At 37.9% G+C, this 288358-nt stretch overlaps 1 protein-coding gene across 1 annotated transcript; it reads left to right on the forward strand.

Moving 5' to 3' along the window:
* Positions 1-18225: 18225 nt before the first annotated feature.
* IQCJ (IQ motif containing J) lies at positions 18226-227148 on the forward strand. Its single transcript, XM_044254813.1, is given in 6 exon segments — positions 18226-18373; positions 202205-202269; positions 224215-224350; positions 224754-224812; positions 227009-227086; positions 227088-227148. Coding segments are annotated over 6 exon segments (408 nt in total). The 5' UTR covers positions 18226-18364.
* Positions 227149-288358: the final 61210 nt, after the last annotated feature.

Below are 288358 nucleotides of genomic sequence, written 5' to 3' on the forward strand. Positions count from 1 at the left end.
TATTAATAGACTCAAGGCTACTTGCAATTTACTTAAGTTTGTTACCTTAATACTACCACGTTTTAAAAATCAAGTCAAATTTAACAGTAAAACTATCAACAAGGTTGCATTTGAATCTGTTAGAGCTATGTTAGTGGTTCAAAGTGTGGTCTGTGGACATCATTACTCTTTGTTATCCAGTATTGTTTAATAAAGAGACTGATTAATTGATAAAGCAGAAACAATGTGAAGAGAGATTACATGTTCCAAATGACAGTAGATCTGTTTGATGGTGTGAAGTCTTTGCATCCTTGTTTTCTAGAAGGAAATAGTAGCAAGCAAAGAGAAAACAGCCATTTTCTATTGCCATCACATTAACAAGTGGCTGAAATTTCTGCAAACCAAATCTTAAAGCTAAATTCAGATATTAAGCCATATTAGTTTCCAACAACCTCAAATTGGCAGATTATTCAAACTCTCTTAATTTAAATGTGAGAGGTGAATTACAGATTTAAATGAAGTACATGTGGTCTTCGGAGATGACTTCTTTAGCATGCAAGTTCTCTACTAATTAGCTCCCAGGAGGGGAATGAGAGTTTTTGTTGTTCTTCTAGGTTCAGCTTTAAGCAAAGTGAGCCAGCAAAGTTAATCAGCCACAGGCATTCAAAGTATTGTTTAAAATACCACCCCCAGCAGAAAGAGAGAATGTTACATGGAAGATAAGCTAACTTTGGTCTACAAAATTTACTTTAAAAATATTGTGTTTATTATAGCACCTTCTTACAGTCATCATCTCATTTTCAGAATCAAAAGGTTAAATAATGTATTTTCTTTTAAAAAGTCTGCTGTGGGCTTTCAAAGTACTTTCAATTGGGGGTAAGTTCAAGTTGCACTGTATTTTGGGAAATGAGTTGTGTGAGTCTGAGGTGGAGGCATTATGAAGGCTGAAGAGGCAATTACACATGTCGTTAGAGAACGTCTTAGCTAGCTGTTGGAAAATGTCCCATATCAAGTCCTTATCCAAATTCTGTAATGTCCTAGTCAGACTGGCTGAGTCCCTATCCTCAGGTTAATTAGTAATATTGGGAAAAATAAAGGATTATTGAAGAAATTATTTATCTTCTACAGTGTGTGTATGAAAGACCAGATTGGGCTTTAAAATTCTTGGCACAAACCAATAACGTTCTGTGCAATCTCCCACTCTTCATCATTTTTTTTTCTCGATGCACATTTTGTGTTTTGAAGTTTCCTTCAATTCCATAAAAATAATACCCAAACTGTATTGAGGTGAGTTAAACCTTTTCCTTCTTCTAATTTTAATGACCACATGTGTTAGTGTATCCTTTAAAGTAGTTGGGTTGTATATTGATGATTATCATTGTAGTAGCATTGGCCTGTTAATGAATTCATTCAAAGACAGTTAATTAAGGTCTGACTGTATTATGGACTGTTCAAGTTTCTGGAAATAAGAGTGAATAACGCACAGTCCCTGCCTTTTAAGGGAACAGTGAGTCTCAGGGCAAGACATGCAGACAGATGAAGATAATCCAGTATAGCAGTGCTACAGATGATAGACAATATAGGACATGTATTATGCTAAAGGGATTACTACAGGCACTTACACTTATTCATGTTAATATAATCCTCAATGAAACACAATGAGTTAGGTACTATTATTAATCCCATTTTACAGCTGAGGAAACTGGAGCAAAAGAGGTTAAGCAACTTGCCCAGTATCATACAGTAAGCAAGTAGCTGACCCAGGAAGACTGACACATGAATTACTTTTTTTCTGTTCAGAAGGACAGTGCTTCCATTTTGAACCCCATAATTTTGTCTGCTTCAACTTTCTTCCTACTCCCCACCCCTACACATGTAACAAGCAGTTACTCTCCAAGGCCCACAGGTGTGTGTAGTTCCTATACTTTCATGACTTTCCTTGTCTGGCCTGGCTTTTGGATGGCCCCATCCCTTTTTCCTTTTTCCTTTTGTACCACAAGAACTGGGTTGGCAGATTAGAAGAATGCACATCCACTTTCTTGTACCTTCTCTATTGGACAAAGATAGACAATGCATGCTAGTAATATTATTTTGAGATACAGGTTTGAGCTTTCAAATAGTATCGGAGTGCATGGTTTTAGAGGAACTTGAGATTTGAGACAGTGATTGAAATGATTTATGTTTCATTCCCAAGAGTATATAAACTATCAATAGGGAAATAATATAGTTATGCTGATTTAAGTGTGGTTTTAAATTTAAAGTTCTCTTTAGATCCAGAAATACCTTTATGTAAGAGAAGGAAGAATCCATTATTCATTCCATATACATTAATGGGATACATATATTGCTTTTCCTGGTTGTATTATATCTTTTGGGGAAACAAGACAGGTATACATTAATTCAATAATAGAACTACTCTGGGGCACCTGGGCGGCTCAGTCAGTTAAGTGTCTGATTCTTGATTGTGGTTCTGGTCATGATCTCAGGGTTCTTTTTTTCTTTTTTTTTTTTTTAAAGATTTTATTTATTTATTTGACAGACAGAGATCACAAGTAGGCAGAGAGGCAGGCAGAGAGAGATGGGGAAGCAGGCTCCCTGCTGAGCAGAGAGCCCGATGCGGGGCTCGATCCCAGAACCCTGGAATCATGACCTGAGCTGAAGGCAGAGGCTTTAACCTACTGAGCCAGCCAGGCGCCCCATGATCTCAGGGTTCTGAGATTGAGGCCCACATGGGGCTCTGTTCTGGTCGAGGAGCCTGTTTAGGATCTTTCTCTCCCTGTCCTTTTGCCACTCCCCCTCTCTAAAAAAATAATGATAATAGAACAATTACAAGAGTTATCTTAGCAACTAAATGGAATAGAGAGTGTTTCAACATTTTCCTTGTTAGTGGAGACCAGGTTTCTGATCATTGGATTATAGTTAGAATTAGAAAGAATAGAAAGAATGGGAAATAATTTAATCTACATTCTCAATTCTATGTAATTATCACCTATATATTATCTAATTAACATTTTTTCTTAAATCATCTTCCTGTTTTTATTTAAATAACTTACATTATACTGTAAGTGAAATTAATTTTATATGCCATAAATAGAAGAATATATAATTTGATACAATAAAGGTAAAACAACATTTTAATTGTAGCTAAAGACTTTGCCCTTGGAAGACTCTAAGTTTAAGGTGTGCCTTGTGTTAAAAAAAGGATATTTGCTGGTATTAGGGAGGTGTCAAAGCTACACTAGCACCAAGCTGAGACTTTCTCCTTGACCTTCCTATAAAGGTTACAAAGAGAATTGAAAAGGAAATAACTTTCTTACTTAGAGATTCAACATTATTTAATACTTTTAATGAGCTCATTTACTACTTCCACTAATATAGATCCCAAACTTTGGGTCATATTAACTTAATTGCACCTCCTTAGTTTTCAAACTAGAAAACCGATTCACAAAGATAAATTATTGGGCAAGCCGACATTGGAACCTGGATCTCCTGATCAGAGATCTTTTCCCTGCTCCCTTTCCCTGCAATTAAAAAACAAAACAAAACAAAACACAGAAATCGGGATGCTTTTTAGAGGTAGCCTGTCAACTTAGGGCATGACCCATCTGAACTCTCTTGTAACTAGTTATGTTTGATGCTTTAAGTAATGAAGTGACCATTGCTTTCCTGCCTTCTTTAATAAGATTTATTATTTCATTTATATATATGCTTGCTTATTTGTATATACTTATTTATAGTTAAACACAGTATGTGTGGAATTTGAATTTTGGAGTGTCTCAAAATTGAGAGATTGAATTAAATTCAATCCCAGCAAGATTTCTCTGCCCTGCTACTCCACTGCATTGCCTATGATGAAGTGATGAACAGCTGGAGTTTTGCTATTACCCTGGGAGCAGTTTACTTTGAACTTGTCACAGTCTACCTATTCTCTATTCTTAGTAGAGAACTTCTTCTCACCATTGAACTTGAAGTAAGTATATATATTATGCTCTTAAAATTCAAGCTAAAGTAGGGCTTTGGACTACACCAAAGCAATACACTTGGGGCGGGGGGGGGTGTGTGTGCTAAGGCACATACTTTTTCTAAGACACATTTCATCACATTTTTCTTAATATATTTTACACTTTACACCTCACTGTGAAAGAAAATGAGCTACTAAGCATGTTTAAAATTACATAAATGTTTTTGAGTTTTAGGGTTTTTTTTCTCCGTGAAAATATTACCCTATTTGGGTCTTCTTGTTATTGTTACTTTTATTGTTCTTGGTTTGGGTTCATTTGTTTTATTGATGCTGCAACTAATTTTTAAGACCAAACATTTTTTTTTTACTTCTTTTTTAGTGAATTTGAGATTAATATCAAATAAATAGTAGTCTGTAAGCTTTTTAAGTCTTTGGCCTTTGTATATTGGTATATTGCTGCTATAAAAAGTTACCACAATCTTAATATGTTCAAACAACACAAATTTATTATCTTATATTTCTGGAGGTCAGAAGTCTGACACGGGTCTCACTGACTAAATCAAGATGTCAGGAGAGCTGAATTTCCTTTTGAAGCTGTAGGAAGAATCAATTTCCTTGCTTTTTATAGCTTCTAAAGACTGCCTGCATTCCTTGGCTCATAGCCCTTCTTCTCCATCTTCAAAGCCAGCAGTGGCTGTCAGAGTCTTTCTCACGTTGTATCTTGTAGACACTAATTCTTCCTCATGCATCTTCCACTCTTGATTACATTGGACCCACTTGGATAATCCAGGAAACTCTTCATCTCTTGAGGTCAATTGACTAGCAAATTTAATTGCATCTGCAGCCTTAAAACCCTTTTGTCATTTAGTTACAGTTTCAAGGATTTAGACATCTTTGGGAGACCATTCATTATTCTGCCTACTGCAGTCTTTTCTTCAAAGTTATCTCTATACTTTTTTAAAAAAAGATTTTATTTATTTGAGAGAGAGAGACCCCACGCACAAGAGTCTTGGGGGAGGAGCAGAAGGAGAGGGAGAAGCAGACTTCCCAGTGAGCAGGGAGCCTGACACAGGGCTCGGATCCCAGGACCCAGAGATCATGACCTGAGCCTAAGGAAGATGTTTAACCAACTGAGCCACCCAGGAGCGCATCTCTTTAGACTTTTAAAAATAAAAATATACCAGGCAAAATATGAATCTATTATAAGGTGATTATCAATTAAATCCATTTTAAAATAAAAAACACTTCACTATGTAGATTAACGTTTCCTGGAGATATGTACTTTATGGGTTTAAATTCATTAGTAAATCTCTGTTTGTTTGTTTTTAATAATTAGGATGGTATCATTAAAGGTCTTTACCAACTGACCATTCAGTCCTAATCTGTTATATGTATTTGGATGTGAAGTTTACAGAGATATTAGTCAACTCTTTGGTAGGTGGATTTTATGAAGTTCAGTTGTGATGTGCTTTTCAGTACACTGTATTCCCTTCTCTTCCCTGGTCCATTCTTTTGACAACATCCCTGTATTTCCTTCTATTCAAAGCATTTCCTGTAATTACTGATACAAATCAACCTCAACACTTAAAATAGAGGCTTCAAATCCTCAGTTACAGAGAGAAGACTATACTCCATCATGGATTTACTTTTAATTTGTTCTTGCCCAGTCTAAACAAGATTCAAAGAAGGGTGCCTGGGTGGCTCAGTGTGTTAAGCCTCTGCCTTTGGCTCAGATCACGATCTCAGGGGCCTGGGATAGAGCCCCACATTGGGCTCTCTGCTCAGTCAAATTAATAAATAAAATATATAAAAAAAAAAAGATTCAGGGGTACCTGGGTGGCTCAGTGGGCTAAAGCCTCTGCCTTTGGCTCAGGTCATGATCTCAGGGTCCTGGGATCAAGCTCTGCCTCGGGCTCTCTGCTCTGTAGGGAGTCTGCTTCCTCCTCTCTCTCTGCTTGCCTCTCTGCCTACTTGTGATCTCTGTCTGTCAAATAAATAAATAAAATCTTAAAAAAAAAATTCAAAGAGTCTGAATTCATACGTTACTTCAACAGATATTATAATTTGGCACCTGCAAAAATGTGCAAAGTGCTTTCAAAAAAGTCAAAACATGTATGTTTCTGTTCTCAGTGGCAAGATGAAGAAATTGAACTAGTGTAAGAGTGTAAGAATAATGTTTTAATACAGATTGACAAGACAAGAAATGTCATAGGGAGCATGTGATCAATGATTATTTGACAAATCAATGGAACAGGAAGTAAATATAATGAGTTCTGAGATAGGATAATTATCTTTGTATTGTGTGTACTCCAGGCCCATATATTACCCATTACCATTTAATCAACTACATCAAGAATGCCCCAAAGCCACAGTAATCCCCCATGTCATCATTAATTTACCCTGGTAAAAGAAAGTCTTAAGTACTAGATGCAAGTAAAGTTGTAAAGTTCATTCCTAGATATGGAGAAATTATGACTATTTTCAGAATCTGGGGTTAATAGGCTTATTTGCAGGAGGTGTTCAGCATAAAGTACTCATGGTGAATGCTCAGCAAATATTTATTAAAATATAAAATTGATATGAATTGGCTCTTATTTTTTCAGGTTGATAGACGCTTTCTTAAATTTTTGCTGTGTATCATTTTAATCTTTTCATGACTTTCATTTAGTATTTACTGTGGGTGAATTTTTCAGTCATTATGTGCAGTACTCAATTAACAATCCATGGTGGATTTAATTTATACAGTGTTTTCTGGTCATTAATGTATATTTAATACAATCCAGCCTAATATTATCTTAAGTCGAAGGAGCACTTTCATTCCTCTCAGACCTTGAGCTGTTATCCATGTTGTTTATCCATACCATTGATACTATATGGGATACCTGTATGGGATGGGTTCATTTGACTTTAATTGTGTAATTTTAGCTCTACTGTAAGAAATTTAAAACTGCAGAAGACTATCTTTTAAAAAGGCATTTTTGCCTTGTTATTTCAAGACAAAGTGTAGAGTTTTCACTCCTTGGATTTTGTTCATTAGTAATGTTTACATACTGACTTATTCTCTGGTAATCATGATTTCCTTAGATGGGTATTACTTTTGGAAGTTTTAATTGGACAGTTTTGGGTATTGAGAAAGGCTTTCTACAGGGTAATCCAATTTTACTGTATGACTCTAATTTTTTGCCTAACACTGTTAGTTTCTTTCCATTAATTGTAATTGCATTTTATTAAAAAGAGAGAGAGAGAGAGAGACCATGACAAGGATATGGATGTAGAGGAAGGTAACATAAGTAATTTAGTTTATCATAACTGCTATGGATTATACTACTAGATAAAGCCCTGACAGATATGTGTACCAACAATGTGTCCAACTTAAACAATTAACATCAATAAGTTAATAGCATTATGTTCTAAATATCTACCCAAAGTACATTTAAAAAAACCTCTATCTAGTTACCAAATTGCATTTAATAACAACAATATGTGCTTATATATTCTTGCTTATATAATCTCCATGTGATCCTCACAAAAGTCCTGCTGATGTGAGCTGGAGTAAGAAAATTTAGAGAGCAGCTGGTTGCTGACTTACAGCTGGATCTCATGAACTAGTGGAGGCAGATGAAGTGGGGTTATGATACGATTTTCTGTCTTTTCAATCTTCCTTCCTCGTCACAACATATCTCTACTTGATCCTTCAATCCATTATAGATACCTTTCTTTCTCTTTTGTGTTCCCATCTCAGTAAGATTAAACTACTTGACAGTAGAATGTGTTTTAGCTGGCAGCTAACTAGGAATTCTTCTATCTCCCATCTTATTATTAGTGCCAGCTTTGACTAAGATAAAAAACCACTATATAGAGAGTATTATTTTCATGCATGCATATGCAAAGGAAGAAAGCATAGGACTAGGACGAAGGTGCCTTGGCCTGATAGAGCCTAGTTAGGTGCTCACCAGATCCCTTGTCCTCATATTCCTGCTGGACTACATTTTGTATTCTCCTTTGTGGTAGGTGGTAGTCAAGAGATTAAGTGATAGTGAGTGTGAGCAGAATTCACTTCCAGGCTTGGCCTGTTATAAACCTCTTATATGTGGTCCTCCATAATCTTTCCCTATCAGACACTGGAGATTTGACATTTGAAGTGAACCCAGAAGCCTTGTTTTGAAGATGGCAGAGATACAATATGGAGGGAGCCTGGGTCCCTGGAAGAGTGCCTGCTACTCTGGGACACTGGTATTGTAAGCAAGACATAATGCTTCTCGAGTTTGAGTTTATTTTGTTAAAACAGCTAAAATTAACTTAGTTGATATACTTGGGTCTGCCAAAGTTATTTTTCAAGGCCTCAACTTTCTCTTTTATAAAATGAAGGAATTTGCTGTGCTGGCTTCCTTGCTTTTCCCCAAACACATAGAACATTTGGGACTTCTGTACTTGCTGTTTCCTCTGCCTAAAAACTCTTCTCAGAAACTCACAGTGCTTGCACCCTCACTCCTCAGTTCAGCCTTAATGTGACCTTGTCAGTGAGGCCTCCCTGGCTACTCTTAGTATAATAACATTTCCCCTTCTCCATCACTCTTTTCTCCTCTTATCTGGTTCTAGTTTTCCTTATAACATAATAACCAAACTATTTATTTATTTATTTATTTGACACTCAGTAAAATATTTGTTGAAGAATTGTGAGTGCAGTGCTCACCAAGGTGCTAAGCAGCTATAAGAGATTATGTTTTCTAAATTCAAGGATTTATAATCTTAGGGGAAAAATAAAACAGATTTAAAAATCAATTTTAAATATGCAAAAAGTGTATACACTTTGTCAACATTATATTGCCAAATATGTAAGGAAAGATAGAGATTCTAATAATTATTAAGTACTTATTAAGTGTTATTTACCAAAATTTTTAAGACATTATTTCATTTGATGACTAATGCAAAAGTAGCATTATTTAGCCATTTTATAGATGGGGAAACAGGCTGAGAGGGCTGGAATGGGAGCTTCCCAAGAGTAGTGTCACATCTGTCATATTCTCTGGCATTTAGCAAAGTTTCTAACAATTGGCAAGAAATAATTTTTTTTTCCCAATTTATTTATTTTCAGAAAAACAGTATTCATTATTTTTTCACCACACCCAGTGCTCCATGCAAGCCGTGCCCTCTATAATACCCACCACCTGTACCCCAACCTCCCACCCCCCCCCGCCACTTCAAACCCCTCAGACTGTTTTTCAGAGTCCATAGTCTCTCATGGTTCACCTCCCCTTCCAATTTACCCAAATTCCCTACTCCTCTCTAACGCCCCTTGTCCTCCATGCTATTTGTTATGCTCCACAAATAAGTGAAACCATATGATAATTGACTCTCTCTGCTTGACTTATTTCACTCAGCATAATCTCTTCCAGTCCCATCCATGTTGCTACAAAAGTTGGGTATTCATCCTTTCTGATGGAGGCATAATACTCCATAGTGTATATGGACCACATCTTCCTTATCCGTTCATCCGTTGAAGGGCATCTTGGTTCTTTCCATAGTTTGGCGACTGTGGCCATTGCTGCTATAAACATTGGGGTACAGATGGCCCTTCTTTTCATGACATCTGTATCTTTGGAGTAAATACCCAGGAGTGCAGTTGCAGGGTCGTAGGGAAGCTCTATTTTTAATTTCTTGAGGAATCTCCACACTGTTCTCCAAAGAGGCTGCACCAACTTGAAATAATTTTTTTGATAGAAAATGAGTTAGATAGCTTGTCCATGGTGGGTCAGTTGATATTAGAACACATAATTACCTGAATATAAGTCTATGTTTTTGTTTTTGTTTTTTTAAACACTCCTAGGATGACAAATATGTTTCACTCTGATCTAATTCCTGAATCTGGGCTGTAACACTTTCTGTTTCCTATCTTGAGAGGTTGTCCCTTAGTAACTACTTGTCTGAGTTATTTCCATTTTGTCAGGCCTCAGCCCAGCTATCACCTAAGTGGAGAGGCTTTTCAGGCCCCACCCAGGCCTGTTGTACCAGAACTTCCATTACAAGATCCCCAGATGATTCCTGTCCATATCAGAATGGGAGAAACATGACTCTAGGAATATCGATAGTATCAATCAGTTAGCCTTGGCAAATAAGGAGAATCCTCTTTACCATCTCTCATGCTTTTACATTAGACTCTGACTCATCCAGAGTCGGAGCCCTAACTTTGGCATTATTTTATACTGTCTAGAGTGATTAGGACTGAGTGGAGTTAGTGTGAAAGTATTTTGAAAACTTTGTCTTCAAGTGTTAAAAAACAAAAAAGGTAGATACATTCTGGGTCAAAGAAATCGAACAAGTACCTTTGGGCATATACATGGTAGTAGATGAACATCTATGTGCAGAGTTAGAAGGACACTTGGTCCAGAGCAGTACTTACATTCAATGAATGGATATAGAATGAAGGGAATTTAAAGTAGTAGCTGAAGAAGAAAATGAAAGTAGCATTAAAGGGGCACAAAGAGCAAGGCTACATAGGGTCTAGGTGAAGAATGATCTTAACAGTTAAAAGTGGGAAGTGGGGGAGAAATACCAAGGGCAATTTAATTTGGTAAGAAGAAAATTATGAGTGTTCCTAGAGAAAAGAATTATACTAGGTAGTGAGGACACAAGTTATAATGTGACAAGTAGCAAAATCAAAGGCTAACAAAAAAAGGCTGATTAAAAAAATGAACCATGGATACAGATTATTTATTCATCAAAGTTACCATTAAGGGAATCACAGAAATAGGACAGTTTAGAAATGCATTTAGACATGGGTTCAAGAATTACCTCCTGAGGGGTGCCTGAGTGGCAGAGTGCCTCTGCCTTCAGCTCAGGTCATGATCTCAGGGTCCTGGGATCTAGCTCCGCGTTGGGTTCTCTGCTCAGCGGGGAGCCTGCTTCCCTGCTTCTCTCTCTGCCTGCTGCTCTTGTGATCTCTCTCTTCAGTCAAATGAATAAATAAAATCTTTAAAAAAAAAAATTACTTCCTGAAACTTGGGTACCGAAAGTTCCTGTGCTGAGCCCTGCATCTTAGGGACCCAGGTTTGTGTCTTTCTCTAGTCACACCCTTTCCTATTAGGTCAAGGATTAAGGAACCCAGGAACCTGCTCACTGGAGTCTCTGGCCCCCATTTTAGAGCATGGTCTCATAAACTAGACTAGACTTCAGAAGTTCCCACTTAAATACCCCAAAGTCATTTCCAGAACCCTTGAAGCCCTCTTTCTCTGGTCTAAAATCTTGAGGGCAGGACTGCATAATTAGTGTGTACATATCTAAGCCCAAGGGATGTGCAATGGGGGTGTTCATGGCCGTGGGTTGGCAGTGATGTGAATAGAGCTTATACTTGTCTGGGTTGCCTACTCACATGTCAGGCCCCACATATTGCTCAATGGAGGTGGGGATGTGAAGAGAAAGGGGCTAGGTGAAGGGGTGGGAGGTTGGTAGGTTCCAACTGCATTATTACCCCAGGCTGGTATTGGATTCGAGTTAAGTTTTCACTCAGTTCTATACTCCAAAAGTTCTATCCATTTTTCCCTTTAGGAGAAAAGCTTTCTTCATAATTCAGGAACTTAATTAATTTTGTTCGAATCATCAATTAAGGAAGTTGGAAGATACACAGCTGAATGCAGTTATATTTACTGATTCTTCAGACATTTGGAAGACATCAATATGGTATCTTCAATAAATATTTGTACTCAGTGCAGATGTGGGACTAATCAGAGTATGATAGGGGAAAATATAGATTAGACTCAGCCCCTATTTGTAATGTACTTCCACTTTTAGAAAAGATCTTTTATCATGAGAGCCATTCCTACTATACTAAAATTAACTACCATGTGATTGTAGCATTTACTGTAACATCATGCTTGTGTATGGCATCTGTGTTTGTCTCCCTGTTAATTCCTCAACCTTTCCATTTATTTTTCATGTTCACAAAGGTTAATTGACATCGACTACTGTTTATGTGAGGAATTCCTTGGTGAGTCTTAGTGGTGGCCACTTTGTAAGGTTTCAGTTCAGTCGAGCAAGAATTTTGATAGTCAATCTACAAGGCTCTCTGGAAGCCTAGTGCTTAATTGAAGTGCATTACCCCTGACTGGGCCGGATTGTTAGGCATGGGGGGTGGGAGTTTGATTTTCTTGTCTCTCTCTTTCTTATGGTTTAATCCTCCATACACTGACTCCTTCTTAGGGTTTTTATAGACACTTTATCCCTTTGCTAAGACATTATGGGGCTGGAATAGTAGTGATTTACTAGTGATACTCTGATGCTTTGGGCTGAGGTAGGGCAATAAGACCACAATACATTTGTATGCTGTGTTTCGATTGATACACAAATCAGTATACATGTTGTTGTCTTCTGTACAGCAGCACTATAATGTGGTCCGGGCAGACATAATCCCCACCACAGTGATGGGCAATCTGAAGCTAAGGTCACAGTGCTAGGTGATGGAGCAGCAAGTGAGACCCTGGATCTTTGGACTCCTGGTCCAGTGCTTGTCCTCTGTAGCACATGGTGCATGGGCCCATCTCCTTTGAAGTGAGGATCAGTTGTGTTTGCCGTGAAGCGCTGCATGCTCTGTATGCTTTGAGAATCAGTGCATAGATGTCACTTCTTTAATCTGCAGTTGGCAATGGACTCCTAGTCACTTGCTTTCCATACTTTGGATTTCTGTGGGTGGTGTTTGCATACTGTTCTCATTTTCTTCCACTGGTTGGCCTTTCAGGGCTTGAAAGATTGTCACTTGCTATTGTCACTTAAAGAATACCTATATTTGTTTTATAGCAATATACATAACAATAAATATAGACTTGTATGTGTGTGTATTATAGTATCTTATGATTTTATATCTGCTATCACCAGATGGAATCGATGTAAAAAGCTTGGTTAGGAGTGTTTCAGCCTAATGATTGTTGTTTTACCAGAGGGGGGGATCATATCAATTTTCCCTCAGGTAAATTAGTTTTTAGGGTTGAGATGTCTCTCTAGCATGACAGCGTCTATTATCCTCTCATAAAATCACTTCCTTATCCTTCACCATTTAGGTCCAGATAAATAACACCCATAATGTCAGGGAAAAGGGGCTAATATCCCCACCCCACCTTTCTGTTCCCGGTCCACAGGCCCAATAATGGCAGCCAGCCAGCAACTTGGCTAACGTTTCACACAGAGCCATGGCCGTCTGCCTCTCAGCTGTCTGTGCAGGGCACCATCTGTGTTACTGGCCTCATGGCAGTGCCATGCCTCTGGGGATGGGTAGGCACCAGAGGCCTCTAAGCCTCCAGCCCTTCTGCCTGAGATGGTCTGCCAGCTCCTACAAGTCTTCCACTAATGCCTCAATTTTGTAGTATCTATGGACCCCCAGATGGCCCCAAAATGGACATGGGTGCACCGTTGCCTGCACTGGTATGTGGAGGGGATTTCAGGTCCATGGAGGCAGCTGGATGGTTTTGAAGCTTACTTTCTTTAGCTTCTGACTGGTGTGACTGACTTGATGTGTGGAGAATTGCCAGGGATTTTCCAAGCAGTAAGAATGAGTTTATAAAAATAGATCCCAGAGGTAGAATAATTTTGCCAGACTGTCACTTAGGATACTGGAGCTTTGTTTTATTTTAAATTCCTTTACCTATGAGTATGAGTGGCATGGAATTCCAGTATCCCCCATGGTTTCCCTCAGCATTAGGTATATGGTAAACTTCTGCCAACCAGCACTTGCAGAAGTTGAATTCTTATTTAGTGCTGTTTGCAAGGAGTCTTGGAGCCAAAGCCTTTTAAATCAAAGGAATTCAGGGAGAACAAAAGGTAATCTTTTGCCCTTAAGAGACAGGCCCTTACATTGTTCCATTAACCTTGTTTGCCTTAAATATCTGAATGGTTTAAGTAACTAGAGTGCATTTGTCTCCCTGACCCAGTGTTCATTAGGCAGGATGAGCACTAAACACACACATATGTGCATACATGCATATGAGTACACACATAAACCCTGCGGTTGGATTCTTGTGAGGGTACAGTCCATGTCGCTAATTATCATTCATCAAAATATATGAGATCTCTATTACGAAATGTTCTGTCTCCAAAAACAGATATTTCTTCTCTTTTAGAAAAATGTCTTTGGCTGGATCCCTGGTACTTTAATTAAAATCCCGGTTGCTCTTTAAAAAAAATGTTATTGCATTTCAGACAGCTTGGATGTAAAACAGTAAGTCCAGGAACCAGAACGTTTTGCCAGTGGGATGGAAGGGACCTTGAGGACAGATCAAAGTGCTGCCTGGGCTAGCTAGCCTGATGGGTCTCAGGGGATGGCTCCTGGGGGGAAACGTGCCACTTAATGAGACCTACCCCATCAGCCTGAGTCTCTAAGCTTGAAGATAATTATTGGAAGCAGTCCCAAATTTTCTCCCATTTGTGCCCTTGACATAGTCTGGGCTATTATAAATAAAACAACTAAAAGGATTATCATTAACTAATTCATTAATTCATTTATATAGTGTTATGGACTGAATGTTTCTGTCTCTTTAAAATTCATACATTGAAGCCCTAACATTTAGCCTGATGGTTATTGGGAGGTGGGACCTTTGGGGGGTGATTAGGTTTAGATGAGGTCATGAGGTTGAATCCGCCAGGGTGAGAATAGTGTCCTTGTAAGAAAAGGAAGAAACACCAGAACTTCCTCTCTGCCATGTGAGGATATAGTGAGAAAATGGCTGTCTGCAAGTCAGGAAGAAGTGTCTTACCAGGAACCAAATCTGCTGGCACTTTGACATCAGACTTCCCAGCCTCCCAAACTGTAAGAAATAAATGTCTATTGGTTAGGCCACCCCCTCTATGGTATTTGTTATGGCAGCCTGAATAGACTAAGACATATATTTTAGTTATTCATGGCATTTATTTAACTTTTGTCTCCCTCGATGCACTGTGAACAACATGAGGGCAGGAACCACCACTGTCTTGCCCAATGCTGTGTCCCTGGCACCTAGGTGAAATGTGGGAGTGACAGGTGCTCAAAAAAACTTATGGAATGAGTGTGGATGTACATGACATACTGGTAGGAAGAATATGAAAATAACTAAAGCATAGTCCCTTTCTTTATAGGATAATGGCATATTGAAGACAATCGGATACTTTTGATCATTAAGACATGAGTTGCTATTTCGTAGTTAACTTATGATGCCTCAGGAACTTTTCATATTTTAACTCTCAACATAACTTGATAAGGAGGGTATTTTTTTCTTTTACAGCAGAGGAAGCAGGATGAGGGAATTTAAACAGCTTACCCAAAGACACATATCCTCTAGGTAGAGAATCCTGTCTTCAAACTCAGGTCTTTTTGTCTTTAATGTCTCTGCAGTGCTACCATCTTTGGGAATTTGTACTTTTCCTTCTCTTAGTGTTTGAAGGTCAGGCTTTTCTGATTTTCTTAGCTGAGAACTAGAGGATATAGCAAACATTCACTTTTTCATAGAATTGCTATATGAAGAGGTTTATATTTTAGTTGAACACATGAGCTTTATCTTAAAAATATCTGCTGAGGTTGGTTTCTTCTTGAGTGAATGAAGGTGATGTTGAGCACAGGACAATCAGTGGGGGAAGGAGGCTGAATGAGCCCTCCTCTTTGAGCTATTTTTATGCTCATGTTGGGTGGGCTTATGGGACATAGAATGAACTGTGTTGAAAGCCAAAAGCGCAGGCAGCCTGGCCTCTGAGGATGTGGTGGCCATATTCTGTTCTTATACCTCTGAGGAATGGCATGGGATACTCCTCCACCACCACAGTTTAGAAGTAGAGCCTGGAGGAGCTGTTCTCATAAGGGCCCAAACCACCTTCTTATTTGAATGGGATGGCCATGGGAGAAGGAGGTCAGATGGTAGCCTGTTTTCTAGCTGTGAGACCATTCTGCTTGATGGTTGGATGTCATTTACCAGAGGTTCCTCCAGATCTGAGGTAGCTGCTGAAGCAGAGGGTGGAGTTGGCAGATAATATGCTTGTTTTCATGCTCTGAATTCCTCCATGGTCCCCACCAAGGGAAAATGGAGAAGGAGAAGCCCTATGGTGCTGAGGCCCTAGATCTTCAGGCTGAAGTTTCACCGTCATGAGATTTGATTTGCTGACTAGGTACATTAAGCAGTAAGATAGTAGAAGTCAGGAATTCTAAATTTTAATCTCAGATGTGCTCTTGTGTATGTGTCAGCATGGCATAGAACTGGGTTTCTCGAAGAAGGTACTCTTAAATTTTAGTAAAGAAATTATAGCTAAGGAAACAGACCTGAAGAAGTTATATGAATGAACCAAAAGATTTGGGCTTTTGTTTTTTTCCTTCAGCTTTGGCTTCCAAATCCCTTTAGAACCTTGCAGACTCAGGCTCTGTGTCACATTGATTACATATGGGCCGTCCCCATAGTAGAGAAATGAGCAAAGAAAGACACAGGAGTACAGGTCAACTTGAGTAGTTGTTGAGTTTGAGTGTAATGCAGCAGTGGATGGGATATCCTCCTCTCAGTTACTAGAGGGCTGATAATCATCTTGAATTGTTGTTAGTCTCATGGCGTGGAAGAGGGGATTTAAATCAGAATCATCTAGGGAGATTTTCAGAACATGTGTACAAACTCTGCTTGCCTCCCCCCACCAAAAATGAATCCAAAATACAAGAAGAGATGGCAGTTAGCACCGGTATTTGTAAGTAATTCCAATGTGTGATCCCTTACTGGGACCTATTGTGGTTACCTGACAATGGTAAGCTCCTTGAGGGATGATCTTAAGTGTCTCTGTGTTTCCCACAAAGTGGAGTGTCTAATTCACTAGATATTTTCTGAATAAATGGATGAAGCAGATGGCAGTGGAGAGATAAGAAGAAACATCCTAGACAAAAAAGACTGGGCACTGAAATATGAGGAAGCCCAAAGGCTGCTCAGTCATTTCATGTTTATTGAGAGTGATTAAAGGTGAGCCCAGCCATCTTCAGCCGTCTTGCCATCAGCATTTTATCAATAAACATAAATACTGTTTTGCCCTTGACCTCAAGAGTTAAAATAATAAATAGCTTAATTGGTCATTTTTTTTCTTTTTTTTTTAATTGGTCATTATTAATTGCACTTTGAATTTATTTTACATAAATGTGGCCTTGAAAAGAGAATCACTCCTACATTCATCCCATGCATTTTATCCTCGAGACTCCCAAAGGTGCATATGTCGTAAAACAAATAAAATCTGCCTCCCACCTCCACCCTCCCATCGATACCACATTCGCTAGTGAGTCCAGACAAATGGCTATTTGCAAGGTTGGATGAGTAGTTAAGCCACATAGGCACAATGTAATATGACAACATTCTTCATGGTAATATTGTCCTTCTCCTCATTACATTTGAATATAGATTGCCAGTGTATGATTCTTCCAACCTTACTCTCTCTTCGTGAGCTGTGGAATTTTTCAGACAAGGTGAGGTCCACATGTGTTCCCCAGACATTATTGACTTATTTGTAAGCCTAAACAAAATCACAGCTATTGTCTCTAAGAAGTTAATTTGCCAAAGCTCTTTTTTTCCTACCCTTAATTATGTATATATTTATAGACTTGAGCTACCTGCCTGCTCAATGCTCATGTACCATATCTCTTATGTACCACTTAATGGCTTAGGGCTCTTCCTTTATACTCTCTTTGCTTCAAATTCAACATTTAAATATCTGTACTCAGCTTACCTTTTGAGTATTAAAACATTCTTTCTTTACTTCCTTGAAAAGCTGCAAATAAACCTTTTAACATTTTATCTGGACCAAACAGTAGTGGTTTTACACAAGGAATGAGAACTCTGTAAGTAAATCTGTGTATTTATATGACTAAAGTGCATTATAAAAAGAAGCAGTAAATCCAGTTTTCTACATAAAAGGAATTAGATTTTCCAGTTTACCTCTGCACTGGGATTAATAAAATGTGCAACAAATAGCTGATGGAATGATCCATTTGAAGTTTGTAAAAGCATCTTGGGAAACTGGCTAGAGTAGCCTTTTTATTTTTTCAAAAAAGGATTCCTGTTAATTTTTTGATTCAGTCTTGTTCTTGAATGACTGTTTTAAAATGAGCTGAGAGACTGTTACCTGCCCATTTCTGCATGGCTGAGCAAATGCACCCGTAAATCCAAGTTTCTCTTCATTTCCATCACTATACGTCTCCAAATTACAGAGAATTCATTCCTGAGCTGGAGAGGTGCCAGAAGTTTCTCATCTAGCTGTCTGTGGGCTGCCTTTTTCTTTCCCCTCTTTGAGGCTTTCTGATGCTTAGAGTGAGCTCAACTCAAAGGTTTCCAGCCTCACACTCGCCTTACATTCCCCCACAGTCACACGGAGCTCTGTGATTCTGAGGAATACCGTGTGCCAGCTTCCGATTCACAGTCTCCTTTTACCTGCAGGTGTTCCAGAAACTTCAAAATGCGTCTGGTAATGTATTTGCTTTTCTAAACATGCCACTTTGGCATGCATTATATGCAGCTGCTTATTATTTTTTTTAAAAATCTGTCTTCTGAATAACATGCATGCTAAAAAATGTCAAAGGGAGCTTGTAGAACAGTGAATCTTAATTATTGGTCTAGATGTGCATGTGTGTGTCCTTGTTAATGTAGGCATGTTTGCATAACATTTTGCACAGGCAGATTTCACTAAAGAAATCTCCCTGAAAGCACTACTTTTCACGTACATACAGGTTTTCTAATCAGATCTGTAAATATCTTATACAGCAGCAAGTAGAGGAAAAATACATTTTTCATCCCCCTGCAAAAGACATGTTTTAGGTACCTATTTGAAAAACCCTCCTTTCTTTCTTTAAAAAAAAAAAGTGAGTGTGTGTGTGTGTGTGTGTGTGTGTGTGTGTGTGTATTTGTGGTGTGAGGGTGTTGGTTTTTGAAAATTTGGCGAGAAGAGTTATCTTCTGCTGCATAAGAATTTCTACCTCATGTTACCTGCCTTCTTAAAACTCACTAATCACTGAGGAGAAGAGATGTGGTTCTGCTTAGAAGTAACCCCAGGGGGACGTTGAGCTGCAGTGTTCAGCAGGCATTTTAGGTATTCTAAATACTACTGCTTGAATAATAAGTAGATGGGGTAGATTTGCTATTGCGAGTCCTGCTATGTTTCCTGGCTTGTAGAAATCACAATTACACTGTACGTTTAGGATGTGCATGTGTTTATTGAACTCTAGTAAAGCACCATGAGAGTCTGGGCTCATAAATCACATTATTTATTTGCCAGTGTTGGGTGGTAGATTCTAAAATTAAGAAATTACTTAGCAATTAATAATATATTCAGCATCCCTTGTCTCATTGGGTGAGATTTACATCCTTGGGACTTGCTCTTCTAGTTATAGAGATGAATGATTTAAGGTTCAGACTTAATTGCTATTTCAAATCTTTAAGCTAGAAAGATGCTTGTATAACTTTATTTAAAAGGCTTATTTTGAAAAATGTGTATATATATTTCTAACTGGTGGTAAGCCAATTATGACTATAATGTGCTCTATGTTTAAGATATACAACTTAATTATTATTCACTTTCTTATCTTCATATTATAATAATTCTTTCACTTTACATGATGTTCTTGCTCCTGAGAGATCAATAATTATTGTTGTAAAGATGAGAATAGTGTAGCAACTCAGAATTCAAAGAGAAGTAGGTTGAAGTGGAGTTTTTTGAGAAATTAAATAATAATAGATTTTCCCAAGTAGGTTTTCTAAATGTACAGTGGGTTTGATATTTGAAAATGGAAACATCTTAAAAGTAAACTTGTTAAGTGGAATAGACTAGGATAATATTAATGCATTCTTGTTAAGTTCCTCACTACATTTAAAATGAGGTAGTAAATAGGTTATTTTACATTGGCTATTAATTGCTTTTGCTTTGTGATATTGATTATAAAACAAACAATTGATTTTTTATTGGCTTTGAGTTGGAGATGACTGTAAACTTTGGTAAAATAGTTTACTGAATTGTAACAATAAAAATGTATAGTCTTAAAAATCATTTTGAAAGCTACTTTTACTTTTTAGCATTCAGGATCTAATATTTTATCACTTAGAGAGCTGTGAACTTACAGAATATTATGTATATTTTAAGAAAATTACCTAACTTTTAAGGCTGATTTTTGTCAACCTTGTCCAATTCGTAATTACTCCAAGTAGCATAGTAAAAATGCATTTCAATATGTATGAATGGTTCCTTGAAAGGGCATATTATATTAGGAGCCATTAAAAACCTGTGTGGGCTATTAATGTTATACTCATGTATTGCTCTGTATATAAAGGATTTTTATTTTAAGTACCATTCATTTCCAGTATTTAAATGCACCTAATATTGTGACCTATTTGATGTAGGAAGCTTGTCTTTGAATGTGAATCTCTTGATGAGGGTTTCAAATTGAATGTAGAGGATGGTTGGAGATTTAGTAGCACTTTTTAAATATGTATTGCAATATGCATTAATGCATATATACAAATACTGGGCTGTGTAAAAACATTCCTTGCATTCAACCAACCTTTGAGGTTGGTTATTTTATTTGAAGTCAGTTTCATAGGCATAAAAAGAGGTCTTATTTTTCTGAGCCTATATGGCACTATGTAGCAGCAGGAAAACATTCAGTGCCATTTTGTAAGGAATATTGCATATACTAAATAGTGAAAGGAAAAATGCCTTGTTTCTGTTTCTAATTATGATTTCCTACTGCCTTTTAGATGTATGGTAGACCAGGCCTTTATTGTATAAAACACATTTGTATTATCTATAATACCTGAAATGATTGTAGAACACTTCCTCTATACATTAGTTTCCCCATTATATGACTGAGATTGTTTTATGAAATATTTCATTTCTTAAGGCTGACATATAGAAAGAGGATTTAGAAATATAATTTGTAGACTGACCATGCACCTATAACTGAAAACATTCATTCTTAAAGTAAGCATTTATTGAGCATAGCTTTGCCAAGCCATCTTCTATCCTTGGGCAAAAGAGTGAGTGGAGCAGGAGGGTTCTTATCTGTCTCTTTAGACAGGAGATGCTATTCCTATTCCATCATTAACAATTATTTATAGAGGCACACACACCTTCAACATAGCTTGAGAACCATATAGATATAGATATACATATATCTATCTGCATGGTGTGTGTGTGTGTGTGTGTGTGTGTATACACACACATATATACTCATTTGTTCTTAGTTTCAAAATGATACCATTCTAGGGTTTGCCCATAGAATGGAATGATCATAGCTGGGGTGGTTAGAGCAGGCAGGCTGGTCAAGGAAGCTCTGGAGAAGGTGAGTTTGGAGGACATTATTAACCAGGAACTGATGGAAATGGGAGGAATAGGCATTTGGGGTGAAGGGAAAAGAAAGATGTTAGCAGGAGACATCAAGGTGATAACGTTGCATAGTGAAGAGGCACCATACTGGGAGTGATAGGAAGTGAAATTAAAAAAAAAAATATCACAGGGTTGAGTTTGAGATATTTGAAGGTAGAATAATTTGAAGATTAAATTAATCATCATTAGCTCTATCATATCCTGTGGAAGATTTTGTGAAAGCAAGCATTTCTTCTATTTTATCATAATCAATAACCTCCATAAATAGTATTTCAATGTCTATTCAATAACATAACCTTTCATGGATATTTACTATGGGCCAGGCACAGTGCTAAATACTTTCAATGCATTATCTTGTATAGTCCTCACTTACTATTAAAATCCTCATACTACAAATGAAGAAACTGAGGTACTGAGAATTCTATAACTTATTTAAGGTTATACAAAGTCAGAAGTGCCTGAGCTGAGATTTGAACCCAGACTCTGGAGCCCAGACTTTCAACCTTTCTGATTCCTATACATCAGCCTCCTGTTAACCCAGTTCAAACTTGTGTTAAGTCCCCTCTGATTACTCTCGTCCTCACCTCCTTCTTTAATCAGTTGTGAAATCCTATTTGCACATCGTATTTTCTTATATCTTTTTCATTCTTTACACATTTTTACATAAATACTCGAACTTTATATAACTCTGATAAAGGAAGAATTAGGTATGATATAGCCATTCGTGCCTCTGTTTGTTGATAGGGACAACTCCTGTTTAGCCTCCTTATACACCTTATTCTGAAGACTTGATTTCCCTAACTGTAAAATGGATATTATGACAACTAGCTTCTCTAAAGAAGTATGGTGCTGTAGAATAAATAGAAACTTCAGAATTAGACATGCCTGCATACTAATTCTCCCTCTGTCACTTTGGCAAGCCGCTTTAATATCTCTGAGGAATAGGGATAGTACTCACATTGTTGTGAGGATAAGATGGTCCATGCATTGAACAGGCATTTAATAAGTATGTTTGGCACATCATTAAGTGCAGAGTCAGATAGATGCGTCATTGGTTAAAAACTTGACTCTGGACTCAAGCTTCTTAGGTTCAAATCTGAACTCTGTCACTTATCATCTGCATGATGTTGAGAAATTTACTTAACTTCTTTGTGCTTAGTTTTCTCACATGTAAAATGAGAATGATGAAAGTACCTTCCATTTAGGATTGGTGGGGGGAACATGTGACTTAATGCAGGTAAAGCACTAGAAATAGTGCCTGGCACAGGATAAGCGTGTTAAGTGTTAAGCACCCTCTTGATGAGGCTGGGTTCACTGCAATCTTGTTTCTTTTCAGAAGGAGAAGACTGATAATTCACAGTATACTTAAAGGCAGGGATTTACAGTTTCTTGGTATCCAGTGTCCACCGAGTCATTGATATTATGTATACCTCAGTCTAACAGTTTCTTGTACAGTCTATACTGTTGTTGGTGAAAGTTAGGCTCTTGCATACCAGTTGTAAGGAAAGATTAAATTGGTACAACAACCTTTAAATGGCAGTTTGGAATATCTATCACTATTTTAGTATTTTTATTTTAATTCCAGTGTAGTTAAAAATACAGTGTTACATGTACAGTTTTAGGTGTACAATATAGTGATTTGACAATTCTGTATATTAATCAGTGCTCATCAAGATAAATGCATTCTTAATTTTTTAAAGAATTTATTTATTATTTTGACAGACAGATCAGAAGCAGGCAGAGAGAGAGGGAGGAAGCATGCTCCCCGCTGAGCGGAGAGCCCAATGCGGGGCTCGATCCCAGGACCCTGAGATCATGACCTGAGCCGAAGGCAGAGGCTTAACCCACTGAGCCACCCAGGCGCCCCAAGATAAATGCATTCTTAATCCTTTTAAGTATTTCACCCATCCCCCACCCAAATCCCCTCTGGCAGCCATCAGTTTGTTCTCCATAGTTAAGAGTCTTTTCAATATTTCTCTTTTTTTCCTTTCCTTTGTTTAATTTCCTAAATTCCATATATAAGTGACATATCTGGAAAAATGTTGCTATGTTCGATGCATGTGCTCTCTTGTAACATTTTTATAATTTCAGGTTTCACATTCAGGTCCTTAGTCCATTTTGAGTTTATTTTTGTATATGGTGAAAGAAAGCAGTCCAGTTTTATTTTTTTTGCGTGTTGCTCTCCAGTTTTCCAAGCACCATTTGTTGAAGAGACTTTTTTCCTTTGCATATAATTGCCTCCTTTGTCAAAGACTGACTGTGTAATTGTTTATATGTGGACTTTCTATTCTGTTCTACTGATCTCCGTGTTGTTTCTGTGTCAGTACCATACTGTTTGATTACTCTAGTTTTGTAGTATATCTTGAAATCTGGGATTGTGATAATTCCAGTTTTGTTTTTCTTTTTCAATATTGCTTTGGCTATTTGGGGTCTTTTTTGATTTCATATAAAGTTTAGGATTGTTTGTTCGAGTTCTGTGAAAAATGCTGTTAGTATATCTGACACCATTTTAAATGCACATCTCTTGTGATCTATCAATGTTACTTCTAAGTAAAATACATAATTGAGTAAAGATTTGGTGAAATTGTTGCTTGCAAACTTATTTGTGATGTTAGAAATCTGTTAACAACTAAATATATAGACAGAAAAAATATTTAAATAATTTATGGTAGAGCCATGCAATAGAATACTGCAGAGAAGATTTTAAAACTGTTAGATCCATAGCAGTGGATATGAGAAACTATACAAGTGTACTTTTAGGAGGAAAAAAGAGCATTTTTTTTGGAGCAGTCTGTATAGAATAAATGATACTGTTTTTGTTAAAAAAATAGATATATTTATATCCATTTGCTTATTTAAGCATAGAAAAACTCTCCAAATATATACGAAAAACTTTCAGTAGTGTTTACTAAGGAGAAGTGGAACTGTGCATTGAGTGGGCACTTTTACCCTCCACTGTACATGTGCTATTTGAATTGTTTAACATGGGCATGTATTGCTCTTACAATTTAAAATTTAAAAAATTTAAAGTTTAAAAAATTTAAATTTTTTAAAATTTAATTTAAAATGGTCAAGAAAAATCCCTTCATTTCCTCTATTCCCCAGATACTAATTTTTTAAAAAATTATTCCATCATGCAAGTATAATCCTAAGCCTTGGTGTAATATTTTTGAATTATTGAGCCAAATGTTATCCTAAGTTAAAACAGAATGTGTAGCAACTCAGAGTCAAAGCCTCAACTTTGCTCCCAGGGAGCAGAAACCAAAATGACTAAGGAGATTTCTTGACATCAAGTCACAGGAGAGTCTTAAGTCCTGTGGCAAAAATTCCTGTTGTTCAAAAGTTCATGCACTTGGAGAGGAAACATTAAGTCAAACAGCCTCAAATGGGAGAATGTAACATCTATTCAGTGACTTCTCCTCAGGACTTACTTAATTGAATGCTAAACATGGGAAAACATTACACGTGGGATTTTTTTCCCCCAACATTGTTTCTCTGTATCTAAAGCCCCTCAGTCACTTAGTCTTTTGCAAAATGCAATATAAAAGTTACATTGCTTTTGGGTTTTGAGGGCAGAAGTAATTTGCAGGGAGAGGTTAATCAAGATTTTTGCCCTTTGTGCTTTTAAAAGTGCTTACACATACATTGTCTCATTTGATACTCATAAATGAGGTATTTAAGAGAAGTATAATAAAGCTTATTTTCCACATAAGGACCTGAGATTTAGAGAGGTTAAGTGACAAGCTTAAGCAAGTCAGTGTGGAGCTGAACTCACAAGGGCTCTTGGTTATCCTGGTTATGTCTTGGCTGTCCTTGCCACTGGTAGCCAAGGTCATGGCTGTGTAGCAGAGTCATTACTTTGGTTGTACTATTGATCTAATATTTTCTTGAAATCATTTTTATTCTGGTTTAGGAAGACCCAGGCATGACCAATTGAAATTTCTCTCTAATGTGAATTATAAACACACTCATTTAAATGTCTAAGGGACATCTAATAAAATTGAGGTAGATCCAGGTTCCCATTTTGACTCTACTCCTTACTAGCTATGTAATCTTGGGAAAATTGTTTTCTCATCTATAAAATGGGAATAAGGATAGCATTAATCTTCCTGGGATGCTTTTAAGAGTTTAAACAAAATAATGTATGAACAGTGCTTGATAGAATATATGGAACATTAGAGCAAGGGTCAATAAACACCAGCTACAATAATAATTATTAATAATATTATAAATAAATAAGAGTCCAGGTGGATACAATAGGCATGACTCTAGTAGAGACCAGAGCTTTTGTGCACTTGGAGATGACATCCAAGAGCAGCATCCCAGAGTGGACACCAGCCAGTTTCTTTCTTTTTAGAGAAAGCTACCCTGGAATCATAAAGAGCTAACTGAACAGGTAGTGTTTAAAACTTCACTGTGCCTCATTGCAGGAGCATGGGAATCTTTGACTTAAGAGACCACCTCCAGCCAGAAATAGAACTCAGCAGTTTTCCATTTTTTGATCAACAGTAAGATGAGGTAGGTGAGTCTCTTAAATTTTAACTTCTTAAATCAGATTTTGGGGGAAATCTGAGAAACCAGAGCTCAGAATCCATGTAATGAATAGTGAGGGGATTTATTTGCTATTTAGCTTCAAAGTAAACTTACTAATTCTTTTGAGCTTTTTAAAACTTAATTTTCTTTACTATAAAATTAATTTTTGCATACAGAATAAAATGCATAGAATCAAACAGAAGAAATAAAAACTCTTAGAAAGAAACAACATTTGCATCTATTCTGGTATGCATTTTTGATACTTTTATAAATAAATATATTTTAAAAAACAAAACTGTAAAGCAGTCTGTAAATAGTTTATGGCCTTTGAAATCCTAGCAATATATCATGCACACCTTTCCATGCCAATAAATGTTTTTCTAGAACTTCATTTTAATGATTGTGTAGTATTCCTTTGGATGGGCATTTCCATCCAAAGAAGATTAACTAATTGTCTAATGTTGAATGTTTAGGTTGTTTTCTTCCTGCAAGAAAAATTTTTCTTGAAAAAAATCATTGTACAAATCCTTGATTCTTTCTTTAAAATAAATTCCTAGTAGTGGAATTTCTAGGTCAAAGTATAAATGTATTTTTAAAGATTTTGGTGTCAAATTATCTTCCAGGTAAATTTTTACCAGTTTTATCCTAATTATTGTTAGTGCACAAGTATAACTAGATCATTGACTATTTAAGTAAACAAAACTCGTATTCATTTATTATAAAAGGTGAATACTTTTATAATAGCCTGTATTGCCATGCCAAGAATAAAGTGTATTTCTTTTTAATGCCAACTTCTATTTTTGTTTTCATACTTCAAACACAACATATCCATAAAATAGTCTGTTGATTTTTCTGGGGAGTTTGGTAATGATATCAGTATAATGTGATTAGCTTTTGATGAAATGTAACGAAATTTGGAAATAAGTTGGAGGAAAAGTTGTTACAAGCACACTTCCACTGCAGACCATTAATTCCACTCACATACCTTTTTAAGGTGTGAAAATAAAACAATCAAGGACATATAAACCCTTCCACTGCGGTTATCGTCACATCAATTTTCTCTGGAGTTGAAAGTAAACCTGCCTGATCCTTTCTGCACCACACTAGGTTTCACAGTGGAAATGTTAAGATTGGAACCTTTTCAGTAGAATTACTCTTGATGACACCAGCTCTGCTGTCAGAGTAACTCCTGCTGGAAACAAAGTGTCTGAATTAATGGTCTAATAAACTGAGTTAGTGTTTCATTTTGGCAAAGGATTAATTAGGGGAAAAGAAACTAACATTTATTTGGGCCCTTTATTATTACATGATTGCATTTAATACTCCCTATAAACCTATGAGGTAGGTATTACCATGGGCATAATGAACAACTTAAATAAATTGTCTTGCTTAAGGCCACACAGCTGGTGAGCTGCAAAGGTAGGATTTGAACCTGGGTTCCCTGCTTCTGGAGCCTGTGCTTTTTATACTGCTCTTTCTTACCAGTTATATAGCAGAGCTGACTGTTTCTCTTCTAGAATATTCACTTTGAGTATGAACACACTGTTAACCAACTGAACTATAGGTTTTCTCTTAAAAATCAGCATGTCAGGCAGGCTTGGAGACTGGATCCACTTATAATTGCTGTTTTATTTGGGATACTCTTGTAGGCCCCAAACAGAACACCCATGATCTTGCTTAACAAGATATCCTGAGACAGAGGGGTTTTGGGTATTTTCAGAGGCTTAGTGATTTCATTAGAGAAATCTAATCTCTTCTTTCCATCTTATTGCTCTGCTGTGTTCAGTGCTGGCTCATATTTGCCTTTTATAGTTGTGTGGTGATTTTAGGAGCTCTGAATACATCTTTATAAAACAATGTTCAGAGACAGAAAGATGAGATGGCTCCTTCTCCCGCCCTTGTTTTTTTTTTTTTTTTTTAAGGGCAAGACAAACTGCCCACTAGATTCTCTCTTGTGCCTTATGCCTGGAGCTGTGTCATGGGCCCCTTCCTAAACCAAACACTGGCATGGAGAATGACTTAGGCCAATCAAATATAGGCTCAGGGCTGGAAAGAGTGAACCCTGAAACCAGGGCCAGGTGGGAGGAGGAAGCAACTGAAAATGCTACCAACACTCTTTGGGGGAGATTTGGGGATTTTTTTTCTTAATTGTGTGTATGCTGTGAGGTTCTTCAATGGGAGAAATGTAAAACAAGTTTTACTACCATCTGCAAATGTCATTCTTTCAGTATAGTCTATCTATTAAAACCTTCCAATTTCTATCACATTTCTCTAGCAAAGAACTAGGTAAAGGGTATATAAGATCTTCATGTATCATCTCTAACAAATGCATGCAAATCCATAATTGTCTAAAAATAAAAAGTGAAAAATATTGTGAGGAAAAAATTGAGTGTACTAGAGAAGATTTGTTTGGAAATGTTGAGTTTGGGGAGCTAAAGAAGCCTCAAAGGATCTTTCTAGGACAGTTCTTGAGTTTAAAGACCATGTTAGGGATGAAGGGAGTTAATAAATCTGGAAGTTGTTTGCATGAAAGTCGGTAGGGATGTCTTTGGTGAAATTCCCTGGGAGTGAGAATAAAGCCATAATAATAATAATAATGGGAGCTCATATAATTGATGAATTACAAAGTGCCAGATATTGTGCAACTCTTTTGGACCCGTAATATACCTACTATTAATATATCCAATTCCAGATGAGGAAATTAAGGCTTAAAAGCATTAAGTAACTTTTTCAGGTTCACAGAGCTGGTAACAAGAGGAGCTAGTCTGTGTGACTTCAGACGTTACACTGCCTCCAGTAGTAGAGAAGAGCCCCCCATAAAAGCAGTCATTGCCAGTCTTGGCAGGAAAAGAGAAACTCATGAAAGTGACAAAAATGGTAACTTCATTACACCCAGTTTTGTGTCCTGAGCTTTAATGAGATTTTATTCTAATACTGTCTTTCAGTGTGTTACCAAGGGGGAATGGAGACTCTGTGTGCATGAGGTTGGTAGATAGGCAGGTTGGTTCTTTAAGCATGCGGTCCACAGAGCTTGTGGGTGGGGCTGCTACTGAGTTTCTTACTAGAGTCAGTGGACCAAGGGCCAAGGGAGGGAAGAAAGAGCAGTGATCAGGAGACTTGGCCCACACTGAAAACGGGGAAGCATGCAGTGGTTGTATCATAATGGAAGAACTAGGAAGAAAGGAATGAGATGAAGTAAATGTCAGCTACGAGGACACCAATGTGCAAGTGGATGAAATGAGATGATTCTGGAGCTGTCCAGTGCTTGCAGATGGCCTGCAGCAGCCTTCCTTTCTACAAGATCTGGAGAAGATCTTGTAGATCTTCTCTACAAGATCCCCTCCCTTGGAGAAGCAGAGCTGAGTCCAATATAAACCCATTTGTCTGACTTAGTCTTAGGCTTCCTACATTTTCTTTTTATTAAACTGGCCAACTGGAAAGAATCAGTCAAATTGATCAGTTGTCTGGTTTCATGTGGGCATAACATAAAAGAACCTCACCAGCTTTTAGGAAAAAGGAATGTCTTTTATTTTCCATTTATTTTTTTTAATTTAAATTTTATTTAGTTAACATACAGTGCAGTATTGGTTTCTGAAGTAGAATTCAGTGATCTATCACTTACATACAACACCCAGATTTCATCAAGTGCTTTAATACCCTTCACCCATCTAGCTTTTAGTTTCTTTCTTTCTTTTTTTTTTTAAAGATTTTATTTATTTATTTGACAGAGAGAGATCATAAGTAGGCAGAGAGGCAGGCAGAGAGAGAGAGAGGAGGAAGCAGGCTCCCCGCTGAGCAGAGAGCCCGATGCAGGACTCGATCCCAGGACCCTGAGATCATGACCTGAGCCGAAGGCAGCTGCTTAACCCACTGAGCCACCCAGGCGCCCTAGCTTTTAGTTTCTTGAGTACTGATTTCACATGTTGATTTGTATCTTAATTCCTGAAGATATAGCTAAAAAACAAAAACACGAACAAAAACAAAAAAACCCAACTAAATCCCTACAGTATAGTGAAAAGAACCAATCGAGGAACTTTTCAAAATTATATTAATGATTAATGTTTACACACATAACCCTAATTTGATTTTTTTTTTTTTTTGGTGTATTACTGAGTACTTCAGCACTGTTGTTTTTCTAGTTCATCAGTTTTTCAGCTTTTACTGTAATAACATTGCTAAAAAAAAAACCCCTAGGATAAATGGATCATTATAGGTATAGAGCAGACAAATATAGGTGAGTCTGTAGTGCCAGACATCAAGGCAGTTCTCCTCCTGATTTCAAGCTGTATTACAAAGTTATAGTAATGAAAACTGTATGCTTTGGTGTAAAAATAGACATATAGATCCGTTGAATAGAATAGAGAGCTCAGAAATAAACCCAGGTATTTAAGATCAATTAATTTTTGACAAAGATACCAAGAATTCACAATGGGGAAAGGGTAATCTCTTCCATAAGTGGTATTGGGAAAACTAGATATCCATATTCAAAAGAATGAAATTGAACCCCTATCTTACAGTATAAACAAAAATCTATTTAAAGTGGATTAAAGACATAAATGTAAGACTTAAACATATGAAACTCCTAGAAGAAAACAGTAAAAAGCTCCTTGTCATTGGTCTTGGCAATGTTTTTTTTTTTTTTTTTTTTGGATTTGACATTGACACCAAAAACAAAAGCAAAAAAGCAAAAATAAGCACATGGGACTACATCAAATTAAATCTGCACAACAAAAGAAACAAAATGAAAAGGCAAGTTGTGTATTGGGAGGAAATATTTGGAAATGAATAGCCAACAAAGGGTTAATATTCATATAAAATTATATAATAATATCATTATTTTATTCCTTTCCACTTTATTCTGTTATATATATGGACTCATACAACTCCATGGCAAAAATACCAAATAACTCAACTGAAAAATGGGCAAAGGACTTGACTAGAAGTTTTTCCAAAGAAGACATACAAATGGCCAATAGGTAGATGAAAAATTGCTCAACATCACTAATAGCCAGGATAATGCAAATAAAAACCACAGTGAGATATTACTGCATGCCTGTTAAAATGTCTATTATCAAAAAGACAAGAGATAAGCATAGATGAGGGTATATGGAACAGGGAACCTTTGTATACTATTGGTAAGAATGTAAATTGGTACAGCCTTTATGAAAAACAGTATGCAAGTTCTTTAAAAAATTATAAAATAGAACTATATGATCTGGCAATCCCACTCTTAGGTTTGTGTCTAAAGGGAACAAAATCGCTGTCTCAAAGAGTTACCTGTGCCTTCCATGTTTTAATCAGGATTATTCATAGTAGTCAAGATATAGAAACAACCTAAGTGACTATTGATTGATGAATGGATAAAAGAAATGTGTGCGCGCGCACACGCACACACACACACAATGGAATATTATTCAGTCTTTAAAAAGAAAGAAATTTTTCCATTTATGACAATATGGATGAGCCAATAGGATATAGTAAACTAGACATAGGACAAATACAATATGGTATCACTTATATACAAACACATAGAAATGAAGAGCAGAATGGTGGTTGCCAGGGACCGGGGATGTGGCAGGGGGGAGATAAAATGGAGGGAGACTGATCAAAGGGCACACATTTTTAGTTACATGATGAATAAGTTCTGAGGAGCTAATGGACAACATGGTTTCTATAATTAATAATACTGTATTACTGTACGTTTGAAATTTGCCAAGAGAAGATGTTAACATTCTCACACAAAAAAGTAAATGTGTGAGGTGATGGGTATGTTAACTTGATTGTGAGAATCATTTCACAATGTATGCATATATCAAATGAGCAAAATATGTTATAATTTTGTTTGCCAATTATATTCCAATAAAGCTGGAAAAAAGAAACAAAGGAATTCTGAAAACCTCAAGCTGTCATTAAACACACACACACACACATACACACACACGATGACATGAAGGAGCTCCCTTTGGCATATTTCAGGACCATTTGAACATCAAAATAATAATAACTTTTAAAGGTTACAGCATTAAATAAAATTTTCAGATGTCCATGGGTTAACAGTGATACTAAAAAGAAAGGATGAAAGAGTGAGGAAACCTGTTCTTCATAAAATGCCAGCTAATCAGTGTAAAAGAAATGACAGAATTAGACAACTCTTCTAAATTTCTGATAAAGTAGATTATCAGTGGGATGTGAAAGTCATTTGAGGATTCAGGGCATTTTCAGAATCTCAACATATCACCCCTCATATCACTTAAATTGTTACCAAGGGGGAAATGTGATTTTATAGTGAAGAGATTCAGAAGACACCACGTTACACAAATTAACATTGCTGAAAGTGGGACCAGCTGACATTAACTATTTCCTCATGTGTAAGAAGAATACAGTATCACCTATATAGTACTCTTGATAAAAATTTTAAATCAGTATGTAATCATAGAATAATGTGACAAGTCCAGAATCCATTTTATAAGACAAGTGGCTGGTATCATTTTAAAAAATCCAGTATAGTTAACATACAGTGTTGTATTAGTTTCAGGTGTACAATAAAGGGATTCAGCAATTCTCTCCATTACTGGGTGGTCATCAAGATAGGTGTACCACTAATTCCTTTCGACTATTTCACCACCCTGTCCCATCCACCTCTGCTCTTGTCACCATGTTTGTTCATTATAATTAAGAGTTTGTTTTTTGATTTCTCTCTCTCTCTCTCCTTTTATTTTGGATGCTTTATTTCTTCAATTGCCCATATGAGTGAAATCATATGGTATTTGTCTTTCTCTGACCGACCTATTTTGCTTAGCATGATGCTCTTTATGTCCATCTATGTTGCTGCAAATGGCAAGATTTCATTATGTCTTATGAATGAGTAGAATACCATTGTATTCTGTATATCACTTCTTCTTTATTCATTCATCTAACAGTGGGTAGTTGGACTGTTTCCATAATTTGGCTATTGTAAGTAATGATGCATTAAACATAGAAGTGCATATATCCTTTCTGATACGTGTTTTTGTATTGTTTGGGTAAATACCCAGTAGTGTAATAACTGGATCATATGATAGTTATGTTTTTAATTTTTGAGGAACCTCCATACTGTTTTCCGTAGTGGCTGTACTGGCTTGCATTTCCAACAGTGCATGAGGGTTCTTTTTTCTCTAATCCTCTCCAGCACTTGTTGTTTCTTGTGTTTTTTATTTTTGCCATTTTTATAGGTGTGAGGTGATATCTCATTAGGGCTTTGATTTGCATTTCCCTGATGATCAATGAGGTTGAGCATTTTTTCATGTATCTGTTTGCCATCTGGATGTCTTCTTTGTAGAAATGTCTGTTCGTGTCTTATGCCCACTTGTTAATTGGATTATTTGGGGTTTTTTGGTGTTGAGTCATATAAGTTCTTTATATATTTTGGATACTAACTCTTTATCAGATGTGTCATTTGCAGATCCTTCTATTTAGTAGGTTGTCTTTTAGTTTTATTGTTCTCTTTGCTGTACAGGAGCCTTTTATTTTGATATATTTCCAATAGTTTATTTTTGCTTTTGTTTCCCTTTTGCCTCAGGAGACATCTACAAAAATGTTACTATGACTGATATTGCAGAAATTACTGACTGTGGTCTCTTCTAGGATTTTTAGGGTTTCAGGTCTCACACATTTAGGTCCTTAATCTGTTTTGAGTTTATTTTTGTGTATGGTAAAAGAAAGTGGTCTAGTTTTATTCTTTTCATATAGCTGTCCAACTTTCTCAACACTATTTGTTGAAGAGACTTTTTCCCGTTACATATTCTTGCCTTCTCTGTTGAAGATTAATTGACTATGTAATTGTGGGTTTATATGTGGACTTTCTATTCTATTCTACTGATCTCTGTGTCTATTTCTGTGCCAGTACCATACTGTTTTAATTACTATAGCTTTGTAGTGTATCTTAAAATCTGGGATTTTTATACCTCCAGTGTTCTTCTTTTTCAAAATTTCTTTGTCTATTAGGGGTCTTTTGTGATTCCATACAAATTTTAGCATTGTTTGTTTGAGTTCTATGAAAAATGATGTTGGTATTTTGATTGGAATTGCATTAAATCTTTAGATTGCTTTGGGTAGTGTAGGACATTTTAACAATATTTATTCTCCCAATCTATGAACTGGAACACTTTTCCACTAGTTTGTGTCATTAGTTCATTTCTTCAGTGTTTTATAGCTTTTAGAGTATAGGTCTTTCACCTTCTTGGTTAAGTGTATTCCTAGATATTTTATTATTTTTGGAGCAATTGTCAGTGGGATTATTTTCTTAATTTCTCTTTCTGCTACCTCATTCATAGTGTAGAGAAATGGAATGGATTTATATACTTATTTTGTGCTATGCATTCTTTCTGAATTCATTTATCAGTTCCAGTTGTTTTTTGGTGGAGTCTTTAGGGTTTTCTATATTTGGTATCATGCCCTCTACAAAAAGTGATAAAAGCTCACTTCTTCCTCACCAATTCATATGCATTTTATTTCTTTTCTCTTACCCGATTGCTGTGGCTAGGACTTTTAGTACCATGTTGAATAAAAGTTGTGCGAATGGACCTCCTTGTCTTGTTCCTGATCTGGCGGAAAAGCTCTCAGTTTTTAACCATCAAATATGTGGTTTTTTCATATATTTATTATGTTGAGGAATGTTCCCTGTAAACTTTGCTGGGGATTTTTTTTTTAATCATGAATGGATGTTGTACTTTGTCAAATGTGTTTTCTTTACCTATTGAAATGATCATATGGTTTTTATTCTTTCTCTTATTGATGTGATGTATCACATTAGTTAATGTGTGAATATGGAACCATACTTGCATCCCAGGAATAAATATCACTTGATCATGCTAAATAATTTTTTAATGTATTGTTGGATTCAGCTTGATAATATTTTATTTGAGGATTTTTACATTTATATTTGTTAAAGATACTGGTCTGTACGTCTCTATTTTTGTAGTGTGTTTATCTGGTTTTGGTGTCAGGGTAATGTTGGCTGTCGCCCTCGACCCGCAAGGACGACAAGAAGCCCCGGTTCAGATGTATCTTCTCTCTCTTTATTTCCGCAAGTCTACACACTTATATACGTTTGCATGACCAATCAGCGAGCAAGGTGACCAATAAGGGGCCAAACAATGGGGAGAGCCAATGAGAGTCCTGTTACTATGCTGATTAAATTTGAAACAGCCAATGACTATGTCCTCCTTTAGGCGGGCTTCACCAGAAAGTTCATTGTTTACTTGCAGCGTATTTTGCTGGCAGTGAGCCAACGCCATCTTGTAATGGCGGGGATTTTCCCGGCCGGAGGCGGTCCCTGACATCTCCCCCTTTTTTGTTTTATGGCAGAGATCGTGCCTGTCTTAGGTCGTCAGTAGCAGAAAACATCCTTACCCGTCATCAGACACAAGATATCGATGATCTCTGTCCTGTCTTAGGTTGGTATGTTTCTCTACTGATCTTACCCGTCTTTGACTACCGATCTAGCATGCTTAGCCATATCTGGGGAGATGTCCCAGTCTCTACTGACATAAGGGCTTGCACTATAGCTCGGCTCTGCTCTTGCTGCTGTGTTCTCCACTGGTGAACTTTTCTGAATAGAAGCAGAATGCCAATAAGAAGGAGGACAAGAAGACCAATTGTGCCAGCCCATTGTTTGCTAAACTGGAACATATTGCTGAATGTTTGAAATAGCTCTGGGAGGGAAGCTGGTTGCACACGCGTACTCGTGTGAAATTTTGAAAATCGTCAGACCAAGCACCCTGCAAATACTGGGAGAGCTGTTGGGAAACATTCTGTAAGTCACTCATATTAGTATAGGCTATGGGAGTTACACAAATTGCCAGGAAGGGTGCTATACATCCCAGTCCCAATAGGGCCCCCAATATGTCCACTTGTTCTTGAACCAAATCCACTCTCTGGTTGACTATCAGGATTCCTGCTTGCAGATGTGCATTGATCTGAGTCTGTGTTTGAAGGGCTGCTGCCGTTCCTGCTGCAAGGGTGTTCACAGCTTCCGCAGTGGGTCTAGTTGCAGCAAGCGAGACTGCTGCTGCCGTGGCAGCTGCTGTAGATATAGCCAATGCTGTCACAATGGCGGCTGTGATACCAAAATCTCTCTTCTGGATAACACCACCGGTAACTTGTCCTCTGGAATGAAAACTGGGATAGGAACAGGAGTAGGGATACGCATAATCACAGCCAGCTTGAAGGCTGTGACATTCCAGCACTGGGAAAGATAGCAATTCTTAGTGCAATTCAACATATCATTCAGCTTGCTAGCATTTGTTACGAGGAAAAGGAACAGTGGCGAGACGCATATGGGAGTGGGCTGATAAGTAATATTATTGGGACAAGACACATTAACTGTTGTCTCAAAGGTACTAGAGTCATTTTGTTTATAAGAACAGTTGAGGAATTTGCCACCATTTAACATGGACACTGCTGAGATATCAGTACATGCTCCTAACAAGTTACAGACCTGCCATGCATCAAAGGGAGAGGAGGGAATATGAGAAAAGAATTAGTCACTGGTAAAGGATATAGCCATGCTTTAACCACTGCTCACAGCTCTCTGGCTTGAGTCTGCTGCAGGAGGTGTAGCATCCCCAGCGTTATCATCAGCATCTTCAGCATCATGACTGGTGTTCGGAGGCAAGGCTGCACGCACCAGCCGCTCTGGGATCCAAATTGGAGCCTCTTTTTCCTGTGGAAAAACACATACAGACCCCCTACTCCATACTAACACTGGATCTGGTCCATTCCACTTTCCTGTGAGGATGTCCTTCCAAAGTACTAAAGGCTTACGGGGAGCAGCAGCAGCACTAGCATGTCTGTCTGCAGCTGATTTACCTGTTTTGTCCAACGTTAAAAAATTCAAAATAAAGAGAATGGTGTTGAGCTTATCTTTAGGCGACCTGAAGATGTCCCCTATTCCCCCTTTTTTTTTATAAAGCGCATTTTTTATTGTAAGATGCGCGCGCTCCACAACACTCTGTCCTTGTGGGTTATAGGGTATTCCATGTATCAAGTGAATGTCAAGTTGTTGTAGGAAGGCTTTAAAGGGTTGTGAGGTGTAGGCTGGACCATTATCTGTCTTTAACTGGCGTGGCTTTTCCCATGCCGTGAAAGCCTGTAGGCAATGGGCAATAACATCTCTGGATTTTTCCCCTGTATGCACTGAGGCGAAAATTATTCCAGAGCAGGTACATGAACATATCTTAACTTTCCAAATTCTGAAACATGTGTGACATCCATTTGCCATATATGACTAGGTAATAGACCCTTAGGATTAACCCCCAAGGACGGTGCAGGTAGTAAAGTCAAGCAGTTTCTGCAGGAGACTACTATGTCCCGTGCCTGTGCTTTTGTTATGTTAAATTTGAGGCGAAGAGTTAAAGCATTCACATGGAACAGCTTATGATAATGTCTCGCCTGTTGCACTGGGTCCTCAATGGCAAAGGTTGATATGGCCCCGAGGCATTAATAGGTTTTACAGGGGCCAAACCCTGGATCACAGGTGGTCCCATTGAGGTATGTTTAGCAAGCCTTCATCTAGGAACCATGGAGCCGCCTTTTCCACTGTATTCAAAAAGGCCTGAGCAGTTTTTGCTTTTAGTGGAGTTCCATTGGCTTACAGCAGGTCTTTTAAAGACCCTTCTAACCGCACTTTAGATACTTCAGATCCCATTATGAACACACAGACAACAGACGCGGACGTTAAAGACACTAACTAACACACTGACTTTTTACGCACATATACTTCAGTCGACCTTTATTCCCCGCTTTACCGCGGAATAAAATCCCGGCTCTATGGCCGCCCCGCTTCTTATTGTGGTCTTGTACAAGATTGCCACCACTTTAATCGTGGTCCCTTAAGAAAATCCCGGCTCTATGGCCGCCCGCTTCTTATTGCGGTCTTGTACAAGATTGCCACCACTTTAATCGTGGTCCCTTAAGAAAATCCCGGCTCTATGGCCGCCCGCTTCTTATTGCGGTCTTGTACAAGATTCCCACCACTTTAATCGTGGTTCCTTCCCCGCTTACCTGCGGTTTTTCTCCTTGCAAGGTTTACTTACTCATTAACAATTCCCGGGTCTCGGCACCATTTGTCGCCCTCGACCCGCAAGGACGACAAGAAGCCCCGGTTCAGATGTATCTTCTCTCTCTTTATTTCCGCAAGTCTACACACTTATATACGTTTGCATGACCAATCAGCGAGCAAGGTGACCAATAAGGGGCCAAACAATGGGGAGAGCCAATGAGAGTCCTGTTACTATGCTGATTAAATTTGAAACAGCCAATGACTATGTCCTCCTTTAGGCGGGCTTCACCAGAAAGTTCGTTGTTTACTTGCAGCGTATTTTGCTGGCATTGAGCCAACGCCATCTTGTAATGGCGGGGATTTTCCCGGCCGGAGGCAGTCCCCGACAGTTGGCCTCATAGAATAAACTTGAAAGCTTTCCTTCCTCTTCTGTTTTTTGAAATAGTTTGAGAAAAATAGGTAGTTAACTCGTTAAATATTTGGTTGGATTCATCTGTGAAGCCTCTAGTCTCAGACTTTTGTTTGCTGGAGATTTTTGATTATTGATTCAGTATCCTTGATGGTAATTGGTCTGTTCACATTTTCTATTTCTTCCTGATTCTATCATGGGAGATTATACTTCTAGGGAATTTGTCCATTTCTTCTAGGTTGCCCAATTTGTTGGCATGTAATTTTTATAATATTCTTACAATCCTGTGTATTTCTGTGGTGTCAGTTATTTCTCTTCATTCACTTCTGATTTTGTTTATTTGAGTTCCCTATATTTTATGGCTAAAGATTTATCAATTTTGTTGATTTTTTTTCAAATAACCAGCTCCTGGTTTTTTGATCTGTTCTATTGCTTTTTTTTTTTCAGTTTCTATTTTGTTTAATTCTGCTTTAATCTTTATTATTTCCTCTTGTCTACTGGTTTTAGGTTTTGTTTGTTTGTTTGTTTCTAGGTCCACTAGGTCTAAGGTGAACTTCTTTATTTGAAACTTTTTTTTCTTCGGAGGTAGGCCTATATTGCTATAATCTTCCCTTGTAGAACAGCTATTTCTCCATCCCAGAGATTTTGGACTGTTGTGCTTTCACTTTCATGTGCCTCCATGTATATGTTTATTTCCTCTTTGGTTTCTTGGTTGACACACTCATTGTTTAGTAGTTTGTTATTTTCCTTCCATGCATTTGTGTTCTTTCCAGATTTTTTCTTGTGATTGATTTCTAGTTTTCTTAGTGTTGGGTTGAACAAGTAGCATGATATGATTTTAGTCTTTTTGAATTTGTTGAGACTTATTTTGTGGCCTAATATGCGATCAATCTGGAGAATGTTCCATGTGTACTTTATTTATTTATTATTTATTTATGTATTTATTTTAAATTATTATTATTTTTATTTCTTTTCAGCGTAACAATATTCATTGTTTTTCCACCACACCCAGTGCTCCATGCAATATGTGCCCTCCCCAATACCCACCACCTGGTTCCCCCAACCTCCCAGCCACCGCCCCTTCAAAACCCTCAGGTTGTTTTTCAGAGTCCACAGTCTCTCATGGTTCACCTCCCCTTCCAATTTCCCTCAGCTCCCTCTCCTCTCCATCTCCCCATGTCCTCCATGTTATTTGTTATACTCCACAAATAAGTGAAACCATATGATAATTGACTCTCTCTGCTTGACTTGTTTCACTCGGCATAATCTCTTCTAGTCCCATCCATGTTGATACAAAAGTTGGGTATTCATCCTTTCTGATGGAGGCATAATACTCCATAATGTATATGGACCACATCTTCCTTATCCATTCGTCCATTGAAGGGCATCTTGGTTCACAGCTTGGCGACCGCGGCCATTGCTGCTATAAACATTGGGATACAGATGGCCCTTCTTTTCACGACATCTGTGTCTTTGGGTTAAATCCCCAGTAGTGCAATTGCAGGGTCATAGGGAAGCTCTATTTTTAATTTCTTGAGGAATCTCCACACTGTTCTCCAAAGTGGCTGCACCAACTTGCATTCCTACCAACCGTGTAAGAGGGTTCCCCTTTCTCCACATCCTCTCCAACACATGTTGTTTCCTGTCTTGCTGATTTTGGCCATTCTAAGTGGTGTAAGGTGGTATCTCAATGTGGTTTTAGTTTGAATCTCCCTGCTGGCTAGTGATGATGAACATCTTTTCATGTGTCTGATAGCCATTTGTATCAGCCACAGCAACTTCTTTCAAGATATGTCTCCAAAGGCAAAGGAAACAAAAGCGAAAATGAACTTTTGGGACTTCATCAAGTTCAAAAGCTTTTGCAAAGCAAAGGAAGCATTCAAGAAAACAAAGAGACAACCCACAGAATGGGAGAAGATATTTGCAAATGACAGTACAGACAAAAGGCTGATATCTAGGATCTATAAAGAACTCCTCAAACTTAACACACACAAAACAGATAATCATATCAAAAAATGGGCAGAAGATATGAACAGACACTTCTCCATGTGTACTTTAAAAAAAAAGATTTTATTTGTCAGAGAGAGAGAGAGAGAGAATGCACAAGCAGGGAGAGAGGCAGGCAGAGAGAGAGAAGCAGGCTTGTGGTAGAGCAAGGAGCCCAATGCAAAACTCGATCCCAGGATCTGGGGATCATGACCCAAGCTGAAGGCAGATGCTTAACCAACTGAGCCAGGCATCCCTGTTCTGTGTGTACTTTAAGAGAGCATGTAATTCATTGTTTTAGTATGGAATGTTCTGAATATATCTGTTAGATCCATCTGGTCCAATGTGTCATTCAAAGACCTGTTTCCTTGTTGATTTTTTGATCGGATGATCTATTCATTGATGTCCCCTGTTCATCAGAACTTGACACTTAAGAGGCATTTCCTTTGTGTGTTGTGTATGCCCTAATGTGGCTGAGCCACTTTTGCCTTCAGTTTAATCATGTGGAGTGGCTGTCTTTGCCTGTTGTAGGCATGGTTTTCTTCCTGTGTGGTTAGTGGGACAGTCTGGGTCTGCCTTGAGCTTAAGTCATCAGACCAGGAATTTGCCAGAGTTGCAGTAGCACCAAACTGCAGGATACTTTCCCTGTGTTTTCCCCTGAGAAACTTTTGTTGGTCAGCTTGCATTCAATCTAGATGTCTGCCCCCAGCCTACTGCTGAGGCCACAGTTGAATGGGTGTGTAGGGACCTTCCTACATGCAGCAGGAGTTACTTTGTTATGGTACTGGACCCTGTGTTTGGTACTTGCATATTGCCAGGCTTGTGGCACCACTTTGGATGGGCTCTGGCCAAGGGCACAACTAGGGGACAGGTCTTCAGGAGAACAGGGGATGGGGTGTGCTGTGCCAACAAGGTCTGCACTGTTCTGCTGCAGGAGGGGACCTGTACCTAGTGTCTGAGGCAGGCTGTGTTGGAAGGAGTGGATCTGCAGAAGTACATTGTGATAGGGCAAGGTGTTAGCAAAGTTTGTGAATGTCTGCAGTGGAAAGGGACCTGGAAATAAGGTCTGGCTGGAGTGGGGGTGTCAGCAGGAGAACAGAGGGTGGGGCTCACTGTTAGCAAGTTAGGTAGCATTGTTGGTGCTCTGCTATTTCTTGCAGTTGTCTAGGTTGGGTGGTGCAGGAGGGAAGTTGCTCCAACAGCTTATTTTTCCTGGAGAAGTCTCCCAAAGATCCCTGCTTCTCCAGCACATACTCTGAGATAAGTAAACAAATCTCCTTCTTGTATATCCCGGCATTTTTCAGACTGCTGCTTCTATGCTGTATCTCCCACTCCCACTTTGTGCAAGGGCTATAGAAAACATTTTAGAGAAAACAAGAGAAATTTAAACATGGACTGAATATAAGATAATATTGAATTAATTTGATTTTTCTTGGAATATTGTATTGAGATCATGTAAGAGAATATTCTTATTCTTAGAAGATATAGATGAAGTATTAGGGTTGAAGTGTCATAATCTTTAGTATCATATCATACATATCAAGATCTATTTTCAAATGATTAAATTTTTTATGGACTTAAATCTGATACAATTTGTTTGGATCTTTAATTTATTGGTTATTCATTTGGACTTTTCTCAAAGTTACGACAGTTAATTTAAAAATCTCTCTATGGTAGCTCAAACTCTGTCTCCCATTTCATTAGCTTTTTGGTTTCTTTTCACCTTCATACCTTCTCAGCAATGATGAAACAAATGCCTGGATTTGTATTAAACTCCTGTGTCCTTTAAAATCCTTTTCCTGCATCTTGGTTAGCTGGTGTACATTGGCATAATAAGCCTGCATGATCCTTACCCTTTTTTTAGATTCCTATAATGATTTTGCAAAAGGCATTTACATCTTTTTCTTGTTTCCAGCTAGCCTTTGCTTGAAAATGAATCTAACTCATTAGCTTTCTAGAGAATAAGCATTTAGAGAAAAGTCAAGTTCTAATGGTTCAGAAAAGTCACTTCTAATGATTTTGGTTAAGTAATTATTTGATAATAAAAGATACTTACGAAAATTTTATATTTTTTCCAAAATCAAGATTTGTCTCCCCCATTTTCCATAAAATGGAAGCCACAGTTAACGGCATCTCATACTGTCATTCTTTTAAAAAACTATTTTATTTATTTTTCTGAGGGGGCCACCCTCCTTCTTTTCATGACAGGGAGATGGAGGCTAGAAATGAGCTGTGTCACACAGGTAATTCATGGGTGAGTGATAGGAACGGGGTCTGAGCTACCTGGTACTCTGATTGTGACTTCTTAACACATGTCTCAGCAATTTCCTAATCCTGTGCTTCTAGCCATTCCTGCACTTGTATTTCCTTCAGTCACATTTGTTGACTGAGAATATGCTGTATGTCCAGGCCAAGACTGGACATTGAGGACAAAGACAAATACTTTATTGTCTCTCGCCTCAAAATGCTATTATGTGATGAAAAGAACTAGACATTAGACATGCCATATAGAAATTAGATATTATATTAGATATAGATTGGGTATTATAAAAAAGAAGGGTAGAAAAAGTTACTTAAAGTCACCTCTGTGGCCTTTAGGATCTTATTTTCATAAATCTCTGGCATTTCCTAGAGAGAACCTGCTATTCCTTTGAACAATGGGTGTTTCTATTCACTACTGGGAATTGTGGCATCAACGCAGAAACATGCGTTTCTGATGAGTAATTCTGGAAGCAAGCACAGGCCTGGAGAAGTGTCAAAAGAACAGATACCATACCACAACTCACACTACCACTTCCTTCACTGTTGCTTTCTTTGCACAGCTGTAAAATGGAGAGAGCCAAATGTGTCACCACTGGATGGGTTTGTGGAGGAGCAAAGAGTGACAGAGGAGCCTCTTGTGAACTCTTAGAATAAGAGGATGAAATTAATGCTGCTAAAAGATATCTGGTAGTTATCCAGTTTTAAGTTTATGGAATTGTGTTTTAGGAGATAGGATTTGATCTTGGATGGATCAAATCATGAATGTATCTTAAAGACATTTTCTTTATTATCAACTATTTGTTGACATAAATCATTTTTGTCATAAACAGGTTGGTATTTATCTAGTAAGCACCTGTACAGCAGGGCCAGTATTGTTACAATATTGACATACTTCTACATCACTTGGTAATAACCATTACTCTGTGAGATCCTTTGTCTCTACTCTCCTGGCACCTTCTCTGAAACTCGTTCTATTGTCCCCACCTCCAAAATTCATCAACCAAAAGATTAATGTTTGGCAAAGCAAGGAAAATGGTGGTAATATATTTTGAATATCTTCCTTTTTATACTAATTTTAGTTTTTAATTTCATGCCAATCAGTCATTCAATTCTTCCTCTAAAATATTTTCACAGTTTAGAACTGGGAGAAATTTTAAAACTATTTCAAAATCATGACATTAAGTGGAAAAGAGAAAACTCACAGTCTTAGTAGTTTTCTAATTAAAATAATAAAATTAAATGTATATAGATAATACTACTGAATGCTTGATAGAGAAGATATCTCTTTTTAAAGTATAGAGAACATCAGTCAAGAGGAGAATTAAGTTGGAACCAAGCACAATGTACCTTGCAGACTGGAGATAGTCCATGCATGCTGGTAGATCATCCTGCAGGGAATGAGTCTGTTCCATGTGGAAGAGAGAGCTGGTTGGTGGATATCAGCTGTCTGTCTTATCAATGTGTTTTACTTTAAAGGCAGCCTCCAGTTAATTGATTATCTCTTGATTCTATCTTTGTTCACATAACTCCTGATAGTGACTTTCTCTTGGGCCATGGTCTTTAACCCATTTAATGTCTTCCAGACTTGGACTCTTTTTTCTTGTGGTTTCACCAGATACAGCTCAAATCTTTCTGGGATCAATACCTTCTTAATGCCATTAACTCTGTCCCTAGCTCATGTTCAGTTAAACATTTTTTTAAGATGTCAGAAAAGCTAAACTCATTAACTTATTTTACAGTTCAAGTGAAAATATTTCTGTCCAAATCTCCATGAGAGTATGTTTCTGTATACAGTTTCATTTATCTACTATTTATACATAGCAGCTGCACATATTTAGTTACTGGGATGTTAGATTGCCTTTCAGATTCAAAAAAACGTAATCACAGCTGGCATGAATCTGCAGAATGGCTATCTTTGACTATATTTTCCCTAGCTCTTTTGCTATGATGAATGTCACACTCATAGCCAGTTAAAAGCATGTTTACCTGAAATGATTCTTTCCTAAACAAGAAACAGGATTTTGAGTGCTGTACATCAGTTGCCAAGCTAATAAGATAATCCTCTTTTCTTTTCAAAGTCTATATTCTAATCTTAAAACAAGTCTCCTTTTCTCTTCTCTTTGCAACAGTCACTGGATAAAGATTCTTTTATCATAATCCTATTAAAATGTTTTCACTTTTGCAGTACACTTTGATAATAGCATTTATTCCTCTAAGTACCTAGGAGGAAGAGTGATAAGACAAATCTATTCAAAATTTCAGGGAAAAATAGTTGCAGAGGGAGGGCAGGTATTTAAAAGCTTAGAAATAATAGTAACTAATATCCTTAGTGGGAAGAACAATAATTAATTTATGAATTAGCGTCTAGCTTCTAATTGGGAAAGATAGTAATTTTCCAGTTGAAATGCCCTCTACTGATCATATGTGTTCACACAGGCAGATGCTAGATAAACCGAGTCCAGCGTACTTAACTAGACACCAGTCCTCACCTGTGGCATCTCTAATATATTACCCTTTATTGGTTATGATGGCTTTAAAGTTGCTAACACCATTTTAAAAAATATACAAATGATTAGCTTTGTCAGGGGATGTGTAACCGAGCAATAACTAGTGAATTGTTTCTGCTAAGAACATTAGCTGTTACTCTTTAGTTGGTGTAGATATTGTGCTTTCTTTTCTTTTCTTTTTTTTTTTTTAAAGATTTTATTTATTCATTTGACAGAGAGATATCACAAGTAGACAGAGAGGCAGGCAGAGAGAGAGAGAGAGAGAGAGAGAGAGAGAGAGAAGCAGGCTTTCTGCTGAGCAGAGAGCCCGATGCGGGACTCGATCCCAGGACCCTGAGATCATGACCTGAGCCGAAGGCAGATGCTTAACCAACTGAGCAGCGGCTTAACCCACTGAGCCACCCAGGTGCCCTGTGCTTTCTTTTCTTGATTTTGTATGGGAGCAATTAAAATTCCTGGTGACTTCTGACATTTTTGCTTTGAGGGAGAGCATCTCTCTTTCTTTCTTTCTCTTTCACAGGTAATAAAGTTTAGTTCTCTATTCCTGATCATCCTGTATTGATCTAACTTCACTTATATAAAAGCTGCATAAAATGATTTGCCATTTCTGTAAGCTTTTCTCTATTTTTTTTTTTTGTTTCAAATCAAAGTCCATTTCTATACATTGATCTTACATCTAACGCTAGGTTTTTCATTTATTTTCATAGCAAAGTTTCAGCTATTTTGTATTAGTGGTATATTTCAGATATGTCTGTGGTTCAGAACACTGAGAAAATATCTACTTTTGTTCATAATGTTTATATGAAAGTTACACATAAGTTAGTATAAACTTAGTATTTAATATTACTAAATGTTTTCTCAGTTTCAAAATGTGTAAAAAATTATGAATTTGCAGAAAATTTATAGTGTCCATTTTATATTTTTAAAACCTGGAGAATTCTTTTGTAGGTGTATTGACTTGACTTGTTAGGCACTCCATTGTTAGGCACTGACCTACAATTTGACATTTTTTTAAAAAATTTATTCATTTTCAGCATAACAGTATCATTATTTTTTCACCACACCCAGTGCTCCATGCAATTCGTGCCCTCTATAATACCCACCACCTGGTACCCCGACCTCCCACACCTCCCCGCCACTTCAAACCCCTCAGATTGTTTTCAGAGTCCATAGTCTCTCATGATTCACCTCCCCTTCCAATTTACCCCAACCCCCTTCTCTCTAACTCCCCATGGGGTAAATTGGAAGGGGTGAAAGGGTTTTTTTTTTTTTATAATTTTTAATTTTTTATAAACATATATTTTTATCCCCAAGGGTACAGATCTGTGAATCGCCAGGTTTACACACTTCACAACACTCACCAAAGCACATACCCTCCCCAATGTCCATAACCCCACCCCCCTTCTCCTAAGCCCCCTCCCCCCAGCAACCCTCAGTTTGTTTTGTGAGATTAAGAATCACTTATAGTTTGTCTCCCTCCCAATCCCATCTTGTTTCATTTATTCGTCTCCTACCCACTTAAGCCCCCATGTTGCATCACCACTTCCTCATTGACAGACATTTTTTAAGCTTCCTGAAATATGCCATGTTCTACTCTTGAGGTACTTGGTGACTCAGTTAAAGAAAAATAGAGTAATAATAGCTTATGGATTGGTTTAAGGGTGTTTTAAGGTCTACATTCTCTTTGACTAAGGAGCAAACACATAAAGCAACTATTATCAGACATTAAGGAAGAAATTGACAGTAATACAATAATAGTAGGGTACTTCAACACTCCACTTACATCAATGGCTAGATAAACCAGACAGAAAATCAACAATGAAGCAGTAGCTTTGAATGACACATGGATAAGTGGACCTAACATATACATTCAGAACATTCCATCACCAAAGAGCAGAATACATTTTCTTTTGAAGTATACATAAGGAATGTGCAGTAGGTCACATGTTAAGCCAAAAAACAAGCTCAATAAATTTAAGTAGGTTGAAATTTATCATACATTTTTTCTAACCACGATTGTATGAAACTAGAAATCAATCACAAGAAAAAATCTGGAAAGAACACAAATACATGGAAGCTAACTAAATAACACGCTACTAAAAATTGAATTGGTCAACAAAGAAATCAAAGAGGAAATTAAAAAACACAGAGGGACAAATGAGAATGAAAGCATAATGGCACAAAATCTTTGGGATACAGCAAAAACTGTTCTAAGAGAGAAGATTATAGCAGTATAGGCATACCTCAAACAACCTATACTTACACCTAAAAGAGTTAGAAAAGAAGAAACAAAGCCCAAAATGAGAAGAAAGGAAATAATAAAGATTAGAGCATGAGAGACTATGGACTCTGAAAAACAATCTGAGGGGTTTGAAGGGGTGGGAGGGTGGGAGTTCAGGGTACCAGGTGGTGGGTATTATAGAGGGCACGGATTGCATGGAGCACTGGGTGTGGTGCAAAATAATGAATACTGTTATGCTGAAAATAAAAAAAAAGATTAGAACAGAAATAAATGAAATAGAGACTAAAAAAAAATCAGTACAACAAATTGATGAAGAGAGGAGGTGGTTCTTTGAAAAGATAAAAAAAAATTAATAAATCCTTAGACTCGTCAAAAAAAGAAGAGAGAAGACTCAGATAACACTGAAATGAGAGAGGAGAAGTAGCAACCTATATCACAGAAATACAAAGAATTGTAAGAGAATATTAAGAAAAAGTATTTGCCAACAAATTCGACAGCATAGAAGAAATGGGTAAATTCCTGGAAACATATCAACCTTCCAAAATGGATCAGGAAGATAAAGAAAATTTGAAGAGACCAAATACTAGCAAATAAATTGAATCAGTGATCAAAAAACTCCCAACAAACAAATGTCCAGAACCAGAAGTCGTCACAGGTGAATTCTACCAAACATTTAAAGAAGTTAATACCTATTCTTCTCAAACTATTCCAGAAAATAGAAGAGGAAGAAAAGTTTCTAAATTCATTCAACAAGGCCAGCATCACCATGATACAAAACCAGAAAAGACACTATTTTAAAAAAATTAAAAAAAAAAAAAAGAAGAACTATAGACTGGTAAGTCTGATTAACATAGAAACAAAGGAGGAGTCAAGATGGCGGAGAAGTAGCAGGCTGAGACTACTTCAGCTAGCAGGAGATCAGCTAGATAGCTTATCTAAAGAGTGCAAACACCTGCAAATCCATCGGCAGATCGAAGAGAAGAAGAAGAACAACTCTAGAAACAGAAAAACAACCACTTTCTGAAAGGTAGGACTGGCGGAGAAGTGAATCCAAAGCGACGGAAGATAGACCCCGGGGGAGGGGCTGGCTCCCGGTAAGCGGCGGAGCAACGGAGCACAAAATCGGGACTTTTAAAAGTCTTCCACTGAGGGACATTGCTCCAGAGGCTAAACCGGGGCGAAGCCCACGTGGGTTCAGCGTGGTCTCAGGTCCCGCAGGGTCACAGAAGGATCGGGGGTGTCTGAGTGTCGCAGAGCTTGCGGATATTGGACCGGGAAAGCCGGCTAGAGAGACAGAGCCGACAGTAAGCTCGCAGCTTGGGGTTACCTTGAACCGGTCACAGGCTCGGTGAGCTCGGAGCGGGGCCAGAGGTCAGGCAGACGGGAGTTACTGGGCGCTGTTCTCTGAGGGCGCACTGAGGAGTGGGGCCCCAGGCTCTCGGCTCCTCCGGGCCAGAGACCAGGAGGCTGCCATTTGTATTCCTGTCCTCTGGAACTCTACGGAAAGCGCTCAGGGAACAAAAGCTCCTGAAAGAAAACCCTAGCGGATTACTCAGCCTGGTGCAATTCCGCCTGGGGCAAAGACACTTGAGAATCACTACACCAGGCCCCTCCCCCAGAAGATCAACAAGAAATCCAGCCAAGACCAAGTTCACCTACCAAGGAGTGTGGTTTCAATACCAAGGAGAGCAGCAGAATTCCAGAGGAGGAGAAAGCAAAGCATGGAACTCATGGCTTTCTACCTGTGATTTTTTAGTCTTGCAGTTAAAGTAATTTTTTTCTTTTTCATTTTTTTTCTCTTCTTTTGCTAAAATTTTTTTAACTTTTACCCTTTTCATTTTTAACGTTTTTAAACTAGTTTATCAAAAATATATATTTTTTCTTTTTCATACTTTTCTTTTTTCGTTTTCTTTTTTTAATTCCTTTTTTTTTCCCCCTTTCTTTTTTTTGAACCTCTTTTTATCCCCTTTCTCCCCCCTCACGATTTGGGATCTCTTCTGATTTGGTTAAAGCATATTTTCCTGGGGTTGTTGCCACCCTTTTAGTATTTTACTTGCTTCTTCATATACTCTTATCTGGACAAAATGACAAGGCGGAAAAATTCACCACAAAAAAAAGAACAAGAGGCAGTACCGAAGGCTATGGACCTAATCAACACAGACATTGGTAATATGTCAGATCTAAGGTTCAGAATGACAATTCTCAAGGTTCTAGCCGGGCTCGAAAAAGGCATGGAAGATATTAGAGAAACCCTCTCGGGAGATATAAAAGCCCTTTCTGGAGAAATAAAAGAACTAAAATCTAACCAAGTTGAAATAAAAAAAGCTATTAATGAGGTGCAATCAAAAATGGAGGCTCTCACTGCTAGGATAAATGAGGCAGAAGAAAGAATTAGCGATCTAGAAGACCAAATGACAGAGAATAAAGAAGATGAGCAAAGGAGGGACAAACAGCTACTGGACCACGAGGGCAGAATTCGAGAGATAAGTGACACCATAAGACGAAACAACATTAGAATAATTGGGATTCCAGAAGAAGAAGAAAGAGAGAGGAGAGCAGAAGGTATACTGGAGAGAATTATTGGGGAGAATTTCCCCAATATAACAAAGGGAACAAGCATCAAAATTCAGGAGGTTCAGAGAACGCCCCTCAAAATCAATAAGAATAGGCCCACACCCCATCACCTAATAGTAAAATATACAAGTCTTAGTGACAAAGAGAAAATCCTGAAAGCAGCCCGGGAAAAGAAGTCTGTAACATACAATGGTAAAAGTATTAGATTGGCAGCTGACTTATCCACAGCGACCTGGCAGGCCAGAAAGAGCTGGCATGATATATTCAGAGCACTAAACGAGAAAAACATGCAGCCAAGAATACTATATCCAGCTAGGCTATCCTTGAAAATAGAAGGAGAGATTAAAAGCTTCCAGGACAAACAAAAACTGAAAGAATTTGCAAACACCAAACCAGCTCTACAGGAAATATTGAAAGGGGTCCTCTAAGCAAAGAGAGAGCCTACAAGTGGTAGATCAGAAAGGAACAGAAACAATATACAGTAACAGTCACCTTACAGGCAATACAATGGCACTAAATTCATATCTCTCAATAGTTACCCTGAATGTTAATGGGCTAAATGCCCCAATCAAAAGACACAGGGTATCAGAATGGATAAAAAAACAAACCCCATCTATATGTTGCCTCCAAGAAACTCATTTTAAGCCCGAAGACACCTCCAGATTTAAAGTGAGGGGGTGGAAAAGAATTTACCATGCTAATGGACAGCAGAAGAAAGCAGGAGTGGCAATCCTTATATCAGATCAATTAGATTTTAAGCCAAAGACTATAATAAGGGATTAGGAAGGACACTATATCATACTCAAAGGGTCTGTCCAACAAGAAGATCTAACAATTTTAAATATCTATGCCCCCAACGTGGGAGCAGCCAACTAATAAACCAATTAATAACAAAATCAAAGAAACACATCAACAATAATACAATAGTAGGGGACTTTAACACTCCCCTCACTGAAATGGACAGATCATCCAAGCAAAAGATCAACAAGGAAATAAAGGCCTTAAACGACACACTGGACCAGATGGACATCACAGATATATTCAGAACATTTCATCCCAAAGCAACAGAATATACATTCTTCTCTAGTGCACATGGAACATTCTCCAGAATAGATCACATCCTTGGTCCTAAATCAGGACTCAACCGGTATCAAAAGATTGGGATCATTCCCTGCATATTTTCAGACCACAATGTTCTGAAGCTAGAACTCAACCACAAGAGGAAGATTGGAAACAACCCAAATACACGGAGACTAAACAGCATCCTTCTAAAGAATGAATGGGTCAACTGGGAAATTAAAGAAGAATTGAAAAAAATCATAGAAACAAATGATAATGAAAACACAATGGTTCAAAATCTGTGGGACACAACAAAGGCAGTCCTGAGAGGAAAATATATAGCGGTACAAGCCTTTCTCAAGAAACAAGAAAGGTTTCAGGTACACAACCTACCCTACACCTAAAGGAGCTGGAGAAAGAACAAGAAAGAAACCCTAAGCCCAGCAGGAGAAGAGAAATCATAAAGATCAGAGCAGAAATCAATGAAATAGAAACCAAAAAAACAATAGAACAAATCAACGAAACTAGGAGCTGGTTCTTTGAAAGAATTAATAAAATTGATAAACCCCTGGCCAGACTTATCAAAAAGAAAAGAGAAAGGACCCAATAAATAAAATCATGAATGAAAGAGGAGAGGTCACAACTAACACCAAAGAAATACAAACTATTATAAGAACATACTATGAGCAACTCTACGCCAACAAATTTGACAATTTGGAAGAAATGGATGCATTTCTTGAAACATATAAACTACCACAACTGAACCAGGAAGAAAAAGAAAGCCTGAACAGACCCATAACCAGTAAGGAGATTGAAACAGTCATTAAAAATCTCCAAACAAACAAAAGCCCAGGGTCAGATGGCTTCCTGGGGGAATTCTACCAAACATTTAAAGAAGAACTAATTCCCATCCTCCTGAAACTGTTCCAAAAAATAGAAATAGAAGGAAAACTTCCAAACTCATTTTATGAGGCCAACATCACCTTGATCCCAAAACCAGACAAGGATCCCATCAAAAAAGAGAGCTATAGACCAATATCCTTGATGAACACAGATGCGAAAATTCTCACCAAAATACTAGCCAATAGGATTCAACAGTACATTAAAAGGATTATTCACCACGACCAAGTGGGATTTATTCCAGGGCTGCAAGGTTGGTCCAACATCCTCAAATCAACCAATGTGATACAACACATCAATAAAAGAAAGAACAAGAACCATATGATACTCTCAATAGATGCTGAAAAAGCATTTGACAAAGTACAGCATCCCTTCTTGATCAAAACTCTTCAAAGTGTAGGGATAGCGGGCACATACCTCAATATCATCAAAGCCATCTATGAAAAACCCACTGCAAATAATTCTCAATGGAGAAAAACTGAAAGCTTTTCCGCTAAGGTCAGGAACACGGCAGGGATGTCCATTATCACCACTGCTATTCAACATAGTACTAGAAGTCCTAGCCTCAGCAATCTGACAACAAAAGGAAATTAAAGGCATCCAAATCGGCAAAGAAGAAGTCAAACTATCACTCTTCGCAGATGATATGATACTATATGTAGAAAACCCAAAAGGCTCCACTACAAAACTGCTAGAACTTGTACAGGAATTCAGTAAAGTGTCAGGATATAAAATCAATGCACAGAAATCAGTTGCATTTCTCTACACCAACAACAAGACAGAAGAAAGAGAAATTAAGGAGTCAATCCCATTTACAATTGCACCCCAAACCTTAAGATACCTAGGAATAAACCTAACCAAAGAGGCAAAGAATCTATACTCAGAAAACTATAAAGTACTCATGAAAGAAATTGAGGAAGACACAAAGAAATGGAAAAATGTTCCATGCTCCTGGATTGGAAGAATAAATATTGTGAAAATGTCTATGCTACCTAAAGCAATCTACACATTTAATGCAATTCCTATCAAAGTACCATCCATCTTTTTCAAAGAAATGGAACAAATAATTCTAAAATTTATATGGAACCAGAAAAGACCTCGAATCGCCAAAGGGTTATTGAAAAAGAAAGCCAAAGTTGGTGGCATCACAATTCCGGACTTCAAGCTCTATTACAAAGCTGTCATCATCAAGACAGCATGGTACTGGCACAAAAACAGACACATAGATCAATGGAACAGAATAGAGAGCCCAGAAATAGACCCTCAACTCTATGGTCAACTAATCTTCGACAAAGCAGGAAAGAATGTCCAATGGAAAAAAGACAGCCTCTTCAATAAATGGTGTTGGGAAAATTGGACAGCCACATGCAGAAAAATGAAATTGGACCATTTCATTACACCACACACAAAAATAGACTCAAAATGGATGAAGGACCTCAATGTGAGAAAGGAATCCATCAAAATCCTTGAGGAGAACACAGGCAGCAACCTCTTCGACCTCAGCCGCAGCAACATCTTCCTAGGAACATCGCCAAAGGCAAGGGAAACAAGGGCAAATATAAACTATTGGGATTTCATCAAGATCAAAAGCTTTTGCACAGCAAAGGAAACAGTTAACAAAACCAAAAGACAACTGACAGAATGGGAGAAGATATTTGCAAACGACATATCAGATAAAGGACTAGTGTCCAAAATCTATAAAGAACTTAGCAAACTCAACACCCAAAGAACAAATAATCCAATCAAGAAATGGGCAGAGGACATGAACAGACATTTATCCAAAGAAGACATCCAGATGGTTAATAGACACATGAAAAAGTGCTCCATATCACTCGGCATCAGGGAAATACAAATCAAAACCACAATGAGATATCACCTCACTCCAGTCAGAATGGCTAAAATCAACAAGTCAGGAAATGACAGATGCTGGCGAGGATGCGGAGAAAGGGGAACCCTCCTACACTGTTGGTGGGAATGCAAGCTGGTGCAACCACTCTGGAAAACAGCATGGAGGTTCCTCAAAATGTTGAAAATAGAACTGCCCTATGACCCAGCAATTGCACTACTGGGTATTTACCCTAAAGATACAAACATAGTGATCCAAAGGGGCACGTGCATCTGAATGTTTATAGCAGCAATGTCCACAATAGCCAAACTATGGAAAGAACCTAGATGTCCATCAACAGATGAATGGATAAAGAAGAGGTGGTATATATACACAATGGAATACTATGCAGCCATCAAAAGAAATGAAATCTTGCCATTTGTGACAGCATGGATGGAACTAGAGCGTATCATGCTCAGTGAAATAAGTCAAGTGGAGAAAGACAACTATCATATGATCTCCCTGATATGAGGAAGTGGTGATGCAACATGGGGGCTTAAGTGAGTAGGAGAAGAATAAATGAAACAAATGGGATTGGGAGGGAGAAAAACCATAAGTATCTCTTAATCTCACAAAACAAACTGAGGGTTGCTGGGAGGAGGGGGGTTGGGAGAAGAGGGGTGGGGTTATGGACATTGGGGAGGGTATGTGCTTTGGTGTGTGCTGTGAAGTGTGTAAACCTGGTGATACACAGACCTGTACCCCTGGGGATAAAAATATATGTTTATAAAAAATAAAAAAATTAAAAAAAAACAAAAACAAAAAACATAGAAACAAAATTCCTCAGCAAAATTTTATCAAACTGAATCCAACAATACATTAAATGCATAATCAAATGGGATTTATTCCTGGGATGCAAGTCCCAGGAATATTTGCCAGTCAATCAGCATGATACATCACATCAACAAGAGAAAGAATAAAAACCATATGATCATTTCATATGTATGTGGAAAACATATTTGACAATGTACAACATGCATTCATGATAAGAAATTTCAACAAGCAGGTTTAGTGTAAACATATCTCAACATAAGAAAGGCCATATGTGGGAAACCCACAGCTAACATCATACTCAATGGTGAAAAACAGAGTTTTTCAAGACAAGGATGTCCACTCTCACACCTTTTATTCAACATAGTACTGGATGCCCTAACCCACAGCAATCAGACAAGAAAAATAAATAAAACGTATCCAAATTGTCAAAGAAGAAATAAACCTATCACTATTTGCAGATCACATGATACTATATAAAGAAAACCATAAAGACTGCACTAAAAACTACCAGAACTGATAAATGAATTCAATAAAATGACAGAACACAAAATTAATATACATTAATATACAAAACTACTATGTGCTAATAATGAGGTAGCAGAAAGAAAAATTAAGACAACTATCCCATTGACAATTGCACCAAAACAATAAAATATCTAATATCTAACTTAATAAACTTAACCATGATGTGAAAGATCTGTACTCCAAAACTATAAAACATTGATTAAAGAAATTAAAGATGACACAAACAAATGGAAAGATACTCCATGCTCATAGATTAGAAGAAACAATATTATTAAAATGTTGATACAACCTGAAGCAATCTATAGATTTAATGCAATCCCTATTAAATACCAAAAACATTTTTCACAGAAGCAAAACAAATAACCCTAAAATCTCTTTGGAACCACAAAAGACCCCAAATAGCCAAAGTAATCTTCAGGGGAAAAAAAAAAAGCTTAAAGTCTCAGATTTCAACATGTACTACAAAGCTGTAGTAATCAAAAGAGTATGGTACTGGCAGAAAAAATAGATCAATAGAACAGAACAGAGAGTCCAGAAATAAATCCATGATTCATGGTCAATTGATCTTCAAAAGGGAGGCAAGAATATGCAATGGAGAAAGTAATCTTTTTTTAAATTTGGAAATGGGGTTTTATTTTCTCATTTTCAATCAATATCCCTTTTATTGCTTTCAAGTGACTTATTACAGTGGCTAGAATAATAATGAGAGCCAAAATTCTTGCCTTGTTCCTAATCTTAGAAGAAAAGCATTCAATCTTTCACCATTAAATATGACATTAGTTTTAGATTTTTTTTATAAGATATTCTTTATAAGGTTGGGGATGATCACTTCTATTCCTATGTAGTAAGACAGTCTTTTCAACAAATGGCATTGGGAAAACTGGACAGATAGGTACAAAGGAGTGAAACTGGACCATTTTCTTACACCTACACTAAGATAAACTCAAAAAGCATTAAAAACCTTAATGTAAAACCAGAAACCATAAAGTTTTTAGAAGGAAAATTAGGCAGTAATTTCTTTGACATCAGCCACAGAACCATTTTCCTAGATATGTCTGCTGAGGCAAAATTAAACTATTGTACAAACTACACCAAATAGAAAATTATTTTGGTGTACAAACTATACCAAATAGAAAACTATTTTGGTGTAGTCCCAATAGTTTAATTTTGCCTCAGCAGACCTATTTAGGAAATCATCAACAAATCATTAACAAAACAAATCATCAATAATCATCAACAAAACAAAAAGATTACCTACTGAATGGGAGAAGATATTTGCAAATGATATATTCAGTAAGGGGTTAATACCCAAAATATATAAAGAACTTAAACTACTCAACACCAAAAAACCAAACAACCCAACTAAAAAATGGGCAGAAGACATGAATAGAGTTTTTTTATTTTAAGGGAGACATACAGATGGCCAACAAAACTTGAAAAGATGCTCAGTCATGGTGCAAATTAAAACAACAATGAGATATCACTATACACTTGTGATGATGGCTAAAATAAAAAACACAATAAATAACAAGTCTTGGTGAATGTGTGGAAATGAAGGAACCCTCATGTATTGTTGGTGGGTGTACAAACTAGTATAGCCAATGTGGAAAACAATATGGAGTTGTTTCAAAAAATTAAAAATAGGATTACCATATGATCCAGAAATTCTACTACTGACTGTTTATCCAAAGAAAACAAAAACACTAATTTCAAAAGGTATATGCACCCCTGTATTTACTGCAACATTATTTACAAGAGTGAAATTATGGAAGCATCCCAAATATTCATCAATAGATGATGGATAAAGATGTGCACATGTGCATACACACACACACACACACACACACACACACACACACACACTGGAGTATTACTCAGCCATAAAAAAGAATGAAATCTTGCCATTTGCAACAACATGGATGGATTCAGAGGGTATAATGCAAGTGAAATAGGTCATCTGTAGAATTTAAGAAACAAAACAGATAAACATAGGTAAAAGAAGAAAAAAAGAGAAGGAGGCAAACCATAAAAGACTCTTAACTATAGAAAACAAATTGAGGGTTGTTGGAGGGGAGGTGAGCGGGTGGATGGGCTAAATGTAAATGGGTGATGGGTATTTAGGAGAGCAGTTGTGATAAGCACTGGGTGTAGTATGTAAGTGATGAATCACTAAATTCTATACCTGAAACGCATACAACACTCTATGTTAACTAACTAGAATTTAAATAAGAACTTGAAACAAGAACAAATAAATAAATAAATAAATAAAATAAAAAAGAAAGACAAAAAACCAGACTCTTAAATACAAACTAAATGGTTTGCATTTCTCTGGCAACAATCAGCTGGGAGGTAGGCAAGGTGAGGTGTGAAATAAGTAGTGGGGATTAAAAGTACACTTATCTTGATGAGCCCTGGGAAATGTTTAGAACTTGTGAATCATTATATTGTCCCCTTAAACTAATGTAATACTGCTTGAACAAAAAAAAAATGAAAAAGAGGAGCAAATATGTTTTATAGAGTAATTTAGGGCAAAAAGCCCAAACTAAGCATGCAATTTTAAGTTAAAATATTAATGAAACATGTTTTGTGTTTTCTTTTTTTTTGGGCTAAATCTAAAATTCTATAATGCTGGTATTTCTTATAGAAGTCTGTGAGGGATCTTCCCAGAGTTGACATTTAATCACCTACTTGTCTGCTGTATTTTATATCTAAGTTAGTGATTTCCTGGTACAGACGTATCCCTCATTTCTCTTTACATCACACAGAGACATTTTAAATTCCTAGTAACTAGTGAGGCTGAAATACGGAATAATTTTTTTTTGAAAAGGAATAATTCTGGGTAGTTTTAGTTTCCCATTTTTGAAATGGAAACCCTGCAGTGATTTAATTTCATGAATATTAAATTTGCATACACCTACATGGGTTTCTTTGTTTCATTTCAAGGACAAGCTAGTGAGGCAGAGAGAACCTCTGTCCAGTGTCTGTGCTTCTTGGCCCAAGGCCTCAGCAGGGCTAGTTAGTGGGGAATTGACAGTTTGGAAATGAGCAAAGCAAATATCTGATCTCTGGGGGATGTCAAGCCACACAGGACCATTTGCTCTTCCCCAAACATGCCTTAAGTGTTCTCTCCTTGGTCTCCTGGTGATCTAGTTTCTGGCCTTCTTTTACCCCCCTCCTTTTGTTCCTTCCCTTTTGACTTAGATTCAGAATTGTGTTAATCCCACTTCTCAGTTCATTGGACACTTTCATCAGCAGATCATGCAAGGTCCCTTTCTTGTTTTATGAATTTATTTTCCTCTTAATCTCTGATTACAACACTCATTCTCCCTTTCCAAGACATTCAGTCAAATGTGTGTGTTTGATGTGTGATTCCTTTTCAAAATATGCAGTCTTGGTGTATATTTAAATTTGTACAAGTGTTATTGTGTTACAGCTTTCCTTCTTTCTTACCTTTCCCTCCTCAATACATTTTGCATATCTATTCATATGCATACAGCTAGCTTACTGCTTCTAATTCTGCATAGGTTTTTATGTTATAAATTTACCATATTCTACTTTTCTATTTTCCTAGAGCTCTTGCTCACTGCAGTGGCCTCCCATCATTTCTCCATATCCTGAAATTTAGCCATATTGGCTCTAAATCCCTCTAAAGTATCCCTCTAATGTATCCCTCTAAAGTATCAGAAGTCTTTGCATTCCTGTTTGGCCTCCATATTCACCACCTACATAACACCTATAATTATACATTTTTTATATTTCTCCTTCAATGTAATTTAATTCAAGAAGTCTTTCCTGGGGGGTGCCTGGATTGCTCAGTCATTAAGCGTCTGCTTCTGCTTTTGGCTCAGGTCATGATCCCAGGGTCCGGGGATTGAGCCCTGCATGGGGCTCCCTGCTCAGCAGGAAGCCTGCTTGTCCCTCTCCCACTCCCTCTGCTTGTGTTCCCTCTCTCACTCTGTTTCTCTCTGTCAAATAAATAAATAAAATCTTAAAAAAAAAAAAAAGTCTTTCCTGATCTCCTCTCCAGAGTATGCTTAAGCTCCCATTCCATGTTGATTGCATTTCCCTTACCGAAGTGAAAATAGCACTTTATTATAATGCTTTACTAGCCAATAAGTTCCCAAGGCTCTCAATCATGTCTGCTGTGCTCACAGTTGGATGATTAATTTCTCAGTAACTAATTCATTGTCTATAACATATTAGATACTCTATAAAGATGTTGCTTGAGTGGACAAATGTATGAATGAAATCAAGACATGACTGCTGAATCCAAGAACTCATAGTTCTCCTAATGACACAACCAGTTAATAATAGTATCCCCGTTTTATTGGAAACTGAAGGTCAGGAGGATTAAATAAATTGTTAAAGTTATATTCAGATGAAACATGGGGATGAGATTCAAACCCATACATCTTTGACTGTGTGTGGTGGTATTTTAGATTCAGAAGCCTTTGGGGACTAGTCTGTGACTTTTTATTATTGATCATTTTGTTACATTGAATCCTCTCCTAACTGCAGATACCTAATCCATTCTTTGGAGCTATAGACTGAAGAGGAAGATAGTAGATTAATTTATCAAGACATCTCTATTCAGTTCCTACTATATTCCAGGCACTGTCTAAGGTGCTGAGAATACAGTGGTAGAGGTAACAAGCAAAATCTCTATTCCATTCAAGTTTATATTCTCATGGGAGAGACAATGAATAAGTCAGCATATAGTTTCAGGTGGTATTAAGGGGCTTGAGAAAAACTTGTGGTGGTTGTAGATAATTTAAATTCATTAGTCAAGATATTTGAATAAATGAGAATGAGAAGAGTCTATTCAGAGAAAAATCCAGGCCAAAAATGTTCCAGGCAGAAGGAAGAGGAGGTTTGAAAGCTGAGAGGGGAGAATAGCCTTGGTAGTTTGAGGAACAAGTAGGAAGCCCATGGGGTTGCAGCTTGGTGAACAAGTGGAAATGAGGTACATGGTGTCTTAGTCCATTCAGGTTGCTATAACAAAATACCATGGTGACTGGGTGACTTATAGACAGCAGAAATTTGTTGCTCACAGTTGTGGATGCTGGAAATCAAGGTCAGGGTGCCAGCATTGTTGGATTGTGGTAAGGACCCTCTTTTGGCTTGCCAACTGCCAACTTCTTATTTTTTTCCTCATATGAATAAGCAAGAGAACACCTTTAGGCCTCTTTTATAAGGACACAAATCACATTCATGAAAGTAAAACCCTCTTGATATAACTGCCTTGAAGGTTCATTTTTTTTATATCACTTTGGGGGTTAGGATTTCACCTTATGAATTTGGGCAGGGAAAGTCCACAAACATTCAAACTATAGCAGATGGTTAGGCAGGTGATACTTCACAAGGTCTTTTAGGCCATGATGAGGGTATTGTATGTCAGGAAGCCATTGTAAGGTTTTAAGCCAGGGAGTTATGTGATCTGACTTAACATTTTAAAAAGATTCACTTTGAGTGATCAAAAAAATTGAAAGGCGAGGTAGCGGTTAGGAGGATATTACCATAGTCCAAGTTGGTAGCTGTAGGAATGGTAAGTAGTTGTCAGATCTGAAATACATTTCAAAATACTGCAAATAAGATTTGGTAATTTATTGAATGTGTGTATGGAGGAATTGTATAATTGTGTGATTGTGTGATGAGGGAAATGAGGGAAATGAAAGAACCAAAGTGGGCTGACCAGAGGGAATGATGGAGCCATTGACTAAGATGGGAAAGACTTAGGATGGGGTCCTAAGGATCTATCCTTAGGATGGAGTGGACCTCAAGTGGAAATGAAGCTCTGTCTTAGACATGCTTTATTTGAGATATCTACTAGACATCTAGGGACCTAATAAAGTAGAGAAACAACCAAGAGCTTGGAGGAAACTTTAGGCCTTGAGATACAAACATGAGAGCAATCTGTATATAGTTTTAAAGCCAGGCTCCAGGGAGTAAAGAAGGAGAAAAAGGTGAAGGATTGTAGTTCCAGAGTACCTAACATTTGGAAGTTAGGATGAGGAGTGCCCAGCAAAACAGACTGAGAAAGAATAGCCATTGAGGTAAAAGGGAAGACAGAAAGAGAAAGTAGAGAAAATGTTTAGGAAGGAGAATGGTCAGCTATGTGATAGGCATTTGAAAGGACACTGGTCGCTGGAATTGGCAAAAACCAGACCTCATGAATGAGTTTCCCAAGACCCATTTTCCATGGCTGAAAAGCTAATGTACATGCTCTTTGTTTGTTGTTTATATTTTTATAAATCAGGTTTTGCTTTAGGCTCCAAAAGATCCTATTACCAAGATGACTTTATGGAAGGGAGTCCTTTTGTGAAGTCAGTTCTTCTGTTATACTGCAAATTATCACAACCCCTTCTGCTAGTTTTTCTAATGTGATTCATATAGAGATGTCTTTTTCCTTTCTCAAGTAAAACTCATTAATTTACCTGATCTACCTAATTTCTTGAAATCCTTAAAGTCTTTATACTTAATTTCTGAAAGATGACCATCTACCAGCTAATGAAGCTTCTCTCCAACTTGTTTAATAAAAGTGCTATTGAGTCTGATAGTAATATTAATAAGCTGAAAAGTAATAAGTAATAATAGTAATAAGGCTGAAAGTAATACTAATAATAATTTATTAAGCATTTACCATATGCCAGGCATTATCCTAAGTGCTTTCCATTCATTTACTTTTTAAAAATTCTCACAACAACGTAAATATGTGTATTACTTTCTTTTATGGAAAAAGAGGCACAAAGAGGGTAAGTAGCCAAAGGTCAGGCATTTAGTAAGTGGAGGTACTAAGACCCAAAGCCTAACCTTTCTAACCATCAAAACAGATTGTGTTCATGTATTCATTCTTTCATTGTGTGCTAAGTTCTTGTACTTGTGACAGGGATAAATGTATCTATACCTGAAGAACTCTCTGTCATCCCCAACTCCTGCTTACCCAGGTTGTCCCAAAATAGCTGTGTGAACTGAGCATGTGCATGTTGCATTTGTGTTTTTTTTTAAATTTTAAAATAAAAATTTGAAATAAAATTTTAAATTTTAAAATTAAAAAAAATTTGGTAAACAACTTTATGGGTGTGAAAAGAACTTTAATATTGGGTTGGTGAAGATGACATTAATCTCTAGTTCAAGTAAGTGAATCGAAAACGTGCATAATATAAGTGTCTGCCAGGAGCCCTGAGAAGATGCCATTGTGATTGCTGTTTTATTTAGAGATTATAAATATTCACAAATTGAGATTAAATTTCCCAGCTCCCCTTTTCTGTCAGCAATAAGGACACTGAAGGTCTGTTAAAATTAATTACTTGATTTGCATGCATTTTGTTAATCACTCATTGCCTATAGACCTGATATTTTCTCATCTTGTAGAATAAAAAAAAAAATTAAAGATGGCAACAAGACTAGGAGAGATAGGAACTTAAATTTATAATAGTGTTCCTTGACTCAAAAGTAAACACAATTCTTTGGCCTTTTAGTTGTTTAATTTTTGGGATCAAAGAGGAATGCATTCTCCCCTGCATAAAATAGGTGATGAAGAAAGAAAACAATGAAGAGGGTTTTTTGGAGCAGGAGACTTGTTTGCAAAAATACCTTATATTCTCTTTGATTACTTATATTGAGTCTTTCAAAAAAAAAAAAAAAAGGACTCTCAAACAGTGATTTACATAGCTGTATTAGCCGTGAAACTGTGCTGCAGTAATTTATTGGTGAATTTCATGCCCCAAGATGGGGCTCAACAGTAAATTCCCATTATCTTGATACCCTTTCATGCCTACCACTTAGTCACAGAAGCAACTATTTGAAGTTACAAAAACATCAAATAATTATGCTATAAACTCCTTGTTTTTTTTTTTTTTTAAGATTATTTATTTATTTATTTGACAGAGATCACAAGTAGTCAGAGAGGCAGACAGATAGAGAGGCAGAAGCAGGCTCCCCGCCGAACAGAGAACCCAATGCAGGGCTCTGTTCCAGGACCCTGAGATCAGGACCTGAGCTGAAGGCAGAGGCTTAACACAGTGAGCCACCCAGGTTCCCCTACTCCTAGTGTTTTATTGTTTTTTAGTTTTGTCTTCAGATTTCTAAGAAACTACTATAAGGAAAAATGTCAGTATTTGAAGGTCCTCGCGAGTTTGTAGGGAGAGAATGGAATTTGTGTGGGAGGGGGGATGGGATCAACCTATTTTGGATGGCTCCTGGGAACCAGGACTGCTAGACTGCTATGAACACACTATCTAATTTAAGCCTTCCAACAGCCCTGTGAGGTGGATAAATTGATCTTGATTTATCAATGACAGGCACTGAGCTCAACCAGAAATCTTTATACGTGGGCATTTCTCTAGTCTTATGGCAGCCTTGATTTGGGTAGAAACCAGGTAAAATGAATCTAGCACCTGGCACTTACTGAGTAGGTTGCTGGAAAATTGTTTTCATGCCTGCTGTTTTTGTTATGATTTTCCCCTTTTGATGGGTAGAAGGATTAGCTCCCCTACAAGATCTTTCTCTAACTGTGGTAATTTAAATACATAAATCCACCCTTTCTGTCAGGTTCACTTGAGGAGAGCAGGACATTTAAGGAAATGATCATACAACCCACAACTGTTAACTCTTGATTTACTAAGGAGCCTATGTTAATGTTATTTACTTACTCTCAACTGTAGAGAAATCTGCACTTTAACTCTCAAATAGCCAAATTTAAAAAAAAAAACAAAAACAAACAGCAAGTAAAAATTCTCAAAGGCTGAGAGCACATAGTGCCATAGACTTTTTAATTTTATTAGCTGATAAACATGTCAGTTCCTGTAATTTTGTGTTGTTCGCCAATTAAAAGCTCTACAATTTCAGTAACAAATAATCATATTCCCTGTTATTTTATTGGTTTCTAGATAAAGAAAGCCTCAGGTTCTATATTTGGTTTAACTGGTGTGTATGTGTGTTGATTTCCCACATGAAATTGGGACATGTGTACTAATAAAGGATTTTATCTTATTTATGATTTATTTACACATGACTAACTTATGAAGATGTTTATCATATCCACTTAGATATTAAAAATAATAAGTAAACAAACAAAAATCTACATTTCCTGAGAAGAATGATATTAGAAATTATATAACTAAGATCTCTAATACATAGAAACACTAATAATAGTTTGTATATGAAGCATCACTCCTATGTTTTGCAACAACATTTGGGAGGGATTTATAATATTTTATGCTCATACATATCAATGTTGATAGAAATGTAGTATTCTAGCAATCAGATATGTTTTTTTCTCTCTGCCTTCTAATTCATGCTTTAACAATATCAGACTATTTATAGTTTTCTGAACTATGGAGCAGGAGGTGGAAAATGTAGACTATGAAGACCTTGTTCTAGGTTTGACCTGAACTTTGCCACTTACTAGCTGTAAGTTCTTTGGCAGATGAATCTCTCTAATGCTCAAAATTTCACCAGTAGAATAGAAATAAATCTGTTATGAAGATTAAATGAAATATGCACCTAAAGTGTCTAAATAGTGCCTGATGCACAGAGCCACTCAGTGAAGGCTAGCTCTATGATTATCATCATTATCATCACATTACACTGTTTTATCTTTATGTGCCTTTGCATCTGTGTTTCCTCTGCATCTTCTCCCATTTGTTCTTCTTTCTAATGAACTCTTTTTTATTTCTTCAAATCCTGGCTAGAAAGTCATTTCTTCTGGGAAGGCTTTCCTTACCTCCAGCCTAGGCACAACGATGTGTTCCCCTCTAGTGCTCCTTCTTTACCTTGTGCTTGATTCTGCTGTCACATTAGATGCCCTCCCATGATGGTTATTGATTGAGTCAATGTCCTCTCCTTGTCTAGACTGTGACCATTACAAGAAACTGTTCCCTTTTATTCATTGTGTATTCCCAGCTTCCAGTGTAGTACCTGTCAGACAATGGGCACTCCATGGATGATTCCTCAGTTGAACTTCTAACATGTACAGGCTGCACTACACTGGTATAAAAGAGTTTTAAGGACTGTAAATCTGAGAATTCAGGGTGTTTAACAAAAAATAGTCTTCTTTCTATCTGTTGCATCAAGTTGAACTCTGTTTTTGTACTCAATAGTATCCAATCTGAAATTACGGTTAAAGGAATTTTAGTGCAGCTTTGTATATAATGAAGCTTAAAAGAAAATGACATGCATAAGAAGATGACTAGGTCCTTTATGATAATAGAAGAAGCTTACAGCAAACCTTATTGATGTGGTTTTGCAAATCATGGGTTTAAATACTTGCCCTGGGTCTTACTGCTCTTGCTGTAATCCTCTATGCTGCCAATATTCCCACCTTGTGGTTTAGCTTCACTAGGGACTTATATGTAACTGCTGCATAGTTCTGATTTACATTTAAGATTTTCATATTTCCACTAAGCTCTAAGACAAAACTTTGTGAATATAGAGAGTGTTCTACAGTCTATTACCAGAAAATTGATGAAGTGCATTCATGGTAGTAGGTAGAGTTCAAGTATTAAAATAATGTTCTCACTTAAAATTATATAAAACTATCTAATAAAAATTCTTCTGTCTTAATCACATCATATTAAAAATATTCCTCTTTGAGCCAACTTTATACTCTAGGATTTTAAGTAGAAAACAATGAAAAAATAACTTCAGATAATAAATTGATCAGTATCTTTCAGAGTGGTCTGAGACTATATTCTTTTTTTCTTTTTTTTTTTTCTTTAAGATTTTATTTATTTATTTGACAGATAGAGATCACAAGTAGGCAGAGAGGCAGGCAGAGAGAGTGAGAGGGAAGCAGGCTCCCCGCCGAGCAGAGAGCCCGATGCGGGACTCGATCCCAGGACCCTGAGATCACGACCCGAGCCGAAGGCAGCGGCTTAATCCACTGAGCCACCCAGGTGCCCCCTGAGACTATATTCTTGAGGCTATAGTGCATGTTCTATGACAATATTTTTAAAAAAGAGCTTTTGTTTTGATAATAATATAAAAATTAGACTAAGCATCTTCTGGACCATCCTGTAACTGAACACTGGACTAGCATACATGCTAGTGTTGGTGCCAGATGATCCTAACTTCCTATGACTCGGGAGGAAGGCCAGAAGCTGGCCAAATGAGATCCCTGGTACATGGTGAAATGGGCCTGCTTAGACAAGTGAACTTGTGCCTTAGCAGTAAGCACCAAAGGTGATTTGGTTTTAGCAAAAGTACATAAATTTGTCACATTAAAATAATGCTATGAATTAGGTTGTATTGGTTTTGTAGTTTTATTCACACTTAATTTTCAAATTTGTTCTGGTTTGATAGTTGCTTAAAAGAACAACAAGCATAAGGGATTTAATTTTACATTTATACATATTTATTTTTTTTAAAGATTTTATTTATTTATTTGACAGACAGGGATCACAAGTAGGCAAAGAGGCAGGCAGAGAGAGGAGGGGAAGCAGGTTCCCTGTCAAGCAGAGAGCCTGATGTGGGGCTCAGTTCCAGGACCCTGAGATCATGACCTGAGCCGAAGGTAGAGGCTTTAACCCACTGAGCCACTCAGGTGCCCCCATTTTACATATTTAAATAACATTTTAATTTTTTAGTGGAATACAGTATTGTGTCTTGAGGTTTTTTTTCCCTTCCTTGAGTTCTTTGAAAGCAAACCATATAATTAGTCCATTTTGAGAAATGCTATAATGGGTCCTACTTATGTTGCTGGTTTTTTGGGAAGAGTTCATTAGTACCCAAAGAACCCTTATTAAATACTGCATGCCATAGGTGCTCAACAGTCCCTGATTACCTGAGGAGGACCCTCATTCTGCCACCTGCTTTTTGTGAGCAAGTTGCAGACTCTGTTTCCTTAGCTAACTGAGTTGGTGCTTGGATTTAAGGATCTTTTAGCTCCTTCTATCTCTAAAATTTGAGCCTACCCCACAGATTTCTGCCATTTGTTTACTTTTCCACCCTATCACCCAACCTGACTTATAAGATTGGATTTTTTTTTACCTTCTTTTACACCACTGACTATACTCACATGTTTGAGTTCATTCAGTTTTCTTGAAACGTGAACTTACCTTTCTTATTGAAAGTTGTGAAGTCTTTTTTTTTGTTTTCCTTGAAAGAAAACAAATATAAAAGGAAAGCACTTAACCCAGAGCTCTGGACACATAGAACCAATATATCGCCTTTGAAATACCTTAATATCTCTGACAAAGGCTGCTGGGCAGAATGCTGGGGAATGTTAACTGTTCCCTCCCCTCCCTCTGATCCTGAGGCCATCAGTACTCTTAACTGATGTGAAATCTCTCTAGAACTATGAGATACATGGGACTCGATCCATAGTCCTGCTCACTGTTATGTCGGGGCTTTGGGGTACCTAGAAGAACTCAGCTATTTGGGAAGTACACTTCTGGTGCTTTGGACAGACCTTGCACTTAATGAATGGGTGAGCTTGTTTGAGCAGTCTTAAGGCAGACCCAGCTTGTTTGTGGGTGGGACCTGAAAAGCTGGAGGGAAAATAAGAAAGAGAAAGAGGGGGTGCTTTCCCAGTTGAGTAGGTGGAGTAGAGTGGGCCCTCCTTCAAAGAGGTCACCTAGCCCCAGCTAGAATCTAAATCAACCTTCAAAGTTCCTGAAGAAATGACCCATTTAAGAAAATTCATCTCTAATGTGTGATTAATTCAGGGTATTGTGTGCTGGGTGGCAGACTGGAAAAGGTGAATGTGATCTTATAATAACTTTTTGGTTGATGGGCTGTAGGTGAAGTCAGGTTTGTTTTTTGAAACAAAAAAACATGCCATGAAGAAAAATGTTTATAGTTGCCATTTGGTTTAAGGAGCCCTGGGGCTCCAATCTTTATTATGAAATACAGTCTTAGAACAAAAATATTTAGCTGCGCTTCTGTAAATTAAAATCTAGTTTCTCCTTAGGCTTATGATTTGAAGTCAAGTTTCTGACTGAAGTGAGATAATTAAAAGGGAAACAAAGCAAGAGGATGATAGATGTGGCCCACAGCCTTGGCATACAGAAAAGCCCCAGCTATTTTTCTTCAGCTCAGGATAGACTGTAGATTTATCATCAGGACAGCAAACATATTCAAGGGGAGGAAAAGAAAGAGAAGTTACGTATAACCCTTGTGACAGCATCTGTCACAGAGAAGCAAATGAATATTCTTACAGGGACATTCCATTTAAAGAATTGCTTTTTATTGTCCTTTTGTGTTCACTTAATAAGCAACACTGAGTTCAAAGATAGCTCTGCCCTTACAATACTGATGATGTGAATATCCTTGGCACCTCGATACAGTAGGCTGAGACAGTAATTACATCATCGGTACCTGTCATAAGCTGGGCACCCAACTGGAGGCACTGGCTGGGAAAAGCACTTAGGGATGGAAGACCTGCAACTCTAATTAACTACTGCTTATTCTGTGATCTCTGACAATATAAATTGTATGGACTTGATGGAGCCTGAAGTAGTATATAAGATGGATGGTGCCATAATAGGGGAAAAGTCGAAAAACATTAAAAAATTAAGAGACGGTGATAGCTTAAAAACAGATGCAAATATTTGACAACATAAGCTTGCTAGAGGCAATAGGAAGTCAAATAACAGTTGATTATTCCTTTCAGTTCATACTTGACTGCCAAGGGTAATTTTGTTATTATCTCCTTTTCCTTCTCTCTACCCTAAAGAAAAAGGAGAAATTAGTCAGAGGTTTGTATGCTTCAAACTGACACTTGCTAATTTGCTGACCTCATTTTTATGGATTAGAGAATGATTGAAATAGGCTCCAGGGAGCTTTGGTGGCTAAATCAGTTAAGCACCTGCTTTTAGCTCAGGTCATGATCTCAGGGTCCTGGGATCGAGTCCCACATGGGGCTCCCTGCTCAGCAGGGAGTCTGTTCCTTCTTCTCCCTCTTCGCCTCCCTGAGCCCCCACCCCTAGCTGATACTCAAATATATAAAGAAATAGGTAGGTAGGTGGGTAGATAGATAGATAGATAGATAGATAAAAAAGGGCGAAAGAAAAAAACAGGCTCCACGTTCCCTGAGTGCGTGTGGGTTTCTGGATAATTTTGCCATAGAAACAGTATACTGTATTTTCTGGGGTTCTTTGTTTTGTGAATAATTGTTTTATATTTCACACTTATCCATAACATAGGTTTAATTTCACGCAAGACTTCTTGTTTCTGAATGGTTTTATATAGTTTCTTTGGGCTAAATTCTGAGCTCTTTTGCACCCTCAACCTAATGAAAGAGGAATGGGCCTCTGCTTGGCCCATTTGTACCTGTGCAAGTAGAAGCCGGAGATTTGAAGCAGCTGCTGTTTTTTCAAGGAGCCTGAGAAACACTATCACCTTTTCTTAGCTTTGCCATTTCCTCTCTTTTTCCCATCCTCCTGCTCGATTCCTACAGTTTAGATGAAGATGAAGAAATTTCACAACAGAACTAAGCAAAGCTAAGTGGTGAGGTCTCCCTAACCTCTTCACCTTGTAGTAAGAGCCAGTATATAAGTGACCAATTCAAACCAATTTAAACCAAGAAATATATGTCAAATCCAGGGATTTTTTAAGAATGTTCCATAGATTCTACATAGCAAGATTGCTTTTAAAAAGTAAACAATGTCATCCTCTTTCTAATCAAAGTCTTGTATAAAACCTCAATACTGAGACTTCTATTTCTTTGTTGATGTAGCATCATTTCTTCTGGGGTGGGGCAAAGGGATTGGGTTTGGGTTTTCAACCCTCAGCAGTGCCATCACCCGTTTTCTCTAATGGCTTCATGTGGAAGTTCTCTTTTGAAGAGTGAGTTTTGTGTCTTGAAATTGCTTTAAAACCAATTCTCTAGAACCATGACATTCATGATTTTTTAGAATTGTGCATCCCACTTAGTAAAAAGCTTTTTTGAGCATACTTTCAATATAAGTATATTTATAAGCGCTTTACCAACATATTATACACATTTAATTGGTTAATTAATTGGTTAATTAAAAACATAGTTGTAATATTTTTACCCTGTACCCCAGAGGATCATCTTGCGTACCCCCTAGAGTGCTTGCCATCCACTTTGGAGACCATTCCTCAAGTTATATTCATAGTAGACTGACTTCTGTAACAGCAACCTCAAAGTCTTAGTGACTTAACATAATCAGTGTTTCTTTTTTTTTTTTTTAAGATTTTATTTATTTGTTTGACAGACAGAGATCACAAGCAGGCAGAGAGGCAGGCAGAGAGAGAGAGAGAGAGAGAGAGAGAGAGAGAGGGAGAAGCAGGCTCACGGCTGAGCAGAGAGCCTGATGCAGGGCTCGGTTCCAGAACACTGGGATCATGACCAGCCGAAGGCAGAGGCTTTAATCCACTGAGCCACCCAGGCGCCCCCATAATCAGTGTTTCTTTTTGTGTGTCCTTGTCCAGCTTTTTTGCAAGTGCAGGGTTCTGCCCTCTGGGTCCGGGACCTGGGCCTCTTTGTTTTGCTCTGTCATTTTCCAGGAGCTCTTCCTCTTTTACATTCACCTGGAGTGTGGGAATAAAGCTAGCATGGTAAATTGCAAAGGAAAGTTTTAATGCGCCAAATCTGAAAATGGCAGAGACATTACTCCCTCCCCTGTTTCACTGGGCAGAACTCAGATGCATGGCCATATCTGCGGAAAGCTGTGAAATGTGCTCAGCAGTGGGACCGTGAGGAAAACAGGATTGGGTGAACACCTGCAATGCTTCTGGCACCAGAATGAATGCTATCCTGAAGGGGAGATTTATTCTCTTCTGCCCATTCTCCCTGGACATGAAGTCTCAATTTTACTTTCAGTTTGTTGAATGAGGCATTTAGAGAGGGGGTATGTGCCTATTTTTCAGTTAGGGATTACATTCTGCTGAGTCTAACAAAAACCCATCTACAGTGGCTAACTAAAAAAGATTTTATTTTTTTCATGTCAGAAGAATTGCGGGGGTAGGCAGTCCAGAGCTGGTGGAGTTGCTTGAGGGAGTTGTCAAGTACCCAAGCTCTTTCCAGCTCCCTTTTCAGTGTTCTCATCTCTGGTTTTTATACTCGTCCCCAGATGGCTGGTCTTTCTCCAGATATCTTGTTTGTTTTCTAACAAGATGAAGGATGGAGAGGGGAAAAAAAAAAGCGCAAGTGTGAGTTGAATTTGTCCTATTTAGCTAGTTCCCTACAGGCCCTTCTGGTAGACTTTGCTCATTTCTCCTTGGCCATAACTGTGTCCCAAGACCAGCATATCCAGCCATTGCTGCAAGGGAATGGAAAATGATTATTTTAAGCTAAGTATATTGCTAACCTGGACAAATTACGGGTTCTATTACTTAGAAAAAAGAGAAAAACTACTTTCTACAGCCATTTGGTAATTCAAAAATCTCAGTTTCTGTATAAGTCTATCATGGTGAAAGAAGGCTGGTATACTACCAAGCTGAACATATACCAAGGCATAACTTAGGCTTTTACAGTTTTTTTGTCTGGGTTCAGTTTGTCTGCTGAGATCACTTATAAATGGCATTAGAAGTTAAGCCATATTTCCTTTGAGGTTGGAATTCTTTACATGTGTATTTCCTTTTAGCTAACTATAATACAAACCTTTGAAACACATTTTCTAGTTAACGGGAGCACAAGCATTTAAAGCTCACTGTTGTATTGGTTACAAATGCTCCTGGGGCAATTGATATGTGACAGAGAGCAACAGGGACACACCAGATCTCTATATTCTGGATTCTGGTTACAAATGCTCCTGGGGCAATTGATATGTGACAGAGAGCAACAGGGACACACCAGATCTCTATATTCTGGATTCTCTAATATTGATCCCTGCAACAGTCCTGTTCTTTAGGAAGCATGTGCTCGACATTAGATTATTCTCCATACACATGTCTTCTTGGCATACGTTTAGATTATATGTAGTGCTAATAATGAAATGAAGACATTTTGCAGCCATTAACATTGCTACTTGGAGGCACTGTTTGATACGACTTTGGTGGCAGAGGGGAGGTGTGTCTCTTTCATTTTTTTAAAAAATTTTTAAAAATATTTTATTTATTTGACAGAGATCATAAGTAGGCAGAGAGGCAGGCAGAGAGAGAGAGGGGAGGAAGCAGGCTCCCTGCGGAGCAGAGAGCCTGATGTGGGGCTCAATCCCAGAACCCTGGGATCAAGACCTGAGCTGAAGGCAGAGGCTTTAACCCACTGAGCCACCCAGGTGCACTGAGTTGTGTCTCTTTTAAAGAACAGAGAATGTGCTCCTTTCAAGCTCTGAGAGATCTATAAGCCTCTTCAGTTTTTTGTTGTGTGTGTGTGTGTGTGTGTGTGTGTGTGTGTTTCCTTACCTTGGCTGTTAGGAAACTCAGAGCTAATTTAGTAGTCATTAATAATATCTTATTTCAGATTCCTGATAAAATTATTCCCATTTTTCTCTAAATAGATTCAGATACCTTTTTCTTAACTTCACTTTTAGCTATCCGTTGTTGTGTATGGATTTTTATCATAAACTGCCTTTTGAAATAGAGAGTAGAAATAAAAACTAAAGTAAAACTAAATGAGGAAAATCCAGATTGTTTATTAATGTCTTATTCTATCAAATAAGTGGGAAGTAATTTAGGCTGTCAGATTTGTCTTAAAGTCTTTGGAGTGAGGAATTGCACTTTCACTTTGGATGTAAATTAATAAGCTACATTCTTCAATCTGTTCATCTTTTCTGCATTTTAACTAGAGTTTAAATCTTGAGGGGGTTTGGCATGAATGGGTAAATACCACCAAGATGAATGGCAATGATGTTTATTATGATGATGGCTTTTCTTTTATTTGGACTTTAAGAGGGAAGCAGCATTTATCTCAGTCAGTCATTGAGTTTGGGAAGGTAGGGGCTTTACATTTTTCCATTATTTCAAGATAGTAAATTTTAAATGTGACAGGCAGTAAGTAAGTTATGCTCAAAGCAATACAATAGTGTATTGATGTAAATGGGGAATGTAACTGACATAAAACAAGCATCAAGTGGGAGAAGAGTTCACAGCACCCACATGGATATATGTCCCTGTTATAGACCTCACTGTAGATGTCCAGGACCCTGGACACTCCTGCCCAATTGGCTTCTGGCCACCCAAGTGGTGACCAAGGGACAGCTGCTTTTCCCGGAGGTTGTAAAGGGAAATGATTTAGAACTTGAATGAGTGGGCTGGATTATCCATAGACTTACACTTGAGGTCTTTCATAGCATAGGATAGTTTAAAGGGTGGAAACAAAGGGGCAGGCAGGCCAGGGGCTAGGGACCAGGAGCTAAGGGCTGGCATTCCTCACATCTCTACATTCAAGTACTAAACTCCAGGGAGTCTTGGAAGTCTAAATTTTAACCTTCCAGCCTCAGGTTCTTTTAAAGGACATAAAACAAGTACAGTTAAGGGTGAGGGATTAGAGACCCTTGGAGTTAGAGGTTGCCTCTTTTTGAGTTGTGATGAGGGAGAGTTTTAGGACATATAGAATTAGGAACTCCATCTAGACTCTTTCCCTGGGCCATGAAAATGTTAGGGGCAGGCCTGCCTAAGATATTTCTGTCTGCTCTCTGTTCTGATGTACAATGTCCAGACTCCTTCAGGGGGTTTTCAGGGTCCTTATTCCACCTGGCCCTTAATTTCTTCTACACCCTTGCATCATCCTTTCATGTACTCTGTGTTTCATGCCTGTCTTCTTTCAGTGTGTCACTTTCCCTAAATATCACCGCCTTCCAAGACAGTAAAGTAGTGTCATGCTTCATAGTTCTGATTCCCTCATTCTCATTCCCAGTCTGTGTCCCACTCTGGAGTCCTTCTGCTTCTCATTTCTTTGTAACCATCTGTCTGGTATGAGTTATCATCTTTATCACATGGATTACTGCAGAAGCTTGGCCTCCCCACATCTACGCTGACCTCATCCAATCCTGGCTCCACTCTGTGGCTAGAGTAATCTCTTTGATATTTGATATTGAATCAGGTCACTCTTTGCTTGAAAATCTGCAGAGGGTACTATGGATAAATATCCATAATGTGGTCTACAGGCTCCATCTGTTCTAGCTCTGCCTACCCATTCAGACTCCCATCATACTACTGTCCTCTTCATTCTCTATACCCTACTCACATTGCTCTTCTCACAGTTGTTTCCATGGTCATGTGTACCCCAGGGCTCCGTCTTTCAGCTGCCTGCTCAACTGTCACTTCAGAGAAGAAATAAGTCGTTTTCCCTGGAATATGCCCTCATAGCACCACATGACTTTTCATCATTGTACTTGTCATTATTTGGAAGTACATATTCATTTGTGTGATTACTTCGTTAATCTCTCTCTCTTGCTAGATTGCACTACATTCTCTAGGTCAGGTCTGTATTTGCTTTTGCTCATTGTAACCTTAGGGTTAGGACAGTGCCTGATATATAGTAGGTTCTCAAAATACAGTTTTCAGAGTACAGATCTTTTACCTCCTTGGTTAGGTTTATTCCTGGGTAATTTACAGGTTTTAGTACAGTTGCAAATGGGATTGATTCCTTGATTTCACTTTTGGCTTCTTCATTGTTGGTGTATAGAAATGCAACACATTTCTCTACATTGATTTTTATATCCTGAAAATTTGCTAAATTCATGTATTCTAGCAATTTTTTGATGGAGTCTATGCGTTTCCTACACAGAATATCATGTCATCTGTGAGTAGTGAAAGTTTGACTTCTGCCTTGCCAATTTGGATGCTTTTATTTCTTTTTGTTGTCTGATTGCCATAGGCTAGAACTTCCAGTACTATGTTAAATAACAATGGTGAGAATTAATATCCCTGTCTTGTTCCTGACTATAGAGGAAAAGCTCTGTTTTTCCTCATTGAGGATGATATTAGCTGTGGGTCTTTCATATATTGCCCTTATGATGTTGAAGTATGTTCCCTCTATCCCTACATTCATGAGAATTTTTATTAAGAATGGATGCTATACTTTGTCAAATGTTTTTTATGCATCTACTGATGGGATCATATGGGTTTTGCCCTTTCTTTTAGTAATGTGGCATATGATATTGATTGATTTGTGAATACCTGGCATCCCAGGAATAAATCCCATGCTTCTTTTAATGAACTCTTAGATTCAATTTACTAGTATTTTGTTGAGAATTTTTGCATCCATGTTCATCAAGTATATTGGCCTGTAATTCTCCTTTTTAGTGGGGTGTTTGGTTTTGGGATCAAGGTAATGCTGACCTCATACAATGAGTTTAAAAGTTTTCCTTCCATTTCTTTGTTTGTTTGTTTGTTTGTTTGTTGTTTTGTTTTAAAATAGGTGTTAACTCTATTTAAACATTTAAAGAAAATGTTTGGTAGAATTCCCCTGGGAAGACATATGATCCTGGACTTCTGTTTTTTAGGAGATTTTTGATTACTGATTCAATTTCTTTATTGGCTATCAATTTGTTCAAATTTCTATTTCTAACTGTTTCAGTTTTGGTTTATATGTTTATATGTTTCTAGGAATTTATCCATTTCTTCCAAATTACCCTAATTATTGCCATATAATTTTTCGTAATATTCTCTTATAATTATTTGTATTTCTGTGGTGTTGGCTGTGCTTTCTCCTCTCTCATTCATGATTTTATTTATTTGAGTCCTTTCTCTTTTCTTTTTGGTAAGTCTGGATAGGGGTTTATCAATTTTATTAATTCTTTCTAAGAACCAGCTCCTAGTTTCATTGATCTGTTCTACTGTTTTGCTGTTGTTATTGTTGTTTCTATATCATTTCTTTCTGCTCTAATCTTTATTATTTACCTTCTCCTGGATTTCAGCTTTATTTGCTCTTCTTTTTCTAGCTCCTTTAGGTATAAGATTAAGTTGTGTATTTGAAACTTTTCTTGTTCTTGAGGAAGGCCTGTATTGCTATATACTTCCATCCTCTGACTGCTTTTGCTGTATCCCAGAAGTTTTGTACCATTGTGTTTTCAGTTTCATTTGTTTCCATGTATTTTTAAAATTTCTTCTTTATTTTCCTGATTAACCCATTCATTGTCCAGTAAGATATTCTTTAACATCCATGTATTTGTGTTCTTTTCAAATTTTTTCTTGTGGTTGACTTTAAGTTTTATAGTATTGTGATTTGAAAATATGCATGGTGTGATCTCGGTCTTTTTGTACTTGTTGAGGCCTGATTTGTGACGTAGTTTGTGATCTCTTCTGGAGAATGTCCCACATACTCTGGAAAAGAATGTGTATTCTGCTGGTTTAGAATTAAACACTCTGAATATATCTGTTAAGTCCATCTGGTCTAGTGTGTCATTAAAAGCCATTGTTTCCTTGTTGATTTTCTGTATAAATGATCTGCCCATTGTTGTAAGTAGGGTGTTAAAGTTCCCTACTGCCATTGTAATATTATCAGTGAATTTGTTCACATTTGTTATTTAATTGTTTTCTGTATTTGTGTGCCCCAAGTTAGGGGCATAAATATTTACAATTGTTAGAGCTTCATGATGGATAGACTCCTTTGTTAAGATATAGTATCCTTCTTCATCTCTTACAGTCTTTCATTTAAAATCTAGTTTGTCTGATATAAATATGGCTACTCTGGCTTTCTTTTGATGTCCATTAGCATGATAAATGGTTTTTCACCTCCTCACTTTCAATCTGTAGGTGTCTTTTTAGGCCTAAACTGAGTCTCTTGTAGGCAGCGTATAAATGGGTCTTTTTTTTTTTTTAAATCCATTCAAATACCCTATGTCTTTTTTGTTTGCTTTTTGTTTTTTAAAGATTTTATTTATTTATTTGACAGAGATCACAAGTAGGCAGAGAGGCAGGCAAAGAGGGGGCTGGGGGAAGCAGGCTTCCCGCTGAGCAGAGAACCCGATGTGGGGCTCGATTCCAGGACCCTGGGATCATGACCTGAGCCAAAGGCCTAGGCTTTAACCCACTGAGCCACCCAGGCGCCCCTACCCTATGTCTTTTAATTGGAGCTTTTACATTCATTTTTTTACATTTATATTCAGAGTAATTATTGAAAGATATGAATTTAGTGCCATTGTGTTACCTGTAAAGTTGCTATTCCTATAGATTGTCTCTGTTCTTTTCTGATCTTTGTCAGTTTTGGTCTCTCTCTCTCTCTCTTTCTCTCTCTCTCTGTTCAAAGGGTCCCCTTTAATATTTCTAGCAGAACTGGTTTAGTGTTCACAAACTCCTTCAGTTTTTGTTCGTCCTGGGAACTCTATCTCTCCTTCTATTCTGAATGGTAGCCTTGGTATATGAAGTATTCTTCGCTGGATATTTTTTCCATTTAGCACATTCAATATATCGTGTGAGTCTTTCTGGCCTGCCAGGTTTCTGTGGAGAATATGATATGCCATGAACCTTATTTGTCTTACCTTGTAGGTTAAGGATTTTTTTTTTTTTAATATTGGTGCTTTCAGGATTCTTTCCTTATATGTGTATTTTATAAATTTTACTATGGTAAAATTGACCAATTTACCAACTTGATGTTGGCAGGCTTTTTTGATTTTGTTGTGAATTCGCTGTACCTCCTAGATTTGGATGTCTGTTTCCTTTCCCAGATTAAGGAAGTTATCAGGTATAATTTGTTAAGATAAACCTTCAACCCACTTTTCCCTCACTTCTTCTTCTGAGATTCCTATGATAAGAATGTATTATGCTTTATGGAGTCATTGAGTTCCCTAAGTCTACATTTGTGATCCTATATTTTTATTTCTGTCTTCTTTTCTGCTTCATTATTTTCCATAATGTTATCTTATATATCACCTTATATATCTTATGTATTTGTTCCTTTGCTTCTTCCATCCTGTGGCCATTACATCCAGTCAGTTTCGCATTTCAGTTATAGCCTATTTTATTTTGGCCTGACTAGTTTTCAGGTCTTTTATGTCTGCAGTAAGTGACTCCTTGGTATCTCTTTTTCTCAAACCCAGCTAGTGTCCTTATGATTGTTGTTTTAAATTCTGGATCAGGCATATTACTTATATCTGTTTTGATTAGAACACTGTTTGGGACCTTCTTGTACTTTGTTTTGGGATGAATTTCTTCATCTTGGCATTTTGTCTAATTCTCTGTCTTCTTCAGTGTGTTAGGAAAGCCTGCTATGTTTCCTGCTCCTGAGACTAATAGCTTTATGAAGAAGAGGTCCTATACTGTCCAAGGCCTGGTTCTTCAAGAAATGTTTCTATTGTGCTGTGTGTACTCTGCTGCTGTGGTTTGGCTGCTCTTCCCCTCAGGTCAGTCATCTGCAGTTTTTCTCCTTGCCCACCATGGGGAGTGTTTGAAACTTGTCCAGAAAACGGTGAGTTTTAACTAGATGTGCTCTGGTTTGATTGTTAAAAGAGGCCCAACGCTATTTCCACTAAAGCTGAAGCTTTGCAACACTCTATGGTCAGTAGATGTGTCGTGTGTGGAGTGTATGTGCTGGCCTTCTTGGGGAAGGGCCTGTTGCTCTGGTTCTCAGGAACTCTTGCCCTAGTAAAGAAGCACCTACAGAGTGTAGGAGGCAGGGCTTGATGTAACTTGCTCAGGCCTCCACTATTGCCACTGTGCTGCTTACTGAAGTCAGTCTGGCTGATGGGCAGATGAGAAAAATAATACCAGCTCTCCCTCTCTGGGGAGTTCATGTCTGCTGCTCTCTGGGAAGCCCTCACAGAAGAACAAACAATGTCCCTTGTGTGCCTGGGATCCCTCAGATCACTTCCCTTCACCTGGTCTGTATTTGGGCTTTTTGCTTGCCCAGCTGTATAGTACATCTGTGTTTTATCCTAGACATGCTAGTTGAGTTTCAAAATTCCATACTTAAGACATCTGGTGTGGCATGGACCCATGCTGGTCCTCTGGGAAGAGTCTCCTGTGCTGGGGCTGGTGCCATTTTACCCTGGAAGGGTAGTTTCACCAGTGTGTAGGAATTTGGAGTCTAGAGTAAAGTGCAGCAATAGCCTGGGTCCAGGTTAGCTGCCTTTGGCAGATGTCTGTGTCCCTATGCTTAAGGCACAGGGGAGAGTAATGGCACCTACCAACTCTTTTGTCCCCTGAGAGGCAATTCCACCTCTCCAAGATGTACTCCAAGAAGGGGGAATTGTCTTTCCCAGTGAATCCCAGGAGATCTCCAGATCATGTCATCCATTCTTGGGCTTCTGCCCTCTTCTCCACAGGAGCACCGTAGCATCTGCCAGGCTCAATACCAGCCACAGTGCATACTTCTAAAATTTCATTTGAGCTCCACTCGTTGTAAAAACTCACAATAATCAGCTCCTCTCATTTTCCCAGCCAGTGGTTTTGGAAAACATTTTTCTTGTGCAGTCCCCTGTGTGCTACTCTCTTTCTCATTCCCTCCACCCCTGTACCTCTTCGTTAGGGATCCCTCCCCTCTGCAGCAACTGTGATCCTCTTCAACCCCAAATCATGTTTCTGCACCTCCTACTTTCTACAATGTGACCTCTTCTCTCCCTCTAGTTGTACAGTTTGTTCTGTCAGTCCTCAAATGGATTTCTTGGATGTTCAGAATTGAAATTTATCTAACGAGGAGACAAGCATATAGGGTCCTCCTGCTATTCTGCCATCTTAACTCTCAGCCAGAATCATGTTTAATTTATCTTTGTATTTCCAATGCCTGAAACAGAGAAGTGTAGGTTCTGAACAAATGACCAATTTAACTAAACTGAATTGAATTGAATTAAACTGATTGAGAAGTCTGGGTGTTTTTCAAGTGATTATTACTGTTAGGGAATTAGATTATAGTTGACAAGCCTACCTGATCACCCCTGGAAGCTGCCTAAGGCTTTCTTTCAACCTAGGTAGAGGTTGTCTTAGCCAACATACTGACAATTATTTTCAGTGTTTGACAAAGGACTTTGATCATCAACTTAATAAAATGCTTCTAAGTTAACAGAAATCAGCTCGCCACTGCATTGTTTCCGCCTGGGCCACTTGGAGGACAGAAAATTAAAGAAAGCCAGATATCAGTGATTAACACATGGGGGTCAGCTAGTCGTTGATGACCCCTCGCTGGAAACCCTGGACAGATTTACTTGGCCACTAGCCACTCTGGGCACTGGTGCTGTGTTTTTGGCCACTCTATGGCATAGATTGGGGGCACTGAAGTGAGGCAAGTGGGCATGAGGCTCATGTGCTTTATTAATTTGGTAACAAGGAATTCCATGTAGTTAGTAAGCATGTTTTGAGTGCCTGTTGTTGACAGAGTATCATCATAGACAATTGGATGTGATATTACCCAAGCCATGGTTCATCTGGAACCAATTACTGCATTCTTCATTTAGTAAATAGACAAAATTTCTACCTTAGAGAAGGAGTTGGTGGGCTGTGGTAAGGGCACAGACTTTGGGATTCTGGTTCAACTAATCAGCTGTGGGAACTTGGACCAGATAGCTAATCTCTCTGTTTATGCCTCTGTATATTATATTGATTTTTATTTGCATAAGCCCTTATGACAATGGTTATAAAAGTTCCTATAAAGGTTTTGTACAGTGCCTGGTAGAGAAGAGGCACTTAGGAAACTGTGGTTGTTTAAAGATTTGAAAATATTTATTCCTTTAATCATAATGTAATCTGTGTTTCAAGATTGAACTTCCCAGTTGTGTGTTATTCTCAGAGTAAACATCAATTTCACATGGTTTGCATTTATTAAGGCTCTAGAAATGGATAGACTGATTGTTCTTGGACAAAGAAGGCATAATAAATCTGGTTGTGTTAGTTGAGAGAGGGTGGCAATTAGAGAATTTTATCAAATCTATTATCAGTAATTACAAAATATAGCTTGAACTATTATTATCAAAACTTTAAAGGAAAGTCACATTATTGATAGCATGCTTATTAACTCAGTGGGAATGACACTTAATTAAAAACCAGTGGGGGGTTGCCTTTGGGTTTTCTGTACACTATGTACCAAAGATTTTGCTGCAATGCAGAACTATAATAAATGCTTCTCATTTAATCTGGGAGTTCTGTAATTCCACAGTGCTTATTTATGTGATAAATGGTTATCATTGATCTCTCATAAGTTATTACTGCTGTCTTTTTAAAAAGAGACCTCGGTCACTTTTATTATACTGTATTTGAAAGGCTGTAGAGGGAAATATTGGAAATCATTGCTTCCTGGTTACCATCTTCATAAAGCTGTAAAGCATCTCAGATTTCTTTTTTCATTTCATTTTGGCTGAGTAAACCATATTCTAGTGGGATGGTTCTGTTTTATTATCAGGCAAAGGTACATGTTAAAATTTATGGGATAATAAGTTGAGACTACCAGAGAATACATTCATAAGAAAAATTTTGGAATCTGTGAATTTGAAGTACATTCTAGGGCTGAAAATTAGTAGTGACTGAGATTAGAATTGGTTGTGGCTATATTATATAGGAGCCAGAGGAATGAATAGAAGTCTAGACATCAGGAATTAATTTCAGACTGCCCATGTCATTTCATCTTGTACAGAAAAGAATATTCTTTATTATCTATCTGATAATGGAATGGATGCTAGAAATATGTTTTTTCTTTTTGTTATATGAGAATACACATATCGAGAGTTCACAAATATTTTTCTAGTCATGCCTATTGGAATTTGCCTTCTCAAATGTCAGTTTCATTCCACATTCTTTGCTGTGTTGGCACATTGGTCCTTTGTTTCTAGACTTACCTCCCTCCTTGTTATGTCTTGCCTAGACTCTGGCAGGAGAGATCTTTCACTGTCATTCTCATCTTCCAGTCCACAGACATTTTAGTCCATCTCTGTGGTCAAATTAAGTTCCCCAGAACTCCACTCTGAACATGTCACCCTCCTTTCTGTCTCTAAATACACAGAACACTTCTTCACACAATGACTTAAGAGTGGATTTCTTCCTCTCCATGGTACAAACCGACTCACAATTTTCTCCTACCTCTCACACAAATCTTACATATTCCTCTGTGTTCTATTAAAATGGGGTTTACCTTGTTTCCTAAACATATGTGTTCTTTGCTCTCTTGCCTTTGTGCCTTTTTTCCTTCTGGTCCATCAGTCCTGAAACACTGTCTTACTTATCCCTGTCTTCATCTGCTAATGTCCTATCCTATGGTAAAAATAACTGGAAGTGCCAACTCATGCCACATTTAACAATACTTTTTTTAACTTTAATTAGAAAAATCACTAAAACAATGTTATACAAATTTTGGAAAATAGAGAAGAAAAATTACAATAAAGTCTATGATGTAGTTATTAATATTTCCATTTTAAATTTTGAGATAATAATAGATTCTCATGCAAATCTAAAATAATAAGAGATCCTACGTTTTCTTCCCACAGTTTCCCCCAATGGTAACATCTCACATAGTTGTAGTTCAATACTACAACCAGGAAATTGGTGTTGCTACAACCCACTGATGTTATTTGTATTTTATATGTCTTCATTTGACTGTGTGTATCTGCATGTATATGTGTGTTCTGTGTGTGTGCACATGTATGTAATTAGTTTTTTTTAAGATTTTTATTTATTTTGAGAGAGACGAGTGAGAGAGAGCATGAGAGGGGATGTCAGAGGGAGAAGCAGACTCCCCAAGGAGCTGGGAGCCCAATATGGGACTTGATCCCAGGACTCTGGGACCATGACCTGAGCCGAAAGCAGTTGCTTAACGAACTGAGCCACCCAGGCACCCGTATGTAATTAGTTTTATGCAATATTTTCACACACACATGTGTGTGAAATTCCATCATAAAGATGGGTCTTGACTATGACAGAGGTCGCACTAATATATATATTAGTATATACATTATATATAATATATAATTATATATTATTTATAATATATTTATATATTATATAAGAGGTCGCACTAACATTTATGTATATATATATATATATGTTAGTGCGACCTCTGCCATAGTCAAGACCCAGAAGAATTCCATCATAAAGATTCTGGTGTTGCCTTTCTATAGCCATAGCCACCTCCCACCCCTGTCCCTTGCTAACCTCTGGAAACCACTAACTTGTCTTTCAGCTCTGTAATTGTTATTTATTTCAAGAGTGTTATATAAGTAAACAGAAACTTTTAATAGGACTTTTTCAGTTGTTTGGTGGGAAGTTTTGTTATGTAAGCATCTCCTCCTTTTTCCTTATGTCATTTTGAAGACAGTCTGTGCTCCCACTGTTGCCTTTACAGCTGAGGCCATGCAGAGCCAGTATGTGGTGGAAAGCAAATTCCTGGGAACTGGCAGAAGTTTTAGGTAGAGCTTTGAGTTTCAAAGACCATGGATCTGGTGGATCTTTGAGGCCCTCACACCTAGGTCTTTGAGGGGTAAGAAGGGCATAGATGGTATCACATTAGGCAATATTTGACAGAGTTCATTTTAGATCATAGAACTTGCTAGCTGTGTAAGATCAGTTTCTTCAGTGGGGGTGATAATAATGTCAACCTCACAGGGTTGGGATGAGCATGAAATATATACATTGCATGCCTTCTGGCACATAGGGTTTGAAACACAATAGCTCCTTGAGTATTATAGAACATCTGCTATACGCTAGAAGTGCCAGGTCAGAGAAAATGGTGAGCAAGGCTAGATGGACCTTTATAGAATATCCACTTTTAGTTAACAGGAATGTGTTCTCAGATGACATATGGAAACAGGGCTAGAGCATAATCTAGTCTGATCTACTTTTCTACAAAAGTAGAGGTTTTAAGTAGAGTCATACTTCTTTTGGTTAAGGTTTTTTTTTTTTGTAAATTAAAAATATCCTCCCCTTGTTACCATTTAACAATTCCTTCCATGTTGTTAATTGTCAAAGATTGCAATACCTTACTTGTAAGATGTTAGAGAATTAGAAATAGTTTTGTACCACACCTTTAACATTATGTAGTCTAGAGCTTTACTGGGTGATCTTTTTTTAGAAGGTATGCCATTCAAATAGCAGTACTCAGTTAGCTAGATGTTAACCCTTATCTCTGTTTATGAATTCTTAGGGAAAAATAAAATTTAGAGCAGTGATGAAAGACTTATGCAAACTTAATAAGAATTATCATAACAAATACCTGTTAGTGCCTTTCTCATTTTAAATTTCACATATTATCTGTCAATGCTTCATCTTTTCTGTTTTGCTAACTTATGTATCAGGAAGCCCCACACTCTATTGCTTATTCCCTTCTTTTCTTCAATCAAAGGCATTAATTATCACCTACTTTTTGGAAGAAAAGTGTTAATTGTTTCTTTGATCCTTAGCTCCTTCATCTGTAGAATATTCTAAAATCTAACTTTCTTACCCCTCAGGTTTATTTTAGGGAATAGATATGGTAAAATATGTAAAAAGAATTGGTAAACATTAAAGTCTTATGTATACTGAGAGTAGCAAAAAGGAATGAGCACATACTTAGAACCAGACTTAGACCATACTTAGAACCCAGCCCTGCCATCTTGTGCTGGTTGCGCAACTTAGAACAAGTAACTTAACTACCTTGAGTCTCAGTTTCCTAACATGTCAAATAGAAATGCCATTATGTATGTATGTCTTTCTTATGGTTGTGTCTGGTTACTCTCCATGCCCTCTTCCTCACTGTCCCAAACTTTTCTCTGCTTTTCTCAGTGCCTAAACATCTGATAACTGTAAATGAATCATACAGACTCACTTGCCAATTTGCTACCAGTTCAGGTTGGCTAATGGGAGGCAATGGCAGATCAGATGATGATAAGAAAGAGAGGCTGGGTAATTCTTTGCTGCCTTCAGGTTCAGAGCCTTGTCTCCGGCAAGGATTATATCCCTCCTTGGACTCAGTACCCTGGACAGTCCCTCTCCCAACAGTTCCAGTTCCTCTTCGCTTCAGAAACAATATCTTTTCCTGGGGGGTGGTAATGGCTTCCTAGTGTTGTTAGTCTCTGGATACCTTGCCACCCATTATGGTTCTGTGAACCCCATCTGTATATCTGTATTCTTCATTAAGTTCTGTTCCTTTGAATCAGCTGTGCCAATTACTATTCCTGTTGAAATCCCAACCTGTATATGTGGGAAGGGATTAAATTTAAGTGTAAATGAACATTATTTAGCCTTGGATCTAGCACATAATAATAAACATGGGCTCTTGGACTCTCATCTCTCTACATTGTTTTGCTTCATTTTTGTGCAGAGAGTAACTTCTTTCTACTTCTCATGGCTTACATCAAATCTACTTTTTTACACTAACCACATAAAATGAACCTGATTTTTCTTTTTTCTTTTTTTAAAGGTTTATTTATTTGTTATTTGAGGGATACAGGGAGAGGCAGAGGAGGAGGGAGAGAGAGAATCTTAAGTAGATACCTCCTGGGCATAAAGCCTGATGTGGGGTTCGATCTCATAACCCCGAGATCCTGACTTGAGTAGATATCAAGAGTCAGACACTTAACCAACTACCCAGGTACCCCAAAACCTGATTTTTCATACAGATTACACTTTCATATGTTCTCTTCTGCAAGCCCTTCCAGTGAATTACTAGACTCTCATCCCCATACTAGTTAGTAAACTATTATTTTTCTTGTACTAAGTGCTAAAAATCATGTGCTAGTTAACCTAGCTTCTACTGGAGTTTTATAGTCTGCATTTTGATTGAGAAAATTTTGTTGTTGTTGCTTTAAAGATTTAGGCTCAGAATTGGAAGCTTCCTGGGGGTATTCTCCATCTGCTTCCCTTCTATACACCATCTCAACAACACAAATGGCAGATGGGTACACAATCTTTTCAAGCTCTAGGTAATTAAGGAATATGGTTTGGAGAAAAAAATTCTTGAAAATTCTAACACTTCACAGAGGATATGGGGAGACTGAGAGGAGAAGTGAGTTGGGGGAAATTGGAGGGGGAGACAAACCACGAGAGACTGTGGACTCTGAGAAACAAACTGAGGGTTTTTGAGGGGAGAGGGATGGGAGGTTGGGTGAGTCTGCTGGTGGGTATTATGGAGGGCACACATTGCATGGGACACTGGGTGTGGTGCATAAAAATTGAATTCTGGAACACTGAAAAGAAATTTAAAAAAAAAAAAAACCTCTACTACTTCCCTCATGATATCTAAGCATGGGTTAAGATAATGCCATTTGAAGATTTCTGGTTGGATTTTTCTTCTTTCCCTAAATAACTGAGTGAGCACAGTTGATTTTACAAATCTCTTTTGGTATTTGCAAGTTATTTTTTTAAATTATATTATTTCTAAGATGAGAAAGATTCACAAATAATGAGGTTGCATGACAGAGACAAATAATATCACTGCCAGTGTTCAGGGTCTAATTCATGTCTGTTTTCTGCCTTTGGATGCTTAGATTCTTGGGATTTTAGAGACAGAAGGAGGCTTATTGATCAGGACTCCAATCCTCCCTCTTCCAGATAAGGCTACTGAGGCTTAAAGTCAGGAACTGCCTTGCTCATTTGGAAAAACATCGTTCTAGTTTTTTAGGGATCATGAGTTCAAAAGTGTAATCTAAGTGTTGCTGTTGACCTCAGGACCTTAACTATGGAGTAGTGTTCCCATTTCCACTGACTCTTTTAGAATGAAAAACAGAAATTTGAGAATATTGACACACTATTAAATTAAGAAGAAAATCCCAATGCACATCTGTATTGTGTGTGCGCGCTTCCGTGTGCATGCTTGATTTCTTTGTTTTTTTCTCTAACAACCTCTAAGAACCATGATTTTTTAGTTCCAATTTTTCTGGCATTTCTGTGTGTGCATTCTTTCATTATTTTCTTTTAATAACATTTTTTCGATGTATCCATGGGATTTGTTTGTGTGGAAATTTATAAATCTAATAAAAAAGAAAGTATGTAAGCAAAGCATTTCTGTTCATCAGGTATTACTGGAACAAGGTCCAGGTGATGATTCTCAGGGAACAATGAAACAGATTGAGGCCTGAACAAGACATAATTGACTCTAAAATTCTTAGAGAACCCTACAAAAATGAAAATAATACATATTTAATTAAACAGCTTCTAAAATAAAATTGTCAACTTCATTAAGTGCTTAATTTAGTATGTATAAAAATTTCATTATGTTGTGAAACATTTGAAGGGGAGATGTTCTCCTTTCACAAGTTCCCAAGTATGCATGATAATTGCCAAGAAATCATTGAAAATCTAAATTAAGTGACTTTTGAGCTAAATAATTTTCAAGGTAAAATTGCAAATTAAAAATGTTCATGTTTATTTTCATTTTTCTGCTGAGAAAATTTTATTTAATGTGTGATTTGGGTGTGTTATATTTATATCATGTGGGCTGTAGCTTCCAAGAGTATCAGAATACATGGGACCTTTAAGAGACTTAAAATGTGACTAGGGGATAACAAGTGGGAGAAACACTTTATAGTTTGTTAGAGTGGGATTCTCTAGTAGTGCCCTGCTAAGGTAACATTAGCAGAGTAGAAGGGAGCTGTGGTCATTCTTTCTCTTAACAGACTGTATTAGTTATCTCTTCTGTGTAATAATAAATTGCCACACATTTAGCAACTTAAAAGAACACATTAATTATCTCACAATTTTTGTGAGTTAAGACTCAAGGCATCACTTGAATGGTTCTCTTTTTAGCTTCTTGAATGTTGCAGTCAAAGTGTCAACCAGGTTATATTCTCATCTGGAGTCTTGCCTGGGATAAAATCTGCTTCTCAGCTCATTCAGGTTGTTGGTAGAATTCATTTTCTTGTGGTTGGACAGGATGGAGGGCCCACCTTCTTGCTAGGTGTCAGCTGGAGGCTGCCCACAATTCCTAGAGATTGCCTGCTGTTCCTGCCCATGCTAGTTTTCCCAACACAGCTGTTTACTTCATTAAAGTCAATAAGGAGAGTCTCTAGAACAAGTCTGATATGATAGCATGACAGTCTTATATACCATAATGTAATTATAAGAATGGCTTCCCATTGCCTTAGAAGCAATGGGATTAGAAGCAAGTCATAATTCCCTTCTACACTGACGGGGAGATATTTACACAAAAGTGTGAATACCTTCTACAGACTTCCAGTTATGGAATGAGTAAGTTACAGGTATTAAAGTTATAGCATAGGGAATATAGTCAGTGTAGTTGTAATAGCATTGAATGGTGACAGATGGTAGCTACACTTATGGTGAGCATAGCATAAAGTATAGAGTTGTTGATTCATTATGTTGTACACCTGAAATTAATGTAACATTGTGTGCCAACTATACTTCAATTTAAAAAAAAGGAGGTGGGGATCAGAGGGCGGCCACTTAGAGGTTCTCCAATAACAAATAATACTAAGAATCTGTTCATTTGCATGAATTGGTTCAGCCTTTTGATTTGGCATTTAGAACAGTTCTATTTATGGAGAGAGTCATAGAGCAAACTCAAGAGTGACCAGAACCACACTTCTACAAAAACTTTATACATACCCCTCTCAGGTGTGATCTTTTTCCTCCTTCCTGGAGCCCTTGCAGAGGGTTTGCTACCCAAATGGTTACTATTTCCCCCCAAAGTAGCATATCCAAACTTGTGTTTCTCAGCAGCAGTCCATGCAGAAGATGAGCTCCCTTCCCATCAGCAAAAATTACCTATACCTCATTCCATTCCCTTAGGTCCCTATGAGCAATTGGGAAACTGTTCTTATAAAGCTACAATACTCAAGTATTCAGAGCTGATAATGACTTCATTTGTTATCCAGCACAGATTGTGTTTTCATGCTAATAGGGGGCAATACTGTCAGTCTAGGGTTGTAAGAATTATGAGGATTTTAGTCACTGAGGCAAACCCACCTGGGAAGATGTTTGGGCACATTATGATAAATGTAGGGCTAGAAAACTACACTTTTAGGACAGTTGGCTTGTGCACATGGGAACAGGAACTCTGAAAAAAAAAAAGAGAAGAAGAGAAAGAAAAAAGAGGAAAGTGAAAAGGGAAGGGACAGGAAAAGAGAAAAAAGAAAAGGAGAAGAGAGGGAAGGGGGGGAAAGGGAGAAGAGGACAGGAGAGATGACTGTCTTGTAAAGAATTATCTGAAACCAGCTGGACCTTGCTTGTTCTTATTCCTTTGGCAGCTTTGCTGACTGCAACCATACTTAGCTCATACTTTATCCTAGATTTCTGTGATTATCCTTTGCATTTGACATTTGTGGCAAGTTTTATATGGTATCTATCTCTGGTCTCCCCATAACTCTGTTTTCCTTTCTAGATAAGGCTTTTTGTGTCATCCATGCTTGGCATCTGATCTCAGCCAAATCTGTTTTGACCCAGCCATCCCCTCTAGGCACTGAAGGTTATAAAGACTTAACCCCAATATACAGCCCACGCAGGAAATACTGGACTGTGTGATTAGAATAGCATTGCTATTTACTGAAATAAAATCTCAGGAGCATAATACAATAAGAATTTATTTCTTATGGACACAACAAGATAATGCAGTTTCCTGGTCAGGCAACTCTCCCATAAATACAGTGCTGCTGGGACGTAGGCATCTTCCATTTTGTGGCTCTGCCATTTTTAACACACCTTCTTCTGTTACTGTGTTTATCTGCATTAAGCTGTGGAGAGGGAGGATTATGGGAAGTTGGGCATAGAAGGATTTCTGGGCCAAGATTGCCGTAGTGCCAATTACTTCTCACTTTCACTGGCTATACACAATACAAGAGAATTTGGAAATGTCATCTTTGTGGCCAGGAAGAAGAGGATATTTAGCTAGCAGTTTCTGTCACATGGATTGTTATGGCAGCTATGAACCTATGCCCATATGCATGTTGTGAAACTTAGTAGACAGCACCTTTGAGGAAAAGGACAGTAACCAGTGGTTTATTTATGCAACATTAATGCAGAACTTGGTTTGTTTCAGATACTGCTCTAAGTATTTTTAAAATAATAACTCATTTCATTCTTATAAAACCTTATGAAGTAGGTCCTGTTATAATCCTCATATAAATGTGGTTGGGAAAACTAAAGCACAAAATAGTCTTTTGGTGCTACTTTTGTAGGCAAAAATCTGAATATTTCATCTGAGGTAAAAGACTCACTTGGTTTATGAAGGGCAGGGCAAGTGCAGGAGTATGAATTAACTTCAGATGTTGTTACCTTCAAGCTGTCATGAGGTCTTCAGCATGGTGGGAATTAAGAGCACAAATATCAAGAATGTTTCTCTGTCAGGTGCTACCAGAAACCATGTATTAAGGACTGCAGTAAGCTTTAGAAAATCCTCTGCATGATTCAAGTTTACTTGTTGAAAAATAATGCATAAATCTATCGGTAACGATCTTTGTATTGTCCTATGAGTGAAGGTTATAAAGAGTATTAAAGAATATTCCACAACCAGTGATCTGATCTTCACACTTCATATAGCAATCTATGAGTCTTAAGGATTTTTCTTTTAAACATTTTTCCTTGAATTATCAGATTTTTATCAAATTTACCATAGGAAAATAGGAAATATAACACCTTTAAAAATATAAATAGGAAAATAGGAAATATAGGAAAATAATGCCTTTAAAAATATAAAATAATAGGAAAATAATGCCTTTAAAATATAGAACAAAAAATTTGGGATTTTTTCATTTTAAGTACATTTTTTGAAATTTCTTTTCAGCATAACAGAATTCATTGTTTTTGCACCACACCCAGTGCTCCATGTAATATGTGCCCTCCTTAATACCCACCATCTGGCTCCCCCAATAATTCTGTAATTTTAGCTGCTCTTTTTTTGACTTATTGACTTAGTCCATTCAGGCTTCTATAATAAAATACCACTGCTTATGGGTATCTGGGTGGCTCAGTCATTAAGTATCTGCCTCTGGCTCAGGTCATGATTCCAGGGTCCTGGGATCAAGCCCCACATCAGGCTCCCTACTCAGCAGGAAACCTGCTTCTCCCTCTCCCACTCCCCCTGCTTGTGTTCCCTCTTTCATTGTGTCTCTCCCTCTCAAATAAATAAAATCTTAAAAAAAAAAAAAACACAAACCATAGCTTACTAACAACAGACATTTATTACTTAGAGTTCTGGAGGCTAGGAAATCCAAAATCATGGTGCTGGCAGATTCTGTGTCTGGTAGGGACCTGATTCTTTATTGATGGCTGTCTTTCTTCTGTGTCTTTCCATTGTAGAAGGGACAAAGGAGCTCTCTCAGACCTCATCTATAAGGGCACTAATCCCATTTACTTGGCCTAAAATCAAACAATTATCTCTTCTCCAATACCTTGAAATAATGCCTTTCTTTCCTTAAGAAGCCAAATTAACATTTAAGTAAATATATACATTTGCATTCATATTTTTATAAAATGGGTTTTCCTGAATAAGGAAAGGATATGAAATAAAGGGACATTTTTTTCTTCCTTGAGCTCAGCTTAGTAAGCATGTTGGATTTTTATTTAACATTTTTATTTATATCTGTGCACTGGCATTGACATATTGAAAAAGTGAGTCCTGAGTTCTGTCAACACTTTGGCCCTGAAGTAACAAAATTACTTTTTTTTTTCCAATTTATTTATTTTCAGAAAAACCATATTCATTATTTTTTCACCACACCCAGTGCTCCATGCAAGCCATGCCCTCTATACTACCCACCACCTGGTACCCCAACCTCCCACCGCCCCCTCCGCCACTTCAAACCCCTCAGATTGTTTTTCAGAGTCCATAGTCTCTCATGGTTCACCTCCCCTTCCAATTTACCCAAATAAATAAATAAAAATTTTTAAAAAAGTAATTTTGTGCTTTTGGACAGAATTATTTTTTTTAAATTTTTATTTATTTATTTGACAGAGAGAGAGAGATCACAAGTAGACAGAGAGGCAGGCAGAGAGAAGGGAGAAGCAGGCCCCCTGCTGAGCAGAGAGCCTGATGTGGGGCTGGATCCCAGGACCCTGAGATCATGACCTGAGCTGAAGGCAGAGGCTTAAACCACTGACCAACCCAGGCACCCCACAAAATTATTTTTAAACTTTATTTTTTTAGTGTTCCAAGATTCATTGTTTATGCAGCACACCCAGTGCTCCATGCAATTAAGTGCCTCCTTAATACCCACCACCAGGCTCATCCAACTCCCTACCCCTCTCCCCTCCAAAACCCTCAGTTTGTTTCTCAGAGTCCACAGTCTCTCATAGTTTGTCTCCCCCTCCGATTTCCTCCAGCTCCCTTCTCCTCTCCTTCTCCCAATATCCTCTATGCTATTCCTTATGCTCCACAAGTAATTGAAACCATATGATAATTGACTTTTTCTGCTTGACTTACTTCACACAGCATAATCTCCAGTCCCGTCCATGTTGATACAAAAGTTGGGTATTCATCTTTTTTTTTTTTTTTTAAAGATTTTATTTATTTATTTGACAGAGAGAGATCACAAGTAGATGGAGAGGCAGGCAGAGAGAGAGAGAGAGAGAGAGAGAGGGAAGCAGGCTCCTTGCTGAGCAGAGAGCCCGATGTGGGACTCAATCCCAGGACCCTGAGATCATGACCTGAGCTGAAGGCAGCGGCTTAAGCCACTGAGCCACCCAGGCACCCTGGGTATTCATCTTTTCTGATGGAGGTGTAATATTCCATTGTATATATGGACCATATCTTCCTTATTCATTTGCCCATTGAAAGACATCTTGGCTCTTTCCACAGTTTGGTGATTGTAGCCATTGCTGCTATTAACATTGGGGTAGAGATGGCCCTTCTTTTCACTACATCTGTATCTTTGTGTAAATACCCAGTAGGGCAATTGCAGGGTCATAGGGTAGCTCTATTTTTAATTTCTTAAGGAATGTCCACACTGTTTTCCAAAGTGGCTGCATGAACTTGCATTCCCACCAGCAGTGTAAGAGGGTTCCCCTTTTTTCACATCCTCTCCAACACACATTGTTTACTGTCTTGCTAATTTTGGCCATTCTAACTTGTGTAAAGGTGGCATCTCAATGCGGTTTTGATTTGAATCTCCCTAATGGCTAAGGATGTGTAAAGGTGGCATCTCAATGCGGTTTTGATTTGAATCTCCCTGATGGCTAAGGATGATGAGCATTTTTTCATGTGTCTGTTGGCCATTTGTTTGTGTTCTTTGGGGAAGTGTCTGTTCATGTCTTCTGCCCATTTTTTGACGTGATTATCTGTTTTGTGTGTGTTGAGTTTGAGGAGTTCTTTACAGATCTTGGATATCAGCCCTTTATCTGTAGTGTCATTTGTGAATATCTTCTCCCAGTCTGTGAGTCGCCTCTTTGTTTTGTTGACCGTTTTCCTTTGCTGTGCAGATGCTTTTGATCTTGATGCGGTAACAAAATTAAAAAAAAAAATCAGCTCTTTTTTCTGTTTATTTCCTTTTTATAGAACTATATTTCAAAATAGTTTATTTGGAAAAATACATTTTATGTTGTCCTGTATTGTTAGCCCTTTTACTGTGAGACCGTGACTTGGATACACCCTAAATTCTCACAACTGTATCATGGGAAGTTTCTTTTTTCCCGGTAGTATTTACACATACCTTTTTTGTCAGACTGATAAATGATCCCCTTCCATGAGGTCTGGTTCCCACCATTCTTCCCTGAAGGCTGAAGCCTACTTACCAAAGTCCTGCTTGGCTGGCTGTTTCTGCTCAGTAGCTGGGGATAACAGGTTGGCAACTCTTGAAGCAATTGTTGTGGAGACCAGCAGGGGAAATGCCTGATGGACTTGCTAAGGAGCCCAGGAGTGCAGCAGCAGTGGGCAGGGACACTTACTGGGGGACAACTCAATAGAACAATCCTCCTCACACACTTACCTCTACCTGAAGCAACCACTAATGAGGCAGGCCTTGAACAAATATTTAGTGAGAACTAACAGTCTCTACTTGGTCTTGCACTCAGTGCTTTTCTGTAACTTTATCACAGATCATTTGAGGATTAGATTTAGCATGCTGTATTATGGCCATCTTACTAATGAAGTTATATCATATCATATATCATATCATATCATATCATATCACATCATATCAGAGACATGTTGCCTAAAGTTTCATATCCAGTGATGAACAGGGCTAAGATACAAACCCAGGTCTTCTGATGAGTACCCAAAAGTCATGTTTTTTGAAAATGGTAGAATAAAATCAAACATTTTATAAATAAGCTTTAGGCAGTTTTAGGTTCAAAACAAAATTGAATATAGTTTCCTCTGCCTCTGCCTACACATATACAGACTCATTCTTTATGAACACCCCCCACCAGAGTGGTGCTTTGTTACAACTGATGAAGCTATATTGACATATAGTTTACCCTCAGAGTACATGGTTTACATTAGAGTTCATACTTGGTGTTATACATTCTATAGCTTTTGATAAATGTACTTTGACATGCATCCCTTTTTATGGTATTACACAGAGTAGTTTCACAGATTTTTTAAAAGGGCAACAAAAAATATATTCTGACTCCCATTCTAGTGACTCTCCCATTGACCAGCAATCCCAGAAGTAGGAAGGGGAAGGCCTGGAGATGGACAGTTGTGTTGTACTTCCATAGAGACTATTACAAAGGTCTGTGGGTTACATTCTGGGCTTGTTACAAATCTCAAGCATCTTTCGTTTTTGAGTAATACTGTACTTTTAAAAATTTGGCCCATGTCCATAATGCTAAATTATTAGATAGTTTCCATAGAGATGCCTAAAAGCAAAGCATGAAATGTGAAAGAAAGAGTTCAACAGAGGGGAAAGAATATATAGGGGTTTCAAGTTCAGACTCTGGAACGAAAGTACTTGATTTTTGTCTCGACTCTGCTGTACATTAACTGTGAAACATTAGGAATGTTGTCTACTGCCCTGGACCTCAGTTTTCTCATCTGTAAAATGAGAATTACAATGCTTATATCTATCAGTTCCCCAGGATTAATAACAAAATACCACAAACTGGATGGCTTAAAACAACAGAAATTTATTATCTCACAGTTCTGGAGGCTACAAGTCTAAAATCAAGGTGTTGGTAGGGCTATGCCCCATTTCAGACCTCTAAGAGAGAATCTTTCCTTTCTCTTCCCAGTTTCTTGTGGTTTACTGGCAATTCTTGACATTTCTCCAGTATGATAAACCCTGCTAGAAGTCCTTAAAGATATCCCATATACTTAGGCTTTAATTATATTAAGTTATGAATGTAACTACTTTTTGGAATAAATTACTTATTATGACATATTAGAACATGTCCCATTGTCCTTTGATTACTCTGAGTGTATAGAATTTAATCAGTTTTAGTTGTATCTCTTTGTTATTGCTTTAAAAAATAAGGGATTAGTGTCCTCCTTTAGAGTGTTCTTCAGTTGGTTTGAGTAACTTGAGGTACGGAGTAATCACTTATCTTGAATTTTGCAGAATCCTTACCAGTCCTGCCTCTGTAGAGCCTGACTACGTTATTACTGTTTCCTCCATTTGAACAACTGGTTGTCACAGGTCCTTGAAATGGAGGATAAATATTTCATTCAATTTTGTTTTTTAATTTGTAGTCCTAGTTAAAAACCTATGACTTTCAATTGAACTGATCATGGTTTAGTCTATTTTTTAGAGGTTCCTAAGGATTGTTCAGAGGTGACAACTGCTTGTTGTTGGCACACCAGGAGATCTTGTGTTCTTCACAGTAGGTATGAAAGGCCCCAGGGGCAATCAGTGAGAAAGCTGTATTGTTTAGATATTAGTGATGGTAAATGCTAAGCAGGGAGCTGTCAACTAGAGGCCGTGCACTGAGGGGACAGGAGTTATATTTTGTTGTATTTTTGGTATGTAGTACCAAATGATGGCCCCAAATCTGTGATACTGACTTGCTCTCATTCCTTTGAATCTTTTTATAGTCTTAATAATTTGATTATTACAACTGATTTCTTAAGTTATAGATACATAGCATCAGGGGGTACTACAGTTGTTATATATAAGGCTTTGATATATATTTCTATAATTGATTATATTAGGTTTTGGTAGTTTGTCATCAATGTGTTTGTCATCATTCTGCCTAAAATGACTTCCATGAAAATACAAGATGCAATGACATTTGGACAACTGATTTGGATAGACTTATGCTGCATACCCACACACCAGCTCTTGAGAAAGGAAATTTATGTTTTTGGAGCAAAACACTGAAGTCACATCTCAATGTCACATAGCCAACGGAGAGGTTTGAGAAGGTACTCATAGCATTTGGTATGCAATGGTTATAAATCTGTGGTTCAGGTGGTCAAGAGCGGGGTTACATTTAAATAATCAGGGCCTAAATGTGTTCTTTATTTTTATTTCTCCTGCTTAAAGAACTCTACACAGATTTTTACTGTTATTTCTACTATTTAGTAGCCTGAACCTTCCAGTAACATTTGATGTTACCTCCCCATCCTAAGAGAATTTTCTGTCTCATCTATGCTGACTTTTGTTTTTATCATTCACTTCTTTCTATTGCACCTTCCTGCATGATACTTCATATCACACATGCCACAAACACTCCACAGACACTTGCTGTCTTCAGAGAAACAGGGTAAAGTTTGGGGAAGGGAAGCTCAACAGTAGTTGCCTAAGTGAGCTTTACAGTTTGGGGGAAGAAAAGAAGGGTATGAAACTCTATGTGTAAATAATTTTCTCTAAAATAAGCAAAATAAAAAAGCATTTTCTTCAAAATTCTTACCAGTTCTTACTGTGCTCTTTAGGAATAGTGGAGCCAGGAAGTATACTAGACATCAGGGAAGAAATTGATGCTGTCATGGGTGAGGTGGCCCACAGTGTTGTACATTTGTTCACTTGCAGATCCAAGACTAGAACTCAAGCTCCTTGATACTTCACTTTTATTTTGATCATGCAGACTAGTTGTCTGGAGTTTTCAGTGATGTGCAAGCATTCTAGACTTGAAGGTTTTGTGTATGCAAATATAGAATAGTCAGCAGACCTTAGGTGTGATTAAGGAATCATAAGGATATTTGATATTGGCTATAGGTAGAACAGTGTTATAGTGGATGAATCCTTCCATACACATTATCTCACCAGTCCTCATAACAATCCTGTAAACTGACAGATAGTATTAGTCTTATTCATTGATGAAGTAGTGGGAATCAGATGTTAAATGACTTCTTCCTGGTCACATTGTTGGGTAAGTGGTTGAGCCACAGGTTAATTCCTAGGGCTATTGACTTCTGGTCTATTTTCAGGCTTTCTGCTAAATTCTATTTGTAGGGACACCTGGATGGTTCAGTCAGTTAGGTGCCTGCCTTTAGCTCAGGACATGATCTTAGGGTCCTGGGATCAAGTCCCAAATCAGGCTCCTTGCTCAGCGGGAAATCTGCTTCTCCCTCTGTCTGCCGCTCCCCCTGCTTGTGCTCTCTCTCTCTCTCTCTCTCTGATAACTAGATAAATAAAATCTTTTAACAAATAAATAAATTCTGTATATAGACATACACACACACACACACACATAATTCCTATTGTACAATGGGTAGAATTTTGCAGGATTTTGGTATCTTCTTCAGGCAGAAAAGAACCTTACTACCTATAAGAGGAAATAAATCAACCACTCTTATCATCGAAGGAAATGTGTTTATCTGTAAGAAACTGGATATGAAGAAATAAATGGTCTCATATGAAATAAGGAAAATCTTCATCCTCTCAATTTTCTTAAATTGTTTCCACCTTTTCTTACATCATTGCTCAGAGATGATCAAAAGTCTCTGCAGAAGGAATTCTGAGTGATCATATTCTTTTCTTCCATTTTTTTCTTCCTTACTTCCTCCCTCCCTTCCCTACTCTCTCCCTCCCTTCCTCCCTCTCTCTTTTTCTCTATTTCTTTCTAGCTGTCTTACTCCAAGTTTAGCAATGAGATCACCTTCTGTTTCCTTTCATTGGTGTTATTCAAGTTAGTAGGAAAGTCCGCCTCCTTCATCTGTTAAGATCTTTAGTCTTTTGCTTTCTTTGAAATCTGACCTCTGAACAAGGCTGTAACATCCAGAAAATAGTAGCTGAATTGATTTATTTCAGATTGTTGCTATGGTGATTCTCTACCAATATAGACAGAAAGTGAAGTAGGGAAAATAATGTATTGAAGAGAGTGATGGAGAAGCTTGTCAGACTGAGGAAAAGGCATGCAGGACTGGGGAGGGCACTTACGGTTCTTCTACTCATGGATAGAGACATGTCTTCTTTTAGGTTTACTGTTAATTCATCCTCAGTGATCACAAATAGCCAATTTGCATTTGAGAAGAAGCAGTAAAGTGTTTTTGTTACATGGGTGGAAAAATACATCTAAGGTAGCCTTAAAAATCCCCAGATATATTTTTTTTCTCTAGGAACAGGAATGGTTAATATACATTGTAAAAGAAATTTTTGTGACAGGAAACATTTGATTCTTGAAATAGTTCTCAAGGTTATGCTTTATTAAAGATGTTTTTTGAAATGATAGGAGAAAGACTTATCTGGAGAAAAAGTAGATGAGTCAATTCATTTGTATGCATTTATTCATTTCTCCAACTTTCCATCCATTTTTCATTCAACAAATCTTTATCAATTTTTTACCAGTTTCCGGATATATTAATGTTTAATAAATATTAATAAATTCAACATATATTTATTAAGCATTAACTATGCAAGGAACATGCAGGTTGATGTGGGATGCACAGCTGGGTAAAATCTGTCTTCAAAGTGATTATAAACTGGGATGGGGTGGATAGTTTAAACCCAGAATCACTGCAATGAAATGTGTAATCATCAGAGCTATTGAGCTTTTTCTGCCTGAAGGAGATACTTGGGAGAAAAATAAGGACAAGAAGGACCTTGATGGGTGCATGGAGGTGGATAGAGGGAAGAAAAATGTGAGGGAAATGTATATAATTGTGATTAAAAATAGTTGATTACTTTGCCTTCTTTCAGCCTTAGAGACTGATGCCATTTGAACAAACTGAGGGTTTCAGAGGGCAGGGGGTGGAGGGTTGGGTAAGCCTGGTGGTCGATATTATGGAGGGCATGTATTGCATGGAGCACTGGATGTGGTGCATAAACACATGCACAGTGCTCCATGCAATACATGCCCTCCATAAACAATGAATTTTGGTGCATAAACAACGAATTTTGGAACACTGAAAAGAAATAAAAATGGAAAAAAAACAGTAACAGTTACATATCAATTTTATCTCAATAAAGCTGGAAAAAAATAACAACAAAATAAGAAATGCTTTTCACTTTTCACTCACATTATTGGCCTTTGGAAGGAGCTCAATTTGACATAACTTGAAGATATGGCAGCTTGATATCTGGGCTTGGGTGTAGGTGATGTTGGGAAGGCTTTGGAAATAAATATTTGTAGCTGCTCAAAATCAGAGTGGAAAAAAAAAAAAAAGAAGGAGGCAGTGTAAATGCGATAGAATATAATACCAAGCAGGGTATAGTCACTTCTTTCACACCCCAGACTATTTTCTGGGCCTTCTCCTCTGCAGTGAAATTTTGAAGGTTTAGATTTCAGTCATATGAAAGAATGAAGAGAAGTAAGTTTTGCTCTTCATATTACAACTTTCCCTTAACTGTGCTTCCACACAGGATTGGAGCCATAGACAGTGAGGAGTGAGGTTAAATACGTACTTATTTTGAGGCTGGCTCTGATACTTACACTGTGTTTAACCTTGGACAAGTCATTTAACTTCCTGGGACTTCTTATATGTCAGGACAAAACAGCCTCTCAGCCAAGTAGTTCATAAAAGCATAATATTGGAATCAGAAAGGGCTATAGTGGTTTAAAATACATTTTCAACTGTATAAGTGAAAGCCTCAGACAGAAAGGAAATATGTTAATTCTTACTTCATTAATTCATAAGCTGTGTAATGCTCACTAAGAACTTTGTGATTCTACCACATCTTTCAGCCAAGATTAAATAGTCAAGGGCTGTCAGGTGGGCTTAGCTTCCTTAAGACTTCATTATTATTAAAAATACACTCTGAAGAATTATCATAAATAATTAAAATAAATGTCAGTTATTAAAATAAATGAACAAAGGTTGTATCCCTGTTTTTCACACTGAGTTTTTTAGCATCTATGAATTAAATAACATTCCTCATTCAGTGCCAGGATTTAGCCTTGAGAAAATTCTATTCATTTTTCAAGTTGTATAATTTCTCTTTACTATGTCAGTGTAGAATTTATGCTAATTTTTACTGGAGTCAAGCATTCATAGCAAACTGATATTCCATTTGAGCTCCTTTAATTTAAGGATGGGAGAATGGACAGAACACTTGTTTAGTGGAAAGGAGCATTATTTATTCATTTGCTCCTGGAATTTGGACTTTGCCTAAAATATTCAACGTGGCATAAAGGCTATCATTTGCAGCATTTTGTAAAGCATGTGCTCAGCTGAAGCCTTGCACTTAACTTTACAGTCACTACCTTTGGCTTTCCCCTTCTTCACAGTATCTCGACACAGAATAAAAGGTTATATGCTCATATTAGGGCAGAAAATCCAAGACCTCTGAAGTACAAGTATCAATTTCATTGACTTTATCTGTTCTCTTTCTTAGAAGTGTATGCCCTTGTTACGGGACTGAATTTGACCTAGGTCCTGAAATACAAATCTTAGTCCATCCTTCAAACAACTTTTCTTTTTGGTGAGGGTTAGACTGGGGGGTGGAGGATTAAGGAGAGGGAAGCAGTAGGAATTAATTTTATGAAATAATCACTGTGATTGATTTGTTTAATCAACTGTCTGAGTTTATTCCAACATAACCAATATATGAATTCTTGCCTACATAATTTTTGCATCCGAATCTCTCTGAAACTTATAAGGGCATTACATAGTCTCTAAGAATGCTAACTATAGTGAGAGAACTATAAACTTACAAAATCCATTTATACCAGTGGTTCTCAAAGTGTGTGCCCTGAGCCAGCAGCATCAACAGCACCTGGGAACTTGTTTAAAATGCACATTCTTGGGCTCCACTCCAAACTTACTGAATCAGAATTTCCAGGAGGTCGAACCTGAAGCTCTACTTGTTTAAGCTTTCCAGGTGATTCAGATATCCACAATCTGCAGTTTGAGAACCACTAAGTTATGGCATCTCCATTTTCTGGTATGTTCATTTGTTGAACTAAGTTGAATAACATCTGACTTTGGGAAGGTGAGATTACTTGGCTGTATTACTATATTTACTTTATTCTTCACTTCCTGTTCTACTTCCTCATGGGTTCTGTGACTCTTATAACTAATCTTAAAACTAGTATTTCCTCTTAAAACTAATGTTTCCTCGGGTGCCTGGGTGGCTCATTCCATTAAGTGTCTGCCTTTGGCTCAGGATCAGCTCAGGTCATGATCCCAGAGTCTGGAATTGAGTCCCACATCAGACTCCCTGTTCCGCGGGAAACCTGCTTCTCCCACTCCTTCTTCCTCTGTGTGTATGCTCTCTCTTTCAAATAAATAAATAAAATCTTAAAAAAAAAATTAAGGTTTCCTCTCAAAACTATGTTTCCTCTTTACTTTTGCCTGCTAGAAGTTTAGAGCCAAATTTGACGCCTTGTACAAGATCTCCTTCCTAGTTCTCTTTTCATTTTCTAACCTTACTGTCCCTTGCCTCAGTTTCCCCACACAATTATGTTATGTGTTGAAATTTTTTTTTTAAGATTTTATTTATTTATTTGACAGAGAGAGATGACAAGCAGGCAGAGAGGCAGGCAGAGGGGGGGGGGGAGGAGGCTCCCTGCTGAGCAGAGAGCCCGATGCGGGGCTCGATCTCAGGACCCTGAGATCATGACCTGAGCTGAAGGCAGCGGCTTAACCCACTGAGCCACCCAGGTGCCCCATGTGTTGAAATTTTTGAAAGATCATGTATTAAATAAGCGAACTTTTTAATTAACCTGAGTCAGTTGACCTGATACAATTCCATGGTGTCAATTCTCAGTGTGTTTATGTACAAACTAAAAACTTCATTTGGGATATTCTTGAGAGAATCTGTAAGACATACACTTAACTATTCAGACTCATTTTATCTGATAGCTCCCACATACTGACATCTTTCTAGTACAAAGTGATCCATTAACTTAAACACATTGAAACTGAAGTCCTATTTACCTCTTAGACATACTGTCTTTTTCTAATGGTAGTGCAATTTTTCATCAAGGATTCCCTTGCCATCAAAGTCATTCTTTTTGACATTGCAAAATCACCTCTACCTAATGGCTTTATTAACACATTGAGAGCCAAAATTTGGTTGTAAAAGAAGGATTTTTCTTACAAGTGCTCTAAGATGGGTAATGTCAAAGGTTTTGTAAAATGTCATCTTTTAGGGACATTCAAACACACAGTACCCACTTCTTTGGATGGCTCTGATACTTTTGGCAGCAATACTAAAATTAACAAAATCAGAACAAAGCCTGATGTCAGCCATATGATCTGGGTCACCAAGGACCTGTTTTATTTAACTTATGGATGATACCTCCAGCAGTTCTTAATTGTGTCAGATCTGTGCACCAAACAACATATATTTAGGGGAAGATTCATCCTTCTGCATATTTTGTCATAATGAAGCTTGTGAACCCACTAAATAATTAAAATAAAACAAATGAAGACTAATTTGCTTACTTTTAATTTTTACCCAATCCACATTAGTTAATAATTTACAAGGTGAAAATGAATAGAAGATCAAAATGACTTCCCTTCCGGCTCCTATGTTGCCGTGATGGTGGAGAGATTCTGCCTTATTGACTGCTCATTTGTAGTAGAAATAGCCCCAGAGAAAACAGTGTTCAATGTGAACCAGGCTTTAATAAAAGGAGCGGCAGACTCCGGAGGTTTTTTTCAATTTCCATATAATCCCAGGATCATTTGTCTGGAGCTGTTTTTGAATTATTCATACCAACGGTAGCTCTTTCAGATATTGGATGTGAACAGTTTCTATGGTACAGTTTCACAGGCAGCATCGTTTTTGCTGGCATTTTAAAAATAGAATTTTTTTTTTCTATACCAGATTGCTCTTGAGTGCTTCTGGGTGGGGTTGTATTAGCAAAACATTAAACACTAAGAGGCTGTTTGGGGCATAATTCTAAGACTTCTCCAGGTAAAACAGGAGAAAACAGAGAACCATAATGAGAATATGATATTCCTAAGAAACTGGACTGGGCTTTTGAAAATCCTAGCACGGTTTTATTGTAAACATTGTTGAGGGGAGTAGAGTTAACATTTATTCTTATTCACTGCAATCTTAAGTAAATTGGATTGAAGGGATTTATTTTGCTGATCCTATTGTTCTAATGCCCCATTTGTCATTAAGCTTTGAGTCTCTGTTTACACTCAAGGAGAAAAACAAGGCTCTTTCTGGAGGCCTCACAGGGCAGGGAGATGCAGCTCCTCCTAACTTCTCTTAAGTCACCTCTACAACCCCTTCACTTAATACCCCAGCCATTCCGAAGTCCGTCAAGTTCTCCATCTGTCAAGGAGGTTCTTTTTGTCTCTTTTCTTTGCACTTGCTCTATTTGCCTAAAATACCAGCATGTTTTACTCGTTGACACCTCCATTTTCTCCCTTACCTATTTCCTCATCCTTTAAACTTAAGTTAGTGCTCATCCCCTCCTCAGAACTGGTTATTGATTGCCTGGAGTAGAGAATTTCCCCAGAAATAAACTCTGAGCCAACAATTTGAATGCTAGTAGTATTTTGGGAAGTGATTCCAAGAAGTACTGGTAGGAAAGTGGGTAAGAAAGAGTGAAGGAAACCAGTGGAAGGTATATTATAAGCAGTTTACTGGGGGCAACTGATGCTGGAACCTGCTAGGGGAATCTGGGAACCATTGCAAAATTAGACCATGCAGGAAGAAGTGAGTTGAATTATATCCTCTAGTTCCCATATGTCATTGCTTGAGGACTGCTCCTAGAGGTACTGAATCCTTGTCGATGCTGACCTGTGCAAGGCTGTGAAAAGAAGGCTGGTGGAGAATTGCAGATGCATTTGGTAGAATGCAAGGATAAGTACCAAAGCAGTGAGAACCAAGGGCATTTGTGTCTGGCACCAGAGCATCTATTGCATTGTCCCTACTACTGCCAGACAAACACACACACACACACGCATGCACGCACGCATGCGCGTGTGCGCATGTACACACACAGGTGCTGTACTTCTGTAATTTGAAGGTAAGGGACTGCTTCATATTCATCTCCATGCCCTCTGTATCTTAGCGTAATGCTCAGCACATAGTAACTCTTGAGTGCTGTGAATCTGAAGCTTAGAAAGAGCCTTAAAAATAACTTAGTCTTGGGACACCTGGGTGGCTCAGTCAGTTAAGCATCTGCCTTTGGCTCATGTCATGATCCCAGGGTCCTGGGATCAAGTCCTGCATCAGGGCCCTTGCTCAGTGGGCAACCTGCATCTCTGTCTGCCTGTGACATCATCACTGTAGAGTGAATATATGTTGAAGAATTGAGTGTGAAATGATCGAATGGCCCTATTAGGCAGACCCACCCTGAGTTTTGGGTTTGGGTTCCTCCTCATAAGCACATTCTACCAATCATTAAGGCACCTTGGTCTCCTTCCTTCCTTCTCATGGTTCAGAGAGTCACTCTGTATGTGAAATGACTACCCTGGTGCTTTTATGCTTCTACTTTTAGAGGAGTATCATGGCCAGTTCCATCCCTACTCTGAGATGTGCTTGCTCACTCTGTTAGGCCTTTTCAAGTGAGGTAGTAAAGTGGTGATGGGGGAAGTGGCTCTATGGGAAGGTAGTGGAGTGTGGAATCGATTTTAGTTCCTGTGTTGCCTTCCACTTTCCTCCTCGAACACAACAAAATTGGGTGACAGACACTCCCAGAGCCCTGCTTTTTTTAAGAAGCAGAACTTCTCTTCCACCAGGAAGTCTGCTCAAATCTTGGGCAAGAAGAGAGGCCCCTTTCCTGATAACAATAATCTTTCAGCCTAGTGGTATGGGAAGCCCACACCTGTCGTCTGTATGTGTCCTCCTTGAATGCCAGTCTTCCTTGTGTTTTGGGTTGAGGGCCTTCTGCTGAGTCGTGGATCCAGCCTACTTGGCCTGTACCTTCTAGTTTGGTCTGACTGGCTTAGCTCTATCTGAAGAATTGTTATAGCCACGGACTTGTGTTTTCTCAGAACACTTTTCCCACTGTGTTGTCCAGCCTATCTTTGTCTCTTCATCTTCCACCTGCTGTTCTGACTGTTCCACCACCCACCTCCTTTCTCTGTAGTCTGTCCTCTGTGGGGCTGCCTTTCTTGTGGCCATGGCCCTGAGTGAACTTGGTCCAGCCCCTTATAGACAAATAAGAAACAAAGGGGGTCAGACTATTTTTTTAAAGATTTATTTATTTATTTATTTGGTAGACTGAAATCACAAGTAGACAGAATGCAGGCAGAGAGAGAGGAGGAAGCAGGCTCCCCACCAAGCAGAGAGCCTGATGCTCGGCTCGAACCCAGGACTCTGGAATTATGACCTGAGCTGACGGCAGAGGCTTTAACCCACTGAGCCACCCAGGGACCCCCTAAGTGATTTTTTAAAAATGATTTTATTTATTGTGTGTATGTGTGAGAGAGAGAGAGAATACACCAGCAGGAGGAATCACAGGCAAACAGAGAAGCAGGCTCCCTACTGAGCAAGAAGCCTGATGCAGGACTTGATCCCAGGACCCTGGGATCATGACCTGAGCCAAAGGCAGATGCTTAACCGACTGAGCCACCCAGGCACCCCAAGACTAAGTTATTTTTAAGGCTCCTTCTAAGCCTCAGATTCAAATTCTATGACCTAAGCTTTTTCCCACTACCCCTCCCTGCCACAGATGTCTAATTTCTAGGTTAGCAATCTGTGCTCAATTCTGTGAGCTCTGAATGGTACAAAGCCCTAAGCTGGGTAGAGGGGTGAGTAAAATGATTCCTGTCTCTAGGACCCACCATGTGGTTAGAGAAATGGTCATCAACTGGTCCTGCTGGCAAAGGAAAGTGAAGAACTAATCCTGGAGTTTGTTTGATCATGATGTCTGTGAAATCAGGTCACAATTGGCATTAGTGGAGCCTTGTGATGGGAAGTAAATGCTGAAAAAGACTGCAAAATCTGACTACTTGAAGCTCTGGTCCCCCCTTCTCTGAAGATCTTAACTTCCACAATCGGGTTCTCTTAACAGACCGCTGTGGTATGAGGGAAGTTGTAGGTGACCCTTTAGGACCTTCTAATATGTTTCTTTGTGTCTAGATGAGGGAAGACCACAGGTTATAAAAGCAGACAAAAAAGACTTTGGGTCAAATACTCTCTTACTCATTGACAAAATGTGTGATTCTCACCTTTTTGAACCTTGAATTCCCCCCTGTAACATGGGGATAATACCCACTTTCCAGTGTTATATAAGAACAGATTCTATAAACAATTTTTGAGGACTTACTAAGGCCCAATTATTGTGTTAAGCTTGGCGGGAGGGAATGCAAAGAAAAAATAGGCATAATCTGTTCTCCACCCCAATTTCCATTCTAGTAAGAAAGATTGAAATAGAAACAAATAATTACATCATAGTCTGGTAGAAAAGAATCTACTGCAAAGAAGTGAGCTAAGGCAGTATGTTGGGTGTTACTCACTTTTGGAGAGCTGTGAGGGCCATTTTCTGCAAAGGCACAAAGGTAAGTAGTGAGGTAGAAGGAATGGCAAACTAGGAACACACAGGTCTGGGAGCTAGTTTTGGCTCTGCTAGTTTTTAGCTGCATAAGTATTGCAAGTCATTTACTCACAATGAGACACAGCAGATGTAAAATAGGATGTGTATTCTTCCTTTTAGGACTATTGTGTAGGTCAGATAAAAAAATGATTTGACAGTTGTTAAAATTTCATGAAATTAGATATAAACTTTAAGGAAAAGAAAATAAAAATATTACTTTGCATCCTTACAATGAGTACCTTAATGACAGTAAGAAAATTTTCTGTAGAAGACTTCTTCATTAACTTTCCTTAATCAACTCCCCAAATAACTGAAACTGTCTACTCCCTCTGTAAAATAATCTGACAGATGCCCACAGCACAGTGAAGGTTCAGGATATAAGGGCTATGCATTTCTGCTACAACCCTTAGAATTGTATGCTTGTCAAAAAAAAAAAAAAAAAAAGAATTGTATGCTTGTCAAGAGTCCTGGTTACTATATTTATTCCTGCTCATTCTCAAGGAGATACCTCCTCCTCATACCCGACCAGTGCCTTCTTAGGGCCTCTGCCTCTCAGGCAGTTGAAGGGCTTGGCCTATCTCTTTTAGCAAGACTTCCTTAAACTCTAAGATGCTGTTTTAGGACTTAGCTCTGGTAGCTCCTTTGGTTGAAAATCTCTCTAAAGCTATTGTGAGTTCAGGTAATCTCTAGTCAGGGTGTCATCCACCACTGTAGTCACACTGTCTGGTGTCATAGCTGGAGCCAATGGCCTTGTTCAACATTCACTGTCCTCTAATACATACATAGATTTCCTATTTCCTCACATCATTTCCTCCTATTCTTTCTTTTCCTCTCTTTCTCTCTCCCCTCTGTTTCCTTTATCTCCCTCTCTTTCATTTTACTTTCTCCTTCATATTTGTCTCCCTAACCCTCTTTTCAGCCTTTCCAGCCCTTCCCCTCGTTTCTACACTTCCCTCTTCTAGGCCAGTGCAGCTGAAGTCCTGGTAAGAAATGTAGCAGAAATTCCCTTCATTGAAGACAAAGGTGAAGTTTCTGTGGCAATCTTTGCTAAATGATGCCTCTGACTGGTCTTCCATGAAGAGCAACAACTGATCTGTCATTTCTTCTTGCCAAACATTTAGGTAATATAGATCCCACCTTCCAACCCCAAGAACTTTACAGAAGACCACATGTATTCCTCAAATAGTAACAGTCTTCATGTAGTTTTTTAATGTTATTACAGAAGAAAAGATTTTAAATAAAATAGTTTTTATTTCAACTTTTTTTTTAAAAAAAGATTTTATTTATTTATGTGACAGAGAGAGAGAGATCACAAGTAGGCAGAGAGGCAGGCGGGGAGGGGGAGCAGACTCCCTGCTGAGCAGAGAGCCCAATGCAGGGCTCGATTCCAGAACCCTGAGATCATGACCTGAGCCAAAGGCAGAGGCTTAACCCACTGAGCCACCCAGGCACCCCATCTCAACTTTTGACATGAGAAAATAAATATTCTTGATGAATTTCTAGTCTCTCAGGCTAATTTTGTTGTGCTAATTTTAGTTTGCCTTTATAAAGGGTTAATGTGAAACTGTAAATCATAAGGCCTTGAAATATATAGATTATTTAAAATTCTACAAAACAGCTAATATTTTAGGTAAAATAAAATAATCACTAACTTATGGTTTTATTTATTTTTTAAAAAATTTTTAAACATATAATCTATTATTAGCCCCAGAGGTACAGGTCTGTGAATTGCCAGGTTTAGACACTTCACACACTCACCATAGCACATACCCAATGTCCATAACCCAACCACCCTAACTTATGGTTTTTTAAAGTAATTACTTATTTCACCAAGCTAACAACTGTACAGAGACCAGACTGGTACCCAGCGAACATCTACTAAGTGATTGTAGATGATCTCTGAGATAGTAAATTTGGCTTCTCTGGATGGTGCTAAAATTACCCAATGTATTTTAAAAATTGAACTGTAGCCATAACATATACCTGAAAGGAATGCCAGAGACACTGAACACATGCCATCTTACTTCTAAATATATACACATATTTAGCACTCTGCATTTTAAGAGCCTCCTGATTTTATCTAATTCCCTACATGTTTTCATCAAATATTTCTTAAGCCCTGCTATGTGCTAGATCTTGGAAATGAGAGAAATCTAAGGCAAAACTGGATTCTGTTTTGGAGGAGCTTCTGATTTTATTGGGAAGATGGAATGTGTTTATAAGAGATGAATAAAATGGCTGGTTCAAGTGAGTGTCCCAGAAGTGTAAAGAAGAGCCAACTGGGAAGATTTCTTGAAAGAAGTGGGCATTGATCAGGGCCCTGGGATGGGCTTAGAAGACATTGAAGGGTTCCACTACTAAAGTAAAGGTTCAAAAACCAGTGCCACAGTCAATGAAAAGATGTTAAAGAATTTTCAGCCCATTTAGGCACTGGTAACCTATAAAGATTCACTGCCCAACTTGGCTACCAAATGGAAGCAAGCGAGTTGCTATTTTCCATTTTCTTAAGTTTAAACAATTTTTTTAAACTAATGGGTAATTTTTACCAATGGACTGAGTGTTTCAAACTAGAAATAATTCAAAAGTCAGTTAAAATATGGCTTTGTACTGTGCTGCTGGATCTTTGCAGGGACAGATTTACCTTCCTAATTGTGTTTTGCTTAGTCCAATGTTGAACTTAATTTGTATTCCCAGAGCACACAATGGCTGGACAGTTGGGGGGAGGGGAAGGAGATTGAGGCGAAGAAATGAAGGGAGAAGGGTTATTGTTTAGGGAAACTGGTTCAGGATTTGGAATTTGTCACACATCATTTGCACTGTGGTCTGTCCTCTCACAAGTAATTACAATCAACTGTGGTATGGTTAACTGACCAGAGTTGTTTTACAAGTTGATTCAAAATCAATATGTTTATAAGTGGTTCCCTTCAAAATTCATGAATACAAGTTTTATGTCTCTCACCCCTGTCCTATATGCTTATTTCTAGTGATTGTTTTTATTTTTTTTTTCAGTAAAAACAAACATTTAATGATGTTTCTGGTCAAAGGAAGCCTTCGGCAATATTACTATTTAAGCAAACATTTATCTTTATACTTGGTGAGTAATGAGCACATTCTAGCCTATTGGTAGGTTTGAGGTAAAAGCATGAAGGCATTCTCTGAAATATTTTTTTAAATAGGTGTTACCTCCATATAATCTTAGTTTAAATATATGTATATGGGTATTTATGTAGGTGTAAGTATGTATAAAGGTAAAAGGGAACAATTTTCTCCTGTCCTTTTCTACCATTGACATGATCCCTGTGGCCCCACGTGCAGATTACCACTGTTACTAGGTTTCTGTGTGTATTTCTGATTCTAAACACTTTAAAGAAGTCTTGTGTGCTCAGAGTAGTAAAACTTCCTAGTTATGTCACTAGCCTTCTTTCCTTGGTGGTTGTCTACAAGAGAAGTTTTAAGAACTCTCAGAACTCAAATCTGATCTGAGTTTTATACTGATAATAAGTAAAAAAAGATAGTTACATTTATTTACAGGAGTTCTTTAGAATCCATAGATCATAGAATTTAGGAATCTGTGAACTTAAATGGGAAATATAGATTTTTATTTTTACTAACCTCTGTCTGAAGTTAAACAGTTTTCCAAATTGTGAATTTAGGCAAAGCCATAAGAGAATTGGCAGTACCTGTGACTTTGTCACTGAAAGAAATCATAGTTATATCCATATCACATTATAACATTTGCAGATATTCCAAAACATCATTTACATTCATCATTATATCAAAATGATAAAGTTAATTAGATCCTCTTCCAGTGTTCTAAAATTTGTATCCAAGACGTATTTTAATTCAGTATGGTAAGACACGTGGGCATGGAAATAGCTGTCATTAAGGAAAAAAGGAACTCACTAATCTCTAGAAATAGAAGGCTTGCTACACTGTGCAGTGCCACATGGGGAACACCTGGGTTAGTTAGGAGGCAGAAGGAAGAGAAGGAAGAGCATGACCCAAAGCCTTTATTGGGGTTTTCAAGGGAAGGAATGGGTGAAGCAGAGTTAGGTATGCTGAGCAAATTTAGGATTGGATAGTATGAATAATTTAGCAGGCTCTGGGTTATACAGACAGTCTCTCATTGTCTTGTACCTTACCTGGGGTGATTTGGGATAGGGGGAATATTGGCTCGGTGTGTAATGGCTCCCTAATAAAGGAGATGATTGAGGGTGTGGGCTCTGGATTTTTTGGTTTGTATATCAAAATGTGCAAAGGGAGTCTTTTGCTATCTCCAGGAATTACCCAGCTCTGGAAGCAGTCATCTCTGCAGGATCAAGGCCCCAAAGGCCAGAGCATCAAAAATACAGAAAATAATTCTACTTAATACAGCTAGATATTTATTGTTTAATGCATTAATTAATAATTAATTAATTAATTAATAATGAAGCACAGGTAGTACATGTTTACAGTTGTGCTTTTAAAAATATTTCAATGATTGTATTTTATTCTAATCAGCTCCATTTGTAACTCTCTGTACTCTGCTTTCTGTGTTTATGAGCACTGTTCTGAGGAGACCATGGTCTTCACCAGATGTCAAATGGTCCACAGCTCAAAGACATTAAGCTCTAAAGAGAGATTTGATTTCTTATCCTACTAGTTGTACTGCATATTCTATTTTTCTTTCTTGTGGAGTTAAATTTACCTAAACTTGGGACTGGAACAAGTTATTACAAGAGATTCTGCCTTGGTCCCACCACAAACACCCATATGTTCACCTGCTTTAACCTACTCTACCTGACCTTGTGCTAAGTGTAGAAGATATTCATAATGCTGTGGTTATTGAATCCTTACCACATGTTCAACACAATTGTATACATTTTTTATGCATTATCTCACCTGCTTCTCATAGCCATTCTATGATATAGATGTAGTTATTATCATCATTTTACAGGTAAGGAAACCTAGGCATGGTGTGCATATAACCTGCCCAAGGTCACATATCAGTGACAGAGCCATATTAGGAAGTTGGGTACTGTGGCTACAGTTCCCACCTTGTGAATACTACATATACTATGCTTGAGATACAAGCATCTTTGGGATCCATATTCTGAATATGTGTACCAGAAAGAGAGCATTTTCTCTTACTAAGACTTCATAGTAATTAACTGTCTGAACTTACAAGCTTGGAAGCCAGCCTGAGTATAAATAAGGGAGTAGTTAGTTGTTGGACCCAGAAGACCCTAAATCTATGATAAATGTTGAAGGTGATTTAGAAAAAGGAAATCTGGAAATAAATTCAAGGTGTGATTAAACTGTGTTTGTCAATGAATTTGATGGCAAGTTAGATTCACCCTTTGAACCTCTTTGAACCTTAATCTGTATATCTTGCAAGGGCCCCTTAAACTTCAAAGTAACTGAGTCACAGCAAAAGCCTGTCCCTGATTGCTCTGTGAGAGCCTTGATCACTACTGGCTTTTTTGCTAGAATAAGAAAGAAGCCTCACTCTCTAGTTAGACTTCTTGCTTCCTCACTGACCTGTCTTTTACAGTATTGGATTTGTGTAAATCAGATGTTTGTAAAGTAGGGAGTTCCACTTATTCTTTGCTACTGCAGTTCAGGAACATTACTTTGTATTATTGTTTTAAAAGTATGAGGGGAAAATATGCTTGTACCTTCTCAGTCATGCTTTACCTTATTATATCAGTCTACTATAATTAGGCTTAGATTCAGCTGCATGAGACAGAAAACTCAAAATATTGTGTGCTAAATACAATGGAGGCCTATTTTTCCAAAGTGGTTTTGGAATGTGCACTATAATTAGGTATTTTCCAGATTTTTGTTCCACTATCCTTGCATTTGGCCCTTGAACTTTTAAATGAAGTCTATTGCCACAAAATACTGGTGCTTAAATCTTTTAGGGCAAAATTAGGTTCAAGTTAACTTCTAGACAGGGGAGACTGAGAAATGTACCAAACTAAAAATAAAGAGTTCTACAGCCACGGAAGAAGGGGAAATGAATATAAGCATGTAAGTAGCAGCCTTTGCCATACTTGAATGCTTTCATTATGATTGAAATATCACTAGGGCAGGATGCCCTAAACTCAGTTGTCTTATGAGGAAAATAAATCTTCTGGATATAGTGTGACTATAGTACATATCACAGAGTGTTAAGGTGTTGGCCCCTCCAGATAGCACATTGTGTTGACAGGGTCTTCTGAATATGAACTTTCAACTCGGAGACTGCCTTCAAGGGTGGTAACTCTAGGTACTGTGTTTCAATGGGACGTTTTGGGATGGTAGGACTTTTTGGGTTATTTACATCTGACCATAAAGCTACTTCTGTATTTTATGTTACAACAGCAACCATACTGAAACAACCTCATTTTGGGAAGAGTGTTAAATTTTTTTCAAGTATGTTTTGTAAAACAAAACATCTATTTTTTAAAAACTTTTTAAAGATTTTATTTATTTATTTGACAGAGATCACAAGTAGGCAGGGAGGCAGGCAGAGAGAGAGAGGAAGGGTAGCAGGCTCCCTGCTGAGCAGAGAACCTGATATGGAGCTCCATCCCAGGACCCTGGAATAATGACCTGAGCTAAAGGCTGAGGCTTTAACCCACTGAGCCACCCAGGCACGCCAAAATATAATTGCTATTTTTTAAAAGTAAATGCATATGTGTCTTCAAAAGTCTTTGGAATCTTCCAAGTACTTTTTGCATACATTTGAGTCAATGGCTCATTTTCCCACTTTCTGATTTGCAAAGAAATAATTTTATTGATGTTTTACACCAGCAGGTGGAAATTGTAACAGCATCATGTAATGTAGGAAGGAGTAGTTAAGCAACCACTTTCAGTGTTTAAAAAAAAATCCAAACGAACCTTCCTTTTAAATGTCTGCAACATGCAAAAAAAAAAAAATTAGACAACTCTCCATCCAACTTTAAATGAACTCACACAGCTTATAAAATTACATCATCCATTTCTGTTTCCTATCCTTGTAACTTTCAGCAACAAAGCCACAATCTTCAAAGGTGTAGTATTAGACCTGGTTCAAGCTAACCATGGAACATAGAAAATATAGTTAGAATTCCTCACTTATGGCTTTTCCAGTCTGACATCAATGGGTACAAGGATTCTTGTAATCCATTTTTTATGTTCTTTGAGTTAAAATTATGTTAGAACAAATCTTGGGTACTTCTGAAAAGTGGATTCTTTGCTGGCACTGGATTGTAGTTAAACTTTAATGCTAGCTCTCTCACTTCCCAAAATAAATCAAGTGATCTGATATGAGAGAATTAGTTCAGTAATTTGGAAATACTACTCCTCTCAGCACCAAGTGCAACAACATAATTGAGGGCATTTATATATATTTTTCAGTTCTCCTGCTGTGTGATGGCAGTTAGATGGTTTCTTAGAGTTCCAGGAACACATTAAGCAAAGAGAGCTGAGTGACTTCACCTAACCAGTTTGTAGTTGATTTTAAGAACCACAGAGGTCTAGAATTCTTCCTTAAGGAAAGATGGAAGAAATTTTGGTATTCAAGATACGCTCCCCTGGCACGGCTTCTAGAGGTTATAGGGAGTGACCTCTAGAAAGCTGGGGCAGAGCCTGGTGCCAAGGGGCATGTGTCTAGTACATGTGGAAATGATGGAAACTTACTCTTTAAGATTTTTTTTAATTTTATTTATTTGACAGAGAGAAATCACAAGTAGATGGAGAGGCAGACAGAGAGAGAGGAAAGCAGGCTCCCTGCTGAGCAGAGAGCCCAATGTGGGACTCGATCCCAGGACCCTGAGATCATGACCTGAGCCGAAGGCAGCAGCTTAACCCACTGAGCCACCCAGGCGCCCCGAAACTTACTCTTAACCATACCATATAATTAAGTTCTGTAGGAGGCAACCAGTTATTTCCTAGTCCAGTTGGTGATCTTGCACATACAGGCTGCCTTTGATCAAACTGGGAAGTAGCAGCGTTTGTATTTGACTCCTATTTATCTCCTCTGCTGTGTCAGGTGAGAACATTCTAGTTACCTAAAATCTTGGCACAGGTATCTCTTGCCATCTAAACATAAGAGTCCACTGGATTCGACTAGTGAGAATTCTTGTGTGTGTGTGTATACACATACACGTACACATGCAAGATACATACATCTTTATAAAATGAGTTTTAACATTCCTTACATCATTTACTTCCCACAGCAATCCTATCAACAAGGCAAGGCAGGATACTTTCTTTACAATTTCCAATAAGGAAAACAGGTCGTCTACATGGTAGAGCTCGAATTGGAACCTAGAATTCCCCATGCTCAGTTTTGCCAGAGTTGAATTTCTGTCTTGTGTCTCCTGCAGTGAGCTCTGTTAAGTGTTTGATTAATCAATACATTGAAATAAATATGTTAGATTAATACATTAAAGCTTATTTTTAAAAATTGAGTTAAAGGGGCACCTGGGTGGCTCAGTGGGTTAAGCCTCTGCCTTTGGCTCAGGTCCTGATCTCAGGGTCCTGGGATCAAACCCCACATCAGGCTCTCTGCTCTGCGGGGAGCCTGCTTCCCCCTCCCCCTCTGCCTGCCTCTCTGCCTACTTGTGATGTCTCTCTCTCTCTGTCAAATAAACTTCAAAAAAAAATTGAGTTAAATTTTCCTTGGTTCTCTTAAAGCATTGTTCTTCACAAGGAACATTTGACTCTCAATCTTGAATATAATGCCATGCTTTAAAAAAGCCAATAAATGTGAGAATTTCAGGCGTCATGAATTCTTTAGAAGATAGAGGATAGTATTTTCAAGAAGAATTCTTGAACTAATGAATAAGTCGTTATTAACTGAGTTTCTACCATGTGACTGTCCCTGGTGTTACAATAGGAAACAAACAGACATGATTCCTACTCTCATGTATCTTGTACACCAGGCAGCTCATTTGTATTCATAAAATTAATATATTTTGTCTTTATCCAAACTACCTCTGATGTGAGGGCCTGGGTAAGATTATTGGATCCTGATCATGAGAGAGAAGAAGAGAAGAAAACACAAGAGATAAAACTTTATTGCACAGGGTTCCAAACTATTTGGGGGTCATTATTCATATCAGAGAAGTTTTGCATAACCTGGTTGGAGCAATCAAAAAGGATGAGGAAGACTAGCAGATGCTATCAGTAAAATCCTTGGGCAGAGAAAATATTGTTTTATTTTATTTTAATTTATAATTTAATTTAATTTATTTTATTTTTTTTTCATTCTGGTAATGTGCGTGGCCTTAGAAAAGAGGATGCAGTGCACAGAGAAAGAATGTTGATTTTGTTGAGGGAACAGGCTGTAGGACCAACCAGTAGAAGAGGCCCATCTGTAGAAGAGACCTATTGTTTTGGATCCTTCCTTCCTTACTCATCTCCTTTCACCGTATACTGTGAGCTTGAGTGTAGAGGCTTCAGAGAGGAAGACGAGAATGAGAAGGAATGTGAAGAAGCTTCTTGAAGGAAGTTCTACTAAAACATGAACCAGTAAAGAGCAGAGACTCCTACAGTTTAATCTTCCTATAGTATACATACTATGTAACTTGCAAGTGATCTACAAAATTACTAGTGATCAATGGTTTTGAAACCTTTTGTCAGTTATACTTGTAAGTTTTTATAATAAAAACTCAGTGAAATATAATTGTGGTTCCCCATCTACCACAATCATCAGTACAAAGTGATCTTAAAAATGGTTTCATTGGTCATAGCTGACTATACATTGGTTTTACAAAATCACCAAATTTTGAGAAGGCATATAAATGACTGACTTTTTTCATAGCCTCTAAGTGCATTTGTTATTTCATCCTTGAGATTAGTAATAGAGCACTCTGCACATCTATCTCTCATTGTTGCATGAAAGAATTTATTTTTAACATTGAAGACAGGAACTGATTGAACTATTAGTTTGATTTTTCTTGGGGAAATACTCCACAGCCTTTATTCCTGTTGGTTACTACTCTTAAAATATTTTGAACCCAAAAGAACAAAGACCAAATACTACCTGCCCCCACCCCTGCCCCAAAATTTTTAGTTTAAAAGAGTTAATGGATCCAAACAACTGAAGTTACCCTTGAATGGGGATTGTTCTCAGTGCCAGGCCGGCCAAGCTCTCACAATGATCGTGATGGTAACTATGGTATAATGTATGAGTTTTCTTTAGCTCATATATAACATATCTCAAGGATACTCTGATCTCTTTTCATGTGTTACTTCATTAATTTCTTATTTTGGCTCTATAGCAGAGATACATTTGGTATTCCTGTCTTATAGTTGAGGAGTTGAGGAACCAAGGCTTAGATGGCAAAAAAAAAAACCAAAAACAAAAAACAAAACATGTTGTCACTTATTAAAGAACATATTATTTAGAAATAAATGTTGAACATGCATCTAAATGGCCCTAAAGCCCATGTTCTTTATCATCTCACAGCTCTAGCAAGTTGCCAGAACAAATAGGAATAAAGAAAAGCATTGGGAGCTTTGGTTTGTTGTCCCATCCACTTTCAGGGTCCTGACTCTAGCTTAGATTACTTGGGCCCAATTGTACTCCTTGAACTTGAGGGTAATTTGGGGAGCGTCAGAGTTTGGGGATATATAGAGGCAGTACTGAGAGAGGGAGGGAATAGCCCTGAGGTGTTTAGCCATCTTCAAAGGTCCTTCCTGGGTGGTTTAGGGAGGATGAGATGTAAAAATCTGACCTTTTTGAGACCATCCAATGTCAGGCCACCACACCTTAACAACTTACCTTCTGGTTCAATACTTACAAGTAAATTGTTTGCCATTATTTTTAGAATTGACCTCCTGAATATACGTTGGAGACTCAGTTCTGGAAGGAAGTTTGCTTTGTGTCAGCAATTGGTTAGCAGCCTTTCTTGGTGGCCAGATATCTTTGATCACCTGATATACCCTGTAGTCTCTCACCACAGAAAAAGATCCATAACATGCTTGCACACAACTCATTATTTATGATGTTAGGACATTCAGAGACTCTGTACAGCCTGTTCACACTTCCGCAAGAGGTCAAGGAACCTGAGTTAAGAAGAAATTTTCAAGTATGTATGTTCAGTCTCAAAGATGAAATTTTTTCAGTATATTTTTGAAGATTTCTAGGTAAGTTAGAAAGAAAGGGAGAAACGAAGGGATGGAGGAAGGGTGGAAGGAAAGAAGAAAGGAAAGAAGGAAGGGAGGGGCCATGAGTACTTAAACAAAACTCATTTTTTTTTCCCCTCCAACAGAAGTGGTCACTTTCACAAATAACTTTTGAGTATTAGTTTAACTGGGGTAGTTCTAATGACCAGGAGGGACCATGAACAATTTTGACCAATTTACTATTTTGAAATGCGACTATAGCCAATGAGCCCTTTATGTGTTTTAATGGATTAAACAAAATTTAGTAAGTAACAAGAAGATCTTCAGAAAACTAAAGGCTAGGCATCCCTCCTGACTCCTAGCCTGATGTAATTTTACTCTTTCTTTCCCATTTCTTCCCTTTTGCTTTCTCTTTCCTTTAGTCCATTTACATTCAGAGTAATTTTTGAGAGATATGAATTTAGTTCCATTATATTACCTGTAAAGTTGCTGTTGCTATAGACTCTCTGTTCCTTTCTGGTATTTGTTAGTTTTGGTCTCTCTGCTCAAAGTGTCCCTGTTAATATTTCTTGCAGGGCTGGTTTAGTGTTCACAGAATCCTTTAGTTTTTGTTTGTCCTGGGAACTCTTTATCTTTCTTTCTATTCTGAATGGATAAAGTATTCTTGGCTGGATATTTTTTCGATTTAGCACACTGAATATATCATGTGAGTTCTTTCTGGTCTGCCCCGTCTCTGTGGATATGTCTGCTCCAACCTTATGTGTCTACCCTTGTGGGTTAAGGACCTCTTGTCCCTAGCTGCTTTCTTCTCTTTATCTTTGCAATTTGTGAGTTTCACTATAATGTGCCAGAGTGTTGACTTACTTTTGTTGATTCTGAGGGGAGTTCTTTGTGTCTCTTGGACTTGAATGTCTGTTTCCTTTTCCAGATTATGGAAGTTCTCAGCTATAATTTGTTCAAATAAACAAATTATAAACAAATTTGTTCTGCCCCCTTTCTTCTGGGACTCCTATAATATAGATACTATTTTGTTTTATGGAATCCCTAAGTTCCTTTAAGTCTGCCTTTGTGATCTAATAGTTTTCTTTCCTTCTTCTTTTCAGTTTCATTATTTTTCAGATTTTATCTTTTATATCACTGAATCACTTTTCTATCTCATTCATCCTTGTTTTTAATGGCCTCCATGTGGATTCCATCTCAGTTATATCATTTTTAATTTCAGACTGGATAGATTTTAGCTCTTTTATCTCTACAGTAAGGGATTCTTTGATGTTTTTTTAAGTGTAGTTAGTAGCTTTATAATCATTTTAAATTTTACTTTAGACATCTTATTTATATCCTATTGATTAAATCCCTGATTGAGTACTACTTCCTTTTCTTTCTTTTGGATTGAATTTCTCCATCTCATCATTTGTCCAGAAAAGAAAAGAAAAAAGAAAAAAAGATAACAATAACAACAACTAAAACTTCAGGAAATGTTTCTGGTGTATGCCATGTACACTCTGCTGTTGTGTTTTGGCTGTTCTTTCCCACTTGTCCATCCTCTACAGAGTTCTTCCTTGCTCATAGTGGGGAGTATTTGGACTTTTTTTTTTTTAATTTTTAAAATTTTATATATTTGATACAGAGAGAGACAGCGAGAGAGGGAACACAAGCAGGGGGAGTGGGAGAAGGAGAAGCAGGCTTCCTGCTGAGCAGGGAACTTGATGTGGGGCTCAATCGCAGGACCTTGGGATCATAACCTGAACTGAAGACAGATGCTTAATGACTGAGCCACCCATGTCCTCCTGTTTGGACCTTTAACTAGGTGGACTTTGATTTAAGATAAGCCTGGAAAAGGTGGGTGGGGAGCCTGATCCAAGACAAGAGAAAAGAAAAAGGAACAAAAATGCAAACAAAAAACTATAAGCCTGAGTCCAAAGAATAAGAAAGAAAGAAGGGAAAAGGAGTAAGCGAAGAAGAAAAGATAAAAGGATAAGAAACATGATATGAAAAAGAAGAGAAGGAAACAAACCAACAAACCAACAAATGAACAAAAAAGATTATAAGCCTGATACCGAACAAAACAAAAAGAGTGTATGTATATATACACAAACACACACACATATTATGTATAACAATAAATATATGTAATACATATTATAGATTATACATAACAAAACAGTATACATATAAGATGAAAAATAAATAAAAACATAAAAGTTTTTAAAATTTTAAAAATTAAAACAAAAAAGAAGCAAGCCTGGTTTTATCTTCCAATCCTCAGAAGCTGACGTTTTGGAGCACTCTTTAATCAATAGAGTTGGTTCTTTTGGGGGGTTATTTGTTGGTCTTCTGAGAGAAAGTCCTACTGGGCTAGCTCACAAGCCTGATAAAGATGCCCCAGCCAGGTGCTGGAGGTTGGATTTAGTGTAGGGGCCTCCAACCTCCACTGGAGCCACTGTGTTTCTCTCTGAAGTCCAAATATTCTGATGTGGGGAGGGTGGAAGGGGTGGTGGTAGAGGGAGAATATGGTGTCACTCCATCCTCTTGTCTCTGAGGAGGGGAACTCCTGGCTACTGCTATTCAGGAGACTTTCTCAGAAAAGTGAGCAATCTCCTGTGTCCCAGGCTTTCTTCAGTTCTCTGCCTTTAACCTGTTTCCCACCCCTTGACACACCCAGCACTACAGATGTGCTGTATTTTATCTCTGGCTGCTGGTTGGGATTCAAAACTCTAAATTTTAAATGGCCTAGCAAGGTGTGTACCCACTTTCCTCTTCTGGAGGAGGGGCTTGCGGCCTGCCCAGCATGGTCCTATCCCAGAAGAGCAGTCGCACAGTGTGCACCGGGATGCTAGAGTTTATTGTGATGCACAGCCAAAATCTGCAACTAGATTATCTGCTCTGTGCGATTCAGTTCCCTACTCCATGCTGTCCCAGAAGAGCAGTCACACAGAGGCTTGAATCTGTTGTGGCAGAAAGTGAAAAGCAGTGGCCAGGTTATCTGCATTCTGCCCATGTCTGCTCTGTGCTCAGTTCTGTCCCAGAAAAGCAGCTGCTTGGCGTACACAGGATGGTTTAAGTGTATTGTGGCTCACAGTGAAAAGCTGTACAAGGTTACCTGCCCTCTGTGTACACCTCTGTCCGTGGTGTTGAGCTCCACTCAAAGGTTCCCAGCTGGTCTTTTGTCCTTGGAAAGGCAAAATACAGCCTTCCAAATGTACCCTGGGAAGGAGAGCCATCTCTCCCAGTGTGACCCAGAGGATCTACTCACTGTGGCTTGTGTGATCCCTACCCACTGTGCTCTCTCCCACTCATTCCCTCTCCCTGACTTTGCTTCACAAAAGGGGTTCCCTCCCCTTTGAGGTCCCTGGCTTTCATCTCCCCCAATTCATGGCTCTGAACCTCACATCAGCCACATTCTCTCCCTCTAACTCTGTAGATTGTTTTCTTAATCTTCAGATCATATTCTTGTTGTTCAAAATAGTTACATGTTAATCTAGCTGTGTTTGAAGGATGAGGAAAGTGATCTAGTTGTGTTTGAGGGATGGGGCAAGCTCAAGATACCCCTATTATTACTCCATCTTAACTCCTCTCTCTGTCATTTTTGCTTAAATTCTAGTTAGTTAACATATAGTGTAATATTGGTTTCAGGAGTCTAGCCAATACTTCTATTTCTATCTTAGTCTCTGTGCATAGCCTTGTATTTATATACTTCCCAGTTTGATTACATACATGAATTTACTTATGTATGTGTATATGTATATAAAATGTGTATGTATATGTAATATACATGTATATATTTATATATCTCCAAGAGCAGGTGATTGATTTAATAAATTAATGGTATATCCTCATAATGGAATAGTCATTAAAAATGATAGTTGTGAAAAGTGGAAACATGGAAAATTATCGTGATTTAAATCCAAATTATCTGATTCCAGCCATGAACATATATTTGCACATGTACAGATAGTTATATAGGCATTTGTGTCCCAGAACCACTGGACACTGTTCTTTTTGAAACAGACCATTAGACAAGTGGTTCTCAAACTTCAAAATCTATCAGGATCATTTAGAGGGCTTATTAAATACAGATTCCTGGACCCCATCCCTAGGACTCTGGGGTAGGGTCTGATGATATGTATGTATGTATGTACGTACGTGTGTACAGACAAATAAATCAGAACTTCTGGGGATGTGTCCAAGGTTTCAGTAGGTTTTAGAACTCCACAGGTGATTCCTATGTGCAGCTAAAGGTATGGGCCAATGCTTGTAATCCAGTGGTTCTCAAAGTTGGGTGTGCATCAGAGTTGCCTGGAGGGCTTTTTGAAGCAGATTGCTGGGCCCCACTCCCAGAGTTTCTGATTCAGTAAGTCTATGGCTGATTAGGGAACCTGCATTTCTAACAACTTCCCAGGTGATGCTGATGTTGCTAGTTCACAGACCATCCATTAAGAGACATTGCTTCAAAGTTTAGACTCTTGTGGTCTGTGCTGGCTGACTGATCCATAACACTTCCACTAGTGTCACTGAAAATTAAAACATTTTTGGAATGTATTGTAGCAATATTAAGAATCATAAACACCTCCATTCGTGTTGGTCTAGTAATTCCACTTTGGGGAATCTATCCTAAGAAAATAGACTAGGTATGGAAAATGGCTATAAGCTTGATGTTCACAGCACTGCTTTTTATAATGGTCAGAATATTATATAGCTAAAAATGTCTAAAAGTAGGTGATTGGTCTAATAAATCATGGTGCATTCCCATGGAGTAGTCATTAAAAATGATAGCTGTGAAATTTGGCAACATGGAAAAGTGTCGTGATTTAAATCCTCATAAAAATGTATAAATGCTTATGATTACAGCCATGAAAAAGTACACATAGGAAGAAAATATCAGAAGGATATAAACTAAAACAGTAAATGTCATATCAAGATGATGGGATTTTTTTTCTTTCCTTCATTTCCAAATTCTCTATGACTGTGTTTATCAATTTTATAACTATAGTTATAACTACATTATACATATATACATTTTTATATTTGGCATCAAGCTACTCATTACCACTTTTCTTCATGATAATGTGGTTTTATCTTGGTTTGAAGGAAAATTTCTAAGAATTTCACATTTGCCTGCAGATCTTAATTGCAACTTCTCCTAAGTGACAGCACATGCTCTGTCTCCTACAGCTTCTGTTCAGAAATTCTCTGAGTGATGTTAATTACCTCAGAGGTGACACAGAAAGCTTAAAGGTTCCTATTAGGCAGAGAGCAGCCAAAGAAAGAGGCAGAGGGCATGTTGATGTTTCTTTTTTATGATAATTGATAAGGCATTCAAATGAAACTCATCTCTATTCATTATGCCTGAAATCTCTAAAGGATTTGTAAGAAACTCCAATTATACTCCTTGGTACTGTGCTGGTTCACCAGAGGAGTTGAGAGTTTTTCTAAGTCACTGTATAAGACAATGTATAACACGTAAAATCCTATGACAGTTGTACATGTCTTGGGGTAATCTTGCTTTGCAGACCTTATTAAGACTAGATCACCTGCCAGAAACAAACCTACAGTCTTTAGGACTAGACTGTGGATAACCCTTAGGATGGCACATAGAACTCGAATTGGCAAAAATTCCTATATTCCATGTTTAGTCTTTAATTTCTTGATGCTAAGATTTTAATTATACTTGTTTTTTTTATAGTTTCTTTTCTAAGCTATTGACATTAACAGTGTTCAAAAGTGAAGTGTCCTTGGAATACAGGATGATTATTATATCTTTAACCCAAGGGTTTTCTGCATTTTGGAAGATATTATTAATATTATGGTATTATTATTTATAATAGAAACATATCTCAATTTGTAAACAAATTTTACCAGTTTTTTTGCTGACCATTGACCCTTTTATTTCATGCTAACATTCCGGGATAATTTCTCTTCTTGTTCAAATACATCTCTTTCAGATATCTGTGGGTAGTAATTCTTATGCACATGAACATATCTTTATTTCCAGTCTCTAATTAGTTAGAATAAAAATTTTAAATTTTCTTAGCACACTTTGGAGATACTCTCCATTGTCTTTTGCCTCTTTTGTTGCTGATGAGTTTGCTGCCAAGTGATTGTCATTTATTCTGGGCAACCTTTTTTTCTGTCCATGCTCCTTTTCCTTGATATTTTGCCAGTTTACTACAGTATATATGGATGTGAATTTAAACTGTATGTATTCTGCTTCTGTATTATGTGATCCTTTCCATCCGACAACTCGTGTTTTTCTCTAGTTCTGGAAGATTCTTAGCAATTACCTCCTTCTGAAAATTTTCTTAGACGTATTTTAAAACTTTTCAGTGAATCCTCCAGATCTCTTAATTCTCTCTCATGGATTCTTCTCCTAACCACTTAAGCCCCCATGTTGCATCACCACTTCCTCATATCAGGGAGATCATATGATAGTTGTCTTTCTCCACTTGACTTATTTCGCTAAGCATGATATGCTCTAGTTCCATCCATGTTGTTGCAAATGGCAAGATTTCGTTTCTTTTGATGACTGCATAGTATTCCATTGTGTATATTATATACCACATCTTCTTTATCCATTCATCTGTTGATGGACATCTAGGTTCTTTCCATAGTTTGGCTATTGTGGACATTGCTGCTATAAACATTCGGGTGCACGTGCCCCTTTGGATCATTTTCATCTGTTTGTATTTCTTTGCTGCATTATCTGGGATTTCCTCCGTTCTAACTTCTAATTCATTGAATCTCTTTGTACTTCTTTTTTAATCCACTCATCTACTGAGTTTTTATTTCTCTCTTTTCCTTCTAATAATTTTTAAAAATTTTTTATAAACATATAATGTATTATCAGCTCCAGGGGTACAGGTCTGTGAATTGCCAGGTTTACATACTTCACAGCACTCGCCATAGCACATACCCTCCCCAATGTCCATAATCCCACCACCATCTCCCTCATCTACTGAGTTTTAAAAATTTTAATGACTTCATTTTTCATTTATAAAATTTTAATTTCCTTTTTTTTTGTATCTTCCTATTTGAGTTTTCTATTTTTTTTAAAGATTTTTATTTATTTGACAGACAGAGATCACAAGTAGGCAGAGAGGCAGGCAGAGAGAGGCAGAGAAGCAGGCTCCCTGCTGAGCAGAGAGCCCGATGTGGGACTTGATCCCAGGACCCCGGGATCATGACCTGAGCCGAAGGCAGAGGCCCCAACCCACTGAGCAACCCAGGAGCTCCTATTTATGCTTTACGGATGCTGTCCTTTGATTTATTTAAAGATTTTAAACAACAAAATTTTCTGATTATTCAAGTATTTCTCTTTCCTTGAGTATAAAATCTCCTTTGGTTATAGTTTTAACCTATGTTTTGTGTTAAAGATAGGTTTCAAAATTATTCTTTACATAAAAGAGGAAATATTTCCAACGTACTCATAAGGAGAGATTAGTATAAACACCCATATTTACACCTCCAGGAGTTAAAAAATGCTGAAATTTTGTTATAAATGCTTCAGATTATTTTAAGAGTAATAAGCATTATAGCTACTTAAAATTTATATTTAAATATGCTTAAAATACATTTTTATCATCAGGTTACTTCTATTGCATTATAAAGGCTAACTTCTGTCCTAAAATGTGAATTATGTTACTTATACAAATTTGTTCAAATATATTACACAATAATGTTTCCATAATATTTAATATTTGATATTTCTCAAAATTTATAAAAATAGTTTATTGTCTTGGTGATCACAGCTTTGTAATAAAGCTTGAAATCAGGTAATGTGATGCCCCCAGTTTTATTTTTGTTTTTCAACATTTCCTTAGCGATTCGGGGTCTCTTCTGATTCCATACAAATTTTTGGATTATTTGCTCCAGCTCTTTGAAGAATACCGGTGGAATTTTGATCGGAATGGCATTAAAAGTATAGATTGCTCTAGGCAGTATAGACATTTTAACAATGTTTATTCTTCCAATCCAAGAGCATGAAATGGTCTTCCATCTTTTTGTGTCTTCTTCAATTTCTTTCATGACTGTTCTGTTTTTCCTTGAGTACAGATCCCTTACCTCTTTGGTTAGGTTTATTCCCAGGTATCTTATGGTTCTTGGTGCTATAGTAAGTGGAATCGATTCTCTAATTTCCCTTTCTGTATTTTCATTGTTAGTGTATAAGAAAGCCACTGATTTCTGTATATTGGCTTTGTATCCTGCCACGTTGCTGAATTGCTGTATGAGTTCTAGTAGTTTGGGGGTGCAGTCTTTTGGGTTTTCCATATAAAGAATCATGTCATCTGCGAAGAGAGAGAGTTTGACTTCTTCATTGCCAATTTGGATACCTTTTATTTCTCTTTGTCGTCTGATTGCTGTTGCTAGGACTTCTAATACTATGTTGAACAAGAGTGATGAAAGTGGGCATCCTTGTCTTGTTCCTGATCTCAACGGGAAGGCTGCAAACTTTTTCCCATTGAGGATAATATTTGCTGTGGGAGCATGGTACTGGCATAAAAACAGACACATAGACCAGTGGAACAGAGTAGAGAGCCCAGATATGGACCCTCAACTCTATGGTCAAATAATCTTTGACAAAACAGGAAAAAATATACAGTGGAAAAAAGACAGTCTCTTCAATAAATGGTGCTGAGAAAATTGGACAGCTATATGTAGAAGAATGAAACTCGACCATTCTCTTACACCATACACAAAGATAAACTCAAAATGGATAAAAGACCTCAACGTGAGACAGGAATCCATCAGAATCCTAGAGGAAAACATAGGCAGTAATCTCTTCAATATCAGCCACAGCATATCTTCTTTCAAGATATGTCTCCAAAGGCAAAGGAAACAAGAGTGAAAATAAACTTTTGGGACTTCATCAAAATCAAAAGCATCTGCACAGCAAAGGAAACAGTCAAAAAAACAAAGAGGCAACTCACGGAATGGGAGAAGGTATTTGCAAATGACAGTACAGACAAAAGGTTGATATCCAGGATCTATAAAGAACTCCTCAAACTCAACACACACAAAACAGACAATCATATAAAAAAATGGGCAGAAGATATGAACAGACACTTCTCCAATGAAGACATACAAATGGCTATCAGACACATGAAAAAATGTTCATCATCACTAGCCCTCAGGGAGATTCAAATTAAAACCACATTGAGATATCACCTTACACCAGTTAGAGTGGCCAAAATTAGCAAGACAGGAAACAACATGTGTTGGAGGGGATGTGGAGAAAGGGGAACCCTCTTCCACTGTGGGTGGGAATGCAAGTTGGTGCAGCCTCTTTGGAGAACAGTGTGGAGATTCCTCAAGAAATTAAAAATAGAACTTCCCTATGACCCTGCAATTGCACTCCTGGGTATTTAGCCCAAGGATACAGATGTAGTGAAAAGAAGGGCCATCTGTACCCCAATGTTTATAGCAGCAATGGCCACGGTCGCCAAACTGTGGAAAGAATCAAGATGCCCTTCAATGGACAAATGGATAAGGAAAATGTGGTCCATATACACTATGGAGTATTATGCCTCCATCAGAAAGGATGAATACCCAACTTTTGTAGCAACATGGACGAGATTGGAAGAGATTATGCTGAGTGAAATAAGTCAAGCAGAGAGAGTCAATTATCATATGGTTTCACTTATTTGTGGAGCATAACAAATAGCATGGAGGACAAGGGGCGTTAGAGAGGAGAAGGGAATTTGGGTAAATGGGAAGGGGAGGTGAACCATGAGAGACTATGGACTCTGAAAAACAATCTGAGGGGTTTGAAGTGGCGGAGGGGTGGGAGGTTGGGGTACCAGGTGGTGGGTATTATAGAGGGCACGGCTTGCATGGAGCACTGGGTGTGGTGAAAAAATAATGAATACTGTTATGCTGAAAATAAATAAAAAATAAATTAAAAAATAGTTTATTGTGCTATTTTGCAATATCCTTTCTTCATCTTAGCCATATTTTTGAGATCTATATTGGTGCATATGGAGCACACATTCATGTACATATCTCACTGTGTATTTGTTTGGGAATTTTTCAGTAGAGGGTATTTAAAGTGGAATACATGGGTTATAAGTTTGGTTCATTTTCAACTTTACTAGATAGTATCAATTGTTACCTAAGTCTTGTACTGATCTATACTCCCCTCTACCAGCAATATATGAGAATTCCCATTTCTCCACATTGTGATTGATAATTTTTGGTGACTTTGTTTTTTAAAAATCAGCTTTATTTTCACAGTTTTTTTAAAATTTAATTTTATTATTTTCAGTGTTCCAAGATTCATTGTTTATGCGCTACACCCAGTGCTCCATGCAATACTGAGGTTTTTGTTTTTGTTTTAAGATTTTATTTATTTGGCAGACAGAGATCACAAGTAGGCAGAGAGGCAGGCAGAGAGAGAGAGGGGGAAGCAGGCTCCCCGCTGAGCAGAGAGCCCGATATGGGGCTTGATCCCAGGACCCTGAGATCATGACCTGAGCTGAAGGCAGAGGCTTTAACCCACTGAGCCACCCAGATGCCCCCCAATACTGAGTTTTAACAGAAATATACGCCCTACTATAATTAGGATCGAGACATTTCCATCACCCAAAAAGTTATTTCTTGCCCCTTCAGACCACTCCCCTTTCCCACCCATAGTCTCTAGCAAGCACTTGTCTGATTTCAATTATTAGTTTTCTTTTTTTTTTAGAATTTTGCTTAACATAATGTGTTTTTGAGAGTCATCCATGTTGCTGCATGTATCAGTAGTTTGTTTCTTTTTATTGTTGAGTAGTATTCCATATAGATAATCTATATATTGATGGAAGATTGTTGGTAATATAGGTTGGTTCCTATTTGGAGCTATTATGAATAGAAGTGATATTCATCTATAAGCTTTTGTGTAGATTGTGTAAATATCCATGACTAGAATTTCTGAGTTGTATGGTAAGTATATTTTTAACTGTGTAAGAAGCTGGTAAACTATTTTTCCAAAGAGGCTGCACCATTTGGATTCCTATTGTTTATACATTAGAGTTCCTGTTGCTCTACTTCTTTGTCAACACTTGAAATTGTCACTCTTAATGTTAATCATTTAAGTGGGTAAGTTCATTGTCCTAATGACTAATGATGTAGAGCATTTTTCATGTACTCACTTTCCATTCATGTAGGCTGTTCAGTAAAGTTTTTGTTCAAATTTTTTGCTTGTTCTGAAACAAATTGTCTTCTTAATATTCCATCATAGGACTTTTTTATGTATTCTGAACAAAATTCTTTAATAAGATATATATTTTTCAAATATTTTCCTTGGAGTCCCTTTCTGTGAATGTCTTTGGATTACCTTTTCATTTTCTTAAAATGCCTTTTAAAGAGCTCAAATTGTCTTTTTGAATTTTTCTATTCTTATTTATTTATTTATAAAGATTTTATTTATTTATTTGACAAAGAGAGACAGCCAGAGAGGGAACACAAGCAGAGGGAATGGGAGAGTGAGAAGCATATTTCCCGCTGAGCAGGGAGCCCAATGCTGGGCTTGATCTCAGGACTCTGGGATCATGACTGGAGCCAAAGGCAGATGCTTAATGACTGAGCTACCCAGGTGCCTCATAAATTTTTCTGTTTTTAATTTTTGATTTTATTTTTAATGTCTAGGTTTTTATTATGTTTCTGTTTTAAAAATACTTTTTCTTTAAAAATTTGACATTGATATATGCATTTTAGAAGAATACCAATAGAATGAATGAGTTTTTAAAATTTAATATTTAATTAGTAAATATCTAACTTACCTTACTATTTAATAATTGCATATATATCTATACAAAAGTAACACAAGATATTGAAATGCCTTATTCTTGTTGAAAATGTGACTAAATTTTAACTTTCTTTAACAATAGCAATAGCTCTGTATTCTGTAGCAGTATTGCCCAACAGAAATGTAAGGCAAACCACATATGTGATCATATACATAATTTAACTTCCCAAGTAACTACTTAACAAATTAAAAGAAAAAGGTGACCCAAATATGATTGAAACCATACCATAATTTTCTTTCTCTCCTTAACTTATTTCATTTAGCATAATTCTCTCCAGTTCCATCCATGTCAATGCAAATGGTAGGTATTCATCCTTTCTAATGGCTGTATATATGAACCACATCTTTTTTATCCATTCATCTATTGAAAGATATCTGGGCTCCTTCCACAGTTTGTAGACACTGCTGCTATGAACAGTGAGGTGCATGTGCCCCTTCTTTTCACATAGCTATCTTTGGAGCAAATACTTGATAGTACAATTCTTGGGTCATAGGGTAGCTCTATTTTTAACATCTTGAGAAACCTCCATACTGTTTTCCAGAGTGGCTGTACCAGCTGCATTCCAACTGTGTCAGAGGGTTCCTCTTTCTCCACATCCCCACCAACATTTGTTGTTGTTAATTTTTGTCATTCTAACCTCTGTAAGGTGGTATCTCCTTGTGGTTTTGATTTATATTTCCTTGATGGGCTGGTGATCTTTAACATTTTTTTATGTGTCTATTGGTCATTTCCATGTCTTCTCTGGAGAAATGTCTGTTCATGCCTTCTGCCCATTTCTTGACTGGATTATTCATTTTTGGGGTGTTGGGTTTAAGAAGTTCTGTATAGATCTTGGATACCAGCCCTTTATCTGTAATGTCATTTGCAAATATTTTCTCCCATTCCATTGGTTGCCTTTTAGTTTTTTGAGTATTCCTTTGTTATACAGAAGCTTTTTATCTTAATGAAGTCCCAATAGTTCGTTTTTGTTTTGTTTCCCTTGCCTTTAGAGATGTGTCTTGCAAGAAGTTGCTGCAGCTAAGGTCAAAGATGTTGCTGCCTGTGTTCTCTAGGATTTTGTTGGATCCCATCTCACATTGAGGTCTTTCATCCATTTTGAGTTTATCTTTGTGTATGGTATAAGGAAATGGTCCGGTTTCATTCTTTTCCTTGTGGCTGTCCAATTTTCCCAGCACCATTTGTTGAAGAGACTGTCTTTTTTTCCATTGGATATTCTTTCCAGCTTCATTGAAGATTATTTGGCCATAGAGTAGAGGGTCCATTTCTGGGCTCTCTATTCTGTTCCATTGATCTGTGTGTCTGTTTTTGTGCCAGTACCATGCTGTCTTGATGATCACAGCTTTGTAATATAGTTTGAAGCCAGGCATTCTGGTGCCACCTGACCTTTGGTTTTCTTTTTCAACATTCTGCTGGAGATTTGGAATCTTATCTGTTTCCATACAAATTTTGGGATTGTTTGTTCCAGCTCTGTGAAAAATGTCGATGGTGTTTTGTTGGGGATTACATTGAAAGTGTAAATTGTTCTGGACAACATTTTTATAATGTTTATTCTTCCAATTCATGAGCATAGGATATTTTTCCATCTCTTTGTGTCTTCCTCAATTTCTTTCATAAGTGTTCTGTAGTTTTCAGAGTACAGATACTTTACCTCCTTAGTTAGGTTCATTCTTAGGTATCTTATGGTTTTTGGTGCAATTGTAAATGGAATCGATTCCTTAATTTTTCTTTCTTCAGTCACATTGTTAGTGTGTAGAAATGCAACTGATTTCTGTGCATTGACTTTTGTATCCTGCCACATTGCTGAATTGCTGTATGAGTTCTCGTAATTTGGGGATGGAATCTTTTGGTTTGTCCACATAAAGTATCATGTCGTCTGTGAAGATAGAGAGTTTGATTGCCTTGCCAATTTGGATACCTTTTATTTCTTTTTGTTTGATTGCTGAGGCTAGGACTTCTAGTACTATTTAAACAATAGTGGTAAGAGTGGGCATCCATGTTGTGTTCTTGATCTTAAGGGAAAAGCTCTCAGTTTTTCCCTTTGAGAATGATATTTGCTGTGGCCTTTTTATAGATGGCTTTTATGATTTTGAGGTATGTTCTCTCTGTTCTTACACTTTGAAGAGTTTTAATCAAGAAAGGATGCTGTCTTTTTTCAAAAACTTTTCCTGCATCAATTGAGAGGATAATGCAGTTCTTGTCTCTTTTGCTAATGTGATCTACCACATTGATTGATTTGTAAATGTTGAACCAGCCTTGCATCCTAGGAATAAATCCCATCTGGTCGTGGTGAATAATCCTTTTAATGTACTGTTGGATCCTATTGCTAGGATCTTGTTGAGTATTTTGGCATCCATGTTCCTCAGGGATATTTGTTTATAATTCTCCTTTTTGATGGAGTCTTTGTCTTGTTTTGGGATCTGGGTAATGCTGTCTCATAGACTAAGTGTGGACATTTTCCTTCCATTTCTGTTTTTTGAAACAGCTTCAGCAGAATAGGTATTATTTCTTTTTTAATTGTTTGGTAAAATTCCCCTGGGAAGCCATCTGGCCCTGGACTCTTGTGTCTTGGGAGTTTTTTGATTACTGTTTCAATTTCCTTGCTGGTTATTAATCTGTTCAGATTATCTGAACGGGGATTATCTGAGCAGGGATGGGGGATGGAGTGATGGGGTGATGGGTATTAAGGAGGGCACATGTTTTGATGAGCACTGGGTATTATATGCAACTAATGGATCATTGAACACTACATCAAAAACTAATGATAATATGTTGGCTAACTGAACATAATAAAAAAAAGAAAAAGGTGAAACTAATTTTAGTATATATTTTATTTAACTGAAACATATCCCATAATGTTATCATTTCAACATATAATCACTATGAAAAGTAATGAGATATTTTAGATTCTTTCATACACTTCTTGAAATGTGGCACAAGCCACATTTTAAGCACTCAGTGGGCACATATAACTAGTAGTGAGTCATATTTATTGGCCAGGACATATTTTAGAGGAAAGACAAAATTTATTTCAATTTAATAATCTCCTATAGTATACACAATGCTATACAAAGTGTTGACAAAATATATGAGATTCAACTGGGTAGCTAGGGGAATATAAAAAAATAACTTCAGCTTTGAAGATTTCCTGGAAACACCATTGGGTAGTTTATTAAAGCTCTATTTGTTTATTACACCCTGGAAAGTGGATGTAGGTCTCAGAAATCCTGTTAGTGACGAGAATACTTTCATCATTAAATGAAAAACAGTAGGGAGGCTTTCTGTTAGAACTGCACACCCAAGTTTCTTTCTGCAGGCAAAGGAATAAATAGTTTTTCAGTATTACTATTCAATGACCCATATCAATGGGGCTCCTTCTGAATGGTTTTCATTGGTTTATCACAGAATTCCCACACTATATTAGAATCTGGTTATGTGCTCTTCTTTCCATCCCCTGTTCAGCAATCCACATATAGCAATTTTCTAGGTCACTGCTTGCCTATTAGAATGCCTGGTGAAAGATAACAATTAAATGTGCCAAGTGCTAGAAGGGACATGGAGCAACTGAAACTCCTGCACTATTGTTGGAAAACACTTTCTTATAAAATTAAACATATCTTTATTACCACCTGACCCAGCAGTCCTACTCTGAGGTATTTACTGAAGTGACTGAAAATTCAAGTCTGTACAAGTCAAGGATTTCCAGGAATTAGAGATGGAGGAAAGCAATGACTATGAAAAAACTCCGGAAAATTTTTGAGGTGATGAAACATTTCTTATCTTGATTGCATTGATAGTTGCATAATTTTATGCATTTTCCAGACTCATAGAGTCATATATAAAAAAAGATTGACCTTTACTGTAGATATTACTAAACAAATGTATTGGGTTACTATTAAATGCTAGGACCAAAGGAGGGACAAAGGTAATAGAGTATAAATATGATACAACACCAGTTCATACAAAGTAATGGGATTTGACCTGGAAACCAATATTGCTTTGGCATAATTCAACTCAATAAATGCATATTGATTGCCTAAATTGTGTCAGATACAATTTCTTGGTCCATGAATAGATAGTAAGACAGTTGCTGACAATGTACTTTTTTGTTTTTAATGACATATTCAGGCATATAATTAACATCTTTATAATTTATTTTCTAAAGCTAAGTAAATACAGTTTTAAGCATGTTTTCTTTAAAGCAAACCCAAAAAGGGGCACCTGGGTAGCTCAGTCAGTTAAGGGTCCAACTATGATTTCAGCTAAGGTTATGAACTCAGCATTGTGAGATGGAGCTTCCATTGAGCCTCCTCCCACCCTTCCAGCCCCATTTGGAGGTCACATTGTGGGGGCTCTGCACTCAGTGGGAAGTTTGCTTCTCTCTTCTCCCTCTTCCCCTCACCCTGCTCCTACTTGTGCTCACTTGTTCTTACTCCCTCTCTCTTTCTCAAATAAGTAAATCTTTAAAGCAAACCAAGGAAGCTGTTCAGAAGGGACACTAAGCAGTAACAGCTTTTGAAATATGTATTCATTTCTATTCTTTCTCATGTTTGGGATGTGAGTACCCTTGGAGTGAATTCACTGTGAAGTAGGTGATACTAAGTATAATAGTCCCCTAAGTAATAGGAAAAGGCCCATCATGGGAAAGAGTGTGCTAAGATGTACCATACATCTCTAGCACTGATGATTCTGTACAAGACCCAACTTGACTGGCAGCTGCTTAATCTTGGGTGAATGACTTGTTACCTAGTAATGAAACCACTAACTCTGATGATAGAAGCCATTACAGTCCTGCAATCAGCCCAATAAGGTCATTTCTGATGGGAATGAAGCAGGAGTCTTGGTACAACTGAATATTCAGAGAGTGACCAAAGCATTATCTCACAGTGCCACACCTTCTGGGTTATACCCCTATGTGCTTTATACCAATAGCTTTTTTCTTCATCTGCTTCTTATGTTCTGCCCCTGGGTTGTATGCTGTCTCATCTTTTCATTGTGCTCTTCCCTGAAGGGAGTAGACCTGTGGGACATCCAGGTAGAAAATAACTTCTATATTTGTATAGTGCTTCATGGCTATGGAGCATTTTAATTTTTTATGTCTTATTTTATTTAAATTCAGTTATTTAATGTATAGTGTATCATTAGTTTCAGATGTAGAGTTCAGTTAATCATTAGTTGCATATAACATCCAGTGCTCATTATATTATATGTCCTCCTTAATGCCTATCACAGTTTCCCCATTCCCCCACTGACCTCCCCCTCAGAAACCCTCATTTTGTTTCCTATGGTTAAGAGTCTCTTATGGTTTTCCTCCCTCTCTGTTTTGTCTAATTTTATTTTTCCTTCCCTTCCCCATGGTCCTCTGTTTTATTTATTAAATTCCACATATGAGTGAAACCATATGATAGTTTTGTTTATCTAATTGACTTACTTCGTTTAGCAATAATATCCTCTAGTTCCAGCCACATTCTTATAAATGATCAGACTTCATCCTTTTTGGTGGCTGAGTAATACACACACACACACACACACACACACACACCACCTCTTTTTTTCATTCATAGAATTTTTTTTCATTAATATATAATGTATTATTTGTTTCAGTGGTACAGGTCTGTGAATCATCAGTCTTACACAATTCACAGCACTCACCATAGCATACACCCTCTCCAATGTCCATGACCCAGATGCCCTGTCCCTCCCCACTGTCCAGCAACCCACACTTTGTTTCCAGAGTTTAAGAGTCTCTTATGGTTTGTCTCTCTTCCCTGTCCCATCTTATTTCATCTTTCCCTGCTTTCCCCCCATGACCCCCTGCCCTGCCTCTCAAATTCCTCATATCATAGAGATCATATGATAATTTGTCTTTCTCTGATTGACTTATTTTGCTTAGCACAATGCCATCTAGATCCATCCACGTCATTGCAAATGGCAATATTTTTTGGGTTTTGATGGCTGCATAGTATTCCATTGCATATATTTACCACATCTTCTTTATCCATTCATCTGTTGATGGACATTCCAGGGTCTTTCCATAGTTTGGCTACTGTAGACATTGCTATTGTCAACATCAGGGTACAGGTTCCCTACTGGATCACAGTTTTATATCCTTTGGGTAAATACCCAGTAGTCTAGAATTGTGATGCCACCATCTTAGGTTTTCTTTTTCAACATTCCTCTGGCTGTTTGGGGTCTTTTCTAATTCCATCCAAATTTTAGAATTGTTTGTTCTAGCTCTTGACTTCTTTGCTAATTTGGATATATTTTATTTCTTTTTGTTGTCTGATTGGTAAGGCTAGGACTTCTACTACTATATTGACTAACAGTAGTAAGAGTGGACATCCCTGTCTTGTTGCTGATCTTAGGGGGAAAGCTCACAGTTTTTCCTTGTTGAGGGTGATATTTGCTGTGGGTCTTTCCTAGATGGCTTTTATGATGTTGAGGTATATTCCCTCCATCCCTATGCTGTGGAGAGTTTTAATCAAGAAAGGATAATGTGGGGTTTTTTTTAAGATTTTTTTAAATTATTTTTTTTTAGTTTCTTTTCAGCATAACAGTATTCATTGTTTTTGCACCACACCCAGTGTTTAATGCAATACGTGCCCTTCCCAATACCCACTACCTGGTTCCCCCAACCTCCCACCCCCCACCCCTTCAAAACCCTCAGGTAGTTTTTCAGAGTTCATGGTCTTTCATGGTTCACCTCCCCTTCCAACTTCCCTCAGCTCCCTTCTCCTTTCCATCTCCCCATGTCCTCCATGTTATTTGTTATGCTTCACAAATAAGTGAAACCATATGATAACTGACTCTCTCTGCTTGACTTATTTCACTCAGCATAATCTCTTCCAGTCCCATCCATGTTGCTACAAAAGTTAGGTATTCAGCCTTTCTGATGGAGGCATAATACTCCATAGTGTGTATGGACCACATCTTCCTTATCCATTCGTCCGTTGAAGGGCATCTTGGTTCTTTCCACAGTTTGGTGACCGTGGCCATTGCTGCTATAAACATTGGGGTACAGATGGCCCTTCTTTTCACTACATCTGTATCTTTGGGGTAAATACCCAGGACTGCAATGGCAGGGTCATAGGGAAGTTCTATTTTCAATTTCTTGCGGAGTCTCCCCACTGTTCTCCAAAGAGGCTGCACCAACTTGCATTCCCACCCACAGTGGAAGAGGGTTCCCCTTTCTCCACATCCCCTCCAACACATGTTTCCTGTCTTGCTAATTTTGGCCACTCTAACTTGTGTAAGGTGATATCTCAATGTGGTTTTAATTTGAATCTCCCTGAGGGCTAGTGATGATGAACATTTTTTCATGTGTCTGATAGCCATTTGTATGTCTTCATTGGAGAAGTGTCTGTTCATATCTTCTGCCTATTTTTTGATATGATTGTCTGTTTTGCGTGTGTTGAGTTTGAGGAGTTCTTTATAGATCCTGGATATCTTATTTATTTATTTATTTGACAGACAGAGTTCACAAGTGGGCAGAGAGGGGGAAGCAGGCTCCCCACTGAACAGAGAGCCCGATGCGGGGCTTGATTCCAGAACTCTTTGAGATCATGACCATAGCAGAAAGCAGAGGCTTAACACACTGAGCCACTCAGGTGCCCCGATGTATTTTTTTTTTCAAATATTTTTTCTGTATCAATTGAGAGGATCATAGGGTTCTTGTCTTTTCTTTTATTAATGTGATGTATACATGTTGATTGATTCATGGATATTGACCCACCCTTGCAGCCCAGGAATGAATCCCACCTGGTCAATGTGAATAATCCTTTTACTGTAGTGTTGGATCCTATTGGCTAATATCTTGTTGAGAATTTTTACAACCATATTCATCAGGGATATTGGTCTGTAATTATCCTTTTTGGTGGGATCTTTGTCTAGTTTTGGGATCAAGTTGAGCACTTTGATTTTTTTTTAATCCTCAAAACAGTGCTGTATGGTAAATAAAGGTGATATTATTATTTCAGTTTCAGGAAGGAACAAGAGTCTATAGAGAGGTTGTAAGTTGCCAACAAGTTTGGGATGGAATCCATTCTCAGTTTTGAATCTTTTGATCCCTTGTCCAGTGCACTTTCAACTTTATCATGATACCTTGTTACTAACTGTGCTAGCTTTTGGTCTAAGAAGCTATGAGTGGTGACATAGTTTTGTTTCACTTTAAATGGTATTCTGAGTACAGGGTACAGAACCTTCATTCCCAAATCATCTCTAGCACAATGCCCATGAATAAGAGTTACACAGAACCAGTGTTAAATGAAAGAATGATGTCTGTTTCCTTCTTTGATCCAAATACTGTATACCAATTGCCTTTGTATATGTCTTTGTGTCACTCGATTTGTTAATATACAGTTCAGATGGAATAAGACATAGAACAAAGAGCAGCAATGTGGCAGTTGCCTGATCTGCATTTAAGAGTCTGTATTGGGTTGAGGGGCAGAGGGAGAGAGAATCTTAAGCAGACTCCATGCTGAGTGCAGAGCTGATGTGATGCTAGATCTCACGACCCTGAGATCATAACCTGAGCTGAAACCAAGAGTCAGACACAACCAAATGCACCACCAAGGAGCCCCTGAACTATTTTGATATGGTCCAGGTTTCCTACATAAAGTCTTTACTTCTGGCAGCTGTGACCTGGAAGTTTTATGTCCACTCTGATTTTTCCAGCTTTCAAACACCTTTCAAAGGATCTATGAAACTGGTAACCAGTTGGTAGGCTTGTAGGAATATTGATTTTAACCAGTGTAAGTGATAGTTACCATGATGCAGTTATTTGAGGGAAAATGAAAAGGCACTTGTAGGCCTATCATGTCACTGGAATATATATCTGTTAAATTATCACATTTTTTCTTCTTGGCTTAAAGTATCTGTTGCAGGTGTGGGAGAAAAGATGTGAGATATTCAGCCAGTGTCACCTACCAATAAGTTAGTGTTAATCATGCAAGTATTTAGTTTAGTTTACATTTCTATGAAAAGAGACTATGAAATTACTATAAAAATAACTACTTCCTGAAGTGAGCCCAGCAGACCCAGTGTGCTGCGTGGGCTTCGATGTTGCTGGGGCCGATGAGACAGTTTGTGACCGCTGGCTGCAAACATGGTTTGTCGTGCAGGTTAGATGACTCCCAGGAACTCACGGTTCCATAAATCCTCACTTTGTCTTCCTCTGATTTTTTTTTCTTTTTCTTTTTTTTTAAGCAAGTCAATGACAGTCTTAAACGTGATAATATGGTACCATTTTTGTTCTTTTGACTTTTCATCCTATGTTCTTGGAGCACTTTGCAGAACTTCATATAAAATGAGAATATTTTCAAAAACAAATGCTCTTCTTAAAACTATTAAAGTTTTCAAGTTCCATGGCAAAAAAAAAAAAATAACTACTTCCTAATACGTATTTAGTAAAGATATAGCTTTAATACATTGTTTCTTTTACTTTCACAACAAGCTTATGAGGACATTTTGAATGAGGGACAGAGACTTAGAGATTAAATAGTATTTTCTTTTTTTTTTTAAGATTTTTATTTATTTATTTGATAGACAGAGAGAGATCACAAGTAGGCAGAGAGGCAGGTAGAGAGAGAGAGGGGGAAGCAGGCTCCCCACCGAGCAGAGAGCCCGATGTGGGGCTCGATCCCAGGACCCCGAGATCATGACCTGCGCTGAAGGCAGAGGCTTAAACCACTGAGCCACCCGGGTGCCCCTAAATAGTATTTTCAACTAAAAAATAGGAGAGCCAGAATTCTAATCCAGATTTACCTTTGCTGTGATTTTGTGAAAAAGACACAGCCCTTGTACTCGGGTAGATTCAAATGCACATGGAATCCTGAGAAAAGACTATGCAAGTGGAGAATTAACAATTCATGGCAGATATGATGGAATCTATAAGAAGAGAATGAACGAATGTGTCTTGCGATTTGTTAAGAAGAAGCATAACTCTTACATAGACTATAAGCAGAAGAGGCTTCATGGAGGATGTTGCCTCTGAGGTGGGCTTGGAAGGAAAGGTGGGACTATTTTGGCATATGGGATGTTTATCTGTAGATGATACATATGCTTAAATAGAAATGTTGATTCTGTATTATCAGCAAAGAACAAAACATGAAAATTCTGCATCCTGGAGTTTATTTGAAATCATTTTTCACCCATGGGTCAAAACTGACAGCTAGCACTCTCACATGTGCTCTCTCTCTGACTTTCTGTCAAATACATGCACACACACATGCACGCACACACAGATAACCCTAGTGATTTGTGCATACATATACATGTAGTATAATTAGTATGATTTTAAAAATTATCCTCTTCAAAATGCCCTTATTCTCAGGAGGAATATTTGAAGACAAAAGAACATGATGTCTGCCACTTAAGAATGGTTCAATAAAAAAGAGTGTATATATGTATATATAATACATATATTATATATGGACCTTTCTTAAGGAAGAATAAAGTACAGTGTATGGATGTATGTATGAATGGATCGATAGAAAAATGGGTGGAGGGAGACAGGGAAGGAAAGAGAGAGACAGAGATATAGAAAAAGAGAGAATAAACATGTAAAACATATTAATAATTAGTACATAAGGGGACTTCATCAAGATCAAAAGCTTCTGCACAACAAAGGGAAACAGTCAACAAAACAAAGAGGGAACACATGGAATGGGAGAAGATACTCACAAATGACACTACAGACAAAGGGCTGATATCCAGGATCTATAAAGAACTCCTCAAACTCAACACACACAAAACAGATAATCATATCAAAAAATGGGCAGAGGCCATGAACAGACACTTCTCCAAAGAAGACATACAAATGGCTAACAGACACATGAAAAATCTCCCATCAGGGAGATTCAAATCAAAACCTAATTGAGATGCCACCTTTATACCAGTTAGAATGGCCAAAATCAACAAGAGAGTAAACAACAAGTGTTGAAGATGTGGAGAAAGGGGAACCCTCTTACACTGCTGGTGGGAATGCAGGTTGGTACAGCCACTTTGGAAAACAGTGTGGAGGTTCCTTAAGAAATTGCATAGTCCCTATGACCCTGCAATTGCTCTGCTGGGTATCTACCACAAAGATACAGATGTATGGAAAAGAAGGGTCATCTGTACCCCAATGTTCATGGCGGCAATGGGCACAATCGCCAAACTGTGGAAAGAGCCAAGATGTCCTTCAACAGACGAATGAATAAAGAAGATGTGGTTCATATATACAATGGAATATTATGCCTCCATCAGAAAGGATGAATACCCAACTTTTGTATCCACATGGATGGAACTGGAGGAGATTATACTGAGTGAAATAAGTCAAGCAGAGAGAGGCAGTTATCATATGGTTTCACTTACTTGTGGAGCATAAGGAATAACACAGAGGACATTAGGAGAAGGAAAGGAAAAGTGAGTTGGAGGAAATCGGAGGGACAGATGAAGCATGAGAGACTGTGAACTCTGAGAAATAAACTGAGGGTTTGGAGGGGAGGAGGATGGGGGGATAGGTGAGCCTGGTGGTGGGTATTAAGAAGGGCACGTATTGCACGGAGTACTGGGTGTGCTGCATAAGCAGTGAATCTTGGAGAACTGGAAAAATAAAATTAAATTTTTAAAAACAGTGCATATGGGTTCCAAGTGAAGCATATGTGAGTGTTCCTTATACTATAACTCTTTTTTGTTTGATATTTTCCATTAAAATTTGGAGAAAACATGGATGATATAAAAATGGCAAAAGAAGTAAATAAAAAACACCCATAAGCTCCCAGTCTGATATAGCCACATTAACATATTGTGACATTTGAATGAATTCTCTTCCAGTCTTTTTTCTTAGATATATGGATCTTTTTGCCCAATTTTGTCATAAAATTCTATGTACATCTTTATATGATGTTGTTTTTCATTTAGCATTGTAACTCATGCATTTTATCACATCAGTAAAATTCCTAAGTCCAGTCCATTCTTAAGAGGAAGGGAATTAGGTTCTACCTTTGAAGAGAAAAGTAACAGGATTTGTGGAAATATATAAAAACCACCACAGTTACCTTTACCCATCAAGGGTTCACAGAGAAGGGGGATTGTTAGAATGAGAATCATTCTGTAGATCTCTAACATCTTGTACATGTAAACACTGCAATACTTGGTAAACACTATGAACATTGAATGGATAAAGGACGGAAAGACTGATTGAATCTGGATAAATCATGGCCAGATGAATAACTGCCAACTTTTTGGATCCCAAACCATAATTAAATGAATCCTTCAACTATGGTGATTCAGTGATCAATTTGTTTGTATCTGGTTCCGAATTACTTCTTTAATAACAAGACAGCTCATTTCAAAACAGTTCACAAAACTCAAATGTTGTGGAAAGCCAAGTGGAAACTCTCATGTGTATGTTGTTGAGGATTTGTAACCAGCAAATAGAACTTATAGTGGAGAGCAAGTTAAAGCCCCACATGCTCTAGATATTATTAGGGGACAGCCATGGCTTTTGAGAAGCAGAAAATGTTCTCACCCTCTAGATTCAGCAAATTCATATGGGATGAAAGGTGACTGTTACTGTTCTTACTTTCCTTTTTCACCAGCTTGAATCACTTGCTATTTTTGAAAAGTTACTTCCTGTCTAGCAAGATGCAGTTAATGGCAGAGCAGCAAATTTCTCACTCATCAATCTGAACTAGTAGGTCTAAACCAACATAGCACTTTTGAGAGAGTTGGTGAGAAAAAACAGAATGTCATCAGATTGGACATCTTTGAAAGGCTTTTGTGAAGCACATGGCTAGTTTTCTGGCAAGTGAAAAGCAAGCCTTGGGGTGACAGGAATCTGTTGCTTGGGTAAAGAGTTCTGAGAAACCATTGAGCTTCCCTTTAATGTGGATATTGAGCAAGTCTTGGAACATGCCTCAAAGTTTATGTTCTGAAGTCACTGGATTAGACATGCTGTTATAACAGTATTTTTTTTAATCTAAAGAAATTCTTCCAAAGTTAAGTAAAGACAATTTTCAGCAATGTATTTTATTGAGAGTATATTTAAGGAGCTCTTATTAGACTCTTGCCGGTGTGCTAAGCCCTGGGGATACAGGGTAAATAAGAGAAAAATATTAATCTGCCTCCATAGATGTTAAGGTCCAGCTTTTTATTCCTGACTGAAAACTCAGTATCAAACTCAAAAAAGGTATTACTTTTTGAGCTTTTCTTCATCTTGCCCAGAAATGGAGGAGAACTTGATTGTGATGGATGTTTTGCAACACTTGATCTGAGGGAAACTAGCAATCATGTTAGAAGGAAAATTCAAGGAGCTCTTTGAAGAGCCCACATGGTTAGAAACCTCCAGCTAGACTCAAGCTCAACAAACACTATAAAGTTGACTGAGTGTACCCCTTCAGATGAACTTGGCTCTGCCACAGGTCCAGTGACTTCAGCATGGAAGGAACTTCTAGGGAGAAGGGGAGTACCCTCTTCTGCTTAGTCAGGTGGCCACCATGAACACCATGAACTGTATACATCCACAAGTTTAGATAGAATTTTTCATATTGTAAAAGGCAGAAACCCAAACAATTGTGTTGTCCTTAGGAGAAGTCATAGGGGAGCTCAAATAATGGCACCAGACCAAGTTTATCAGCTTTGCTTCCTTTGGATATAAGCTACCTCATAGCATCCCTTGGTTTCATTCTCTTCATGGTACGAGATAGCTGCAGCTTCAGAAGCATCATATTCTCATGCCCTGATCTGGAGGAAGAGTAAAAGCTTTTTTTTTTTTTTTTAAAGATTTTACTTATTTATTTGACAGAGATCACAAGTAGGTAGAGAGGCAGGCAGAGAGAGAGAGGGGGGAGGCAGGCTCCCCTCTGAGCAGAGAGCCCAATGCAGGGCTCAATCCCAGGACCCTGGGACCATGACCTGAGACAAAGGCAGAGGCTTAACCCACTGAGCCACCCAGGTACCCGGGAAGAGTAAAAGCTTTTATTTCCAAAGGCCTCAGCAAGCACCTCCTGGAATCCTACTGCTCTGATTGGTTTACAAGCCTATTTTTTGAACTTGTCACTGTGGGTGGGATATGCTAACTGGCTTAAAACCAGTCAGAACTCTTCACTGAAGCTGGATTGGGATCAGTCCCACCCAAGCTACCCACTGAGGTTAAGCGACAGATGATTTTTTAAAGAAAATTCAGGCACTGAGATGAAAAAGAGAGGCTATGCATGCCTTTGCCATGGTGTTGTCTTTTGCATTCTTAGACTTCTAATTTCTTTTTTAAAATAGACTTTATTTTTTTAGAACAGTTTTAGACTTACAGAAAAATTATAAGCTAGCACAAGGGGTTCCCAATATACTGCACACCGTTTCCCTTATTATTAACACCTTAAATTAGATGGTAATAAATCTATATTTGATACATTATTATTAAGTAAGACTCATATTTTATTCAGATTTTCTTATTTTCATCTAATGTCCTTCTTCTATTCCTGAATCCCATTCTGGATTCAACATTACAGATAGCTGTTACATCTTCTTAGGCTCCTCTTGGCTGTTGCAGTTTCTTAGACTTTCCTTGGTATCCTGCTCCTTCATCTTGTAACTTAAATCAAGTGTTACCTTTATGAAATCAATGTGTCCAGCTCATAGTAGGAGTTGAAGAAATTACTTGTTGGATAGTTGAATTAGGAAAAGTTGACTTTTATAGTCCCAGTTCCTTTTATGGCTTTAGAAATTTTCCCTCTAGGGGGATTTGCAGCTTAAACTGGAATTTAATTTAAATCAGAGTAGATGATGCTCTAAGCATGAAATCACAGGTTCAGTTGGGGGCAGCGGTGGTGATGGGATTGGAGGCGAGGTTTTTTAGTCGTTGGGGATTTCATGGCACATCTGAATTCATGCTACAGAGACAAGCTTATGTGAAGTCTCATGTCATGGGCAGAACTTTGACATAATAAGATGATAGTATTCAGAAGATAGCAACTGTGTGGGATATTTGGGAGGGAAAATTATTAAAGAAATACCAGCTACTACAGGCCACTTGCCTTATCCTAAGAAAGGTAAATTTGGAAAGGGGCTCTTGCAGATGATAAGTGGTGATTGTTTGTTTGTTTATACATCTTTCATAGACCTTAAGGGTGGGAGAAAATATTGATAATTTCTTAAGCCTGATTTATCTATCTGTAATTTACAAGTTAATGTTTAACCCTTCACAAGTTTACTAAAAGCCAACTCTACCTTTAGCTCTGGGAAATCTAAGTCTAGGATGGTCCTAGCAAATTATGGCTCTTTTCATCATTTTATGTTGCTCATATTCATCCTCTGGCACTAGAGGGAGATAGTGACAGGCAATTCCTAAAACTAACGAAGAACCTGAGTGAAGCTCTAAAAATGAATTGTGTGGAATTTGATTACCTAGGGCAGTTAGTGCTTAGTCCTGGTGAAGGGTAGGAGTCTCTTACAAGAAGACTCAGGTTGGGGTAAGTCAGGGAGGCTGTCACTGGCTTCCCTCTTCTGTAAACAGGTATAGAATATTTTCGGGGGCCAATCTCGGGCTCAGACCAACAATGAGCACCCTTGTGAAGTAGGAAAAACTGGTGTTCCATGTCCCAGTTCTTCTTCCAGCTCTTTCCTCATTGCTAATTCTGATCCCTCCTTCCTCAAGCTGTAGTGCCTTTATGCTAGGGTTTTCACACTCTCATTTCCCTTTCAAAACCCACTGTTAGGAAAAGGCCTAACATGCCCATTTATATCAGGATATGAATATCTGCAAATGCTTGAAACTTGTTAATAGATGAACCTCTAGTAGTAGAATTTCAGACATCATACAGTATGGCTAGGGTGTGGAGGGTGGATACAGTTTTAGGTAGGATCCCTCCTATATCAGTGCTTCTGAAATGTAGACTTAAGTACCCAAACCCCACCTTGTATATGACCAGAGCCAAGAAGGGAGGTCAGGATTAGTACCCTACTCAACTGCAGTGACTTGGAGAAAGCCTGTCCTTTCCCAAGTGAGACTTTTTTATTTCTTTCAGCATATTATTGAAGAAAATAACCACTTGTCTTACTGCTCTGTATTTCAGGTGCATGTGTTTACTTCAATAAGCATTTCCTAGCACCTGCTTCTTCCAGGTGATGTGTGAATCTCTGAGCTAGGAAAGGTAGCATGAATTCCCAGGCTTATGGTCTCATCTGGGATACCTACCTAGGAACAAGTCATTCTGCCAAGGAGGCCCATTAGGGAGTTCATTCTTCTCTGTCTACAGAAGGAAAAGTGGAGGACAGAGTGAAGCTGGGAAATGAGGGGTGAATCCTGACTGTGAAGGACTGCTTCAGAAGCATCTGGAAGTTTAGCAGTGCCTTATTGGATTAGACAGGAGAAGATGGAGAAAAGGAAAATCATTTCCATCACAAAAACTTGTCATGAATGTTCTGTAGTTCCTCGAATACAGATCCTTTACCTCTTATTATGCCTCCATCAGAAAGGATGAATACCCAACTTTTGTAGCAACATGGACGGGACTGGAAGAGATTATGCTGAGTGAAATAAGTCAAGCAGAGAGAGTCAATTATCATATGGTTTCACTTATTTGTGGAGCATAACAAATAGCATGGAGGACATGGGGAGTTAGAGAGGAGAAGGGAGTTGGGGGAAATTGGAAGGGGAGGTGAACCATGAGAGACTATGGACTCTAAAAAACAATCTGAGGGGTTTAAATTGGTGGGTGGGTGGGAGGTTGGGGTACCAGGTGGTGGGTATTATAGAGGGCATGGATTGCATGGGGCACTGGGTGTGGTGAAAAAATAATGAATACTGTTATGCCGAAAATAAATAAAAAATAAATTAAAAAAAATAAAGCTACTCTTGGATATTAAAAAAAAAACACAACAACAACAACAACAACAGCAAAACTTGTCATGAAGTGTATGACCTGGTGAGGCTATAGCCTGAGAAGCACAAAAAGGAAATAAAGTGAGAGAATTATCAGCAAAATCTTGGGGCTGGTAGGGATCTTGCACTGACAGCCCTGGGTCCCAGATTTGGTTTCACTGTTTACCAACAATGTAACCTTGGACATTTTGTTAACTTTTCTGTGCCTCATTTTCTTATCTATAAAAATGAGGATAATAGTAGCTAATTTATAAGCTTGATGTCAGGATTAAAAGAGATATCTAGGATATATTCTTGGAAGTTTATGACACATAGCAATGGACCAAAAAGTATTCTTATACAGTTAAGGTACCACTAGACATTGTATCAGATAAACCTACAAATTTCAGTTCTTAAAAGAGGTCTATTTTTCACTCATGTAACGGTTCTATGAGCATGCTCCTATTCTCAGGGGTTCTTCAATTCAGTGACTTCACCATCCTTTGAGATCTCAGAGCCCATGGCATTTAGTCAACCTATGGAAGTGGGAAAAACACAACTCTTCTTAACCTTTACTCAGACCTGAAGACAACACATATAACTTATTGAGAACAGGTCCTATGGCCTTACCTGGGTGGCAGCTGCTTCACAGAACAATTCTATGCCCAGGAAGAGGAGGATGGGTTTTGGTACACAGTTAGCTATTCCTGCCTCTGTTGGTTAGAAAGATGATCAAGAAGAGGAGGAGGAGGAGGTTGGGGTCTGATCATTGAATATCTTGGCTCTAGATTGAGGATCAAGATTTTGTCCAAATACATCATGGTTTGGAGGGAGCATCAATGACACCCCCATCATGCATCTGAAATTCATTACTTAGTTTCTCATATTCCCCTAGGTGGGAGTCTGACTCTTCCTGAGGCTCAGGGAGCAAGTGGTCATCTTATTTTCCCTTGTCATTGCTGAAATGAAGTGGATATTGGAATTTATAGCTTATAAAGGGCTTTTGAGTTGGTTTATTAGAGTGAGTTCATGCAGGGGGTTAGCCAAATAGCACTCCAAGTTTAAAAATAATAACACTGCAGCTTTATCTCTGCTTTTATCTGAGAATCTACAAAGCACTTTACAAAGCCTGACAGCATCCCCCTGAGGTGACTAATATTATAGCTATTTTAACAGGGAGATTTTATCTCTATTACAAGTTGGTATAAAGCTGTTCTGAAAACACTCTGGCCAAGGTTAAAAATTCTGTTCAGGAAAAAGTAGCAGTTGGACACAAGCTCTGTTTTCCATTCTTCCCATTAAGAACTATATAGAGGTCTATATTTTATCATTATGATGATTTTCTTGCCGTATCTCTAGTATATTTCTTCATACAAGAAACCACTCGTGCCATTGAAACACTTTCAGATATTTTAGGAGAAAATTATTTCCTGTAAGAAGTTAAAATTTTCTCCTAGAGGAGTGACACTGTCCTATGAGTCCAGAGGGGTAAGAGCAAAATCTTTCCACTTACTAAGTTTACTTGTAAATTTATGCTGAAAGCATTAGGAGGACTCTGCTGTTTAATGTATCTTGGTAGGTGATCTTGTTTGGGAAAATTAGAATTTTGGCTCCTAAAGGCATATTCTCTTTGGAATACCTATTTTATTTTTACTTATAATAATTACATGCTTTGGAGATAAACAGATATCCTTTAGAATCCTGACATTGCCATTCTCATCAAGGGAAAATTTGGGGTGAAGAGAGTTTCTCTGTAATTCATTAAGTACGAAACCTTTATTCTGGTGTTATAGATCCACTCCTCAGATTCTGAGATGGATAGTTGTATGTCAGACATTTATAGGAGAGAACTGTCATGAGTTACTCATCTGAGGGAGTAAAGGAAGGAAGATTGGGCACAGGGAGAAGCTGAACTGTGAAGCAATTGCAACAAGGTCTCAGCCAGTACCACTGGGAACTTGGGAACTAAAATAGCTCATCAGAGTTGTCCAGAGTTGAGGTCAAAGGGTCTGGCTTTTATATCCTTGCATTGACCAGCCATTGGATATGGACTGCCTGTGGGAGGCAGTGTAACTTTGAGCAAGGAAGCCCTCTAAAGCCAAGAGTAATTCCTGGGAGGAATTCTGCTCTGCACCATCACTGGCCAATACTCTTTGCATCCCGAGGAAGGTATGTTTTGTTTCTGAAGGGCAACCTGGGCAGTACACCACAGCATCTGCTGTTGTTCACTTCTTCCATGCTCAAATCCACTGTCTTCAGATACTAGGTTCACTCCATTTGGGAACAGGAATTCTGGCTAGCCTCTTTCCAGGGAAAACTTTTAAGAGGAAGGTTAGAAGATAAACCTCAGACCCTATATTGCAGTTGGTCTCAGGGTCCCAACTGATACTCTCATTTCCCTTCTATACTACCTATCACACACCCTCAAAACTCTAGCAGTCAAAGTAGCTTCTGTTGTGAAGCAACCCAGACCCTCTTCCCTGAAGGGTCTGAATCCCTAGGCACCATGCCTGTCTATGTCTGTGACTGCTACACTTGACTTTCAAAATTGGGCAGATCAAGAGATGCCCCGTTAGGTACCTGGTCAGAGGGAAGTATTACCTCTTTGCAAGCCAGGATCTGTAGACCTAAATAGCCTAGAGCTGTGAAGATGGGAGATACAACTTCCCCAGGTAAGTTGCTAGGAGTAATGATAGTGAGGCCATTCCTGCTTCCAATCCTGTGTTTCATATCCATGCATTTTTAACTATTGGTAGCATACTGCCATTGAAGAGTGTCATCTCCAAACTGATAGCTCAGTGAGCCACCCAGATTCAGCTGAGTGCGGAAGCTTGTGAGTTGTACAGCATGTGATTAAGAGAGCTGGATGCAATACTCATATGCTCACCATTCTACCTTCTTTGCTCTAGAGTGTGTTCCTTGGTTCAGTGTGATGTATATTTGTGGATCAGGCATTTTGTAAACCCTTGGATAGTAATGCAGACTGAGACCCTGTGGATAGACAAAGCAAATCCATATCCAGAATACATGTCAATTCCAGTCAAGACAAATCATTATCCTCTTAAGTAGAAAGGATTTAATGTAATCAACTTGCCACCAAGTATATACTTGATCTTCTCAATAAATGGTGCCATATGGAAGTCATTGGTCTTTTTTTTTTTTTTTTTTTTCTGGAAGATGGGACATTTGTCAGCCGTGAAAGTTAGGTAAAACTTGATTTGAAGGATCCCATGCTGTCAGGTCCATGTATAACTTCCATTCCTGCCATCATGGCTACTTTGTTCATATGGTCATTGTGCCCAAACTGGCATGGCCAGTGACAGAGGCTAAGTGCCTAAGTCATTCTGTATACTTAGCTGTGAAGGGTTATCAATGTAGAGAGTCTTCAAAATGTATTGATTTTTCTTGTTCCTCGGTGTTTGGATACTTAAGTAAATGTTCATAGAATCCATTATGGAGGACTGAAGAAATATTACCATATGCAATTGCCATGGTGTTTCAAAATCTTTTCTCCTGGTAAACCAGCCTCTCCTCAGCCAGTGGGCTGTAGGGCTGAAGACTTTCTCAGATATGAAAGTTGTGTGGGGAATTATAAAAATTTATTGATTACCCTGGACCTCCTGATAATCCATCCTTAATTTGATTATATACCTATGCAATACCCTGGTGGGCTCTGCATCTATCTTGCCCCAGGGATGGTATATCCTGTTAACTATTTCCATAGTCTCTGTGGGTTAAGTGCCTCTGGAAGCTGCTCTGACTTTTGATTTACTGGAATAACTGTACCTACTTTGTTTCTGATGTTAAGTGTCACCACCTGGTCTCCATTACTTTGGGAACCTGTTAAGTCTGTTGCTATAAAGGAGCCCAATTCTATAACAATATCTCCTGCCAATAGCTCTGGACTACAACGGATGCTCGCTTCTGAGCTTCTCCGTGATGCTGATATCCCTATCAGCAGCATATTCCTTGTCATTTTTTTTTAAAGATTTTATTTATTTATTTTACAGAGAGCGATCACAAGTAGACAGAGAGGCAGGCAGAAAGAGAGAGGGAAGCAGGCTCCCCGCCAAGCAGAGAGCCCAATGCAGGACTTGATCCCAGGACCCCGAGATCATGACCTGAGCTGAATGCAACGGCTTAACCCACGGAGCCACCCAGGCAACCTCCTTGTCATTTTTGACCCTCAAAGTGCCATTTGAGCTCTCTGAGTCCATTGAACATAGTTGACTGAAGGATTTTCTAGGTTTATATAGTATACCCATTCTAGCATGCCACTATTCTGAGCACTTTGACCTTTCCTTCAATCTTCTGACATAACAATTATGACATGACTTAATATGAGCCATGCAAACTTCCTGGAGCCTTCCTATTGTCATGCTAGCACCATTTCTGAAAGTATTTGTCAGGTTTTAAATCTTGTATCACTGGATTGTGTTCCTGTATAAACTCTATAAACTCTTCCTTACCCAATTTTATTTTCTGCTCCTTTAGCCAGCATCCTTAAGATCTAGTCCTGTGCATCCTCTCCTGGATCTTGCTGGTATATATTGCTAGATCCTTTGTCTTCTTCAGGATATAGTGCCTTTCTTCACTCAGCTGGTTAGGTTTTAACTTATATCTTAGTTACTGGTCAGGTGGTGAGTAGGGATTACATAGGTAGACTCTGAAGAAGCAAGCACATGTTGTCTTTCAAGTCAAAGTTCTTTGTAATATTATCACACGGTGACCAGGGAGTGGTAGCTTTCAACAGAGATGGGTGGGTCTCTTCCGTAAGTGCAAATGGTTCAGTGGGATCAGGGTTTTCAAGATTTTTAAGTATGTCAAACCCAGATGTCCCTAGCCCAAGTCTAAGGGTCCCATTCCTCCTCAAACAGGGCCTTGAAATTTCTTAGCAGATTTGCTCAGTTAGTGAATTCAGCCTTCTCTGGAACTCTGCTACCACAGTGATTAGGTCTCCAGCCTGCCTCAGCTTATTCTGACTTCCTTCCTCCTTCCCACTTCCAACCACCCTGGAGGGGAAAATTATTTTTTTGTCTAGGAGGGCTTCTGAAATTTTTTTCAAGATTTTTAAATTATTTAAGAGAGAGAGAGAGATAAAGGAGGGAGGGCAGAGGAGAGAGAAAGAGAGAGAAGCAAACTCCCTGCTGACCACAGAGCCTGACCCAGGGTTAGATCCCACTATCCTAAGATAATGACCTGAACCAAAATCAAGAGTGGGACTCTTAATTTACTGAGCCACCCAGATGCGTTGGCCCACTGGATTTTATACTTCTCCTTAAATTAGTAGTCAATCACCCTTGGTCTTTCTTTTCACTGTCTTAGCTCAGATTCCTTGGGAAACATCTCTGAGATGGAGGTTCTTGTACAGAAAATGTTTCTGGATATGTTTTCAGGGACAATGCCCATGAAGAAATCACGGAAAGAAGGGAGAGGGGAACAGGCAAAAAATGGCAAAGAGGCTTCAGTTGATCCCACTGAGAAGTCTGGAGTGTTGATGTACCATCAGAGGTATCTTAAATTGATGCAGAAGAATTAGGCCTCTGTATCCCTACCTTGATCAGTCTTTGGATGTGGATGCCCCCCAAAGGATGTGTGATCTTGGTGAAGGCAGTTCCTCTTGCCAAGTGGATTCCTCTTGCCAGAAGAGTCAGCACTTCCAACATTGGGGGAATGAGAGCTTTGGTCCTAAAAGAACATCCCAGGAATGGACTACAACATCCAGCATACCTGGTGTGAAGCTTCCTAGTTGGGCCTGAGACACAAAAGTTGTCACTCCCACACTGAAAATAAGCACAAGACTCATAACTCAAAGGTCTATCAGATTATGTCTCAGGAAGAAAAGAGAAAATTAATCTTTATTTTTTGTTGACCAGGCCCTCAGGGCTAGAAAGACAAGACACCAACTAAAGTCTCTGTAATTCACCCTGTTACTTACAAAGTTCACAGTACAGTCCCTAGCAGATTATTAGCACTGTTCAATGACAATAAGAATAACAATAGCAAACTTTTATTAAATGCTTACTCTGTGCCAGGCACTGCTCTAACTTCTCTTCACGTAACAATGTGTTCATTCCACAAATAACTCTATGTGATCTTAATTTACTTGTTTTACAGATGTGGAATTAAAACACGAAAAGATAAGTATCTTTCTTATATTCACACAGTTATGTGAATGGTAAAGCTGTGATTTGAACCAAGGTCTAATTTCAGAGCTCATGCTCACAATCAGTACATTGTTTTACTCTAATTGGTAGTAAATGTTAGCTATTATTTTTATTATATCTGTACAAGTCAAGATGATACAAGACGATACGATTATATCTGTATCGTCCCAAGGAAGCACATTCATTGTCCATGCCTATAGTGGCTCAATGTCTCTTTCTAAGGTTCCAGATTCACTCCTGTACTACCATTATGAAGTAGGCATGCTTGTTAATTCCCATTTTTTTTTTTTAAGACACAGCCAGGTACCCTCAAATGTTTAATTGAGATAAAAAAAAATAGGAAGTTCCATATATTTTATTTTATTTATTTATTTTTTAACCGGCTAGGACTGCCGTGAATTTTTAGGTGAATTTAGGAAGAACTGAAAATTCAATTCTTTTTTTTTCCCCAATTTATTTATTTTCAGAAAAACAGTATTCATTATTTTTTCACCACACCCAGTGCTCCATGCAAGACGTGCCCTCTATAATACCCACCACCTGGTACCCCAACCTCCCACCCCCCGCCACTTCAAACCCCTCAGACTGTTTTTCAGAGTCCATAGTCTCTCATGGTTCACCTCCCCTTCCAATTTACCCAAATTTTTTAAGAAGAAATCAAGGCATTGAGAGGTTAAGTAACTTACTTATCCAGTGTCACACAGGTAGAAGTAGTACAGCTAGGATCCAAACCCAGGCATTCTGGTTCTAGAGTCCATGTGATTGACTATTATATCACTGGACATCTCTATCCATTGTTTGAATCTTACCTGCCAAACTAAACTCTTTATCATTCCCCACCTCCAGCCTTCTCCCATGCCCTGCCCTTCAAAGAAGAGAACTAACATTGCCCATTCTCTTGTACTGTTTTTCTTCATTAAAGGTGTTAAAGGCGGGGAGCTGAGGCAAACAAGAGTTTCTGCCTGGTACAAAGGGAGGGGGTTCTCTGAAATAAGCACATCTTTACCTGGGGTAGGGTGGGCTTGGTGTGGCCAGATTTTTCCAAGTTATCTCCATAAGCCAGAAATTCAAATTTAATATGCTGATATCTCCTGGCTTTTTGATGTTGGAAACCAAATACAAATTTTTACTACCACAGTACAGAAAACAAACCATGCCCATGGGCGACTGATGTGTTCTGTGGCCTCTAGTTTGCAACTAGTGGTCTAGGGAAAGTTGTTTTCTCCTCCATGTACTCTGACTCTCTGGTTGAATTGTAAATACCCTAAGGCCTTGAGTTTTAAAAGTGGGTCCTGTAAATCCTAATGAAAAGTGCTTTCCAGCAATCTCTGAAATGAGCTTTATCCTATTAAACTAAGAATGTGTGGCAGAAATGGAGACATCTCCTCAATGGTTATAGGGTAACTAGATGGACTGTGAAATTTTAATCAAGTAGAAAAGCATGTGTAGTTCACTGCACCAACATTTCCTCACAGAAACGTGTTTCCTTGATTCTAAGCCAATGGAAAATGGAAAGAAAAAAAAACGGAATCTGACATTACTGAGCATCTACAATATACAAAGCATTTTGCTAGGTAAAATAACTATGGTATCAATTCTCCATATAATCTTAGAAATATAGCTGGATGAACCCTTGCTTCCCCTGTGCATGTTCTAAGTAATAGTTGACAAGATGGTGTTAAAACAATGATGAAAAGCTATTAGATTTGTCAATAAGATATCAGTGGCTAAACTGTGAGATACACGAGAAAGATAATCATGGATAAAATTTTTTCTTTCTTTCTATCTTTCTATCTTTAAAAAGGGGGTTCAGGGTGCCTGGGTAGCTCAGTCGGTGGCTGAGCCTTTGCCTTTGACTCAGGTCATAATCCCAGGGTCCTGGGATCAAGTCCCACATCAGGCTCCTTGCTCAGCGGGGAGCCTGCTTCTCCCTCTGCCTGCTGCTCCCCTGCTTATACATTCTCTGTGTGTGTGTGTGTGTGTGTGTGTGTGTGTGTGTGTGTGTCTGTCTCGGACAAATAAGTAAAATCTTAAAAAAAAAAGGGGGGGGGCTTAGTTCAAAGAAAAAATGTAACTCACCAGAGATTAAGTAGCCAGTAAGGGGATAAACCCAAGGTTCAAACACAACTCTGTTTAGTGCTAAAATCTGTGTTCCTTCCATTGAACTCCACCATTTCTCCACTTAAAATAGAAGGAATCTTAAAGTTGGGTGGTACTGTTCTGAAATCAGTGATCTGAAGAATATCATAAGTGGAAAATCATAGGATCTTAATCTATGAAAAGAGACGTAGCTCCCAGGTATTTTCTACTACCTTCTAATAAAGACTAGAGCAAATAGGGCAGTTGCCCCAGTACTCACTCTCACTTTGGTGAGCCAATAAGCCAACCAAAATGAATATTCTCATCTTTCTGAAAACAGAAGTAAACTATATTCCCTAGCCTCTCTTACAGATCTGTATGGCAATATGACTAGGTTTTAACTGATAGAATTTGAGCTGAAGAGGAATATACTGTTTCTGGACCAAAAAGCTTAAAGATATGCCCTTCCACTGGTCGTTCTGTGAAATAGATATAAATTGATGCAACAAGGACCAGGGAAATGATGGCAGGGCCACAAGATGAAAAGAACCCAGGTCACTGAATTATCTCATGACAGAAAACCACTTACCAACCTGGAACCTTCACACTGGTCTATGTCAGCAAGAAATTAACTTTAATTGTGTTTAATTTAACCTCATACCCTTTGATATCTATTTGTTACAACAATTTATATTATAATATAGACATTGATATCATGAAGTGAGTACTGCTATATAAAAACCTAAAACATGTGGTTCTTAATTTGCAGTCAGGCAGTAAGGAAATAGATATTTCAGGCTGAGAAGTTGGAAACCCAGTGGCAGAACATTTGGTAATGGTTTTTCTTGCTTCATTAGATAAGATATTTAAGTAAAAATTGGCTAGTTTGAGATTAAAAATGGAAGCAAATATGGAGAAACCAGAAATTTAGGGCTTTAGTGGACTTGAAAAGCCAACTGCTTCTGAATATAAGCAATAAAAGATAGACTAAAGAATGAATTGAACAATAAAAATTCATACAGTTTTTGTGATTAATCAGAGGGAGTCGCAACTCGTGATTTCCCCTTCTTCGGGGTTTCCTGCCTCCATGTTTCTGCCACAAGCAGTGGAAGAATTAGTCTCTTTAATAAATATATGTTTTAAAAAGTCCAAGAAATACAGAATTCCCATTATTTCCAGGCTTAGGTATCTACAGTATTTTCCATTGTTGTAGTAGGTTTTATTCAGACTGTGTGGTAACCATAATAATGGCTCCCAAATTTTTCCTCATCTTAGTCTCTGAAATCTGTGAATATGATATTTTACATGGCAAAAGGGACTTTAAAGATGTGATTAAAAACCTTGGGATCAGCAGATTATCCAGGTTGGCCTTAAATATAATAAGGGTCCTTGAAAAAGTCAGAGAAGATGTGATAACCAAAGCAAAGCATCATATTCAGAGAAAGATTTGAAGATGCCTTACTGTTATCTTTGAAGTTGGAGGAAGTGGTCATGAGCCAAGAAATGCAGGAAGCCTCTATAAGCTGGAAAAGGCAAGGAAACAGATCACTCCCAGCACCAGAAGGAACAAATCCTGCAACACCTTGTCTTTAGCCTAAATGAGACCTGTGTCACACTTTGAATCTCTGAAACTGTAAGATGATAAATGTGTGTTGTTTTAAGCCACTAAGTTTGTGGCAATTTGTTACAGCAGCAATGGGAACAGACAATTAAGGTGAAGATTATAACTAGGGCCATCTGTCTTGATTAAATAGGCTCTGAGGACTCACTCATTTCATTCATTGGGAGCTGAAAGGAGTAACCAAAGTCTTCTAGATAGGACTAAAGTTTAAAACACTTACATGTGGAACAGACCTGGGTCCATCATACCAGTTCACAATGATCTACAACTAGAGTATGTATCTCTTGCAAGCAGAAACCAAGTATGCTCAAAGTAGTTCAATTACAACTTAGGAAAAAAGATACCCAAACCCCAAAAGACAGCATAGTATAGTAGCTAAGAGTGCATATCCTTCATATTTTCTAGGTTCAACTTACTTCATATCTGTATGACTTTGAGCAAGATATTTAACCTTTCCCTGACTTAGTTTTATACCTGAAAGAGGGGATAACTATAGTATTTTCATAAGATTATTGTGAGGAGTAAATGGTCATATATCTAAAGCACTTAGAGCAATGCCTGGCACACAGTAAGTGCTCAGTGAGTGTAAGTACTACTACTTGCTACTTAGAGCATGAATAAATATCATTGAGATATTTATCATAGTTGGTCACTGGACAATCAGGTTCAGTACTCCAGATGTTTTGGCCTCTTGGTTCAGAGATTTCTTTTTTCCCCATTAGACAGAGTGACCTTCTGATAGGTGGTAGAAGAAAAACGTTAACCATCTTCTGGTGCTATGATGTGGCTGTGGCATTGGAGAAGTGAAGTGGTCTGGTTTAGCTTACTCCCTGGATTTCTTTATGAATCAATTAAGGTTCTTTGGTTGCAACCACAGAAACTGCTTGCCTGACTTAAGTGAAAGGGAGCTTATTGGCAGGATTGGTTGTGACTGGGGTGCTCTCAGGATTGTTGGGAAAGCTGAAGACACCAGAAGCAGGAGCCCCACTGTGAACCTCTAGCAGGAAGGCCCAGGTTAAGGTGGGATCACTAAATGAGTCTTGTTCTTTTGTCATTGTGTCTCTTGGTCAAGGTTCAAAATCCTGGAAGAGAACATCTAATTCATTATGCTCTAGCTATATGTGCTCTTCTCCCTGTAACAAAGAGGAAAAGGATATAACATCTGGTCTCTCCATCATATCAAGATTGTATGTAGGACTACACATCTTTGCTGACTTCTAAAAAGCCTCACGGACAGATGAGAAAGCTAGAGGAGAGGATCTTATCTAGGCTAATTTGGGTGATATAGAATTAGCTATGGGAAAGATGGTTAAAGAAACAACAAGCTACCATAGTTTAATAGTAAGGTGGAATCTAAGAGTGAAGAGAAAAGTAAGTGTAAAAGGTGCAACCCACGGGATGGGAGAAGATATTTGCAAATGACAGTACAGACAAAAGGTTGATATCCAGGATCTATAAAGAACTCCTCAAACTCAACACACACAAAACAGACAATCATATAAAAAATGGGCAGAAGATATGGACAGACACTTCTCCAATAAAGACATACAAATATCTATCGGACACATGAAAAAATGTTCATTATCACTAGCCATCAGGGAGATTCAAATTAAAACTACATTGAGATACCACCTTACACCAGTTAGAATGGCCAAAATTAGCAAGACAGGAAACAATGTGTGTTGGAGAGGATGTGGAGAAAGGGGAACCCTCTTCCACTGTGGGTGGGAATGCAAGTTGGTGCAGCCACTTTGGAGAAAAGTGTGGATATTCCTCAAGAAATTAAAAATAGAACTTCCCTATGACCCTGCCATTGCAGTCCTGGGTATTTACCCCAAAGATACAGATGTAGTGAAAAGAAGGGCCATCTGTATCCCAATGTTTATAACAGCAATGGCCACAGTCGCCAAACTGTGGAAAGAACCAAGATGCCCTTCAACGGATGAATGGATAAGGAAGATGTGGTCCGTATACACTATGGAGTATTATGCCTCCATCAGAAAGGATGAATACCCAACTTTTGTAGCAACATGGACGAGATTGGAAGAGATTATGCTGAGTGAAATAAGTCAAGCAGAGAGAGTCAGTTATCATATGGTTTCACTTATTTGTGGAGCATAACAAAAAGCATGGAGGACATGGGGAGTTAGAGAGAAGGGGGTTGGGGTAAATTGGAAGGGGAGGTGAATCATGAGAGACTATGGACTCTGAAAAACAATCTGAGGGGTTTGAAGTGGTGGGTGGGTGGGAGGTCGGGGTACCAGGTGGTGGGTATTATAGAGGGCACAGCTTGCATGGAGCACTGGGTGTGGTGAAAAAATAATGTTACTGTTATGCTGAAAATAAATAAATGAAAAAAAAAGGTGAAAAAGGAAATAAAATGAAAGTTAAGAGAAATTCTTCAGTAAATCATAAGGAGTTCTTGAAAAAAGCCTGGTTGGATCATTAGGAAGTAAAGGAGGCAGAGCACATATGTTTTTGCAAGAAGAGAAGGCATTAGTATAGAAACTGAAGGGTAATTGCCTGATTACATTTCATAATTATATGCGGACCTGTGCTTATTATGTATATATACACATACAAGTTAAAATTAATCATAATCTGATTAATTCCACAGAGACCACTCTGGTTTTTTTTTTTTAAGTTTTTTATTTATTTACTTATTTGACAGGGATCACAAGTAGAAAGGCAGGCAGAGAAAGAAGAGGAAGCAGGCTCCCCACTGAGCAGAGAGCCCAATGCGGGGCTCCATCCCAGGACCCTGGGATCATGACCTGAGCTGAAGGCAGAGACTTTAACCCATTGAGCCACCTAGGCACCCCTCTGTTATTCTTTTGAAAAGCGAAGCTTTGGATTTTATATAGTAGTAGGAACCAGAAAATCCGAACCAAAAGTATTTTGTGAATAATTAAGCATGCCAATGTGGGGGATGTGATCTAGAATAAACATCATTAAAATATGATATATTTAATGCCAATGCATTTATGTAAGCATGCCTGGATAGTTCTTTATGGATGTATATACGTGTATGTGAAAAATCATTTATTTTGGAACAAGTCAAATAGAAGACCAAATCTGCCAAGAGTTGTAAGTATCAAATGCTATTTTTAAAGACAATGGTTCTAAATCTGATTTTTAAGAAAATCTTCATCAGTAAGTGAATGAGTCAATTATGGTCTAGGCTGGAAAGCAGAACCACTATGGTTCTTGCCCTCATGGGGCTTAAAGTTTGGTTGACTCAGTTGGAAGATTGTTCTTCCAATGCATAGAATGTAAGAGCATGAAATATACTGCTCTAGAAGCTGGGAAATGTGGGTTCTATACCAGTTCCTTTTAGCTAGTGTGTGACCTTCAGAAAGTTACTTCACTTCTAAGATTTCCTATTCACTTGTAGGTTTCCTAAAATTGTACATAAAATTTGTGTGTAAGTTCATGTTCATATTTTCTGGGGGAGAATGTCTGTAGCTTCTTTAGTTTCTCAGAGATCCATCTGCAACTTGAAAGACCCTTTAAGTTTCTATTGGTTAAAACTTACTCTCTTATCTATAAACCCTAGTTTTCCTTTTAGAATGTTTCAAACCAAGAATAGTTCCCAGTCTGAGAACTAGAAGGGAAGATAACATCATTTGAAGGATCAACCTCATTTTCTAAACATGAAAACTAGGGCCAGATGGTTTATCAAAACAGAAGCAAATCGAAATATAAAGATTTGATTTAACAGCAGGTTTCTCAGTTTGTGTTCCCTGAGATATTTTCATTCACTTGACTTTATTCCCTGGTTGCCTCCTGCAGATCCCCTCAAAGTCTTTCTGACAGGTCCAACTTGACTTTCTCCTGAAACAGATAAGGATAAAGCAGTTGCTGTTCTTTCATTTTTTTTTTTTAAATCCTGTTGGCTTTCTCCAGTGTGCACCCCAACTGCCAAAGCATAGGAAGACTGTATGGTGGCAAGCTAAGCAAATTGTAAATGCCCAATCACCACGCTTGTTCTGGGGCTGTCTAAGCAGCAGTAGAGCATAATTGTGCAGATTGCTGTGTGTGCCATTTGGAGAAGGAGGGAGCTGCCTCAGTCAGCTTTCTTTTTAGCTCAATAATCACAGCTGAGCTCACAGACAAGTAACATAGATTCTTTTTGATAAGGTACAATGGGTTTTTAATTGATTTTCACGTTTCTAACTGCTTTTTGACCCTACCTGATATGGTTAGTTGGTCTAGGATTCTAGGAAATATATCATTAAATAGATCCCTTTCTGTTGGCTGTTTGTTCTTACCCAGAAATTAAATAACTTATGAAGACTTTCCCTCCTTCGTTCAGGATGTAAACTCCCAGCACCACTCATTTGAAGAGGGTATTCTGTTTCCTTTTCATTGGTCATTTAATATAATTTTCTTACTGAAGGTACATGAGACACTAGATTTAGCATGTCAACAACAGTTATGGAGGCTACAGTCTGTGGAGTGATTTTGCCCAATTTAGTTATAAAGAAAGTACACCTCTGCGAGATAAGGCCACTTGTCAAATTCACTGGAACAAAGAAAGGACATCCTAGGTCCTGAGTTTTCTGGTTCAGTGTATGTTCCATTTGTTACAATATGGCTCCACATATCACCCTCAACCCTGATTCATTTGCCCAACAATCTAATTCATCTTTCCTCCTAAGGTTCCTGAATGTCTGTCATTAGAAGTGACTTATATATCGGACTCCAAAGGTCACATCATGGTCTCTACAGGCACTGTTAAGTGCTAGCTGAAGAGAGAAAGACAGTGTACAAGAGGGTGCTGGATCCTTGTGTGTGTGTGTGTGTGTGTGTGCATGAGGTAGAGGTGGGTGGAAGGATCGAGGGAGGGAGGAAAAAACTGAATAACCTTGTTTGAGAAAGAGAAAGAGGTATCTCTGATCATGGAAGGCAGGCCATCAAAATGAGTACCACTCTCCAAGCGGGCCTAAGAGGGTGATCTTCTTCTAGGTGTGTGAGAGCTCAGCCCCCAGATGGGAGAGGATTCAATCCTTAGTGTGTGTTAATTATGGTTTTTTGTGGGTGTAAGAAGGTTGCCTCCCTATGTATGAAAGAGTATTGTCCCTCAGTGGTGTAAGGATATGTACCCCAGGTGGGAGAGGATTGAATTCTTGTACATATACCAGTTTGGTTCTCTGTGGCTGTGAGAAGGTCACAGCTCTGCATATGAGAGAGAACCAGGGTCCATTAAGAATGAGAAGGCAGAGACCCATGTATGAAAGACTGGGCCTCATTTACAAAGGAGTATTGTTATCTATTATTGTATAACAGACTTCCTAAAACTTAATGTCATAAAACAATGATCCTTTTATTATATATCACAGATTTGTGGGTCAGAAATCTTCACAGGACATATCAGGGATAGTTCATCTCTCCTCCTGCATGACTGTGGCCTCATCTGGGATGGCTCAAGTGACTAGATGATAGAATGGCTTTCCAAGGTCATATGTCTGCATCTCAGTTTTGTTGCTTCTTTACATTGCATCTGCTGATGCTGGAATGTTCCAGAGGACTTCACGCTCATGTTCGGCACCTAGGCTCAGCTAGCTAGTACAGCTGAGGCTGCCCAGTAATCTTTCCAAGTGGTTAGCTCGAGCTTCTTGAGCTAGTGCTCTAAAAGATAAGAAGTTGAAGCTGGGTTTCTCAAGGCCTGAGCCCCACAATGACAGTGTCACTTTTGCCATGTTCTTTTGATTAAAGCAGTCATACAGCGTGACCAGATTCAAAGGGATGAAACGTTCCATCTTTCATTGGGAGAAGGTCCAGAAAATTTATGGCCATGTCATTACATCTGCATCTGCTGTAATGATGGATGAGTCTGTGTGTGTTGTTACATCATGGTCCCTGTTGGGCTTGGTCTTTGGGTATGTGGAGGTCAGGATCTTCATGTGTGTGTGGAAAGGTGATTTCTGTTGGGTGGACTCTAGACATAAATGACCAAAGCGAGTGTGGTGGAAGTAGGAGAATCTAACAGAATGAGGAAGTTTCTGAAAAGGACTGAATGAATGCCATGCCTCTGCAGTCTGCACATTATAGGCTGCACCTGTCCCCTCTGGTACCCTTGGGTGGTAAACTGTTGTCGTAAAGGATGGTTTGCCAGGCAGGTCCTGCGCCACAGTAGATCCACTCTCAAACTGAGAATCACCAGGTATCAGGTCTCCTTTAGCTTCCACTCTGGTCTTTCTTCCTGATCTCATATGTTTGTTTCCAGGTTGACAAACAGGAAGTACTTTAACAACATGCAATGTGCCTCTGTGAGGAGTTTCAGTACCCCCAGTTTCAGTAGTTTTCTAGAAGGACTCACTGAACTCACTGAAACCTCTTGTACTCAGTGTTGTGTTTTATTACAGAGAAAGCATACAGGTTAAAAATCAACCAAGGGAAGATGCATATAGGGCAGAGACAAGGAAGTATCAAATACAGAGCTTCTGTTGTTTTCTTCCCATGTTGTTCAGGCCATGTTATGTTCCCATCACCAATGCGTGTCAATACACAGAAAATATTGTCAACTAAGAACACTCATCTAAACCTTGGTGATCAGAGTTTTTGTTGGGACTCTGTTATGTTGGTATACTTGATTAGTTTTCTATGTGGTTAATCTTAGTCTCTAAGTCAACTAATAGTATATGATCCAAAGTCCCACCCTAAATCACACTGATGGTCTTTTTGGAATGGCCAGCCCCCACCCTTTTTCATATTGTTAGTAATTTGGCTTGTTCAAGGACCACAACCAAAGGTTGTCATATAGGAGCTGAGAGAAAAGGCTAGACATCTTTTTCAGTAAGGTTAAATTCTTTACTATGCAATTTCATATAGAGAAGATAGCCAGCAGTGTGAATGGTTACCTCTTACCTACAGAATACTCTGAGAATACATCAGAGAAATATTGAATGACATTTAGGAATTAGGATATAACATGTTATTCTTGTAGTATGTAAATTCTGGCAACTGTAATGTTTTCTGCTTTAAAATTGTGAAACATTTCAGGTTTTCTTTTCTTTCTTTCCCCAGTGGTCTTTGCAACCCTCTTTTTAATTTGTTAGAAAAGTAAGGAAATGAATGACCTGGGTGGGCAGTCTCAGATTATCTCTGCCAGAAGATTTTCCCTCTTCCCTTTTCTTTGTTCCCTGCTTCCTAATTGAGAATTGGCCTGGGCCTCTCCCTCAACCCTTGAGAGTCTATCCCCTAAAATAGAGGAGTAGTCCTCTATTCTCAGTCCTCAGTTATTACCTGTTTTCAGTGTCAGTTTCTCCTTCTTTAGTGGTATGCTTAAACCCACCAATTCCTCCTAGCCACCATTTTCTCTATTTTGGTAACTTACAGTTTAAACTTTCAGTTTAAGCTATTTTCTCCTTTTCCTTTTTCTTTTTATTTTTTTTTCCTAATTCTCTCCAGGAGTGGAGTTGTAATGATTCCAACTTGCATATATGTGGTGCTGTGTAGTTTACCAAATACTGTTGCATATCATGGTGGGATCTGTTGTTTTTGTGTACCTAGCTAGCTATTTCCTTTTTGTCAAGCAGTAACACCCAAGTTTCGCAGAGTAGTGTCTTCTCCAACATGGGCTAGCAATCCACTAGGATTATCAATCAAAATACCTTCCCTGTTCTTGGTAAAGAGTTGTGTGAGCCTGGCCAGTAACTCAGGTGCTCTCCCCTAGAACAGGAATCTTATCTGAGTGGTACAAGGTTGAAAGTGGTTAGCATATGTTTATTCCTGAGACTGATGGAACATGCAGACCCTGGGATTCTGCTACCTGCATCCCCTAGCCTTGCATTGGTTTATGTATTTTCCTAAGACCTAGTTCCTCAGTTTTTCTTTTAATTCTGTTAAACTTTTGATAAATTATTCCTTTTCCCCTAAGTTAGCCTGTCAGTTTTGCCACTAGAAACCAAAGAATCCTGATGGCACATTTTGATTTTCCATTAATCTTGTAAAGTACAGGGGAGGAGGAAAGCTAATATGTACTGAACAAACTTTCTAGTTTAACTAATTTAAGTAAATTTATGTATTTTAAATTTTTTAAAATGTGAGTATAGCTGATACAGTGTAACATTTGTTTGTGGTATATAACATAATAGTAATTTAAGTAAGTTTAAATTCAGAAAGATTATATAACTCATCACAAGTCCCATACTCAGCTGGTTAAGCACCTGACTCTTGATTTTGGCTCAAGTCATGATCTCAGGGTGGTTAGATCAACCCCTGCATCAGGCTCTGCACTCAGCTCCAAGTTGGCCTGTCCTGCTCCCTCCCTCTGCTTGTGTTCTCTCTCTCTCAAATAAATAAGTAAATAAATAAAAATCTTTTTTTTAAAAGTCCATATAGTTCTATCACTCACAAATTTCTTGAGAAATCTGTGTTTGCTATTTCACTATCTGCTTCCCTCTTAAATCTTGAACCCTGATAATTTAGTTTCTCTATCTTGGTCTCCTATAAGATCCCAAGATATTATAACTTAATGGTCAACATCATAATAGGCTTTTATAAGTGTATAATTGCTGTACAAATCCTTTGAGCCCAGAAGCTGTGTTCTCCATGCAATACTAGAAGACATGTTTAGGCACAGAGTCTGTTTACATACCCTATTTTGTAACTCCTTTCGCTTTCATGCCATCAATCTAAACAGTTAAGTTCATAGTTAGTTTTCTGTGATTTTCTTCATATTTCAGAACCTTACTTCAAAACCCAAGTGGTTATAGCATTCAACTATGCATTGTCATAAACAGTAAAGGCTATATTGTTTTATTTTCCATCAACTTTTTTCCTTATTAATAAAATAGGGCAGTTAAAAGCTATGGCATTTCAAAATGAAGAGCTGTGGGGAAATTCAAGATATTATAAAATGATCAAAGAGAAAAATAAATGTCCAGTGTACTATTTTTGAAAAATAAATAAAAAGATGACTTTGAAAACCACTTTGCATTGATGGGTTTCAGAACTATTGCTGTTCTGGTGTCCTGGAAATAAGCAAGCCCTAAAAGAGTCATATTCTCACTCGTAGAAGTTGTAAATAAGATTTCTGATCATTCATCAAAAGTTGATAAGAAAGGAAGTTCCGTGTTTGGGGAATATAACAAATAGGCCAGGAAGTTGTTTTTGAAAATATGTATCTTTTTGGGAAATTTGTAGAAGTTATTAGAAATATAGTTCCATCTGGTTGGTGTTGGGAGGGGAAATAACTAACTTCATCTTGAACCTTTGGGGCACTTGGAAATTGCACTGATTTTTCCAGTTTGCATCCCTAGCTGAGCAAGTTGAAAAACAAATGCAGCCAGATCTTCTGACTTCATTTGTACATGTTCTAAGAAAGCAAGCATACAGTAGTTTGGAGGCAATTAGGGCTGTGGTGCAGAGCAGCATTATTTAAAAATTTACCCTTTAGCACAGTTGTGACAAGATAATGAATGTGCGTTTGCTATTGTGGGAGTAGAGTAACTTAGAAGGAAGGAAAAATGAGCTCATTGAGTGTTCATGGACCATCAAGTCCAGAGAACTTTCAGTGTGAAAGAGCTCTTTGTTAGTGCTTCTGTGGAGCTCTTGACAGATGACAAGAAAGGGCCCAGACTATTCTTCAAGTAAAAGCCATCCCCCCAGAATAACCATGCCATGTTCAGCCTTTGTTCCCAACTTTACCTTGCCCAGCTACTCATACTGAATACCTTATGGTTTCCATGCCACTCTACCCAATTCCCTCATAAGAGGGATTAGGTCAGCAGTCACCTGCTCTTGCATGCACCAGCAAGGGCCACAAATTGTCTTGTCCACACTCTACCCACACACGGTATTCTCTGTGATACCTGTCGCTCCTATTACTCTCCCCTGTAAGGACACCAAACAAAAAGCTAAGCCTCTTTTCTTGGCCTCTTGAGTTCTGGGTACTTTTCAGTCTCTTTCCAAGGTACTTGGCCCAGGGCAGAATTCCTGGCCAGTGGACTAAAGTCTACTCAATTTTTAACTGTCTCATTTTACAAAGAAGACTTCTCTTTTGTCCTACTTCATATTTGTGGGAGATTCTTATCTTGTCAACACTGTCACTGCCTGTAGTAGGTTGAATAGTGGCCCCCCAAAGATTATGTTCATATCCTAGCCCTGAGAACCTATGAATGTAACCTTCTTTGGAAGAGGATTCTTTATAGATGTAATTAAGGATCTGGAGATCTCTCAAGATGAGGTCATCCTGGATTAGGGAGTGCCCTAAATCCAAAGACAGAGGTCCTTATAAGAAAAGACACAGCCATGAGTAAGAGAACACAGAAAGAAGGTCATGTGTAGACAGAGAAAGAGACTAGAGTTAGGAGATACAACCCAGGGAATGCCTGGAGCCATCAGAAGCTCAAAGAAGCAAGCAAGGATTCTCCACTAGAGCATACGGAGGGAGTATGGCACTGCTGGCACCTCGATTTCAAATTTATGACCTCCAGAACTCTGAAAGAATAAATTTCTGTTGTTTTAAGCCACCAAATTTGTGATTATTCATATAGAAGCCCTAGGAAACTAATACATTGTCTGCTTCAGCCAGGGATGGGCTTGGATCAAGCTGTTCAATACTAACTTGGATTTATACAGTAATAGCTGGAGTGGGCCTTAGTGGTGAGGATAAAACAACTTAAACAAGGAAAGACTAGTGAATTCCCACTTTGAGGTTGAGAGGGATGAATCTGCCTCCTCCTTAGGGAGTTTATGTTCTAGTTTTCAGCACAAGATCTAAGCACACTTTTTTTTTTTAATGTCATGTTATTATAGTGTGAGCTATCTTAACTATAAAGACAGACACAAGGCACAGCAAAATAAACTTACAAACCTAAGGAAAAATGGGCCAGAGTTCAGAGGAAGGAGCAGCTGAATGGAGTGGAGGGACTTCATGGTCTTATGGAAGTAGTGTCTGATCAAGAGTGGGCCAGCAGGAACAGTCTGTCCAGTACAGGGAATGAGTACATAGTCTGTATGGAACTAAAAAAAATATAAAACCAACTAAAAGTCAGTCTGCTTTTTATTATCACTATGGTCCAACAATTAGAAATTACATCATTGAGACAGTGCTGCTACCCGTAAATCGTTGACTGGTATCGTTTTTTTTTTCTCTTGCAGAAAAGCATTTTCAATTTTATTCTTAGAAAGTTCTATCTTTTTTTATAATTTTTTATTTTTTATAAACATATAATATATTTTTATCCCCCGGGGTACAGGTCTGTGACTCGCCAGGTTTACACACTTCACAGCACTCACCATAGCACATTCCCTCCCCAATGTCCATAACCCCACCCCCCCTTCTCCTAACCTCCCTCCCCCCAGCAACCCTCAGTTTGTTTTGTGAGATTAAGAGTCACTTATGGTTTGTTTCCCTCCCAATCCCATCTTTTTTCATTTATTCTTCTCCTACCCCCTTAACCCCCCATGTTGCATCACCACTTCCTCATATCAGGGAGATCATATGATAGTTGTCTTTCTCCTCTTGACTTATTTCGCTAAGCATGATACGCTCTAGTTCCATCCATGTTGTCGCAAATGGCAAGATTTCATTTCTTTTGATGGCTGCATAGTATTCCATTGTGTATATATACCACATCTTCTTTATCTTCTTTATTCATTCATCTGTTGATGGACATCTAGGTTCTTTCCATAGTTTGGCTATTGTGGACATTGCTGCTATAAACATTTGGGTGCACGTGCCCCTTCGGATCACTACGTTTGTATCTTTAGGGTAAATACCCAGTAGTGCAATTGCAGTTCTATTTTCAACATTTTGAGGAACCTCCATGCTGTTTTCCAGAGTGGTTGCACCAGATTGCATTCCCACCAACAGTGTAGGAGGGTTCCCCTTTCTCCGCATCCTCGCCAGCATCTGTCATTTCCTGACTTGTTAATTTTAGCCATTCTGACTGGAGTGAGGTGATATCTCATTGTGGTTTTGATTTGTATTTCCCTGATGCCGAGTGATATGGAGCACTTTTTCATGTGTCTGTTGGCCATCTGGATGTCTTCTTTGGATAAATGTCTGTTCATGTCCTCTGCCCATTTCTTGATTGGATTATTTGTTCTTTGGGTGTTGAGTTTACTAAGTTCTTTATAGATTTTGGACACTAGTCCTTTATCTGATATGTCGTTTGCAAATATCTTCTCCCATTCTGTCAGTTGTCTTTTGGTTTTGTTAACTGTTTCCTTTGCTGTGCAAAAGCTTTTGATCTTGATAAAATCCCAATAGTTCATTTTTGTCCTTGCTTCCCTTGCCTTTGGCGATGTTCCTAGGAAGATGTTGCTGTGGCTGAGATCGAAGAGGTTGCTGCCTGTGTTCTCCTCAAGGATTTTGATGGATTCCTTTCTCACATTGAGTTTCTTCAACCATTTTGAGTCTATTTTCGTGTGTGGTGTAAGGAAATGGTCCAATTTCATTTTTCTGCATGTGGCTGTCCAATTTTCCCAACACCATTTATTGAAGAGGCTGTCCTTTGTCCATTGGACATTCTTTCCTGCTTTGTAGAAGATTAGTTGACCATGGAGTTGAGGGTCTATTTCTGGGCTCTCTATTCTGTTCTATTGATCTATGTGTCTGTTTTTGTGCCAGTACCATGCTGTCTTGATGATGACAGCTTTGTAATAGAGCTTGAAGTCCGGAATTGTGATGCCACCAACTTTGGCTTTCTTTTTCAAAATTCCTTTGGCTATTCGAGGTCTTTTCTGGTTCCATATAAATTTCAGGATTATTTGTTCCATTTCTTTGAAAAAGATGGGTGGTACTTTGATAGGAATTGCATTAAATGTGTAGATTGCTTTAGGTAGCATAGACATTTTCACAATATTTATTCTTCCAATCCAGGAGCATGGAACATTTTTCCATTTCTTTGTATCTTCCTCAATTTCTTTCATGAGTACTTTATAGTTTTCTGAGTATAGATTCTTTGCCTCTTTGGTTAGGTTTATTCCTAGGTATCTTATGGTTTTGGGTGCAATTGTAAATGGGGTTGACTCTTTAATTTCTCTTTCTTCTGTCTTGTTGTTGGTATAGAGAAATGCAACTGATTTCTGTGCATTGATTTTATATCCCGACATTTTACTGAATTCCTGTATGAGTTCTAGCGGTTTTGGAGTGGAGTCTTTTGGGTTTTCCACATATAGTATCATATCATCTGCGAAGAGTGATAGTTTGACTTCTTCTTTGCCGATTTTGATGCCTTTAATTTCCTTTTGTTGTCTGATTGCTGAGGCTAGGACTTCTAGTACTATGTTGAATAGCAGTGGTGATAATGGACATCCCTGCCGTGTTTCTGACCTTAGCAGAAAAGCTTTCAGTTTTTCTCCATTGAGAATGATATTTGTGGTGGGTTTTTCATAGATGGCTTTGATGATATTGAGGTATGTGCCCTCTATCCCTACACTTTGAAGAGTTTTGATCAGGAAGGGATGCTGTACTTTGTCAAATACTTTTTCAGCATCTACTGAGAGTATCATATGGTTCTTGTTCTTTCTTTTATTGATGTGTTGTATCACATTGGTTGATTTGCAGATGTTGAACCAACCTTGCAGCCCTGGAATAAATCCCACTTGATCGTGGTGAATGATCCTTTTAATGCACTGTTGAATCTTATTGCTAGTATTTTGGTGAGAATTTTTGCATCTGTGTTCATCAAGGATATTGGTCTATAGCTCTCTTTTTTGATGGGATCCTTGTCTGGTTTTGGGATCAAGGTGATGCTGGCCTCATAAAATGAGTTTGGAAGTTTTCCTTCCATTTCTATTTTTTTGGAACAGTTTCAGGAGAATGGGAATTAGTTCTTCTTTAAATGTTTGGTAGAATTCCCCTGGGAAGCCGTCTGGCCCTGGGCTTTTGTTTGTTTGGAGATTTTTGATGACTGTTTCAATCTCCTTACTGGTTATGGGTCTGTTCAGGCTTTCTATTTCTTCCTGGTTCAGTTGTGGTAGTTTATATGCTTCTAAGAGTTCATCCATTTCTTCCAGATTGTCAAATTTGTTGGCATAGAGTTGCTCATAGTATGTTCTTATAATTGTTTGCATTTCTTTTTTTTTTTTTAAGATTTTATTTATTTGACAGAGAGAGCACAAGCAGGGGGACCAGCAATAGGAGAGAGACAGGACCCTGCAATTATGACCCAAGCCAAAGGCAGATGCTTAACCGACTGAGTCATCCAGGTGCCCCTCATTGGTATAAGTTTTAAACAATTGCTGCTATATTGATCTTAATATTATATATGTATGTTTCAAAGTAGCACATTTTTATTATTTTTTTTTTATTTTTTATTTATTTATTTTTTTTTAAGATTTTATTTTTTTATTTATTTATTTGAGAGAGAGAGACAGTGAGAGAGAGCATGAGCGAGGAGAAGGTCAGAGAGCGAAGCAGACTCCCCATGGAGCTGGGAGCCCGATGTGGGACTCGATCCCGGGACTCCAGGATCACGCCCTGAGCCGAAGGCAGTCGTCCAACCAACTGAGCCACCCAGGCGTCCCGCACATTTTTATTATTTAGCCTTTAATAAACACTTATTTTACACTAAAGTTAATTCAAGTTATGCAATTGACCCCTGATATGCATGTACTTGTTTTGAGAGTCAGTGCATACAAGGAGGAATTAATTGAGGTTACTGTGGGCACAGTTTATGTCTCCAACACCTGACTACATATTCTTGTGTGTAAGTAGTAAATTCATAAGAAGCAATGATAACACATGGATTCTAAAGACAAAGGAACAGCTTGAGTTATTTCAGTTCTGTTACTCTATGCAACTACTTTGAATTTTTATTTGTGATTGAGTTTAAAACAGTGAAATTATATTACTTTCATTTGATAAGTACAAATTGTATTTCATAAATGAAATATTTTACTGAATTTGAATATCTTTAAAATTGAAATGAATTATTTAAAAATTATTGTTTAAAGGCCAAAGAGTAAATCCTGAAAATATGGTTATTATTCATTATCAAATGGTTATTTCTGAAAATAAATTTTATTGTACTGGTAAGATGTTGAAAATGATGCCTTTGGTATCAGATAGGTAGGTTTCATCATTGTGTGAATGAGGAAGGGCAGATGTAGAATTTGAGGAATGGCGAGTTTTAAGTCATTCCTCCAAATTTATTTTATTTTATTTTATTTTTTTGAGATTTCTTTTGACAGAGAGAGAGAGATCACAAGTAGACAGAGAGGCAGGCAGAGAGAGAGGAGGAAGCATGTTCTCTGCTGAGGAGAGAGCCCAAGGTGGGGCTCAGTCCCAGGACCCTGAGATCATGAACTGAGCCGAAGGCAGAGGCTTTTAACCCACTCAGCCACCCAGGCGACTCAAGTCATTTCTCCAAATTTAAATCTGTTGCTTAAAATTATCCTAGTTAATTTGAACATTAGTTTAACAAATATTTTACAGCAAAGAAGGAAGTTATGTAAATAATTAAGATGGCAGTATGTCCTGGTTTGTGTAGGACACCTCTAGTTTAAACCTGTTACCCAGCATCATAGCTTCTTTCCACTCTCCAGTCTGTTCCTATTTGTTATCCCTTAGATGAGGGGCAAGTTGTGCTCATACAAAACTAAGTGTAAAATTGGAAGTATTGTTTGTAGTTCTAAATAAATGGACATTAAGAATCATCTATTAATAAGAGTGGCAATTGGGGTAACTGGCTGACTTAGAAGAGTGTGAGGCTGTTGATCTCTGGGTTATGAGTTTGAATCCCGTGCTGGGTGTAGAGATTACTAAATAATAATAATAAACTTTAAAATTACCATAATTTTTAAAATGGCAATTGACAGCTTTACTATCAATTGTGAGTTATAAATATTGAATAACCAGTGAATAATGAAGGGAGTTTATGAGTCCATTTAAATTGGAATAAACTCCAACTCTTTTCATTAGTGAGACTTTCAGAAGCACTGGTGTGCATCATCAAATTTCTATTTCTTTGGAAGGATGCCATGGTGATGACATACAATCTAGACAGAAGAGAAGTTTTAAAGTAAAATTTGAAAATTGCCAGAACTGGAGTCAAGTCAGGTAGAATGGAAGGGAAGAAAATGGAAGGTGATAAAGGAGACAAAGATGTTCTTGTGATGCGTCACATAGGTAAAGGCAGCTGCAGTTCAGTAGAAGAGTGTCTGACTATGCAAAGAATAAATCTACAAATCATATTCAAAATAAAAGGTATAATCTGAGTTAGATAGAAGGTAAGATCAGGATGACATAAACCATGAGAGAATTTTTATTCCCAGGGTAGTTGTATATGAAACCTAGCATAACTGTGCATGGTCCTCCACTTTTCTTTGTCTTAGTGCATGCCCTTTTTGGATTAGGAACAATCATTCCCTTCTTATCCAATGAACAAATTCCAAGCTGTCTTTTAAAAGGCAGTGTAGAATGGTGGTTTTAAGCACTGATATTGCAAGAGCAGTTCCTGGGTTCAAATCCCAGCATTATCACTTTCTAGCTGTGTGTTCCTAGGCAAATCAATCTCTGGACTTTCTTCTTATCTGGAAAATGTGAGTTAGTGGTGATATGAAGATGAAATGAGTTAAATATTTAGTATCTGGAATGGAATCTGGCTCCTAATAAGTGCTTCATAAATTAACTATTATTTAAAACTCAGTTCATGAAATAATCTCCTGTTGGGAGTGCTTCCTGATTCTAGTTCTATGCTACCATAGGGCATCCTCTCACAAAGCCCTATGCACAGCCTGTCCTGTACTATAATTATTTATTTTATTTGCCTACTCATGTCAAACTCCTACTGTTAAAGATTTGGGTATTATAGATTCCTACATTCCACTGTCTAGAAGAGTTCTTCATAGTAGTGTGTGCTTGGGGCACCTGGGTGTTTCGGTGAGTTAAGCCAAGCCTATGTCTTCAGCTCAGGTCATGATCCCAAGGTCCTGGGATGAGTCCTGGGATCAAATCTGCATCCCCTATTTCCTCCTTTCCCTCTGCCTGCTGCTTCCCTTGTCTGTGATTTCTCTCTCTCTCTCTCTCTCTTTCTGTAAAATCTTTAAAAAAAATAGTGCTTGCTTGATAAATATTTACTGGATGGACAAATGAACAAGTGAACAAGTGCAGGCAATTCACTTCTCCAGGTCTCACTCTTTCAAAGGGATGATACTGTTAGGGAGAAATTAAGCCAACTTTAGTAGCTGAGGGCTCTGGAAAGAGGAATTTACTCCTTAACCACGGAAATCTGGCTTTTCCCCTAAAAATCTGGCTTGTCTAACCACAGAAGTGAAATTTACTGCCACCACAAATAATCTCCTACTTGTCATGACCAGTAGATAGCTTTCAAATATAATCTTTTTAGTCTTTGGTGCCCTCTTATTGGAAACTCCTAACTTTTATGACCCTATTTCCTCTTCCTACTTCACTGGCTGCTGATTTTCAATCTACTCTGTGTACTTCCTTTCATCAGCTCATCCCTTAAATGTTCATGTCCTTCAGAGCTATCTTTATTTCTCATTTATTCTTACCTGACACATTTTCCCTAGGAAATCCCGTTTTTCTTATTACTACCTGTTTATACCCAAATTTTGTTCTCTATCCTGGACCATCACCTGAGTTGCAGACCTGTATTCTGGACATATCTATGGACCTTAAATGTAACAAACACAGAACTGGACCTTTAATTGTAAGGGCCTATTTAGCCAGGAAGACTCCATCTCTGTTGAACAGCCATTTTTTTGTTTATGTAGTAAAACTTAAACTGGCCCTGCCCACCCCTCCCTCCCCCACCAGGGGAACTTACTTAAAAGTGAGACTGGGAAACCAGTAGAATGTGGTCTACCAGTCCCTGATAACAGAGCCCAAATACAAGGGCAGGTCAGGTCTCGGAGACATCCCTGAATGCCGGGATGAGTTGGGCCAGGTGGAGACATCGAATCAGTGGAGGGCGTATACTGTCTCCCTAGCTACCAAGGAGTGTGGGCCTTGCCTTTTGGGCTAGTTCAAATAGCTACTATAGGGTGAATTGTAATTCAGTTGCTCACCCGTGTGTGACCTAGCATGACTGTGCAGCTTTCTCTGTGTGTTGCAATCTCATTGGCCATCTGTGTGTGACCAGGCTCAACCACATGGCCTTTGCTATATACAAGTTAGTCTGTGAGGCTGGGGCGGGTGGTCGCCCTCTCTGTAAGAAGTGGCCCCGAATAGTTGGTTTGATTCTCGATGCTTGGCATAAAATAAAGCTTTGCTTGACCTTTGCTTTGTATCAGTCTCATTCCTTTGAACACAGACCTAACAATAATCTCCTCTGTCTCCACCCGAACCCTGTTTTTTCACTCTCTTTCTCTATCCATTCTTATTAATGATATCTGTTCCAGGAGCCAAAACCTTAGGAATTATTTCAGACAGCTCTCCCTCGTTTCCTGATTCTATCAAGTGCTAGCCCTAGTTGTTTGGCCTTCTAAAGATCTCTTGGCTCCATCCTATCTTCTCTGGATCTCACTGCAATTGCCCAAGTTCAACTTTCAACAATCTTGCTTGAACTATTCCCAATCTTTCCATTAGGGTCCTCACCAAATTCACTGGTTCTGTATGGTTTTTAAGCTTAGTTTCTTGGCTTGAGGTTTCTAAACAAATAAATGCTTCAAATTCAGACCTCTCATCTACTAGCATAAGCGTTAGGTCCCTACCTGTTAATGATGATTCAGTTTTTCCATGTGGCCAAGGGCAGGCTGCTGGCAATGATTTCTCCCCACCCATGTACATATATCACATTTCTTTCTGGGTTCCAGTACTATAGAAAAGACCCTGTCTACCTTACCACCAGGTACTGGGCATGCACAAACATAAAAACCTACCCATGAGGTATGCACTAACCCAGTGTCTTTATGAGCTGCAGGATTTGAGCTCTGGCTCATAGCTGTGGCTGTTGGTGGCTTCTTTGTTTCTGGCAGCTGGATATTTTCCTTTCTTAATTTTGAGCTTGGCTCTGTATCTACAATTGTTTTTAAAAATTTGATCCAGCAAGTCCATGTGTTTGGAGACAGAGGGGATATTACTATCCCCTCTCAGTCTGCCACACTTAAGGGAAGTCTATTGTTAAAAAATAATTTCAAAAGAGTATAAAATCACAACTCTCATATAGAGCTACAAATAGACTTGTTAAGGATTTTATTTAACTCATTAATGAGAAAACCAGCAAAGATGTTATACCAAATCAAAGAAGAAATTGAAAGCCATACACATTTATAGATCAGGAATATTGAAAGGAAGGAACGAACAAAGGTAAAACTAACCCCTTACCTAGTGAAGAGAAAGAAGTCAATTGAACCTTCCTTGGACAGGACAGAGTTTAGCTGTCTATAGGCAAGGATTATTTTTGCATTGTTACCTGTTATCTACAATTTACAAAGTTGTAAAATAGCTGGAAGGCAATAAATAGCTAGACCTGATAATGTGAAGGATACACTAGATTTAGATACTCCACAGTTTCCAAGGAAGCACAGTTTCCTCCTATAATATGCTGTAATTATTTGTTTCATGTCTATTTCAAGTTTTTCTCAGGAATAGGGGTTGTGTTCAAACCATTGCTACATACCCAGTGCTTAGAACAATTTATTTTACTTGGAAATCTCTAACTGCAGACGGAATGAATGAAAGCTAAGTGCCCCTATAGAAATTAGAGGATTTCCCTCCCCCCCCCCAAAGAGGGAGAATTTGGAGGAAAGAAAGAAAGTATGAAAAAATGTATATATGTATATGTATATACATATACATGCGCGTGCGCACACACACACAAACGACTCAGAAGAACTGAGATGCTTTTGTCCTTCACTTTTCTCCTGATAACTCCAGGCTTTGGCTAGACTTGCTACTAATTGCACAGTGTTACTGCATCATTGATGCATAACACTGTTGTAGGTAAACTCCAAATAAAGGATCCTTCTTTTTAAATTGTTTGTCATCTGGTCTAATTTCTTAAGACATATTTGCCAAAGTATCTTTCTTTTGATAAATAATGCCAGCTCTTCTTCTGGAGTACATGTAAATAAAATTCTTAATTTTCTTTTCAGATGCTTCTGTATCTAAATTGCTTAATGGCTGCTGCCACTTAGGTCCTGCCTTATCAGGGGATCTTAAGGGCCTTGCCAGCAATACCATCAGTCAGGTAATTTACATGAATAGTTCTTTAATAAACATCCAGCCCTCTTATTACTGTTCCCTGCAGGATCCTCATTAGTCACTAACCTAATTCAAGCTTGAAAGATTTCCATTATAGTGCCCTTTGTTTCCTGCCCATTGCGTAATTTTCTATTCAGCAGGACATTTTTTTTTCCTGCTTCCTTTGACTTGTTTCTTGACTGACATGCATGTATTTTTTTCTTCAAAATAAATGAGTACGGGGCGCCTGGGTGGCTCAGTGGGTTAAGCCGCTGCCTTCGCCTCAGGTCATGATCTCAGGGTCCTAGGATAGAGTCCCGCATCAGGCTCTCTGCTCAGCAGGGAGCCTGCTTCCCTTCTCTCTCTCTCTGCCTGCCTCTCCGACTACTTGTGATTTCTCTCTGTCAAATAAATAAATAAAATCTTAAAAATAAATAAATAAATTAATTAATTAATTAATAAATGAGTACGTAAATGCACACAGTCCATTTCCCATTAATGATGTGTTCAGTTTGACAATACAGTAAAATGTCAGAGGGGTATTATCAAAACAATCCCTAATGTTATCTTTAAAAACAAAATAAAGTGATAAAAAATTGAAGTATAACTTGACTGCTATGAGTATAGATGAAAGTAGAGATAATCCAAACCACAAAATCAATTTAATCGTTAAAATAATAGCTCCCATTTTACCAATTTAAGAGCCCGGTCACCTCTACCCTTTTTGTCCAACAAATTTGGGTTGAAACAGTAATATAAATTGGAGTATATCACTTAATAGAAAAATTTAGAATATTTCAAAACTCTTTAAAATCTTACAGATAGTGCTGTTAGTAATTTTTATCCCTGGCTGCATATTACCATCACTTAGGAAAGTTTTAAAACTTGCCAATGAAATGGTCCCATCCTTAGATAATTCTGTTTCAATTGGTTTGAGACAAGGCCTAGGAAAAGGTAATTTTCCAAAATTTCCCTAGGTAATTCTATTGTCTAACCAGGGTTGAAAAACTCTAACTTTTTATCTCTATAGAATTCTTACAAATAACATTAAGTTGTGATTTTCTTATTATTGGTTGACTGATTTGTCATTTAGATTTCAAGGTGGTCCATCAAGACATTTTTCTTCAGAAAAATAAAATGATATCTTTTGTATTAGTTGAGTGTGTATGACATGCTTGGCTAGATTTAATCATGGTAACCTAAGAGTTTGTGAGTATGTATAATTCTTGTTATGTAGGAATCAGAAGCATGGATTCTCACTCAATCTCTATTACATGGGAAGAGTAATCTTAAATTTGCATATTGTACTGAAAACAGGCTTCAGTTTGCAGTGTTACAGTAAATCAAGTATCTAACGCAAGATACTATCCTTCCTGCACATACTGTCCATCCTCCAGGGAGCATCTTTCTACTTAATTCCCACTGCTCAGAACCTCCTCTTGTTCTTTTTCCTTTTATGGCTGTTCCACATCACCACATCTTCCCCTAATTCATCATTTACCTGGCCAACTCCAGTCTCAGTTGAGGAATTACCTTCCTTCAGTAGCCTTACCTACCTGTACCCCACCCCTGGGGTTCTGCATCCCCCTGTGTACTCCCAGAGCCTGTCCGTTGAAGCATCCATCCTGAGTCACACTGGCCTCTTTTCTTACCCGACTCTCCCACTAGAAAGCTCCTTGACAACAGGGGCTGTGTTGTTTTCATTACTAGAGCCTTGGTGGCAGTTGCTGTTTCAACCACTTTGTATAATCTCTCCATATAAGCCTCCTGAACAGCCTTTCCTGAAAGTTACTGCTATTATTCCCATTTAAACATGATGAAATGAGACAAAATAAAAAAGGTAATTAACTTGAATATTCAAATTCATACCACTTAAGAAGAAAAGTTGGTAGGATTTGATCCTGGACAGTCTGGCTCCAGAGTCTGAGTTCAATAAATATACTGGATGAACAAGTCTGCGTGAGTGACTACAGAGTCACAGGGGCCGAGGGGATGGTGAGTGTAGCTCCCAATTAGGTGTGCCCTAAGTTGTTATACTGAAAGATTGAGACAGTGATAAACCTATGTTCCCAAAAGAGAAATGTGTTTGTGTTAAGGGGTTTGGGTGCAGAGAGAGAGAGAGAGAGAGACTCTGTAGTCTCTGTAGACTCTCTCTCTCTCTCAAACACACACACACACACACACACACACAGAGAGAGAGAGAGAGAGAGAGAGAGAGAAAATTTTGTCAAAAATTCAAACACACAAGAAAGATGCAAGATTATGACAAGTCAGTCAATGACATGTGTGGGATGGGCCCAGGGGTCAAGTCAGAAACATAAAACTATAGTACTGTATCAGAGCTTTTTGAAACAGTTTGTCTTTTATATAAGAAGAGAGAGCAAAAAGAAGTGTCATAATCTACCTTGGTTTAATTGGACCATTTGAAACTCCCTAGGTGACCTGGCAGGAGAAAAAGGATTTGAAAATTAGTAAGTTTCAGAATGGTTTATATTATCAGTGGGGTAAATAAACAGCAGGCAGAATTTGCTATTTTATTTTTATTTTTTAAGCTTTTATTTAAATTCCAATTAGGTAACATGCAGTTTAATACTAGTTTCAGGTATAGAATTAGTTAGTGGTTCAGCACTTATATACAATACCTGGTGCTCATCACAAGTGCCTTCCTTAGTTCCCATTACCGATTTCACCCATCACCCCCCAGCTCCCTTTGAGTAACCATGAGTTTGTTCTCTGTGGTTAAGAGTCTGTTTCCTGGTTTGCCTCTCTTCCTGCCCCACCCATTTTCATTTATTTTGCTTCTTAATTCCACATTTGAGTGAATTCATATGGTGTTTGTCTTTCTCTGCCTGACTTACTCCGCTTAGCCTATTAATATCTAGCGCCATCCATTTCTTTGCATATGGCAAGATTTCATTCATTACTCAGCCGTAAAAAAAAGAATTCTCTGTTTTAAACCCTATTTGGAGGCTACATAGATTGAACCTTTCTATTAATATTCCATTGCTACTATAATAGATTATAAATTTAATGGTTTAAAACAACACACATTATCTTACAGACCTAATGATCAGAAGTATGAAAAGAATTTCAGTGGGCTGAAATTAAGTGTGTGAAAGGTTGCATTCCTTCTGAACACTTTAGGGGAGAATATACTTCCAACTTCTAGAGGCTACCTGCATTCCTTGGCTCCTGGCCCTTTATTCCATCTGCAAAGTCAGCTGCATATCTGCTGCTCTGATGCTAAGAGTCATCAGATCTCTTAATCTGACTGTCCTGTCTCCCTTTTATAAGGACCCTTGTAATTACATTAAACCCACCTGGATAATCTAAAATAATCTCCCCATCTGAAGATCCTTAACTTAATCACATTTACAATGTCACTTTTGCCATGTAAGGGAAAATATACATGGATTTCATCTTTGGAAGCAGGAGGCATTATTCTGTCTATTATAATCATTAACAATCTCTAAGAAAAGCACGTCTAGCCAAAGGACCCCCCTATATGTTACATCTGGTTGAAAATAGTGTAGAAAATAAAACCAAAGATTCAGAATTTTTTTTCAATATTATAATTTAAAAGGAAGCTGCTCTTTATTAGAATTTAGTTGTAGGAGGGGTGGAGGGGAGTCTTCTTCACCCAGAAACTTGACCACATCTCAGTTCTGTACATATTAAAATGACTGGCTTTCTTTCATACATGAGTGTAGGGTAGGAACCCCACCCCCTCCCCTACCACAGTGTTCTGTGGTCAGAAGGAAGAATGACCTCTTCATACTCCAGATACACATGAGCATTTGATGCTTGGCACAAGAGATGAAGGTAAATTTTGTAGTCCTAAATTAGCAAACTTCAAAAAACGTTATTTGAAAAAAATGCCAATTCCAGATCTTTCAAAAAGATCATAATATTTTCCCAGTAAAACATGAAAGATCTTTCCTTTGCTAGAGATTTTAATGTTTTCTTTTTAAACGTATTGACTTGTGTCCATGCCTTAATATGGAGGGGCTGGTCTCACCAGGAGATACATATAAACTGCCTGCCTCATTCATCTGTATTTGAGTAATGACTCTGGTCCAGTCTAAAAAGACTTCTTGATACTTTCCACTTCATGTTGAAGTCTGCAATATTCTCCTGTTGTCTATCCCACCAGATGAGGCCCTTGCTGAATGAAAAAGAAAGCCTAGTTAAATAGGATGCTTTCCTCTGCACTCAACAGTGTCTCTGGAGAAGTTTGCTTGCTCTTTATGTTTTTGAAATTTTTCTTTGTTGAGGGATGAATAAGACCTAATGGACAAGGACTGAGTCTACAATGAGTGTGTTTTTATTCTTCTTTGATCTCAGGTTTCCATGACATGTACTCCTTGATAATTCCTTTTTCATTCTCCCATTGTCAGCCTTTAAATGACAGTCTCTGGCAGCCTAAAAATGGAAGTAAGGTTATTGAATTTGCCCCCTCCAAAAAAAAATTCATATATTGAAGCCCTAATGCTCAATGTGACTGCATTTGGAGATAGGACTTTTAAAAATGTGATTGAGGTTAAAAGACATCATGGGGGGGGTCTAATCCAATAAGATTAGTGTCCTTAATAAGAAGAAACAGATACCAAGGAGGTATGTACACGGTGGAAAGGCCACGTGGGGACACAGCAAGAATGCAGTCCTCTGCGGGGTAAGGGGAGAAATTTCAGGAGAAACCAGTTCTTCCAATACCTTGATCTTAGACTTCCAGTCTCCAGAAATGTTTGTTGGTTAAGCCACCCAGTCTGTGGTATTTCATTATGGCAGGTCTTGGAAACCAATACAATCTCTTCTTTCTAGTCATGGGGATTAGAAACCACTTCAGATGGTGGCTGCTTCATTGGCCAGAGGCCCCACATCCGTGCAGTAAAGATACAGCACCCCAGCTGTGGACCTGTGATGAACATGGAACATGAGCAAACATTAACTTTGTAGTTTTAGAACACTAAGATTTGGGGGCTGCATATCCTGGTGCTGACTATGATTGTTGTTATTTTCATAAACAGTGTTGACAGTTCAAGATGATTTGACCAAGGTCTTCTGGCCCTTAAACTAAAGCCTCCATTACTGTGCCATGCTGTCTATATATCAGTTGTCATATACATGTTTTGTTTGTGGGGGAGGGAAAAAATATTTTGCTTCTATTCATCTCAGGTTCTCAGCCTGGGGCCCTGTATATTAGCCTGACAAAAGAAAGATTAACAAGAGAAAAACAAATAGAAGTTAACTAACATGTGCATTGTATGTACACATGGGAGTAGTCAGTGATGAGTAACTCAAGAGAGTAGTTAGAACTTGGGCTTATATAACATCTTAACAAAAGAGCAATACAGTTTTATAGAAGTGATAAGACAGTGGAAAAGAACTTTGAGTTTCTAGGGCAGCAAATTAGGGGAAGGTAAATACATGGGAAAACTAATGGTAGATAAGGCCTAGTTTTAGTAAGATGGGTTAAGTAGATTCCTCTGCCAGTCGCTGGAGTGATAAGGGTCTAGAATTGTCTCTGGGGGTTAATTTCTGTCCTTTGTGGTAGAGAAGGGAGGGGGGAAAACACCTATGTAAATTCATGTCTTGCTTTTAGGCAAATATGGGAAGGACAGAGAATTTTTCTTAAATCCACTTCATCTCAACTGACTTCAACTCAAATAATTAGCATATACCAAAGCAGCATATTTTTTTAGATGGCATATCCTGATACCCTTCAAATTCTTTCAGAATCTGAGAAGCCTAAAGATATGAAGGGAAAATCTTTTATGGAGAGAATAATTCAGGTTGCCAGCATTTGAAAGATAACTTAGAATAAAACAGCAGAGAGCAGATAAATTAAGAAGTCCGGGGTGGGGGTGGGGGCAAAACTTGGTTTTGTTTTTGCTTCTTTTTCAAGTTTCAAACAGAAGGTAACATTATTTATGGTCCTGGAGTGAGAACAAGACTGTATTCAAATGCCTGCTCTTCTGTGTAATACTGGACAAGTACTTAAACTCTCAGTTTTTCATTTCTTCCTCTTTAAAATGGTGGTGGTTAAAATAGTCTCATAGGCTTGTGTGGGAGAATTTAATTGTATGATAAATGTAAGGTACCTGGTGCAGAGTAGGTGCTCTATCATTTCTAGGCCCCTTCCCTAATACCACAGATGGTGAACAAGAGATCTTCAAGGGTTAAGTAATGCTTTTCTGAAAAGTTGTTCTTAAAATGGTCTCTGCTGCAGTCCTAGAATTCTGGAGGAAAGGCCCTGAAGGTGATTGTCCCTGAGTATTTTCCTGCAGAGAATGAAGTCATTATAAATTACAATTTTCTCTAAGTAGAGGCAACACTGTGGCTTTAAAAGGACATAATGTCCTGCTCAACATTTCAAAGATTTCATGGAGGTTGAATATAGAATGCCTGTCAGCTTTTTGCTTAGTCCAAATTCTTCCAAGTAGCAAAAGCCACTGCTGTCTCAGTCCCTTAAGCCAGAGCAAACTAGTTTTAAAAGGAGTTTCAGCTCCATTCACTCTTCCAATCTGGTAGGCTTAACTTCAAGCCAGCTTCTCTGCTGGGGAGGTGACAGAAGCCAGGAAAGAATTAAGAATGAAAGAAAGAAAGAATTTTAGAATTGAACACTAAATGACAAGACACACAAGAGTGAGTAGGCACTTAGGAGAAGTAAAAGGTGAAAAGGAGGAAGATGCTTAAAATCAAAAAGAAATGAAGGAATAGAAAAAAGAGAGGGGCGCCTGGGTGGCTCAGTGGGTTAAGCCGCTGCCTTCGGCTCAGGTCATGATCTCGGGGTCCTGGGATCGAGTCCCGCGTCGGGCTCTCTGCTCAGCAGGGAGACTGCTCCCCTCTCTCTCACTCTCTGCCTGCCTTTCTGTCTACTTGTGATCTCTCTCTGTCAAATAAATAAATAAATTCTTAAAAAAAAAAATTAAAAAAAAAAAAAAAGAAAGAAAAAAGAGATTTGAGAAGGGAATATGACAAATACTATAGACATGCCAGGAAGATTCAACACACATTCAATCTCTAAAGAAGTAGATGAAAGCAAGGCAACCAGATAATATAATTATAATTCATCAGGAAATCCTTGTGATTTGAAACTACATATTGAAAGAGGACCGTGTATACCCAAGACTAATCAACCCAGAATGACAAATTCCAAGACACATTCTAGTAACTTTCTCAACTAAAAGGAAAAAAGAAAAACAGCCATTCAATATCCAGGCAAGAAGAACATGTGATTTGTAAGGGCAGAAAGTTATATTATCTTCAGATTTTTCATTAGACACAAAGAAAATGGAGTAACTCAAATACTTAAAATTCTTAAGGAAAAAAATGTATACCAAAGATGCAGTATACTTGAAAGCAAAACTTCCAAGTATAAAGAGAACTGTAGGGAGAAAAGACTTTACCTTCCTGGGTTTGATACCGGGGTTATGAAATAAACTGGCAACAGGGAGGTTAATGAGAAATTAATATAATAAATAAAAATTTACCAAATTTTTATATTACATGTACAGAGGGATTATAGAGGGGAATGAATAGCCAAGAAGTCTGTGATATTTGAGAGTTTATATATCATTATAATAGGGAAGGGAGAGAGAAGATGTAGGCAATTTATGGGAGAGCAAATGATTTTTAGGGAAGATGCAAGAGCCATTAGAATAATAGATGGGAAGATATAATAATTTATGATAAAGTTTGGGTGTGGTATGGAGTTCTAGTCTTCTCTCCTGTAGTACAAATCTACCTTCCTTGGTTGAATAAACTCCCAGGGGAGGAGAGTTATGGGTTCCCTTTGGAATATCTGTAGATAAGAGGAGTTCAGAGAAGGCCTATCCCAGCATTTGCTACTTTTCAAGTGTCTTCAGCTCAAAAGAATAAGTATACCAAAGCAGCATATTTTGGGGTGGCATGACCTGAACTCTTTGAATACAAACTCGTATCGACATATAAGAACTTAGGGAATTTTACTTCTAAGAGGAGTTAGCTAGAGAATAAGCTTCAGACAACCAAACTGACTAGAGACACATGAGCTGATGGAGTGGTGGTGGGCATTAAATATATACTTACTGAAAAATTAAGATTAAAGAAGGGTCAAAGAGAGATAATATAGAATATAATGGCCATATGCAACAATGTAGATGTAATAAAATTATTAAAAGAATAAGGGATTAAATTATATGCTGGATTTGATTTATAACTTTGATTATACAGATCGCAAATAAATTTTCCTACTCTAAAAAAAATAGAAGTGAGGGATAAAAAGTGAGGATAGTGTATATAAAAAGTTTAACTACTTTGAGCAATTACAGTGGATGGTAATAGTATTAGTTATGTTACAGAAGTGTTCTTATGTATATAATGTAGTTATGGAGTGAACAATTATGCAATATTCTAATTCTGTTACCTCCTATGTCCTTGAGAACTAGGACTTTAGTGTGGAAATGGTAATATAGACATATTATAAAGGAGGTTAAGTTAAAACTCTGCAGTCCTGAAATTGAATTGGAAATCTCAGTAAGAGCCCATGAGGTAGTTTATTTTATATCCTAACTCTGTCACTGAGAAGTCTTAGAAACAATGACCAATGCAGTGATAATGAGCATTCCTATTACCCAGATTATAATATTAAAAATAACATCGCCCACTAAAAGAAACCAGGGTTTTGTAAAATAATGGCTGATTCCTAGTTTATGCTAGAAAATATGTAAGTTTGGATCATTTTGCCAAACCAAATAGCCAGGAAGTTATCAGAGCCTACTGGGATTATATCAAAAGGAGTCAAGAGTCAACTTGAAGAGTCTCTCGCTGCCTTAAAATGGGGTAGAGTTTTAATAATAAGAAAAATCATAATTAGAAATACTTAATATTTAATAATAAGAAAAAATAAAATCTGTTAATATTCATAAATACTTTAGTGATGTTAAAAGAAACTTGACCACCTTTGTGACATGGCTGAGATGTTGTCATGTAAGCAGATCTAGTAAACTGCTCAGAGAAAATAATCAAGATTTATCCCGCCTCTTTTAGATGAATGTACTAGTGGGTAAGCCAATAATAAATACATTTTCTTTACAAAATTATTTATATATATTATATAAATTATTGCATGTATATAATAAATGCAATAAAATTGTATAATTAGCACATAACCATTTTGCAACCCCTCCATTAATGAATGTAAGCACTGAACTCCAGTGGTTCTATCATCAGAGATAAAGAGACCACCAGACAGACCATTATGAGTCACCTGATGAAAGAACATGCCTCTGCCTAAGGCCATGCCAAAGGAGTCAAAGTAAAATATGATCAAGATTTTGGATCCAGCTAGAGAACTTGAGTATGAACTTCACCATGAGCATATAAATCAGTAAAATTCAGGCTGGGAAACTCTTTAGTTTAACTTGTCTGGGTTTTTCAACAAGCATATTTTAAGGAAAAGAAGAAGATGGAGGGGGAATATGTAAATTAAAAGAAATTTAATTTATCAAAATTGTGAAAAATGGGAAACACAAAGTAGTAGTAAGGGTGCAGAGAAACAGGCTAACTCATGTACTGCAGGTGAGAATGTAAAATGGTATAGTCACTCTGGAAAATAGTTTAACAATTTTGTTAAAAAAGCATTGGGATTTGGGAGAGGAAGAGATGGTTGTGGCTATTAAAGAGGTAACATAGGGGAGTCTTATAGTATTTTAACAGTTCTATGTCTTGATTGTGGTGATGGTTACACAAAGGGACACATGTGATAAAATTACATAGCACTATAAACACGCACACACACAAATAAGTGAATATATAATTGATGAAATTTCAATAAGCTCTGTGAAATGCGTCAGTGGCAATTCTATGGAGCTCATAGTGTACGGTAGTTATGCAAATTGCTGATATTGGGAGACGAGGAGTGATGAGTGAGTGGGACCACCCTGTGCATTTTTCACAACTTTCTGTGAATCTATAATTATTTCAGAAAAGAAGTTTAAATATGGGCAAGGCTGGGGTGCCTGAGTAACTCATTTGGTTAAGTGTCTGCCTTTAGCTAAGGTCATGATCCCAGGGTCCTAGGATTGAATCTCCCATTGGACTCCCTGCTCAGCAAGGAGTTTGCTTCTCCCTCTGCCCTTCCTCAATACTCGTGAGCTTTTTTTCTCTCTCCATCTTTCTGTCCATAAATAAATAAATAAATAAATTTGTTTTAAAAAATTGGCAAGGTCGTAGTTAAGAATGCACATTTGGGTGAGAATACTACAGTGAAGTATAAGGGAGTAATTACTATATAAGTTGTAATAGTAGTGGTTAGTTCTGGAGGGAGAGAGTTATAATCAGGACGGCATATGTGAGGGGGCTTCTGACATGTTTGGTGAAGTTTTATTTCTTGATTTAGGAAATGGTTATAGGAACTTACCTTATAATAATTCACCAAACTACGCATTTTTGTGCAAGTGTTCTATGTTGTGTACACACATGTATGTATACTTTCTCTAGATCTGCTTTTGTTTGTGGAGCAGAGGAAAAGGTGAATAGGGGCCATTTAAGCACACACAGTAGATTTCTTTCAGCTTTAGACAGCTGCTGAAATTGGGAGGCTTAATGAACTGGTGCAATGTTCTTATCTTAGGTTTATGTCTTTGCATTAACAGGGAAAATCTCCAAATGATCCAGGTTTAAGTAATGGAATGTATTCTGAATTGTTAAAATTAGAGTATTTTGGTAGCAATGAACATAGACAACACCATGCTTCACCTTGAGAATACATATTTTTAAAGATACCAGGAAATCCATAGGGTTGGCTGTGGGGAATTATAATCTAATGAGTTTGCCATTATCATAAATTATTAAGCCACCACAAAATTGTTGCTAATTGGATTCCAAGGTCTATTAAGGCTTATAACCACTTATATTGATATTTTCAAGACCTCTTACATAAAGTGAGCATCTTTATTATTTTCTGTGTGGGCTCCTGGTAGGATGAAATATTAGGTCTCTTTTCTTTAAGGCAATGTCCCAGAATGCATTTGGTCTTCTCACTTAACTTGCATCTGGGTAAATGCTGGGATATATTACAATGGCCTTTAAATGTGGCATTGTGGATTTGAGGGCTGTCTCCCCACCTTAGCACTTAACAGTTCCTAGTGGCAGAAAATGGCCAGGTTCAGAGTGGACTCTAAATAAATGCCAGCTGAATGGAGCCTATGGTGTGCATCAGGCTTCTCTCAAAGATTATTTTCTCGAAGATTATCTTGAAGATATTTCCCGTAGCATTATTCAAAGAGCATTCTTCAAGATTTCCACATAGCAAAGGAGAAACATTTACCCAGTGATTATGGTATAAATGTTTTATCAAAGAAGGAATGCATTTTCAAAAGAGCTTTCCAATCAATATAGGTGAAAACTTGGATGTTACAGAACAGGTGTTAAGAACAGAGTTTAAGAACACAGTCATTGGAGAACTCAGGATGAAATCCCAATTTGAAGATTCTACAGATATTGAGAGTGACAATTTCATGTTGAATATAAGGCTAAGTGTAGTTGCTATGGCAATTTGATGTGAATAGTGAGAAAAGACAAGAGTAGTCTAGTAGTCTAGTCACCAGACTGGGGACAGGAACTTCAATGAACTGAGCACAGGGGAGTTAGTAGCCCTCATGAATTTAGCAATCCTGAGTAGTAGAGAATACCATTCTATGTTTTTTTCCCAATCATTTGTTATTCTCCCCTTTCTCCCTCTCCTCATCATCTACCTATGGAAAACCAGCTATTTTCCCCCCTATATATCTCCACTTGGTTTTTCGATAATAGTTGTGACACTGTGTCTTGAGTACATAGAGATCACATGTCTAAAAGATACAATGGTTGTTTTAATAACAGAGAGCTCAACTGAGGTTTAATTTCCTCTTTGGCACTTGAGTGTTCTTTCTGAATATTCTGCCATGTCTGTCTGAGGAACAATATCAATTTTAACATGCCTTGATTTAGAGTAAAGTACTTCTTACCAAGATTGTTCAGCTCCTTGTTATGAAGCAATTTGGGCAATCACTGAAATCATGAAATCTAATGATACAAATCTAATGGGGAATTTCACATATAGGCAGAATAAAGTCAACTCAATGGGAATTTCTTGTTGGTGTAGAAAAATGATGCTCTGTTTATGTAAACCTAATATTTTCCTTTCTGTATGGGTTTCTCTATTCATGAAAATTAACCCTTGGTTTAGAATAGATAAATCTATAGAAGAAAGACTTATTCTTCTGCATGATCTGCCTTTGATGCTACTAAACACATGTAATATTTGATCTTCAGTAGATTATAATATGCAGGGTGTAAATGGGCATTCTTATTTGAAATGATGTCATGGCTCATCGCATGACAAAGCAGATGTGGACACACTTTTTTTTGTTCTCATCTGTCTGCCTGCTTTGTGTCTTCTTCCTCGATAAATACCATTCTTACTGAATAAGCCTCTAATTCATACTCCAGAATTTTGCATTTCAACTTTCATGGCATTGCCATCACCCTTTTCACATTCTGTACACAGGCATACCATTCTGAACAATTCTAACAATTGTCCCACCAGAAGCACACAGGTTGACAAATCTTTTTTTGCCCTCTCTAGAATATCATCTTTTAAACTCTGTTGTCACACACACACACACACACACACACACACACACACACACACGAGTCAGGCTTATTTGACTAATCTGCCTTCTGTCCTGAATGGCAAAATGTTTAAACCATTTTTTTTTTTTTAAGTGAGGAATCATTGTTAATTCTTTGGGGCACCTGAGTGGCTGAGTCAGTTAAGCGTCTGATTCTTGGTTTTGGCTCAGGTCATGGTCTCCCTGTCAAGAAATCAAGCCCCATGTTGGGCTCCACACTAAATGCAGTCTGCTTCAGATTCTTTCTCGCTCCCCCTTTGTCCCTCCCTGCTCTTGCTCTCTCAAATAAATAAATAAAATCTTAAAACAAAAACAAAAACAAAAACCCATCATCTTTCCTTCTTTGCTTGTATTCAACTTTTCAAGCTACAGGACAGAGCTGTGCCTGCTTGTCTTCTCCCATGTCCTCATTATATCCTCATGCCTAGCACAGTACCTAACATATGTGACTATATTTTTGTTAAGGAATGAATGGAACAATGAATAATGATGAGAGGAAAGTTTGCTGACTTGCAGTGCTTTTTTTTTTCTTGTTCTCTCTCAAGTTCTGCTCTCAAGTCTATTTATTCTGTTGTAGATTCTATTCAACCTCTTTTTTTTAAGATTTTATTTATTTATTTGAGATAGAGCACGAGAGAGAGAGAGAGAGAGAGGGAGCGAGCGCAAGCATGAGCAGAGGGGAGGGGCAGAGTGAGAGGGAGAAGCAGACTTCTCGCTGAGTAGCGAGCCTGATGCAGTACTTGATCTCAGGACCCTGAAACCATGACCTAAACCAAAGGCAGGCTCTTAACTGACTGAGCCACCCAGGCGCCCCTCCATTCAACCTCCTAAGTGTCTCTTTCTTCCATTAATGAATTTTACTGAATATCCTCTTAACACCCAACTTATTGCTGTCTGCTCAGAATTACGCTGGATGCTAAAATGTATCATGCTTGATGTGCCTGTGAGATCATAATCCAAGCTCAGAAAGCTCAGCAGCCACTGAGTCTGGTATGCGATCAGATATAGAAGTGAGTATTCCTGGTTTTGTATGATTGTATTTGGAAAATATATGCGGTATGATTTCAGTCTTCTTAAATTTGTAATATTTGATATGTCTCTTTATGTGATTTAACTGGGGGATTCTTCTGTGTGTACTTGAAGAATATGTATACTCTGTTTTTCTTGGATGGAAAGTTTTATATATATCTTTTAGAACCATGTATTCTGAAGTATACTTCAAGTAAATAATGTTCTCGTTAAAAAAAAAAAAACTTTAACTGAGAGTACTTGTTTAAAATAAAGCACATCAGAGGGTAAGTGCGTGGGGGGGATGGGTGAAATAGGTGAAAGGGATTAAGAGTGAATTTACCATGATGAGAACTGAGTAATGATGTATACAATTGTCAAGTCACTATTTTGTACACCTGAAACTAATATAATACTCTATATTAACTATTCTTGAATTAAAAGAAAAAACTTAATTAAAAAAGAATGAGTTTTCCCTTTCCTAAGTATAGTAGTGTCTACTTTATTTGCTATTATATGGACAGATATATATGGATTATACCTTCTCCCTCCACAACCACTGAGTTCCATAAAGGAAGTAGAAATAAAGTCCTATGTCATTGAAAAAAAAAAGTTACCCTTATAACTACAAAATATTTTTTGCTTTATGGAGTGTTGTTAGAAATAATACCATTACATATTTCTCAGCAATCTTTACTTTAAAAATACCTGATGTTAACTTTCCATCCTGACGAGAGTAGTGCTTATCAATTCTCCACCCAGAAGTTTTGAAGGCAGAGAATCGCATGAGTATTATTATTGGAGGCATGGGAAAAAATAGCAATATGCAAACCTAAAACTGTTTGACAACTCCTGTTTTCACTTTAAAATTAGTGCAAACTTTGAACTCCATTTTAAAACCATGCATTTGCTATTCGTGGAGTAAAATTGACATCTTGGGTATATTTACCCTGATCTAAATCTTCACATACCCCTAGCCTATTGCTGGCACACCCCCATTTGTGAAGTCCAGAAATACGGTGTGTAAGTTTGATAAGTCACTTAAGCTTAATGAAAATAGAATTCTACCCCTAAACACCTAGGCTATATTGAGGAAAATAAAATACAACTTATATGGTCAACTTAAGGGCTGTTCTCAGCATAGACATATATAGTTGTAATATTTCAGAGAAGCAAAATTTACTTCAAAAGGGGGAAACTTCCAGGAAGTTTTCAAGAGAAAGCAACATTCCAGGCAGTTAAGGATCTTCCTTTATGTGTTCAATGAAAATATAGATTAGGATCTACTTTTTAGTTTTCTATTTCCTCCTTCCACACCTAGTCTGTGTCACCTCTTTCACATCTTTTTATAATCTCGTCTTTAATGAATTATTTTATTTGCTACAAGTCAGGAAACAAAATTAGGCTTGTTTAATAATTGCTTTCTAAAGAAGTCTGTAAGTGAAGAATTTCAGGTAAAACAGGTGAGTTTAGGGGCTGTGTGAGAGGTGTTTGGGTTGCAGAAAACCAATTATCTGGGTATGGAAACATGTTCCAATGTATAGAGTTTTCTGAGAGACCACTGTCCTGATAATTGAAGTAATGCTATATTTATTATTTAATGATGAAAGGTACACCATAATGTATTATTACTCATGTGTTTCTTTTTCAAAAAACTTCTCTTTATCATTGTTTTATTTCAACACATGGACCAAATCATTCCAAGTTTTTGAGCACCTGATTTTAACTCAGGGTTTTAATGACATGTTGATGTTCCAAGAGGATTAAGTGTAGTGGGGGTGGGTCTCTTAGGAAAGGAATGGGAGGGACAGATGGGGCAGGTTACACAGAACCATCCTATGAGGTCCCACCTGGAGACTTAGGCTCCATCAGCTAGGTGAAGGGAAGCAAGAAGGATTTCAAGCAAGTGATTGAACTAATGATGAAATTGGCATTTTAGGTTGTTCACTCTGGCAGGCAATAAATCCTTAACTAAGGACATTGCAAATAGGGAGGGTATGCTCTGGAGACAATTAGAAAATGGAATTGACAGAACTAAGTGACTACTGGAAATGAGTTTAGACTGAGCCAGGAGAAGTTGTTTAGATGTACATCCATGTTTTGAATGGGCTAGAGAGATATAATAAAAATTTAATAATAATGAAAATAACATTATTGAGCATCTACTATGTGCCCAGTGCACAACTGAATGCTTTACGTGAATTTTTAATCAAGTAGCACGGCAATTCTTGGAATTTTGTATAATTAGTGTCTCCATCTTAAAGATAATGAAACTGAGAAGGGAGTTGAGGGAAATTGGAAGGGGAGATGAACCATGAGAGACTATGGACTCTGAAAAACAACCTGAGGGTTTTGCAGGGGCAGGGGGTGGGAGGTTGGGGGAGCCAGGTGGTGGGTATTATGCACATATTGCATGGAGCACCAGGTGTGGTGCATAAACAATAAATTCTGTTACGCTGAAAAGAAATAAAACAACAACAACAAATCTTTAAAAAAAGAAAAAAAAAGTTTATGAAACTGGGGCTCAAGGGGCTTTCCTAGCCCAAGATCACACAGCAAGAATGGTGCAGAGGTGGGTGCCACAGGAATAACAAGTGAGACTTGATTGCTGTCCTTAGTAAGACAGGCACTTAAGGAATCTCCTTATGGGTGGCCAGTACTTTATTGTACAAAGAATGCTTTTAAATCTATTATTTTAGTTGATCCTCACATAACACTGTGGAGTGGGCATTGTCGTTATCATTTTACAAATGTTGAAACTGAGACCTAGAAAGAGTGTTATCTAAGATGACTCAGCAAGTAGATGACAAGTCTTGTTCAGATAAATCTGAATACTTTGCAGAACACTACAACTTCTTGTTTATAGGCCTCATTGGTGAATTACTGCCACTGCTCACGTTGTTGCATGTTCTATGTCATTCATGGGAAAAGAGTGGAGAGGATAGAGTTTAGATTCTGGAATCAGACTGCTTAGGTTGACATGCCATGTTTCCTGTAAGACCTTGGTCAAGTTCTGTAATCTTTCTGAGTCTGTTTTCTTATCCAAGTAATGGGAATAATAATTGTATCTTTTCCTATTTTTATGGGGCTTCAGTCATAATTTTTAAAAGACAATTTATACCCCTCGAGGGGTTTGAAGTGGCAGGGGGGTGGGAGGTTGGGGTACCAGGTGGTGGGTATTATAGAGGGCACAGCTTGCATGGAGCACTGGGTGTGGTGAAAAAATAATGAATACTGTTTTTCTGAAAATAAATAAATTGGGGAAAAAAAAAAAAAGACAATTTATACAAAGAGGCTGGAACCTAGTAAAATTCAATAAATGTTAGTAGTGATAACAGTAGTTCAAAAAATTACATGACATTAAATATGGAAGGAAATATTAACATTTATAAAATTGCATTTGAAGTGAACTTTAAGGGATTTCAGAAGGTATAGAAGGAGCAGTACTGCAATTGTGGGATTAAGAATATTTTTACTCCTGGATATTATTTTTGTTTAGAGTTTATGAGTAGAAGAATTAAATTATTGGAAATGTACCTAAAGAAAAACAAATAGGTAACCCAATGTAATGGTTCTGATGAGAACCCTATGGTCCCAACCATGGGTGTTAGTGGAAGGAACAAAAAGAGGACAAGTCTGTGGTACTGCACAGCATGTTAGGAGAGCTCTTCCCAGCATGAATTGGGTTGTTTCCCCATAATATCACTTGGTAAAAAATAAAAATTCATTTTCCACTTGGACTAGGAAAAAATCTAACCTGAACAGCATTTGCTACACTATAATGAAATACATTTTAGAATCAGATATAAATGATTTGGGTGTTATATGTTGTTCTGATTACCTGTGCTTTGTTCTTGTCCTTTGGGACAGGAAATCTGGAGTTGGTGTATGGATTCACTAATCCATCTTTGCTATTGTCTGCATTCTAACAGCTGTTTTTCTGATGGCATGTACACATTTATGCTTGTGTGCATGTGAATTTTTCACTTAACGCATGGTATCTAGGACTTTTCCCCCAGAATATAGAAATACATAAGATGTAAAAATATCTATACCCCAGTAATTGTACTTAGTATTTCAGTCTCAGTTGAGTTTTCATGGTTGTCTAGCTGTTAAGCTGAATTAACTTTGAGTAAAGTGATTACTTTAAAATTATTGCTAATAGTGTTATAATTTTTCACATCCTAGATTGAGTAGGAGTGGTTAGGCTTTTTGTAATGAGCTGAGTATTTTATTTTATTTTAAAGATTTTATTTATTTATTTGACAGAGAGAGGTCACAAGTAGACAGAGAGGCAGGCAGAGAGAGAGGGAGAAACAGGTTTCCCGCTGAGCAGAGAGCCCTATGCAGGGCTTGATCCCAGGATTCCAGGATCATGACCCAAGCCTAAGGCAAAGGCTTTAACACATTGAGCCACCCAGGCACCCCTGAGCATTTTATTTTATAATGATAATTTTAGAATGTCTGTGATCTAAAACTAGCAAAAGCTCTTGAGACCATGCATAATCTTAGGGAAAGGAGAAAGGGGATGTTTAAGCCTAAGTGGTATAAATACCTGTCTGACAATCCTAGATCCACTGGGGCCATCTGGAGCATCTGCATGAAGTTGCAGGTAATTATTCACATCAGGGCAAGGGGCTGATGTGGATGGTGTGGTGGTAGGTATACTCTTCCAGATGAGTATCCTTCCTCACTTCTACTCCATGAGAATCTCAAAGTCTGAAATCAGTTCAGATCCAAGGTGACTAATGACATATACAGCCATAACTGGGTTTTACTTCATATGTTTCTCTTTGGCATCTGTTCAAGTGAGTTCAGGTATTTGGCACTCTCAGAATTTCGCAGTCAAGGGTGTTTTTATGTCCTAAAGCCTATGAACATAGCCTGATTGGTCAAATAAGAATAAAAAATGAACTATCACAACAATTCACATCGTCATATCTTATGTAGGTAAGTTTGTAAGTTTTACTATGTATGAGGTAGCAAATAAAAATGCCACTGAGAACTGGCATAGTGAGACCTGGAACTACCTCACTTAGTGATTGTCACTATAAAATCACAGCCCCTCTGCATCTTGTTGGACATTCAAAATGTCCTTAAAGTACTAGAAACCGGCAAATCTCTTTTTAAGTCTACTACCTCATATGCCCATAACTTACCTGAATAAATCCTTTAATTGAGCTGTTGATGTCCCATTAGCCACTTTTTCCTCCCAAAGAAATTCATGTTCAGCTGCAAGATAACTTCCTGTGTGAAATTTACAGGTCTCTCAGCCATAAAAACCATTAATGCATAATACATAAACAAAAAGTATGCTCTTTAAAAAAAAATGGCAAAAGCAAAAAAGAAAGGAGTTTAGTCTCTGCTTTCCAAGGGAGAAACATGAATCTTGCATTTTTATTTTTGATGCCATTTTGCCTTTAAATATGTGAGATGACTATTAATGCCCATATTCACAGCAGGAGCAGAAGGGAAATGACAGTAAATTGTAAAGTACATTTACATTATAACAAGGCCCATGGAAACATTGTAATTCACACAGTTATTTCAACAGAGGTTGGACTCCCTCCAATTTAATTTTCTGAAGTTGGGTTGTGCAGCTGGGTCATTCCTGGTCTAATCTGGGAAATGTATCTCTTAAGGCTGTGGATCAGAATGCCAGCCTCCCAGCTGTCACCAAGGAGCATCATTTACAGCCACTGAGATCTGAGGGCAAACATCAGAATCACTTTATGTGGACACAGCAGCCTAGCTAGCTTCATAAATTCTGTTGTAAAGAGCAATAATCAATATTTCATGTTTAATGATGCAGAGCTAAAATTAGTATAGATTTTGTGTCTTCTACTTTTCCAAATTATGCAAACATTAGTAACCCCTTTTTTAGTACCTTTATTACATTTCCATTTAAAAAAGGCCAATGTAGAGGGACAGTAAGGAAGATGGGTGATATTTAATTGAATGATAGAATAGTCAAAAGTAATTTTGACTCTTAACTTTTGTTAAATAGTTACCTTTAGGTTAACATGAAATTGTTTCCAAAACACAAAAAATGATGTATATAAGTGGCACAGACCTTGTCACCCATAGCTACAAAATGAAGTAAATTGCAGATTGTTTCCATGTTTTAAGTTACTTTAAATTCTCTGGGATACTCTGGGAATAAAATGGCCAAAGGTATAAGTCAGAAAGGTTAAAGTTGGGTGCACTTTATATGGTGAGTGTTTTGAAATGTGTAAACCTGGTGATTCACTGACCTGTACCCCTGGGGATAAAAATACATAATATGTTTATAAGAAATTAAAAAAATAAAATAAAATAAAATAAAATAGGAAAAAATATAAGTGCACTGTAGAGAAAAAAATAATTTTGAATGAATTTTTTATTTTAAACTTGTTCAAAGGACATATCCTGCTTGTTTAGACAGTAGAAGTGACAAGGACAGAAAAAATAATAAAAAAGCAATATTTTATTATTGGGTAGATTAAGGGACTGACCAAGGAGCCACAAAGATGAGCTGACCTAACCTTTTGGCTATATTCTCCTGTCTATGACAGGAGAAAAACCAGCAGGAGTAAGGTAGGAGGGACAGCCAGATACAAAAGAACAAAATCTAGCATCTGCCATTTAGTCTAGCAGTTTACATCCAAGTTACTTCAAAACAACTCTTATGATATTGCGAAGCAAAGACTTTGGCAAATAACCAATCAATTATGCCCCCTAACTGTACAGCCTGCATTTCACAGCCTCCTGTAACACAAGTTTTATTTGGGAAAATAGGAGTAAGGATATGGAATACTATACGTCTTAGTTATGCTTGAATAATTCAAGCAAAAGCAAAATTAAGATCCTTGAGACATATCAGCCAGAGTCCAGTAAGAAGACATATGACTCACTTAAAAGAGTGATTGAAAGAGTTAATGGAGTGGCTACATGGATATGGGCAGAGTACGGAAAATCGCAAGGGATGGTGATGCAGCTGGGTCTGTCAATAGCTAGAAAGGGCAATAGTAAGGAAGGGAAAGGAAGAAAACAAAAGAAAGGCCTTGAACAGGCAAGAAATTGAAGCAGTTATGGACAAGAACCACCTTGTGGGAGAGACCACCCCATGCGAGCTGTAGCCTCTAGTAACACCAGTCTGTGCTTTCATAAGAGACTGGAGAAAAGAGAGTAAGTAGTCCAGCTTCTCTCTTCTGCTAACTTCTGATTTTATGCAGTGCCTCCCACTGCTCAAATCCTATCCAAGGCCACAGGACAAAGGGGCCGGGTTCATATAGCCCAAAATTTTGAACCTCCCAGAAATCAGAGGAGAGTGGGGATGAGTCAAGAGTATGAAGAGGGAGATTTTGATCAAGCAGAACAAAGTTTCAGTTATGCAAGATAAGTAAGCTTTAGATATCCAATGAATAGCAGTGTACAGTTAATAATACTGTAGTGTATACTTGAAATATGCTAAGAGGGTAGATCTTAAGTGTTTTTACCCCACCAAAAAAAAAAAAAAAAGAAAGAAAGAAAGAAAAGAGAAGGGAAAAAAGAAAGGAAGGAAGGGTGGGAGGGAGGGAGGGGATGAGGGAGGGAAGAAGAAAGAAGGAAGGATGGAAGGAAGGAGGGAAGGGAACTGTAATGTGATGGATATGTTAATTAGCTTGAATATGACAATTATTTCACAATGTTTGCATATATCAAATCATCAAATAGTACACCTTAAACATATATAATTTTAAATTATCAATTATACCTCAGTAAAGCTAGAAAAATGTAATGTTAAATAAAAAAGAAGGTTACTGAATGATTTTTTAAAAAAGCTTATTGGGAGAGGTAGAGAAGAGTCAGCAGAAGACATAAAATTTCTTGGGATTTTTAAGGGCATTAAGCTACCAAGATTTCTTTTCACTTCAGTTAGAACAATACATTCAATTCGTTTATTATTCATTTATTCAACAGATATTTATTAAGTACTCCTAAATGCCTTATTGGGGAATAAGCATCTCATCATGAGCAAGTCACCATCCCTAACTTCAAAGGTCTTAGTGGTGGCAGGGTGCATCAGGTAGAGAGGTAATGTTAAAATAGGGATCACCATAGTTTGCTAAGGAAGCAAGGTATGGTATCCGACCTTCTTGTTGAGTTCCAAAAGCTTCTATGGGAAAGAATAATGTTGGGGGCTTCCTGAAGGAAGAGTGGGAGTGGGCAAGTAGAATAATTGGGGGCACACTGTTATGGAATGTCCAGTAAGAGAGGATGTGAGTTCCAGGATTATGTGAAGTTTCATATGACCAGACTTAGGGACGGGACAAAGTGTGTGGGACAGGGCATATGAGGTGGAGTGGGGAGAGACAGCTGGGCCCTGTGGCACCAGACCTTGACTGCGGAATTTGGATTCTGTCCTCAAAGCACTGGGGAGCTGCTGTTGGTTTCTAGTAGGGAAATGACATTTCCAGATATGAAATCAGAGACAAAAAGGACTAGTGGGAGAAACTAGTGATGGGAAAGACCAATTTGTGTATGTTTTTAATGGTAAATTGAAACAAAACTTTCAAAAAGTTAAACTCCAAGTGAAGATCTGTTAAGCAAGCACCTTCCTTATCCATTTCCAAGAAAATGAGGACATGGTTTGGAAATTCCAGGCCAACTGAATTGAAGTGTTTTTGTATAGTTAGCTTAAATAACCAAATGATGAAATCAATCCTCCAAATTGTCAGCAGAACAGCTGTTCAGAAAGCTCTTGTTAGTCATTGACCTTATGTTTAATACGATTTCCTAGAATGTGGATAGTCAGATTGAATAAAGTGCTGCATCAAAGCCCTCCCCACACAGCAAGCTCTCTGCAATGAAAGAACCACAGAAAGGAGAGTGGCTGGCACAGAGTGCAAAAGCCCTTTATTTCCTGCTCCCCAAATCCCCAGGGAAAAAGAAAAGAAGAAAGCATGCCACAGGCACATCTTAGAGAAGAAAGTCTTGGGACTACTAACAGCTCAGTCTCTTTCCTAATCATAATCCAGGGGGTAAAAAAAGAACAAGTTTATGACCTAAAAATCCTCCTTTGGTTTTCAGGATTTCATGGATTCTTATTCAATGTTTCCTTTCTGTATAGCAGCTGCTTCATCTATTGCTATGTCACTGGAGGTAGGATGGGATATGATGAAGGATTAGATGGGAGAGTTGGAGTTTTGAGGGAAAATAGAGGATAAATATGGAGACTTGTTCTTAGAGTAAGAAACCAGTGTATATAGTACTGAAGAGTTAGTTTTACCTTGAAAATAAAAAGCCACATATAGAAGTGAAAAAGATGTTCTGTCTGTTTACCTACTTACCTATCAATCATATTTCTCTTTCTTACCCATTTATCACATATGTACTCTGCTGCTATCCTGCTGGCTTCCACTTACTGTGAAAAGCGCACATGTAAAAGAGTTAAAGTAAAAGAATTTCACACACCATATAGTGAAGGAACAGGGTATAATTGTACTAACAGCATGGAAAACATTCTGACAATGGAGTATTTAATTTAGCTTAAGCTGCAAGGCAAAATAAACAACCTCTGTAAGACTTATAAATTGTTATTGTTGATGAAGACAAGTGAAATATTGTATCAGAAGGGAAAAATATCACCTCCTAGTAAATCCTAAAATTTTATTCTTTTATACGAGAGAAACTGTAACAAAACATACAGTGTCTTATAAAGCAGTTTTGCAGAAGATTCAGAATTATTCTTCATGTGAGGTTTGTTATACCAATATTGGATATAAAAGCAGGAGTATTTAATAAAAAGGAACTGAAGACCATGACCTGCTTTATCCATTATTCTTCTGAATAACACATGTTTTAAGACACTGACAAAGCAAAACAAAATAAACAAGAACTGCCCGGTTCTGAACTTTTATAGTTCCATGCCTCATCTAAGTTAGGGTTTTGTATATAGTAGCCCTAGGTTATGGCTCATACTGTCACTTCTGAGTTTGGATTCTTTCAACTGAAAGATAATAGAAATCTTAACCAAAAGTGCCTTAAGCAAATGAGAGAACCTATTGGCTCATAAAGCTGACAAGTCTATCAGTATGTTGGTTTCCAGCTCTAGTTTGACCAAGATGTTCACAGCGTCACTAGAGCATTGGTTCCTTAGCTGTTTTCCTTGGCTTTCATCCTTTCTGCTATGTTATCTTTTTCTTCCAGTTAGTAGCTCTTACCATAGCAAATATTTGCATTTGTTCCAGGGTTCTTCACACTTCAAAATCCTTATACTCTAGAATTCAGAGGGAAAAAAAATAGAAATTCTTCTCTAGGTACCAAAGTGCAATTTAAACCGTAAATATTGGTTGAGCAACGAATTACAAAATATAATGTTTAGTGAATTAAGCCAGACACAAGAGAATAGATAATTTCATATGAAGTTCTAGAATAAGCCAAATTAATCTATGATGATTGAAATCAGAACAGGAGAGGGGAATTAAAAGAGAAGAATTGGAAAGAAACTTTCTAGAGAAGGAAATGTTCTTTATTTCATTTTTGGGTGGTGGTTCTGCCAGTGTATGCATTTGTCAAAAGTATGTTTATGGGGGGCACCTGGGTGGCTCAGTGGGTTAAAGCCTCTGCCTTTGGCTCAGGTCATGATCCCAGGGTCCTGGGATCGAGCCCTGCATCGGGATCTCTGCTCCGCGGGGAGCCTGCTTCCTCCTCTCTCTCTGCCTGCCTCTCTGCCTGCTTGTGATCTCTGTCTGTCAAATAAATAAATAAAATATTTAAAAAAAAGTATGTTTATGGTATGTGCATTTCATGCACTAAAAAGTAAAAGGCTAGGAACTAAAAGGAGATGCTGGCTGATGTAAGGAGAATTGACTGAAGTGGGCTAATATGGGAAACAGAGATAAGAGACTCAGAGTTCGCTTAGACCACACTGAGAAGCAGAGGTCGGTTCTGGATATATTTTGAAATTGAATCAACAAGATTAGTTGATTGTGTGTTGTGAGAGAAACAAAGGCGTAAAGCCTGATTCCTAGGTTTTATCTCTGCATATCTAGGTGAATAGTGATGCCATTTGCTAAAATGAGGAAAAAGTGGTGAAGAAGGAGTTTGGGGTGGGAGGGTGAAGGCAAGGAAATCAAGACTTTGATTTTGAACTTGGGATGCCCATTGGACATGCATCTGGAGTTGTCAAGTAAGAAATTAGTGTAGAAGGGAGGAGTTCAGAGGAGAGGTCAGGTGCAAATATAAATTTAAAGCCATACGACTGGATAAGACCTCCTAAGGAGTGAGGATTGACAGGGAAGAGGACAGACGCTGAGGACAAACTCCTGGTATACTTCCAGAGGAGTTAAGATTTCATAGGAGTGAGGATGATTTGGATGAATCAATGAGGGGAAGAAGTGGTCCCATACCTCCTTTAGACTGTGCTGGGTATAGCATGTGGGATAGAAATGACCGCCTCTTAAGCAGACTGCAGGAGAGATGGTGTGTTCAGGGACTCAGCCAAATGTGTCATCAGCAAAGTCCTCTATATCCTAAAACTCTTTTCTAAATGGTTCTTTGATCTTCTTGCTTTAACAAAAACTGAGCTCTTCCTAGAGCATTGAGGCAGGGTACAGTCAGAATAAGTTAAAGAGAATGTTCAAAGAGAGGATAGAGGATTTTGTTGATGACAGACTATGAATTCCAAAAGGCTCTGTGGAAAGCTTGGAGGGATTGGAGAGAGGTGGGTGACAGGGTCAAATTCTAAGATGCACAACGCAGTAAAAAGTTAAAGAAAATGAGTAATGGGGGATGACCTAGGAGACTTAGAGTTCTGGTAGCTTAGAAGCATGTTGAGACTCATCCTGATGGTCTTGTAGGGACAAATGTGTGTAATTGGGTCTTCCTCTTGGCACGTTAATCGTTTTTGTGAAGAGGCAAGTAGTGCTTCTGTCATATCCCTGAACTAATCACTGTGGCCTGAAGAATGGGATTACAGAGATTATGGGTGCCTAAAATGCAGAGAAGGGATGTATGTGTGTGTGTGTGTGTGTGTGTGTGTGTGTGTGGTGCATTTCTGCACACTGTGACTCAGGGACAAATTTACCTAGAGTTACCAAGAGGCAGGAGGGGATGATTGCTGAATGGCCAAACCCAGCACACACTCATTAGAGCCCTTCACCCAGCAACCAGCAAACATAACACTGTTGACAGAGTAGATTTGGGAAGAGCGTGAGTGGATCCATATAAACACATCCCCACTCTGGGAAAATAACAGGAAGCATTATCTTCAGTGGCATAAAAAAAAATCACACAATTGGCAGTATTGTATTCTAATTTGATCAAGGATCAAATTTTATTGTATGTTTAAGCACTTATCCATTGCAAAGTCCAGAACTCTCAGCAGTGTGTTATCTCAATTTGCAAACATTTGTACTCAAATATTATTACCCACAAGTATATGAGGTCAATTTATACTTCTTTTCTTTTTCACAGGAAGAAATGAAAAGATTGCAGAATCCTTTAGAACAAGTTAATGATGGAAAATATTTACTTGAAAAGTAAGTAAAAAATACAAGAAATGATTTTGTTTGAGGTTAAAAAGCTTGCAAGAAAAAAAAATAGCTGGCAAGACAAAAATGAATAAGTAAATTCCACAGTTTCTTATGATATTGTTGTAATCAGAACCCAGAAATATGGCTTATTTGAAATACAGTAGATAGATGTATGGCTAGTTGAGCTATGAAACACAATATACTGATTAGCAGAATAATATGATGCATGGGGATGTGGTGTTATGTCCGAGGCTTAAAACTTGACAATCCTGCCCTGTTTTTGGCTTTTAATCAATGACATGTATGGAAGGCAGTCATAAAATTTTCAAAAAGGACAAAGTAACAACAGTTAAGACCGGTAGAATGGACAGTTTAAATAATATTACAGAATGGACCAAAACTGTGCTGAAAAAAAAAAAGGCAAGAAAGAGATGAAATTTAACAGGGATACAAGTGAATTTTTCATTTAGAGTTTTAAAAGATTGTGCAATTAGAGCATGTGAGGGATATATTCTGATTCTAGTTTGTGAATAGATGCTTTGAGGTCTTATCTGTTGCTAACACGAGACCATGATTTTATATGGCTTCTAAAAATATTACCACAACATAAGACTGATCAATAGCCATGCATTGTCAAGATAAAAGAAAAAATGAAAATGAACTATCATTTACTGAGCATTTGCAATATCCTCCACATTCGTGAATGCTTACAGATGTTTCCTCATAGAATTCTGATTACAGCCTTTGACATAGGTACTATTTCCATTTTATTGACAGGGAAAGAGGCTCAGAGAGCTGTCAGCACTTACCTAAGTATATTTAGCTCAGAGTAGTGAGGGTGAGAATTTGGATGCCACCAGTGCTCTCAACCACTAGCTAAGTCCCAGTGCAAAGCCCATGTGGGTGTCGCCAGTGGCTCTGGTCATCACGTTTAAAAAGCACATACAGGGGCCCCTGGGTGGTTCCGTCAGTTAAGCGTCCAACCCTTGATTTTGGCTCAGGTCTTGAACTCAGGATCTGTGAGATCAAGCCCCTCCTCGGGCTCCACTCTGGGCGTGGGGCCTGCTTAATATTCTCTCTCTCCTTCTCCCTTGCTCTCCCCTACTCAGGTGCTCTCTCTCTCTCTCTCTCTGTCTTTGTAAAATAAAATGAAATAAAATAAAAACCGTATAGACCTTCCCAAAAGCATCAGAGGAGGTTAATTAAAATTATGGGGATTCTGGAATAATGTGAAACTATTACAGAGAGCTGAGTATGTGTACTTGGAGAAAAGAAATCTCAGAGGGAACATAATGGCTTTCCTCAAACATTTGAAGGAATTTTCCTATTAAAAAGGGGCTAAATTGCCCTTCTTGCTCTAGAGAGCATAACAAGAATCAGTGAGCAGCACTTACAGAGAGACTTCTCTGTGACTCAGAAAAAGAATAACTTTTATAAAAATGCTGCCTGCCTAACAGAATGGATTTCTGTGTTAAGGAGTGAGATGTCAGATACTAGGGGCTCCCAAGAGTGAAATACCCATCCATCTGAAGTGCTATTGAAAGCATTCCTAAAAATGGGAAATCTTGGATGTGATTCCTCTTTCTGATTTTATCCTAGCTTTGTAAGTCTGGAAAAATTATTTAACCCCCCTGAACCCAGCTTCCTCATCTTTAAAAATGAAAATAGTGGGGCGCCTGGGTGGCTCAGTGGGTTGGGCCTCTGCCTTCTGCTCAGGCCATGATCCCAGGGTCCTGGGATTGAGCCCTGCATCAGGCTTTCTGCTCAGCAGGGAGCCTGCTTCCTCCTCTCTCTCTCTGCCTGCCTCTCTGCCTACTGCAATCTCTGTCTGTCAAATAAATAAATAAAAATCTTTTAAAAAAACAAATAAAAATAAAAATGAAGATAGTAATACTGACTTGACAGACTTTTTTTTTTAAGATTTTTTTTCAATTTATTTATTTTCAGAAAAACATTATTCATTATTTTTTCACCACACCCAGTGCTCCATGCAACCCGTGCCCTCTATAATACCCACCACCTGGTACCCCAACCTCCCACCCTCCCGCCACTTCAAACCCCTCAGATTGTTTTTCAGAGTCCATAGTCTCTCATGGTTCACCTCCCCTTCCCATTTACCCAAATTCCCTACTCCTCTCTAACGCCCCTTGTCTTCTATGCTATTTGTTATGCTCCACAAATAAGTGAAACCATATGATAATTGACTCTCTCTGCTTGACTTATTTCACTCAGCATAATCTCTTCCAGTCCCGTCCATGTTGCGACAAAAGTTGGGTATTCATCCTTTCTGATGGAGGCATAATACTCCATAGTGTATAGGGACCACATCTTCCTTATCCATTCATCCGTTGAAGGGCATCTTGATTCTTTCCATAGTTTGGCGACCATGGCCATTGCTGCTATAAACAGTGGGGTACAGATGGCCCTTCTTTTCACGACATCTGTATCTTTCAGGTAAATACCCAGGAGTGCAATTGCAGGGTCATAGGGAAGCTCTATTTTTAATTTCTTGAGGAATCTCCACACTGTTCTCCAAAGAGGCTGCACCAACTTGCATTCCCATCAACAGTGTAAGAGGGTTTCCCTTTCTCCACATCCTCTCCAACACATGTTGTTTCCTGTTTTGTTAATTTTGGCCATTCTAACTGGTGTAAGGTGATATCTCAATGTGGTTTTAATTTGAATTTCCCTGAGGGCTAATGATGATGAACATTTTTTCATGTGTCTGATAGCCATTTGTATGTCTTGATTGAAGAAGTGTCTGTTCATATCTTCTGCCCATTTTTTGATGTGTTTGCCTGTTTCGTGTGTGTTGAGTTTGAGGAGTTCATTATAGATCCTGGATATCAACCTTTTGTCTGTACTGTCATTTGCAAATATCTTCTCCCATTCCGTGGGTTGCCTCTTTGTTTTTTTGACTGTTTCCTTTGCTGTGCAGAAGCTTTTGATTTTGATGAAGTCCCAGAAGTTTATTTTCGCTTTTGTTTCCTTTGCCTTTGGAGACATATCTTGAAAGAAGTTGCTGTGGCTGATATCTATCAAAGAGATTACTGCCTATGTTCTCCTCTAGGATTCTGATGGATTCCTGTCTCACGTTGAGGTCTTTTATCCATTTTGAGTTGATCTTTGTGTACGGTGTAAGAGAATGGTCGAGTTTCATTCTTCTACATATAGCTGTCCAGTTTTCCCAGCACCATTTATTGAAGAGACTGTCTTTTTTCCACTGTATATTTTTTCCTGTTTTGTCGAAGATTAATTGACCATAGAGTTGAGGGTCCATATCTGGGCTCTCTACTCTGTTCCACTGGTCTATGTGTCTGTTTTTATGCCAGTACCATGCTGTCTTGGTGATCACAGCTTTGTAATAAAGCTTGAAATCAGGTAAGGTGATGCCACCAGCTTTATTTTTGTTTTTCAACATTTCCTTAGCGATTCGGGGTCTCTTCTGATTCCATACAAATTTTAGGATTATTTGCTCCAGCTCTTTGAAGAATGCTGGTGGAATTTTGATCGGAATGGCATTAAAAGTATAGATTGCTCTAGGCAGTATAGACATTTTAACAATGTTTATTCTTCCGATCCAAGAGCATGGAATGGTCTTCCATCTATTTGTGTCTTCTTCAATTTCTTTCATCAGTGTTCTGTAGTTCCTCAAGTACAGATCCTTTACCTCTTTGGTTAGGTTTATTTTCAGGTATCTTATGGTTCTTGGTGCTATAGTAAATGGAATCGATTCTCTAATTTCCCTTTCTGTATTTTCATTGTTAGTGTATAAGAAAGCCACTGATTTCTGCACATTGACTTTGTATCCTGCCACGTTGCTGAATTGCTGTATGAGTTCTAGTAGTTTGGGGGTGGAGTCTTTGGGTTTTCCATATAAAGAATCATGTCATCTGCAAAGAGAGAGCGTTTGACTTCTTCATTGCCAATTTGGATACCTTTTATTTCTTTTTGTTGTCTGATTGCTGTTGCTAGGACTTCTAATACTATGTTGAACAAGAGTGGTGAAAGTGGGCATCCTTGTCTTGTTCCTGATCTCAATGGGAAGGCTGCAAGCTTTTTCCCATTGAGGATGATATTTGCTGTGGGTCTTTCATAGAGAGATTTGATGAGGTTCAGGAATGTTCCCTCTATCCCTATACTTTGAAGCGTTTTAATCAGGAACGGATGCTGGATTTTGTCAAATGCTTTTTCTGCATCAATTGAGAGGACCATGTGGTTCTTCTCTCTTCTCATATTAATTTGTTGTATCACATTGATTGATTTGCGAATGTTGAACCATCCTTGTAGCCCAGGGATGAATCCCACCTGATCATGGTGGATAATCTTTTTAATGTGCTGTTGGATCCTGTTGACTAGGATCTTGTTGAGAATCTTAGCATCCATATTCATCAGTGATATTGGTCAGAAATTCTCCTTTTTGGTAGGGTCCTTGCCTGGTTTGGGGATCAGGGTAATGCTGGCTTCATGGAAAGAGTCAGGAAGTTTTCCTTCTGCTTCAATTTTTTGAAACAGCTTCAGGAGAATAGGTGTTATTTCTTCTTTGAAGGTTTGGTAGAATTCCCTAGGGAATCCGTCAGGTCCTGGGCTCTTTTTTTTTAAGATTTTATTTATTTATTTGACAGAGAGAAATCACAAGTAGTCGGAGAGGCAGGCAGAGAGAGAGAGAGAGGGAAGCAGGCTCCCTGCTGAGCAGAGAGTCCAATGCGGGATTCGATCCCAGGACCCTGAGATCCTGACCTGATCTGAAGGCAGCGGCTTAACCCACTGAGCCACCCAGGTGCCCCCTGACTTGACCGTCTTAGTGAGAGCATTAAATAGGACGTGCACAATAGCACCGTGCCTTCCATGTCAGCTCCTTCTCTTTCCAGCCCTGTGGTTGTTTGGACTAGACACTTTCAGATTCATTCTGTCTCCATGATTCTAAGAATTTGCCATGTTATCACTTGAAGGACAGTTTCAGCCCTTTGATTAAATGAAGTTTCTGGGTTATCTTCAGATTTAATTTATACTTATCATGTCTATTCTTATTAATATGAATAACTAAGAATAAATTAGTTCAGTTCCCACCCCCCTCATCACCACTAGTAATATGTAAACAATAATAATTAAAAAGTTTTTGGCTGTGTAACTAGAAAGGTTTTCCTTTACAGAGATTAGTGTGGTAATGACATTAGATCAGTGGTTCTTCATCCTGGATGCCCTTAGAATCACCTGGGAGTTAATAAAAAATGAAATAAGCTTTGGCATAACCTCCACCCTAGACAAATTGAATCTGAATCACTGGGGATGAAGTCCTTAAATTAGTATTTCTTAAAAGCTGACTTCATGTGACTCAAATGAGGAGCTGGGAATGAGAACCAGTGGTCTTGGTACATTTTAGATTCCTTTTGGTTATTCAATAATCTCATGTAACTTAATTCTCTTAGGACACACTTTCTCTGTGACTTTCAGCTCTTTTAACATGGGGCCACTGAGCCAATGGTCAACAAAAGAATTCTTGAGACATTGTCGGTGCAAAAATGTGTTTTTATTAAAGCATGGGAACAGGGCCGGTGAGCAGAAAGAGTTGCACTGTGATCTTGAGGAGCTTTTGATTATATACTTTTAGGTTGTGGGGAGAGGGTAGAGATAAAGAAAGTCTCTACATGGATTTCCATATGCTAAAGAAGACTTACAGGATCCTGGAGGACTGGCTGTTCTCAAACAAAAGTTGCTTTTAGTCTCTAGCAAAATACCAACATTATTAAGGCAGCCAGGAGTTCCCTGAGGAATATTATACTCTGCATATCTTAGGTATTTGTCAATAGGCTGCAAGTTGTAAGGAAATTTAATTTTATCTACATTTCTCTTGCCTTTGTTCTCCTTATCACTTTTATCTATTAAATCTGGTTATGTTGGTATCTCATTATTGATTTTAATATAAGAAGTGAACTCCAGAAGTTTTTCCTTGCTAATTGACCCACAACTCTGTATTCAACTTTTCACTAGTGCCAGCATGTATCTTTCCCAGCTCTCTGCTCTCAGGAAGATTTGTGAAGATTAATGGCAGATATGTGGGCTTCTGCCTCCTCCTTCCTCCCCTATTCTTTCCTTGTTACCCAGAAGCAGGGAGAACCTAAAAGTCCCTGGAAATGGCCAATCAGCTTTGCATGCTTATTTTTCCTTATCATGATTGAGGAATTCCAGAGATGGGAATTCAAGTCTCCCCTCAAAGCACACAGACGTGTGGGGTAAGCTTCCCTTTCATGTTTGTCCAGGACAGAGAGAAAACAGTGGCTCCCAGCCTTAACAACCTATACCCATTTGCCTGGAATTCTAGAGATTTTTCCTGGTTGGCTTTGGGGTGGGGCTGTGTCCTTGAAAGCTGTCAGACTTGATTGAAAAATTGGTATACTTTGAGGGAGCAGTTCGGCATTTCATTATAGCTGTAGCTGACTTAGGTGCTGATGTAAATCATCTCAGCTACTTGAAATGACCGTAAGTTAAGTGATAGTGGTGTCATAGCAGTTGATCAGTTATTCCCCCTTGGAACATTACATTTATTCTGAATGTTCAACAGGGTTTTGTGGTAGACAGTCAACGTGAAGGGAGGGTAAGCCGCAGCTCTGTTCTACTGGAGACTGTATGCAGGGCCAATCCTGTGCATTCTGTGCACATACATACACACACACTCAGTAAAGCTTCCTGTGTGCCCATAGACAGAAGAGTAATTAGTAAGACCATTAATTAAGAGCCTGCTTATGACTGTATTATTTTTTATAATCATTTATTAACTTAATTAAATAAGACCTCAGGGTGATTGCTATTTGTTGTAAATACTGAATCAGGCTGGCTTTCTGGTGGGAAATGTGTGATTGTTGGTCACACATTCACCTCACATATCATCATTTTATTACCCACAGGTAATTATTGATGGAATGAGCTAAAGCTATCCAATTAAACCTACAGGTATTCATAATTTAGAGTTTGTTGAGGTTATATAAATTATAACCCCAAATCAGCAGATTTATTAATGTTATAATTTTTTTCTTTTTTATGAAAACTTGAGCCTTGGCTTTGGTTGCTGCATAACTACAGGACCCACAACACCTCACATATATCTCTGTTGCCCGGTTTGCTAATATGCTAAGTGGTTTAATTAACAAAATCTTTCTTTCTTAAGATTTTATTTATTTATATGGCAGAGAGAGATCACAAGTAGGCCAAGAGGCAGGCAGAGAGAGAGGAGGAAACAGACTCCCTGCTGAGCAGAGAGCCCGATGCAGGGCTCGATCCCAGGACCCGAGACCATGACCTGAGCTGAAGGCAGAGGCTTTAATCCACTGAGCCACCCAGGCACCCCTAATTAGCAAAATCTTAAAGTATCTTTACTATAAGGCTGTTGTCCCTACAAGATCATAGACTTGTAAAAAGAAGAATTTCCATGCCCATCAACCCTGGATTAGGTCCCTCTGTGTTTCCCCTATAATAGCATCCATCACACTTGTAATTATTTGTTTAATATCTATTGTCTCCTAGATTGTAAAACCATAGAACAGGGACCATGTCTAGTGTTTTCACCATTATATCATTCGTGTTCTGCATCATTTCTGACACATACAGAAAACATACAATACATTTACAAATGAGTGAATAAGAATGAATTAATAACGGACCCAGAATACGAATGGTGCAGAGCAGACAAGAGTGCTTTTTCCCTTACCTCTGGACATCCCAGCTAGGCAACCATGAAGCTATATTGTGCTGATGGCACCATCTACATAGAACACATAGGAATTTATCTAGTCCACTATGTGTTTCCCCATCTCTTGGGGAAACCTTTCGAAAGGTATCCCCTTTCGAAAGGGGAAAGAGGAGAAAATCCTAGATAACTTCAGCACATTGCTTTTAATCTTTTTCTTTTCTTTTCTAAAACCATAGTCCTGGTCTTTATTATCAGACCAATTTGAATACCTTCCTAAATATTTTTCATCATTCTCCTTTCTTACTTCTACAACATCCTTAAACATCCCATTCAAGTTTCCCTACCCCCAAAAGCTTTAGGTTTCCTTGCAGCAATTTTTTAAAAAGATTTTATTTATTTATTTGGCACAGATCACAAGTAGGCAGATAGGCAGGCAGAGAGAGAGGAGGAAGCAGGTTCCCTGCTGAGCTCAGAGCCCAATGCAGGGCTCAATTCTAAAACCTTGAGATCATGACCTGAGCTGAAGACAGAGGCTTAACCCACGGAGCCACCCAGGCACCCTTGCAGCAATTTTTTCACACTGTAGATAGCAATCCACTGATGATTTGTTAAATCAATTTGATGGGTCACTACTGAAATATAATTTTTAAAATCTAAAATATAATAAAAGATATCAGCATACATTACATGTAGTTGAGGAAATAATGTACCCTGAAATTTTTGTTTCCATTTAAACACACATGTGTGCACATGCACACACACACACACACACAAACACCCTTAGCACATGCATGTAATGGATCAGGATGCCAAATATTTGACCTATGAAAACCAGTCAGTATGATTAAGTTTAGTAAATATGTTATTAAAATCCTTCAAGCCATATTTTGTGGTTGTGAGACTTGAGTTTCAATGTGGCTTCTGCTGTATAGTGACAAGAACATAATCTCTTTGAGCTTCTGATTTCTCAGCTGTACAGTGGGGAAAATAATTGGTAGAGGCTACAGTGAGAATTAAGATAATACATGTATAATATCTATGATAGTGTTTTATATGTAATTTGTGGCCAGTGACTATTGGTTTTCTGCTTAGCCAAACTTATTTCCTACTTTTATCCTCCACTTTCACCAAATTCCTCTTTATTGTCTAAAAATAGCCTGAATTTTATCACCCCTAATCCTTTGTTTTAATATCTCTCTCATATGTATTACCTTTCACATCTCAAATTAATTCTTGTCCATTCTTCAAAACCCACATCAACTACCACCATCTCCATGAAATCTTCCTTGATCATTTTAGCACCCAGTGATTGCCTAATAAGCCCAGAGGAGCAGTGATCCTATATCTATAGACCCCTGCCAGGAGTTTTCCAAGGTGGAGATTCATGCTTTTCTCATTGTGAGAGCTCTGCGAAGCTTACAGAATGAAAGGAGGAAAGGTTCAATGACAGTGGTGCCATTGGAGTGAGAATGAATGAAATCTCCTTTACAACTTGGACAATGCCATGGGATTTGTAACACTCTTCTTATATTCCCCCCGCCCCACCTAAATGGCCCAATATTTTGTTTTCCTCTTTGCTTAAAGGAAATGATTCTCATGCTTAAATATGAATATTGAACTAAGAGGAAAAAATCAAAAGAACAGAAAAGGTAAAAGGCAAAACAATATTTTCTTTTTATGATATGGTTATTTATCCATTATCCATCAATAGCAACCTTTAGGCCTCTTTGAATTAATTAAAATGAACAAAATTGGATGTATATCTGCTTTTTCAAATAAATATAAATTAGAAGTTTTATTGCTATGTAGGCTGTCTAGATTCAGCTATATTGAGGCATTATTTCTGTTTCTAGTCACCAGCTGGCCATGGATATGGAGAATAATATTGAAAAGTATCCCCTCAATCTACAGCCCCTGGAATCAAAGGTGAAAATGTAAGTTATTTCAAAGTTTACATTAAAGCAGTAATTTTACAGTTCTTGTTTTTTGAACTTCTAGACTACTCTGGAATTTGGGGATACAAGAATTAAGCATTTATGTATTTCACATCTATATGTTAAAGATAATTTCCTCTGTTCGGAGCGGCAACAAAACTGTTTTGGGAAAACAGCTCCATCTACTGGATAATATGGGGGACTATTTTGTTGTCATCACGTCCTCATTTCTTGGTTTTTCCCTTTTTAAGGCAGAATGCACATCTTCAGCATCACTAGCATTTGCTGCTGTCTTTCATCTTAGTAACTTGGTTAATTCCACCTTGGAACAACTTGGCTATTTTTACATTGGGCCATTTCTTTATTAAACATCTAAACACTTTTAATCCTCTTCCTCCTATTTCCATTCCACCTCTCATCCATATATTTTGGAAAAAATTTCTTCTTTTCCTCTTCACTTCCTGTCATGTTCCTTTTTATTCTCTCTTAATAAGGCCAAATGTGAATCCCTGTCCCAACTACAAATGACTGTTATATAAAGATAGTTCTAAGAATGGGGCGCCCAGGTGGCTCAGTTGGTTAAGTATCTGACTCTTAATTTTAGCTCAGGTCATGATCTCAGGGTCTTGAGATCAAGCTCTGCTTTAGCCTCTGGATTGGGGCCCCCATGTCAGGAGCCCCTTACAGAGTCTGCTTTCCTCCACGGAGTCTGATTCCCTTTCTCCCTCTCCTTCTGCCCCTTCCCTTTCTCACAACCTCCCTCTCTCTCTCTCGCTCTCTCTATCTCTCTCAAATAAATAAATAAATAATTTTTTTTAAAAAAAGATGATTCTAAGAACACTTGAATATTAACAAACTCTCACTCTGGTAACTTCCAGACTGAGACAGGCTATATTCTAGAACAAAACAGCAACTTTCTAAAACCATTTTTAAGTAGAGAAGGGACCTATCATAATTACCTTAGAAGCAATTTTAAACTATGCTCGCTCTCTGTGACCCTTTCCCATTCTGATTTTCCCTCAGGGGTGCATATAAGAATTTTCAGTGAGAGCCTATGTAATCTCTTTCTCTCTCTCTCTCTCTCTCTCTCTCTCTCTCACACACACACACACACATACACACACACACACACACACGTGCGCACATACACACAGCTTAATACTCTGAGAGGCATGTATCTGAGAATTTAAACATGTCTGAGGTTGGCTACTCAAAACTGATAACTGATCATTTGCAGGAAAGCCCTAAGAGGAATCTTTTAGAAAATAAGTCACCCTGAAGAAGGGAGGCTTGAGGTGTACAACTTTGAAGAAAAATAAGCCATGGATTTAGGAACAGAAGTGATGCACATATATATAATATCCTGCTGGATAAAAGCAAATATTAACATAAACCTCTGCCAATTTACATTAACCCTGGTTATCAATAAAAAGCTTGTCTCTGAGTGAAAACAGAGAGATACCTTCAAGATAAAGTTCAAACATAGCTTCTGAACCTGTTGGGTCCCTTCCTAGGAAGCTCTGTGTCATGCTTACTAAGTGAATAATAAATCAGGCTACCAAATTTTATGCAAGCAATGTGTTAGCCTCACTACACAGGATGTGAGTTTTCAAACAGAGGTTGCTTTATTCTTGGGAATTTTCTCATTAAGATAACATCCTCTTAAATGAAAAAGTGCTAGAATGGAAAGTTGTTTGTGTGAAAAATAGGAGTGTTTGATTTGAATGCTGAAATGAAGCTAAGAAACCTGTCTGGTCTTTTTTGGTTTTCAGCATCCCTAATATGTAGGCAGAGGGACAGGTGCCAGGAAGAGGAGCAGGCAAAAAAAAAAAAAAATCTCTGGATGAGATTCCAGCCAGCTCAGAGAGTCTGGGACTTTCCCTGTGGTTGGCTTGATAGAGGAGTCTCAGCTCAGTGAGGTGCAAACAGAATGGTTTTATCTCTTCTAATAACACTGCACCCCATTTCCACTCACTGGAGGGGGATGAGGAAGAGAAAGCTTAATCTTGTCCAATAATGGAATTTGAGTCCCATCAGAGAATTTAGTCCAGTTCAGTGACTCTTGCCTAATCTGGTTATTAAATTCTTAACTCTCAAGACAGGTTGAACATCTCCCCTCTACACACATTAGATCTTTCCTACAATTGTGCAGCTTGTTCTCCTCTGTATTCTCTCCTCTTTCTACTTGCCCCTTCTCCTTGATATTACCTCTCCCATCCCTCATGTGCTAAACACCCAACTGCCCCAGGATTCCCACTAATGGTAACACTTAGCTTCTTGTCAGTTGTTTCCTTAAAAATAGCTCTAAGTTTTGGGAACCTGTGAGAAGGGTCATTGGGTCTCCCCTGAGTCCCCACCAATGATGCAGGCTGTGCCTTTCATTGTGCCCCTTGCTCTGCTGGGACTGTCTCCCTCAGACTGACCTTGGCATCCTCACAACAGGGTGGATCTTGGCAAACCCTCATTCTCACTTCCCAAAGGATTTTCTTTAGTCCTTCATAGCACTGGATATGAAAGATGGGGCCTTGTGCCAGGTTTCAGAGTCACTGTCAGACTTCATAGGCTTTCTCTCGGGGTCTTCTGGCATTTGTTGGTGGGAACCTGCTGAATATCTATCTTCCTCTAGTGGGTAGAGAGAAGTGAGTGAAGTGAGGATTACTATATTATAAGATCTGCTTGGTTTCCTGGAAACTCTCCTCTCCCTTCCCTGATGAGGCAGAGAGGGTTAGAAGGTTCCAGTGAAGGTTTTCTGGACACTCCAACCTCGGCAAGCCCTGAGGTGGGATGCACGTTGGCGGCCAATCTGTGAGCATACAAGACAATAAGGAGGATGAGACTGTTCTCAAGTGTGGGCTGCCCCCATCATACACCTGCACTAGTGAGAACTTGAGGTGGGGCAGGAAAGACTCTGTTTCCTCACATGCAGCCCAACTGAAAAGAAAAGAATTTGATAAGAAAGTCTCTGGGGGCGCCTGGGTGGCTCAGTGAGTTGAGCCGCTGCCTTCAGCTCAGGTCATGATCTCGGGGTCCTTGGTTTGGGTCCCGCATCGGACTCTCTGCTCGGCAGGGAGCCTGCTTCCCTCTCTCTCTCTCTGCCTGCCTCTCTGTCTACTTGTGATCTCTCTCTGTAAAATAAATAAATAAAATCTTAAAAAAAAAAAGAAAGAAAAAGAAAGTCTCAACCTCTTTGTGGAGTGCAAAGTGTCAGTGAAAGAAGTAAAGACCTGCCAGGAAAGAACACATGTGAGTGTGGGGGTGGAATTTAGAGGAAATGTCAGGAAGGATACATTGCCTGGTTCATGAATGCAACCATTCACAGGTAATTTTGAGTTTTAGACCTGAAGGATCAAAGGACTGTGTCAAAAGGGAAAAAGCAATCAAGGTTGCACAGCTATTAATAAAAAAGTCGTTTGAGGGAGGTGAAAAGCAGGTTTTCTGAAGATCAAGCAAAGGCAAGCCTCGCAAGTCAGAAAATTCAGTGAAAGCAAAAGTAATAGTGAAAGTACCACAGCAAAGTCCCTCAGCACAAGTCTAAGAGTGAAGACAAATGTCTTCTTAAGAGGCAAGGCTGCCTGGAGGCCTGGGGTTGAAGGCACACATCAAGGAGCACAGGCTTCAGCACAGTGGCCTGACTGAAAGGAAGGAAATGGACTCTCCAAATCCCATAAAACTGCTGCCCTTCACATGGGAGTCACATCTTGCCTGTTGTAGTAAGATCTACAATGCATCTTCTGAATACAAACCATCACTTAACAGTTGTTCACTAACTGTGTGCAATCCCTCTCTGATGTTCTAGCAAAATAAATATTTTGCTATGCACAATATAGGCATCTATTGACTACAAGTCATCTTTTGAACATCTACTTGTTAAATGTGTCCAGTTTCCCTCATTTTTTATTAATGTATTTGATGATTTGGTGATGAAATAACGTTTAGATTCTATAAAAGAGAGGGAGCGAGAGAGATAAACACAGACCGACAGTAAAAAGACAATTCCCAGAAGACTTTCAAAGATATTTCTCAATAAAGCCTTGCTAAGTATCATTCATTTGAGAGTTATGCCCATCAAGTTTGATCAGAAGTTTAGTTAAAAGAAGAAATGAGAGAAGAATGGTTGAGAGCATAGACCCTGGGGTTAGAGCAAATAGGAGAAATCCCAGCTCTGCTCTTTACCCACTGTGTGACCGTGGGAACACTGCTTGCCTACCGGCCACAGTTGCATTCCTCTATAAAATAATATTAACCCTGTCAAAAAGGATTGTAGTAAGCTTTCAGTGAGAAAATTAAAAAAAAATTGACCTAATGTATCTTTTCCATGGAGTTATACTGTTTTCAAACATGTTTTTATGCCAAATTGGGCTAATGAAATATTTCCCTTAAGGATCCTTAGGAATCCAGCATATCACACTAATATATATGATTAGCACATATTACTTAAAATTTCTGAAAGTGTTTGGTTTTTTTAAGTAATTATGATGATCTTCTAAGACCTCTATTTATCAAGTTTGAGACTGACTTAGATGCCTTATCCTTAGTTCCTTTCAAGAATTTCACAGAGGTTATTGTTATTCCTGTTTTGTGAGTAAGCATAATGTAGGCCAATAACTTTAGTATTTTACCCAAAGATCACAACTAATGAGAAGTAAACTGATCAAAACCTATATGTCTCTAAACACACTTAGTTTCTGGGAAGTTCCAGTTCAAGATGCCTAATGCAGGAAGACTCTGAATTCACCCATAGACATACTGAATTTACAGCTTTTTATGGAACAATATCCCTTGAAAAAAAAAAATCCAAACTGGCAGAGCAACCCCTTTAAGTCAGGCAGATGAGAGGGAAACCACATCAAAACAGGTAGGAAATTCTGGGACATAACCTTGCTGAAAATCCCAATCCCAGTACAGGGACTCACAATCAGGAAGGAACTCAAAACACAGAACTTCTTCCTGAAGAATGAAGGATCTTATTCTGCATCAGGTACCCTAACTACTAAGACCAGCACCTGAGAGACAAGTCTGTAAAACACTGGGCTTTGGAGATGAGAGGGGTTCCAGTGCCCATGAGACCTGCAGGGTTATGGCCAACTGAGGGTAAGGCAGAGCTCTTAAAGGGCCTGTGTGCAGACACCTGTCCCAGGGTCCCATGCAGAAGTAGCCCTTTGAAAACTGCCCAGACTTCATGTGAAAATAACTGGTGTCCTAATTCTGAAGTATGGGTCTGAGAGCCAGAGGCCTGCTGGGGTGTTCTCTGGGGTCAGAGAATGGTGGGAGCCCTCTTCCTACTCTCTGCCTTACTAAAGCTAGTGGGCACCATCTTTTAAATTTTTTTTTCTTTTTATTTCTTCACTTTTTTTTCTCTCTCTTTTTGCTCTCGCTCTCCCTCTCCTCCTCCCTCTCCTCCTTTGAATTCTCCTCCCCTTCCTTCTTGCTTTCTCTCTTTTTCTGTTTTTGGCAGGTGCCATCTTTGTACTCCCCCTCTTTCTTGCTTCAGCCAATGAGTACCATCTTTGTGTTCTCCTTCTGCACTGCAGAACAGTGGTATCTCCCAGAGGACAGCTGGCCTGGATCGGATGGCCTGGTGTTGGTGGCCACCACCCAGGGAATAGCCCTTGATCACCTGGCTTTGGAGGCCAGGGGGTTTGATATTCCCGTATCCCACAGGACTGTGACAATTAGAGAGAGTTCCTGGCAGACCACCACTCCCAGAACACTGCACAGACAGCTGACTGAAACACATACCCACCTTTCTGAGAAAGAGGTCTATTTGCTGCTGGTCCAAAAGCTTTGGCCTGAGTGACAGGCTCCTGGTTTTAAACCAATCTGGGAGCGTACAGTGAGGACCTCAGTGAATGGAGGCCAGCGGATGCCACCTTCGTGCTGTCCCTCTGCCTTGCTCCAGCACACTGGAATCTTGGAGAAAGGAGCTTATACCTTTGTTTAGGACCCTGATTTTTGCTGCTGCTGCTGCCAGGGAATATCTCTATACTGACTGGCTCTGGAGGCACTAGCTGTCCCCATAGGACTGTAACCAACAGAGAAGGAGTCTTAAACAGCTACCACCCCCAGGGCACAGCAAGAGCAACAGACCCAGGAGCTCAGTATTGATGTGAAAGAGGTCTATTAGCTTATCATCATAGCTGCAGCCCAAAGGGCAGACTTTTAATTAAATACACATTGAAGGACTGACTGTCAACCTTTCCTAAGACCTCAGAGGGCAGGCACTATTTTTAAACTCTCCTTCTGCCACATTCCGAGTCCTAACATGTCTTGGAGGGGAGCGCGTATACGTGTCTGGTGTCCCAGTCTTTACATTATTGCCCTGGTTTTTGTGGCTGCTGCCCAGGGGAAACCTCTTGATTGCTTGGCTCTGATAGCCAGGGGAGCTTGCATTCCTGGGTCCTAGGGGACTGTAACAATTGGAGAGACTAATTCTTGGCAGGTTACCACTCTGGGGCCCTGAATAGGCAGCAGATGAAGCACACCCTTGGCCTCTCTGTGAAAAAGGTCTGTTTTCTTGACCTGGAGTGTGGGCCTTAGGGGCAGAATTCAGATTTGTCACACATCTGTAAGCTACAGAGATGGTCCCAGGGAATAGAAGCCTGAGGATGCCATCTTTGTGCTTTCTCTGTACCTCACTGCAGCTCACCCACATCTCCCAGAGAGGAGATAATATACTCATCTAGAGCCCCAGATTTTGCTACTGTCACCCAGGGAACATCTCCAGATCACCTGGTTCTGGAGGCCAGCAGAGTTTACAATTATTGCCGCACAGGAACATATATGTTTGCATACTTTAAAAGCTGCTGCCTAAGGGTTTGGCTTCTAGTCAGCCTGAATTTAGGTTCTGATTATGATCCTCCTCTTTAGGATACTGACTGGTCTTGGCACAACTTCCACTACTGGGAACTACTAAAATAAAACAGGCTGCTTGGACAATCACAAAGTTTGAGAGATAGCCAACAGCTAGGGCAGAGTTCATCTGCTGCACAAGGCCAACCATTTAAGACTCAGAGAGGCGGCTGTTTCATCTAACACTTAGAAATCAGTAGGGAGTGTCAAGCAAAATGAAGAAATGGAAGAACATGTTCCAAATGAAAGAACAAGATAAAGCCTGGAGGGGGGAGCCTTAATCAAACAGAGATAAGTAAATTGTATAATAAAGGGTTTAAAGTAATGCTCATAAATGTACTCACTGAACTTGGGAGAAGATTGGATGAGCACAGTGAGAACTTCCATGAAGAGATGGAAAATATAGGAAAGTTCCAAACAGAGGTCACAGAGCTGCTGAATATAATAAACACACTTAGCTTCTAAGCACACTTCCTCATGAGGGAAAACTTTTTCTTGTTTGAAGATTTATTGAGTTATTTCTGGGGCACAATGTTAGGAGAATGTATTTGTTGATCACCTACTTACCATATTTTTAGAACTGTGACAATATGATGGACACTGCCCTCAAGGGAGTCACGGTCTAGTGGAGGCAGAAGACTTCTTGGGAAAGAGTTGTCTTGATTAGCCTAATCTGACACTCTTCTATTTTGTTTTTTTTTTTAAATTTCTTTTCAGCGTAACAGTATTCGTTGTTTTTTGCACCACACCCAGTGCTCCATGCAACCCGTGCCCTCCCTAATACCTACCACCTGGTTCCCCCAGCTTCCCACCCCCTGCCCCTTCAAAACCCTCAGATTGTTTTTCAGAGTCCATAGTCTCTCATGGCTCATCTCCCCATCCAATTTCCCTCAACTCCCTTCTCCTCTCCATCTCCCCATGTCCTCCATACTATTTGTTATGCTCCACAAATAAGTGAAACCATATGGTAATTGACTCTCTGCTTGACTTATTGCACTCGGACACTCTTCTTTTTGCGTGGTTAATATCTCCGAGAGCTGCTGTTCTCTTTCAGACTCAGTAGTCTCTAGGTGCCTTATTTCTAGAGTGCTTTCTCAATCTTCAGAGAGAAGAGTGTTATAGAGCCAAGGCCTAAGTTACCCAAATGTCATTTGTGATGGAGTTAGGAGTTGGGGACTGTCGAGGTGAAGAAACCTGCAGAAAGATCCATAAGGGCATAATCCATGATGCTTAAGAAGTACCAACAATCAAATGAAGTCAGAAGTTACAAGCTAGGCAGAAACTGGAATGGAGTGGAAGCAGGCTAGAGATACAGGCGAATGCTGTGGGAAACCTGCCTGTTGCATGCAGTGGCCCTTCAGTGGTCTTTGGGCAGGTTTGTATCAGGATACAGGGTAGAGACAGACACCAAATAATGAAATCTCAGCTTATCTGTTAGGGTAGCTTTTAGTCGCACATAGAAAATTTAACAGGCTTAAACAAATAGGGGTTCTACTTATCTACTCAAAGTCGGTATGTGACAAGCCAAATCCATCACCTTGCTTTCTTCTCCCTTTCTGCCTTTTGCCAAACCATGAGGAGGGAACACAATGTAATGGAAAGACAGGGGATCTGGTCCAAATGTCAGGTCTGTCAGTTAGCTCCCATCTTGTTTCCTGTAACTTGTCGAGGACTCCTGGTTGCAAGTAAAAGAAACTCAACTCAAAACTAACTTTTTTAATAAAAAATAGATTATATTAGATCACCTAATAGAAACACCCAGGGCCTCACATGCCTCAAGCATATCTAGACCCAGGTAGTCAAGCATCATCAGATATCTCTGTCCTTCTTCTGTAAGCTCTGCTCTGGACATTATAGCTTCATTCTTATGTGGGCTCTCCCAACATTGTGCCCATGGATTGGTGGGTCCCCAAAGAAAAATGAATGCTGGAACAAAATTAAGGAAAAATTAATATCATGCAGGCAAAAACTACCATTATGATGGTAATAGCACCTTTTCACATTCCACTTGTGTTAAGGGTTGAATGGGAGAATACACATAAAAAGAGTTATATGTAATTAGATGCTATCTCCTAATATGCTCAGACTTCTGTCTTCTTTGATGGTTTCCTTTTTTTTTCCCATCCCCAAATTTAGCCTACTTGGGTAATAATGTATTTTGAAGTCATAAAAATTATTTGGTAAGATTTAGGAAATAGTAACTTTCATATAAGAACTCAGATTTCTGACTGTTCTTGATAAGTAGTAAGATCTGGCAATAATCAACTGTGCCAGGATGGGGTTCCCCCTCCCAAGGGGCGGGTACTGTCCAGTCTGCCCCCAGGCTCACCCTCAGAGACATCTGGGATCCTTCTTCTGTCTTCACAGCCTCATGCCCCACTACTTTCCTCTGGAAACCTCCTACCTTCTGCCTGGTACACTCATTTCCAAGGCTTTGCCCTTAGGCTTTCCTCATCCTTCTTACTAGTCTAAATCCCTCCACCCTTCGAGGCTAATTAAAGCACTAGGACTCCCCCAAACCTTCTCTAAGCATCCCAGCTCACAGAGCTCTGTCTTCTCGGCAAGGACATCTTCTATGTAAGGACAGCCAGTGACAACCAGGACTGCACAACCTGTAAGACATCAAGTGACCATGAGCGCAGGAGGGAGCCACTGGCGCTGTGAGACGGAAAGGAACATACAGAGAAATGGCAGAGGCAGGTTCTGACACTAACTCTATGATAGAAGACAAACAGGAGTTAGACAAGCAAAAAAAAATTATTGAAAAATGTATTTCTCATGTACTTTGAAATAAGCCTCTATATTCATAATTCAAAATATAAAAACACACAAGATGTTCTCCTTTACTGCAACCAGCCTTTAAAGAATTATATTGATAGCAAGGCTTAGTTTTAGAAATAAAAATGTCAAGGTAGTTGGTGGTCAGGGTTTACTCTGCAGCCTTGAAGGAGACTTGTGAGTAGGAATTGTGGTACAGCTGGGATAAGAAGGCTGAAAAGTGATTCTCCATGACTGAGGGATGAGGTGCTTCTACATTTTGTTTTAATTCCCTCTTTTGGTAAAATAGCATTTGGGGATTGTATTCAGAGAGCTAATAATAGAACAGTTTAATCTACAAAGTGGCCAAATGGGAGTAAACAGTGTGTGGTGTAAATAGTTCTCTATGATTCAGAGAGTAATAATAGCATTTAAAAAATATCTACCATTTTAAAAATATCCAATGTAGCAATTTAGATAATAGTGATGTGCTTGACCTCTCATTTTTAACTTCTGAGTTAAAAAAGAATAAAATATAGTATAATACTCTTTCAAATAAGTAAAATTGTTTCCATATATGTGAACAAGGATAGAAGGCAAATATTCAAAAATTAAAAATAGCTTTTGTATTAAAGAGGTGAGGAGGCTTATAGGTGATTTTAATACACATTTTAAAGGTATTTAATTTTGTCAATTTCTCTGTCAACTAAAAGAGGATATCCACTCACCTGAAGAAAGGAATGCTGTCTTCTTAGTCTTTAGCTTAAGGAAAACTGATAATGTCACTTTCCAGGCACCACAGAACTAAGAGGGGGAAGGGGATGCTTTAAGTGCAAATTCACCTTTGCCCATCTCACTTCGGTTTTCCCCAGCATTATTTGGTTCTTTAAAGGCATCACACTGCCCCCTGGTGTTCAATAAACTAAAATGGAAACTCAACTGGCTACTACGTTTTCTTTCCATATTTTCTAAATAATCAAGACGATAAGCCTCAATACCACCAAATGTATGGGTGTCCCATGCCTTGCTAATGTTTTATATTTTAAAAATAGCCTTTACGATGCCACTTTTTTTAAAGCCCTTAATGGGCAGGTTTACAAACATTAGGTGCCCTCCAGTGGCTGAACTTGTTATCAGGACTCTGGGAGACTTTAGATGACATAAAAATTATTAACAGTTTCCAAAACTTTGCTACTCCCTAATAAAATGGGTCCCTGAAGAAGCAGCAGGACTACCAAACTCTTACAGAACCTTCCTTGAGATTCTGTTTAAAATACCTAAACCGAAGAAAAGTAAATAAATAAGTATGTATTTTGAGCAAGCATTGTATAATTAAACAGTAAACACATATAATCCAAAGCAGGACCATATCCTGCCTTAATAGGGTCTGAAGTGTATATATAATTTGGAGCGCTCTTAAAAAAAAATCCTAGAAGTTTTCTACTTCTGCAGTTTTATGCAAACCATGGAGAGCCCCTCTTAGGGTCTTAGAAGAAAATCCTGGCTTGTAAGGGCCCTTGAAACTTATGTTTCATAGCTTCAGGGGAAATTGGCCTCTGACCCAAAGGTATTGTTTAACTGTGGCTTTTGGACTTTACCTTGAGCATTATAATTCAGAGCCTTAATAAATTAGGGACATGTATAAATTTAGTAACATCATAATTTTTTGGTGCCCTTTTTAACCTCTGACCATTGAGAATTGATGCTTTTTGAACCATTCAGCCAAGTAAAAATAAATCAGTTTGTTTATACAGAGACAACTTTGATTGCCTTGATTGGGTTTGGGAAGAATTATAGAAGATCAAACACTTCTACGAGTGAAGAAGAAATAGTAGTGTAATTAGTTAAAACTATTTTAAAAGGCTGAATCTTGAAAATTGGTCTTCGTGTTTGGTTAATTCCCAGAAGAGAACTATATTCACTGATCACCTGTGAAAAACTAGATGTTAATTTCAAAGATTAGAAACAAGTTCAGGTAGAAAAAAAATTACTTCTCTTTCACAAAGAAGAGCTTTCTATTATAGGAAGCAGAAGACTTTGTTTTGATACTAATCACAGGAAATAAAAAGTTTCCTTGGGTAAAATCTCCAACAGCCACCTAATCTTGTGTTGTTTCAGCTTTTGGATAGTTCACAACACTTCAAGATATTCTGTCCTCTCTGTCCATTCCTTTACTTATCATATATTACCTGTTTCCTTCCACAGTATGTAAAAATCCATGACCACAGGGCTCTTGACTGTCTTGTCCCCAGAGCAGGGCCATAGCATCATGGGATTCCCTTCACCTTGAGGTCTGTGCAGATGGCATCCTCTAGAGCTGCACTGCAGTCACTGTCAGAGCCTAGGGCTGACCTTGTCTCAAGGAGTCTCTCAACAAGGCTATATTAGTGCACGAATAATGGATATGGTAGCCTATTTATTATTCTCATTTGAAACATAGAATGAGAAATTGAAAGATTTTGTGTCCCATAAATCAAAGTACATTTACATGTGCAAACTAGTTTCACTTTGATGACTTTTTCTGACTAAGATGACTCTTGTAGACTGATTTAACTTAGTCCATGATTGTCAAATCAGTAGAAGAGAGAAACACCGATTTCCTGTGTCACATTCCGTGTGTTACATTTTCCAGTTCCAAAGCCAATTCCTTCAGACTTCTTGTGCTTTTCTGAGTCTGTGACCAAGTAGTGACAGAGCGCATGTCATTTTGTTTTGTTTTTCTAGCATTCAACGAGCCTGGCGTGAGTACCTGCAGCGGCAGGACCCTCTTGAGAAGAGAAGCCCGTCCCCGCCCTCTGTGTCCTCAGAGAAGCTGAGCAGCTCTGTCAGCATGAACACCTTCTCAGACAGCAGCACACCTGTGAGTGCCATGTTTTCTCTTTATGGTCTGACTGCCAATCATTTGATCATTAGGTCTTTGGTTCTAAGAAGGAAATGTTGAAATGTGAACAGGTAGCTTGTTGTTAAGTCTATCACTATTGCTCATTTGCTATATTTGAACCCGTGGTAAGGTTTTGTCATCTGAGAATGAAGACTTAATTCATAAGCACAACGTGTACTTCATCAAGTTTGAGGGAATCGATTGCATTTGACCCCAACCTAGACTACTCATTTGTGTGTTTGCATTTGTCTATTGCTAAGAATATCTTTTCCCTTTTCTTTATAACAGTGTGTTCCCTTTAGTCTGTGCCTCTGGTAGAGTTTTGTTGTGCTAATATGATAGATTAGTTTGGTTATAAGGATTATAAAGAGAACTTTTACAGGAAGAATTCAAACGGGTCACAAACTCAGGAGTTGAAACTCAGATGCCTGCAGGGACCAGGTAAGAAATCCTTGTGGCTGATGTAGGCTAAGCTGTGACTAGCTCCTGAAGAACACAGGCCTTACCTAATGGGGGAGTCCTGCTTAGATTCTGGATGTGTTGCTAAGCAGGGATGTTGGATAGACAGACACTGCCAAATGTGATTTCTTCTCTTAAGGGATGCCAGAAATTCAGATGTTTAAGTGTTGGCAACTAGTAAGAAAATTTAAAATGTGACTAGACCATACCTGTAGATCAATGATCCTAAAGGCCACCTGTTTAAGAACCCTGGTACATAGTTAATGAATGGGAACATCTGCTGAAAGTCTTTATTTAAAAACAACAACAACAAGCAAACAAACATACCAAATGTGGTGGGAGATAAATGATCAGGCAACTGTAATACAGATTGTTGTGAATATGGTCTTTGAGATCATGTATGATAGTCATGAAATACATAGAAAGAAGTTGGGAAGAGAAATAAAGTAACTATACAAATGTATTATTTTTTAAAAAAAAGATGTTTCTTAACTACTTTGTAATCATGTTTATTCATGGTTAAAAGGCTCCCCGATGGCCAAAATAATGTGTTCACAATGAGATCAGGCAAAGGTTGCTTTGACATGTTTTCAGATGATTGAATTGCATGTTCCTTAATAAGTGGTTTTGTCTGTTATGGATTCTAAAGGGCAGTAACTTGAGTACAAATAACAGTGGCAGAAGATCTATTTTTAGCAGGCAGCAGAAACTGAACACTCAGTGACTTGGTGCCTTTTTAAAACAATTTTGGTGGGCTGGGGGGGGATGACTGACTTGAACTGGTCTTATGATCGCTAGAGGGCATTGATGAGCCATATTGGAAAATGTTGCAGTTAAGTATGAAATTATCTCATGATTTGCAAGTCCAAAATAATGTGAAAATTAAGTGTTTAGGGTGCCTTTGCTGGGAATGACAATAGAATTAATTTAATAGGAATTAAATGACTGAATATTTTATTTGAATGACGAAAGCTGAGTATCAGAAATCATTCTGCATGTGTGTTAAAGGTTTGGACTTATGGCCGTCCGATTTTCTCAAAGCCCCAGTTCCTGACAGTATCAACCATTTGTGGGTCCAGTGATATGTGATCGCTTTAATGTTGCTTTAGGGTGATTAACTTTTGACCTTATTGAAATTCTGGGATAATCTACATTTGTTTTATATATACCCTGCTATACCACTTAGGTTCTAGCACCTTAAGTATGTTTGTGCATCATTGCACGTTCTTCCTCCATGGGTCATCATATAAACGTGATGTGCAATATCTTTTGTACAGCTTTGCTAACAGTTCTACCTTATTTAATTTAGCCTGGCCTCTAGGTCCCCTGATGTTTCTTTTTTTTTTTTTATTTTAATTTTTATTTTTTTTCCAATTTATTTATTTTCAGAAAAACAGTATTCATTATTTTTTCACCACACCTAGTGCTCCATGCAAGCCGTGCCCTCTATAATACCCACCACCTGGTACCCCAACCTCCCACCCCCCCGCCACTTCAAACCCCTCAGACTGTTTTTCAGAGTCCATAGTCTCTCATGGTTCACCTCCCCTTCCCATTTACCTAAATTCCCTACTCCTCTCTAACGCCCCTTGTCCTCCATGCTATTTGTTATGCTCTACAAATAAGTGAAACCATATGATAATTGACTCTCTCTGCTTGACTGATGTTTCTTAGTAGAGCACATTTCCTCCCTCCAATGTCCTCAGCAGGCTGGTTTCTTCTGTGTGTCTCAGGATGAACTGGGAGTGGCACCCTGCTCCACCACTATATCATCATACCTTATCTCTGTGCTCATGGGACCAGGATAACTCTTTTCATTGTGCGGAAGTCTGGCTCACTCCCGGTTGCTTATAAACAGTGAGAATCAAGACATTTTCAGAAAACATTATTGGAATTAGCTTCAGAAAACAAACAGACCCTGCCCAGAGTTCTAGTAGATGTTATTGATTATAACAACAGCTTTGGCATGGATGATGGCAGTAACGTGACACTAAATGTGCAAAATAAAATATGAAAATATAAGTGGCTGGAACATCCCGAAGTCTCTAGTTTGTCAGGCAGTTAAAATATCCATTTCATAATTTTTAAAAACTTTAATCTTCATTGTTTGGAGCTGGTATGTCTAGTTAAAGTTGTTTTATTTCTCATGACCATCACTTTGTTTGGGACCTCTTTCAGAAGATTCATTCTTACATCTTTTGGTGGTCACAGCCCCATGAAAGTGACTCTGCTCTACTTTGATCAGCCTACCATACCACGGGTTCATACATACTTTGAAGGAGTTCCAAATAGGCAGACTTGGTCTTACTACTCTCTGACCGATAGACCTCAAGTCTATGGAGAGGATAAGGATGATCCCCAGCCCACCTTGTCTATGATAAAGAGATGAGTTTTCTCTAATAAAATGAGTCCATTTGGAACTTCAGGGGCAAAAAGCCTGCAGTCCAGGTCAAATGCTCTCAATGAGGCATCTCCCTGGGGGATTCTCTGGGACCTTAACTCCTACCGTTTATCTCCAGCTAGCTGAACTCAGCCCTCTTTCTCTGGGCTTGATCTGTCACTGTTGTTGCCTAGACTGTTGTCTGTCTTCTTGAATTTGATCAGCTGCCTGTCTTGTCCCTACTACTAACTTTCTACTGTCCTCTAACACAACCCCAATTGGAGGCCAGTCTGCCCTTCTCTAACCCGTGGGCCTTTCCAGCTGCTCTGCCTGCCCCATGACTATAGCAACTGCAGTTACTGCCTTATAGGAGCCGTCTGCCCCAGGCCTGTGCTGCATGGGAAGCCAGCAACCTGAGCTGGGTGAGTCCCTGTGCCAAGCTGAGAATGATGCTCTTGCGTGCTTTTGCTCTCTTTTGGCTAAGCATAATGATTAATATAGTTCTGAGAATATTTCTGCTCTAAAAATATAAGAGCAGTAATGTTTCAGTATGAGCTCTCAAAGTCATCATCTTAATAAGAGCTGAGCACTTGTGATGTGACAGGCACCTTGCTAATTCTTTCCATGGATTATTTCACTTAATCCCCTCACTGACCATATGAAGGAGGTGTATCTCCATTTTACAGTTGATGAAAATGAGACCTAAAGAGATAACTAACTTGCCTTGAGTTAGTCATTGGGCTGTAGCCATCATGCTTTTTATTCTACTATATTGTACCACTTGAAAATAAGCCTGCATTTAGACATGGTCAAGCAGAGGAAGAAATAATCTGTGCATCAATGCATTCTAAGACTATTCTACAATTAGTAGGTATAAACAGTGAATGAAATAATTGAAAAAAGAATCCTCATTTGATTTTATAAATTGCCTCATTCAATGCTCTTTGATTAAAACCTCAAACCTCAGCTGCTCAGTGCCAAATTAAAGAGCAACAGGAGGGAAGATATATATGAAATTATGTTAGCAATTTGAATGTTAAATGTCCTTATACCACAATGTATCATGAGGTAACAGAAAAATTTATTTTAGAGATAACAATTTTGAATAGCAAGTTATTGTGTAATGGAGCCTGTGGGTATCAAAGTGAGAAAAAAAGAACTTTTTATCATAAAAATATTAGTTATTGCATAGAGGACAATAGTGGAAAGTGATTTGTGTATTTGTTATTAATCAATTCCACATGACCAAGTACTTATACTTTTAGTTCCCAGCTCTGAAAAATCTGTAATTTGTCTAATAGAAGATCATGGACAGAAACTGTGAAATGGTACTTTCTAAATGACTAGGTAACCTTTTCACAAATCATTAGGATAGCCCTCAGATTTCAGAAGAATCTTTGGATTATTTGGCGACTTTTTAAATTCCATTTGTTTCTAATTGGATGTATCTTCCTGGCCACACCCACTTATTCCCATGGGTTCCCATATTATTATGGTGTGACCTGTAGGAGTCTCTGTGGCTCATGGAACAAAGCCCTGGCTTAGCAACAGGACATGACTTAATAGAAGCTCTGCCACAATTTTTGTGAGTCTAAAGTGTACCACCTAAGAGACCATTCTTCGTCTGCAAACTGGAAGTAAGACCCATTTAAAGATGGATTGATATCACTGTGAAGATTAAACAGCACTACATATGTAAAACGTAGCACAGAGTGTGAGACCCTGAAGGCTCTCAATAAATGTTAGTGGATTCTGTATCTGCTTTTGAAAACACTCCATGTGTTCAAAACGCTGCAAATCTCGTGAAGAGCAAAAGTGGAATTTTTAACTCTGTTCCTATTAAGGTGCACACTGCCTGCTTCAGATTGATGAATACAGGAGAACCAAATTGTATCTTAGAATATATATATTCAGAATATGTATGTATGTTCTGAGACTGGAACTGTACAATACAAAGTAATGCATCAAGAATTTGTTTTAGTGTTGCTTCTTGTAAAGACTAATTTTCAAGTTCCAAAGGTAAAAGCAGGTGAAAGTATTTTTGTTTCTCAGTGGGTAGGCCTCTTGTGAGAGACCACACCCATATACGTAGTAAAAGCAAGTCTAGGTTTCTCTGCTGTCTTCAGATTTGGGGGAAAAATGGGGGGATCTGCAGCATGTTGGGGTGAACAGAGTTATGTGGCTTCATCTCACAGGCAGGTCAATGCCATAGCACTCTTCCAGCAGCTGTACAACTCCAGCCACAATGACTTACTTCACTCCTGGTCAGGAAAAATTACAGTTCTGAGCAGGTTCAAAGATCAGTGGTCTGGGCCAGCTAAAGACCCCATTACTTCGGTTGTCCTGGAGAGAAGTCCATGGAGCCCTCATATGGTTGGGGTTGCTTGGGCTGCTCTTGCCTTTAGCAAGAGTTGCTGGATAGTTAGCAACAGGCAGCCAGGTGATCTACCACACCTTCCCAAATACTGGCTACCAAAAGCCAGTACTGCTTCTGTCTGCCAAACATGGCATGTACACCCGCACTCAGACTGCTTTATTACCCCCAAGTTTTATTGGCCATTTTGAAATTTACAACTTTTAGGCTTTAAATACATCAGGAAAAATTTTGGGACTAAAAGGATAAAGGGTCCTCATAAAGTCACACTTATTTTGGGGGAGGTAGGGGGGGAACTCAGACCCTAAAAGATTTCCTGGGACTTCTTCCAGAGCAGTCTTGAAAGCTGTGAAATTATAGAGAATGTAAGCTTTGTGCTACTCAATAATTTACTAACCTAGATTTTCCAGGTCAGGGACAAGTTGCAGTATTATGCCCAGCTGTTGTTATAAACTTAGGTCCCAGGAGTTTTAATGGTTGTTATCCAAACTCTATGTTTCATCCAGCCTCTCATACCCCCAAATAGCACAAATTATCAGTCTAACCCCAAACTTTGATTCAGAGACTATAGTAATCATATGTAAAAAGAGAAAACCTCTTGGGATTTATATAAAAGTAGATAGAATTCTCTTTTCTTCAAACTAGGGTCTTAGAGAACAAATTTTCCCCAAAGTTTTAGAAATTATATTATATAATATATAACCTTATATGAAAGTTTGAATTAATATGTTTATATAAAAAATATTTGTTATCTTTATGCCAAAACACTCCTTTTTATATCTTTGAATATTGGTTTATATTACAGATTCTTTTTCTCAAATTGTCCTTTTAACTTAAGGATTTGAAGACCTTTTTCTCAACAGGTTTAAAAATAAGTATCCTGTTTCAATTTGGGGATTATAATTTTTTTTTAAGAACTGCTAATACCGATCATTTTTGGGGTTAAGAATGGTATGCAAAATTTACAATTCATTGTTTGATAACAGATTCACCCATCCATAATAATATAATCAAGCCTCCTTAGCAATCTCAAAGTTATTGATGTTTCAGTATATTTGCAAAAACCTAAGCATCAAGCACCTCAATTTTGATAAAGCACAGAGTTGAGAAGGAACTTGTTTGCTTTCTACTTTATCTCAAGTCCTATCTCAGTCTTTGTCCTCATGTAGATCCCATCCTTATTCTGCAGCTTTGGTGAGCTATAGTGTCAAATTCCCTTGTTAAGACCAAGAGTGCACCCTCTGTTATAAAATCCATTTTCAGTATTACAAATCAGTAATTTATTCACTGGGAGAGTATGAATGATGCTTTAGGATCCAAGGAGAAGTTGATGTGGTCGCACTAGAGGAAGATCTACTCTTGTATTCCTTTCATTCTGGAAGCTCATTGGCCTAAGGCTCTTTTGGACTTTTTTTTTTTTTTTTTTTTTGGTAAATAAAACATCAGTAGGGAGGGGTTTAGTTATTCACATCCCTAGATTGGGTCTGCATTGTCTGTTCACTCATTCAACAAATATCTGAGTGCCTACTGTGTGCTGGCCCCTTGCCAAGCACCGGCAATACAATCACCCAAATACACTCAACCTTTGCTCTTGCAAAATTTACATAATTCCCTGGTCCTGGTTGGCAATTCTTGTCACAGATGCACTGGTAACTTATAGTAGATCATAACATTTTATTGATTAATTGTATAGAAGGTTTTAGGTATTATTTTTAATAAAAATCTGACTGCTAAAATATCTCCAAGAGCAGAATTTCCCATAATATGGTACCTAGAATAGTAGTTTCATTGGATATTGATGGATGTTAATTGTGGAAAGGGTAAAATAAGCCAATTATTTATACAGGACCTCTTAGAGACTTCCTAACCTAACACATATTTTGAATTTGTGTGTGTGGGGGGGGGTACTGTTTTTCATGTTTTCCAAACTTCTTTGACCATGAAACCCAATAAGAGTCATATCTTTTTAGACTATTAACCCATGGAACACTTTAGGAAATGCTGTTCTAGAATTAGTACTTGTTGAATAAAAATTCAAAGAGCTGGAATTTCTCAGTGGCTCAATAATAAAATTAATAGGAGTTGAAGAATGCATTTTGAAACTTTCAATGAAATTTTTACATTCCTTTTCATAGGATTTTTATATAGAACTATATCATGCAAATACAAATATAATTAACTTACTTCACATGTAAAACTTGTTACAGTAACTGGCTTGTAGAGTTTAAATAAAAAGGACAAGCCTAGTTGACAATGTAACAGTGTCAGATATGTAGTTTTAGGAAGCCAATAAATAACTCCTTTTCCCCATCTTGATTTAGGAACTTATTTTGAAAGGCAAGAGATTTAGGAAGAATTATATCAAAATCTCATCTTTATTTACTGTCAAAGCTGGATTTGAGGGTATAACTCTGACTTATGACAACACTGAGCTTACTACTATTGACTTTTGTAGGCAAAGCTACCAATCGTGGGGAGCACTGAAAACTGCCAACCTCACCCACAGAGTTCGTGCAGGGAGGTGGATCCCATAGAAAGATGGAGAGAGAATGATACTGGACTCCCAGTCCCTTTACCTAATCCTCCAATCAGGGTTATTTATACCACCTTCATGGAGAGGATTGATGTGTGGGAATATTTAGGGCCTGAGGACACGAGAAAGGAGCCCCCAACATTGGGTGCTTCATGTAGCATGACCTTTTATTATGATAAATATCAAATTTTTTTACCTGTTTTGATTTTTATAAGATTGTATATACTATACTATATTAATTATTGCAGCATTTTTCAAATAAAAATTCCTTTGGGAACTTTAAAAAGCATATAGAGATTTCAGAACCACAACAGATCTATTACATCAGAATATCTGAGAAGAGGCCTGAGATTCTGTATTTTTAAAATGTAATCCTTATCATCATTAAAGTATAAAAGTTACTATATTATAGGAATTACAAAAAAGTAATAACTTTTATTTAGTAAACTTATATGAACAGAACACGCAGGTGATCAATATATTTCTCCCAATTTTTTTTAATTTTTTCAATTTATTTATTTTCAGAAAAACAGTATTCATTATTTTTTCACCACACCCAGTGCTCCATGCAATCCGTGCCCTCTAAATACCCACCACCTGGTACCAATTTTTATTTCAAAGTTTTAGCATGGCAAAGATATACATTGGGGAAGTGCTGAAGCAAAATTTTCCTGATTTGATACCAAAACAGTCACTATTGTTTAATGGAATTTTCCCAGTGGCACTGTGTTTGCAAATTCCATTTTCTCTTCTTCAAACTTATGGTTCTTTCTCAAAAATGTGACAGTCTATTCTATGCTCCTCAAGAAAGATTTCTGTTGTTTGATTCAGTTTGGTTTTTATTAAAGGGGGTACATTCAGTAAACTCTGATTAGTTTTAAGTTATTCTTCACTTTGGTTGTGAAGATTATTTAGTTGGCATAAAAGGGGATTAGATTATTTAACTATTAGCTGACAGGAATGTCAACCATGACTGAAAATCCTCAAGTGTGATGTGTGACTACATATTTCAGAAAGAGAAAAGAAATGCATTACACAGAATAGAAATGGGCATTTCTCATTATTACACATTCTTTAAAGTAATATCTATGTTTACTATCACCAATTACAAGTACAAAGTAGGTATAGTTAAAACTTTAATTGTTACTTTTTTCAGAGCGGAAAAATATCTAAAAGTAATAAGTTAAAATTTCTTACCAACATTTGAAAACATACTCAGATCCTTTCATTAAGATTTTTCTATGTCTTTGAAACTTTTAAAAAAAATTTCATTGCATAGGGGCACCTGGGTGACTCAGTTTGTTAGACATCTGCCTTCGGCTCAGGTCATGATCCTGGGGTCCTCAGATTGAGCCCCGCATCAGGCTTCCTGCTCAGTGGAGAACCTGCTTCTTCCTCCCCCTCCCCTGCCTCGTGTTCTCTCTCACTCACCCTGCTCTCTCTCTCAAATAAATAAATAAATAAAATCTTAAAAAAGAAATTTCATTGCATAAAATGTTGTTAGAAGTTGAAGACAGTTGCCTTATTTTTTATTTTGCAATTTTTCATGGATTGATTTTAAAAAGAATAAGTTTCTTTTAACTTGCTAAAAATTCTGAAATTTTTTTAGGAGTGGATTATATGTCTCTACAATTCCTCTAGTTCTCATAACAATTTCTTCACTATATTCACTCTGAGTTAATTACAATTATTCATTTCCAAAGCAGTGCCAGAAGCCGATTTTAAGTTAAACAGACAAGCTGCTTCACATATGAGGAATAAATTGATTTTCTCTTCATGGCAGTATTTTGATAGGGTTAAGTATATTGATAGAAGACCATGCTATTTAATGCAAGTAGATTTCCAAGAAAATCACTATGCCAAACACTTCACTAGAAGAACTTCATCTACATACCGCAGCAACTGTGACCTGCTTTAGAGATGACATCATTGGGTGTCATGTGGCTCTTTATACGTTTCAGCTTCAGAAAGAGATAATCTGTGAAAGCCGCAAGAGCCTGATTTCTGCTGTGATAATCTTCAGCAGACAGAGGCTAATGCTACAGTAAGGCAAACCTGTTTACATAGTGTGTGCAGTGCCTTGTTGAATTCTGAGCTTTATTTCATTTTACTGTTTTTTTTTTTTTCAATAGAAAGTAGATGCAATGATAAGATGAAGTGAATTGGATGCTTTGGGCTAGTGGGAGCTCGTTTTCTGCATTAAGATCAAGAACTTTTATGGAATCATCAGTTCTCTGGATAGTCTTGTATTCTGTATGTATGTGTATGTGTCTGTGTGTGTGTATTTTCAATCTGAAGAACACTGAAGAAAATCAGCAAACTTCATTTCCCACAGAACTCTCTCCCTTTTTTATCAATACTTGAAGATTTCTGCTCCAAAATCTTCTTTGAGTCGCCTGAGCATCGTGGTCGATAACTGAAGGGCAAAGCTTCTCCTTTGTAGTATGTGTTACAGAAATTCTTCAGAGAACTTTACTTGCTAATGCAGGCAACTCTTTACAGATTCAATAACTTTCCTCTCAAATGGGCAAGGGTAGCTCTTCAGCACCATGGAGAGATCTGGGCAGTGTGGGACCAAGGCCTGGGGCTGTGACCAGAGCAAGCAATCTGAAACTGTAAGTTTTCTAAATGTCTGTTATGTTTTTTACATGTATCATATTTTTGCATACATAGAAAGGAAACTTTGATGTCTAACTGAGCTATGCTAAATTTAGCTGTAAAAAGTGATGGCTTTCATTGCATTTCAAATTCAGTATTAATCACTTAAAGATACTATTTTAGGAAGTGTTAATATATTAATTTGAAAAATTACTTTCTCATTCCAGCAGCTGATATGTGAATGTTTGGTGCTTTGAAGTTTTAGAATCTAAGTTTTTGTTTTAATTTGCCATAAATTAATTGCATGGCAGTTGAACAAAACAAGTGCTTTGGAAATAGCATTTTTATGTACACAATTTAAAAATTCCAACTATGTGATTTGTTGTCATTTGTAAAAACTATTTTTGAAAAGTAGTTTCTGATTTGTGTTTAATTTTTGACAGTTTTTAATTTTTTAATTCCAAGTTATACTTCCGGTTACCAAAAAGAGCACATGTTTAAGTATTCTAATGTTGGGACACATTGGGGATATTGGATAACTTATCAAAATCTTAAATTTAGTGGTATAAAATATATACAGTAAAAACCTATACTAAGTGGAAAGGACAAATCCTTTTATAAAATGACTAGATAATAGGCCACTAAAGGCATACCTTTAGGCATCATTGAAAATATTTTATTAGTTTCAAAATAGTTCAATTTAACTGTTCAAGCCAGAAATTAAAGAAATGGTTTATTAAAAAATGTCTTTAAATACCCTCCTTAAGATTGTCAAAGGTGTAGTTCTATGATATGATACCACTTAACCAGTGAAGAAAAGAAACTTCAAATTACTGCTGAGAATGACCCCAATTGATATTTTGATTAACTATTCAAATTTGTTTCAGAGAACATAGTGTTATAAAAAAGTACTATAACAAATAATTATCTCTTCTTAGGTCAGTTAAGTGAGGTTTGGAACTTTTTTTTTTTTTTTTTACAATGAGCTGTTTATTTTAAAGTCTAATAAAGCTATCTTTTATATTATTGTAATATGGAGTTTATTTTCCTCAATAGTTCTTCTCATATGTAAAAACCAGTAGTAAATGTAATTTACTTAGCTAAACCCCTAATTCAAATGCAACTAATTTTTTTTGTTAAAAATAATTTCTAAGTGAATTTGGTGTTGCTCCTTAACTCTTTAGTAATTTGGCATTTGATTTTTAGATAAATGACATTTACATTTTAACAGTGTATGAAGTGCAAGATTTTGGAGGATGAGACTTAATTTTATATTGAGGTCTTTTCATACATTTCTAACTGCTTGGCTTAATAAATCCACTGGTGATTTCTTTAATTGGTGTCAATATATAAAAGAAATCGTTTTTGAAAGGAGTGAAAGGTAGAGTTATGACTCTAGTTCTTTTAATTTCATTTTCCCAAATTTTATAATCCTGCTTTGATTGTTACAGATGTGGAGTAGTGCCTTTCATATGCTATGGAAATAACTGTTGTGTCCACTTCTGTGACTTTAAAACTTTCTTTATGATAAACTGCATTAATTTTCTGCTGGTAGTGGACTTTGGACAAATCATTCTGGTTGACTATACTGTAATATCCTAATTTTGAGTATTTGAGGCTCATGTCACAAAATGCATCTGTTTTATGTTCTGAAATGTGGAGAAATCTACCCGATTCAGAAATTTATTCTCTGGCAATCTTTGTCTCTGTACCTCTCTCACAAGGGTGTGATTCACTTATGAGATTGTGGGAAGTGTAACATTTTATATTTCCTTTTACACACATTTTAGTGATGTATTTATAATAACAGCTCTCTAGCACATACATTTTGTAGTTGAGATATGGTTGCCTGTGTATTTATTTAACAAAAAATAATTCCTATATGACAAACTACAAACGTGTTTGGCTTCTGCTTTGATAGTCTTTCAATAATTTTTGAAATAGCATAAGTCATCTGAACAATAGAAATATATGTGGGGCTATCAAGACTATGAACCATTCACATTTCTTCCTTCTCCTTCCTTCCTTTCTTCCTCCTTCTCTTCCTCCTCCTCCTCTCTTCTTTTTCTTCTGTTTATAACATTCTGGTGGTAGCAGATGTGTGTGAACAATCTTAAATTTGGTGAGTGACATTGTGCTTTTCTTGCCAATGTGAAAATATGCTCATGGATCTCTTTTTCATGGTCCACCCATCCTTGCAAAGGCTTGGTAACCTTTGACTACAAAGGATTTAAGGGCATATTTACTTAGTTGAAAACCACCCAAGTTGGGATGCTTTGCAGGGTGGCTGAATATAGAGGGAGCTGATTGACAGGTGAGAGTCTTACAGCTATTTTCAACCCATTTGGGGCACGAAAAAGGTTAAGTTGCTTTTGGAAATTGTTTTTACATCCCAAATACTCACAGACTCATTTCTGTTGCAACAGTCTCCATCACAGCTTCCTATTGAAAGCAGCTCTTGTAACTAGTGTCCCAAAAGGACCAGTCTCATTGGGGAAGAGCCTAAAAGTGGAACATGTTGTAGGAAAATCCCAAAGGGTAGTTTCTTAGATGGAAACAGGGAGTCTTGAGATTATTTTAGTGAAGTAGGACCCTGTTTGGTTCCAAATGGATTCTGGCTTTCAGTAAGGTTCTAGCATTATGGATAGGGTGACATCAGGTCTCCAAGGGCAGTTCTTCAGCTTTCTAGAATATCACCCAGCATTGAGGCTTCTGCACAGAGATTTCCACCAAGTCATTTTTGTTTTTAGTTGTCACATTTTACCACTAAATGTTCCTTCCTCTCCCAGTTTTACTCACAAGACACATTCTTTTTAGTATGTGTTGGGCCTAAGTATATATGACCTAACTGATGTGAAATTTATATTATATATTACTAGAAAATATGGAGAAACTGGAACCATTTCAGAGAACTGAGAAGGGCTTAGAGACTCTCTAAGGAAAATGTCCAAGTAACTGAAAGAACAAAAATATCCTCTAAAGAGAGTAAGTCTGAATACCATGCATTTCTCATTTTAACTAGTCTTTTTTTTTCCAATTTATTTATTTTCAGAAAAACAGTATTCATTATTTTTTCACCACACCTAGTGCTCCATGCAAGCCGTGCCCTCTATAATACCCACCACCTGGTACCCCAACCTCCCACCCCTCCGCCACTTCAAACCCCTCAGATTGTTTTTCAGAGTCCATAGTCTCTCATGGTTCACCACCCCTTCCAAATTACCCAAAAGCACATACCCTCCCCAATGTCCATAATCCTACCCCCCTTCTCCCAACCCCCCTCTCCCCAGCAACCCACAGTTTGTTTCGTGAGATTAAGAGTCACTTATGGTTTGTCTCCCTCCCTATCCCATCTTTTAAATCTCAGTACCTCTAAATGAATCTGGCTCCCTCCCATAAGTAAACTCAAACTGGAGCATATAAAACACAAACACATAACCAGGTAGCCAGTTAATGGGATGAACTGAGGTCATTTACATCTTGCCTAATTTGTTTTGTGCTCCTAATTTTCATCTTACTTGGATCTTTGACACCATCTCATTGGCACTTCTGCACTTGACACACTACATTGCACTATGCCTGACATCATTAATAAGACCCATCTTGATAGAAAACCCATTTTGAATTTGACATTCTGCAGTGATATCATAGCATATTTCTCCAGGATGCTCTTTTGGTTCTTGATCTCTGACCCCTGTGCAGCACAATGGCAGGAAAGAAACATTTCTCCACCTAGGGTTTCATGGTGGGTGCATTGGAACTGATCATCCTATCCTGGGCAGGTCAGAGTTTTGGCATAGTAAGCCAGTCTGTTGACAATCCATGATATATTATCTATATGTTTTAGTAACTCTTCAAAGACAGACTCAGCCTAACAATTTGAGGGTAGTTAGAAAAGAATTTCAAACTTCAGTGCCTTAGAGGAAGTCATACAAATTTATCCATTTTAAGTTTTATTATAATTACTAGAAATATTAATAAAGGCATTGTATCTGGACTTCAATATTACATTGAAGTATTTTTTTGATATCTTTGAGAAGATAAAAAACTGTGGATGAAACAATAATACAGATTGGTTCATTTTGCTGGTTAAGTAGACTAATCAAAATAGTGTTAACTAATTAATCTGAGTTAGCCTGGAGATAAGTCTCTAGAGGTATGTAATGGGTTTTCTGTTATTTTTAATCAATGACCTTAAATATATTTTTTTCCTACCTCTCATTTCATAGTTGAGGAAATTTCATTCACAGGAGAGGAGAAACAACTTGTCAAGGTCAGACAGTAGGTCAGCTGAAGTGGAAACTAGAAAGCAGGTTTTTTGATTACCAGGCAAGGGAATTTCTACTGGGGAATGTGGTCTCCAAGAAACCCCAATGCTAAGTAATCAGTGGAAGTCTTATGAAGAAATTTTAAAATTTAAAATAAGTACAACTTTTTAAGCTTTGGAGCTGTGCTTCAGTGGTATAGGCTTTTTTATAAAGAAGTGAGCTTCTCATCATCAGAAATATGCATGCACAGACTGGATAGACTCTATAATGTATGCGTGTATGTGTCTGTCTATTTGTCTAGCAGTTGGACTAACTGATCTCCAAGATCTCTTGCAACTTGAACATGGAGAGTCAACATTAGTGCAATGTTGTCTCCCTAAAAATGAGAATGAGAATAATTTCTTCATTCAATAAATATTTTGGGGGTACATGCTCAAGGCATTGCATGATCTCAGAACTAATATGATTACCCAAATTTGACTGAGCCCCTTGGAACTACTCACCTGAGAAGAAGTAAGACAGAGAGAAATTGAGAAATTAATTAAGATAGAGGATGGGGAAAAAAATCACCCAGGAGGGAGGGTAAACTGCATCACTTTTTGAATCTATTTAGGAAGGGAAAACAAGGTTAACGGGGAAAAAGTAGAATCAGAATTAGAATTTATCTTGTCATTATCTCTGGTGTGGAGATACTTCAATGCATTAAAAAACAAAGATTTTAAGTTTATTGATCTCTAATAAATTCTACAATTCTGTTCAGGATTGTCAAATCTCTAATGAGTTTTTTTTTGCTTGCATCCTTTCAACCTGTATAGCCATATCTACTGTTAGAGTTTCTATCTCAACTGTCATCTGTTCTTTTACTAATTGAGGGAACTTTCATCAATTCAAAGACTCAGTATTTACTGCTCATTTCATAGTTAAATAAAAATAACAGCCTTTCTTTTGGCCCTGCTCTGAATTTGAATGCCTTTCTTGACCAATTAAGTTTTTACCATATGTGGTATATTTAGGCTATTTTAAAACAAATAAATCTCCAAAAGTACAATAGTTCAAACACAGCTGAAGTTTCTTTCTTGGTTAGGTATCAATACTGGACTGGTGAGTAAGTCAGCGGGGCAGTCCTTCCTCATAGAGTCATTTAGCAGATGCGAGATGTTGGGGGCTCTGCCATCTTTAACAAGTGGCTTCCAAGGCCGCCCTAAAATCATCTACATTCCAGCAAACCAGAAAGGGAAAAGGAAATGGAACAGCACATGTGGAAGGTTTTAGTGGGCCAGGTTTGATTGAGACACACATCACTCAACTCACTTTCTTTTTACTGAACTCAGTCAGATGACATACTTAACTGCAAGGGAGACTGGAAAACATAGTCCTATAAGATACATAAAAATAAAACAAGAGAATGGATTTTAGTCTGTGGTACTTTCTACCATACCTGTACTTCCTCCACCTGGAAGGGGTTCTTCCTCCAAACCTATAGTTCCTGCCACTACAAGCTTGACATATGCTTCTGGATTTGCTTGATGTTCACTTCTCTACATCCTTGGCCACTGCCTACTTCAGTCTTCCAGGTTACAAATGACAGAACCTGACCCTAGTTAATTACAGCTAAAAATTAATTTATTAGAATAATAAAATTTTATTTATTAGAAAAATTTATTTTATTATCAGCTATCTCACTGGATTGACAGGAAAGCTAGAGAATCATGCTCAGTAGAGAAGGGGGCACCAAGGGAATGTGGTTGACCAGAACTTCAAAGGCACACCTACAGGAAGACATTGTTCAAGTGCTATTAGCTTCATGGGATGTGGATACAGTGGTCATAGGAGCTCTAAAACATCCCTTGCTTCTCTGGGACATTTCCTCCAGTTTCAGAGCCCTAATAGGGCCATCCCCTTGACTGGTTTAGATCATGTATTGAAAGCCAGATTGCTAGGATTCAGGGAAGGAAAGTTACTTTTGTAGTTGGTGTGGCAGGTTGGGGTTCCATAACAGTGGATTCTATAATTATGAGCTGGGGGCTCAGATGTACTAAAAATAAAGGACAGAAATCTACCATGCCTGCTGTTTTAAGATGCCCCTAGAGCTACATTAGATCTACTAATGGCCTTCACCAATTCTTTTTTTTTTTTTTTTTTCCCAATCCTTCACCAATTCTTACTGCTACTAATTGGCTTCACGCCTAGACTGTGCCTTATTGTTATTCCTCCTGGGATGTGTTTTGATCACTTTCACAAGTTTATTACCTCAACCCACCTAGTATTCTTCTTGAGACTTGCTCTAGCCCTTTTTGATGTTAGTTGAACTTTTCAGGTTCTTTCCTACAATACTTTGGCATTGTTTTGAAAACAAAATTCAGACCTGGGACGTATGTGATAAGTCTTCATGACCAGGGCCCAGATATTTGACCTGCCTCCTGTGGGATTTTCTCTGTAAAATGAAGAGTAGGCTCAATTCCCATTAGTCTCAAAGGGACACCAAGAGGCTTAACAAGATGGTGCTTTGAGATATTTGGAACACAGGGTGGCATTATCACATTAGTATTTTCACAAGCTGTTCACCTGAAGGGAGAAAATAAAGAGTGGAAACTTAATGCTAGAGAGGTTTTTGGCACTTTGTCAATTCGACATTAGCTTTGGGGGTTTTGGAATCTTGCCTGAATTTTTCAGTACCGAGCAGCTAAAAGCTGTGTTTTTCTGGGCTTGTGATATTTCTGTCCCCAGGGATGGCATTAAGCATTTGTGAGGGGTGAACTGTGCCAGACCCATTTTCCAGTGTCCCACCAACAGACACAAAAAAAGCAACGCACACTCTGTAAATTGCTGCTCATACCCACATTTCACACTTGGAACAGCACCTCTGACTTGTGCCAGTAGAAAAGGGATGGGATATATGCATGTGTTGAGGAAGCTCCCTGTCTGACACATAGACTGTTTGTGGCTGGCTAGCTTCCATTTGAATGGTCAGATGGGCGTACGGAAGGCCACAGAACCTTTTATAGACCTTCGAAAATCATGCCCATCATAGTCTTCTTTGAAAGAGATCTATTCGTGGTGCAAGTGTCACTTTTGCCAATTAAACCAAGTAGACTAATTAGAAGATAGGGAGGAGAAGTATGTAGTTTTGAAACTTCTATTAATGATTTTGGAAGGAAGAGGAAGGCAGGAAAACTTGTTGGAATCCAAGGTAGCATTTATTTATGTCACTGAAATTGAAGCCATGTGATAATAATTATACAGAAAGGTTCTAATTGGTTTCCCTTTTTTGGACCAGAATCATTTTCAAATACAAGGGCTTCTACATATGTACCTAAAAGACATGTTTATATATATTGTAAAGATAATAATATGCCATTTATATATTCAAGTAAAAGAGGTTAATAGAAATTGTTCAGTGACAAAAGCTGAAATGTCCAGCTTCAAACCTGCTTACTCTCATGTAAATATGTTTTACATCTTTATAAAGACCAACAAACCCAAGCTTTGTAGGTAGAAGGGTGCTACTTTGACTTTAAAACAAAGTACAGGGCTGCTTGGGTGCCTCAGTCAGTTAAGTATTTGCCTTTGGCTCATTATCTCAAGGTCCAAGAATAGAGCAATGCCTTGGGTTCCCACTCAACAGGGACTCTCTTTCTCCTCTCCCTCTGTCCCTCCCCTTCCTTATGCTCTCTCTTTCAAATAAATTTAAAAAAATCTTAAAAAATGAATAAAAAGTAAAACAGTGACAACTAGTTAATCTAAAACTTAGGAAATGAGGCTTCTACTTAAGTGAAATCTACCAATAATGGCAGGTTACCTTTTTTGTTTTTCATATTTTCAATTACAATGTTTTTAATTACATTATAAAATTATCTGGCTTATTTTATAGCAATGCTTATTTGTTTCTAATTATAATGTGTATCTATGCTCATTTTAGAAAATTAGACAGTTTAAAAAATATATCTCACCCTTTATCCAATAGATGGAAACTACCATTATTAATATTTTGATGAATTCCTTGGAGTTATACATGTATAGTAGAAATTTTATATTATGTAGACCTTAAGAAATATTCCTCAAAGTCTGGTGAATGTTTGTATAATATTAAATCATATAGACCTATGAGCTATAATTCATTGAACCATGCCACTGTTGATATCAACAGCATCAGTATTAGGGGTGTTTATGTATTTTTACATTTGTTTCCTTATAAGAGATTACTATAAGCAGAATAGAAATTGTTTTAAGATTTTCTAGGGCGCCTGGGTGGCTCAGTGGTTAAGCCGCTGCCTTCGGCTCAGGTCATGATCTCAGGGTCCTGGGATCAAGGCCCACATCGGGCTCTCTGCTCAGCAGGGAGCCTGCTTCCTCCTCTCTCTCTGCCTGCCTCTCTGCCTGCTTGTGATCTCGCTCTGTCAAATAAATAAATAAAATCTTTAAAAAAAAAAAAAAGATTTTCTAAGGATCAGGGAACCTGGGTGGCTCAGTAGATTAAGCCGCTGCCTTCAGCTCAGGTCATGATCTCAGGGTCCTTAGATCGAGCCCCTCATCAGGCTCTCTGCTCAGCAGGGAGCCTGCTTCCCTCTCACTCTCTCTGCCTGCCTCTCTGCCTACTTGTGATCTCTCTCTGTCAAATAAATAAATAAAATCCTTAAAAAAAAGATTTTCTAAGGATCTCAATATATCACATCATACTTCTGGAAGTGTTCTGCCAATATCATGAGTCTGTATACTGAAAATAGCATGTGTTTTACTACTGGGTATTTACCCTAAAGATGCAAATGTAGTGATGTGAAGGGGCATGTGCGCCTGAGTATTTATAGCAGCAACGTCCACAATAGCCAAACTATGGAAAGAACCTAGATGTCCATCAGCAGATGAATGGATAAAGAAGATGTGGTATATATATACAATGGAATACTATGCAGCCATCAAAACCCCCGAAATCTTGCCATTTGCAATAACATGGATGGAACTAGAGGGTATTGTGCTAAGCAAAATAAGTCAATCAGAGAAAAACAATTATCATATGATCTCACTGATATGAGGAATTTGAGAAACAAGACCGAGGAGCATAGGGGAAAGGAGGGAAAAATGAAGCAGGAGGAAACCAGAGAGGGAGACAAACCATAAGAGACTCTTAATGTCAAGAAACAAACTGAGGGTTGTTGGAGGGGAAGGGAGTGGGAAGGATAGGGTGGCTGGATGATAGACATTGGGGAGGGTATGTGCTATAGTGCTGTGAATTTTCTAAAACTGATGAATCACAGACATGTACCCCTGAAACATAAAATACACTATAAGTTAATTTTTAAAAATAGAAAAGTGTCTCTTAAGTATATAACTTTTCTTCATTAACAGTGCCAATACATTGGCCTAAACCACCATCATATGTCACCAAATCACCACCATAACCATAATCTCCGATGTTGAGTTCCCCTCCAGTTCTCACCAGTGTTCAAAAAGCACCCACTACAAAATCTTTTTTAATATATATTCCTTAATATATAATTAATATTGTCCTCATACATGTCAATGATAGGGGGAAAACATTAAATAAAATGACGGTTAAATGTGATAAGGGTAGAAACTTCAGGGATTATCAATGCTTGCTTTTCATACTGGGTTGCACAGTTATGTTCCATTGTCCCAACCCTCAGTTTCCAATAATAAACAATATCTTTCCTGAGACAGGACCTGGGGATGGGGAGGGGGGCAGGTACTATTCTCGGTACCCCAAAAAGTCTCCCTGTGTTACTTCAATTTTCCTCTAAAGAAAATAATCATCTGAAAGAAGGTTCTATTTCCCTCTTGCCTCTCGCCCTCCCACAGAGTAATAGAGATAGAAAAATTATTACTTTCCATTCAATAATAATATTGAGTCAAATTGTCTGAATGATTTCCTGAGAATAATAGGCTTTCAAGAAAGCTCAGCAGTTAATTTGATATCCAGGACAACAGAGAAAAGGAGGTATGGAGGGAAAAGTCTTCCAAGAACTACGGGGCACAAAGATTAGAATTATATATAAGGTCAGAAGCTACAAGGCAGTGATCTTGGATTCATCCTAACTACAAAGACAGTACTCTGCAGATGCCATGTCTTTGGAGCATTGTGATAATCTGTCTGGAATGGATCCCGTGGTGTTGAACAATGTGGACAAGTTATTTATCCACTCTTGGACTCAGTTTCCACATTTATACAACAAGGAGGTTGGATTAGTTGCTCATTAAGATATTTGGGAAGTACACTGTGATGGTTTCATGTACTAGGCAAGTAGTATGCTTCCTAAACCCACAAACATTTGTTTTAACAGCATTTGATAAACGTGGATTAGTTTTATCTTACTACTAGCAGAATGTCTATGTAGTTCTATCTCTGCATCAACAAACAGTAAAGGACAAGTACTGGTACTATCAATTCAGTTTGGGATTTTCAGTGAGCTCTTATAAATTGGAACTGCTAATGAGATGCTGTTAAAATATCCTCCTTTGTATCATGAAACAACTTTGAAAATTGTAACAGGAGAACCTATAAGTACTTATTTATAGTCTACCTTTTGACTGAGATTTGAGATGACATTTTTTTCTTTCAACAAAACTCTTAAGTGGCATACCATAATTCATAATTTTATCTGGTTATTGTCTGCATATGTTGCAGAAAGTTGAAAATTTACTCAAATCCTGCCAAAAAGTATTTAGAGTTATTTTTTCTGCTACTGAAATGTCCATCATCAAAACACTGTGAAGTCTTCATATAGAATCAAGGTTGGGCTTTTTTAAGGAGTGTCTAATAAGGAAGTTTACAGCTGTCCTCAGATTATTCTTTTCATTCAATTTCATATTTATTTCAAAATAACTAAGAGTTGCCCCATTAAAAATATCATCTTCAGTACTGTCTACACTTTAGAGAGAAAACAAACTTTAATTGCCAAGATTTCTCCCCATTTCTACTTCAGTAGCTTAGCTTTACTTTACAACTCTAGTTGCTTATGCTGGGAGCATTTATTAAGGGCCCTTTAAATTAAGTGGAGATGGAACAATGAAAGGAATGGGCACTCCACCATTGCTTGCAAAGTGGATCAGTCCTAATCCTGTGGACTAGGTCTGCACCTGAAACTATTTGAACACATGATACTCAAAGCCAAGGGATTACAGAAATCTCCATGGAGAACAACATGGAAGTGATGGTAAAAGACCTACAACACTGAAAGGCAAGCACCAGAAGCAATGAAGGAGACTAAAAGCATAGGAAATAAAATATAAAAATCAGGCTTCAATGTTTTAAAATAAACCTGTAGGCTTATTCCACATCTTCTCTAGAATGAAGCTAAATGGGCATTTTGTTAAAGCTAATTTTGGAGACTTTTTAGTATTTGCCCTCAGTTTGTCTAGCCCCCATTTTCATTTCAGCAAATGCCAGCACCAGCATCTGAGATGCTTTAGCCAGAAACTCCAGTATCTCTGCTTTTCTACATTAATTCCAATCACCAAGACTTACTATTTCTTTTCTTTATTTTTTTTAAAGATTTTATTTATTTATTTGACAGAGAGAGAGAGAGATCACAAGTAGGCAGAGAGGCAGGCAGAGAGAGGAGGAAGCAGGCTCACTGCTGACCAGAGAGCCTGATGAGGGGCTCAATCCCAGGACCCCGAGATCATGAAGGCAGAGGCTCAACCCACTGAGCCAACCAGGCGCCCCTACTATTTCTTTTAATTAAAAAAAATCTACTTGGCCAGTACTCAAGGAAAAACCTGGACTACTGCAATGCCCTCTAATTTGGTCTTCTCCCATTGTTACAGGTTGAATTTTGTCCCCTCAAAAGATGTTGAAGTTCTAACCCCCAGTACCTGTGAATGTGAAGTTATTTGGAGTATTTATTTGGAAGTTATTTGGATCCAGTTCAGATGAGTTTATTAGGACAGGCCTAATCCAACATGACTGATGTCCTTATAAAAAGGATTTGAACTCAGAGGCAAACACAACAGGGAGAACTCCAGGTAAAGATGAAGGGAGAGATCAGGGTGCACTTACAAGCCAAAGGAATGCTATGGGTTGCCAGCAAAGCACCAGAAACTGGGAGAGAGACATGGAATAGATCCTCCATCACAACCTCAGAAAGAACTCATCCTCCTGACACTTTGACCTCAGATTTTCAGCCTCCAGAATAGGGAGACAATAAATTTCTATTGTTTAAGCCACTCACCCTGCAGTACTTTTGTTGTGGACATCTTAGGAAACTAAATCACCTATCTTCTCATTATCTCAAATTCTGCTTAAGTTTTTTTTTTTTTAACTGCTGCCAGATCATCTTTATTTTCCTCTGCTTAAGTTTTTAAAAAGATATATAAGTAATATATTCTTCTTATAAAAATCTCACATTTATTGAAAGCTTTTTTTATGTACCAGACACTAAGTGCTTTATATGTTATTACATCATTTAGCCTTGTATCAGCCCTATTATCATCTTCATGTTACAGATGAAGACACTGAGGTACAGAGTAACTTGCCTGAGGTCACATGACTATTATAGGAGCTAGGATTCAAAACCACATGCTGTGGCTCTAGAGGTTGAGTGCTCAAACACCATGGCATAGCCCCTATGATTACCATGTGGTGCCTTCCCCAAACTCCTGAAAGGAACTGCTTTAAAAAAGCTGTTAGCTTTTGTCTGGAATGTGCTCCATTGCTATATGTGTATATACACGTACATGTATATATATAGTCTCTATAAAAAGTATGTAGCCTTAAATCCTAAAAGGATCACACATATCTTGTAACTTGCCTTTTTTCACTTAATTAATCTTAAACACCTATTTTAGTAAGTGTATATATCTTTCTGTTTAATAGTCCACTGTATTGTTTTATATCATGAGTATTTATATTTGTGTGCTAAGATGGGGGCAGAGGCTTTTGATCTGCTTGTAATGCCTTCCAAGTAGTGGGGCGGGGGGAGGGGCAGGAAAACACATCTGTGAGATGGTCGCTTTTGGAAGAGAGGGTAGGGAGACTGTGGGGGATGACCCTAGACCCAGCTTGGGTGGTGCTGATTTCTTCAACATCAGTTTCTACTGAGTATTGACTTTGAGAAAAAGAATGTGGGCCTGGAAATCTCAATAATTGGGATTTATATTCAACTAGGCCTCATTGGTTAAGTCTCTTATCTTATCTGAGCTGTATTTATTGTATTTAGAAAAGCAGAGGTCACAGTTTCTGTCCTTCATTGTCATAACATTTCTGTGAGTAAAAAATTAAATGAAATCAAATGGCTTGTAGACATAATTATTTTTATGATTATCATTACCTTCATACTGTTTCCAGGTACTAGATATCAGAAATATTGTTTTATAGAGTCTTTGGAAAAGAAACTACTATTTGGAATAAGTTTTATTGCTTTTATGGGATTGTTTTAAGAACTAAATAAAGTGATGCACATAAAAAGACTTTAGGACAGTATATGGAACATGGCAGGCATTGTGAGGTCTAAAGTTTCTCTCTTCTCTCTCCCTTTTTTCCCCGTACTTTCAGTGCATGAATGTCCTTATCACTTAACTTTTTGTTGAAAGTTCTGGATTTACTTTTCCATGATACAAATTCTAAAATATTTACAAATCAGAAAATTTTCAAGCCTTCTAACAGAGACAGCATTAAATCATCAATTATAAAATGCACAGTTTAGTGAATTCTTCATTGGTTTTACAAACAAGATTATTTGGCTGCTTACGTGTGTGTGCACATGTGTGCAAGTGTGTGTACTTTGTGTGTACTTTGCTCTCTGAACTGTCCAGTTATTTCCAAAGGAAGGCATACCCCTTATGTTTTGGTCCTTCAGATCTCCTTTATCTCTGATAGTCTGAGCTTCAATGGGACTGTTTTACTTTTTACATGAGAGAGATCTTGTACAGGTGCTGCTTTGAGTAATAGAATTCACAACAGACCCAGCCTCTGTTATCTCAAATTGAGAAAAGGATACAGATAGTTCTTTGAATACAACAAAAAATGAAGGCAAAAGAGTAAAGTTTGAAGAGACACCCATCAAACTACAGTGACAGCCTCCCATAGGCATTTACTACACCAAAGAGGGAGGTTCTTTAGATTGATTACTAGAGCTTAAGAGAATGTGTATTTTTCACTTGCCTGGCTCTGCAGCTGATATCCTTGACATCGTTGTTAGCATTGCTGTTGCCATTGCATTATTTTCATATAGCATGGTATGATCTGTGTAGTGTCACCCCTTTCTGGCCATCTAAGTGGGGCCCACCATAGGGTGAGAGATCCTCACTGTAATCCCTGATTGTCTGCAGGCCACTCCTGATATAGCACAATGTTTCTGATGCACACAAATTACCAGAGTATAGTTTCTTCTCTGATGGGGCCTTGGTTACCCTTTTAGGGGAGTAAGCTCTCATATGTTCAACCTCAAAGAAGGTTTAAACATACGTTCAGGAGTTCAGTTGATAGTTACAAACCCATGAGGGAGGATAGGAGAGGTATAATTGATCTAGCTATCCCATCTTCTTGTACCTTACAGTGAAGGAAGATCTTGGGAAGGTGAGGGTTAGAAACAGGAACTTCACAAGATGACTATGGGACTATTTTCTCCTTCTCTAAGCCAACTTGCTGCCTCATTTTTCTACAACCATTTCACTTAATATCCTTCTCTCCTAAGAAATCTGCATTTTTAACCCACTATAGTAGATTGTAAGGTGAAGACTCTGAGGAGACACATACTTTGAGAAATGCCAGCCTACATAATGAAGCCCAGTTCCTTAGTGTGACGTTGGTGGATTTCCTGGCCTTTCCTGGCCTCCCTGGTCTTCTTCAGCTTCTTCTTCTGCTCTTCTCCTGTACCCCTTTACCCAACCCTCAGCTCAACTCCATGCAATTGTCCTTTGGCCAAAACTGAGCTCTTAACGTTTTCCAAATGCATGGATTACACGCAAATTCAGAGCTTTAGCACTGGCTGTAATGGCATGTTCTCACCTTCAGGTCTCACAGAGTTGTGCATAGTCTGAGAGAGCCAGTGATGAGAAATCTGGTCAGATGATGCTGGCATATTCCCCCTCCTGTCCCCTTGCTCCCTCTCTGCCCTCTTCCTCCTCAAGTTATAAAGCTTCATCTCTGCCTCTGCTCAGTCACTTTTGTACTTTGCTTATACTTCTCTTATTGTCCTTATATCTACTTAAAATCCAGTTCACCTCCTCCTTAAAATTTGCCCTGCTGTCCTGAGATAAGCTCTTTCTTAAATGTCCATTGCATGTCTTCCGAAACTGTCTATGTCACCTGTCACATTCAATCTTTAAATTAATAGCACACACATTTATAGCTCTTGCTATGTGTCAAGCCCTATTCTAAGCATTTATGTAAATTAACACACTTAAGCCTCACATCTACCTTCAGAAGTAGGTGCTACTGTTACCCCCTTATTTCACTGATAAGGAAATGCAACACAGAGAGGATAAGTGACTTATGAAGTCTCCCACTACTAAATGGCTAGGCCATAGTTCAAACCTAGTCAGTTTGGCTTGAGATACCATGTTCTGAACGATTATGTGTAATCTGCCCTATCTATATACCTTATATTTTATAGTTATTTATATAAATATCTTATGATTTTTTCTTTCTTCCATCTCTGCATACCTGTGTCTCCTAGTACATGGTAGGCACTCTCCAGATGCTTGAACAATAGAATTTTTTCAGGAGGTCCTTGAATTCTAAATTTTGGGAACCCCTAGGAAAAAACCCCTCCAATACATCTGATAATGGAATTTCCAATGGTGGTAGAGGTCAAAGCATAAATCCCTTTTGGCAGTTAGCATTTTCCTATGATTTTTGTTCTCCTACCTACCTTTCCAAGTCGTTTTCATTTTCATTTGTTTTGTTTTATCTTATGATAGGTTCACACTTATATTTTAAATGATGGGAAGAAAAAGATCACTTGCAAATGCCAACTGGGAAAGTGTTTATTTTAAACAATGCTGTTCCGGTGCACCAGCTGCCGTTGCTATGTTTGCATATTGGTTGCTAGGGGAAGTGAGGAGACTTAAGCTTGTGATGTCAAGGTGACAAGTTGCTTCAACCGAACATTCTATTGGCTAGAATTTTTCTGAGATCAGGAATCTTCAACTCTAGGCAATTAGAAAGGTACCTGCAGAAATAACTTAAACCACAGAAACAATTAATTATAATCTAGTCATTTTTTAAAAAATATTCTTTATTTATTTATTTGACAGAGAGAGAGATCACAAATAGGCAGAGAGGCAGGCAGAGAGAGAGAGAGAGAGGAGGAAGCAGGCTCCCTGCTGAGCAGAGAGCCTGATGCGGGACTCGATCCCAGGACCCTGAGACCATGACCCGAGCCGAAAGCAGAGGCTTAACCCACTGAGCCACCCAGGCGCCCTAATCTAGTCATTTTTAAGAGTGAACAGAAATCTGGCAATTTATACAGATTTAGAATTTGAACAAGAGTTTTAAAAGTTTATTTCTCCCTAAAGGATGGTACAAATCATTACAGAAGACTAATAATATTGTAAAATAAAAAAGGGAAGTGCTGCCTATAATATCAGAACACATTATCTGTCCAAAAAAGGATTTGTTTAAATATATCAGTTGTCATATAAACATAGGAAAAGAGACCTCACCATTTTAGAAATTGTCCCACTGTGAATACAGATTTTTAGATTTATGTTTAACAGAAAATATTTATGTGTGCTGATCATTATTTTGCTTGTATTTTACATATAAATACATTCAACAAGAAATCCTTAAGCACCTACAACAAGTAAAACATCATCTTAGGCATCAAGGCAGAGTGGCCACCATCCCAATTTACCTGGAATGTTTCCCAGTTTTAGCACCAAAAATTTCATGTCTTGGGAATCCCCCAAGACCTGGGCAAACATAGAAAATTTGATGACTATGGACTCTGAAAAGCAATCTGAGGGTTTTGAAGGGGTTAGGGTTAGGGTTGGGGTACCAGGTGGTGGGTATTATAAAGGGCACGAATTGCATGGAGCACTGGCTGTGGTGCAAAAATAATGAATACTGTTATGCTGAAAATAAAAAATGAATTACAAAAAAGAAATAAATTCAAGTTCTGGAAGCAAAAAAAAAAAAAGAAAGAAAGAAAGAAAGAAAGAAAGAAAGAAAGAAAATTTGATGACTGTACAAGGGGGAAACAAAATAAGACTAAAATAGCCTCCAAAAAATGTTCATTTGGCTAGTAAAAAAGCTGAACAGCCAAATAGTCAAGGAACACAAATAATAAAAACTTACATTTATTGAGGGCATGTAAGGTAAATTCTATCATTATCTCCATTTTAAAGATCAATAACTGAGACATGGCTAGGGTAAATAATCTAGTTAGTGGAGGAGCCAAAATTTAAATCCAGGTGTTTGGCTTTAGAACATATACTATCATTAAGTCCTGTATGGAAAAGTTCTACAAGGGGAGGGACTGATAGAGGCAGGAGCACTGGGGAAAGCATCACCAAAAGCATGGATGACTATGCCTTGACTCTAAATAAAAAGTGAGCAGGTCGACCATTCTCTTACATCGTACACAAAGATAAACTCAAAATGGATAAAAGACCTCAACGTGAGACAGGAATCTATCAGAATCCTAGAGGAGAACATAGGCAGTAATCTCTTCAATATCAGCCACAGCAACTTCTTTCAAGATATGTCTCCAAAGGCAAAGGAAACAAAAGCAAAAATAAACTTTTGGGACTTCATGAAAATCAAAAGCTTCTGCACAGCAAAGGAAACAGTCAAGAAAACAAAGAGGCAACCCATGGAATGGGAGAAGATATTTGCAAATGACAGTACAGACAAAAGGTTGATATCCAGGATCTATAAAGAACTCCTCAAACTCAACACACACAAAACAGATAATCATATCAAAAAATGGCCAGATGATATGAACAGACACTTCTCCAGTGAAGACATACAACTGGCTATCAGACACATGAAAAAATGTTCATCATCACTGGCCATCAGGGAGATTCAAATTAAAACCACATTGAGATATCACCTTACACCAGTTTGAATGGCCAACATTAGCAAGACAGGAAACAACATGTGTTGGAGGGGATGTGGAGAAAGCGGAATCCTCTTCCACTGTTGGTGGGAATGCAAGTTGGTGCAGCCTCTTTGGAGAAGAGTGTGGAGATTCTTCAAGAAATTGAAAATAGAACTTCCCTATGACCCTGCAATTGCACTCCTGGGTATTTATCCCAAAGATACAGATGTAGTGAAAAGAAGGGCCATCTGTACCCCAATGTTTATAGCAGCAATGGCCACGGTTGCCAAACTGTGGAAAGAACCAAGATGCCCTTCAACGGATGAATGGATAAGGAAGATGTGGTCCATATACACTATGGAGTATTATGCCTCCATCAGAAAGGATGAATACCCAACTTTTGTGGCAACATGGATGGGACTGGAAGAGATTATGCTGAGTGAAATAAGTCAAGCAGAGAGAGTCAATTATCATATGGTTTCACGTAATTGTGGAGCATAACAAATAGCATGGAGGACATGGGGAGATAGAGAGGAGGAGGGAGTTGGGGAAAATTGGAAGGGGAGGTGAATCATGAGAGACTGTGGACTCTGAAAAACAATCTGAGGGTTTTGAAGGAGCAGGGGGGGTGGGAGGTCGGGGTAGCAGGTGATGGATATTATAGAGGGCACGGGTTGCATGGAGCACTGGGTGTGGTGCAAAAATAATGAATACTGTTATGCTGAAAATAAAAAATAAATTAAAAAAAAAAAAGGATTCACAAGCCACTGTCTGGAGTGAAGAACAGGCCAAGCATTCTCTCTCCAGAGACATGAAGGAATTAGCCTGGGAAAGAGGATGGGGTCCTTTGTCTGATATTGCAGATAATTATATGTAAAGGCAAAGAGAGTGGAAGACAGAAAGAAAGTGACTTTCCATGGAGAGATTTAGTCTCTGGTCAAAGGCAAGGTCACCTATTAGGTGAGGAGGTGGGATTGAAGCTGGAAACAGGGAGTAAAGATTTGTAAGCTCCTTTCTTGGGCTATTTAAGGAAGTCTGGAGATGTCCAAGAGAATTTCTGAGGAGTGAGAAGGAGTTGAAATAGAATATTAATATTTTTTAAAGATTTTATTTATTTATTTGAAAGAGAGAGAGTGAACATGAGCAAGAAAGGAAGGAAAGAAATAGAGGGAGAAGCACACTCCCCACTGAGCAGGGAGCCAGACAGGGGGCTCCACCCCAAGACCCTGAGATTGTGACCTGAGCTGAAGGCAGATGCTTAACTGACTGAGTCACTCAGATACCCCAATAATTTTTAAATTTTATGTATTCATATAGAAATTCCGGGAAACAAAAAAAAAGAAATTAAAACCAAGTATAATTTTAGGTCTTTGTCTTACGTTTGTTTCTTAAACACTCAGAATTGTGGTGTTCCTATATATCTGAATCCTGCACTTGATTTTACTTAATTTATTATCATAACTATTTCCCATGTTGTTCTATAGTTCTTTATAACCATCATTTTAGCAACCAGACAATAGTCTATCAGAGGTATATTCCACAGTTCCCTTAACCACTATGCTTTGTTGATATTCAAGTTTCCAGTGTTTTCCTTTCATAAATGAAGCTAGAATGACATCTTATATGGGTTTTTTTATGTTGTCTTTCTTTAGCTGCCATGAGGCTATGAAGAAACAAGATTTATTTTTCACCGAAGCATACACATAGTAACATAACCAAGTGCATGTTGTTTTCTTTAAAAAGAAAAAAAAATTGAGAACTATTTACTTATTTCATTGGCATTTTTAATTCCTTTAAACTTTTAGATTTGTTTTCTTCTTCGTAAAGAGCCCGAGTTACCCCTCACCACCAAAATTAATCTTGTATCTTATCTATAGGTTCATATCTTATTTATAGCTTTATATATTTTTTTAAAGATTTTATTTATTTATTTGACAGAGAGAGATCACAAGTAGACGGAGAGGCAGGCGGAGAGAGATAGAGGGAAGCAGGCTCCCTGCTGAGCAGAGAGCCCGATGCGGGACTCGATCCCAGGACCCTGAGATCATGACCTGAGCCGAAAGCAGAGGCCTAACCCACTGAGCCACCCAGGTGCCCCTATAGCTTTATATTTTAAGATATGACATATTATAAACTTTCTAAGACATAATAATATAAGCCAAACTTTAAAAGAGGACTTGGCTCTGAATAACACTGGGCTGGACCCAAACCCTTGTTACTAGCCAGAAGAGTTAAGCTCAGATATCCCTGCCTCTGCCTCACAGTTTCTGCAAACAGCCCATTTCCTATCCCAGTCCCACCATATCTCTTCCCTATTCCTATCCCTCCATGACTGTTACTCTTTGAGTTCTATTGAGGTCTCTGGTTCCTGGACACATCCCCTTTCTTCAAGGGGTTGAGCCAGCTTCATCCTCTCTTACAGCATCCTCCTCTCCTGCCTCATCTTTCTACCACCCCCGCCCTGCTGATTCTGATTCTTGGATCAGTCTATTTGGGTGTCTCCTCCACTCCCACATCTGGTGCAAAGCCCCACTGGGGTTGGGTAGAAGATGGTCTCTTTACAAATGTGGTCTTGCACTAAGCTGTGTTCTTGGGGCCTCTTTCAGGGCCATTCCAGGTTCCTCTCCCTCAACTTCTAGCTCTTGAACAACTTTCCTTTAACAGTGCAGAGAAGACTGAGGCTTTCAGATGTGAACTTCTTGACCTTCCCATCCTACACCTACAAATTCATTTTTATTTAAATCCTCTTTTCTTTCTGAGAGAAAGTATCATTCTTCTTCCTGTCCAAAGATAATCCTTCCGTCTTCCACTGATACTATCCATTCCAGAGTCCTCTGAGATCATGTCTCATCAATAATAAGTTCTCTTTCATCTTTTCTGGCTCCTTCTTTCAATATGGACATATGTGTGTATATATATATGTATAATTTATATATGAAGTTATATATATATAATTTAAGTATAAATTATATATAATTCATAACCAAGGTATAGTCCAACATTGGTTTTTTATATAATGTTCACTGATGCATTAGTTCAATATAATACCCAGTGCCTATCATATCACATGCTCTCTTTAATGCCCATCAGCCAGTTACCCCATCCCCCTACCCTTCTCCCTTTTGGCAACCCTCAGTTTGTTTTTTAAGCATGAAAGAAAGACAGATTTGTATTAGGTGCCTACTGTATGTTGGTCACTGGAGAACACATTATCTCAACTAATTCTCATAACAATTTTATGAGTTAAGTGTTATTATCTGGCTTTTTTTTTGGTATTTTCTATTCTATTCTTTTAATTATTTATTTTTTAATTTATTTATTTTCAGCATAACAGTATCACTATTTTTTCACCACACCCAGTGCTCCATGCAATATCTATAATATTATAGAGGGCACGGACTTTTTTTTTTTTTTAAATAAGAAAGCCAAGACTTAGGTTAACAAATGTTTTAAATTAGTAAGCTGGCTTGGTCTGTGACAAAACCATGAATACTACCTCCATTAGCCCACTCCATGTTCCCTTTGCTTTTCCTTCACAAACATATTTGTTAATCAAAAACAAATGATTTGCTTAAATTCCACTTCAGCATAGTTTATTGGTCATTTGTCTGTGCAGGAATTATTTAAAACATATCTACACATTAAATATGCAATCATTAGCTTCTTAACCAACTTAGAACACACATTATCTAAAGCATTACAGAAAGAACCCTTACTGACTGCTTGTTTCTTTACCCAGTAAATGTGTGGGTATTAATCACCATCTGCAGCAACTACTTCCAGAGGAAGGGTAATACATACATGAATAATAAGAGTCAGTGGTATGATGGCAAACACTTAGCTACTGCTCTCTGGATAAAAGTTGTTGATTAGTAGTTTGCCAATGTCTGTGACATAAATACTTCCACCATAAGGAGTATTTAATAGTATCTGTGTTTAATAATTATCTTAAAAAATTCCTAAAAATACAGCAATCATAAGCATATCTGAGCAGGTTCTAGCACATTACTGAATTAGCTAACAGTTACTGAGTGCCTGCTAAGTGTTGTGTACCATTCTAAGGGCTCAGAATTATTATCTCAGTAATCCTACAACACATTATTTCCATGTAGAAACTGAAAGATTAAGTAAATTGCCCAAGAACATGCCATTTAAGTATGGGGGCTGGTATTATACTAGACATCTAAAAATGCTGTCTTTCTTTATGAAAAAATACACAAATATGTGACTATTTGAGCCTTTTAAAAATTTCTAATGACTTAGAATGATCTGGTTTAAATTTTGTCATCATATAACTTATGAAGAAAATATATACTTAAAATAAATATGTAATTTCCTACCTCAGTAGACTTAAGTACCAGGAAGACAGGAATCTGATTTTCTGGTATTTTTGTATCTCTAATGTTTAGCTCAGTACCCAGCATGTAGCAAAAACTCATAAGGAATATTGAAAGAATATATTTCTTAGCCCTTCATTAAAAGTTCTCTAAAATCTCTGTAATGTATGTAGATGTATTTAAAATAATTTAATATTTTATGTTTATATCCCTTGGCCAAATAACATCAGCCCTGGAAATTTATCTTTAGGAACCAATTCAAAAGGAGGAAGAAAAAAAAAAAAAAGCATTAGGCAAGGAAATGATCATTACAGTGCTCGCTATATAAGCAGAAATTAAGACAAACATAAATATCCAAGAATAGGGGTGTCTGGGTGGCTCAGTTGGTTAAGTGTCTGCCTTCAGCTCAGGTCATGATTCCACAGTCCTGGGACTGAGTCCCACATCTGGCTCTCTGTTCAGCGGGGAGCCTGCTTCTCCCTCTCCTGTCTGTCACCCCTCTCTGCTTGTGCATGCTCTCACTCTCTGTCAAATAAATAAATAAAATATTTTCAAAAATCCATGAATAGTGAAACAGTTAAAGTATGATACATTTCTTCAAATGAATTTTGTGCAGCCAATAAAGAATATTAATTCATTTAACATAAAGTGGAAAAATAAAACAGTATACAAAGTCCACCCGTGACTTGATCACATAATACAGCAGGCCATGCTACAGAATGACTAAAAGTAGAGGTTTTATCCATGTTGTCGCAAATGGCAAGATTTGGTTTCTTTTGATGGCTGCATAGTATTCCATTGTGTATATATACCACATCTTCTTGATCCATTCATCTGTTGATGGACATCTAGGTTCTTTCCATAGTTTGGCTATTGTGGACATTGCTGCTATAAACATTCGGGTGCACATGCCCCTTTGGATCACTACGTTTGTATCTTTAGGGTAAATACCCAGTAGTGCAATTGCTGGGTCATAGGGCAGTTCTATTTTCAACATTTTGAGGAACCTCCATGCTGTTTTCCAGAGTGGTTGCACCAGCTTGCATTCCCACCAACAGTGTAGGAGGGTTCCCCTTTCTCCGCATCCTCGCCAGCATCTGTCATTTCCTGACTTGTTGATTTTAGCCATTCTGACTGGTGTGAGGTGATATCTCATTGTGGTTTTGATTTGTATTTCCCTGATGCCGAGTGATATGGAGCACTTTTTCATGTGTCTGTTGGCCATCTGGATGTCTTCTTTGCAGAAACGTCTGTTCATGTCCTCTGCCCATTTCTTGATTGGATTATTTGTTCTTTGGGTGTTGAGTTTGTTAAGTTCTTTATAGATTTTGGACACTAGTCCTTTATCTGATATGTCGTTTGCAAATATCTTCTCCCATTCTGTCAGTTGTCTTTTGGTTTTGTTAACTGTTTCCTTTGCTGTGCAAAAGCTTTTGATTTTGATGAAATCCCAAAAGTTCATTTTTGCCCTTGCTTCCCTTGCCTTTGGCGATGTTCCTAGGAAGATGTTGCTGCGGCTGAGGTCGAAGAGGTTGCTGCCTGTGTTCTCCTCAAGGATTTTGATGGATTCCTTTCTCACATTGAGGTCCTTAATCCATTTTGAATCTATTTTTGTGTGTGGTGTAAGGAAATGGTCCAATTTCATTTTTCTGCACGTGGCTGTCCAATTTTCCCAACACCATTTATTGAAGAGGCTGTCTTTTTTCCATTGGACATTCTTTCCTGCTTTGTCGAAGATTAGTTGACCATAGAGTTGAGGGTCTATTTCTGGGCTCTCTATTCTGTTCCATTGGTCTATGTGTCTGTTTTTGTGCCAGTACCATGCTGTCTTGATGATGACAGCTTTGTAATAAAGCTTGAAGTCCGGAATTGTGATGCCACCAACTTTGGCTTTCTTTTTCAATATCCCTTTGGCTATTCAAGGTCTTTTCTGGTTCCATATAAATTTTAAAATTATTTGTTCCATTTCTTTGAAAAAGATGGATGGTACTTTGATAGGAATTGCATTAAATGTGTAGATTGCTTTAGGTAGCATAGACATTTTCACAATATTTATTCTTCCAATCCAGGAGCATGGAACATTTTCCCATTTCTTTGTGTCTTCCTCAATTTCTTTCATGAGTACTTTATAGTTTTCTGAGTATAGCGTATCATGCTTAGCGAAATAAGTCAAGCGGAGAAAGACAACTATCATATGATCTCCCTGATATGAGGGAGTGGTAATGCAACATGGGGGCTTAAGTGGGTAGGAGAAGAATCCATGAAACAAGATGGGATAGGGAGGGAGACAAACCACAAGTGACTCTTAATCTCACGAAACAAACTGTGGGTTGCTGGGGGGAGGGGGGTTGGGAGAAGGGAGGTAGGGTTATGGAAATTGGGGAGGATATGTGCTTTTGGGTAAATTGGAAGGGGAGATGAACCATGAGAGACTATGGACTCTGAAAAACAATCTGAGGGGTTTGAAGTGGCGGGGGGGGTGGGAGGTTGGGGTACCAGGTGTTGGGTATTATAGAGGGCACGGCTTGCATGGAGCACTGGGTGTGGTGAAAAAATAATGAATACTGTTTTTCTGAAAATAAATAAATTGAAAAAAAAAACCAAAAAAAAAAAAAGTAGAGGTTTTAGCTTTGGACCCACAGAACTCAATTCTAGAGTCTTTCAATCTGTCACACAATGTAGGGCAAGTTGCTTAACTTTCCTAAGTCTTAGTCACCCATGTGCAATGGGGGTAATTCTCAGAGTCATTGTGGGGATTGAATGAGCAAATATAGACAGTTCCCAGGATATCACCTGGCACACTGATCTATTACCTTTACATATGTCAAGGACTGGCAGGAAATATGGGCAAGGGAAAATAACTGATGCTTTTGGATATGTATGTGGGAATTGTGGATCAATTTTTTAAATTTTATGACATATGCAATAAAGAACAACCAATGGAAAAAGACAATCACTTTTACAATATCCTACAAATTACGTCTATCTCCAGTTTAGACAACCACCTTCAGTCCAAACAAGTGAATTGACTCAATCCTTGCTCTAAGACTCCTCTCAGGGACCTCACAGACAGGACCGATGCTTCTACATTCCTGGCTGCTCATGGGTTGCTTAGACTCTGCTACCATTCCCTTGCTCACCCAATTTCCACCAGATGTAGAATTAGACTCATTTTCAGGCTACAAAGATATACATAGAGTCATGCTCATCTGATAATGACAATGCTGTAGCCTGGTCCTTTGGATTCCTGATCATGTGTGGAAGATATCGTGTAACCTTCCAGGTTATCAGATCACACACTACTATTTCTCTTCCTCCTTGTTCATCTTCCTCTTATCAGGTTGAAATTGGTAAAGATGAATCAAATGTGTCTGCATTATCCCTCAACCTGCAAACTACTCAGAATGTTTCAACACCTAAACTTTAGTTTTAATAAACTCTATTTAGTTAAACACCTTGCCAGATCCACACTACAGTATCTGGATTACAATTATACTCAAAGCAAAATTGTTAGGTGCATAATATATCTGAAGTCATTATGATAGTGTTCCATGTAACAAAAATCAATAATAATTATCTTGGCATAAATTACTTTCATATTTTAGGACCAAAAGATTTAGAGAAATTTTTAAAAAGATTAGTTTTCATATCTTCAAGTTAAACAGAAATAAAGCCGAGAGTTCAGTGTAAGCCCAAGACTTGTCACCACCTGCTCAAATGTGAGAGTGGCACTTTAGGCATGCCCAAGTCTGCTTAGCTTATTCTTATTAGTGGGGGCATTTAATTAAATACAGTTTCTCTGCCTGACCGGGGCAACTACTGATGAGAATAAAATTGATGGGAGATGAACAGTTAACAGCAGGAGATACATGGGAACAAGAAATAAAAGAGCCATAGTCAAACTGAAGAATATTGCTGTAGTATATTATATTTGACATTTACTGCTGTGTCTAATAATGCATCCCTTACTTCTCTCCAGCAGCCATGTTCCTTCATTATTTTAAATTTTGGGAGCTTTTGTTTTTGAAAAATGACAAAAGTCTCACTTCTCCATTCCTCATTAGGGTGCATATTTAATTGTGTTCCTTTGTTCATTATATTTGAATATTGCCATTCAACCAGAAGAGTGCTGGCAAAATCCTGTAAATGGCTATGCCTGGTTTTTCCAAGGTATTTAAAATTCTATCGTTGTTTCCATAAGCCACAGACAGTGGGTTATTTTTCATAGACAGACAGTGCATTCTTCTCTTGGGGTTTTTATGGACAGACTGTATAAAATGATAACACAATGAATGGGGTACCAGCGCCACTATATCAAGGGCTTAAATCAGCTATTTCAGACAGAAACTCAATGTAGTAGAGCACGTTTCAAATAGGCTTGCAGGTACAGGCTATAACACAAAAATTTCAACATCTTTTGTGATTAATTCTCATGAAAGGTTAATGACATTTTTTACAATAAATTAGAGCTGAGGTGAGGGAGATTTCAGTAATGTAGGTTCAGGTGGCAACCTGAATAAAATTGATAAGATTTGCATGCCAGAATTAAAATAGAGACATAATCTATCTTCAGAATGACCAGGGTTTGGATTATTGTGGAAAGTATAGCAAAGGTGAATCTTCTACTTGCCTGCTCATAATCCTTTTCATTCACGTGATAGTTTTCATGATTTTGTAATACCATATTCACTATAGCTCATTTCATACGCTCCCTTTCTGAGAGAGAAGTTACTTCATTGTACTTGCTTAAAAAGAAACTATTTTTAATTTTAATTTCTAATTAACCCTAACTTAATCATAGTCATTAGGGCTTCCACTTTGTTGTTTCTTTTTAAACCTGTTGTGGAAAATGGTCTAAACTTAAGTCATTTCTTAAAACTGTCTCTAAAGAGTGTGAAGAAATGTGTATTTGCAGTTAATGATCCAGAAAATCAAGAATTACCCCCAGTTTGCCAATGAAAAATACCTTTATCAGTTTGAAATTCCTTTTAGTGGAAAAAATTTACATGGAATTAATTTTTTTTTAAAGATTTTATTTATTTATTTGACAGAGAGAGATCACAAGTAGGCAGAGAGGCAGGCAGAGAGAGAGAGAGGGAAACAGGCTCCCCACTGAGCAGAGAACCCGATGCGGGACTCGATCCCAGGACCCTGAGATCACGACCTGAGCTGAAGGCAGCGGCTTAACCCACTGAGCCACCCAGGCGCCCCATGGAATTAATTTTTAAACATGGCCTTTAATGCAAACTTAAATTTCAACTACCCAGGTATGAATGTGATCCAGATCTCTCTTCTTGTTATATTTCTTCTGAGAATCCTAAGTTTATCTGTAGATTCTCCTTATCCAAATTATTATGGCCACAGTTTTATAATTATTAGTATGTAATAAATGGATTTATTACACAATAAGTTATAATAATATCATGTAACAGACACCAAAATAGTTTGGTTTAAATCACTGAAAGAATTTCAGCATTATATTCTAGAGGTTTCCTTAATCTTTATCTAATCATTATGATTGATAAACTTGTAAGGAGATGATGTTGTATGATACACTGGAGACAAAGCATCATATTTTTGGCTATCTAAAAAATAATAGGGGGAATGCATCTGCAAATATTCATAAATATAATGCTTTCCATGATAAATCTATTTTATTTACTCTTTTATTTTGTCTCTTTCATTCCCAAGAAGAAGATAAGGTGGCTTTATCATTAGAGTGCTCGTATAATTTATCATCTAAACTTTCAAGCATGAGAGGGTTAATATTAATCATCATACTGAGGCATAGACATAAACTAGCCCTATCCCAGGAATGCTGGGGCATATAGTCACCCCAGTTATCCCAATGCTCAGTACAATAGAACCATAGACTTGGCAAGATAAGACAAAAGGAAAAAGAAGGAATTAGAAGGAAGGGATAGTAAAAAAACTATTCAGGAATGCCTGCCTAACTTTGATCTATCTAGACAGAACATATATCACTTAGCAGGTTCAAAGTTGATAATCTCTCATATCACTATTTATTAAATCATAAGGAATACTATATTAGTCAGGGTAGGCTAACCACTGTAATAAATCCAAAATCTTAGTGGCATAAGACAATAAATGTTTATTTTTCACTCACATTATTTTTCAGTATAAATTGATGAAGCAATGGTGACTGACGGGCATGTTCAGCAACAAAGGCAAACAGAGGCACCCTTCTCTTGAACTTAGGACAAGCAAGATGGCCTTGGATAAAAACACTCAGCCAAGAGATGGGAGAAGAAAGAGAGTGTGTTGGATTGAACATTTGTCATGTGCCAATTTTAAAAATGATATGCCTCACTTTCTCCTATATTCCATGGCCAAAACTCAATTGTATGACCCCATCTAGCTTCACGAGAGACTAGGGAATGTGGTCTGGCTGACCACTAGGAGGAAGTGAAAATGGGGTTTGGTGAACACATTGCAATCTCTATCCCTCTCCTCCATTCTGGTTACCAAGTACTCATTTGACTCTCTCTCTTTTACACAGATTAAGGAAATCTCATATAGTTTCTGCATGGAGTTCAAACTCTATAATCCCTGGGAGGTGCCAGTTCTCTTTATCAGTTTCTGATATGGCTCCTTATAACCTGCTGACCCATGAACTAGAAAGGCAAATTATCATCTCCCACCATACTTCTCCATACATTCAGTAAACCATGATGGACTAGGGATAAACATCATGGTTAACATTTTCTGTAGGGAAAGATAATAATCAAATAGAAGGCATTTTTTTTAACCTTTGCTTTTATAGAACATTGCATTATTCTTTAACTTCAATCACAAATGTCATCTTCTTTCCTTTTCATGGTTATTCCTCTTCAGAATCTACCCAAGTATTTGTATCATATTAAGAATATATTAAATCTGTTTGTTCTCTTGTAGTTCAGATTAGAAACTATGCAGCTACTAAGTTAGACCCTCTACAATCCTTTTTCTTTAACGTATATAATGGAGTTAATAAGAGAAAAATCTTCTTTATCAGTGATTATAAGGCTTATGGAAGATTTATAAGCATTAAAAGAGTTGAGAAAATCACTTCTTAACCAAGATACATAGAAGAGAAGGAAATAGTATAAAAGCAAAATTATTAGTTTCCTGACATTCAAATTATTGTTTAACTGGCTTATATCTTCCTATGCCTCCCTAAACTTGGACACTTTACATTTTTTTTTTTTTATCTTTAGTGCCTAGGAACCATAAAGATATCACTTCATTTTGTTGGTACAAACATGACCAGTGTAGAGAACTGGGAAAATAAGTGAAAGTCTGACAATATTTTTTGAAGGTTTTGAATCCTGAAATAAAGATTAAAGAATAGCAAATAAACAGTATAAAAGTGTTTTATTTCAAAATAATTTTAGACTTAAAGAAGACTTGCAATCATAGTATAGAGAATTCCTATATACCCTCCACCCAATTTCTCTTAATGTTAACACCTAACATAACCATGGTACAATTTTCAAAAGTGAGACATTAACTTTGTATAATACTGTTAACCAAACCCTAGACTTTATGTAGATCTCATCATTTTTTCCACTAATGTCCTTTTCTGTATGGGCATCTGATCCAGGACCCTATGTTGCCTTTTATTGTCGTGTCTCAGTCTCCTCTAATCTATGTTGATTACTCATTATTTCCATGTCTTCCATCATCTTAACTTTTGCAAAGAATATTTTTGGGTATTTAGTCAACAATTTTGATTTGTATGGGTTTTTCTCAGGGTTAAATTAAGGTTATGGAATTTAGGGAAGAATGCCATAGAAGTAAAGTGACTGCTTTATTGTGTCATATAGGGAGCTATATGGTATCGAACTGACTTATCATTAGTGATGTTTTCTTTTATCACTTGGGTAGGTGATACCTGTCAGGTTTCTCTACTATAAAGATACTGATGTTTTCATTAATAAATATTTGGGGGGAAATACTTTGGTCACTGTTTGTGTCTCGTGTCTCACTACAGACACCTGCTTTCCCCTAGATTCTAGGTAGTTGGTTGCCCTGCACCCTCAGCATTCTGATGGGTAAAAAAAATGTGAATATGCTGTTTATTCAGCATTTTTGTTGTAAGTTTGAGAGTGTTGTTGTTTCCACCTCTCAGCAAAAACTAAAAAATCCAGTATTTGAGGTTTAAATAAATACTCTTTTTAAAAAAAATATTTATTTATTTACTTAGAGAAGGAACTGGGAAGAGAAGCCAAGGGAGAGGAAGAAATAGACTTCCCATGGTGCAGAAAACCTGACTCAGGACTTGATCTCAGGACGCTGGGATCATGACCTGAGCCAAAGACAGACAATTAACCAACTGAGCCACCTAGGCAGCCCTAAATAAATACTCCTAAAATTAACTGTTACTGTTAATTAGTTGTCATGTTAGTCAGTACTCCAATATCCAGTCCATGGCAGAAGATCAGTCTTAGTCAAATTTTATCAGTTCATTTACCCTGCCAGTAATTGGTTTTGAAATAGGATGCAACACACTTTTGGCCAATGAAATTTGAGGGAAACTGTACTATTGTCCTCCCAAGGAAAATTTCTGTTCTTCTTATACAAGAAGTAAGTAAAAGGTAGTTCACCTTCTTTTACCTCTGTATGTAACTGTTTCTGGATGTATTGTCTGAGACTTGACCACATGATTGACCACCATCTTGTTTCTAGTAAGAAAAGGAAGGCAACACTGAGGACAGCAGAACAAAAAGAACCTGGAAAGAACCAGTTGTTTACTGGCATTTTTCAGCTGCTATTCTAACCACCTATGGAATCAAGCTTATCTATGGAGTTCTAGTTATGTTCAATAATAAATTTCCTTAATGTTTAAGCTCAATTTGATCCTTGGTTTTTCAGTTACTTGGATCTGAGGTTTTATAACTGGGGTTTTATCACCACTTTAAGTGAAGTATGATTTTTTTTTAAGTGAAGTATGATTTTTATGCAAATATACTATCATCTCTCTATCCATTCTACTGTTCATGGGCATTCAAATTGTTACCAGTTCTTAGTTTTAGGAACAGTGATGCTATAAATGTTTTAATACATGTCTTTTGGTGAATATGTCCACATTTCTTTTCAGTGTATTTCTAAGAATGAAATTGCTCAGTAATCAACTATGTGCATGTTTAGCTTTAAAAATAGATACAACCAAATATTTTTGAAAACACTGTATCAATTTAGCCTCTCACCAAAAATTTTTGAGATTGTATAAGAGAATGGTCCAGTTTCAGTCTTCTGCATATGCCTCTCCAATTTTCCCAGAACCATTTATCGAAGATACTGTTTTCCTTCGGATATTCTTCCCTTATTTGTCAAAGATTAGTTGGCCATGGAGTTGAGGGTCCATTTCTAGGGTCTCTATTCTGTTCCATTGATTTATGTGTCTGTTTTTATGCCAATACCATGCAGTCTTGATGATCACAGCTTTGTAATATAGCTTGAAGTCAGGCATTGCGATGTCCCCAGCTTTGGTTTTCTTTTCCAACATTCCCCTAGTAATTCTGGATCTTTTCTGGTTCCATGCAAATTTTAGGATTGTTTGTTCCAGCTCTGTGAAAAATGTTGATGGCATTTTGATGGGGAACCCTTTACACTGTTGGTGGGAATGCAAGCTGATACTGCCACTCTGGAAAACAGTATGGAGGCTTCTCAAGATGTTAAAAATAGAACTACCCTATGACTCAGCAATTGCACTACTAGGTGTTTACCCCAAAGATATAGTTGTAATGAAAAGAGGGGGTACATGCATCCCAATGTTCAGCAGCAATGTGTATAATAGCCAAACTATGGAAGGAGCTGAGATGTCCTGGATAAGGAAGATGTGGTTCTTATATACAATGGACTATTACTCAGCCATCAGAAAGGATGTTTCCATCAACATAGATGGAACTGGAGGGGACTAAGCTAAGTGGAATAAGTCAAACAGAGAAAGAAAATTATTGTATGGTTTCATTCATATGTGGAACATAGAAAATAGTACAGAGGACCATAGGGGAAGGGAGGGAAAACTGAATGGGAAGAAATCAGAGAGGGAGACAAACCATGAGAGACTCAACTCCAGGAAACAAACGAGGGGAGGAAGGTAGTAAAGTTCATCAGTGCTCCAAAAGTTGGAGATTGAGAAGCCTTAGTTGGTTTTAGAGTGGAGACAGATGGGGTAACCAGAAATGGGTATTAAGGAGGGCACATATTTTGATGAACACTGAGTATTATATGCAATTAATGAATCCTTGAACACTACATCAAAAACCAATGATTTACTATGTGTTGGCTAATTGAACATAATAATAAATAAAGATTGTGAGAGTTATAATTGCTCCACATCCTTGCCAACACTTGGTATTATTGGGCTTTTATTTAGGCATTTTGTTTCAGTGTATGGGTAGTAGTATCACATTGTGACAAATTATCTTTATATACATATTAATGTTTATATTCATATTCATTCTATGTCAATGTCTTTATTATAAATCATAGCCTGGATGCAAATTGTTAAGAAACTACTAAAAACAATTAATATTCATATAAACTCAAGGTCTTTATAATGTACTTGGAAGTAAAGTGATGAAAAAGGAATTATGTTAAGCTTAAGTGTACTTTGTCCAATGAATAAGCTCTAGTCCACTTCTAAGGATAGAGTTGTTTTGTAAAGTAGAATAGTAAGATGAAAGAAAAGGCTTCATCTTATAACATGTGAGAAATGAAACATACCAATACGAGATTCATAAAAAGGCATGATGCAAAGAAGAACTTTTGTCAAATCATTTACTCTTTTTGAACTTTTGTCAAATCATTTAATCTTTTTGAGTAAAATGATTTTACTCAAAATCATTACTTTTTTTACTCTCAAATCATCTTACTCTTTTTACTCATTTACTCGTCAAATCTTTACTCTATTACTCACTATAAAGTGAGTAATAGAGTTAGATGGCTTCTATATTTTCCCTCCATCTATGACATTCTATGGTTATTTATTTTCTCCTCAAGAATATTATTTATATTCTCTTTTTTTACCCAAATATTGGTTGTCTTCCACACAAAACCCAAATACCAGTTGTGGCTCATGAGGGCTCCCTGAAGCTCAAATCATTTCCCATACACCCTGGAGAACAGGTGCCTTGATGGAAGGATCTCTTTGATTCACATTTGAATATGAACAGTTGTGATATGGAAACTTCTTTGGAGAAAATGTTTCATTTCTCTCTACATGCTGAAACTTGGACTTGTAAGCAGCGGTTAAGTTCATCAGTGCTCCAAAAGTTGGAGCATGAAAAGCCTTAATTGTTGGTTTTGAGTGGAGAGAGATAACCGTAAGATAGACAAACTGTCTCAAAACCCCTGAAAATAATTTATCTGCCTGTACGTAACCTAAATGCCTGTTATGAATATCTATGCAGGTTTCTGTATCTATTTAGGGTGTGCTTGTATGCCCATGGATTGTGTCTGAGAACTGGGCCAGATAATTTGTCCGGTGAATATGTTAAGGTTTTATTAAGGTGTCAGTAGGGGCAACTTCTTAGGCAGTGATGTTAATGTGTAAAATCCACTTGTTTAGGCAGTTATCTTCTCTGAATTAATGCCTTATTTTCAATTTGCTTTGAAATCTATTACTTTTTTTTAAAGCATCTGTCCATGTGTTGGTTTCTAGTTTTCAAATATAATTAATGATACATGCATTGCCTCCTCCTTTTATAATCATGGTTTACTCTTCATTTGAATCTGTCAGGCAATACTTAATGTTGGCCAGTTAAGTGTTTTAACATGTCACAGGTTTGCTCTATTGACGCTGTAATAACAACCCCCTGTGGCACAGGTAATGAGACATGGGTTTGCTTGGCAACCTGGTTCTAGTAGTTTACCTCTGACCATCAATCTGATGCAGGTCAAGTCTCTTGGAATTTTATACTCAGGGACCATTTATTTGGCCCCTGAGTATAAAATGGTATGATGGTTAAGTCCTGGTTTTTCTTTAGAAACAGTATAATCTTGGTCATTCATCTTTGTGAAGTGCATTTTTTGCTTAAAGGACACTCTTTAATTTCTGTCATTTTCAAAAATGTGCAGAGGCCATCATGGAATAATTGTACACCATAGAGTATCATAGATGTGGTTCCAATGCTAGCTTTTTCCTTAATTATGATTTTTTTAGTGATTGGTCCTTGCACACACATATATATCTACATTGAACTCTCTCATTAATTTTTGTACAGTATTCTATCGATGAACCATAATTTGTTCTGCCATTCTCTTATAGATGAACATTCGAGTTATCGTCAATCTTTGCTACATAAAGCAATGCTAGAATAAATATCTTTTTACATACATGTTTGCATACTGTTGAAGTAAAGACCAACCAAATGAGAAAAGCAAAGGCTATTTATTCAATCTTGCTATAGCTAAGGAGCAGCAATTTTCACTTGCATTTTGGCAGAGACTCAAAGGCAGACAGAAGAGTGGGAAAGCTTTCTGGTAGAAAAAAGGGAAAGCTGCAGGTGTACCCTGATTGGAGACTGTTGGCATGGGGAAGCTGGAGGTGCATTAACCAGGGCATCCTATGTAATTGGTTAGGAGAGCATATTTGTCTTTTTCTGATTAGTCTTAAGTTGGAAGTGGAGACAAAAATTAGGGAATCTCTTAATTATTAATAGAATCCTAAACATTTTGAACTGATTATTAGAGAAGCTATTGGTTAGCTTCCTGGGTTATTACTAGAAATAGCTAGTCCAGCTTCTTTCAAGTCTGACACATAGCAGGCTCGCTTCCTGGGCTATTTATTGCAGATAAGGAGTTGGTTTCCTGGGCAGTCACTTAAGGTTGTGGGTCAAAGTTCTAGTTTTATATATGGAGCAACCATTGTTTATTTGCATATTCAGTCTCTTAATACATATGCAAATGCATCTGTATGATAAATTCCTGAAAGTGGAATTTCCAAATCAAGGATATATGCCTTTTAATTTATGTATATTTTGTCAGATTGCTTTATATAAGTTTCCATGAATTTATAGTCCTTATAGCCTTATGGGGCTATAACAGGGTGCATTACCAAACTCTTCATCTTTGCCAGTTTGATAGGTTAAAGAATAATAGTGTCTCACTGTAGCTTAATTTGTATAAGGTTGAGAATTTTTTTTCATGTGTTAAATCATGTTTTTCTTCCTCTGTAAGTTGTCTGTTCATGTCCATGGTATTAAGGTATTTTTAAGTGCTCCCAGGCCAAGGAGGGTATTGATAAGAGTAGGTCTCTGAAACTTGAAATTAACACCTTGAAAATTCAACCTACATTCAGGACAGGACAAGAGATACACTCTCTTAACAAATTTTAAGTATATAATACAGTTTCATTAACTATTATCACCATGATACACATTAGATCTCCAGGACTTATTCATCTTATAATTCAGAGTTTTTACCCTTTGACCAACATATCCCTATTTTCCCCATCCTTCATGTAGACGACCACCAAATTACACATTATTTTTATGAGCTTCACTTTTTTAGACTCCACATACATGTGAGAGCATACAGTATTTGTTTTTTTCTGTCTGACTTATCTCACTTAGCATAATGACTTCAAGTTTTATCCATATTGTTGCAAATGTCAGGATTTTCTTCCTTTTTATGGCTGAAAAACATTTCATTATGTATATAGAAGAGATATGGATATCTATATAGATATATAGCTGTATCTATATAGATATATAGTGAAGATATATCTATATAGATATATACACATCTATATCTATCTATCTATATATCTATATAGATATATATCTTCACTATTCCCCATAGTTTTTTATTCATTCATCCATCAACAGACACTTAGGTAGTTTTGAGTTCATGGGCTTCAGAGTTGGGCAACTCAAACTATATTCCCAACTCAGCCATTGATGACCATAGGGGAATTAGTGACCTTTCTCACCCTCCTCTTCTTCATTGGTTCAATGGAAATATTAATACCAATTCAGAAGTTCTTGAGGGAGGGTGAAATTTTTAACATAGTGCCCAGGATGTTGTAAGTATGCCGAAATTGCAGGCTCAGGTACTCTTCTTCGGAATCTAGTGGATCTATTCACCTGGAAACCTAGGCAAACTGAGATTATTAACAAAAATTTCAAGTCAAACCCTCATGAATATGAGTCACAGACCGTAAAGCTTTCTAAGTTGTCAGTACTTCTTTAAAGAGTCCTAATAATACTGGGGTGGGGGAGAGGAGAAGGAATGGAAACATGGTAGATGTGTGTGGTATAATTTCGTTGCAAATGCAAATTAGTTTTCCTGTCATTTGTTAGCAAGCCCACTGTTTATAATAACTGTTCATAATGAATCAGGCTGATATTTTGTTCATACATTTTCCCTTGAGGCTTTAATAACTTTGCTTCTGTGTTTTATGGTTACACATTGTGGAATGAGGCTCTGGTGGAAATACAATCCTATTTTATAGCCTCTGTAGAAATGAGAGGCAGAAAAAAACAGCAAGGGAAGCAAATCAGTGGTCAGAAAGAGTTCCAAGAGAGAGAGGGGTGCTCCTCCAGCTAGGTCTGGAAAGTGTATGGGAAATGTGAAGGATGGCCCAGAAAATGTTCATCAATAAGGTGGCTGAGCGGAATTAGAAAATATAACAAAGGCTCTTGGGCTTGGTTAGGTGGAAACCTTGGGTGACCTAAAATGAATAGTTGTACACTTCAGCAAATAGCTACTGATAGCCTACTACTTCTCAAAACCTTCATAAGCTCTAAAGGTGCATTATCCAGTATGATAGCCATCAGTCACGTGTGCCTATTTGAATTTAAATTAGTTAAATATCTAACTAATTAAAAATTCAGTTCCTCAGTTACACAAGTCACATTTCAAGAGATGGGGCTATGATAGAAATATGTCAACATACTCTTGCAGGGGTTGAGACTAGGGTAAGGAGGCTTAAAAAGGATGGTGGCCAACTTAGAGGATGAAGGAAAAGCAGCTCTTCAGAAAAGACTTCAGAGTGGATACAGAAATGACCTAAGTCATAAGGGTGAGTGGTTTTCCCCAGGTGGTCAAAGATAGAGGAGAGCATTATAAGTGGAAGCAGATAAGCAAATCAAGAAAGTGTGAAGCAGGGACGCTTGTGTCCTCAGTCATTAAGTGTCTGCCTTCAGGCAGGTCGTGATTCCAGGGTCCTGGGATTGAGCCCCACATCTGGCTCCCCGCTCAGCAGGAAACCTGCTTCTCTGTCTCCCACTCCCCCTGCTTGTGTTCTCTCTCTCGCTGTCAAATAAATAAATAAAATCATAAAAAGAAAGAATGAAAGATAGAAGGAAGGAAGGAAGTGTGAAGCAGTGTGGACTGTTCAGAAAAATGCTTATGGTTTAGTATGGCTGAAGAGTGCAGCCAGAATGGAGCTCAGGGAGGTAGGTGGGGTCAGACTGGGAGCATTTGGTCACTACACCACGGGCTGGGGACTTTGTCTCTTGGGCAATGAAAAGACAGTGAAGGGTTTTGAACAGGAGAGTGAATTATATGGTCAGATTTATATGAATTGGAATGGGAAAAGTTTAGAGTTTGTTGTCAAAGCATCAGTGTTTTAAATGCTGTACATTTCACTGTGTCTTTGGCCAGGTCATTTAATTTTCTGAGTCTCAATTTCCTCATTTATAAAATGAGCCTTATTTCCACCTCATAGGAATGAAGATGCTGAGATAATATAATGCAGGTAAAGCAGTCAGTATAGCCCGTGGTACATAATACGTGTCTGACAAATCTTAGATCCTTTTTTTGGCCTATTGTTGCAAAGGAAACAAAAAAACTGATGTCCATTTGGGCCCTCAGAGATACCCTGATATCTTAATTAACTAATGTCCCTTAATGTTGAGTGAGAGTGGGAATGTATAGATGAGTAGGACAAGAACACAAGTAACTATGGTATTACCCACCCCCCAAGCACAATCTCTCCTACCCAAGGTGATATTCTAAGCTACATGGTGGTTTTAGCATCAGATAACCTGTGTTGGGGCGGGGGGTGTTTGTTGGGGATAAGTTTTCAGTGAGGGATTGGGCAAGCTTAAAAGCAGAAACTTGATGGGGCCAAGAAGATCATGTTGACAAAAAGAAAGAAAATTAAGGTGGTCCCTGGTACAGTTATGAGGTAGAAAGAGATGAAGTCTTTAGCAACACCTACTAAACTTCCCTAGAGACTCTCCTGGGGGCTCCTTACTGGAAGGCTGTATGAAGGAAGGACATGATGCAGAACACGGTCTGTGGAGTCAGTTGGATTTCATATTTATTTATATAAAAACCATCTCTATTCCAATTTTATGACAAATCCTACTTCTTTCTATGGCCATCATCTCGCTTCCAGTTTTTTTCTTTCCAACATTTCCTGTTTTCTCTTAACTGCTGAAAATTGCATTTATATGATACATTAGACCTTAGTCCTGGTTGTAAATCTATAGCAGTATTTCCCATTTGAAGACCCTCAATTCCCACATACCAGTGAAAGAAAATTGAGGGCAACAAGAACCCTTAATAATTTTTTCAAAAACCCTCTTGGCTAGAGTTCTCTCAAGTCAGAGATGATGGCTGTGGTTATATGTCCTATTGATTGAAAGGTCTCAATTGATTGACTAGATTTGTTTACCACTGATTAAAAAACATTGGAAAATTAATTTTCAGAATGTGTCATTAATGCATAAAATCTTTGAAAAACCTTGGGGAGTTGAAATAAATATTAGCAGGTAAACAGACAGGAGTCACTGGCCCATAGCAGGACTATTGTGGGACTTGGAGAGATAAAACCAGTTCACCATATTTTCTTTTCTTTTTTTAATTTTTTTTAACAATTTTATTTATTTATATGACAGAGATTACAAGCAGGCAGAGAGGCAGGTGGAGAGAGAGGGAGAAGCAGGCCCCCCGCCGAGCAGAGAGCCCAATGCGGGGCTCAATCCCAGGACCCGGGGATCATGACCTGAGCCGAAGGCAGAGGCTTTAACCCACTGAGCCACCCAGGCACCCCCACCACGTTTTCTTTAAGATTGTTGAAAGATGACCTCAATTTTATATATTTCTCCTGATTGTGGGGGTAGACTGTTACTAATGCATGCATATATCAAGAATGCCTTTTTCTATTTCTAGTCATTGTTTAGATATGTAATTGGAGAGATGGTATCCCATAAGATTGCACACTAGTCTAGAAATTGTTATGAGAAATGTGGTAAGAATGGCAGATAACTCTAGGTCCATAAACATACGGACCTAAAATTCCAGACCTAAATTTTCTTCAAGTCAAATTAGTAATTTGTTTCTTCTTTCAGTGTGTTGAGGTATTTTAATAAATACTCAACTTAGAACATTCCACTTAAAAATTCTAATCTTTGTAGATTTATAGTATTGCAATTCTACTGTCAAAATGACAGATACTGATATGTATTTTAGGGTAATCTTATATGATTATTTTTCAGTGTACCATATCAATCAATGCCCTGACAAGTCATAAAATGTTACAGCTCATAAAGAGCCAGTAAATACCCAATTTTCCAGGTACAGCAGAAGAACTATAAATTAAATTGATTACATAACTATAAAATAATTAGTCCAGTATTTCCAGCAACTTTGTTTGAGAACTTCTCTGCCAGAGATCACTATTTGAAAATGAACTGGTATGTATTAATTCTGGTTTCATACACTGTGCTTGAGTTTTTAAATTTTTTTCTCTTATGTACCAATATCTCACCTCTCCTCCATTCCTCAAGATGAATTCATTTCTTCCTCTGGCTTCAACAATTTTATTTATGCTGATCATTTCTAAATTTATATCTTCTACCTAGACATCTCTAGACATATCAAGGCACGAGGCATGACTTGGATGGGATCTCTCATTATAAACAGACCCTGAGACAGGAGTTTGAATGAAAGTAGTTAATTTGGGAGGATATTCCAGAAAGCTCCACAGAGGAATGAGGAAATGATATAGGAATCAAGGATTTATCATGAAGCAGAATACAACTTGTGTGCAACTGGACTTCAGTCCTGATGTGGCACTCTGGGAGATAGTATAGAAGGCATCTTAGATTTATTCTCCCCCAGAGGGAGGAGGGGACATGCTGGAGTATGTATCCCTCAACTGCCTTTGGCATGGCCAGAAGACAGCTTCAGAGACTAACTCTTCATCATGTTGGTTTGGATATCCATGCGCATGGAAGAGAGGAAACTTAGATAAAAAGTCACAAGTTCATGCCCAAGAGGTTATGGTCAGTGTACCACATAGTCTGGGGCTGCCATTTTCCATGCAAATGTCATATAGATCCATCAAGCTCTTGGTATCCATACTTGATTCCCCAAACTTGTTTTTTCTGCATACCCTAAGGAATGTGCTATAGTTTACTCCTTGATCCAGACAGAGATCCATCCCACCATTTCCTTTTCAGGGCCTGAATCTTACCAACTTTGCCTCAGTAGATCCTAACTGTTCTTTCCCCCCGCCCCCCTCAGCACTGGTTATGTTATTTTAGACCTTCATTATTTTCCTGTTTTGCTTTTCTAACCAGTCTCTCTACTGGTCATACCCTCTACCAGCCTTACTCCTTCCAGATGTGAAAGTTCAAGAACCAGTAAGCCAGGATGAGTTCCAAAACATACATCTGACCATGTCTTTTCTCTGCTTAAAATCATTAAGGATGTCCAGGGTGAGGTTTAAATTCCCTCATGCGCTGTTTATAGTATTGCCATTTTCATCCCATGTCACTTTTCTACCTCGCCATGCACCCAGGCCACCCTGAGCTGCTTCAGTTTTAGGACTTATGCTTAGAATCTGCCCAATCCTGATTTATCTGTGAAGTATCCCCTCCTGAGGGTGCCTTATCCTGACTTCTCACCTGGCAGTGGCTGTACTTGCTCACATCCCTTAACACTAGTGTTATTGACTACTTATTTGTCCACCCCCTCAACTCAGCTCTAAGTGCCCCCAAAGCAGAGTTTCACTATTAGTCTCAATCTCTAGTACCTAACACAGTACCTACTCATAATAGATGCTTGATAAATAGTTGTTGAATTAATTATTTTGCCAAAATTATCTTCTTTTCTCCCCAATGGGGCCCTATGAGATTGTATTATTATCTTTGCTTTACAGATAAAGATTTTGAGCTCAGGTAGAGTAAACACCTTGCTCAAGATCACAGAGCTAAAAAATTATCAAATCAGGATTTGAATTCAAATCTGCCTCTAAAGCCCATATTCTTTCCATTAAATCATCCTAATATTTACCATTGCAAAACACTAAACATTTTCTCTGTTTCACAATTTGAGAATTTAAAAAACTATAAATTTAAAGATTTTTTTTCTGTAAATTAATGCATTCACAGTTAGCTTCTTAGAAATGAAATATTTAGCTACCGGGAATACAATCCTACAAGGTTTGGTATAGAGTTCACTGAGAGTAGCCTGTGACTTTGTAGTGGAACTTTTATTTTATGTATGGGGGTTAGATCATGGAAATGAATATCCATGGTTAAATTGTGATGCCTCTGAGCTTGTGGAATTTAAATAAGCATCAGTCAGTTTGACAGTCAAGAGAATATATGTGAGGGCCTAGGGGGTGGGCAGGGTGAGGAGATTTGGAAATATAAGCAGTAAATTTTCATACCTCACTGATTGTGGAAGTGAAATGATTATTCATCAATTACAAAGCAGTTAAATGGTTATGTTTCTGAGTTTTTACTGCACTGTTTATGGATCCTAGTATTTTGCAAGAGCTACTTATACACCACAGTCCATGCTTGACAGTCAGCATCAGTTTCAGTATGCTGGAAATTCAGAGTGGTCATTGGCTTTAGAAATAAATAAGCAACAAAAGAGGAGGTGGTACTGAAAGAACATTACTTTTGAAATAAAGCATGTACCTTGGAAATTATAAGGAAATAATTTTCCAAGATAAATCAGGTCAGCCTCACATGAGGATTTTTTTCTTTTTGTTTTTGCCTTTATATTGTGGAACTTAAAATATAAACTTACTTATTTAGAGAAGGCATTAAATTATCTATAAATCCAAAGTTTCAGATGTATGATTTTTTTACATCCATTTAAACTCTGGGTCAGTTGGCCCTCCGGTGAAAAATATAACACTTGGAAGATTTAAATATTGTATGAGAATTTATGAGAAAAACTAAATGAGAAAATGAATGTAAGACATTAATATAGTACATGGACTATATAAATAATTTATGAATGTTTGCTATAATTATCATTAATATTATTATCAAAAAGACAATTACCAAATGAAAACTTGTTCTTCTACAATGCTGATTTTAGTCAGTGCTCAACTATTAGCAGCTACCCTCTCTTTAACACACGCACACATGCACGAACACACACACACACACACACACACACACACACACACTCCGAATTGACTTTCCCTATGAGATTGAAATTAAATTTGTGATTTATCAAACACTCACAGTTCAATCGTGAAAGAACACAGCAGATAGGAGTGATTCAAAAAAGATACTAAAAACTAGTCTTGTACTTATGGACCTTATAATACCTGCTTTAAAGGTATTGATCTGAATTCAACCTTTAAGTTGAGTTTTTATATTAGTCTGATATCATCAACATGTGATAGGATCCTTTCTCCTTCTACTCTGTCTGTAAGAAAATTATATCATATTTAATTGGAAAGTATGGAAAGTACTAATATTCATGGGATTTTTCAAGTAAATGTTGAAATTTAAAAAGAAGTTAACAGGTTTTTAGTTGTGATAGGCAGGGCTTATGGCCCAAATGTTTAATTCTGAATTCCCAGAATGAAGGACATCCTTCTAGTGAACTAGAAAAGATAATAAATATAATAGAAAGAAAATATTAAAAACATACCTACCAGTTTTGAAACATGCACTCAGTAGCTTACTCAGACACACTGCTGAAGATCATGTTCTGTGGAGGAAAAAATCCAGTATTACATACCTCTTAAACTTGTAAAGCTGTAAGAGATTATATCATTCAAGAATCAGCTTGAAATATTTCATGTGGAAATATTGCTTCATAATATCTTCCCATTCTAATTTGGCCTTCCAGATCATCTGAAGTGTATAAAGAAGTTGTGGGTGAGACTGTTTCACTGGTTTTTGCAATGGTCCAGGGGAAAGGCAAGTGAAGATAATCTGTAAAGATCATGGATCTAAAAGAGACAACTGTATATTGGGGTGATGTGGTACCTGCTAGGCCTTCAGCCTTGCCCCAGGACCAGTGCTGGCAAATCCTGTCCTATCTTTTTTCTTTTTTTAAAATTAATTAATTATTTAAATTCAAGTATAATTAATACAGAGTATTATATTAGTTTCAGGTACAATACACTGATTCAACAATTCTATACATTGCTCAGTACTCTTAATCCTCTTCACCTATTTCACCCATCCCACTGCCCACCTCCCTTCTGGCAACTACCAGTTTTTTCTCTATAGTTAAGTCTGGTTTTTGATTTGTCTCTTTTTTTTAATTCATTGATTTTGTTTCTTAGATTCTATGAATGGACACATGGGGTGCTTCCATATTTTGGCTATTGTAAATAATGCTAGAATAAATATATGGATGCATATATCTTTTTGAATTAGTGTTTTCATTTTCTTTGGTTAAATATCTAGTAATGGCATTACTGGGTTATGCAATATTGCTATTTTTAGGTTTTTGAGGAACCTCTATACTGTTCTCCACTTACACTGTAAGTAGTTGCACCAGTTTACATTCCCACCAACCGTGCATGAGGGTCCCCTTTTCTCTAAATCTTTGCAAACAATTGTTTCTTGTGGTTTTTATTTTAACCATTCTAACAGGTACAAGGTGATATCTCAGTGTCGTTTTTATTAGCATTTCCCTAGTGATGAGTGGTGTTGAGCATCTTTTCATGTGTCTGTTTGCCATCCATATGTCTTCTTTGGAGAAATGTCTGTTTTTGTCTTGTGTTCATTTTTAATTAGATTATTTGAATTTTGGCTGTTGAATTGTACAAGTTCCTTATATATTTTGGATACTAACCCTTTCTTGTGTATGTCATTTGAAAATTTCTTCTCCCATTCTGTAGATTACATTTTAGTTTTCTTGACATTTTAGTTTCCTTTGCTGTCCAGAAGCTTTTTATTTGATGGCGTCCCAACAGTTTATTTTTACTTTTGTTTCCCTTGCTTCAGAGGACCTATCTAGAAAAAATTTGCTATGGCTGATGTCAGAAAGTTACTGCCTCTATTCTCTTCTAGGATTTTTATGGTTTCAGGTCTCATATTTATGTTTTTATTCCATTTTGAATTTATTTTTGTGTATGGTGTAAGAAAGTGGTCCAGTCTCATTCTTTTCTATGTTGCTTTCCAGTTTTCCCAATGCCATTCACTGAAGAGACTATCTTTTTTCCATTGTATATTCTTTCCTGCTTTGTGGAAGATTAATTGAGCATATAGTTAGTTGTGCATTCGTTTCTGGGTTTTCTATTCTGTTCTATTGATCTGTGTGTCTGTTTTTTTTTTTTCTTCCAATTTATTTATTTTCAGAAAAACAGTATTCATTTTTTTTTCACCACACCCAGTGCTCCATGCAAGCCGTGTGTGTCTGTTTTTATGCCAGTACCATACTCTTTTGATTACTACAACTTCCTGATTTAACTTGAAGTCTGGAATTGTGATACCACTAGCTTTGCTCTTTTCTTTTTCAAGATTGCTTTGGTCACTCAGGGTCTTTTGTGTTTCCATACAAATTTTAGAATTGTTCTAGTTCTGTGAAAAATGGTGTTGCTATTTGATAGGAATTGCTTTAAATGTGTAGATTGTTTTGGGTAGTATATACGTTTTAGCAATTTATTTTTTCCAATTTTTTGGAATTATTTATTCTTCCAATATTTGTTCTTCCAGTCCATGACTGTGGAATGTCTTTTTATTTCCTTGTATCATCTTCATTTTCTTTCATCAGAATTTTATAATTCTCAGAGTATAGGTCTTTCACCTCTTTGGTTAAATGGATTCAATTCCTTGATTTCTTTTTCTGCAACTTCATTATTGGTGTATAAAAATACAGTAGATTTCCATACATTGATTTTGTATCCTGCAACTTTACTGAATTTGTTTATCAGTTCTAGTAGTTTTTTGGTGGGATCTTTTGGGTTTTCTAAAAGTAGTATCATGTCATCTGCAAATAGTGAAAATTTTCCTTCTTTCTTACTGACTTGGATTCCTTTCATTTCTTTTTCTTGTCTGAATGCTGTGGCTAGGACTTCCAGTACTGTGATGAAAGAAGTGGTGAGAATGGACATTCTTGTCTTATTCCTTACCTTAGGGAAGAAGTTCTCAGATTTTCCCCATTAAGGATGAAAACTAGCTGTGTTTGTTTTTTGTTTTTTTTTTAATATATGGACTTTATGATATTTCATATATGAACTTTATGTTCCTTCTAAACCCACTTTGTTAAAGATTTTTATCATTTATCTTGTCAAATGCTTCTTCTGCATCTATTGAAATGATTATATGTTTCTTATCCTTTATCTTATTGATATGATGTATCATGCTTGATTGACTTATAAATATTAAACCACACTTGCATCCCAGGAATAAATCCTACTTAACATGGTGAATGATTTTTTTAATGTATTGCTGGATTCTGTTAGTATTTTGTTGATGTTTTTCTTTGCATATATGTTCGTCAGACATACTGGCCTATATACCTCTTTTGTGGCATCATAGCATAAATTTGGAAGTTTTCCCTCCTTTTCTATTTTTTTGGAATAACTTGAGAAGAATAGATATTAACTCTTCTTTAAGTGTTTGGTAGGATTTGCCTGTGAAGCCATTTGGTCCTGGATTTTTGTTTTTTGGGAGTTTTTTGATTATTGATTCAATTTCTTTGTTAGTAATTGGTCTGTGCAAATTTTCAATTTCAACCAGTTCTGGTAGGTGCATTTCTAGGAATTTCTCCATTTTTTTCTATGTTCTTCAATTTGTGGTATGTAGTTTCTCATAATACTCTCTCACTGTATTTCTGTGTTGTTGCATTTCTCCTCTTCTATTTGCGATTTTATTTATTTGAGTCCTTCCTCCATTTTTTTTTTAGTAAGTTTATCTAAAGGTTTATTGATTTTGCTGATTTTTTTTTCCAAAGAATCAGTTCCGGATTTCATCAGCCTCTTCTATTGCTTTTTTAGTTTCTATATCATTTATTATTTCCTTCCTTCTGCTGACTTTAAGTTTTGTTTGTTCTTTTGTTAGCTCTTTTAGGTGTAAGTTTAGATTGTTCATTTGAGATTTTTCTTGCTTCTTGGGATACGTCTGTGTTGCTATAAACTTCCCTTTTAAAACCAATTTTGCTGTATCCCGAGGGTTTTGAACCATTGTATTTTCATTTGTTTCCATGAGATTTTTGATTTCTTCTTTGATTTCTTGGTGACCCATTCATTGTTTAAAACGTAGCAGATTATTTAGTTTCTGTTTATTTGTGGTCTTTCCACTTTTTTCATGTGATTAACTTCTACTTTCATAGTGCTGTGCTCCAAAAAGATGCATGGTATGACTTAGGTCATTTTGAATTTGTTGAGACTTGTTTTGTGGGCTACTATGTGATACATTCTGGAGAATGTTCCATGTGCACATGAAAAGAATGTGTATTCTGCTCTTTCAGGATGAAATGTTCTGAATATATCTTGTTTTTAAAAATAATTCATTTATTTCTTTGAGAATGAGAACATGAGAGAGAAAGGACAAGCAGGCAGAATGGCAGACAGAGGGAGAAGCAGACTCCTTTCTAGCTGAGCAGGAACTCATTCGCAAGACTCTGGGATCAAGACATGAGCTGAAGGCAGAGACTTAACCAACTAAGCCACCCAGGATCACTGAATAGATCTGTTAAATCAGTCTGTTCAGTGTGTCATTCAAAGTCATTGTTTCCTTATTGATTTTTTGTTTAGATGATCTGTCCATTGATGTAACTGGGAGATAAAGTCCACTATTTTTGTATTATTGATTAGTTCCTTTGTGTTCATTTTAACTGTTTTATGTGTTTGAGTGCTCCCATTTGGTTGCATAAATATTTACAATTGTTATATCTTTTTGTTGGATTGTCCCCTTTATTATAATGTAGTGTCCTTCTTTGTCTCTTGTTATATTCCTTGTTTTAATGTCTATTTTGTTTGATATAAATATTTCTGTTTGGGCTTTCTTTTACCATTCATTTGCATGATAAATGTTTCTCCATTCCCCTCATTTCCAATTTTCAAGTTTCTTTAAGGTAAAATGAGTCTCTTGTAAGCAGCAGATAGATGAGTTCTTTTTTACCATCCATTCTGTCACCCTATGCCTTTTCATTGGAGTGTTTAGTCCATTTACATTCAGAGTGAGAATTGATAGATGTGTATTTATTGCCATTTTGTTACCTGTTTTGTGATTGTTCCTGAAGATTTTCTCTGATCCTTTCTTGTCTTTTTCTATTTCATGACTTGCTAGTTCTCTTTAATGACATATTTGGATGTCTGTCTCTTTAGTCTTTGCATATTTTAGTGGTTTTTTATCTGTGGTTACCATTAGGTTTGTATATAACACCTTCTGCATATCGTAGTCTTTATTAAGTTGTTGGTTATGTAAATTTGAACACATTCTTTATCCCTCTTTTTCCCACATTTAAGGTATATGGTGTCATATTTTATATCCTTTAATTTTGTGAGTTACTTCCCTGATATTTTACAAAAATATTTATTTTTGCTGCTTTTGTGTTTCCTACCTACATACCGTCACCTTTGGTCTTTCCTTTCTACTCAGAGTCCCCTTTCATGTCTCTTGCAGGGCTGGTTTAGTGGTCATGAATTCCTTTAGTTCTTGTTTGTATGGGAAACTCTTTATCTCTCCTATTCTGAATTATAGCCTTGCTGGAATGAGCATTCCTTGCTGCAAATTTTTCTCACCCAGCACTTTGAATATATCATACGCCTGCCTCTGGTTTGAAAAGTTTCTACTGAGAAATCCCCTGGTAAACTTATGGGGTTTCTCTTGTATTTAACTGTCTTCTTTTGTCTTGCTGTTTTAAATTTTTTTTCTTTAGCACTGTATTTTTTTATGATTTTAATTTATGTGAGGGAGAGAGAATGAGAGCAAGCACAAGCAGGGGGAGCAGTAGAAGGAAAGGGTGAGGTAGGCTCCCCACTGAGCTGGAGGCCCAATGTGGGGCTCTGTCCCAGGACCCTGGGATCATGACCTTAGTTGAAGACAGATGTTTAACCATCTGAGCCACCCAGGCACCCCTCTTTATTACTGTATTTTGCCATTTTAATTATTATATGTATTGGTGTGGATCTGCTTTTGTTGATTTTGTTGGAGTTCTCTGTTCCTTTTGGATTTAGATATCTGTTTTCTTCCCCAGATTAGGGAAGTTTTCAGATATTATCTCTTCAAATAAATTTTCTGCCCCCTTTAACCTCTCTTTTTCTTCTGTGACTCTATAGTGAGAATGTTATTACATTTGAGAGTCACTGAATTTCCTAAATCTATTCTTATTTTGCATAATTCTTTTTTCTCTCTTGTTCCAGTTGATTACTCTCCATTACTTTGTCTTCTAGGTCATTAATTCATTCCTCTGCTTTTTCCAGCATGTTGTTCATTCTATCTAGCATGTTTCTCATTTCATTTATTGAGACCTTTATTTCTGCCAAGTTATTCCTTATCTCTCTGTTAAGGATCTCACTGATTTCCTCCACTCTTTTCTCAAGTCCACTGAGAATCCTTATGATCAGTGCTTTAAATCCTCCATCAGGCATGTTACTTTTATCTATTTCACTTAGATCTCTGGCCATGACATGGTTCTATTCTTTCATTTGGGACAAATTCTTCTGTCTTCTCATTTTTTTTTTCTAAGTCTTTGTGCATGTTTCTGGGTGTTATAAAAGTCAGCCACTTCTGTTCTTGAGGGTAATGGTTTTATGGAGAAGAGGTCTATAGTGTCCTGCAGTGTAGGGTCCCCTGCTCTCCAGGGTCTGGCATTTCCTGGAGACCCTCTGAAGTGTACTGCGTATGCTCTGCTGTTGTGACCTGACTGCTTTATCCTTCAGGGTAGTTATCTGCAGAGACTCTTATTGCCTGTTGTGGACAGTGTTTGGTTCCTGGCCTGAATGTAGCGAGTTTTAACTAGGTATGCTCTGGTCTGCTTATGAAATGAGACCTGTCACCACTGCTGCCAGAACTCAGGTCCTGCACAACTCTCAGATTGGAAAACATGTTGTGGGCAGGGATTTTGTCCAGTCTTCTGGGAGAGGGGCACCCTGTTCTGAGACTAAGGCAAGCTTCACTGGGAAGGGTGGTTCCACAAGAGGATGGGGGGAAGAGCTTGGTGTAAGCAAGTTAGGTAGTAAATGTCAGCACTGTACTAGTCTTGAAGGTGGCTCTGTGTTTATCCTGAGGGGTTGGGGAGGGAAATGGCCCCTGCCATTCCCATTTCTCAAGGAGGGGTTTCTCTGTGAATGCTGCCTTTAAACTGGTACATGCTCTGAGATGAGCAAATAACCTCCCCCTCATGAGCCCCAGGTGCTCTTCAGGTTACTGTTTCTACACTATATGTTCATGGGCCACTTGCCTGCCTTCTCTCCAAGAGTAGCCTCAATGTTTCTGGGCTCTCCCTGAGCCAAGCCTGCTGACCTTTAGAACCCCAGACCTTGGGCGCCTGGGTGGCTCAGTGGGTTAAGCCGCTGCCTTCGGCTCAGGTCATGATCTCAGGGTCCTGGGATCGAGGCCCGCATCGGGCTCTCTGCTCAGCAGGGAGCCTGCTTCCTCCTCTCTCTCTGCCTGCCTCTCTGCCTATTTGTGATCTCTCTCTGTCAAATAAATAAATAAAACCTTTAAAAAAAATAAAAATAAATAAAAATAAAAAGGCAAGTTCTTGTATTGGAAGCTGCTGCTTTTAAAAAAAAAAAGAACTCCAGACCTTAAGCCCCATTGGTTGCAAGAACTCATGAAATTCAGCCCCTCTTGTTTTCCCAGCTAACTGCAATGGGGATTTATTTTCTTCATGTACTTCCCTGTGTGTTAGTCTGTTTCTTGCCCCTGTCTCTGACCACAGCTCCTTCCCCACCCCAGAGATCACAATCCATTTGAAGAAGATATTTCTACAACAGGTTCAGTCTATCAGATACTATCTATGGAATGCTATGGATAGAATGCTTTCCTTGTTATTATCAACATTGCACATGCCAAATTTGTGCTGTGAAGGTGTGTATATATCACAGGTCTGATGTAGAATGGAAATTGAAGTATATAATAAATTATCAAGTGGAGATTATTATTTATTTATTTATTTATTTTTATAATTTTTTATTTTTTATAAATATATATTTTTTATGGATAAAATTTAAGTGTTTTTATCAATTCTTTAATTTTTAAATAAAAGATCTGCACTATTTGGAAGATAACTCTAATAAGCCTTTAACATTATTTCATTTTTTTTAATATTTTATTTAGTTATTTATTTATTTTATTTTTTTAAGATTTTATTTATTTATTTGAGAGACAGAGATCAAAAGTAGGCAGAGCAGCAGGCAGAGAGAGAGGGGGAAGCAGGCTCCCTGCTGAGCAGAGAGCCTGATGTGGAGCTCTATCCCAGGACCTTGAGATCATGACCTGAGCTGAAGGCAGAGGCCTAACCCCCTGAGCCACCCAGGCACCCCAAGATTTTACTTATTTATTTGAGAAAACGAAAGAGCAAGAGAGAGAGCACAAGTTGGAGAGGGGGGCAGAGGGAGAGGGAGAAGCAGGCTTCCCACAGATCAGGGAGCCCAATGTGGGACTTGATCCCAAGACCATGGAGTCATGACCTGACCCAAAGGCAGATGCTTAACTGATTAAGCCACACAGATGTTCAGTGCTTCAAAATTATTTTAAAGCAAGGTGGGTTATCTAAACACACACACACATATATATACATATGTTGAGTTTCATCTTGGTTTCTAATGCCATTCTCCAATAAAGGGAAAGGTATGAAAAAGATGGAGGGACAGAAAGAGGAGTAACTTTACAGTGGAGAAACCTGGCAAGCACTACCTCAACCAGTGGTCAAGACTAACGTCAAGAGTAGTAAGTCTTATTGATATTATGTAATCTCGATATGATGTGCTGAAGTAGCATCTTATGTCTGCATTATTCCTCCCAAAAGACACAATCACAGATAAACATCAGTAACATTCCAGTAGAGGGACATTTAACAAAATACTTGACCAGTACCTCTCAAAACTCTCAAGATCATCAAAAATAAGGAAGGTCTGAAAAACTGTCACAGCCGAAAGGAACTTAAAGAGAAATGACAGCTAGCTGTAATGTGGCATCCTGGATAAGATACTGAGGCAGAAAAAAACTATATTAGGTAAAAAGTAAGAAAATATGAATAAAATATAAATTGTAGCTAATAATAATGTATCCATGATCATTTATTAATGTGATAAATATACTATACTAGTGTAAGATGTTAATAGTAAGGAAAACTGGGTGTGAGATATGGGAATTCCATACTATTTTTATAATTTTTTTGCAAATATAAACTATTCTAAAATAAACAAGTCTATTTAAGAAAACTACTAATTTGCAGTGATATAAAGTAAGGAAAAATAATAAAAACAAATTAAAAGACAAAGCCAAATACTGGAAACAGATTTTTTAAAGACAGAAAATTACAGTGATACTAAATAATTGTAGCAGTTGAGAAAACTAATCCAAACTAAAAATCATTTGACTATTGCTAAGTATGTCTCGTTATGATCATTAATATTTTACCTTTACATGTTTAGAGCTGGATGTTCTGAAGGAATTACCTAGGACTGCCTAAGACAATGGTAGGAAGGTTCAAATGCCAGTATTATGGATTGAAGGTCCTGTTTATTTGACAGCATTCTCTCTTTGTCTCTGTCTCTGTCCTTTCTCTCTCTCACTCACTCTTTTAGTTTTACACTGTGTGTGTATGTGCGGGGGGGTACATTTGATCCTTGCTGTGGTTTCTTGTTCTGTCTTCCTGCTGCTTCCTTCTAGACCCTCATCCATCACCCCCACCCTTTGTACCTCTGGCTACACAAAAGAAGTCTGCTGTTTCTTTGAGCGAATCAGAAAAGGAGCATGGACAGAAAAAGGATAAAGGAAGGCCTGGGCAGTGAGGATCGGTCTTAGAATATCCCAGGTTACTTAAGAGGAAAATGGCTAAGAACGTTTGAGAAATTTCCTGAAACCACTGATTCAGAGAGAATAAAAAATACTATTAGTGGCATTAAAAAATGAGGGATAAACAACATTTCATTGTTTTCTTTAATCAAAAAAACATTCAAGGAAAGATTTGATTGGATTTTGATAAAGCTGAAATGGCTTCTAGTCGCAACTCTCTCTCCCTCTCTCTAACTCTCTCTCATATTTTATGGTTTCTCTTGAGAGAAATGATGACATCCCAATTCTGGTTCATATGTTTTAGGAAAAAAATGAAAGCATATTGTCAGTCATGTAATTGATATACAGTGCTTCTTGACATGTCTATTTTTAATTAAAACACATTTTAATTAAAAAAGGAGAGAGCAATTTTAAGAAGAGAAACTCTCTGCCAGATGGTGATTCCTAATTTACCTCAAATGTGTTGGGAGCCACATGATTCATTTTTGATTAGCTTGGGTTTGTGCATTGTAGAGAATAGCAATTTTATTATAAAAAATAACCAGCCACAGCACCCTTTCTAAGTGAGGTAACTAGGTGTATAGGGGCATAGTCATTGACATTAGTGAATGTGTCATACAGATATTCACCTGAAAATTCTAATGGCATGAGTAAGATTTTTGTGTAAAACTTCAATGCATGTACTAGTGCTTTTGTTAATAAATACAACCCCTGCAATATCAGATTTAAGTTTGCAAATGCAGGATCACATTTGAGTGCCAGGCCTCAGAGATAAGAAATACTGTTGCCAGGGTTTCCCCCTCACAGGGTAAAGGAGGATGGAGAAATAATACTGTTCCTCCCTTACTTTTTTTCCAAAGACTTATACCTCACTGGTTTCATGACCAAATCTGAA

The sequence above is a fragment of the Neovison vison genome, chromosome 6 (genome assembly GCF_020171115.1).
Source record: "Neovison vison isolate M4711 chromosome 6, ASM_NN_V1, whole genome shotgun sequence".
Classification (NCBI taxonomy): Eukaryota; Metazoa; Chordata; class Mammalia; order Carnivora; family Mustelidae; genus Neogale; species Neogale vison.